Raw genomic sequence first — 288,358 nt, 5'->3', positions numbered from 1 at the left:
GGAGGAAGCTGCCAGGAGTTAGGTGCTACTGGTTGCCGGTGCTGCAGGAATGAGTGGGAACCCTGAAACACTGTCAGCACACTGTAGAAGCTCAGGACTGAAGAAAGTAGTGCTCACTGTTGGAGCTGGTGGCTGAGGAAGCCTCACTGTGTTGCTGCAGAAGCCTGGAAGATTCACACTAGAACCAGGAAGTAAATCCTTTCCTTTCCTCATTACAGTAATGCCAGTCCAAAGCACTATACTGACAAAGTTTCTCTGCCAATTGGCAAAGAAAAGTATTTAAAGGGCCCAGATTTGTTTTCACAGTGCAGGAAAAAAGTGTGAATTTGGACCAACCAGCTCAATCACTGTAAGGAAGGAATGAATAAATGAACTAGGAGTAATGGGGCATGGTGGTACATGCTTATAATTCTAGCAACTTAGGAGGCTAAGGCAAGAAGATCACAAGTTTGAGACCAGCATGGTCAACTTAGTGAGACCCTGTCTCAAAGTAAACAATAAAGAGGGGTGGAGCACCCCTGGGTTCAACCCCCAGTACCTAAAAAAAAAAAAAAAGAAGAAGAAAAAAGAAATGAAATGTTTAAAAACGTGGTAGTCAAAATAGTCCATGAATCCTATTTTCAAGGAACTTACAGTTTGATGTGGAAGACAGACATAAAAGCCATAATCACAGAAATATTAATAAAAATAATAATTACATATTACGATTGTTTAATTATAATTGCTATACATAATATGATTCTTGAGGGGTGCCATTGGGTTTGTAAGGAAAAGATCTAACCTAATTCAAACCAAGGAGCAAGGCAATGTCTGAGATATGAGTGGGAATCCAGGTTCAGGAAGTATTGGAAGAAGTGTTCCCAGGAGGGCTGAGAATACATGGAGTTTGAGAAGCTGTGTCCTACAGTTTTGTGAACTAAAGGAAGGGAGGCAGTTAAAGTACAGATCATGTAGAAAATCACAGATGGTATTAAAATTTTTAGTATTTGTCCTAAAAGTTATGAGAAGACATTGATGATTTCAAAGCATGTGGTACCATGACCTGATGTACATTTTTTTCTCTCAACATCAGGAAAATGTTCAAGTCCTGTGGAGTCAAACAAAGAACACCATGTTCTAGAATCTTTTAGAGTCTACAATTAACAATTTGCTCCTGATTTAATTTTAAACTAGATCACACTGACATTTGTCTAGGCATTAAAAAGGGGAAAATGGAATTTCTTCTTCCCAGGGAGGATATAAGGAATTTTAGAGATGGCACAGCCTCACTAATGTAAAGATTAGAACAGGATAAATGTATGTATGGAAGCACAAGGGATTGTTGCAAAATTCCAAACAATTGTAAGAAAAGGGTTCTTTTCTCAGGCACACCCTATTTCCCATTTCACCTTTATGAATTATGATTCCATCTCTAAAGTAATGGTTTGAAACTTTTAATGACCCTATTTTCTCTTATTAGAACTTTAAAGTGTTTCAAGTTGTAAAAACTCCACAAATGCTAATTTGGTTTCTGACTTGCTTTGCAGCCAGGTATGGCGGCACAAGCCTGTAATCCCTGTGACTCAGAAGGCTGAGACAGGAGGATTGAGAGTTCCCCACCAGCCTCAGCAATTTAACAAGGCCCTCAGCAACTTAGAAAAAAATAAAAACTTAGTATCAAAACATAAAAAGGGCTCAGAATGTAACTTGGTTGTAAAGCGCCCTGGGTTAAATCCCTGCACACCCCACCAACTAATAGATATGGAAAATTAAAAATCCCCAAGAAAATGTGGACTGTGAAGAGGGAGTGAAAAAGAAGGTCAGGGGCTGGGGAAATAGCTTAGTCGGTAGAGTGCTTGCCTTGTAAGCACAAGGCCCTGGGTTCAATCCCCAGCACCCAAAAAAAAAAAAAAAAAAAAAAAAGAAGGTCATGCACTGACAGCCTTCATCTCCCCAAAGATTTTTCCAGATGCCAACAGCAGACAGGGAGAAAGTGTTTTATTATCCCTAAAATGACAGTCTCTAAAAGGCAGTAATCCTTTTCAAAAAACAGATGCTCTCCAGACACTGTCTGCAGACCCTCAATCCAGAAGGTTAAATTCCTAAGCCCTCAAACTGACATTTTGACTTATTAATAGAACAGATCCCAGAATCCTGAGTGCCCAAGAAATATTGATATGCTCACTAGACCCCCCCCACCACAATAACCTATATAAACCCAGTCCCTTTCTTTGTTCAGTGGCTCATTTTCCTCTAGGGAAATGGATCCACAGATGCCATTTCATCCCTGCATCCCCTGTTCCTGTGTGAAGCTTCATTTCCGAATAAACAGCTGAGATGATTCGTGAGGTTTGCATCCTGCCTGGTCTTTTTGTGCTAACACCAACAAAACAAAACAAGTAGTTTGCAATACTACAGATAAATGAGAGATGGAAAAGGAAAACATAAGTTTTAAAAACATGAGTTGTGTTAACTAATTAGATAAGGAGAGGAACGTAGAAGAATGTTTCCAGCGGAGACTTTTGGAGGGCACCAGAGTAGATTTAAAACAATGAGCTGGCTGGGCTGGGTTGTGGGGTGAAAGTCTGTAATCCCATCAAACCTGAAACAAGAGAAGCACAAGTTCCAGACCAGTCTGGGCAACCTATGGAGACCCTGTTTCAAAAAAAAACAGGAGCCAGGCGCAATGGTGCTGCCCTGTAATTCCATCTACTAGGAAGGCTGAGGTAGGAGATTTGTGAATTTGAGACCAACCGCAGCAACTTAGTCAGGTCCTAAGGACTTAGTGAGACTCTCTCTCAAAATAAAAATAAAAAGGGTTGCTGGGGATGTGGCTCAGTGGTAAAGCTGGGTTCAATTCTCTGTACCAAAAAAAAATAAAAATTAAACAAAACAAAACAACAACAAAAAGAGGGTTGAGCCAGGTGCAGTAGCACATGCTTGTAATCTCAGCTGCTTGGGAGGATGAGGCAGGAGGAACATGAGTTCAAAGCTAGCCTCAGCAGCAACTCAGTGAGACCCTGTCTCTAAATAAAATTACAAAAAAAAAAAGGGTTGGAGATGTGACTCCGTAGTTAATGAAACCTGGGTTCAATACTCAGTACCAGAAAAAATTTTAAAAAGAGTTAAATTTTGAACAAGTTAATTTTTAGAAGCCTCTAAAATGTCTAGGTAAATATTCCAACAGGTAACAGGATTTTTTTTTTTTTCTTTTTTTCTTTTCTTTTTTTTTTTTTCTTCCCAAGGATTGAATCTAGGGCCTGTGCATTACAGGTTCTACCACTGAGTACGCCCCTTTTAAAGTTTTTTACTTTGAGAAAAGGACTCATTAAGTTGCCCAGGCTTACTTAGAACTTGTGATCCTCCTGTTTTAGCCTCCTGAGTTGCTGGGATTACAGGTGTGTTCCACCATGCTTGGTAGCAACTGGAATTAAGCATGGATATGAGGAGGGTGTTCAAAGCTGTAAATAAAAATATAGACCAAAGCATATAGGGCCCTAACTGAAACTGAAAGTAGACAAGGTATGCTCTGTAGAGTATGTAAGAGAGGAGGACAATTATCACCTAGAGTCATCACAAAATCTCTGGTTCTCATATACCTTATATACTGATACTGTTCCAGATGACCAAGCAAGAATCAAATTGCCAACTTTTATAACTCAATAATAAAGAGATAAATAACCCAATAATAAAAAGATAAGTAAACCAAAATTAGGCAAGTATCAGAACAGACATTTCTCCAAAGAAGATCTAAAAATAGCTAATAAACACATGAAAACATCATTACTATTATGAAAGAGATGCAATCAAAACCACAATGTGATACCACTTCACATCCATTAGGATGGTGATAGTTTTGTATGTGTGTGTGTGTGTGTGTGTGTGAGAGAGTATGGACATATGTGCAAACATATACATATATATTATCAAGTACAAAATAAGTACTGGTGAGACTTGAGCAAGTTGGAAGCTTCATACATTGCAGGGTAAAATGGAAAATGAATGACACCACTGTGAAAAACTAATTTAACAGTTCCTTTGTGTTAGGGTAACTGGTGCAAATATTCACACAGCTCTGAGTTCAAGCAAAGGTCTATTGACAGAGAAAGTCTGCCAGGCTGCCCCTCTGCAAGGCACAGCAGCCTGTAAGAAAAGAACTTCTTAACTATATATAGTCTTGTACAATGAAGTAGTTAAAAAATAATCTCTCTGGCCCTGTGTTTGTTACTTGATGTCTTTGCTGTGGTTTGCTGTGGTTTCAGTAGTTAGGGATTCTTTCGGGGTGGGCCTACCAGAAAGGTTGTGCGTGGGTAGGCAGGTGCTAATTTTCAAAATGGAGTTACTTTGGCCTGAGGTCCTAACACTTTGCACTCACCAAGGGGTGAAACCACTGTTTGTTTACACTAACAATTCCACTGCTAGATGTATACTCCAAAATGAAAAATGCTCAAAAACTTATACATGAATGGTCATAGCAGCATTAATTATACTAACTAAAAAGTGGAAACTATCCAAAAGTTTATCAAGATGAATGAATAAATAAAATGGAACATATTCACATTATAGAATATAATTTGAGAATAAAAAGGAGGAATGACTTACTGGAACATTCAACAACATGGATGAACCCTTAAAACATACTGAATGAAGGATGTCAGTTACAAAGAACTATAAATTATGTCATTTATAAAAACTATTCAAAATAGGTAAATCTATACAGAAAAATCTATCCATACATTGCTGATAGGACTGCAAATTGATGCAACCACTCCAGAAAGCAGTATGGAGATTCCTCAAAAAAATAGGAATGGATTACCATTTGACCCAACTATCCCAATCCTTGCTTTATATCCAAAAGATTTAAAATCATCATTCTACAGTGACACAACCACATCAATGTTTATCACAGCTCACTACACAATAGCTAAGCTATGGAACCAATCCTGGATGCCCTTCAACAGATGAATATCTAAAGAAATTGTGGTAAATAGACACAATGGAGTATTAGTCATAAAGACATTTGTATGTACATGGATGACCGGCTAGGTGAAATAAGTCAATCCCAGAACACCAAAGGTTGAATGTTTTAGCTGATATGTGGAAGCTAACCCACAATAAGTGGGGGGGAGAATAGATATTCAGTAGATTAGGCAAAGGGGAAAGAAGGGGAGATAGGAAAAGGAAAGACAGAAGAATAAATCCAAAATAATTTTCCTATGTACTTATATGAATATACTACAGTGAATCCCACCATCATGTACATCCATAAGAATGGGGGTCCTAACCAGAATTAAATATAACCCATGCTTGTACAATTATGTCAAAATGAATTCTACTGTCATGCATAACTAAAAAGAACCAAAAAAACTAAAAAAAAAAATCTGTAGAGGGATACAAATGTTCAGGGGGATAGAAAATGAGGAGTACAGACTTCTTTTCAGTATTTGAGACTGTTGTAAAATTAATTCTGATGATGGTTGTACCATTCTTCAATATACTAAAAACCATGATCTGTAGACTTTAAATGGGAGGAACTGCATGGTGAGTTACATCTTTCTTAAATTTTTTTTTGTTTCTTTGTATGAGTTAGATCTTTATAAAGCTGTTTTTCTTTTTACAAAGTCAAATGCTCTTTACAAATAAGAATTAAAGTACCTCACCAGCCATGTTTTGTTTTCTTTTAATGGATGAGGATTACTGAAGTATAGAAGTTGAGATCAGGTACCTACTTGCAAATTGGGCTATTCCCACCATACCCAGCATATGTTTTTGGTCAGTGGCTGTACTGGGTGTGCTATGTCATTAACTTAGACCAAACACATTTGTCTTTCCATGATGTCAGAATGTATTGAATAGCAATAAATTTGCAGGCTACACCACTCTCATCAGTGGCAGCTGTGAGTCACCTGATAGTCATAGCCAGGTACTCACAGCTCTTTTATTCTAATTTTTAATATCTGCTAACACTCAACTCACATATCACACTTTACACAATTATATATATGTAAGCATATGTGTGTGTATATATATAATATTGCATATATACAGACATTAATATACATATATTATAGAAAAGCTAAGAAAGGGTTAAGGCAGTCAATAGGGGTTCAGGAGGTTGAACTGAGAGCAAGGCAGAGAACAGATATGAATGTAAAAAGTCACCTAGGTGGTCAAATAAGATTACCAACTTGTTCAGGGAGCAGAGCTGTCAAAGCACAGGAACTTATTCTAGGCCAAGGTCTGGAAGGATGATAGTTTCAATGTCAGCTTGAGACTTCAGTTTGGAGTGGGACTTGAATGGTTGTCACAGACAGGAAAAAAACTTACTCTTCTAAAGCCTGAGAACAGAGAGTCAGAGGTTCGTTGCTATGGCAACTTTCCTGAGCAAGGCTCATGATGAACTACTAAGTGATAGGATCAAGGTGCCACCATGTCCACTCTCAGGATGCTTCACCTTTTACAGGTCTTGAGTGAAGGGGCTGCATCATTTGGTGTCTGATGTGTTCCATAAACTCATGGTTCTAGTTTTTTTCTTTTATCTTTTTTGTACTGAGGATTTAACCCAGAGGCACTTTCACTGAGCTACATCCCCAACCCTTTTTGTTTTTGACACAGGGTCTCACTATGTTGCTTAGGGCCTTGCTAAATTGCTGAGGCTGACTTGGATCCTCCAGCCTCAGCCTCCTGAGTTGCTGGGATTATAGGATGCCACCCTAGCCCCCAGCTGGGTCTGGTTCTCCTGATATGGGTTTGGTATACCTATGCATCCATAAGCTTCTGATTAATTTGCTGTTCACAGATGGTTGTTCCTATTAGCATGATTACTTAACCCTTTGTGCCTTGAGGGTAGTTTACTTGTACAAACAAGATGTAGTCTTTCCCACTAACTACCTAATCTCTAAATGGAGTAGTTAATGACAAACTACTGCTTTACAAAATAGAGTAACACAGATTTAGGCACAACCTGAAGATGATTGTGCTATATATACACCAAAGAGGAACCAAAAGCAGGGCACAGTCTGCTCTCCACAATGGCAAGATTAATTCTCTCACCTTGGGACACCATTATAATTGTACATGTCTCTACCACTTAAAATGATAGTTTGTAAATGTTCGTTCTCCCTTACCAGACTATTACTTTCAGAACAGAGATTTGGTTTAATTTCCATGTATAAATATCAAGTTTAAAAAAAAAATTTACACAGGGAGGAAAAATCAATGACTAAGGTCACATAAATTCAAAGTAAATTAGGAACCTAGTGCATCGCCATTCACCTCTTTCAATGAAGGGAAAACAAAACGAGACACAAAATAAGGCGGAAGAAAGGGAAAAAGGGCGGGGTAAATGGTGACTATCCCCTCCCTCCCTCCTCCCACCTTCGACAGTCCCTTGGTGAGTTTCTGAAGCGATTCAAGCCCGGTTGGTGACATCACTGTGTCCCGAGGTTACAAATCTCGGAGTCCTCGGGACACATTCACTTTCCCGCCTCCCAGAGGCCGGGAGATAGGGGTGGGCAGCACGAGAGGGCGGGGCTGACGTCACGTCCGGTTCCGAACGCGCCACCGCTGAGGCGTAAGGGCCTGGCGGGGAGGGGCGGGGCTGAGAAAGCGCGCGTTCTGGAGGGGGAGGAGCCGGATTAAGGAGCGCCGCGTCACGTCCGGCAGAGCTAGAGCCCGTGCGGAGGTGGTGCGGAGCGTTTCGGCTCTGAGCGGCTCGGCAACCCGTGCGTCCTGCGAGGCTGCGGCGGAGCCTCTAGAGAGAAGGTGCAAGAGGTTGGAAGCTTCGATTGAAGCCCAGCGAGCAGCGACGTCAGCCAGGAGTCATGAGCGACAGCGGCGAGCAGAACTACGGCGAGCGGGTACGTATAGGTGGTGTAGGGGGTGGCTGTTTAGTCCCAGCTTCTTGCATCTCTTTCTAGGCCCATCGGCCTCGGCCCGGAGTCGGAGGCGTGTTAGGCCCCGAAGCCTGAAGCCAGGAGGGATAGGTGACAACGTTTAAAAAGCCTTTGTAGATACGTGTCTTTGGTCGAGAAGGAGGCCGCCAGCGGGTTATGCGGCTTCGTTCCCCAGACGGCCGTTTTTTTCCGTTATACGGAGGGGGGAGAGATTAAAAATGGCCGCTGCGTCCCCTCGGTGTTGGGGGAGGGGAGCGATATCCTATTTCGCCGTTGCTCCCTGCGAAGCCTCGCCGCAGCCATCTTGGGCTGGCGGTCTGGGCGCGCAGCCAGAGGCACAAAATGGCGGAGGAGCGGCGCGCCGACGCGGGCACTGCCTGCTGCGGGCCGCGCCTCGCAAAGCCGCGTGGGGCGCGGGGAGGCGTTTTGCGGGTCTTAGACCCACTGTTTCGGTTAGCGGAGGCCTTTTTTATGGTCCCGGAAAGGTTGTACTTGGCCTCGTTAAGCTGAAAACTACCTGCCTTAAATGGTGGGCCCGTTAGTTTGAGAGGATGGCGTGCGGGCTTTGTGTTTGGCCTAAGCGGAACGTCGCTCCTGTTCCGAAAGGGCCTTCCGGGCAAAGATCACCGTCAGCGCCCCAGTAAACTGAACCTGAAGCTCGCCAAGATTGTTTTATGGAGATATTTTTTCCATGGTATTGTGAAGGAGAAATTGGCGGGCAACAATTTATGGCGCCGTTTCCTTTGTTGTGAGACGTTCCGGTACCGAGAGCCACGACGTGTCGGTACTCTTTGTTTACGCCGCCTGGAGGTGGGGGTTGAAGGCCCTCACAGGTTGCGAGAAGAAGGTGGTTTCTGAGCTTGAACAGCATAGCTTAGCTGTGGGGCTTTGAGTTAGATTCGGAAAGCATCATATGGCAGTTAAAAGGGAGGGGTTGCTAAAACATTTGGAGGTCAAAGAGAACTTGTTGAAAGAAAGGAAATAAAAGGCATCATAGAAATCATTTTTTGAGACTGTTATCAGGAATAAGTTGAGCAGGGATTTTTGTTGGATATGAGTTTGGTTTTTGTTTTGTTTTTAATACATTTTGTTATCTGTTACTTTTTTTTCTGATAAAGCTGCCTTAAGATCTGAATACCATTTGTCAAGTAGATTCTATTTAAACATCTTCGCAAACTTTTACATTAAAAAGACCTTTCTTAGGTGGTTCAGTAGAAAGTAGTATTAGAAAGGAACTGCTCCTGTTATGACAGTAAACTTGGAACCAAATCTGAATAATCTGGTTAGAACTAATCAGACCTTGCCTTTACATATGAGCGTTAGGTTTTTTAGATTTTTGATGTTTTCCCCAACCAGAGCGTTGTGGGGTTTGTTGTTGTTTTAAGCTCTACTTAGGCTAGAAAGTTTGATTTGAGTTCACAAGTTGTCAGTGTGACTCTAATTATTCCCAACCAGAATACATGAAAGTCTTTAAGTTGTTTGGATACTTTATACTGTTCAGGAAGTACCAAATGACTTGTTTCTGATGAGAGTTCCCAGTTGAAAACATAAGTCAAATATAGCATGCTCCTGAGGTGGGAAATTGTCCAAAAAATTAACTAGCATATGAAGAAGGAAATAATTGAAGGAAGAAGTCGGTCAGTTTGAGACAGCTGAAACTGTCACTCTTAATTTTAAAGTTTCTGGTCGGTTCTATTTCTGTTAGCGAAAGAAACACTTTCTGGTGTTTCTCACAATCCCGAATAAGTATCTGATAAATTGAGGAAGGAGAGAAAAAAAGTTATCTTTAATTGGTATTTCTTAAAGAAAGAGCCTTGACTTTTGGAGATTTTCTAAACTTTGAAATTTAGAAAATACTTCCACATTGTTTCATGTGTTTGCTTTCCACTTAGAACCTTTAAATGATTGGAAAATGTCTGAAATAAACATCTGGTTTTGCCAAGATAAGCTTGGCAGAACCATAAAATTCAATGGCATATATAAAAGTAGATGGTTCAAGCCCCAGCTGGCACACTGTGTATGTATGTATGTGATGCAGAGTGGTCAAGTCTGATTGACTACCCTTCCCTTTGGAAATGAAAGCAGTGAAAAACATGTTTGAGGTAATAATCTTGACTATGCCTGGCATAAATCTCTGCAACCTGACAAAAAATTTGTCCCATTTTTTTCATTGCTCTCTGGTCTTGGCTGTTAAAAATTCTAAACTAATGTAGATAACACCAATCTCTTCAAATCAGCTGGAATCTTCTCTCTTATTTGTCTCATCCAGCCACCCCCATGCCCAACAGTTTTCTTCCCCTTCCCCTTCAGAAGCTCTTCCTTTCCTAAACAGACTAAGGTTGGGTGTGAGGAAGAAATTTTTCTCAATTTGGTCACTGATATTTAATGGGTGAATATATTTATGATTAGAACTGTTTCAATGTATACTGTATCCCTTGTTTATCTGTGGGATTTAATTTTTTTTTGATGCATCTCAGTTGATTTATATTGTAATCATGTGACCTCTAATCTGGCCAGACCATATGAAAAAGTAAAATCTTGTTTTCATCTCAGATACACGTTTCTTCCAGTACTCTATAAAAAATGGCTTACATTTTGTAAAGGGGTTGACTAGCAGTACCTTTTCATTTTTTAAAAGGTACACTGTAGATCACATCATAATTGAGTATAAGAACACAAAGAGTTGGTAGTAAGTTTAGACATGTAAAGAAATTGTTAAAACTCAGTATTGGTCACATTGTTTAGGGTGTGATGTTTGCACATTTGGTAGTGACATGGTTTAATATTCTTCCCTCTTTTTCAAGCATACAGAAACTAAGGAGAATACCTATTGTGTAGATTGGGTGTTTTAAATTTTTGTCAAACCACTCCAATGTTTTGACCAAGCAAATACTCTGAAATATTAACTATTTTTGTAGAAACAACATATTTGAGATATAGCCACTTACTCTGTGAAGAAATAAATATCTTGAATTCTGTCCCATCACATTGCTTTTCAAATTCTTGTTTTTCTTTCTGCTTAATCTTAGAATATATTTGTGTTCCTTGTTTTTAAGCCATAACTCTAATTTTCAAAACTGAAACATCTCTTTCTAAAGAATTGTAGTCATCACACCAAACTCCTTTAACTAAAGATCGAATTAAAAATAAGCTTGAGGAAATAGTTTGCATTGTTTTATATCTTGTGACTGGATAGATGTGTCTTTTGAAACCAGGTTGAAATTTTTCCTTGGTTTAAATAAGAATGTTTTAATAGAGTGGATATTGTCTGGATCTAGAAGGTGAAATTTTCAAACTGAAATTACAAGTGATTTTATAAGGTAAGTACTGCTGGTTTTGTGAAAAGTGAAGAATTGAGATGATGAGAGAAGTGGTTAATGGTATTTGCTTTGTCTATACAGCCTTTCCCCTCTTTATTAAAACCCCAAACCTAAGTGATAAACATTAATGCTTTTATAGTTCATATTTTTTCCAAGATGAGAAGAGAGCTACAGTTGTGTATATCTCTTGAGCCTTAGTAATTATTTGTTAATGTTGACGAGAGCTTATACATAACTGTATTTTCTTACAAAGTATGGTGATTGATGTTTAGAAATTTTAAGTGTTTACCCAGGTTAGTATTTGGGGTATAAGTCATATAGAATTAGATATTATCTCTTTTCTATTGGTTTAAGCTTGTAAGAAAAAAAGGTTCACTGTAGCAAACGGTAGTCTTCAAAGTCCCCAAAATCTTTGCTTTGAATTGGGTTTTGGAGGTTAATTATTTTCAGATTGTTACTTCTATCAAATTTAAATTGTCACATAATAGCAGCTTGGGTGAGACTCTTTTGCATTAAAATTTTTGTGCTTGGTAGATAAAATTGGTTTGAAAACAACGAAGAGCATCCTTATATTTGCTTGTACTGAATGTACTTTAATGAATGTAAATTTAAGGGTTGGCTGTTTTTGCAAGATTTTCTAAAAGATAAAGGCAAGTCTTTTTATTTTATTTAAGCAAGATCCTAGATTTTCTTTGCCCTTGCCCTTTCCAGTTATTAAAATATAAAATATAACCTGTCAGCTTGCTGAGTTTGTGCATGCATAATGTTAAATGGACTCCAGTTTGTAGCCTAGAAACTTTGTAACAAAAATTGTATTGCTCATTGGGACAGTTTATTTTCTAAGTAGGGTTTCTTAACCAAATATGTATATAACATTAGCCTAATTGTTGCCCTTGAGAGCTTTATAAAGTGGCCACTTGAACTTAGCAACTAGCAACTGAGTTGAAATAAGCCTAATGTTCATGTTATGTAGTATGGGTTCTTAGAGTATAGGAGAAGGCAGAGAATTGACAAGGTGTAATGAAATAAGAACCAGGTATCCCCCTATTCTTAACAGTTGTGTTATCTAGATCTTTGGCCTCTATTCCAGTATCTTCAGCACCTAAGCCCTGTATCTGTACATAACCTTTAGGAGGCCCTAAGGAAACCTGCTTGGGCATTCTGATTCCACGATTACATTTGTGTTACCAACAAACATTTCCCATTACATTTTAGTGATGGACATTAAAAGAAAACCAATTACTATGATTCCCTTAAATAAAAAGCTATTTAAATTTTTCCCAGATTAAATAAACAATTGACTATAAAACTAGACTGGAAATTGTTTTTACTCTTTTAGAAAATACACCACCACACTTCCCAGGATAGCCATAGTTGTCATTATACCCAGATGGGTGTAAAGACTTCACTCATACTTTTTTTTTTTTTTTTTTTTCTTCTTTTAAGAGATTTTTTTTTTCCAGAAGGAAAATATAGGAGAGGAAATGATTGACATTAAACGAAAGATTATATGATAATGCAGAATGTTTTGTGCAATGCAGTATTTTGTTTACACTAATCTGCTAAATGGGGTGTTTTTAATCATCATTTGAGGAGGTGAGCTATATAATTTTTCTATATTGCCACCTTACAGTAGAATTTTGCCCTTGGTGATTTCTAGGCTTTAATTCTTTGTTTATTGAGGGGGAAAACATTGCAAAAAAAAAATATTTGAAAATACCACTGTTGGACTTAGGTTTGCTCTGCTTTCCTTCATAGCTACTGGCTTATAGTAGTTGGTTGAACTTTTTTTTGTCTATGATTTTAGTTCTAAATTTAATGATTAGACCATTCATACTATAAAATTTTAACTAGAGGAGCTTCCCCAGGGGTGGGTTGAACACTGTAGTTTCAAATTGTCAGGTTCCCTGACGTTGTCTAACAATGCTCTTTAAAATTTACAGTACAAAAATGTGTGACATGACATACGTTTCTTTATCCTATCTAGACAAGTCACAGTATTGTAAACCTCTTCAACCCTGAGCCTTTGTCATCATTGTACAAATGAATTGTCCGTGCTTTCCTTTCTTGCACTTTTGTATTAATGTGTCACTTTTTGGCTAGAGATGTGCTTTTGACACTTGACATTTTCTATTGATGAATACAATCTTAAGAAGTGTGAAATGTAATTAACAGTTCTTAAAATGTTAAATGAACAGTAAATGTTCAGTGGCGCACTTCACATTCAACTTAACGCATGATAAATCTATTTGGAGTAGACAAATGAGATTATCATATACTAGAAACAACAGAAAACTGTAGTTTCTGATTTTTGAGCTGGATATTCTAGTTTTTGGTTTTTTTTTTTTTAATCCAAAACGACAAGGGATTTTTTTTTTTTTCTAGTTTCAGTTTTGGCACTGGATTTTATCCTGGAGTTTTAAAATATTCTTCATCCTGTTCTTTTTCTATTAAGGTTAATGTTGAAGAAGGAAAATGCGGAAGTCGTCATTTGACAAGTTTTATAAATGAGTATTTGAAGCTCAGGAATAAGTGAAGCTGAAATTTGAAAAAATAAAAGAAAGAATGCATGCTAATTGTCAGACCAGAAGTCCCACTTGTAGAATATTGAGCAATTTGTGTGAAGTGGGGAAGATGAAAGAAGTCAGAATTTGAAACGGAAGAATGAAGAAAAGAAATAAAAATGAAGTTAAGATAAGAAGTAATCTGGAATCAGAAAGCACTACGCTAAGTAATTACTAGTCTGTTTATGTGTCCCTGTATATTTTGCTAAACATGCATGCATTATTTGTTTAATAGAAGAAAATATATACAGGGTAACGAAGTGCCTTCCAAGGGAAACGTATAAATTAGGTAATTCTAATTTTAACTGCTTAGTCAAATGATTGAAATGGAATCCTTTAAAAATAACCCTTTGTAGTCAAATATCAGGTAGTGATGAGCTCTCCAGCATGGGTAACAGTTAGCCTCCTGTTGTCCCCTAGATTTTTCATCTAACTAAGCTTGTTCTGGGACATGAATGAGTGAGTACCTTGAGTTGGAACTGCTGGTGGTCTGTGTCCTCCATCCTCCCAACTCTTAATGCACTGACCTTTCTCCTTTAGTACTAAATAATATATAATTATTATAATGTTTTCTGTTAGAAGTTTTCAAGAATATCACCAGGATGGTTGGAACCAAACCCCCAAAATCCAAGCAAAGCATTGAACCAGGGTAGTTAAATTTTGGAATGAAAGCATTTGTTTTTCCCCAAATGGCATTAGTGGAAAGCTACAACCTAATGTTCAGATGCATATGTACCAAATAGGAGTGATTCTTCAAATTGTGTTTAATGCCTTTTCCAGCCAAATGACTAGGATTTCTGCTAAAATGCAGTGCCTTGCCTTGGAAGAGGTGGGTCATACAAGTGAAATAGGATAGCTAATTCAAAATGTAATAGGTGCTTTGTTCCCTTTTCTCTGATATCAATGTTTAGCTATTATAATGATGTTAAAGATTCTAAAATAGCTTTATTCGAGATTGCTACTCCTACCATTTCCTGAGAAAATCAACCCCAAAGTTCTGTCTTTTCTCTTTCTGTGCTTCATTTTAGCTGAGGAGAGTCAGACGATGGTGTAATGTTGTTACCCTCAGCTGGATGGGACAAGTACACATAACAAAATAATTGGTAGCCAACCAACAGTTGTCTTCTACCCAATTTAGAATGCCAAGGGTATCATCTTACACTTTTTTGTAAACTGAAGACAGCAACTTGCTCTGAGAGGTGTAGGCCTTAAAACTCTAGGAGAAAGTAACTTACATGACCTTTTCTTAAAGGATCCAATTTTTTGATACTTTGGGCCTGTTATTACAGTGTGAAGCTTGTGCTTTTTATGTTTTTGTGCTTTGTAAGTAGAAGAAAAATATTCCCATTTATGAGTTTTTGTATTCATTTTGCCTTAATTGTTGCTTTGTAAAACTTCTTGCTGCAAGCCAGTGTAATATGAAAAATGCTAATATTGCACATAACTAAGATAAAAGTCATGCATATTTCTATTCAAGCCCTTGGGTTCTTTTTATCACAAGACCTGAAAGGTCCTTGTGGACTCTAAAAGAGAAAAGGGCCTTTTAGCCCTGTAAGCTAAAGGAACCAATATGAAATTTAATTGAATGGCCCAAGCTGAAAAGACTTAAGGTAAAAATGTTGATGCTGGTAAAAAATAATGCTGGTGGATCGTCTCATCTGTTCCTTCTTGGCCAAATCTTTGGGTATTAGGGTGACTCTTCCCTGGGCCACTGGAGAGATAAGGGGAAGTCACAGACCTTTGTCCTGGGACAGGCAGTATAGGGAAGAATAAGCTAATCAGGAGTGTTGATAAACATTAGGGGTTGGCAGAAACAAAGTCCCAGGAAGCGGGGAAATCAAATAGAGTATTAACTTCTGAAATTTAGTCAATAAGACTTAACGTATTATCATACACGTGTGTACTTTGCTTTTAAGTAATGGTTGGGTTCCCAACTCCAGACCTATTCTATTGATTCCAGTTTAGGGCTCTGTTTTTAAAATACTAAAAAAAGGTTTAGTGTTTGCCTCTGTTCATGAGCTATTGTTCTGATTCTAATATACTGCATCTAGTTTTTTCAAATAAAGTAGGAATTGGATGGTTATTTTTGCTTTTATCTCTTTCAAATTTCTGAGATTATCCCTGTTCTCAAAATAGGGAGATATCAAGATAATTTGTTGGAAGGCTGGGGTTTTTGTTTGTTTTTTTAACTTGATGTGTTCCTTGTAAGTTGTATATTAGTGTATGACTAAGAGCCGATCAGTAAGTAACTGAATTCCCTGAGTATTTTTTAGGGAATTTTTGGCATTATTGTATTGATGCTAAAGGCACTGGTGTTTTTAGTGGTTCTTTTAGTAGGTTTTTAATGTATTGACACCTATAACTTTGTCTGCCCTAAGTGTGGAATTTGAAGTAGTCTTATTGTGTAGGGTCTTTTCCCCAACTGGTTTTTTAGATTTGCCTTTGTATTAGGACTTACTCTAATGCTTTGGATTTGGCCAATCTTTTAGGTCTCATTTCTTCTAAACAAAACTAAATTTCTTGCATATATTTTCCCAACCAGATAAGTAGAAGGGTTTAATTTTTCTAAGAAAATAATCCTTGACAGGAAAGAAAGTGGAGGTGATGTTTAGGTGTTAAACCAGGTAAGAATAGACAGGGTATTTTCCTTGTTCTGGGTAAGAAATTATTACTTTGAATTTTGCATAACCTGTTAGATTCTGAGACTGAGTGAACTCTGATTTTATAAATACTCTGTCTGGCTCTTGGTCTGCTATGATTTCATGAGTAAACCTCATTAAGACTTATTTCCTAGACTAGTGCTTGTGAGCATACTGAAGCATCTCAGCTTGGAATAAGGCTTGTTGACTGAAGCAAGAGATTATAAAAGAGAATCTTGTCTCTCCCTGCTCTTCCTTTATACTCAAGTTCCAGGGTTAAAAATTTGTTTAGCTAATGAGATTTTTAACTGTTAACTGTAAGGCATTGGTATTCTGTCCTCCTTCCTGAGCAAGTTGTTCTATTTGTTTTCTGTTAAAACTTATAACTGTTTCATGAAATTATCTTTCTAGCATTGGAATAAAGGCATTTAGCTAACTTGTTCCTCATTTGTCTTCTCTTCTAGATTCGCTTTTGCTTGTAGTGGAGATAGTAAAAGTTGCACTCATGTTTTTGAGAGCTTTGTTGTTTAGGAATAGAGGTGTCTTTCTAAATGTCTGTTGGAACATTGAATAGAGAAATCCAAGGGCTTGTAAGTTGAGATCCCCAGTGCAGCAATACATCTTGTAACCATTTCTTTCCTTCCATTGTAGGTAACTATATTTCTCAATAAGGTTCCTTTATCTTTCTTTGCGGTCATTCATTGAAGAGGATTGGTTAGACAGGAAAGGCTATTGCATTTCATGTCACAGCACACTTTGTTTTATAATGACTTTGAAGTGTTTTTGAAATTTTCTAAGAGTTGTTTGTGGTCTAGAGACCCGAACTCATTTTCCTGGCTGTTAGACTTTTCTTTCCTGTTTTTGAACTTCACAACTTGATTTGACCTGTTTCACGCTGTGTACATTTCCCCCCCACCTTGAGTATCATAGAAAGAATCTTCTAAATTTATCCATTATCCTGTAAATCAGTTTGTATTCTAAAAGGTTTTATACTGTAATTGTAGCCTTTCAAGGATGCCAGAAAATTGTGAATTTTGGCAGAGGGAGATCTCTTGTGATAACTTATTTGTAAGTTTAGCACTGATTCATACCCTATGGTGACTCAATACTGTAATATTGCTTCATTTTTCAACCTGGCCATTTCTTCTGTATCTTGGGTAGTTTCGTTGGATTTTATGTCTTAAGTTGGAAAACCTACAATAAAGGCTGTCTTGCTTGGTGAGAGCTTAGTTATCAAAGACTTGAAGTCTTTATCTTCTTAGTACATTGGCATCTTTTCTCCAATTACCTTACTTACTATATTACATGTGCCTCTTCTGCTGATTGACATATGTTGATAACTCATTAATTATCCTGTTTAGACATTATCCTTTGCTGGTTACTTTTGAGATCTTTTTTGTGCCACCCACTTGCCAGCCACTTGAAGTTTGATTGAGAAAGCTGTGAGTACACAGAATTTACCTAGACTTGGATTTTTGCATACTGTTCCTCATCTCCTTTCTTCCTGGACCCTAGATTAGGAACTGCTGATTTAATCTGTCCTGGTTTTAATGTATGCTTTACATAACATTTCTAGTTTACTTATTCTTAGTTCCCTGTAAGTTTACCCTGTGCCATTTACATGTAATTGAGTAATCTGGATCTTCAGAAAGAGTTCATCTGATTGCTTAGAGTTTCTTGGGAGACTCCCACCATGGTTAGATGAACCTAGTGTCTTACAGAATTTTATTTAATGTTTGTATATCTGGTCCTTGCTTTCCACTAGGTTTCTGCCTTTAGATCTTAGCTGAATCACTGTCCTTGTCTCTTTCCTCATTCAACAATAAATAGAACTCTTGAAAATTTGAGGTCTTATGAATAAAATCAAAAGCATTCTAAAAGTAAGTTTTACAAATTTTGTAGGTTTTTTTTAATTGATTGTAACGTAACTGAAACAGTTATAAAATGTAGGCTTCATAGGTAATAAGATTCTTTCTCACCCTGGTCTTTATGGAGTAACAGTCCCAAAATATAATCCTTGGACAGTTCCCTTAACCATTTGACTTTGGCACCCTTTCTTCAGGGAGAGGGATGAGGTAACTCTTATCCCTGCTCCGGAAAGATGGAAGAAAGGACAAGTTAATTGATTTATATCAGTTGGAGGAATGAAACTATTATACCAGGTATACGCAATTCCTGCCCTTACCTATGTTTTCTTATCTTTGGAAGAGGATTGCTCTCCCTCACCATTTACTCAACAGCAGCTTGTTTGTTTTTGAAGTTGCCCAGAAAGTATACAAATTAAACTTTTGACATCTACGTGTAGGAATCCCGTTCTGCTTCCAGAAGTGGAAGTGCTCACGGATCGGGGAAATCTGCAAGGCATACCCCTGCAAGGTCTCGCTCCAAGGAAGATTCCAGGCGTTCCAGATCAAAGTCCAGGTCCAGATCTGAATCTAGGTAAGAAAGACTGTCTTGAGATTTTCTTGTTTCTCTTAGCTCTGAAATTGGTGTGTGTGTTGTAAACTAGGAAGATAGAGAGGGTTAGATCTTTTGTTGGCCTATTTATTATTGGAACTAGAAATGAACCAAAGTTGTGGGAGAGAGACATAGTGGTTAAGAGCCTGGGCTTTTGGAGTCAGAGTTCAAATCTTACCTCTATTTTTGCTGGCTTGGGCAGATTACTTAACCTTTTCAACTTTAGCTTCTTATCTATAAAAGGCAAATTAGTATCAGATTTTTGGAGTTGTGAGGATTCATTCACTTTAAGTAAACTGTTCAGTATGGCAAATAATAAAATGTTTTCGGTAACTGCAGTTCTTTTAAACAGTTGTAGTCCAGTGTGGATTAAACAACTTACCACAGTGGGTTTTTTGTTCATTTTGTTTTGCTTTAAAAGAGAGATGTGCATCCTGCTTTGCCTGGGACAATCCCAGTTGATTAATGGCCTCTTCAGGCATAATTAATAGCACCTCTTCTCTCAAGAGGTGTCCTGGTTCATATGGTCATGCTAGTCAAGAGCCACTTGTTGATCTTTTTAAAAAATAAACTGATGAAAGAACTGCCTGTGGTGGTGATTTTATGTTAGATGAATAGTGGGAGACGGAAACATTTATGTTAAATGAATAGTGGTATTAAAAGGGAAAGATGGGCATATAAACCAAGCTAGTAAAGTGCTGTATTCCTTGACTTTCAAAAGATAAGTATATAAATTTTGATTTCCCTTTTTGTTAATTTGAAGAAATGTTGGGGAGAGCTTATGGTTTGGACAACACTTCTAACAAAGTTGAAATGAGTAAAGATGGGAAAAAATGGACTCTGCTTAAATTGATGGTTGTGTTAACATATCTTAGATTGTATCCCTCCTTGGGAATTTAACTCTTAACTTCTTGTAATAAAAGCATTGAAAGGCATATCTATTTCAGTTATCTCTCATAACCTTTAAGCCTTTGTCTTAACAGGTCTAGATCCAGAAGAAGTTCTCGGAGGCATTATACAAGGTCCCGCTCCCGTTCCCGCTCCCATAGACGTTCCCGTAGCAGGTCTTACAGTCGAGATTATCGCAGACGGCACAGCCACAGTCATTCTCCCATGTCTACTCGAAGGCGCCATGTTGGCAATCGGGTAAGATGAGAAACTTCTTAAAGCAGTGCACTGCCTAAATCTGCTCCCATGTCCTCGTAATCCCCCAACCCTGCTTGGACTGATTTTTATAGCTGACTTGGGAGACTGAGGCCCCAAGTTGAAGGCCAACATTGGCAACTTAGTGAGATCCTGTAAAAAAGAATTAGAAATGTATTCAGATAAAGCATTTCTGGGTTCAGTTCCTGGTACCCTATCCCACCACCAAAAAACCTCAATTTTGACAGTGGAGCTTTTAGCAATATAACATATAGCTCCATACTGGCCTTACTCATAATTCTGGGGGATTTTTATAAATTTTAAAGGCAGTCTCCTAAGTTTTCCCATTTAATTTTAATATATTTTGGGTATAAGGAGTTTGGGGGTTTTTTTGTTTTTTGCTTTTTCCTCAAAATGGAATTTAATTTCCCTAGTAATTTGTTAGTGTATATATAAAAATGAAACCTTCAGGTAACTTCATTGTGGAAACTGGAAAGTTAATATTCTTTTTGTTGTATCAGTGCAAACTGCTTAATACACGTTAAAATGGTTTGGTACACATCCTCTTGGGTTCCATTTATTTGCTAATTTCAATTCATTGAAATCCAGAAAATACTAAATGGAAAATGTTCTGGATATAAATTCATTAATTTCAATTTGCCACTCCATCACTAGTAGCATGATGAAATTATGTGCTGTCCTGGGCAAGGCATGAGTCATCTCTTTGCAGCATATTCACACTATATGCTACCCCCATCCATTAGTCACTTAAGCCATCTGAGAGAGCAAACAAGACCACATTCACATAATTACTGTTACTGTGCCTATTTTGTAAGTTGAATTTTATCATAGGTACATAACTATTTAAGGGATGATAATAATAGAAAAGTCTGTTCTGTACAGGTGCAATTTTTTAACCCCCAGATGCAAGACAACTGACTAATCTTTTTTCATCATCCTGTGATGCCCTCTATTGCTATCTTGAACTATTGACATCTCATCCATCTTTAAATGTATTGATGTATTTTTAAGTGCCACTTTTCATCATAACATTTACATTATAGTAGGCAATGGAAGAAATGTGGTTATTTTTTAATTTTCCCTTTTTTTTTTTTTTTTTTTTTTTTTTTAAATACTGTTTTTGGTGCTGGGAATTGAGCCCAGGACCTAGTGCATGCTAATAAGCATATACACTACAGGCACCCAGTCATACCCCCAGCCCTTGTAGTGATGATTTAAAGTAAGCAAGAAACTTGAACATCCACCCTTTAGTGTCTGGGAGTCACTAGAAATAATGCCTATAGACCAGGGGATGACTGTAGGGTTGGGTATATGTGTTTCTTATGAATGCCCAAATGTTTTGCTTGCTTGTTTTTTGTTACTGAGAATTAAATCCAGGATTGCATTACCACCAAGTTACAGCCCTGGTCTCTCCCCCCCCCCCCCCTTTTGCCGGGGGGGGGGGTGTCTTTTGAGACAGAGTCTCAACAAGTTCTGATGCTAACTTCAGATTTGTAATCCTCTTTCCTCAAGTCTTCCAAGTTGTTGGGATTACAGGCATGTGCCACTGTGCCCAGCTGAATGTGCAGGTTTTTCATAAGATAATTTCCCCTCAGCCAGATTGCCCTGTAATCTCCAAAACATGCAGTCTGCTTTTCACCAGTATGAGTCTCTTTCCTTCACTTCATTAATTCTTAGGTTTAATTTAGTTCTTTCGTGGTCTTTTATGCCCATCTTTAAAATACTTGGGAGCGATTGCTATAATGCTTTGTAGTATTTGGTCCAGTTGTATATTGTATGGATTCCTTTACTTGTTTCTCTTTTAACTTCAATTTGACAAGTTTTCAAAGTTTAAAAACCATTTTTCTATTTCTAGGCAAATCCTGACCCCAATTGTTGTCTTGGAGTGTTTGGGTTGAGCTTATATACCACAGAAAGAGATCTGAGAGAAGTGTTCTCTAAATATGGCCCCATTGCTGATGTGTCTATTGTATATGACCAGCAATCTAGGCGTTCAAGAGGATTTGCCTTTGTATATTTTGAAAATGTAGATGATGCCAAGGAAGTAAGTAAACATTTACCTTTACTTTTTCTGGAAACATGATTAAGATAAATTGCAATGTGTCACTGTTATTTCTGTAAATATGTATTACTATTATGGCATGTATAACTAAAACATAGGAGTATCATTAATTTTGTGTTTAGAGTATCAGGTTTTACTTTACATTGAAGACCTGTTTTCTAGGGTGGATAATAACCTGAAGTGATAGTTACAAAACTTGGTAGAACATTTGTACTGTTGTTTGTTTTTAGAGTGTGTATTGGCAAATGAGTGCCTTCATTATTTGGATTTTTATTTGACTTGTGGTGGAATATAGTGGAAATTTTCATATGTGAGTGTTTTAAGAAATTCAGACATGGCTTTTACGTTTCAGACTTCAGACAAGAAGAATGGTAGATTTGATATCTTCAAGGGAAGTAACAAGAAAAAACAATACAAACCCACTGGTTAATGAGATTAGGAATTAGGCTCTAAGTAAAATAATGATCCAGTAGTTCTAATGAAAATTACGCTACTTTTTGAGAATAACTAATTTTTTAAAATAAACTAATTTTTAAAAAAGATGTTACTTTATCCACTAAAGTAAGAACTTTTAAAAAGTTAGATTATAACTAATCGTAATATCAGAATGGCTTTGGAATTCTAAGATTTGAAGGGATCTTTTGAGATGCTAGTCAAGCTCATTTTAGGAAAAATGAAGATGCCAAAGGGTATAGAATTTGGCCTAAGCTCACTAACAGTATATGCTTCTGGATTTTCTAATTCACTTGGTACAGCTATGTGAACACTGGCTTGAACATCCATGCTAAAAGATAAAGTAACATTGGAACATAGATAAACTTAAATTCTGTTTAGGTTAAAGGCTGTTCCCTCATTATCAAACTTCCAAGACTTTGAAATGGGGTGTTTTAGGTTTTAAATGCATGATGTTTCAGTTGGTGTGCATTCTGGTTAGAAGGAGGATATGTGATTATCCCTGCTTTTGTCTCCAGAGCAGAACTTGACAAAATATTTTAGGATTAAATAGTAAATACAGCAGGACCCCAACATCATAGGATCTCAAATCACAATTACTCATTTCTGTTCTTGTGACCAAAAGAAGCCATATGTCAAGGATAGAGTAGGACTCCATTCATTCATAATTTATGAACATTATTTGGATTTCACGTTTTAAACTTAACTTTTTTTTTGCTCCTAGCCACTTAAGACCTCATGCTCTGGCCTATATTATATATTTGATGCAGCTAACTGAAAATGTCCAGTTGGTTACTATTTAAAGCCGTAGGATAATTTCTTTGTCTAAGACATGTATACCAATTTATCTTTTGAAGGCTAAAGAACGTGCCAATGGAATGGAGCTTGATGGACGCAGAATTAGAGTTGATTTCTCTATAACAAAAAGACCACATACTCCAACACCAGGAATTTACATGGGGAGACCAACCTAGTAAGTTTACTTTCAAGATAAAAGTGTGGACAGTGAAGTTGGTTCACTTCCTCCCCAAAACACTTGTATGTAGGTGTCACTTCATCTAATACTGTGATTTTATAAATAATTTTTCCTGTCTTAACTTGCTAAACTAGGTGGAGGGAATATGAGGGAAACATTGTGTCACAAATTTGGCTTGACATCTTTAAATCATTTTCTATAATAGGAATCGAACCATTATAGATAAAAGTCAAGTTTATGTTGTGTGTGTGTTTTTAAAGTGTTGTATGCAGAATAGAATGAATGGGTTTTAGTTACTGCACTGAAGTATGAACTAATATTTCTATCCTTTGTCATGACTCCCCAAGTATGTTTAATATTGACAGAAAACTGAATTGAATTAAATTTAAACAATGTTTCCAATGTAGTAGAGAATTATAAATATGTTTCATGGTTGCCATGTTCTCTTGATCAGTTAAACCTTTGCCTACTCTGAAAAATAAGATTTTTCCTTTCTCTTAGAAATATGTGAAATAGCGAATTGATTGACTTAACATAAAAGTCAACATAGGACCTGTGAACCTCCTTAACCAAAAAAAATGAAATGCTGTGAAAAGGGAATGTTAGGTATTGGTGAGGATTATAATATAATTCACTTTAATTGTATCAGAAAAGGCCTATGGTAGATATCACCGTTTTTGTAAAAGAGAAGGTCCTGTCATGTCCATAGAATTTGGGTTTTAGGAGTATCCTAAATCCTAAAACGGAGAACACTGCATCATGTTCTGCTGTTGCTGTATATGGAACTGATTTTTAATAGCAAAAGCCCTACCTTGGAAGATAGGACTACTTGAATTTTTTAAAAGATGTATTATTATTCACAGTGGCAGCTCACGCCGTCGGGATTATTATGACAGAGGATATGATCGAGGCTATGATGATCGGGACTACTATAGCAGATCATACAGGTTTGTTATATGGAAGGCTACTACCTTTCTGAGTCTCAATCGTAAGGTGTAATTTCAAGCAACACAAAGCTTTATTAGTTTTTAGTAAAAACTTTACTGCTGGGGGTGTACCTCGGGGGTAGAGTACTAGCATGCCGAAGGCCTTGGGTTTGATCTCAGTGCCAAAAAGAAAAACTCAAGTTTAAATAAAATTTTAGGCTTGTCTTTAATTTGATATCTGCATTTGCATTTTTGTTGAATAATTACTCTAAAAAAGGGGGAACTTTACCAAAAGTTGCATGTTAATAAGTAGATGAACTTTGTTTTTTTAAACATTGAATATGAATAAGCTGAATTCCCTTAAAAGACATTAACTTAGTGTAAGTGGCAAGTTATTAATACTAGAAATTTTAAATGAAAAAGTTGACACACATCTACATTTTGGCAGTGGTTGGGTAGTTTAGAAGTTGCCTAGTAAAAATGTTAATTTGTGTGATTGAACATTGACTGCAGCAGTTAACCTTGAAACGTGTGGTGTGGTGTGTCTATAGGAGTGAGTCTATAAATATGCTTTGGACATTGTCAAGCATTTAACCCACACACACCCAAACTCATCTTTCTAAGTAAGAAAAATATTAAGTAGCCCTTAAGGTATTTATTTTTGTAGGCTAAGGTATGGTCTTCATTTTTAATTTGCTCAATATTTTACTTGGAAATGGCCTATTCTGATTATTCTCATTTTGACCACCAGAGAGAGCTCTGTGCCTTTTTCTTAATAAGATGGCAAAATTGACCATTTATCGCCCCAAACCAGTATTCAGTGCGCACAGTGCCAAACACCTGCATTCCCTGTGACTCAGAAGGCTGAGGCAGAATTGCAAGGTCAAGACCAGCCAGGACAACTTAGCACGAACCCGTCTCAAAAAGTAAAAAGGACTAGGACTGTAGCTCACATTGGTTGAGTACCTCTAGATTCAGTTTCCCCAAAAAACCTATTTTCATTCATGGTTCATAAGAGGTTTTGGGGGAGAAGGAGTGTATGATTTGGAGGTGTACTGGCGATTGCTGAGCTACATCCCAGTTCTTTTTTATTTTTTGAGAGAGGGTCCTCTTAAATTGCCAGGGCTGGCTTCAAACTTGTAATCCTCCTGACTCGGCCTCCTGTATCACTGGGATTATAGGTATGCACCACCACACTTGGTTTGGAATTTTAAATTTTATCTTAACAAAGCTTAATGTTGCTTTTCTTTCTTCACAGAGGAGGAGGTGGAGGAGGAGGTGGATGGAGAGCTGCTCAAGACAGGGATCAGATTTACAGGTATGGCAGGAGAGGATTTAAAATCTGGACAACAGTAGAAAACAAAGATGTTTGCTTAGTGATACTTTGGTAGTTTTAACTAGTGGCATCACAAAATTAGTCCATTAAAATAATCTTAAAACTAAAAGTATTTATAAAAATTAATTTTGACTTGTAATAAGTAATTGACAGTACCATTTTATGAATTACAGTGAGGCAGCAATTAAAGTCATGGATGTTGATGCACACTTTGTCATTTGCTTCTGATTGCCATGTTCTTGTACTTTAATTTTTCTTAGGTTTGGTTTTTTTGTTTTGTTTCGTTTTTGTTTTTTAATTGAATATACAAAATAATCTACTTGAAGAACTGGTAAATTTTGTTTAGGGCATTATTCCATAAGAGTGGTTGGAATTTACAGTAAGGAATTTTTTTAACATTATACTTCAAAATGAAGCAGATTGTTAATTTTGATGGGATGTAGCAAGGAGTATTGACCTGATAGTTTTCAGAGGGTGCTTATTTGGTATACTGGGGCCCAGTGTATGATGCTTCTTTATGAAGATTTGGTCCTTGAAGCCTAACTAATGAAAAAATGTAAAGGTTCATTAGACCTTTCTGGTTTGGGGAAATGATAAAAGATTATATATATTTTGGGTCATATAATTGTAATTTGTAGAGATTTAGACAACCTTGACATTTGTTTACAGAAGGCGGTCACCTTCTCCTTACTACAGTCGTGGAGGATACAGGTCACGATCCAGATCACGATCCTACTCACCTCGTAAGTTTTTAATCTTTATGATTTTGCTTATATGTTGTACTATTATGACTTGTTCTGACTTGGTGCCTGCAGCTAGGTAAGTGGGAGGGTTTTTGCAAATAATGGGTTGATCCAGGTATAATCTGTCACCATTGCAGTTTTTCTGTTTTGGGGAGTTATTACAAATTTTGGACAACTGAAATTGGGTCCTGTTTTTGTGTGTTTATCTGTACTTTTTTTTTACTACATTTTTTATTGGGACATTATAGTTGTGCATAATGATGGGATTTATTGTTACATATTCATACATGTATGTAGTATGACCATATAATTTGGCCAGTATCATTTCCCAACACTTAACCCCTCCCTCCCATTTGGGTCTTTTAAACTCTTATTGCTCAGATTTAGTACTTAACGTTGGTTATCTCATTTCTAGTGTTCTTACTTGTGTGTGAGTCTCTGTATTTTTACAGAGGGAATCTGGCACAGAAATTTCCTAATGGTAGAATGGTCTTAATAATATTAAGTTCTTTAGCATTCAAATAAATGTGGTACATGGTTCCCTTAGCACTAAAGCATGTTTATTCTTTATTTTTTCCCCCAGGTCGCTATTAAAGCATGAAGTTGAAGACTTTCTGAAACCTGCCATTGAGCTGGGATATTGTTTGTGGACAATATTTTTTATTGTCTCATGTTTAAAAAGTGAACAGTGCCTAGTGAAGTTAGGTGACTTTTACACCTTTTATGATGACTACTTTTGGTGGAGTTGAAATGCTGTTTTCATTCTGCATTTGTGTAGTTCGGTGCTTTGTTCAAAGTTAAGTGTTTTCAGAAAAGTATGTTTTGCATGTATTTTTTTACAGTCTAAATTTTGACTGCTGAGAAGTTTCTATTGTATAAAACTTCATTTAAAAGGTTTTTCTACTGAATCCAGGGTATTCTGAAGATCGAAGCCTGTGTGTAAAATGCTACCAAATGGCAAAAAGCAACAATAAACAATTTGATTTTTACTTTTCTTTCTAACATATCCAATGCTTAGAACTATTTGAATTTGTCAGTAGTAAATTTTAAGACAAAACTGCCCATTTTCCTTCAATCCATGAAACATAAACCATATTTAATATACCTGCAACTAAATGTTAAAAAATATGCTCTGTAACTCTGTACTGCTAGTATTAGAACTAAAAATCTTTCAAGAAAGCAAATGCTTAATGCTTATCAATGTGGATTTGTCAACCTTTATGTAATCTGTATCACAGCAGAGAATAAGAAGAGTTACCCATTGTATCCCTTTAAGGCTGTTTCTTAAAGCTATTATAAGGGGATAATGGTATTTCAACTAGTTATCAGCAAGTGACAATACATTCCACCACAAATGTACTCTTGTTCTGGTTTTTAGACTTTATGAAAAAACTGGGTGCTTCAGAGTGTGGGATAAGAGAAGGGAACACTACACCTGTGTCATGGATAAACTGAAGACTTTGCCTGTTCATTTTTTAAATATTATTTTCAGGTCCTTTGCTTACCAAAGGAGGTCCAATTTCACTCAAATGTTTTGAGAACTGTGTTAAATAAATGCAAATGAAGAGACAAAAATGCTGGTGCAACTCAGTTTACAAAGAAGTGTTGGTTTTCTTTTGATGTTATTGTAACTAGAGTCCTAAGTTAGTAGTTTAGACCCTGATAACAGTATGCTTCCTGGGTTGATTTATACATTATGCTTTTTTTGTTGTTTTAAGATTTTATTTCTCAGAAGTTCATTTAGAGTGGATAAGTAGATACTGGAAAGACAGTCTCCATTTGGGACTGAAGTTACATAACTACCCTCCACATTTCCTGAGGGTACCTAGAATACATTGGTATCAGTTCTTTTACATATAGTTTATTTTTTACAACTAATTCTGAGAATGTCGTAGGTAATTGTGTTATGTTGCTTTTCTAGCACTTAGAAGTAATTTGTGCTTTGCATTAATTCACTTAACAATCATGGTGTAAAGTAACTTAAGTGGACAGAGTGCTAAAGTGGCATTGCCAGCATCTGGGCCTAAGTGGTCTCAAATCAGCTTTTTTCCCCCCTTTTGTTTTTGCTTTGTTAGGGGAAGGAGTGAATCTAAGGCCAACTCACAAATGCTTTACTCCTTAGCTACACCTTGAAACCCTAACCCTCCCTGCATCCTTTTCTTTTGATAGAGGTTTGAACCCACAGTTTCACACGTTAGGCAAGCACTGTACTGAGCTATACATTCCCAGCCCTTGTATTTTTTCCTTTTGAGACCCTCACCAAGTTCCTCAGGATGGCTCCAATCTATCATGCTACCCCAGCCTCTGAAGTAGCTGGGATTATGGGTGCACATCACCTCTTGCTCTGCAGTCCACTCTTAATCATGATGTCACTTTTGCCTTGTGATCTGGTTAGGCAGTTTTTTCAGGTCTTCATTTGTAAAACTTTCTCCCTTTGATTCTTGGTAATTGTTTGATATGTACATAGAATTCTGACCCTACTTGGCTTTTCCAGTAAGCAGGAGGAACTATCTCACTATGGCTGATGGATTTTTCCCAAACCCATTCCAGTTTTGGAATAAGAAGTAGCTAATCAAATATTTGTACCAAGTTGACTTAAAGAATTTGGGTCCAGGTGAGGGTTGAATCATAATGAGAGAATAGACTGATGACCGTAGTTTTATAGTAATAGTGTGTATGAACGAACATGGTAGTACTTGTAGCTGTCTGGTTGAAAGAAGCTGGGCTAGAGTGTTGGTGGGATAAGAAGAAATTGCCCAGCCTTTTAATTGGCCCAGAGGGATGTATGGCACCCTTGGGAATAACCATGTCTTAATTGATGCATCCTAGAAGAGTATTGGGGCTGATCTGTTAATTTAGGTTCCATTTGTGCCATCTGTTTTTGAGGTGGATTTCATTCCCTACCTTCCAGTTTTCTTGTTTTTGTCACTGGAAAGGGCTCATGGTTTTTTGTTTTTTCTACTGAAGATTGAGCCACTGAGCTACATCCACAGCCCTTTTTTTTTTTTTTTTTTTTTTTTTTTTTTTTTTTTAAATGACAGGGTCTCACTAAGTTGAAGGGCTGACCTCAATCTTGGAATCCTCCTGTTTCGGTCTCACTGAGATTACAGGCATGTTCCACCACACCCAGTTAGAGGGTTCATGTTTAAAAATGAGCCAAGCACAGTGATGCATGCCTGTAATCCCAGTTGCTCCGTAGGCTGAGGTGGGAAGCTTGTGAATTGGAGCCCAGCCTGCACCAATAGCAAGCCCTACATCAGAAAACAAAAACCACATTGAATTTCCCCATCTACAGTGTAATAAATCGCCACCTTTTCTAATCAAGGTTCACAGAGTTTTTCTTGTCTGAGGATCATAACACTAAAAGTTGAGTTGAGCTTGGACCAACCTGTAAAGCCAGTGTTCTTACTCAGTATGGTACACCACCTTGCCTTCACTCCATACCCTCAACATTTGCATAACCCCTTAAAGGCAGAATCTTGTGAGGATGTTTAATCAAGTGGTTTTGATTTCAGAACATTGCAGGGGTTTGTTTTTGTGGGATTTGTGATGGCGTACATCTGCATATGAAAACATACATAAACTAGGCATAAATAGTGCCCAGCTGCAAGTATAGTGGCATGTTACATGCAAATCAGATCAATACCTGAATTTATTGAACACTTAATTAGTTTGGCTGTCTAGCTAATGGTGCTTCCAGTCCTGTTAGAATAAGTCATAGCATTCCTGCAATATAAAGATTTTTACTAGTTTTTAATGCCTCAATTGACTGTAAAGTTTAAAGGATTGAAGTGAATAACCTTTTCACCCAGAATACAAGCGTATGCAATCCTTGTAAATTTACTATGGAGTTGACAAAGTTGAATAGGGTTAGATTAAATATTACAAGCTAGTTTCCAACAATATTATAATTTGTGACTTCTGTTAACTGCCTAACTGTTGAGTTCTGAAACAGCATTCTTGGAGGTTACTGCATCTGCCATACTTCCTGAGCTGCTTTTCTCCCTAATCATCCTACACACAAAATTACCACATAACCCAAAGCAGGCAATGTATTTGGGAAATTACATCTGAGTATTGAATAGACTCCCAGGACTAAAAGCAGCAGGAATGTTAAAGGTAATTGGAAGTTCTGGCTGTTAAGAACACATAACCTGAACTGCTAAAGCCCAGGGCTGCTTGGTTGGTTGGTTGTTTTTGTTTTAGCTCTTTCATTCCTCTTTTGGGGGTGAGGGTGGGGGTAGTACTGGGGCACTACTCAAGGGCACTTTACCTGGAGTTCCATTCAAGTCCTTTATTGAAACGATGCCCTTATATTGGACATGAGATTCTCCCACCTCATCCTCCCTAGTTGCTGGCATTATAGGAATGTGCTACCATTCTTGGCTTTAGTTACTCCATTCTGTGAGCCACCCTGTTACCCTGCCAATAAAATAATTTTTTTAAGCCAGTTTTAAGCTGAATTTTCTCATATGCCAGAAAATTTTAATTCAGAGGTTGTCACCAAGAAAATTAAAAGTAAGAGACCTGGGAGAAATTTTGTTGTTTTATCAGGTGAAGATTAAAGTAGTCAAACACCTGTCATATTCTGGTATAAGTATTCTATTGTGTTGTGATAGTCACCTGGTTTCATGAAAAAAAATCTTTGGATAAACCCCTTGTAACAAGTTAGAGGCTCTTTATTTATTTATTATTTTTTCTTTTTTCTTTTTAATTATTCTTCCTCCCTTCCCTGAGATGGTCTCTAAACTGCTGAGGCTGGGTTTGGACTTTTGATGCTCCTCCCTTGGCCTCCCACGTTCCTAGGATTATAGTCATACACCACCATGCTGTGAAGTTTTGCCTTCAAGTAGAGGAACCCAGGGTTTTCATATGGCGATGCCAACAACGTTGCTTTTAAAGCCACAGGGCTGAGCCTACTAAAACCAAATGTTCTCAATTGGAGGGTTGCTGAATTTAAATACTTTATTATCACTAGGGTCTCAAGAAAGCATATTGTTACTCTTAAAAATTTGAAGACCTTAGCAGTGCGGCACACACCTTTAATCCCAGTGTCTCCAGAGACAGGAGAATCCCAAGTTCAAAGTCAGCCTTGGCAATTTAGCAAGAATCTTGTCTCAAAAAGAAAAAAAAATGTTGGGAATGTGGCGTCCCTGGGTGCTGTTATGGGGCGCAACTTAGCAGATCGATCACCACTGAGAAGTCCAAATTTGAGAGTCTTTATTAAGTTGGCCAGCTGACGGTCTCACACAATGCCCCCCAAAAAATGGCTATTGGGAGAACAGCCCCGACCACAGCTTTGTAGGGGTTCTTATACCAAAAATCACATCAATCATAAGTGTCTTGCTATGATTCAAAATTACACACTAACATCATGAGATCATCAACAGAGGGGGAAGTGGGTCAAAATGACCCTTACCTAGGTACAAACTAAAGAATGGTTAGTAATATCCACACAATCACTGTTCACATGGTACATTGTTCAGGAGCAATAGGAATCAAAAGAGCAATTCTTTACTACATAGGAGTTGCCATTGTATATTATTAAACATGTCACACCAAGTAACTGATGATGGGCACAGAGGCGGGGTGTTCCCATGGGAGAAGCTTATTTCCTACATAACATGGAGTCTAGTCATTTCCCTATAAGTCTGACCTATAACTCTCATGGAGTCAGATCTGTCAGCCTATCACAGGTGCCAGTAACAAAAGGGGGAACAAGGGTTTAGAGAACCCCCAATCCCTCTGGTATGTTCTTTAAAATTTAAGATAAGAAACATATGCTTCAGCAGTTGGAAAAGACAATTCTCAACCCTCACTTTTCATTACTAGGGTTTTAGCTCTGAGGCCCAGGGGAAGAAATGCAGGTTTTGAATAGAAAATTTTCAAATAGAAGTAATTGGGTCTTATTTACATTGTTAAAATTACAATTTTGGGGGGAGTGAATTTAGAAGATGGATTAGGGTTATTGGTTTTAGCATACACACCAATTTTGCTTCAGCAAGCCACATGCTTTGTGGTTTGATTGACTTTTCAGCCTGAACTTAATGATAGTTTGCCAAATGACATCAAAAGCCTAGAATGCCTTTGGGATGATATAGAGGAAAGGATTGTAAGATTCATTATCTAAGGATAATGAAAATGCTGGTTGGTTCCATATACATTCCACCCACTTCCTTCACCTTAACTACCCAAAATATTGCCTCTTTACTAGAGTAATCAATTCACAAAATCAAGAATCCTGTTATTTTAAGAGAGCTTTACCGGCCTGCTAGGAGATGAAAGAGAAATGAGATCTCAGGTTAATGCAGGTCAGGTGATGACAACCTCTAGGCAGGGTTAATACAAGCAGCAGGGTAGATGTGTTGATTACAATTAGTGTGTGAAATAGTCTGGGAACAAGGATCTCAAGCTGTTAGATACTAGATCCACAGGAATAAAGTTAATAGGTCTTAATTGTATGGCCAAAAAATTATCTTGCATAGGCCTGGCACAGTAGAGATTCCTAGGCATAAACCCTTTGATTGAAGGAAGTCAGAAACCTAAAAGGAACACATGCAATAAGAATTTTCTTGGCTTTGCTAAAGCATTCTGTAGTCATTCGCCTACTTCGATGGAGAAAGATATCCACGCTTATCCAGAAATACTGAATATTGACTTGTAGTTAAAATGAATTTATGGGAACCAAGGACATCACTGTCAAAAGTCAGTGGGTACTACTCTTGAGAACTAGATAATGAGTAATACTTTGACACAAATTTATTTAACTTGACATTCAACCTTCTGTGGTTTTAATAGTTATCTGTGTTCAACAACTAGGTGAATCCTTGTAACTTTGGGATAAAGACCAAATGGAAATTATTCAGGTCCCTGCTCCTGGTAAAATACAGACAATCCTCAGTTTATATGATTTTTGGGGAGGGTACGGGGAGGGGACCTGGGATTGAACTCAGGCACTCAACCACGGAGCCACATCTCCATTCAAAATATTTGAATTCTATTTAGAGATGGTCTCACAGCGCCTCACTTTTGCTGAGGCTGACTTTGAACTCGCGATTCTCCTGCCTCAGCCCCACGAGGCACTGGAATTACAGGCGTGTGCCACCGTGCCCAGCTATATGATTCTTGAATGGTGTGAAAGTCATGCATTCAGTAGCAGTATGCCGTATGATACACTGAACAGTGCTGTCCAGCAGCAGCAGCAGTGTACCATGACTCCCAGTCAGCCGTGAAAAGGGTAAACAACCAGTACTCTCGTAGGCTGTGTTGCTAAACTGTGATGTTTGGTAGATTAGGTGTATTAAATACATTTTTGACTTGATACTCTCACCTTATGATGAGGTTATCAGGACAAGATGACTCTTCACCCAATATCGTAGCATCAGCCAGAATCAGACTACCTAAGTGTTGAAAGACTAACCCTAGTAACTCTGATAACAGAAAATACATCTTACCATTGCAAACTAAAAACAGTGTGTCTCTGTTTTGAACTGAGAGATGTCCTGAGTTCATGGTTATCTCCTGGACAGTGTAACAATCTCATGTAATTAAAGACTTGGGAATAGCAGGACAGGAGGCTTGGTAACAAGAAAGAAAAAACAATGAACATATATTTACCTAGGCTTAAACATTACTATCACGACTGAGAGTCTAACTTGCCTGTAGTAATGACCAACCCCAAATTTCAATGTGAAATATTATTTTAATGAGAATATGCAATAGGTAATATGTTGAGCTTCCTTTGACCTGTAAATACTATACCACACAGCTTGGTTTGGTTTGTTGTTTGTTTGGTACTGGGGATTGAACCCAGGGGTGCTTAACCACTGAACCACATCCTCAGTACTTTTTTATTTTTTATTTTGAGACAGGGTCTTGCTAAGGTGACGCTGACTTTGAACTTGGAATCCTCCTGCCTCAGCCTCCCAAGTTGCTGAAATTACAGCCCTGTACCACCACACCTGCTCCACACACGTTGGTTTCTATATCAGTCAGGGAGGGTTCTCTAGAGAAACAGAACCAATAGGAAACGGATATGTAATTTTAAAGATGTTTTATGTTGATATTATCAACTATATGCATATATACACTATGTTCACGGTATGAACATTTTACATGTTTTTAAAATACCTAGAAAGTTATCAGATGGATGTAGTGGTGTACACCTGTACCCAGATACTTTAGGAGTTTGAGGCCAACCTAAGCAACACAGCAAGGCCCCATGTATTTATAAAAAAGAAAGAAAATAGCCACCACTTACCTTTTGATTTATGCTAAGTTCTGTTACTAAGAATGTAATCTTTGTAAGTTAAATTATCTTCTCCATTTTAAAATATTAAAATGGAATTAACAGTCATAAAATGAACTTTCTTAAGGCTCTTGAATGTACCAATACATATGACTAAACTATTCTCCAGGAGAAAGTTGCTGCAATGTATCCTTCCAGGAAATATATGAAAGTTCCTAAATCTTTTTAGTCACCACAATTAAGCATAAACATCATAGAATCTTTTCAAAGTTGATGGGTAAAAACACTTTGCTTTTTAAGAAAATCTGTTTTGTCTGGTATGGTTATTTGCTGCTATCTTGTGCCTTTAAAGTTTGCTCCCATTCCTTCAGTGGCAAGCATACTGGGAATTGAGCACAACTGTCTTCCATTCTCCATCCCATTCATTTCTGCATAGCTCCCTTTTCAACAAGATGGGGTGATGGGATTATGCCATATTATTTGGCATTTCATAAGGAAACTAAATTATTGGAATAAGAGTTTAACCTGAGTTCCATAGTCAGCATATATGCCATCCATTTTAACTTCATAATCAATCTAAGAAACTTTCATTCTTTCATTTCAACACTCAACACTTACAAGCTATGTTACAGGAATTGTAGTTCGTGGGGATCCAATAACGGACAAACAATCCTCTCCTTCATTTTGTCAGGAAGACAGATAAATAAAACATCTCACGTAATGGGGAAAAATAAGACAAAAATATTAGTATTTTAAATAGGTCGGTCAGGGAATTCTGCATTAAATATGACACTTGAGCAGAGAGTGGAAAGAATATGCCCTAAAGATTTTTACAGAAAGAATACTCAAGATGAGCCAGGAGTGGTGGCATCCACCTATAATCCCAGAGACTTGGGAGGCTGAGGCAGGAGAATCAAAAGCTCACAGCGAGCCTCAGCAATTTGGCAAGGCCCTAAGCAACTTATTGAGACCCTGTCTCAAAATCAAACATAGGCCTGGGGTTGTGGCTCAGTGGTAGAGCACTTGCGTGGCATGTGTGAGGCACTGGGTTCAATTCTCAGCACCACATATAAATTTAAAAAAATTAATTAATTAATTAAAGGTTCTTTGACAACTTAAAAAAATTAAATATAAAAAGGCTGGGGATGTGACTCAGTGTTAAGAGCCCTTGGGTTCAATCCTCAGTACCAAACAAACGTAAAAAAAGAATAATCTAGACAAGGAATAATTTGGGGACTTTTTCAATTTAAGGCACACCAGGGAGGCCAGTGTGAACAAAAAAAGCAGTAGGAGGTTTGATCAGGGGCAACATGATTTCATATACAATTCTAAGGAAAATTTAGTTTTTACTCATTGTGGGATGGGGGGAACCACTGGAGATTTTGGGAAGAAAATGACATGACCTGACTTACAGGAGGTTCATCTGTTGAGCCAGGCAATGTATAATGTGGATGCAAGAATGAGCTCTCAGTCTGGTGGGAAAGATGGCCAAATGCAGAGATGCTCTTATTCTCAGAAGGTAAAATGATGAAGGTAGTCATGGAGTATAGTGAGATCCCAGAGGAGGGGCCCTAGGCAAGGATCTTTGGATGAGATTTCAACAAAATTACTGGATGCATGATTATTTTTTTGAAAGTGCTTTATGAGTCATGAAACAATACATATATGTAAAGAGAATTTTGAAAACATTCCTTCCTGTGGAAGTCAAATGATCAGTCCTCACAGTAGAATTTCGTACAAAAAGGACCCTTCATATTCATCATCCACACTCTGGAACACCCTCGTTTCCTTTAAAGCTTATTTGCCAACTTTTTCATCACCTTTGTGGTGCTTCTCTGAATATCATCTGAATGTATCTAGTCAGCTATTGCAGCACAGTCACTGCATTAAAAACTAACCATAAACTCTCCCGCTCACATCCAAAAGCATTATTTAACTCTGAGTGAAGTAGACTCAGCTGGGGTGGCCTCGCTGATTTTAGCAAGACTCTCATTCATCTGAGCACAGCTCGGAGTTGGCTGATCAACACCTATTTCAGCCTCTTTGGTTGAGCTGGGTGAGCCACCACATGTTTCTGTCACAGCGATGGCAGAAACACCACACCAAGTCTTAACCACCCGAGTGCGTTTCAAGCCTTTGCTTGCAATTATATCCACTAATTTTTCTTAAGTCATATGGCCAATGCATAAGTCAAAGAATGAGGAAATACACTACTTTTAGTGCAGGAGATGGCAAAGTTACATTGCAAAGGGCATAGAGACAGAAGGATCAATAATCCAGCAGACCACTTTTTCTATCCTGGTACTGGACATGTGTCATCTTTTCAGTTGTTCTGCCTTTGTTTAGGAAATTCACTTTTAGATGAGCCCACCTAATACAACAGAAGCCGAAAGCCTGAGATACTTCTGTGCCTAACGTTGTATCTAGAGCCACTTGCGTGTGACTCAGCCTTAGTCAATTGGGTGCATCACACTACATCAGTAACCAGTGACTCCAAGAAATAGGGACAGTGGAAAGAGTGGATGCTAATGGTGTTTCAGGGATAGCAATATGAGGATGGGGTGGGGGTCCTAACTCTAGTGGCCAGGTTCCTTGCCTGGTGCCAGTGACAGCTGAGGGGCAAGCTGTGGCATCCAGGATTGGCTGTAGCAGTGACCTCACTTGTGATGTGACTATAGCTGTTAAACTTCCTTCCAAGCCTGTTTTCAAGCCTGGGTTCTCCCCTATTCCTGTTGTCTTCAAACTACCCAAAGTCCTAAAATATAACCTTTCTGCTTAATGAGCTGGAATTATATTTTATTGTTTATAACCAGGAATCCTAACTGATAGAAGATTCCTCGTTGCTCATGATGCCTATTGGTAGCCATCTCTCTAGTCTTCATTTATGTACTCTCTAATCCCCATTCTTCATTTAGTGGAAGTGAATGCCCTAAAAGATAACTTAGGCCACACTGTCCTTTGCTTTAAAATCTTTCAGTGGTTTCCTCTTGCATTTAGATACAACTCAACACTCTTTTTAGTGGTCTGCAAGGACCTTCTTCATCTAGTCCACCGGCCCAGCCACCACCTCTTTACAACTTCACCTTGCAACTTACTTTTGATTACTGGAAACAAGAGCTGTTTCAGTTCTTCAAGTTTGATGTCTTGAAGCTATAAAGGCCTATGGTCTCCTCAATTAATTATGCTTAATTTGATATATTTTTGCAATATGATATGTTATTAAGGCTAAAAGTTACTATATTCATAAATAAATACTATATTTGTTCTTCCTCCACTAAAAAAGATTGTCTCATTAGTCCATAGAAAGAGGATTATAACTATATTTCTATACTAAAATTCTTTGCATAAGTCTTAAGTCAAATGAAGCAATGATGGCAATCAATTGCTGGCAATCAGTTACAGGCATCATACAAACAAATCCATCTAGGTTTAAAAAAAAAAAACCAATTGAGCCAGGCTCAGTGGTACACACATACCTGTAATCCCAGTGAATGGAGAGGCTGAGGCAGGAGGATCTCAAGTGTGAGGCCAGCCTCAGCAACTAAGCAAGACCCTCAATAACTTAGCAAGATCCTGTCTCAAAAAGGAAAAGAAGGAGTGGGGCTGTAACTCAGTGGTAAAGTGCCCCTGAGTTCAATCCCCATTACCATTACCCCAAAAAAATTTTTTTGACTTCTTGATTGCAAGCACTTTTTTTCCACCACAAAATTGTTTATTGTATAATTTATATTATACAAAAAATTAGCTTTGCCTATGCTAAATCTTCATACAAATAAAATCATCTGATGTGTACTCTTTGGTGTCTGGCTTCTCTCACTCAGTATGTTTTTGTGATTTGTTTATACAGTTGTATATAAAAGTGGTTTGTTCCTTTGTGTTGCCATAATAATACCCATTTTTATTGCCAAATAAAACCCATTGTATGACTATGTCATGGAATTTTTAGCTATTCTTCTGCTAATGGACACCTGGCTATTCATAGTTTTTAGGTATGATAATTTAATAACCTGTGTTTGTACTATCTCTTTGTTATCTGGCAGTTCAAAGCATCTGGCTTTACTATTATACTGCAATAGAATGCTTCCTAGTATCTTCATTTTCATTGACCTAAACACCAAATGGCAATTTCCATAAGGGCTTGATAAAAATTTATCACTAATATAAATAATACTGTGACAATATTTTTTAAAACTATTTTTAGGGGGCTGGGGATGTAGCTCAGTTGGTAGAGTACTTGCCTCCCATGCACAAGGCCCTGGGTTCAGTCCCCAGCACCACAAACAAACAACTATTTTTAGTTGTAGATGGACACAATACCTTTATTTTATTTATTTTTATGTGGTGCTGAGGATTGAACCCAGAGCCTCACACATGCCAGGCAAGCGCTCTACCATTGAGCTACAGCCCAGGCCCTTTGTTGGCCTTTTTTAAAGTGTTCAAGTCCTTTGCTCTTTTTAAAAATGAGTATAATCTAGGGACCAATTCCAGCACTGCAAAAAGAAAGATGGTTTCTCCAAAGAACTGAAACAATATACCTGCCATGTATAGTACACACACACACATGCACATACCTATTTCTAGAAGTAAACTTTGAGGAATTGGCAAATTCAATTGTGCTGTGTAAGAAATAACACATCTGTTGTCTGCAAGCTGGAGATCCAGGAAACTGGTGATATCATCTGAAGGCCTAAGAGCCAATGATGTAGATCCAGACTGATTTTGAATGCCTGAGAACCAGAAGTGCTTACTGAAGGAAGACTGATATCCGAGCACAATGGACACAGTCAGTCCAACCTTCCTCCATTGCCTTCTTGTTCTTTTCAGGTCCTCAGTGGATTGAATGATGCCCACTCACACTGGGAGAGCTTTGAGTTCTACTCAGTTCATCAGTTTGAGGGTCAATTTTTTCTGGAAATGTACAGACATATCCAGGAATAATGTTTAACCAGCTGTCTGTGCATCCTGTGGCCCAGTCAAAGTGACACAAAGTTAACCATTGCAGGTTGTTTTCCTTTTCATTATTCAGTTGCATATTTGGTTCTTTGTTACTACATGTATTACAAATAATTCCTCCTAGTCTATAGGTTGTTTTTTCATTTTCTTATTGGTATAGTTCTAAAAGCATTTTTGAACTTTGACAAAATCCTATTTGCTAACTATTAATTTTTTATGGTTAGTGCTTTCTGTGTTTTGACACCCTTGCCTACCCTACAGCTGCAAAAAGTATTCTATAGTTTTTTTCTAGAAGCTTTATCATTTAAGCTTTTATGTTTAGGCTTAGGATCCACGTTGAATTAATTTACATGTATGGTATGAAATAGAAGTCAAAATGTCTGTAATCCCAGTGGCTCCAGGGGCTGAGGCAGGAGGATGGAGAGGTCAAAGCCAGTCTCCACAAAAGTGAGGCACTAAGCAACTCAGTGAGACCCCCATCTCAAGTAAAATGTAAAAAGGGCTGGGAAGGGCTGGGGAGATAGCTCAGCTGGTAGAGTGCTTGCCTCGCAAGCACAAGGCCCTGAGTTTGATCCCCAGTACTGCAAAAAAAAAAAAAAAAAAAAAAAAGGGCTGGGAATGTAGCTCAGTAGTTAAGTGCCCCTGGGTTCAACCCCTAATACCAAAGCGGTGGGAGCAAAGTTCTTTTTTATCATCTCTATGTTTATCTAGTTGCTCAAACACCATTTGTTCAAGAGATTGTCCTCATCCATTGTATATCTATGGACCCCAGGTTGAAAATAATTTGACACAAGTATGGGTTTATTCTAGACTCTTAATTATATGCTACTGATCTCTTCATCTGTTCTTTTGCCCATACCACACTGTTACAAGCACCCTTTATGAGTTATTTTATGGATCATATATAATAGTATTAGGCAGAGCTCAAATATAGTTACAAGGTCTTGTAATTAATTACTAAAACTTAAATACCTCACATAATTGCAGACTTGCTCATTTTACAAGCCCTTATGGAAATTGCCATTTGGTGTTTAGGTCAATGAAATGAAGATACTAGGAAGCATTCTATTGCAGTATAATAGTAAAGCCAGATGCTTTGAACTGCCAGATAACAAAGAGATAGTACAAACACAGGTTATTAAATTCAAGATTTTTCTTTGCATACCTATGGGATCTAGGATTAGTGTCATTAGTTAGAATCCCTGATAAAACCAGAAAGCCCCTTTCTATGACAAATTATCAAAACAAGTACTAGTAATGAAATACTTGAAGTGGTAGATGAGAATTTTGAAAAAAATGAGATATGGAAACTATAAATTTGTATATTAAAGATTCAAGAAGGGCTGAGAGGTAGCTCAGTGGTAGAGCACTTTCAAGTATGTATAAGGTTCTGGGTTCAATCCCCAAATTCAGGAAACTAAGAAAGGAGTAAAGGTGTTTAGTGACATCAGAGTTCGTTCTGAAAACCCTGAGATCAATGAATTACATCATATAAACCATGGAGAAATGTTTTGTTTGTTGTTTTTGTGGTACTGGTTATTGAACTCAGAGGCTCTCTACCACTGAGCCACACCCCCAGCCCTTTATATTTATTTATTTATTTATTTTTTGGAGACAGGGTTTTGCTAAGTTGCTGAGGTTGTCCTTGAACTTGTGACGCTCCTGCTTCAGCCTCTGGAGTCACTGGGATTACAGACTTGTGCCACTGTACCAATTTAACAGACATTTTTGATCACTAGAATGAACTTAGTAGAAAATTGTTAAGGACAGAATGAACACATATGAATGCTGACTGACAATGGTTTCAGATTCAAAGAAAAAACTGAACTATGAAAAAAATTTAAAAGTTTAAATATTTTAATAGGATATTAAGTCTGAATTACAATTTGAATATTAAAGATTTTTTTAAAGACTAAGCGACATTTGTAGATATGTTAAGAAAAGCTTCATAAGAGTTTGGAAATATTTGAAATGAAAATGATGAATTGGATCCAAAATTCATTTGTATGATTACAAGAAAAGTCATCATTGTATTTATCAATAAATGAAGGAAGAACTCAGATTTAAAGAGTGAGTGTACACATGACACAATTTTAATAGATTCAATTATCTGAATTGTGATAAATGGAAGAGTCTCTGTTAGAAAAATTGAAGACTCTTTTTTGATATTTTCTTCTTTCTGCCTATGCAAACTAAGCTTAAAGAATTTGAAGAGATCAGCTCTTCAAATTGCATGTAATGAGTTTATTATACCTGTTAGGTTGGTGGAATAAAACTTAAGTTTCTTATTAAAATTTTTGAAGAGTTTTTTTGGAAGAATTCAAAGAATTTATTTAATAAATATTTAATATCCTTACTAATAGTTTCATTTTATTACCTTAGCATAATTATTTCATGAAAAAAAATTTTTTTAGTACTAGGGATTGAACTCAGGGTACTCAACCACTGAGCCACATGTCCAGCCATATTTTGTATTTTATTCAGAGACAGGGTCTCAATGAGATGTTTAGTATCTCGCTTTTGCTGAGACTGTCTTTGAACTCGAGATCCTCCTGCCTCAGCCTCCCCAGCTGCTGGAATTACAGGCGTGCGCCACTGCACCCAACTAAAAAAAAGTCATTCTTTTTTTAACCGTTACAGATACCCTAATCTCTACCAGCTTACCCACAATGTACTGCACCACTCTGCATGCCTGATGCTCAGAAGATTGGGAGGTTCTGCCCTCCAGTGAAATCCACCAACTAACTGACATCCCATTGGAATTGTATTGTTTTTCTTAAATATAAAGAGGCAGTCAAGGATAGCTTGGATTTAAAGCCTCCAAGAGGAAAAACAGAAACCTAAACTTACAATTGGAAAAGAGAATTAGGAAGTTAAACAAAAACCTGAAGATATTAACTGTAAAAAAATTGACAAGTTGGACTTCCTTAAATTTTAAAAAAAATTTGTACTACTTCAAAAAAGTAAAAATTCATAAAGTAGAAGAAAATATTTTCAATTCATATATCTGATAAGGTACTTATTACCAAATATATGTATATATATTATATATAAATGTATATTAATGGGGCTGGGCTGTAGATCAGTGGTAGAGCACTTGCCTAGTATGTGTGAGGCACTGGGTTCCCTCCTCAGCACCACATAAAAATAAATAAAATAAAGGCATTGTGTCCATTTCTCCAAAGAAGATTTACAAGTGGCCAGTAAGCTCACAAAAAGATGCTCAACATCACTAACCATCAGAGAAATTCAACTCAAAACCCCAATTAGTCACCACTTCATATCAATTCGGATAACTGTAATGAAAAAATTAAAAAACAATAAGCAGAAAATAACAAGTGTTGGTGAAGATGTGGAGAAATTGGAAGCTTTGTACCATGCTGGTGGGAATGTGAAATGGTGCAGCTACTGTAAAAAAGAAATTGTTGATTCCTCAAAAAGTTAAACAGAGTTCCCGTACAACTCAGCAACTCCATAGCCAATGGATTGAAAACATATATTCAAATAAAACTTGTCTGTGCATATTCATGGCAATTTTATTCATAATAGTCAAAAAGGGAGAACAACCCAAATATCCCTTGAACTGATGAACTGGTAAATAAGATGATACGTCCAATACAATGGAGTATCATTCAGTGAAATGAAGTTCTGACAAAAGCGATAACATAGATGAAACTTCAACACATTTCAACTGAAAGTCAATTGCAAAAGATCATCTATGATATGATTTCATGAGGTCCTGCAAAAATATGTAGACATGTATGAAATACGCAGCATAGGCAGATTTTCATACAGAGAAGATTAGTGGTTTCCTAGGGATGAGAATTTGCGGAAGGGGAAGTCACTGCTGATAGGTCCGAGGTTTCCTGTGGGGGTGATGAAAATACTCAAACTAATTGTCTCATAATTTTGTAAATATACTAAATGCTATTGAATCATATACTTTATTTTTTAATTTTTAATCTTTTAATTTTATTTGTTCTAATTAGTTGTACATGACAGTAGAATGTCTTTATACATTGTGATAGATCATACATAAATACAGTGTACTCTCATTTTTCTGATTATACATATTGCAGGTCACATCAGTCATGCAGTCATATGAGGTAATAATGTCTGTTTCAATTGCATACTTTTAATAGGTGAATTTTATCTTCATAAAGTTGTTAAGAACGTCCAGGCATCAAAAGACACTATAAAAGGAGTCACTCTGAGAAAAAGCAAGTCACTCTGAGAGATGCCACCTCTAACAGAGAATTTCTAACTAGAACATACATAAAAATGACAGCTCACCCATGGAAGCCAGCCTCCAAAATTGAGCCTTGCCTCCTGGTATTTACACCCTTGTTGAGTTAGTTCTCCTCATCTTGAATAGTCTTGTCTTATGTAGTACAGAAATGACAAAGTTTCACCAACAAAGACAGGTCATAAAAGACAGTGCAGCTTTGGCACTGTTCTCTCATAGGTCACTTGCTCTGGGGAAGGCCTGGCATGATGTGAGGAAAGTGGAGCCATCTTATGCAGAGTTCATGTGGCAAGGAGTTGGCCTTTTGCCAACAGCCCAGACCTTGCCTGTATGTGAAGTCCATCCTGGAGGTGGATGGTTAACCCCACTCAAGCCTTCACATGACTGCAACTTCATTTAACCTCTTGGCTGCAACATCATGAGAGACCCCCAAACCAGTATGACCCAGCTAAGCCACTCCAGAATTCCTGACCCACCCAGCTGCGAGAAGGAACATACCTTGATGTTTTAAACCTTTATGTTGGGAGGTAATTTGTTATTCAGAATAAGTATCCAACCCAATTTTTTTTAATGGCCACAATCTCCAACAGTCATTTCATGTTAAAAGAAAAGAAAAGTGCAAAAAACCAATAGCCTGGGGTGACTGCTGTGAGCCCACCCTAGAGATACCCAAGTCCACACTGGAGGGAGGTCTCTCTGGGGAAGTAGACTGTGCTTACATTCAGAAACAATACTGGGGCTGGGAAGATAGCTCAGTTGGCAGAGTGCTTGCCTTACAAGCACGAGGCCCTGGGTTCAATCCTCGGCACCACAAAAAAAAAAAAAAAAAAAAAAAAAAAATACTGACAGGCCCTCACAGACTTGTTGAAGTCATTGGGGAAAATTTAGTATCTACACTTTAACATGTAGAAAATGAAAAGATGAAATAAGTTTCAACTCCAATATAAAAATTCAAATTTGTAGGGGATGAGAAAGCCATTTATGCTGTAAGACAGTTTATGACTCAAATGAACAATACTCAGGTAGTCAGACTCAGGCAAACACTGCCTGTTAACACTGAAAATGGCCATATCCCTCTTATGAAGAGGATGGAGGAGGAAAAAGCTGAGTCAATAGGAAAAAGATGATCAGTCCTGGACTTCCATAATAGGAAATGGGTCCTGTCTAACACTAACAGTAAAAAGTGACAGTATGATATTTAGAAATGGAGGTAAACCCTAGGTGAAAAGCTAGAATAGGTTTTAGTGGTTATCTCAGAGAAAAACCTGGAAGAGGAAGAATGCTTCTGACTTTTTGTTTGTTTTAATTTATAAAGTTTTTATAAATATGGTTTTTATAAAAATTGCTTTGATTAAAATTTTTTCTTTCTTCTGTCATTTTTTTTTTTTTTTTTTCAGTACTGGGAGTTGAACCCAGGGTGCTCTACCACTGAACTCCATCCCCAGGTCTTTTAAAAATTTATTAAAAATTTGAGACGGGGTCTTGCTGAGTTGTCCAGGCTGGCCTGGAACTTGGGATCCTCCTGCCTCAGCTTCCTGAGTAGCTGGGATTACAGGAGTGCACCACTACGCCCAGTTAATTAAAATATCTTTAAATTTATTTTTCATTGTCTTAAAGCCAGGGTTTCAATCTGTCTCTCTGGCTGACCTTGAACTCCTGGACTCAAGTGATTTTCTTGCCTCGGCCTTCCAAGTAACCGGTACTACAGGCAACGTGGTTGGCTTGATTAAAATATCTTTTACAAAATAAATGATACACAAATTAGTACTATTCTCTTCTTTGCTTGTTAATGGGAATGCCACAAGTTTCGACAGAAGGAATTGATTTCACTGAAAGATAAAAATGTATTATGCTTGACTTGAAATAACAAGAAAAAATAAACTTGCAAAAAAGTGTGTCCAAATATGTGCTGATGTTGGTATGCTTTTCGTCACTTTTTCTGCTTTAAATTTTTTTCTAAACCTCCAAGGAGCTGGTTAAGGGTCTGGGGATGTCCCACAGTGGTGAAGTGCTTCCCTAGCATGGGCGGGGTGCAGCACTGCAAAAAAAAGTGGGGGGTTAGTTAGGTCTCAATTTCATATTATCTGGAAATTTTGAAAACGATCTCTTTTGTTTGCTGTCTCTCTTGTTTCTGCTGAAAACTTGACGTGCCTTTTGGCTCAGCCACATAGCATTTCAGGAAATTTACCTTACGAGTGATCAAAAGTGACCTAGGGGGAAATGAAGAAATGGACAGAGGAGGGGCTTGTTATAGCTCAAAAGAACAATGGAAAAGAAAAACGAAACTACTTGGAGTAAGCAAAGGATATGAGAAACTAAAATTCATTCTGAAGGATCCTTCTCTGTTTATGTGCTGCGGTCTTGCTAGTGATTGCAATGATTGGCTTGTTTTCCAGGATTTACATGAACCAAGAGTTGCAAACTAAAGTGTGGAATTGTAAGCCGGGCGTGGTGGCACATGCCTGGAATCCCAGCATCTTGGGAGGCTGAGGCAAGGGGATCCAAGTTCAAGGTTGACCTCAGCAACATAGCAAGACCCTGTCTCAAAAAAATCGAAAAAAAAAAAATTAAAAAATAAAAACAGTGGGGCTGGGAATGTAGCTCAGTAGTAAAGTGCCCTGAGTTCAATTATATATATATATACATTTTTTAAAAATATGAAATTGTAAAACAGAATACAAATTTTATGTTGCTTACATATTGGTTCTATGAGCAAAGTGTTTCTGTTGTTTTAAATTTGGTGAAAAAAATAATATCTTTCGAAATCCACCCTTCATTTATTCAATAAGCAGTTATGTGTAGATATTTTGCTAGGCACTGACAGTGAGGCTAAGAGGTTGAGACAGAATATTCCAAAGAGAAATTGGCACCCATAGGTCCCTAACTTTAAAAGCACTTATTCTATCTAATACTGGAAACGAGACATTTGCTACATTAAAGATAGCAGAGTCCGAAATGATAAAAGAGGTACAGAAAAAAGCCAAAAGAAGCAGCAGCCATCATTTTGAATTAGGGGAATCAGGGCCAGTGTCAGGAAGGAGGTGGGACTCTGCCTGTGCCTTGGAGGACGGGTATGGCAGATGAACTGCACTTTGATAAAAAGGAGCCCCATAGGAAAAGGATAAAAGATGTTTCTGACTCTTCCTGTGGGATTAATAAGATGTACAGAGTTAATGGTCCACCCTGGATCTGGGGGCTGGAATCAATTTCCTTGAGGCATTTCCATTCAGAAGGTAGAGGGTGTCCAGCAAGTTACTCTCTGACAGGAAACTGCTGACACCAGGCGCTGATAGACCTGCTGACTCAGGCTGATGGGAGCCTCCAAACCTTGTCACCCCTCAGTGCAAGAGTCTTACTGCAGCTGTTGGAGCAGGGCCAGGCTTGCAAATTGCCTTTGGTGCCACTTGCCAAGAGTGAGTGTTCACTAATTTTTTTCCCCTGGGCAGAGGAATAAATGACAGTGATTTCCTTGGCATTCTCTCCTGTGGGAAGTGTAGTTAGTTCAAAATGTTGAGAGTCTGGTAAACTTTGCATTTCTGTACAGCCCCAAGGCTAGAAGCTGTGTAAATAAAATTATGTTTGTGGGTTTGCCTATTTATTATCACATCATTTAAAAACAGCTCGATGGATGAAATATTTATGTAAACCTTAAAAACAGGGAAAGAAATACCATATTTGTTAAGACACATATAAAGAAAGATGATACATATGTATGAAGTATGATGATAGAAACAAGCATAAGGATAATAAATACAAAGTTCAAGATAGTGGTTATGTCTGCAGGGGAGGGAGGCATACCCAGGGAGCTTCTGGTTGTATTTATTTTGTTTTATTATGTAGTCTGAGTGATAATCATACAGGCATTTCCTGTATTATTCTCCATATGCTTTTGCATGCCTAATATTTAATATTATTGCTTTGTTCCAAAAAGTCTTTATTTTACCTTTTTACGAGTTTAATGAGGTCTAATTTACACACAATAAAATGTACTGATTTGGAGCTGGGGATGTGGTTCAGAGGTACAGTCTTGCCTGGCATGTGCGAGGCCCTGGGTTTGATATCCGCCCCACCCCATCCCCCACACACATACACACGCACACATTCACAAGCCCACGCACACAAAGTACCCACCAGTTGTGACAAGTGTATAGTCATGTAACCCACTCTAAAATTCATTATTTAGAACATTTCTACCATCCCCTAAAACTAAAAACATAAAAAAATCAGTTAAAATGTATTTATACTTTCAGCCTTGACAGAAATGTTTGCTCAACTAATTCTCTCACAGTAAGCAGCTATCGAACTGGATAAAATACATGAAGTAACTGTTGTTCTACAGGCAATACAAGACTGAGCCTTGAGAGGAGGGAATAGCCAAGGTGAGCCCTCTCCCTGCTTTCTAACTGGACCCAGTCTCTGGTCTGTGGCATCCAGAGGCTCACTCTTGGCAGAGCACAGCCATCTCCCTGACTCAAGGAGACAAAGTTCAGAGCTCAGGGCAACTGAGTCGTCTGGATTTTTTTTTTTTTTTTTTTTTTGGGGTACCGGGAATTGAACCCAGGAGTGCTTTACCATTGAGCTACATCTCCAGACCTTTTTATTTTTTATTTTGAGACAGGGCCTCACTAAGTTGCTGGGGCTGGCCTTGAACTTGCAATCCTCCTGCCTCTTACTGGGATTATGGGTCCACACCACTGAACCCAGCTAGTTGTCTGGAATCTGTGGGGCGAATTACCAAAGAGAAAGGAGCAATGCCAAGGAGAAGCTCCAGAAATCTGCTTAGAGCCCCTCTTGAGTCTGGCTGAATATAAACTGTACGTGCACAGGAAAAGACTCAAGAGGCTGGACCAAGAACAATTACCTGGAAAAGGACAACTATTAATTGTCCTTTAATAGTTAAAGCTAAATAACTTTAGCTAAATAACTACTCAGCTAAATAACTACTCAGCAAGCTAAATAACTACTCAGTCTCATTCAGGGCTGGGAGATGTTCAAGTTTCAGCCAGCCAAAGTGAAAATACTTCACAAAATATGAGGCCTTGCTAGATGCCTCAGAAAGACCCGATATTAGAGGAAAATCTAATAGATCCCTAGAATTAAAGGTTTCTCTAGACTCACCCTAAAAAATTTTTTTTTTTTTTTTTTTTTTTTGTAGTGCTGGGGATTGAAACCAGGGCCTTGTGCTTGCAAGGCAAGCACTATACCAACTGAGCTATATCCCCAGCCCACAAAAATTCTTAACAATAAGTTTCAAAAGGGTTAATTCCCAAATGAACTAATTCCCTGGTAGAACAAGATCCAAAATTTAAGAAAAGAAAAGCCAGGTAAGGTGTACACCAATAGTCTCAGATACTGGGAAGACTGGGGTAGGAGGACCATTTGAGCCCAGAGGTTTGAGGGCAGCCTAGAAAACATGGAGAGACCCTGCCTCAAAATAAGAAAAGAAAATTTTAAAAAAAGCAAAACTAGATAATCAACAAGGTAGCATCCATAATGTCTAATATATAATTTAAAAATTACTGGATATGAGAACAAGCAGGAAAGTATGATCAATAACTAGAAGAAAAATTACCACAATGTACACCCCCAAGTGATAGAAATGATTTCATTATCAACAAGAACTTTACACCAGTGTTATAAACATTTCAACTATTTTAAAAAGATGAACACGAGGAGGGAAAATTGAAAAACATTAATTAAAAGTGGAAAAAGCAAAAAAGAATCAAATGAAAATTCTAGAATAAAAAAATAGAACATGAATTAAAAATTTTGGGTCTGGGGTTGTAGCTCAGTGGTGGAATTCTTGCCTCGCCCGTGTGAGGTACTGGGTTCCATCCTCAGCACCACATAAAAATAAATAAACAAAATAAAGGTACTGTGTCCATCTACAACTGAAAAAAAAAATTCACTGGATAGGTTGAATACCACTGTAAACATACAGAAAAAAGATCAGTGAACTTGAATACATGGCCACAGAAACTATCCAAACATGTCACACAGAGAGAAAGGCCTGGAAAATTGTTAACAAACCTTAGCAATCTATTGGACAACATGAGGCCATCTACTATATGTGAAACTGAAATACTTGGGGGAAGATGAGAGAGATTCTAGCAGAAAAATATTTGAATAATGATCATAAACAATATAGTATTTGAGCAATGATCAAATTTTTTTTTCAAAATTTCCAAAATATCAACCCATAGGTCTATGAAGCTCCAAGAACCCCAATTTTATAGGATAGAAATAAAGGGAAAGATGCCAAGGACCATCATTGTCAAATTTTTGAAAACCAAGAGAAAAAAATCTTAAAACCAGTTAAAGGAAAAATATGAATTACATAGGGAATCAATGATAAGAAAAACCTCTGACTTCTCATCAAAAATAATACAAGTCAGGACATGATGTAGCAACCATTTAAAGTGACAAAAGAAAAAAATACCTGTCAAACTAGAATCTACATTAAGAAAAATATCCTTCAAAAATTAAGGTAAAATCAAGGCATTTTCACCAAGCACTTAGCCCAGAGAATCCCTGTCACTACATATACTCTATAGGAAATGTTAAAAAAAAATTCTTCACGCTGAAAAAATTATTAGGTGAAATGTGAAAGAATACACAGAGGAATAAAGTGTGAAGTACTAGAAGAGAGAAAAAGGAATGTAAACGTAAAAGGCTGTTTTCCTCCTTTCTCACTCTCTCTCTGTCTTTCATGGCTCCACCTTGATTATGAACAAAAGTACCACACAGTCCGTGTTCTGGTCCCTTTGTGATCACAGAATTTGGTGTGTGCATCCTGTGCAACTAACTCACCAGCCTGTGGAGTCATTCATTCATTCTTTCTACAGATGTACCAGGCACATGTCTTCTCTTTTATGAGACGTTTTGGGCTTATCGACATTAAATAATGTGACAGCAATAAATTAGAATGTCCAAATGCAAAGTGGATATCATTGAGTATTCTTTTGTTTTCTTTTATGAAACCCACTAATGTTCTGGGACTTTTGGGAAGCCAAGCTAGCATGATGGTGTATGGACATTTGTTAATAAAGATTCATTGGCTGATAGTTAGAAAAGGAACAACAGGGAAGGCCACCTCTCTTCTTCCTGGGGTGCTTGGTGTGACTATTGATTTAGCCCCTGTAAGTTCCATCCACGGGGTGGGTTGCTTATCCTTGGTTCGATGATGAATGGAGAAAACGTGGCCAGGCATTTTTAAGTCAACTTTTAAGGAAGTGTGAGGCTCAAGCATTGAGTTGGTCATTGTGATCTCATTCCAGAGCATTTAGTGAATGCATATTACCTATGTAGCAACTTCCAAATTGCTTTCTTGGGAGAGTATGAAGTCCAACAAACTTTCCTTTTTCATACTCTTGAATTATCTTCAGACTGCTTGCTTTTCAGAATGTGGTCTCATTTCAGAGTCTCAGTCCACAGACAGCTGGCTTCATTCCTTGGGGCCTGAACTGAGTCAGAACATCACGGCTGAAGAGTATGGTGGACGGAAGCAGCTCAGGACACCAGCATCAAGTTCTTTTCCTCATTTCTGAGTTTCTTTAGAAGACAATTAAAGGAAGAAAAGAAAAAAAAAAAACAATGTATTACAAGGTTTATAGTGACCATAAGGCAAAATATACATAAACAAAAGCACAAACATGAGGAGAATTAAAATATACTTTTATGTCTTGTACGTTTCTTAAATTATGTGTGAATTTGTATCATATAAAAGTTAAGTTAAAGATGAACATTGTAAATCCTAGGGCAATGACTAACAACATAAAACAAAGAACACATATAGCTAATAAGTCAACTTGAATACTGAAAAATAGTCAAATAACCCAAAAGAAGGCAAGGAAGAAGCAAGGTATGAACAAAAAACATCTGAATGTAATAAAGCAAGATAGTAGGTTTAAAACTATAAAAGTTATATTCAATGTAAATTAATTAGGTATTCTAATTAAAAACCAGAGGTTGCCGAACTGCATTTCTTATAAAAGGAAAGACCCAGTTATACACTGTTTAAGAGATGTCCATTAAATAAATGGCACAGAGAGGAGAAAAGCACAAGAATGGAAAAAGATAAAATATGCAAACATTCATCTTATGAATACTCATGCAAACTTTCTGAAAACTAGCCTCATTTGTAGTATAATCTTAACATCACAGAACATGATAAACTTAATATCAAACAGATTAAGACATGATCCATATATATATATATATATATATATATATTTTTTTTTTTTTTTTTTTTTTTTTTTTTTCAGTGCTGGGGATCAAACCCAGGGCCTTGCAAATGGTAGGCAAGTACTTTACCACTGAACAACAACCCCAGCCCCCGAATCCTAAATTTATTATCATACAACAGGCTTCAGGACAGGACACTACCATAGATAAAAGAGGGATATTTTATTATGATAAAAAGGTTTATCAACAAGACATTGACTTGTAGTGTGTATGTACTAAGTTACAGAGCTTCAACATACACAGAACGACACTGGCAGAAAAAGAAATAGAAGTCTATAACTATAGTCAGAGATTTCAACACTTACCCCCAATAGTTAATAAACAAGTAAACAATAAGTAGGGCTACAGAAAATTTGAATAATATTATCAGCCAGCTCAATCTTTTGACATTTATAGAACACAACATTGAAAAAATTGCAGAATACATATTCTTCTCATGTGCACATGGAATACCCACCATGTTCTCTGAGTACCATTTAGCTAAAACTGATTTCAAATAACAGAAAAATATCTGGAAAATCCACAAGTATTTGGAAATTAAACAACATGCTTAATTAGCCCATGGATCAAAGAAGTTCAAGTGAAATTAGAACATATCTCAGATTGAGCAATAGTAACATTTTCCAAACATGGAAAATCTCAGCAGAAAAATAGACGCTATAAAAAAAAAATAACCCAATGGAACTAGGAATATAACTCAGTGGTACAGCATGTGCTCAGCATGCCTGAGACCCTGATTCAAGCTTCAGCACCAAAAAATAAATGAAAATAAAAGTAAATCAATGAAAAATTCAGAACTCTGAACATTTTTAAATAATCAAAATTTTTAAAAAATGAAAATTAGAAATGCAATAGCCAAATGGAGATGATATATCAAAATTGGGGTGATTGAGCTAAAGTAGTGATTGGGAAAGTTATAAATCCTAATGATTTCTACTGAAAAAGAAGAAAGTTTAAAAATCAAGATTCAAACTTTCTCTGTAAGAAGTTAGGAGAAAAAAAAACGAGCAAACTAAAAAGTAGAAGGAAGAAAAAAAACAAAGACCAGAAATCAACAAAACAAAAATCAGATAATAGAAAAAATTGAGAAAAGTGTTTTTTGCAAAGATTAAATAACTATACCCTACCTACACCGACCTATAGGAGAAAAAAAAGAGAACAAATATAATTAATACCACAAATAAATGAGAAGACATAACTATGGTGCCTACAAACATTAAAAGATTAGTAATGTTTTTAATAATTTTATGGTAAGAAAATAGCTAGATGAAATGGGCCAATTATTTAAAAGACACTATTAAAGAAATTAAATTTGTAATTTAAAATTTTTCCATTTAAAAAACTACAGACCTAAATAACTTTACTATTGAATTCTATCAAACATTTAGGGAAGACATAATACCAATTATATGTAAACTTTTTCAGAAAATAGGGAAGGAACACTTCTGGATTTTTTTTTTTTTTTTTTTTTTTTTAGTACTGGGGATTGAACCTGGAGACACTCAACCACTGAGCCACATCCCCAGGCCTTTTATATATTTTCTTTAGAGACAGAGTCTCACTAAGTTACTTAGGGCCTCACTAAGTTGCTGAGTCTGGCTTTGATCTCACAATCTTGCTACCTCAGCCTCCTGAGCTGCTGGGATTACAGGCATGCACCCCAAGGAACAGCTTCTTCTGAACTCATTTTATGATAACAGCATTACTCTGGTATCAAAACCAGATGAAGATATTATAAGAAAAAGCTGCCCCTGCAAATACTCTTAATGAAAATACAGTAATTGCAAAATCTATACCAAAATACTAAGAGACTGAATTAACTGATAAGTAGAGAAAGATAATACATTACACATAAATAAAGATTTCTGAGGCTGGCAAGTTTAAATTAACATTAAAAAATCAATTGATTTTATAAGGGGGAAAAGCATTACATGACCATCTCAATAGATGAGAAAAGGCATTTGACAAAATTCAACACCCATTCATGATAAGAACTCTCAGTGAACGAAGAACAAACAGAAAATTCTTCAACCTCATAAAGGGGACCTATGAAAACCTACTGCTCACATCATACTTAAAGGTAAAAGACTGAATGCTTTTCCTCTACTGTCAAGATCAAGGCAAAACTTGCCACTCACTGTTTCTATTTAACACTTTTTCTCATTACATTGTTCTAAGCAATGTAATGATTATATCACAAATAAATGAGGAAACATAACTATGTTATGTATGTTATTAGAACATTACATTGTTCTAATCAATGTAATGAGAAAAAGAGGAAGAAAAACATACATATTAGAAAGAAAAAAAAGAGGCAAAAATCTCACTCACAGATTACCTTATTATAACTATGAGATTTAATAAATGAATTTAACAAGTTCCAGGAAACAAGATTGAGATATGAAAATAATTGTAATAGTAGCAATGAATAATTGGAAAATTATACTTTAGAAATACCCATTTACCACATTACTACAGCATCCAACCTGAAAAAAAAATATTCAGGAATAAGTTTAACCTTACACTGACATCTACAAAACAATTCTGAGAGAAGTCAAAGAGGAATCTCCATACTGCTTTCCATAGTGGTTATACCAATCTGCAGTCCCACCAACAATGTATGAGTGTGCCTTTCTCCCCACATCCTCACCAACATTTATTGTTGCTTGTATTCTTGATAATTGCCATTCTGACTGGATGGAATGAGATAGAATCTCAGTGTAGTTTCAATTTACATTTCTCTAATAGCTAGAGATATTGAACTTTTTAAATTTATTTTTTGATCATTCATATTTCTTCTGTGAAGTGTTCATTCAGTTCTTTTGCCCATTTATTGATTGGGTTATTTATTTTTCTAGTGTTAAGTTTTTTGAGTTCTTTGTGTATTCTGGAAATTAATGCCTTATTCTGAAGTACTGATGGTGAAGATTTTCTCACAATTTGTAGGATCTCTGTACATGTTCTTGATTGTTTTCTTTGCTGTGAATAAGCTTTTCAGTTCAATACATTCCTTATGTAAACTTACTGTTTTCACCATTGGCAATAACTGATCATATCATTCCACACCTTGGCATACACCCAAAGGACTTAAGATCAGCATACTACAGTGCCACATCCATGTTTATAATAGCTCAACTCACAGTAGCCAAGCTATGGAAACAACATTAGGTATCCTTCAATAGATGAATGGATAAAGAAAATATGGTATATATAAACAATGGAATATTATTCACCCATAAAGAAGAATGAAATTAGGGCATTTGCTGGCAAATAGATGGAACTGGAGTATATGATGCTAAGTGAAATAAGCCACTCCCCAAAAAACCAAAGCTTGAATGTTCTGATTCGTGGGTGCTAACCCACAACAAGGGAGGGTGGGGAGGGGAAGAATAGAAGTCCATTGGATTAGACAAAGGGAAACAAAGGGAAGGGAGGGGGAGGGGAACAGGAAGGACAGTAGAATTAACTGGTCATAACTTTCCTAGCCTTGTACTTGTAAACACCACCAGGGTCACTCCCCATCATGGATGACCACGTGAGTGGGAGCCCAAATGAATATATTCTCCCAAAATACATTCTACTGTCATGTATAACTAAAAATTAAAAATTAAAAAAATAAAGGCATGGCATCCATCTACAACTAACAAAGAAAAACAATACACTGCATATAGGAAAATAACAATTTTAATAACTAATAATGTTAATAAACTGCTAGAGAAAAACGACATGCTACATGTAGGAAAATAATGACTTTAATAAGAAGAAACTTGAAGTTTCTTAACAGAAACTACGGAGGTCAAGAGGTACTGAAACGAATATTTTATTGTGCCAAAAGCAAAGAACTGTCAATCCGAATTCTACTCCCTATGAAAACATCCCTCAGGAAGGAAGGTGAAATAAGACGTTCACCAACGGAAGAAAACTAAGAGAATGTCTTGGTTGCAGAACTGCTCTAAAAGAAGTGCTGAAGAGGGGCTGTGGGTTTGGCTCAGGGGCAGAGTGCTTGCCTCGCATGCTCAGGGCCCTGAGTCTGGTCCTCCGCCCTGGGGGAATAAAAAGTGCTAAAGAAGATTCTTCAAGTACAAGGGAGAAGCTACTAGATGGCAAGTTGACTCTTCGGAATGGAAGGACAACAGAAATAGTAAATCTGAACAAATAAATAGGTTATTTTCTCCTCTTCATTAAAGTGTGTGTTTGATAGTTAAAAGCAAAAACATAACATTGTCTATGGGGTTTTCAATATATGTAGATGTATTTTACATATGCCATCTACAACATAAAGTGAGGAAGGTAAAGAGATTTATATAGTGGTTGGGTTTCTCCACTCTGCTTAAAAGTGGTAACATATAAAATATTTATCCTAAGAAGATTGTGAAAATGTCACAGGATTTAGTTAAAATGGAATCCTCAAAAAAAAAAAAAAAAAAAAAAAAACCAGATCTAAAAAGAAAAGTCAGGAAAGGAAAAATAGAAGAACAAAACAACAGATGGGAGAAACAGAAAATAATAATAAAATAGTAGACCTAAATTCATATATCAATAACTGCACTATATGTAAATGGTCCAAAGTTTCTTGATCAAGAATAAAGAGGTGTATTACACAATGATTAAAAAGTCAATTCTCCAAGAAGTTATAACAATTCCAAAGGACTATGTACCTCACAACAGCATTTCAAAGTAAAGGAAGCAAAACTGAAAGAATTGAAAGAAAAAGTGGATAAACCAAAAATTATGATTATAGCTTTCTTCACACCTCAGTAGTCAACAGGAACAAGAAGACAGAAAATTAGCAATAACTTAGAAAGTTCATCAACTACCATAAAACAACTGAAATGATACAAAATATGTTTCCTTGTCATAATGGAATTAAAGTAGAAATTAATAGCAAAGATTACAAAATGATAATGAAAGAAATCAAAGAAAACCTAAATAAATAAACACACATGCTAATGGATTGTTAGGCTAAATATACGTAGGATATCACTTCTTCCCAAATTTCCTACTCCTTCCTACAAATGTAAACTCAGCAACATCATGAACATAGAACACTACAGGCCTGTTTCACACTATGCTGTCTACCATCTTCTGCCTAATAATTGCAGGTCTACTTCAGACCTGGCCCTACACTTCAGAAGGATAAATACAAATGGCTTATGATTTTCTAAGACATGAAGACAAGACATGAATGTACAGAATATATGAGAAAATATGCAAGACATGGTTAAGAAGTTGACTGAGGGGGCTGGGGAGATAGCTCAGTCGGTAGAGTGCTTGCCTTGTAAGCACAAGGCTCTGGGTTTGATCCCCAGCACCAAAAAAAAAAAAAAAAAGTTGACTGAGAATATTTCACGGATGAGGTGAGATTTGCCCTAAGGCTTGGAGGGGGGATTAGATTTATATAAAGCAAAGAAATTTTTATACCTTACATGTTAGCAGGGAACGGCTTTTCAGAGAAGAGCTTCTGCATGTTAATCGTCTGCACGAATCACTGTATCCAAGGTGGGTGAGCTAGCTAGAATTGTTGGTTCAAATGCCATTATTAATAATCAGTATCAAGATATTTTATTTATTTTAATATATTTTTGTTTGTTCTTATTAGTTATATATAATAGTAGTATTTTGATATAACTATATGGAGTATAACTTCTCATTCTTCTGGTTGTACATGATGTAGAATTACATTGGTCATGTAATCATATATACACATAGGCAAGTAATGCCTGATTCATTCTACTATCTTTTCTATTCCTATTTGCCCTCTCTTCCCTTCATTCCCCTTTATCTAATCCAATGGACTTTTAGTCTTCCCTACCACCCTCTTTATGAGTTTAGCATCTACATATCAGAGAAAACATTTGGCCTTTGACTTTATGGAATTGGCTTATTTCACTTAGCATGATGGTCTCCAGTTCCATCCATTTACTGACCAATGCCAAAATTTCACTCTTCTTTATGGCTGAGTAATATTCCATTATGTATATAGACCATATTTTCTTTATCCATTCATTTGTTGAAAGGTACCTACTTTGGTTCCATAGTTTTGCTATTGTGAATTGAGCTGTTATAAACATTGATATGGCTGCATCACTGTAGTATGCTGATTTTTAAGTCCTTTGGGTATATGCCAAGGAGTGGGATAACTGGGTCAAACGGTTGTTCCATTCCAAGTTTTCTGAGGAATCTCCATACTGCTTTCCAGAGTGGTTACACCAATTTACAGTTCCACCACCAATGTATAAGTGTACCTTTTCCCCCACATCCTAGCAAGATATTTTAAATGTTCATACCCCTCCATATGGTCATTTCAGCCTTAGGAATCAATACCAAAGACAAATAGATTTGCTTTTATCAAATCAGAGATTTTCCTTACTGAGTTATTTATAATTGCAAAAATACTGGGAACAATAGAAATATCCATTAATAGAAGAATGTTGAAATAAATTCTAGCATTGAGATAAATTCAATCATGATAAATGATCATACAGCCATTCCAAAGGTTTTTGGAAGAATGTTGAAAATGTTGGCAACATCCTGTAAAGTGGGGAATTCAGTATGCATGCTGGGCAAGATGGCATGCACCTGTAAGTTCCAGTTACTCAGGAGGCTGAGGCAGGAGGATTGCTGGAAGCCCAGGAGTTCAAGACCAAGCTCAGCAACACAGCAAGACTCTGATTCAGAAAAAGAAAGTTCAGTATAATTCAGTGTACAAATTCATGAATAGAGTGTGCCCAACAGTCTTATGACTGACTGTGGTTTTGCCCACATTTTACTAACCTGACCACCTATCACTGACTTTCCTTCAGGAGAGAAACACATTTATCTAACATTGGCCTTGGTGTTTGGGAAATCAAAACAAACAAAAAATCAATTTACTTCCTCCTAGATCTTTGTCCAACCTAAGCCAGATGAGCCTTCCCGAGGGGACTGAAGGCTAGCCTGCAGGAAAGGATCCCGCTCTGGGCACCTGAGTCCTGTGCTGCTTTTCAGGGTTAGTGGAAGTCACTTGCCTTAGGAAGAAACCGTATTGGCTGATTATCAAGCTGCCCCCAGGCTTACACGATACCTGGGAGCCCAGCACCGTCCCTGGCCTGGACAGCTGGACGTTGTTGCCCAGGGCAGAGGGGGCACACCTGCAGGTTTCAACTCGGCAGCCCCTGTGGGCTTCTTCTTTGATGAGGTTGCTTCTACACCTTCCATGTATCAGGTGGCAAACACCCGCAGGCTGCCATCCTTAGAGACTGTTAGAATCTTGAACAGTATCGAAGACCTTAGCCCAAGTATCCTATTGCACAGGAATTTTTCAGCCTTCCTGCTACAGCTGGATCTTTCTAGAACAGTCCACAAAGTGCAGCCTGCAGACATCTAGATGGAGGTGCATCTGCTCAGGTCCAAAGCTACCTGGGGCCTACTCCTAAAGATACCAAGGTCTGGGGTATCCTGCTCCACCAGAGTAACTGAGTATGAGCTCAGCAAGGTGAGCCCCTGTTAATATTAGGCTCCTGAACTGCATTACTCAAGTAGATGCTTCAGATCATCCAAACCCTAATTGTGGACATAGGAACAGCCACTGGACCTTCTGAACAACAATAATGGTGGCCCTTGCTAGCACCTGAAATTTCTCTCACTCTACTTGCTCCAACCCACCCACACACCATCCTAATACAAAATCATAATGGATGTGTACCTTCCTCCCATGACCACGATCCAACTTAGGCTGGGATGGCAGTTCCAACTGCATTTGCTGCCTAGAATGTTCTACTGATAAATAGTCCTTGTTTTATTTCTAATTGGAGTATATAAAGTGCATTTACCTTAAGTGCATATGTTCAGTGAATGTGTGCATGTGTACAGCCCCATAGGACTGTTGCCCAGATCATTATAGAGAATTTCCACATTACAGAAGACTCTCCAGTTTTCCCTACTCAATGTGGGTCCACCACTATTCTAACCTTTTTTTGGTGGGGAGAGTGTACTGTGCATTGAACTCACTTTACCACTGAGCTATCTCCCCTGCTCTTTTTATTTTTTATTTTGAGACAGGGACTTGCTAAGTTGCTCAGGCTGGCTTCGAACTTGTGATTCTCCTGCCTCAGCCTCCTGTCACTGGGATTACAGGCATGTGCCAGTGCACCAGTCTGATTCTTATTGCTACAGATTAGCGATAAGAATTTACTTATTTTTATACTCCATATCTGACTTCTTTTGCTTGATTTATCTGTGAGATTCAGCTAAGTTGATTTCTGTCGTTGACTCTTTTCATTACTGTATAGCAATACACACCACAACTTGTTTGCTCTCCTTTTGATGAGCGTGTGGGTTGTTACCAATTTGAAGCTATTGTGAATGAGGTTACTATAAGCATTTTTTAATATATTTTTTGATGGATATATGTACTTCTTTCACTTGTGTATATAACTAGGAATGGAATCACTGGGTTATAAGATCTATATGTGTTTAGCCTTAGTAAACCTGTCAAGAGTTTTCCAAGGCAGTTGAACTAATGTAGACTCCCATCAGCAATGTATAAGAGGTCTAGCTGCTCCCTATTTTCACCAACATTTGGTATTGTGGTTAACATTATGGCTTTAATTTGTATTTCCCTGATGCTTATTGGTCATTTAGTTTGCATTTCCCTGGTACTTCTTGGCCATTTGGATATCTTCTTTTGAGAGGAAACTATTTTGCTGTTTCACACATTTTTTTTTAAACAGCATGTGTCGTGTTCTTATTAATTAATAGGAGTATTAAACATTCAGACAACAAATTTGTGTTAAATATGCTATTGTCAACTTGGTTAAGCTAGGACCTATGATTCTTTTTTTTTTTTTTTTTTTTTTTGGGTACTAGGAATTGAACCCAGGGGCACTCAACCACTCAACCACCAAGCCACCTCTCCAGCTCTTTTTTTTTTATTTTGAGACAGGGTCTTGCTAAGTTGTGTAGGGCCTCACTAAATTGCTGAGGCTGGCTTTGAGCTTGAGATCCTCCTGCCTCAGCCTCCTGAGCTGCTGGAATTATAGGTGTGCGTCACCATGCCTTGCTAGCAACTATGATTCTTAGAATCCCTTTCTTTATATGGTTCCCAATCAGAATTAGCCCAGAGGAAACAGCACGATATTTCACAGGCGTAGATAAATTAGCAGTCATTTATTGCTGATTAGATACAGAGGGTAGAGAGGGTGAAGAACAGATGCAGAAGTGCCTGGCAGGTGCCTGCTTGCCCCCAATCCTCTCCTCTCCATGTTCTGCTCATTTTCAGTGCTACCTTGCTGACCAATACCATCCCAGACCTTTCATTAGATGCATAGCGCAGACACACAGATGCAACAGAGCTTCTTGCAGACTTCTCCCTTGCCTGGTCCCACTTCAGTAGCTGATCATGCTTGGTTTCTTGGATTCCCTGGCAAGCTCCAACTTATCCACTCGGGGGTAGTGTTTCAGGAAGACCCATCAGCGTTTCTCTTATCTGCCAACAGAATAAGACCTCTTTCTACAAAGGAATTCTTGTTTCACCTGCAAAGAGGATATATGTATCTCCATAGCATTGTATTTCCCCCCATTGTCTGATGTGTGTGTATATGTGAGAGTGAGTCTCTCTCTTACACACACTTTTTTTTTGTTTGTTTATGTTTTTGTTTTGTGATACTGGGGATTGAACCCAGGAGTGCTCTACCACGGAACTACATTCCCAGCTCCTTTTATTTATTTAATTTTTCTTTTTTGAGAAAGGTTCTGGGTAAGCTGCTGAGGCTAACCTCAAACTTGCAATCCTCCTGCATCAGCCTCCCAAGTCACTGGGATTACAAGTATGTACCACCACACCTCACAAATTGTATATAGGTGAGCACTGGGAGAACATACCTTTTATTTGCATCATAATGCATCTGTGGCATCTGGGTTCTAGCTGAGATCTGTCTGAGGCATGAAGTTCACCTTTGTCTGGTGGGTCTTGTCCTTTAGGTGCGCTCCCCTTTTCCTGGGTTCCTTGTGGTTATCAGAGGCTTAGTTCATGTGGTTTCAGAGATCTCAGTCCATAGACAGCCAACTCCATACTGTGGGCCCAAGGTGAGGCAGCACATCAGGGCAGAAGGTGTAATGGAGGAAAGTACTCAGGATGTGACAATCAGGAAGCAGAGAACCCAAGCTGTATATATTTTTTAAATAATAAATTTTAATTTAGAGAAGCAAAGGAAACAAATAATGCAACTGCCTATGAGCCACCCATGGTTAATTTCGGGGGGGGGGTGTATTTTCTTCTAGTGGTTTTACTGTGTATTTTTGTGTGTATTTAATTCTATTGTTTTACTTTAAAAAAATACAAATAGGGTATCTACATATTTTTGCACACCTAAAGATACATTACTGGGGGTTGGGGTGGTGGCTCAGTGGTGGAGCGCTTGCCTAGCATGTGTGAGGCACTGAGTTGGTTCCTCAGCACCACATCAAAAACAAAACAAAACAAAACAAAAAACCTAAATAAACAAAATAAAGGTATTGTGTCCATCTACAACTAAAAGTTGTTTTTTTTTAAAGGTACATGACTGGGCTGGGGTTGTGACTCAGTGGTAGAGCACCTGCCTAGCATGTGTGAGGCCCTGGTTTTGATCCTCAGCACCACATAAAAATAAATAAATAAAATAAAGCTATTGTGTCCACCTACAACTAAAAAAATATTTAAACAAAAACAAGATACATTACTAATTCTTTGTCCACATACATTTCTTCAGAATAAAAATTTTGCTGCGGAATTTCAGAACCAAACAATAAATATATCATCAAGGTTTTTAATACAGATCACTCAACTGATCTCCAAAGGGCTATCAAAGTACATGTCCACCAGTGTCTGGCTTCCTTTCATCCTCACCAAAGAGTCTTAAAATCTTTACCAGTTTGTTAGAGAGCAAATGATATTTGTTTTTTAATTTGCACTTTTGTTACCAGTGCTGTTGAATGTTTCTCATTTATATTTGTTGGTCATAGGAACAGTAAGTTTTTTGTTGTTGTTGTTTGACAAATCACTATTTCCATAGAACTATGTGAGAGCCATAATAATACAAGTTTGATTATTCCTTGACATTCTATTTTCAACTAAGAAATTAAAAGAATGAAATTTTAAAAAAATCAACAGAACGCCCAAACATCTGCAGCCAAGTGATTTTGACAGAGGTGCTGAGAACACTCACTGGGTAAAGGAGAGTCTCTGACAAACGATGCTGAAAAATTAGACATCTACACACAGAAGAATACGAGAAGAGCCATTTCTTATGAGTTACAAAATTCAACCTGAAATGTATTAAAGATTTAAATACAAGGCATGAAACTCTGAAACAACCCAAAGAAAAAAGGGAAACACTTCTGGACATTGGACTTAACAAGGATTCTTCGGACAAAACCAAAGTCAGAAACAGACAAATAGACAAATAGAATCGCATCGAACTAAAAAAGTTCTGTGCAGTGACGGAAACAATCAACAGAGTAAAGAAATGACTTTGACGGAAACAATCAACAGAGTGAAGAAATGATCTATACAATGAGAAAAAATATTTACAAATTATACATCTTATAAAATGTTGATATTCAGAGTACATAAAAGTATCCCCAAACTAAACAACAGAATGAAATAGCCTGATTTAAAAAATGGGCAAGATAGCTAAATAAATATTTATCAAAAGAAGACATATAAATGGCCAACCGGAACATGAAAAAACAAACAAACAAACAAAAAAACCCAACATCACTAATCTTCAGGAAAATACAAGTCAAACCACAATGAGATTTCATGTCACCCCAGTAAGAATAGCTATTACTGAAAAGGATAAAGATAGCAAGTTGCTGGTAAGGATGTAAAGAAAAGGGAACTTCCATGCTATTGCTAGGATGTAATTTTTATATCATGGAAAACAGTGGGGAGGTTCCTCAAAAAGATGAAGATGGAACTACTGTTACTGAACCCAAGGTCAGTTGCTCACTGACAGGTCAATTAGATTGAGAGACAAGGTGTTGAGGCAAGGAAGGTGACTTCATTTGAAAAGCTGGTTCAAGGAAGGATGGGGGAGTCTTGGCCAAGGTCCACTTTGCCTAGAAGCTGATGGAAGAATGGTTTACCTGGGCAATTCATGGCAGGAGCAGCAAGAAAACTTATTTCATTGATGGCAATGAAACGAGGCCCTATCCCAACTCTGTAAAGGTCAAGGTGGAATGGAGGCCATGGCTGCCTGATCTTAGGCATGTCACTTAAACTCCTTGAGTTTCAGCTTACTTATCCAACAAATAGGCATGATGGTAACAGTCATAAGTATTAGGATTGCGATTATCTATGTAAAGCACTTGACCTAAAGCCTAGCAGATGGTAAGTCCCCAAGGAGTAGCAAGACAAAGCCAGGTGCGGTGGCGCATACCTGTAATCCCAGCTACTAGGGAGGATGAGGTGGAAAGGTGGCGAGTTTGAGGCCAGCCTGGGCCACAGAGCAAGACCCTGCCTCAAGATAAAAAATAAAAATAAAAACAAAACACCAGAAATGACAGGATTACCCCACAGCTGTTAAGTGATTGAGTCAGTATTCAAACTGAGGACCGTGCTCTTCCAAAGCCCACGCTCTAGCTACGATAGTAAACCTGCCATAGCCCTACCGGGTGAGGGCAGGGCAGGGGCAGGGCTGTGCCTATGGGTAGTCAGGGAGCCACCCCCTGTCGGGAGCTGTGGACGAGTAACACAGGAATAGGGACTAGAGTGACCGAGAAATTCTGCGTAGGGAAAAGGAAACTTTAAAAGAGACTACAGGCTATGGGTCAAGGTCAAAAGCCAGACATGACCAGGCCTGATACCAAAGCCAGGGATGTGGAGCAAGAGCAGAGGCAATAGGACCAGAAAGCAAGAACAATTCAATAGCCAATCACTCCACTGCTTAGGTTTATAGAAATGAGAATTTAAAACATACATATATATAAAAACTTGTATACAAAATTTCATAGTACCCTGAATCAAAACAACCCAAGTGTACATCAATCAATGAATAGATTAAATATGTATATTCATATACTGGAATATTATTCATGAAGAAAAAGGACTGAAGTACTAACACATGCTACAACATGGATGAACCTGGAAAATAGTTTCAAGTGAAGAAGTTAGACAAAAAAATGCCACATATTGTGTGATTTCAAATATCCAGAAAAGGCAAATCTATGGTGACAGAAAGTAGATTAGTGGTTGCCTAAGGATTGGAGAGCTGACAAAATTGACGGTGACTATAAATAGAGGGTATGAGGTTTGTTTCTGGGTTGGTGAAAATAGACTGAAATTGATTGTGGTGATGGTTGCACAATTCTGTGAATCTACTTTTAAAAAATGAATTGTATGGTATGTGAATTATGTCTCAATAAGCTATTCTTTTAAAAAAGGAAAGAAAAAAGAAAAGAAAAGTCAACAGAGAGAAATAGCTGCAGTCAAGCCATTGTAAATATTTACAGGGGGTCATAGGTACACTGAGACCACTATGGTCAACATCGGGTCTCAGCAAGTTCACCCGTTGTGCATTGGCTAAGAATCTTGTTGCGACTAAACAAAACCCATCTCCAGCTAGCTTAACCAAGTTTAAATTTATTATAAAACTATAGGGAGCTGGGGCTATAGCTCAGAGCACTTGGTTAGCACACATGAGGCCCTGGGTTGTAGGCCCAGCACTGAAAAAACCCCAAACAGCAACAAAAACTGCACCCATAATTCCATAGAGCTATCTCAATGACTTAGGAACATTTAGATATAAGCCACAGTTCTGATAATTTCTGGAAGGCTTATTCTGAATTTTATCTAAAACTTTTCTTAAATTAGGGGATTTTTCATTTTTTTCTAAGTTAGATTTGAATTCTGGAAATGATCTAAACACCTCAGCGTTCAGGTGGATTATTGACATAGGAATTAACTTTTTGTTGAAAAAGAGTCAAAGGAAGGAAACTAGGGTTGATTTCTGGAAAGGAGCAAGGAGGAAAATTTTCTCAGTCACAATGCCCTGGGACGATGTCATTGTCCTAGTGTGGTCTTGGACTATTCACAGTGGAACAGGAAAGACTGAGAAAAGCAGGGCATACAACTAACTAAAAGGCATTTTTCCCTTTCTGGTTTATATATTCAAAGTATTCCACCATGTCTTTCATTTCCTCTACTTCAAAAGTCAAAACTGATCTTAATACGCATATGTACTCTTAAATATTCTTCTGAGTTAAACAAGAAAAAATTACCTACGGTTTGGGGTCTTTAACTCTTCTCTCTCCCCACTCCTCTGCCCCATATGGTCTTCCTGGTCACTTATTTTTAGACACTGGCCCTCTTCTTTGCCTCTCTACTTCCCACTCTCTACATCAGCAAGATCCAGTAGTACTTCTACATGGACCATCTAAATTTATCTCTCTCTGGACTCCAGACTTGATTTTCTGTTGCTTGCTCTACAGTTTTTCCTGAATGCTTCCATTCTTCTCCTACTCAAATTCATTGGACCTTTCAAAGACATTTATTCATATATGAACATAGGGAAGTTATGTCCAATTCATTCTACTATCTTTCCTATTCCTATCCCCCTCCCTTCCCTTCATTCCCTTTGTCTAATCCAATTCTATTCTCACCCACTTATTGTGTGTTAGCATCTGCGTATCAGAGAGAACATTCAACCTTTTTCTTTGGGGGATTGGCTTATTTCACTTAGCGTGATATTCTCTAGTTCCATCCACTTACCGGCAAATGCCGTAATTTCATTCTTCTTTCTGGTTAATATTCCATTGTGAACCACATTTTCTTTATCCATCCATCTGTTGAAGGGCATCTAGGTTGGTTCCATAGTTCAGCTATTGTGAATTGAACTGCTATAAACATTGATGTGGCCGTGTCACTATAGAATGCTGATTTTAAGTTCTTTGAGTATATGCTGGGGAGTATATACTGGGATATACTGGGTCACATGGTGGTTCCATTCCAGTTTTTCTCAGGAATCTCCATACTGCTTTCCAGAGTGGTTGTGCCAACCAAATTGCATATTCTTAAGCAAAATAAATTATTCCATATCACTAAGTTTTGGGATGATTTGCTATACACTAATAAATAATCAGAACAGAAGGAATAAGTAAGAGTCACTTGGGCTTTTTACATTATATTATATAAGATAGACATCTAAGCTAATTCTTTTCTACACAGTGACTCTGGTGTATCCACACATGTAAATTCCTTGAGACAGAATACTATGTCTAGGGGCTGGAGGTGTAGCTCAGCGGTAGAGCAGGTGTCCAGCATGTGTAAGGCCTTGGGGTCAATTTCTAATACCACAAAACAAAACAAAACACCATTGAATGAAAAAAAAAATGACTTCCAAAAAGATTACAAATCATGATTCCGATAAAGGATTTTTATCTAGTACCTAGAGTTCTTATACTTTGAGAAGAAGAAAACACTCAATTTGGAAAACAGCAAGAGCCTCAAATAGACATTTTACCAAAAACTCATGAAAATATGCTCAGCAGCATTAGTCATTAGAGAAATACAAATTAAAATTATGATGAGATACCGCTATCTGTTCCTGCAAATAAGTGATAGCCAGGGCTTGGAGTGCTAGGAAAGACTAACAAATAGGCATGAGGTTGCTTTTTGAAGTGATGTGAGTGTTCTAAACCGGACTGTGGTGATAGTCCTAACAATATTATGCATTTATTGAAAATCATTGACTGTAAGACATAAAACTATGAAACTACCAGAATAAAACATAGGGGAAACACTACAAGACATTCGAATGGGCAAGGAGATTTTTTTCCCCAAAAGTATAGGGGGAAAAAAGCAAAAGTAGACAAAAAGTATTACATCAAACTAAAATCTTCTGCCCAGCGAAGGAAACAATCAACCAAGAGACAACCTTTGGGATGGGAGAAAATTTGCAAACTGTACATCTAACAAGGGGTTAATGACCAAAATATACAAGAACTCAAAAAAACTCAATAGTTAAAAAAAATTTTTTTTTTTTACAAGAGGGCAAGTGATCTAAAAAGACCTTTTTCAGAGGAAGACATACAAATGGACAACAGGTATATGGAAAAATGCTCAGCATCACTAATCATCAGGAAAAGGCAAATCAAAACAACAAAGAGATATCAACTCACTTCAGTTAGAATGGTTATTACCAAAAAGACAAAAGAACACAGATGCTGCAGAGGATGTGGACCAAAGAGGACCCTCGTACTATTGGTAGGAATGTGAATTAGCAGAACCAGTGTGGAAAGCATTATGAAGTTCCTCAAAAAATTAAAAGTGGAATTATCTTGTGATCCAGCAATCCAACCACCTGGGATATTTTCAGAGGAAATGAAATGCATCTGTCAAAGAGACCTCTGTGCTCCCTCGTTCCCTGCAGTTCCCGATAGGCAAGAAATAGAAACAACCCAGGTGCCCATCAGTTGATGAATGGATAAAGAAAATGTGGTACATATACAGAATGGAAAGCCAGCCAATGATAAAATTCTGTCATCTGGGACAACATGGGTGGAACTGGAGATCATTGTGTTAGTGAGGTAAACCAGGCAGAGAAAGGCAACTACTGCATGGCCTCACTAATATGCAGAATCTAAGAGTTGATCTTATGGAAACTGAACGTGGAATGGTGATTACCAAAAGCTGGGGAGCGTCGCAGAGAGGGAGAGATGGGGAACTAAGTTAGGAGCAAAAACTTTCATTGTGCTATTGCACAGTAGGGTGACTATACAGTATAATGATAATATACTGTGTGTATGTATATATATATACTTTTTTTAAAAGCTAGAAGAAAGGATTTTGTTTCTGCCATGAAGATATGATAACTGTTTGAGGATATGTTTACCTTGATTTGAATATTATACAATGTATTTTTGTATTGAAACATCACATAGTACCCCATACATATATATGATTTTATGTATCAGTTAAAATTACAAAAATAAAAATCATTGAATTAACTACTTATGATGGTTAGCTTTCATTGTATGCAAATTATTTTAAAATAGATTCCTAATCAGAATCATAATTTAAAAAAAGGATGCTGAATTGTAATCAGAGATAGCAAGCGTGGCACAAATCTCCATTTAGGCAGAGGATATGGCTTTTTTTTTTTTTTTTTTTTTTTTTTTTTGAGAGGAAAGCCATTGTCTCCAGAGGAATCTATTCAGGAAATTCTGAGCAACGTTGTTAAAAAGAAATGTTCAACGATATGTCTTACTGATGCCAACTGTTTCTGTGGAAGCAATTCTGGCTATTAACTCCATTCATCCATTTAACAAAAGTCAGAGAGTGCTTACGTATTTGCCAAGTATTATTTGTCAAACTAGAAAGGGACAATAAAAGCGAAAAGGCATGGCATGGCCTTTGGCCCGTCAGCATTTCAAAACTTGTGGCTCCATTTAGAAGTCTTGGCCCTTCTTCCTTTTCTAGCTCCTGTCCTCTCTCCTGGACTTCAGAGCCAAGAACTTTGCTGTTTCTACTTCCTCGCCGCCCTATTCACTTTTTTTCTTCTTTTTAGGAGTATTTCAAGCATATAAAGGGGGATAGTGAAAATGCATAATGAATATTTATGTGCCAGTTTTTAATCTTTAGTTTTTGTGGGTTTTTTTCTTTTCTTTTTGTACTGGGGACTGAACCTAGGATTTAGGTGTGCTACACCACTGACATACATCCTCAGGTCTTTTTATTTTTTATTTTGATACAGGGTCTTGCTAAATTACTGATGGTCTCTCTAAATTGCTAAGACTGGCCTCAAACTTGCAATCCTCCTGCCTCAGCCTCCAGAGTCACTGGGATTACAGGTGAGTATCACCACTCCCAGACTTTTTTAGATCGTAAACTCAAGTTGAAAAAAACAAAAACAGATATAGTTGAAGCCCTGTGTTTTCACCTTTTTTTCACAGAGATAACTGGTATTTGATATCTATCATCTCCTCACATGTGAATATACTATTTTGTGTGTGTACATATTCATAAATTGCATACACTGTTACTTTGTATAAACTGATATGATACTTGGTATTTCCTCTACATCTTATGTTCTTCACTAAACATGATTTTTTTAACTTTGATACAAAAACTTCTAATTACTTCTAATGCCATTAGATGAATAAAGTACAATTTATTTCTCTATCCTCCTATAGTTGGACATTTAGATTGTTCTCTCTCTCTCTCTCTCTCTCTCTCTCTTGCAAATAGTGCTGCCATCAACTACTTTTTTTTTTTTTTTTTTTTTTTTTTTGGTACCAAGGATTAAACCCAGGGCCATTCAACCACTGAGCCACATCCTCGGGCCTTTTTAATTTAAGACAGGGTCTCACTCAGTTGCTTAGGGCCTCTCTAAATTGCTGAAGCTGGCTTCGAACTTGTGATCCTCCTGCCTCAGCTTCCCAAGCTGCTGGGATTACCAGCGTGCACCGCCAAGCCCAGCACCTTAGATGCGTTTCACAACCATGATACACCAACACAAAAAATGTGGGAAAAAATTCTGAGATATTTTGTTAGCTGTGCTGCTGGAGTTGTGCTCATTATAAAAAGTTCTTATCAATTACAAATGAAAACTGCTTTATGTAAAGGTGAAATTAAATGATATTTGGGATTTATTTTAAATTAATTCATCAAAAACTAGCAGGTGGAATAGCCAGGGCTCCCCATTCACAGTGATAGGTGAAGCTAGATGACAGAAACCAGGTTTCTGTGGAGGTTTCTTATACTATCTTCACTTATATTCTTCTCGTCTTGAAATTTTCTGTAATAAAAAGTCTGAAAAGAGAGGTAAAGGAAAAACTTCCCTGCTAAACCCAATGCACCAAGTCCTTAACTTTGAGCCTGCTACAGACTGTCTTCTGTCCTCACTGCTCAGTTGACACTACTGAGAATGCCCCAATGCTGCCTTACGTGCCAAAAATCAATAGAATCTTCTTAGTTTACATTTCTATGGAATTTAGCGATTTTGTAATTCTTTATTATTTTAACTTTTTATTATGGGAATTTTTTTTCTTTTTCTTAGATGGGGCTTTGTTACCCAGGCTGCTATTGAACTCCTGAGCTCCCATGATGCACCCACCTCAGCTTCCCAAGTACCTGGATTACAGGTGTATGTCACTCCGCCTGACTATTATGGGAAATGTTAAAGCTAGGTAAATGTAGACACCACAGTGTGAACTCCCAAGTGTTCATCATCATTTTTAGCAATCATCAGCTCAAAGCCTCACTTGTGTCATGTACTCTTCTAGTGACTTGTCCCTTCCCCTGTTAGTTTTCTTAAAAATTTCAAATAGTTTATTCATCAACATTTTGTATGCGTTACTAAATTATAAGGACTTTCTTTAAAAAAAAAAAGGTGTAGCTCAGTGACATGGTGGAGCACAGGCTTAGCATGTGCACGGCTCTGGGTTCATTCAGTTCCCAGCATCACAAGATGAAACCAAGGGCCACAGTGATTTTTCTGTTTGTTTTGCAGTATTGAGGGTTAAACCTAGGTCATTCTACCACTGAGCTACATCCCCTGCCCTTTTTCTTTTCTATTTTGAGACAGGGTCTCACCGAGTTGCTGAGGTTGGCCTCAGACTTGCAATCCTCCCACCTCAGTCTCCAGGGTAACTGGGATTAGAGGCGAGCCCAGTGCACCAAGATAATGCTAGGTTTTTTAAAGTAAAAATCACCCTACCATGGGCTGGGGAGATAGCTCAGCTGGTAGAGTGCTTGCCTTACAAGCACATAGGCCCTGAGTTCAATTCCCAGCACCACAAAAAAATCACCCTACCTAGAAAAATGAACAATTTCTTAATCTCATCAAATATCCCATCCATATTTAGTTTGCAATTGTCTCAAATGTCATAAATATTTGTGTATACGTATGCTGCACAATTTGCTTTTTGCTTAAGTCACAATTGGAAGAGGTATCTACATTGTGAATGGTTGATGTACCTCTTCTCTTTCATTTTTAGATTTGACCATTCTCTTTTTGCCTTGAAATCTATTGATTGATAAACATGGTTCATTTGTCCCGAAGTTTCCCCACAATCTGGAGTTTGCTGACCACATTCCCATGGTATCCATTCCCTGCCCTTTTTCTTTTTTGGTGCTGGTAGTTGAACCCAGAGCCTCACTCTGGTAAGCACGTGCAAAGCACTCTGCCCACTGAGCAACACCCCCAGATCCCTTTGGTGCCGTTTAACATGTTTCTCTACTCTCACATTTTTTTGTCCTATAAATTGATGATTGGATATGGAAGTTTGGTCATGTTCAAGTTCAATTTCTGTTTTCCTCATGACAACTTCATGAGTGGTATTGTGTTTTATCAAGAGGTATGTGATATTTGGTTGTTCAAATTCTATCATGCCTTCTCCATTTATTAGCTGGAATACTTTCATAAAGAAACTTCCTCTCATCTACTATTTGGCATAGATCACCAAGGGAAAACAAAAGCTTAAGTCTGTCCATTTATTTATTTATTTTGGTATTGGGTATTGAACCCAGGGACACTTAATCACTGAGTTATGTCCATAGCACATCCCTCTCTTTTTTTTTTTTTTTGAGACAAGTCTCACTAAATTGCTTAGGGCCTCACTAAGTTACTGAGGCGGGTTTTGAACTTGTGATCCTCCTGCCTCAGCCTCCTGAGCTGCTGGGATTACAGGTGAGTGCCACCACGCCCAGCTTAATTCTGTTCTTTTATTTAGCAGTTCTCAAAATGAAGAATTGTTTACTAGATTCCCACAGTGACTATTTTTAGTCTGATTATGAATTGATGTTCATTTGAACATTTTCATGTATTGGATAAATTGTCCCATCTTTAGCCAGTACAGGGCTCTTAAAGTGGGCTTCCAAGCCCTTTTGACAAGACTTCAGTGGTTTTTGATAACTTTCTTGCTGTTTGGTGTTCCAAGCTGCACAAGCCATGGGGTCAGTCATTTACTTCTTCAAGGAATTCTAATTTCTTAGAGTGGAAAATGATATTTTAAGATCACAATCATAACTTTGGATTATGCTCATTATTATTCGTTGGTCATTGTTTTCAGAATTTTGAAATGAACAGACTAAAAAATACTTATTTTTTTCCTGAGATTATTTCTTCATAAATATATTACGATGCTTCACATTCAGGGTTTCCACTTAAGCTCTTCTGTCTTACACCCGCACCTTCACTTTCCTATGCTGAGAATCCTGGTTCTCAGAGAAACTGAGAATGATCCTGGAATAGCACGTAAAAGCTCACTTTCTTCACCACATAATACGCAGCCAACAGTCTCCAAATAACAGTACTAGCACAGCCACCAAAATATGATTTTCATAAACAGTTTTAAATTCTTTAGCAGTTCTTTTCGTTCTTAGGATGTATCCCACTGGTAAAAGCAATCAAATTACTATGTTTTTAACTCACTGAAATAGGCCCCCTATGTGTGTCTATGCCACTAACTTGATTTACATTTAGGTTCATTTGTTTTGTTTTGCTTTCAATTTTTAAGAGATTATTTCTAAAACTTAATTTTGCTTCATAATTATGCAAAATATTTACATTGGTCCTAAGTCAAATCTACAAACAAAAGAAAATCAATCTGAAAGTTCACTTCTATTCTTTTCTTCTGTATCCTATCAAAAAACTGTTATGACTTATCCTCCTGTCTATTTATTTATTGATTGATACTTGGAATTGAACCCAGGGGTACTATACCACTGAGCCACACCCCCAACCCTTTTAATTTTTTGTTTTGAGAGAGGGTCTCACTAAGTTACGGAGGCTGGCCTCAAACTTGTGATTCTCCTGCCCCAGTCTCCTAAGTTACTGGGATTACAGGTGTGCACCACCATCCTTCTGTACTTCTTTAATATAAGCAGGTCTTTTATATAAATACTTTTCATCATGAGATCCATTTTTTAAACATTTGCTCTCTCTCTTTAGTTCTTTCTTCGTATACTTTTTGTTTGTTTGTTTTGGCACTGCTGGGGATTGAACTCAGGCCATCACATGTGCTAGGCAACTGCTTTTACCACTGAGCCACATCCAGACCCCTTGGTATACTTTTTGTTATTTAGGAATACCACCCTTAACGACCTATCTTGAACGCCCCCCTCCACACACACACAGAAAGAGGGCCCACAAGGAGAAGAATCAGGTACAATTTGGGGGACCAATCAGGATTTCCTGGCCAGAAGTGGTGGGTAGGGGGCAAGGAGAAAGTGATTTGCTTTCCTGGCTCTTAGCCACTTGTGTGGCAGGTGGACGTGGAAGGGGAGCCAGAGATATTCTTCACAAAGGTCCTATCTTCCCCTGCCAAACAATTAAGTGGAGCTTCCTCTAGATTACCCAGTTTTGTGTCTTGCTTTATTTTCCTTGGAAGATCTGAGTATTTGTAGAAACATAAGATCAGGTATGTGGAGAAGTCTGAGAAATCACCTTTTTGATTTCCTGGATAGTGGGGTTAAGGAAAACTAGGTTCTTCCCCCAAGCCCAGCCCACTACTGCATAGTGGCCTTAGTGACTGAGTGACTGAGTCCCCTTAGTGACTCTACCCACCTAGTGACACCCTGATGGACCTCCACAGGCTCCATGTGTGAATGGGTGGCCCATGAAATTGATGACTGCCTGCATTTCACTGGAAGCTGGAATGGAGAGAAAACTAACCTGTGGTCTCAGATCTGAGAGACCCCAGGGACTATGACAACAGTCCAAGTAGGCAGTCGAGGTTCCCTGAGGCAGCATGACCTGGACTCCATCCTTACAACCCCTGAAATGCAATCGTATCAACCTTCAGATTCCCACCAGCCCCTCCGATCTGTGCTGACTAGGGCACATGCTCACCAAGGCAGAGGGCGGAAGTGGCAGTGGCAGCAGTGGACTGTCACAATGAATCAAAATGCAGTCTGTAAAAATAAAATTTAAAAAAAGTAATGCATCTTGGAAGCACAAAAAAAAAAAAAAAAAAAAAAAAAAAAGAGAGAGAGAGACCCTTCCTTCACTCACCAGCCACAAGAATGACAAGGCAACATGGGTCATGTCAAGAGATGGTGACAGTCAGGTTATCAGTGCATAGTGTAGAGAAAGGTGTAGACGTCGGGCAGACGGTGGGGCAGGAAGGCAGGGCTGACCTCTGACACCAAGCCTGAAGTGAGGGCTGAGAAGTGACCTCGTGGTGTGGCAAGGTCGGCACCACTGGCTTTAGGGGAACTGGGGCTAAGGAACTGAAAAACAAAATGTGACCCTCAATTATCAGCACTCACTGCTATTTCTGTCCCCTGCTGATTGCACTTTTGACTGTAACTCACAATAAGAAATACATTTTCACACGGTGACATAATGTGACATTATACAGGAAATAAAATTTTCAAACAAGAGTGTATATTCTGGCAATGAATGATAAACTGTAAGAAAAGTTCATATTAAGTATTATTAATATTTAAATACGGCATGGAGAAATTCCAAATAAGATAAAAACAAAAGTTGGGAAATAGTGGTACTAGAAAGATATGAATCTGGCTTACAGGTTCAAGCAACCTGCTTAGTACTTTCCCTGAAAACAACCAGCAGATTTGGAGATGGGTGTCTCCAACTTCTGAACAAAGTTTTCTAAAAGGTCAATTATTTAATTACATATAATAACAAAAGACAAGAAATAACACAAATATCCTTTAAGAGGGAATCGGTGGGATTAACCCTGTATATCCATCCCATGGAATACCCTGCAGATGTAAGAAGAAAGAAGACCTTTATACTCTGGTACAGAGTGACATCTCGGATATGTTAGGAAATGACAAAAGCAACCAAAATGTAGTATGGTCTGCCAGAGCGAAGGAAAGGATTGCAGAAACAGGATAGGAGTCAAACCCTTCTGAATATATCATTTTTAAAAAATATTTTTTTCAGTTTTTTTTAGTTGTTGATGGACCTTTATTTTATTCATTTATTTATATGTGGTGCTGAGGATCCAACCCAGGGCCTCACACATGCTAGGCAAGTGCTCCACCACTGAGCCACAACCCCAGCCCCTGAACATATCTTGTTTGATCATTTAACTATGAAATCATGTAAACATTCTACATAATTATAGAGTATGTAATTTAAAAAAAATCAATCCCTGGATATCAAAAGCAAAATAAGATAAATAAATCTAACTATGTATTCAGTTGGGAGCATAACCACACAAATCCAAATTATTTCAGATGAGTTTAATTCTATAATTTGTATACTTTTCTGCAGTGCTGGGGAGTTTTTGCGTGTGCAAGCTAGGCAAGTGCTCTACCAGTGAGCTGCACCCTCAGGCCTTGTATATTCTTAGTGGGATATACCCGAAGGAAAAAAAAAAAAAAACTTAAACTGTTTTCTGCAATCATAATTTTTATATTAGGGTCAATCTAATATTGTTCTATATGCATTATGGATAAAGCAAAAGAATGATTATGTTGGGTTTTTGGTTATGAGAGAAAAGAGTGAAATACATTAAGAATGGGGAGGTTAAAAAAAAATCCTGTATTCCTGTGTTTGATTTCATGATGTATTTTATTTTATTTTATTTTTTAAAAGAGCTTTGGGGCTGGTTGTGGTGGTGCACATCTGTAATCCCAAAGACATGGGAGGCTGAAGCAGGAGGATTACTTGAACCCAGGAGTTTGAGACCCAGTTGGGCAACACAGTGAGACTCCAGCTCAATACATACTTACATATATACATAATAAATAAAAATTTAAAAGGAACTTTTCAACAACTATATGCCAACAGATTTGATAACTCAGAAGGGAGAAAATTCCTGTCCATATACATCTTACCGAGATTGAATCATGAAGCAATAGAACACCTGAATGAGATTGAGATTGAATCAGTAATAAAAACTCTCCCGTCATGGAAAAACCCAGCACCAGATGTCTTCCCTCATGAGGTCCACCAAATGTTTAAAATATAACTAATATCAATCTTCCTAAATGTTTCAGTTATCAATTTCTTAAATTGCATAGGGTGGAATTCTTCCAAACACATTCCCCAATGCATTATCCTTATACCCAAACCAGACAAGGATATTACAAAGAAAGAAAACTACAAACCAATACTCTTGATGAACATATATGTGAAAATTGTCAACAAAATAATAGTAAATTGAATTCACAAACATATTAAAAAGATTATTCATCATGATCAAGTGGGATTTATCTTAGGGATGCAAGGATGGTTCAACATATGCAGATCAATAAACCTGATACTCTACACCAACAAAATTATGAAGGACAAAAAACATGTGAGCAGAACTGGGGATGTAGCTCATGGGTAGAGGGCTTGCCTAATTATGTACAAGAACTTGAGTTCAATCCCCAGCACTGCAAACAAACAAACAAAAATAATGACAAAAAAACCACAATGAAAATATGATCATTTCAACAATCCTTTATGATAAAATGCAGAGCAAATTAGATACAAAAGGACTGTACCTCAACACAATAAAAACCACATATAATAAGTCAAAAGCTAACATGATACTGAATGAGGAAAAGCTGAAAACTTTCTTAGACCTGGAACAAAGGCAAGAATGTTCACTTTTATTCAACATAATTCTGGAATCCCTAACCAGGATAAGAGGGCAAGAAAAAGAAATAAAGAACACTCAAATTGGAAAAGAGAAAGTCAAATTGTCACCATTTGCAGATGACTTGATCTTACATGTAAAAACCCCAAAGACTTGACCCAAACCTATTAGAACTAATAAATGAATTTAGCAAAGTTGCAGGATATGAAATCAATACACAAAAATTAGTAGCATTACTATATGCCAATAATGATAATCTGAAATAGAAATCAGGAAAGCAATCTCATTTATAATAGTAATTTTTTTATTCAGTTTTTTTAAAATTTTAAAATTTTTAGATTCAAGGTATTTTATTAACAGCTTACAAACAATAAGATAGCTCAATTAGATTACCAAGTACAAAATCAAAATACAAAAATCAGTAGTTTACATATATTCAAACAATCTTTTGGAAGATTTAATGGAAGAAAAGATTTCATATATAGCAGTAACAAAAAATACATTAATATGTTTGTCAATAAAAATGAGACCTATTAAAAATAAAAATTAAAATACCTCTGAAGTAAAAAAAATAGCCTTTCTACACATAGAAGGGCAATATTCTTGTGTAAATTAATTTGTAAATTTAACAAAATCTCAATGAAAACTTAACAATTTTAAGCTATATCACCTGATGCTAAATTTAGTGAAAAAAATAAACATAGAAGTGGGACCAGCACTAGAACACATTAAGGCATTTTAAAAAGCCTAAATAATTTAAGAGTATCATACTGGTCTATTGTCAAAACAGAATGTCCAGATGTAATACTCAGATATATATAGTAATTGAATGTATAAAGAGGACATCATCTCAAATTACTGGGAAAAAGAAGTAGTCAATAATTGTTATAGGGATAAGTAATATCCCTGCCTTACTTCATATACCATGATAAATTCTATATGTACCAAAGATATTTTTAAAATAACACAACCATTAAATAATAAGAAGAAAGCTAGAAAAATTTTTCTTTACAAATCTGAAGTTAGCAAGAACTATCTAAACTTTCATGACTCAAAATCCCCAAGTCATAAATTATTTCACTGGTACTTTTTGTTACATAAAAATCAATTTTTTATGGAAAGAAGCATCATAAACAAAATTTTAAAAAACCAAGGGACATACTTACAGCCCATATCACAAAAAACTATCCTTCCTAACATGTAAATTGAAAAAATCATAACCCTTTCAAAACATAGAAAAAGGAAATAAAATTTGCTATTAATAAACAACAAGATATTATATCCTGCTATTTTGCTGAATTCATTTATTAGGTCTAGAAGTTTTCTGGTGGAGTTTTTTGGATCCTTTAAATATAGAGTCATGTCATCAGCAAATAGTGACAGCTTGAGTTCTTTTCCTATTCATATCCCTTTAATTTCTTTGGTCTGTCTAATTGCTTTGGCTAGTATTTCAAGCATAATGTTGACTCGAAGTGTTGAAAGAGTGCATCCCTGTCTTGTTCCAGTTTTTAAAGGGAATGCTTTCAGTTTTTCTCCATTAAGAATGATGTTGGCCGTGGGCTTAGCACAAATAGCCTTTACAATGTTGAGGTATGTTCCTACTATCCCTATTTTTTTGTAGTGTTTTGAGCATGAAGGGTGTTGTATTTTGTCAAATGCTTTCTCTGCATCCATTGAAATAATCATATGATTCTTAACCTTAAGTCTATTGATGTGATGAATTACATTTATTGATTCCTGGATGCTGAAACAATCTTGCATTCCCTGATGAACTGCACTTGATCATGGTGCACTATCTTCTTAATATGTTTTTGTATGTGATTTTCCAGAATTTTGTTAAGGATTTTTGTATCTATATTCATCAGAGATATCAGTCTAAAGTATTCTGTCCTTGATGTGTCTTTGTCTGGTTTTGGTATCAGAGTGATACTAGCTTCATAGAATGAATTTGGAAGTGTTCCCTCCTGTTCTATTTCATGAAATACTTAGAGGAGTATTGGTATAAGTTCTTCTTTGAAGGTCTTGTAGAACTCAGCTGAAAATCAGTCTGGTCCCAGGCTTTTCTTGGTTGGTAGGCTTTTGATGGCTTCTTCTATTTCATTGCTTGAAATAGTTTAAACTGTGTATGTCCTTCTGATTCAGTTCTGGAGGATCCCATATGTATCTAGAAATTCATCGATGTCTCTTTTGTTGCAGTATACATTTTCAATGTACCTTCTAATTATGTTATGTATTTCAAAGATATCTGTCATGATATTTCCTTTTTCATCATGAATTTTAGTAATTTGAGTTTTCTCTCTCCTTCTCTTTGTTAGTGTGACTAAGGTTTATCTATTTTGTTTACTTTTTCAAAGAACCAACTTTTTGTTTTGTCAATTTTTTGAATTATTTCATTTGTTTCAATTTCATTGATTTCAGCTCTGATTTTAATTATTTCCTGTTTTCTACTTCTTTTTATGTTGTTCTGTTCTTTTTCTAGGACTTTGAGATGTATTGTTAGGTCATTTAGTTGTTGACTTTTTATTCTTTTCTTGAATGCACTCCATGCAATGAATTTTCCTCTTAGTACTGCTTTCATAGTGTCCCAGAGATTTTGACATGTTGTATCATCATTCTCATTTATCTCTAAGAATTTTTTCATTTCCTCCCTGATGTTTTCTGTTATCTATGCTTCATCAATATCATCTTATTTATTCTCCAGGTTTTGGAGTAGTTTCTGTTTTTTATTTTGTCATTAATTTCTAATTTTATTCCATTATGATCTGATAGAATACAAGGTAGTACCTCTATTTTTTTTTTTTTTTTTTTTTTTTTTGCATTTGCTAAGGGCTGCTTTGTGGCATAACATATAGTCTATTTTAGAGAAGGACCCATGTGCTGCTGAGAAGGAAGTGTATTTGCTCATTGATGGATGGAATATTCTATTTATTTAAGTCTAAATTATTGTGTTATTGGGTTCTATGGTTTCTTTGTTTAGTTTTTGTTTGGAAGATCTATCCAGTGGTGACAGTGGTGTGTTAATGTCACCCAGAATTATTGTGTTGTGGCCTATTTGGTTCCTGGAATTGAGAAGGATTTGTTTGATGTACATAGATGTGCTGTCATTTGGGCATAAATATTTATGATCATATGTCCTGATTTATGGTTCTCTTAAGCAGTATGAAATGTCCTTCTTTATTCCTTCTGACTAACTTTGGCTTGAAGTTCACTTTATCTGATATAGGGATGAAATCCCCACTTTTTTACTGAGTCCGTGTGCATGGTATGTTTTCTTCCCATCTTTTCACCTTTAGTCTGTGGATGTCTTTTTCTATGAGATGAGTCTCTCAAAGGCAGTATATTGTTGGGTCTTGCTTTTTAATCCAATCTGCTTGCTAGTCCATGTCTTTTGATTGATGAATTTAGGCCATTCAGGATTATTATTGAGATATGATTTGTATTCCCAGTCATTTGGGTTATTTTTGGTTTTTAATTTGACTTGGTTTCTCCTTTCATTGGCTTTTCCTTTAGGGTAGATCCTCCCTTTGCTAATGTACATTGTTGTTTTTCATTTCTTCCTCATGGAATATTTTGCTGAGAATGTTCTGTAGTGCAGGCTTTCTATTTGTTAATTCTTTTAAATTTTGTTTATAATGGAAGGATTTTATTTCATCTTCAAACCTGAAGGTTAGTTTTGCTGGGTTGGCAATCATGTTCTTTCAGAGCTTGAAATATGTTGTTCCAGGCCCTTCTAGCTTTTAGGGTCTGAGTTGAGAAATTTGCTGATATCCATTATGGTTTCCCCCTATGTGTAATCTGATGCTTTTATCTCTCAACCTTTAAAATTCTATCTTTATTTTGTATGTTAGGCATTTTCATTATAATGTGCCTTGGTGTGGATCTGTTGTAATTTTGTACACTTGGTATTCTGTATGCCTCTTGTATTTGATTTTCCATTTCGTTCTTCAGGTTTGGGAAAATTTCTGATATTATTTCATCAAATAGGTTGTTCATTCCTTTTGTTTGTATCTCTGTGCTTTCCTCAATCCTGATAATCGTTAAATTTGGCCTTTTCATGATATCGCATAGTTCTTGGAGGTTCTGTTCATGGTTTCTTACAGTCTTCTCTGTTTGGTCAACTTTATTTTCAAGATTAAATATTTTGTCTTTATTGTCTGAGGTTCTGCCTTCCAAGTGATCCAGTCTGTTGGTGATGCTTTCCATTGAGTTTTTTATTTGGTTTATTGTTTCCTTCATTTCAAGAATTTCTGTTTGGTGAGGGTTTTTTTTTTTTTTTCAGAATCTATATTTTTGTTGAAATGATCGTTTGCTTCCTGCAGTTGCTCTTTTAACCATTTACTGGAGTAACTGATCATTGCCTGCATTTGCTCTCTTATCTCATCCTTTGCTTTGTGAATCATTTTAATTAAGTATGTTCTGAACTCGTTGTATGACATTTCTTCTAACATGCTGTCATTGGATTCTATTAATATAGAATCTTGGTTTGTTTGGAACACTTTCTTTCCTTGTTTTTTCATGTTGTTTACATATCTTCCCCTCTAGCAGTGTAGATCTGGGGTATTGCAGTTTTCCTCCTATAGGCTTATAGGTTAAGCAAAAAGAGCAAAGCAGGAGACATCACAGTACATGAATTCAAAATATACAACAAAGTTGTAGTAATCAAAACAGCATGGTTTTCTGTTCCACACAAACCAATGGAACAGAATAGAGAATCTAGAAGTAATCCCATGTAGAAAACTGATATTCTACAAAGGTGCTGAAAACAGAGGAGAAAAGAGTCTTTTCAATAAATGATGCTGAGAAAATTAGATATTCACATGCAGAAGAATGAAACTTAAACTTCTATCTCTTAACAATAATAAAAATCAACTCAAGGGGCAAGACTGTGCAGGTCTCTCTGCTTATCAGTCTTGGCCACTTACTCCACTGTGGTCCTCAGAATGGCCTACGGAGCCAAGAGCTACACCTAAAACCCCAGGCAGATGAGGGAGGAGGTAGCCACGGAGGAAAAGAGGCAAGATGAGCTGAAGCAGACTGAGAGAACTGGCAGAAGCCTGAGAGTGCACTGAAGGGAGGCACCGAGTCTGCCTTCCCAACCCCAGCAGGGAATAAAGCTTCCTCCTTGTGTGGAAAAAATAATAAATAAACTCAAAATGTGGTAAAGGCTGAAATTTAAGACTTGAATTAGGAAACTACTAGAAGAAAACATAAGGAAGTCACTTTAGGACACTGGAATGGGCAAGGATTTGGGGCTAAGACTCCACAAACACAGGAAACACAAGCAAAAATAGACAAATGGGGTTAGATATTTAGCCCCAGGAGAGAGGGCTATCAGTTAGGGCTCAACCAGGGAAGCAGAGTCACTTTGGGCAATCTAAAGGCTTTGACCTGGGGGAGTGGATTAGTCAGTCATATGGACTGTAAGTCAATCATATAGACTATAAGTCAATTATATACAGTCTGTATAAGTCAATTATTAAAAGACTTCTGAACAGCAAATAATTAACAGTGCAGAGACAACCTACAGAATGAGAAAAGATAACTGAAAACTATACATCTGACCAATATCCAGAAGATATAAAGATTCAAAAAAAAAGAATTATTTATATAAGAGAAATATGAGTTTTCAAAAAACTCAATAGCTAAAAACAAAACCACCCTGGGGTTGGAGATGTAGTTCAATGACAGAGCGCTTGCTGAGCATGTGTGAGGTTCAATCCCCAGCACTGCAAAAACAAAATCAAACAACCAAATAACCTGATTTCAAAATAGGCAATAGGGCTGGGGATATAGCTCAGTTGGTAGAGTGCTTACCTTGCAAGCACAAGGCCCTGGGTTCAATCCCCAGCACTGCAAAAAAAGAAAACAACAATAACAACAAAAACCAAAAGGCAATAAACCTAAAAAGACATTTTTCAAAGGAAGACATACAAATGGATAACAGGTATATGGAAAAAAATGCTCAGCTTTGTTAATCATCAGGGAATTGCAAATTAAGTCACAATGAGATATCATCACACTTCAGTAAGAATGACTGCTATCAAAAGACAAGAGATAATAAGTGCTGTCAAGAATATGAAGAAAATGTAAGTCTCACACACTATTGGTGGGAATGTACATTAGTACAGTCATTACAGAAAACAGTATTCCTCAAAAAATTAAAAATGGAATTATCATGTGACCTAGCAATCCCACTTCCTGGGATATTTTCCAAGAAAATGAAATTAGTTGTCTAAAGAGACATCTGTACTCCCACATTCATTGCAGCACTCTTCACAATAGCCAAGAACTGGAAACAACCCAAGTGCCTATCAGTTGATGAATGGATAAAGAAAATGGGGCACATTTACATAATGGAACACTATTTAGCCATGAAGAAAGATGAAATTCTGTCATTAGGGGTAACATGGGTGGAACTGGAGATCATTGTGGTAAGTGAAATAAATCAGGCAGAGAAAAGCAAGTACTGTATGATCTCACTAATATGCAAAAAGGGGGGGCTGGGGAGATAGCTCAGTTGGTAGAGTGCTTGCCTTGTAAGCACAATGCCCTGGGTTCGATCCCCAGCACCCAAAAAAAAAAAAAAAAAAAAGAACCCACTAATATGCAAAAAGTAAGAGTTGAACTCAAAGAAGTTGAGAGTTGGATAGTGGTCCCCAGAGACTGGAGAAAGGAGAGGGGAGACAGAACTGGGGAAAGGTTAATTAACTGCTACCAAGTTATAGTTAGAGAGGGATGAGACATTCTGATGTGCTATTTCACTATAGGGTGACCATAAATAACAGTTACATACTGTATTTTCAATAGGCCTATAGGAAAAGAATTCTGAATGTTTTCAACATAAAGAAGTGATAAATGTTTGAGGAGATAGATATGTTTTGCCTGATTAAAACATTATACAATGTATATTTATTTGAAAACATCACATGGCACCCCATTTTAAAAAAAAATTTGGGGGGGAAGGAAAAAATAACAGAATGAATCAAACAACATTACCCTATGTAAATTTATGATTACACAAATGGTATTCCTTTACTCCATGTACAAACAGAGAAACAACATGTATCCCATTTGTTTACAATAAAAATAAATTTTAAAAAATTTATATGTTCTTTTTAGAGATACAATAGAATGTATTTTGACATATCACATATATCATGTATAACTTCCCATTTTTGTGGTTGTATGTGATGTGGAGTTACCCTTGTTGTGTATTCATATATGAACATAGAAAAGTTATATCCAATTCATTCTACTGTCTTTCCAATTTCCATCTCCCCTCCCTTCCCCCAGTCTCCCCCTGTCCAATTGGGTGAACCCTGCCTTTTATGAGTCAGCATCCCCATATCAGAGAGAACATTTGGCCTTTGGGTTTTCGGGACTGGCTTATTTCACTTAACATGATAGTCTCCAGTTCCATCCATTTACTGTCAAATTCCATAATTTCATTCTTATTTATGGCTGAGTAATATTCCATTGTGTATATGTACCACTTGGTACCTTATTAATAGGTACAATTTTTACTTTTATGTGCCAGTTTAAATTATTTAATCTAAATTTTAAAAATGAAAACAAAAAGCAGCTTTTCCTAGCCTGTTCCATTGAAAAGTGAGCGCTCTGTCCAGAATGTTATATCCAATATTCACTTTGCACTTAAACCAGAGTTCTCTGGAGAAACAATTGATTCCATGTCTGGGGCAGGAAATGAACAAATTGAGCCTGAAACACTCAGAAACAAGAAAACCATTAAAGGCTACCACAGATATGTTAAAGTGGCACAGAACCCATTTGAAGAGTCATTTATTGTCCCAAAATAGCACAACTGCTCAAATGCTCCCCAAATGTCCTTAAGATTAATAACTGTGATAATTTGAAATTCCTCAATTCAAATTCATGAGCTCATAATGTGATAAACAAAATGTATTGATCATCTTTGGAAGATGCCAGGGGACCAGATCATTATTTCAGAATGTAGCAATACAAGAGGGGAAAAGGTATTTATCCTGCCTTTCCTATATGATTTGTACTCAAGGTGAAAAACAGTTGCTTCATTCCTCTTTACAGAAGTATAGCTACTAAAAAAAGAAAGCATGATATTGTCATTTTGCAAACAATAATGAAATAATAGATCTCAGTATTGATAATCAGTGGCTGCTACTGTCACATTCTGAGGCAACCAGACATTTCCTGATAGAAGTATCCAACTACAGCCTGCCATGTCCCAGCTACTTGGGAGGCTGGGGCAGGAGGAGCACTTGAGGCCAAGTAGAGAGGGCCACCAGTTAAGGTTCCACCAGGGAAGCAGAGCCACTAAGGGCTTTGACCTGACAGAATTGGGGGAGTGGGCTAGTCAGTCTATGTAAGTCAGTGGCCCTGCCTCAGGGCAACCTGCAATCAAGAAGAGGTGGTGAATGTGAAGCCCAAGAACAGGAACAAGCTGGAGTACGTATCTGTCTCGCTGGAGCCCCCATTGTTTCTCACCCACTTCATTTATGTGGATGACCTTCAGAAAAGTGAATGCAATTCTTTTTTAAAAAAATATTTTTTATCCTTGCATTATAATTATACACAGCAGTGGGATTCATTACGCCATGTCTGCACATGCGCATAATTTCACCAATCTCATGCCCCTTTCCTTTCCCTCCTCTTCCCTCCCCAATAGGCTTGCTCTACTCTACTGATCTCGCTTCCATTATTATTAGTACTATTTTAATTAGTATGTTATAATTATATACATATATGTCTATACGTGCCGGGTTCGTTGAGGTATATTTGTACACCGACAGCATAATCTGGTAGATTTTGGTGCCCAGTCCTTCCCCATGCCTTCCTCTCTTCCCTCCCTCTTTTTTTTTTTTTGCAGGGTGTACCTGGGGTTGAACCCAGGGCCACTCAACCACTGAGTCACATGCCCAACCCTATTTTGTACTTTATATAGAGACAGGGTCTCACTGAGTTGCTTAGCACCTCGCTAAGTTGCTGAGGCTGGCTTTGAACTCACAATCCTCCTGCCTTAGCCTCCGAGCGGCTGGGATTACAGGTGTGCACCAAGGCATCTGGCTCTTCCCTCTCTCTTGATCCACTTCCTCTGCTCTATTAGCTTCTATTTCTATGTGATTCCCCCCTTTTAAACTCTCTCTCTCTCTCTCTCTCTCTCTCTCTTTCTGTTAGTGCAATTCTTGACAAAGCTGCACAGAGCCCTGACCCAGGGTTTGTGAAGCTAAAGGAGAGACCCCAAGTGTCTGGAGGACTGTGACCTGGCTGCTGCCCACACCAGCACAACTGCCTGCTGAGAACACACATGAAATGCAGCAGCACCTCACATGACCCCAAAATTCAGCTCTCCTTCATGAAAGTCGCTGCCGCTTCACTTCTGCCTTCCAAATCCCTCATGGCCTATTAGAAATATGCAGGGAAAGGGATTCTGCAATATGTAGCTAATAAAATGAAAGAGATTTTAGCTAAGTTGATATAATGCATAGTCACCAGAGTCAGCCCTTGTCCACTTGGCCCCCCTATATACCTTTTATAATCAAACTTAATTTCCAGGGAAAGCACAGAACACGGTCATGGTTCTGCCTAACATGATGTACATTTCCCTCGTTCGAACAAAAAAGCATGCCAGCCCTTTCCCAAAAAGAGTAGACAGAGTCCCTTTATTTATCGTTGGGTGAGTTTGTTTTTTTTTTAATTCATTTTTAATTTATTTTTAAATAATTTTTGTTCTAATTAGTTATACATGACGGTAGAATGTATTTATGCATTTTTTTATTGTAAACAAATGGGATACATGTTGTTTCTCTATTGTACATGGAGTCAAGGCATACCATTTGTGTTGCATTTTGATAAATCATACATAAATGCAGCATAATCTCTCATTTTTCTGATTGTACATACTGTAGGATCACATGGGTCATGCAGTCATATATGTATGTGAGGTAATAATGTCTGTTTCACTCTCCTACCCTTCCTACCCCGACACCCCTACTCCTCTCTTCAGTCCCCTCTACCTAATCTAAAGGAGTTTGTTCTTTAGTTGAGTTACAAACCCCTTGATATCCTGTAATTTAAATATTGAGATATGAAGTTAGTTACTATTCACATGTCCTATGTCATATGGCAGGGACTGGCAGGGGAAGGAACAGTTGGTTAACACACACAGAAAGAAGGAAGAAATGTTCCTAAGTATTACAGTCCTTAGTTTTGCAGCTGGTCATAGGGTCAGAGGCAGTATTTATAACTGCCTTAATGCATTAACAATCGTGTCTTATCTGGTTATGATTCCTTGACTGACGAGGTGACTCAGATTTTTAGTCTGGTCCATTAGAGTTGTGACTGGACTGAGTTTGTCACACTTTTTTTTTTTTAACCAACATTAATCACAGGACAGGGGAGCACACACAATATGCAACTAAAATATGCTGGCAACAGTGCTTTCTATGACTAACAGTCATAGGATGACTTTGGAACTGCTCAAGTAACTTTAGATCATTTTCTTCTTAAATATTCAAGGGCTGATCACTGCTGCTGTTCCCAAGCATCTTTCTCTTTGAGGGTCTTATGCTTCCATTTGTGAGGACACCAGTACAAACAGTACCTTGTGATCATGTTCAGTGGTTTTCAAATATTTCATACAACCATATTTTAAATGGTCTTACATTTACTCACTTCCAGAATAAGCATTTTTCTTGATCTTGTCATGATTTATCTTTCCCACATCCAGCAGTTCAACTTGAGCTTGCCTTTGTATTTTTCACTTGATCATTTTTTTTTCTCTGAAATAATCAACTTTAAAACATTTTGTATGAATTCAATTAAACGGTTACAATTGTCACAAACTTAAAATATAGTGAATATAATGATGCTTTTTTCGGAAAACACTGAAAATTCTTATCTAAGATTCATTAGAAATGAACAATTTTTCCAACAGTGGATAAAATTATCCTAAACTTTGCTCTGACATTAGCTACAACTGTTCAACATTAACCCTCCTGCGGTGATGACAGTCAAATTGATCACCACATTCCAGGGAAACAAAGACAAATCCCAACCTGTTCCTGAATTCATCACATCCCTTTCTCTATCCCTATTCATTGAATTGTGCCATATGCACAATTTTTGCTAAGCATCCTTAGGCTGAACTCTAGTGTTTTCACTCCATTATATTCCAGTATATTCTATCGCTTTATTTTTAAGTGGATTGAGAGCCACTATTTGATTTCATGACCCACTAATTGATTGTGACCTACAATTAGAAAAATGCTTCCCCAGGCTGGGTTATATTTGCAATATTAAAATCCTTCCTTGCTAAGGTTTAAATTGTTTCCCTCTTCTGATTATCTGTATCTTTATTTTTATTCTCTGTGTTGCGTTCACTCTGTGTTTGTGTTCATTGCTTTCCCCTGCTCCTTATCATGGTCTATGCTGTTCAGGGATGCTCTGGGAATTCTGAGCGTGTGTGATTTTGTAGGTCATGCCTGGTTTTCTTCTGCCTTCAAAGAGAGAATACAACCTAAATAGGCAATAGCTCAGAACTCTTCAATTTCCTCTTAAGACTTCCTCTTATCCAGCATCTCGGGGCTAGTCTTCACTGTTACCCTTGGATCTCTAAAAGTTATTTTTTCCTTTTTTACTTATAATTCATAAAATCCTGCTTTATAAAAAAAAAATTAAACATCTGACATGGAGTATCTTTAGAAAAGATAGAGAGTGTTCTGATTTTTCTATTACTACATATCAAGTCACGCCAAAACTGACAGTGTGATACAGCCATCATTTTATTATGCATATGGATTCTGTGGGCCAGTGATTCAGAGAATGCTCAGGAGGGTCAGCCTGTCTCTGCCTCACAGTGTCCTGGTCTCTGCAAGAGGAGACTGCTGTGGTAGGAGGACGGACCATCTGGGGTCCCTCTCATCACTGACATGCCTGCTGCCTGGTTGGGATAACCCGAGGCTGGGCTGTGCAGTCTGTCAGCTGGAGTGCTTGTGGGGGGTCTCTCCACTGGACCTGGGGTTCCCACAAGGTGATGACTGGGCTCTTGGAGGAAAGATCTGGAAAGTGAGCAAGCGGTCCAAGAAAACCAGAGGGAAGTGTCACTGGCTTTCTGACTTAACCTAAGGGATGACACAGTGCCACTTTTATCAGATTCTATGATGGAAGAGCTCAAAAGCCTTCCCTAGATTTCAGAACAGAGATTGAATCTCTTGTGTCCGTGCTTCAGAATCACCACCAGGGTCCGTCTTTGGTGACATTTGCATGGGTTTTACATGTCTTCTCATTATATGTGCTTAGCTTTCTTTTATTCATTCAACACAGTATTGACTGAGTCCTGCCTTATGTGATGCACTGTGTTAAACACTGAAGATACAACGGCAAGAGAGATGTGACTCCTATCTTTGTGAAGCTGATTGTCTTCAAAGTGAGACTTTTTAGGACACGAACGATCCCACAAAGAATGCTGTGGTTTGTTTGTTTTCCTATTCAGCTGTATTTATTTATTTGTTTGTTTGTTTATGGTACCAGGGATTGAACTCAGGGATGCTTAACCACAGAGCCACATCCCCAGTCCTTTTAATTTTTTTTCTTTTAAGACAGAGTCTTGCTAAATTGCTGAAACTGGCCTTGAATTTACAGTCCTCCTGCCTCAGCCTCCTGCATTGCTGGGATCACAGGTGTGGCCAACACACCCAGCTTTGGCTGTATTTTCTCTGCTTACTTCCTGATGATGATTTCCACATAGTTGGCCTTCTCTTTTTTCTATAAACAACCCCCGCCTCCCTCATTGTTTTCACCTGAACCTTTCTAATCTATGTTCTAGGTCTTTTAGTTTTTCTTGCATTGTTTTATGGCTTATCTGTTTTGAATTTTTCTGTGCAAATGCCCTGAAATTTAGATTTCCGGCTCAATGTTTCTTAATTGTTAATTTGTTCAGTGACACTGATTCAGATTTTTGTTGTTTTTCTTGATGCCTTTGACTTATTTGTTCACTTCCAAAATGTTATAGACCTACTATGTTTCAGCAACTGTGTTGAGCATGTGGATACAGAGCTCAGACACAGCCTCTGCCTCAGCCAGGAAATGCAGTTTACTGGAGGAGTAAGGACTCTTGTATCAAGCAGATGGGGCCTGGGATTACAGTTCATCACTTGGAAACGTACAGATAAACTACATAGTCCCTTATGCTCTTTTTCCTCCTGAGGAAACATAACTAGTACTGTGCCTGGAACACAATGGAGCCTTACTACATATTAATTCCCTTTAAAAAGATGGAACTACTTAACATCTCATTTAAATTAACTATTAAATCAATGTTTCCAAAAGAGTGAAAAAGAATTATGTAAAGGTGTGTACCTAAGATGCTTTGTGAACATAGAGGTGGCACCTAGCTCGGCATCTTGAAAGCTCCCTAGGGAAGTAGTGATTCTCATCTTGGGTGTGGGGAGGAAGGGATGTGGAGGCTGCTGTGGGGAATTTTTAAATTGAAGGGAAGAGGCTAAAATCTATATTCAATGAGACTTTTATATTTGAAGAAGTAAAAAAACTGTTATGTTCATAATCTATAATTAATAATTTACAAAAAATACATACAAAATTCATCCCAGTGACGGAGATATTCAGAAGTTAGATTATTCTGCTCATCAGCAATTCTCAAAGTGGAATAATCAGAGTCTCAGGGGAAGGTTGGCAAGAGATACTTGTATGTATCACTTAGAGGTATTTTTTTATTTTTAAGATTGAAAGCTTGGGAGGCTAAGGCAGGAGGATTGCAAGGTTTTTTTTTAATTTTTTTTGTAGATGTTGATAGATCTTTTTTTTTTTTTTTTTTTTTTTTTTTTTTTTTGGGTGCTGGGGATTGAACCCAGGGCCTTGTGCTTACAAGGCAAGCACTCTACCGACTGAGCTATCTCCCCAGCCCCTAGATCTTTATTTTATTCATTTTATTTTTATGTAGTGCTGAGAATCGAACTCAGTGCCTCATGCTAGGCAAGTGCTCTACCACTGAGCCACAACCTCAGCCCCAGGATTGCAAGTTCGAGGCTAGCTTCAGCAACTTAGTGAAGCCCTAACTTAGAGAGATCCTGTCTCAAAATAAAAAATAAAAAGGGCTGGGGATGTGACTCAGTGGTTAACTGCCCCTGGGTTTAATCACTAGTACTAAAGGGAAAAAAGAAAAAAGAAAAAAGAAAAAAAAAAAAAGAAAAGAGAGAGAAAGAGAGAGAGAGATTTATAAATTGGAACCCTTCTAATTTGTATTGGAAATTTTTGCTGAGATAGGTTATTGTAATCCAGCGGGGTTTTTTTTTTGTTTGTTTGTTTGTTGTTTTTTTCTTTCAGTAGTCAAATAATAATGGCATAAGACTGTAAGTCTTACAGGTTAGGTATATGCTTTGTTTTTGTTTTTGTTTTTTCCCTCTGTACCAGGGATTAAACCCAGGGGTGCTGAACCACTGAGCAACTTCCCCAGTTCTTTTTATTTTATTTTTTTATTTTGAGACAGGGTCTCGATAAGTTGCTTAGGGCCTTGCTAAGTTGCTGAGGCTGGCTTTGAATTTGTAATCCTCCTTCCTCAGCCTCCCAAGCCACTGGAATTACAGGTGAGCACTACTGTACCCAGCAGTTAGATTTTTTTCAAGTAACTAACTTCTCAGAAAGACATTGACATGTATTGTGCAAACTTTGCTTTAAAGGTATAAAATATGCTAAAATAGACTCAGGATATACATAAGATGAAAAAAAAATAAGTGGAAAGAATATAAGTGTCTGCACCCCAATGGTAGAGCACTTGCCTAGCGAGAGAGAGAGACTTTGCTATAAGTAATGCCTAAGGTAAGCCTTAAATAAGTAGGAATTAGGTGGAGTACAGAAGCAAAAGGAATTCCAGGAAGTGAAAACAGCTGGTAAGGGGCTCAGGTATGACTGAGATGGGCTTCTTGGGGATTGTGAGCAGTCCTATGTGGCTAAGAGCCGTGGAAGGCGGGAGGTGGGCAGAGGCTGCATCCGGAAGGGAGCGTTCTGCTAAGGGCGCTTTGCAGGAGCCAACAGGGAGCCACTGAAGGACTCCGAGAGATGGGCAGGTTGCTTTTCTAATGGCACCTACGGATTTCCTTCCTCAATCTTTTGGAGAATGAGAAGTGTGGTCTTACTCTGATCCGAGTCTTAGCTGGTAGGGTGTCCCTGCCACGGTAGATGGCCTCCTTCCCTTGCTTTCTTTTACAGATTTTAAGATTTGACCTTGATAGGCTGTTTTGATCTTAGTGAACTATAGTTACCTTTCGGGAACCATTTGACTTTTGGGAGTGTCCCATCCATCTCCTGCTGCGTTTACTTAGGGAAGTATCAAGAGAAAGGAAAAAATAGCTTAGGCTTGTAGCTCAAGGAACTTACCTGATTCTCTACCTTGCCCTGAATGACTGAGCAGATCACAGCCTCTCTGGGCTTCAGTTTTGTCACCGTTAATATTCACTGTGTGAAACTCTTGTGGGGATTGGAGCCAATGTTCTCCGAGTGCCTGAGTGACACAGGTGTTCAGGAATGGCAAGTCCTACAGGTGCCCAGTGACTCAGCTCGCCCCCTCAGGACTCCCTGTTCCCGAACATGCCACAGCCTCTCACAGCAAGCACCTGCGACTCTGCCTCAGGGTATGAGAGACCCCTGTTCGGGGCAGTTTGGAAATGCCACAGGGGCAGCCCTTACAACTAGCAATAAATGGCGGCTGGTGGATCGAACCTCCTGTCGAATCTCTAAACGACCCGAACCTGAAGCCTAGTCCACACATTCTCCCAGAGGTTCCCAGTGGACTCAGATGCGTCTAGTGGTGACCTTCTCATTAAAGCACCCTGCGTTAGTGTCTGCGCCCAGTCTTACTCTCTCACCTCCTACCAACCATCACCTCCCCAGTAAACTGCCTTCACTTGAATTCTTGTCTCACATGCTGCTTCTGGGGGAACCCAAGTGAAGACAGTATCAGTTACTCATTCATTCAATGGCTATCTTCTACAACAAATCAGACAAAGCTTATTATTATTATTATTTTTATAGCAATTTTTAAATTTTTTCTAATGGGTCATACATGACAGTGGAATGCATTTTGACACATTGTACACAAATGGAGCATAACTTCTCATTCCTCTGGCTGTACATGGTGCTGAGTCACACCACTAGTGTAATCATACACATATATAGGGGAATAATGGCTCTCTCACTCTACTGTCCTTCCCATCCCTACCACCCCACCCCCTCTGCACCATCCAAAGTTCCTTCATTCTTCCCCACCCACCCACCCCCATTATAAATTAGCATCCTCTTGTCAGAGAGAATGTTTGCCCTTTGGTTTTTGGGGACTGGTTTATTTCATTTAGCTTGGTAGTCTCCAGTTCCATCCATTTACCTGCAAATGCCATAATTTCATTCTTCTTTAAGACTGAGTAATATTTCATTGTGTTTATGTACCACATTTTCTTTATCCATTCATCTGTCGAAGGTCATCTAGGTTGGTTCCATAGTTTAGCTATTGTGAATTGAGCTGTATTATAAACATTGATGTGGCTGTGTCACTCTTGTATGCTGATTTTAAGTCTTTGGGTATAAACCGAGGAGTGAGATAGCTGAGTTAAATGGTTGTTCCATTCCAAGTTTTCTGAGGAATCTCCATACTGCTTTTCAGAGCGGTTGCAGTAATCTGTAGTCCTACCAGCAATGTATGAGTGTACCTTTTTCCCCACATCCTGGCCAATACTTATTGTTGCTTGTATTCTTGATAATTGCCATTCTGACTGGAGTGAGATGAAACCTTAGAGTAGTTTTGATTTGCATTTCTCTAATTGCTAGAGATGATGAGCATTTTTTCATATATTTGTTGATTGTATTTCTTCTTCTGTGAGAAGTCTGTTCAGTTCCTTATCTCATTTATTGATTGGGTTATTCTTTTTTTTTTTTTTTTGGTGCTAAGTTTTTTGAGTTCTTTACGTATCCTGGAGATTAGTGCTCTATCTGAGGTACATGTGGTAAAGATTTTCTCCCCTTCTGTAGGTTCTCTCTTCAAGATATTGTTTCCTTTGCTGAGAAGAATTTTTTTAGTTTGAATTCATCCCATTTATTGATTCTTAATTTTACTTCTTGCTCTTTAGGGGTCTTGTTTAGGAAGTTTCAGGTTCTAAGCTGACCTGAGGAAGATTTAGTCCCACTTTTTCTTCTATTAGTTGCAGGATCTCTGTTACAGTGCATAAGTCTTTGATCCACTTTGAGTTGATTTTTTGTGCAGAGTGAGAGATAGGGGTTTCATTTTGTTACATATGGATTTTCAGTTTTCCCAGGACCATTTGTTAAATAGACTATCTTTTCTCCAATGTATGTTTTTGGCACCTTTGTTTAGTATGAGATAACTGTTATTTATGTGGGTTTGTCTCTGTGTCCTCTATTCTGTACCATTGGTCTACGTGTCTATTTTGGTGCCAATACCAAAATAGTTACTATTGCTCTGTAGTATAGTTTAAGGTTTGGTATTGTGATGTCTCCTGCTTTACTCTTCTTGCTAAGAATTGCTTTGGCTATTCTGGGTCTCTTATTTTTTCAAATGAATTTCATGATTGCTTTTTCTAATTCTATGAAGAATGTCATTGGGATTTTAATAGGAATTGCACTAAATCTTTATAACACTTTTGGTAGTATGGCCATTTTGACAATATTAATTCTGCCTATCCAAAAGCACGGGAGATCTTTCCATCTTCTAAGGTCTTCTTCAATTTCTTTCTTTAGTGTTCTGTAGTTTTCATTGTAGAGGTCTTTCATCTCTCTTGTTAGATTGATTCCCAACTATTTTTTATTTTTGAGTCTATTATGAATGGGGTCGTTTTTCCTAACTTCTCTTGTAGTGGATTCATTGCTTATGTATAGGAATGCATTTGATTTATGGGGTATTGATTTTATAACCTGCTTCTTTGTTGAATTCATTTATGAGTTCTAGAAGTTTTCTTGTGGAATTTTTTTTATCTTCTAAATACAGAATCATATCAGTGGTAAATAGTGATAGTTTGAGTTCTTCTTTTCCTATTTATATCCCTTTAATTTCTTTTGTATGTGTGATTGCTCTAACTAGAGTTTCAAGGACAATATTGAATAGAAGTGGTGAAAGAGGGCATCCTGTCTTGTTCCAGTTTTTAGAGGGAATGCTTTCAGTTTTTCTCCATTTAGAATGATGTTGGCCTTGGGCTTAGCATAGATAGCCTTTACAATGTTGAGGTATGTTCCTACTATCCCTAGTTTTTCTAGTGTTTTGAACATGAAGAGGTGCTGTATTTTGTCAAAATCTTTTTCTGTGTCTATTGAGATAATCATATGATTCTTTTAAGTCTATTGATGACACAGCTCATTATTATAGCTTGAGTCTCCATTTTACCCCTTTAGCTATGATTTCTGGTTTTTAGATTTGAAAAAATTTTATTAAGAAATTAAAGGAAAAATTTTCCCATAATCTCATTAATATAGCAAAGCCAATATTGTTATTTTACGTCTTCCTACTTCTTTCCAATATTTACTCATGAGTATACACATTTCATGGTGGGATTCCAGGTACAACCTAGTGTTCTGTGATTTAGTTTTCCACTTACCTCCTTACCCCGCTTACTTTCCCCGAACTTCCAAGTTAACACTTGAATGGCTGCATTATTGCCCTCTTGTAGGGAACTGCAATGATTAATTTCATGTGTGAATCTAAGTAGGTCACAGGATGACCAGATATTTGGTTGAACATTATTTTTGGTGTTTGGGGATGAGAGTAAACATTTAAATCAGTAGACCAACAGATTAAATTGCCCTCTCTTCTGTGGATGGGCCTCATCCAAGTAGCTGAAGGTTTGAACAGAACAAAAAGGCTGACCCTCCCCTAATAAGGCAAAGTCTCTCTTGCCTGAGTGCCTTCCAATAGGCATATGGCATTTTCCTACCCTTGGACTTGAGCTGAAACTCCAGCTCCACCGGGGTCCTGAGTGGTCAGCTTTCAGCTGGAGCTGCACTGACCTCTCCTGAGCTTGCTGACCTTCCTGTAGATCTGGGGAGTTGTCGCCCTCCACGATCATGTGAGCACTCCTTTTAATGAACCTTTTCCTGTACACATATACACATTCCAGAGAATGCTATTATAGATATGTCAGTTTTGGGGGGTGGTTTTAGGTTTTTTTTTTTTTTTTTTTTTTTCAATTATGGCCAGCAGTGCACATAAAGTCCTTATGTCTATAATTTATTCTTTATTGTGATTCTTTTAAAATATTGAACTTTATTTTTAAAATTTAATTACTTATTTTTAATGTGGTGCTCAGGATCAAATCCAAGTGCTAGGCAAGCAGTCTACCTGAGCCACAACCCCAGCCCATGTGATTTCTTTTCATTGGTTCTTTTTTGGATAACATGATAGTAGAGTCCATTTTGGTATGATTATACAAGCATGGAATATGCCTTATTCTAATGTACTTTTTGGTTTTAACTTTTTTATTTTATGTGTTCTAATTAGTTGTATATGACGGTAGAATTTATACATCTTGATAGATCGCACATAACTTTATTTTAAATGAGCAATACTTGAACATTGTACAAATTGTAAAGATTTTCCTCCCTCTGCAATGAAACCCATAGTTAGGCATTCTGGGTGACTGTGAGCAGGCAGACCAGGCAGTCTGTCACCCAATGGCAGCACACTACTGTGTGCACACTACCGTCCTCTCTACTCTTCAGTGATACATCTTGGAATTCTTTTTCCTTTTTTTTTTAATTTAGTTTATTTTCCCCCCAAATTTTATTGAGTCATATTGAAAAATAAAAATTGCATGCATGCATTTGAAGTAGGCAGAATGGTTTGATATGTACATATGCTGTGAAATGATTATTACCATAATCAATCAACACATCAGTCACCCTACATAAGCACCTTTCTGTGCCTGTGTGGTGAGGATACTTCACATCCAGTCTCTCAGCAAATTTCAAGTATATAATACGTTATAATTAATGACAGTCACCATCCTCCACTCATAACGGAAAGTCTTTACCCTTTGACTGACACCTTCCCATTTCCTCTACCCCAGAACTCTGGTAACCATCCTTCTACTTTCATTAGGGAGAACTCTGATGAATTCAACTCTTTAATGTTACACATATAAGTGAGATCATGCAGTATGTATCTTTCTGTGTCTGCTTTTTTTTCCCACTTAGCATAATAATATCAAAAACACAGGCAACAAAAGCAAAAAGAAGTAGGACTGCATAAAGAAAAAGTTTCTCCCAACTATAATGTATAACTATAAAACTCTAATAAAAAAATAAAAATACAGGGCTGGGGTGGTGGCTCAAGGGCAGAGTGCTTGCCTAGCACATGTGAGGCACTGGGTTTGATCCTAAGCACCACATAAAAATAAAAGTATTGTGTCCACCTACCACTCAAAATATATTAAAAAACACAAATAAATAAAATGTCTGCACAGCAAACAATCAGCAAAATGAAAAGGCACCCTACAGAACAAGCGAGAATATCTGCAAATCATACATCCAGTAAGGGGTTAATATCCAAAATATATAAGGAACTCATACAACTCAATAGCAAAATACAAACAAAGAATAAAAAAAACCCTAATTTACAAATGGGTGAAAGATGAATAGGTGTTTTCCCGAAGAAATCATTCAAAGGGTCAACAAGTACTTAAAGGTATTTAAAGGAAATGCAAGTTGAAACCTCAAAGGGATACCACCTCACACCCGGTAGGATGGCTATGATCAAAACGCCTAAAGATAAGTCTTTGGGGAGGTGTGTGCACATGGTGGAGAGGATGGTGGGGCTGTGTGGAGAACAGTGTGGAAGTTCTTCAGCAAGATAGAAATAGAAGTACCCTAGGATCCAGCAATGCCACCTCTGGGTACACACACACAGGAAACAAAGCCCGTGTGATAGAGAGACCCCTACCACACGTTAATCGCCACAGCATTCACGACAGCTAAGAAATGGAAAAAACCTGTTTCCCTCCAAGGATACATGGATAAAGAAAATGAGCTCAAGGGACCACGGCCAGTCCTCGGGTGAGGCAGATCAAGACTGGCATAGTGAAGCGACTGGTCAAAGAAAAGGTGATGTATGAAAAAGAAGTCAAACAAGAAGAAAAGATTGAAAAAAATGAAAGCTGAAGATGGTGAAAATGATGCCATTAAAAAGCAGGCAGAGTGCCTCAGGAATCCCGGATGACTGTCCCAGATTGCCAGCGCAGCGAGGAGCTGCGTGTACCCATCTTCAGTGGATTTTAGAAACTGAAAAAGACTTGGAAGAAGCTGAGGGATATCAAGAAGCCCGTTTAGTACTGGATTCAGTAAAGTTAGAAGCCTGAAACTTTTCTGTACAGGGTGTTTTTACTTTAAATCCTAGGGTCCAGTCTACAATTCAGTGTGTTTTTTTATTTATCCTTTAATTTTTTACAGACTGCATTTTGATTCATTGTACACAAACAGGGTACATCATTTCATTTCTATGGTTGTACACAATATAGATTCATACCATTCGTGTAATCATACATGTACATAGGGTAATGATGTCTGTCTCATTCCACCATTTTTCATACCCCCTCCCTCTCATTTCCTTCTACATAATCTAAAGTTCCCCCATTCTTCTCTCCCTCTCCAACCCCACCCCCATTATATATCATTCTCCACTTATCAGGGAAAACATTCGGCCTTTGGTTTTTTGGGATTGGCTTATTTCACTTAGCATACTATTCTCCAATTCCATCCATTTATTTGCAAATGCCATAATATTCTTCTTCTTTATGACTGAATAGTATTCCATTGTGTGTATATACCAGAGTTTCTTTATTCATTTATCTGTTGAAGGGCATCTAGGTTGGTTCCACAAGTAGTACGAGAATGTGATTCTTTTTACTAAGTGCATACATTTTTATTTGTGTATTTTAATGTGTCAAATAAATGAATTCATCTAAAAAAAATGAAAAAAGAAAATGTGTTACACAGGGGCACACACACTATCAGCCTCTAAGAGAAGGTGATCCTGCCATTCAGGACACGGTTGAACCGGAAGGATGTGACACCTTGGCCTTCTTTCATGCCAGCATGGCTTCCCCTACTCCTTTCCGTTTCCCTTGGTGTTCTTTTGTGTGTGTGTATGGTAGCCTCCCCCAGCATACGGACTCTCCTCCAAGCAGACTAACCAATCTTCCTTCTCTACTCATTCAGTCACTCTTTTAGTCACTCGACGAATGCTTAATAAGCACTTAGTAGGTGCTAAGCACTGTGCAAGTCCATGGCATAGAATACTGAGCACAAGGCCATCCCTGCCCTCCTGGATCCTACTGTAGGGAAACGGAGGCAGAAAGTCAGAGGTTCCAAAGAGGCCAGGCGAGGGGCGTGGTGGAGGCTATCTGGGGTATGTGGCCACAGAGGAGGGGCATCCTGGCCCAGAAAGGCTTCCTGCAGTGTCACCTGAACTGAGATCTGAAGAATAAGCCGTAGGCCTGGTAGAAGGTTGGTGGGAGGAGTGTCCCTGGCAGGAGCTGACAGGCAAGGGCGAGTGGAGAGGGATTTGAATGTGGGGGAGGAAAAGCTTAGTGGATGGGAGAGGTGCAGCTGGCAGGTTGGCAAGATCGGGCCAAGGAGGCTTTCTGGATTTTTCTTCTGGGAGCCAAAGGAATCTACAGGAGGGCTTGCTTTTTGGTGTTTCTATATTCCTCTTCTGTCTTGTGGATGATGATGATGATGCATCTGTTCATGAGAATCAAACCCAGGGCCTTACACAAGCTAGACAGCACTCTGTCACTGAGTGGCACCTGGCCCTGAATTTTGTTGAGTCAATGGTCCTTTTCACTGTAGCTCCTAAATTACTTGTGGTTGTTCTAGGGGTGCCAGTGTCCATCTATGGCTTTTCACAGCCCAGTTTGGAGTTTATCTTATATCACTGCTATAAGAGGTCGAACCTGAAGCCACAGGAGCCGCCCCAGCCTCGCCAGCCTTTCGGCAACACTTGCAGCGCATGTTACCTCCGCACATATGAAAATCCCACAGGAAACTAATTTTTGCTTTAAACGACTATTTTAAAGAAATTCATGGATCACTGAGCGACCCTGCCTGACCACCATGCGGAGGCTGGTCGCCATCGCAGAGCAAGACAGCAGGCCGAGCCAGCCTGCCTGCATTACAGAGCTAGCCGGCAGGCAGCTGGCCCACTGACCCCCACACTGCGGTTGGACACCATCGCAGAGCCTGCTTGCCCCCCTACTGCTGAGGGACACTGCACCTGCCTCCGTGCTGACTCAGCACACCCCCGCTGGGGCTCCCCAGCTTCTTTGGAGGCTGGTGCAGGCATTTTGAATTATTCCTGAGGGCGTGACCATCACCATTGGAAGGGCAGCTCCCTTCCTGAGACACCTACAGGAGACTGGAGGCCCTTTGACAGGACCCAGGAGTCAAGAAGAGGAGGTATTGAGAGACTCAGGACCAACTCAGAGCCACTGGGTGAGTCTCTCCCACTGGCCAGGCTCCCCGGATGGGGCTGTAGTCCCAGAATGCAGGGAACTTCATGGAGTAGAGTGGCCCAGTGAGACTCCCCTGCTGGAGCCGAGAACCCAGTCAACCGGGAGCACTGCAGAGGAGGGCCGCACAGCGAGAGGCTTTGATGCAGAGTGAGGGTCCCAGGCCCAGGCAGCAGGACCAGACCGCAGGCAGCTTCTTGGAGGAGGGTTGCATAGCAAGAGGCGTCAGCACAGAGTGAGGCTCCCTGGCCAAGACGGTAGCTCCGGTCCCCAGGGAACGTAGCAGAGGAGGGCCTCGCAGGGCCAGGCTCCCCAACCCAGGCAGTAGGTCCAGACCCCTGGGAACATCGCAGAGGAGGGTTGCCCAGTCCAGGCGGTAGTTCTGGACCGAAGGGGACTTCTCAGAGGAGAGCTGCCCGGCGAAACTTCCCCACCAGGTGAGTCTTCCCCGCCGGGGCGAGGCTTTCCCTCCAGGGCAGTAGAACCAGAGACACAGGCCCAGACCAGACGTGCCCCAGCCTACAGTCTAGTCCCCCTTTGACTGAACACCAGTCAACAAGTGGAGGCGCCTCTGCCCACTGACAGGGAATATACCCCACCTGAAGGCCACCACCCCTAGAGGGGCAGCTTCCTTGGGGAGCACTGCATTGTCAAGTTCCTCCAAGACTTCAGGCTACTGAAGGCTAAGACGTGAGTTATTGGAAATCTACAGGGACAATAGTAGTCAACAGAGGAAATCTGCAATATCTCAGAGTTTCACTACTAGAAGGATAGCTACCTAAGGAATATGAGAAAACAAGGGAAGAAAATGTCCCAAACAAACATAGATGCTACAGCAATAAATCCAATGACAACATGGCAAAATAAATGTCAGAAAGGGAGTTCAGAATGTACATAATTAAAATGATCTGAGAAGCAAACAATGAAATGAAAGAGCAAATGCAGGCTTTGAATGATCACACCAATCAACAGTTAAAAAAGCAAATGCAGGAAGCAAAAGATCATTTCAATAAAGAGTTAGAGATACTAAAAAAAAAAAAAAAACCAAACAGAAATCCTTGAAATGAAGGAAACAATAAACCAAATTAAAAACTCCATAGAAAGCATAACCAATAGGATAGAACACCTGGAAGACAGAACCTCAGACACTGAAGACAAAATATTTAACCTTTAAACAAAGTTGACCAAACAGAGAAAATGGTAAAAAATCATGAACAGAATCTACAAGAATTATGGGATATCATGAAAAGGCCAAATTTAAGAATTATTGGGATTGAGGAAGGCACAGAGAAACAAACCAAAGGAATGAACAATCTATTCAATGAAATAATAACAGAAAATTTCCCAAATCTGAAGAATGAAATGGAAAATCAAATACAAGAGACTTATAGGACTCCAAATATACAAAATTACAATAGATCCACACCAAGTCACATTATAATGAAAAAACCTAACATACAAAATAAAGACAGAATTTTAAAGGTTGCAAGAGAAAAGAATCAAATTACATTCAGGGGGAAACCAATAGAGATATCAGCAGATTTTTCAACCTAGACCCTAAAATCTAGAAGGGCCTGAAACAACATTTTTCAAGCTCTGAAAGAAAATGGATGCCAACCAAGAAGGTTATACCCAACAAAACCTACCTTCAGATTTGATGACAAAATATAATCCTTCCATGATAAACAAAAGCTAAAAGAATTTACAAAAAGAAAGCCGGTGCTACAGAACATTCTCAGAAAAATTTTCTGTGAGGAAGAGATGAAAAACAATGATGTAAATCAGCAAAGGGAGGAACTACCCTAAGGAATAGCCAAATAAAGGAGAAACCAAGTCGTGTCAAAAAAACAAAAATGAGCCAAATGACCGGGAATACAAATCATACCTCAATAAAAACCCTGGATGTTAATGGCCTGGACTCATCAATCAAAAGACATAGACTGGCAGATTGGATTAAAAAGAAAGATCCAACAATATGCTGCCTGCAAGAGACTCATCTCATAGAAAGAGATACCCACAGATGAAAGGTGAAAGATGGGAAAAAACATACCATGCACACGGACATAGCAAAAAAGCCAGAGTATCCATCCTCATGTCTGATAAAGTGGACTTCAAGTCAAAGGTAGTAATACTAGGTGATTTTAACATACCTCTCTCACCACTGGACAGATCCTCCAAACAAAAATTGAACAAAGAAACCATAGATCTCAATAACACCATCAATAATTTAGACTTAAAGAACATATATAGAATATACCATCCAACAAAGAACGAATACACTTTCTTCTCAGCAGCACATGGATCCTTCTCTAAAATAGACCATATTTTATGCCACAAAGCTAATGTTAGCAAATACAAGAAATAGAGATACTACCTTGTATTCTATCAGATCATAATGGATTGAAATTAGAAATAAATGACAGAGTGAAAAACAGAAACTACTCCAACACCTGGAGATTAAATAATACACTATTATATGATGAATGGATAACAGAAGACATCAGGAGGGAAATTAAAAATTCTTAGAGCTAAATGAGAATAAAGATATATCATATCAAAATCTATGGGACACTATGAAAACAGTTCTTAGAGGAAAATTTATTTCATGGAGTGCAGTCAATAAAAGAAGAAAAAATCAACAAATAAACAACCTAATACTATAGCTCAAAGTCCTAGAAAAAGAAGAACAGAGCAATACCAAAAGTAGAAGACAAGAAATAGTTAAAATCAGAGCTGAAATCAATGAAATTGAAACAAAAGAAACAATAGAAAAAATTGACAAAATAAATAGTTGGTTCTTTGAAAAAATAAACAAAATTGATAAACCTTTAGCCACACTAACAAAGAGAAGACGAGAGAAAACCCAAATCACTAAAATTCGAAATGAACAAGGAAATATCACAACAGACATGAGTGAAATACAAAACATAATTAAAAGCTATTTTGAAACTCTGTACTCCAACAAAATAGAAAATCTCAAAGACATCAACAGGTTTCTAGAGACATGAATTACCTAAACTGAACGAGGAGGACATGCACAATTTAAATAGATCAATTTCAAGTAATGAAATAGAAGAAGTCATCAAAAGCCTACCAACAAAGAAAAGTCCAGGACCAGATGGGTCCTCAGCCGAGTTCTACAAAACCTTTAAAGAAGAGCTCATTCCAACACTTCTCAAAGTATTCCATGAAATAGAAGAGGAGGGAACCTTCCCAAACTCATTCTATGAAGCCAATATCACCCTGATACCTAAACCAGACAGAGACACATTGAGGAAAGAAAATTTCAGATCAATATCTTTAGTGAACATTGATGCAAAAATTCTCAACAAAATTTTAGCAAATCGCATACAAAAATATATTAAAAAGATAGTGCACCACGATCAAGTAGGTTTTATTCCAGGGATGCAAGGTTGGTTCAACATCTGGAAATCAATAAATGTCATTCACCATATCAACAGACTTAAAGTCAAGAATCACATGATTATTTTGATAGATGCAGAAAAAGCATTTGATAAAATACTGCATCTCTTCATGCTCAAAACACTAGAAAAAATAGGGATAGTGGGAACATTCCTTAACATTGTAAAGGCCATCTATGCTAAGTCTATGGCCAATATCATTCTAATGGAGAAAAACTGAAAGCATTCCCCTTAAAAACTGGAACAAGGCAGGGATGCCCTCTTTCACCACTTCTATTCAACATTGTCCTCAAAACTCTAGCCAGAGCAATTAGACAGACCAAGGAAATTAAAGTGATACAAATAGGAAAAGAAGAACTCAAACTATCCCTATTTGCTGATGACATGATTATATATTTAGAGGAACTAGGAAATTCTACCAGAAAAATTTTAGAACTCATAAGTGAATTCAGTAAAGTAGCAGGACGTAAGATCAATACTCATAAACCTAATGCATTTTTATACTTAAGTGATGAATCCTCAGAAAGAGATATTAGGAAAACTACTCCATTCACAATAGTATCAAAAAAAAAAAAATACTTGGGAATCAATCTAACAAAAGAGGTGAAAGACCTCTACAGTGAGAACTACAAAACACTAAAGAAAGAAATTAGAGAAAATCTTAGAAGATGGATGGAAAGATCTCCCATGTTCTTGGATAGGCAGAATTAATATTGTCAAAATGGCCATACTACCAAAAGTGCTATACAGATTCAATGCAATTCCAATTAAATTCCAATGACGTACCTCACAGAAATAGAGCAAGCAATCATGAAATTCATCTGGAAGAATAAGAAACCCAGATAGCTAAAGGAATCCTTAGCAGGAAGAGTGAAGCAGGGGGTATCGCAATACCAGATCTTCAACTCTACTATGAAGCAATAGTAACAAAAATGGCATGGTATTGACACCAAAATAGACAGGTAGATCAATGGTACAGAATAGAGGACACGGACACAAACCCAAATCAACACAATTTTCTCATACTAGACAAAGGGGCCAAAAATACACAATGGAGAAAAGGTAGCCTCTTCAACAAATGGTTCTGGGAAAACTGGAAAACCATATGCAGCAGAATGAAACTAAACCCCTATCTCTCACCCTACACAAAACTCACCTCAAAATGGATCAAGGACCTTGGAATCAGACCAGAGACCCTGCATCTTATAGAAGAAAAAGTAGGTCCAAACCTTCAACATGTTAGCCCAGGATCAGACTTCCTTAACATGACTCGCATACACAAGAAATAGAAGCAAGAATCAATAACTGGGATAGATTCAAACTAAAATTTTCTCTCAGCAAAGGAAACTATCAGCAATGCGAAGAAAGAGCCTACAGAGTGGGGGAAAATCTTTGCCACTCATACTTCAGATAGAGCACTAATCTCCAGAATCTATAAAGAATTCAAAAAACTCTACACCAAGAATACAAATAACCCAATCAACAAATGGGCTAAGGAAATGAACAGACACTTCACAGAAGATCTACAAGCAATCAACAGATATATGAAAAAATGCTCAACGTCTCTAGTAATAAGAGAAATGCAAATCAAAACCACCCTAAGATTCCATCTCACCCCAATTAGAATGGCGATTATCAAGAATACAAGCAATAGGTGTTGGAGAGGATGTGGGGAAAAAGGTACACTCATACATTGCTGGTGGGGCTGCAGATTAGTGCAGCCACTCTGGAAAGCAGTGTGGAGATTCCTTAGAAAACTTGGAATGGAACCACCATTTGACCCAGCTATCCCACTCCTTGGCCTATACCCAAAGGACTTAAAATCTGCATACTACAGAGATACAGCCACATCAATGTTCATAGCTGCTCAATTCACAATAGCCAGATTGTGGAACCAACGTAGATGCCCTTCAATTGATGAATGGATAAAGAAACTATGGTATATATACAATGGAATATTACTCAGTCATAAAGAATAATAAAATTATGGCATTTGCAGGCAAATGAATGAAATTGTAGAATAACATGCTAAGTGAGATAAGCTCATCTCAAAACACCAAAGGACGAATGATCTCGCTGATAAGTGGATGATGACACATAATGGGGGGTGGGGAGGGGGGGCAAGAATGGAGGAAGGAGGGACTGTATAGAGGGAAAAGAGGGGTGGGAGGGGTGGGGGGGAAAGGAAAAAAAATAACAGAATGAGTAAAAAACTATTACCCTAGGTAAATGTATGATTACAAAAATGGTATGCCTCTACTTCATGTACAAACAGAGAAACAAGATTTATCCCATTTGTTTATGATAAAAACAAATTTTAAAAACACTTTATGTCCTTAAAAAAAAAAAAAGAAATTTATGGTGAGAAGTCTTCTATATTATTCAGGTAGTTACCATTTCTGATATTCTTCATTCCTTCCTGAAGATGAATTTCCATCTTAGTATTATTATCCTTCAGTCTGAAGAATTTCCTGAATCTTTTCTTTTAGTACTGTCCAGCTAATAACAAATTATCTTCACATTCTTAATCCAAAAAGGTCCTCCATTTGCTTTTATTGTTGAAAGATACTTCTGTTGGATATGCAATGCTGGGTTGACAATTTTTTCCCCCAGCATTTAAAGCATGCTTCACTATCTCTATAAGTTTCATATTAAAGTCAGTCACTCAAATTGTTATTCTCTGGTGTATAATGTTTTCATGATTTTCCCTTTATGGTTTTTGGCAATTGGACTATGATGTTTCTAGGTTACCCTGCTTGGATTTCACTGACTTTCTTTCATTTGTAAATTTCTATCTGATTAACATGAATGTCTCTCAATTTGAGATGGGGTTACATCCCAGTCAGTTAAAAACATTGCAAGCTAAAGTGAATTCAACATCTCTAACATGCCTAACATCATAGCTTAGCAACATGGCACCCTGTAGACTATCAGTTGTTTACACTCATGATTGTGTAGCTGACCAGGAGCTGGGTCTTGCTGCCACTTCCCAGTATCATGTTTTTTTTCTTAGTTTCACTCTGTCTTAAAAATTCATTCTTTTTAGAAATATATGACAGTAGAGTGTATTTTAGCATATTACACACACATGGAGTATAACTTATTCTAATTATATTCCTATCTTGGGGTTGTACATGATGCAGAGTTACTATGGTCATGTATTCAAGGATAAGAAAGTTATGTCCAATTAATTCTACTGACCTTCCAATTCCAATTCCTCCTTCCTTCCCTTCATTCCCTTTGTCTAATCCAAAGTATTCTATTCTTCCTCTCCCTACCCTCCACATATCAGAGAGAACATTTGCCATTTGGTTTTGGGTACTGGTTTATTTCATTTAGCATGATATTCTCCAATTTCATCCATTTACCTGCAAATGCCATAATTTCATTCTTTATAGCTGAGTAATATTCCATTGTGTATATATACCACAATTTCTCTATCCTTTCGTGTGTTGAAAGACACCTAGGTTAGTTCCATTGTTTGGCTATTGTGAGTTGAGCAGCTATAAACGTTGTTGTGGTTGCATCATTGCAGTATGCTGATTTTAAGTCCTTTGGGTATAAACCAAGGAGTGGGATAACTGGATTAGATGGTGGTTCCATTCCAACTTTTCTGAGGAATCTCCATACTGCTTACCAGAGTGGTTGTACCAATCTGCAGTCACAACAACAATGTATGAGTGTGCCTTTTTCCCCACATCCTTGTCAAAACTTTTTATTGCTTGTATTTTTTTTTTTTTTTGCTTGTATTCTTGATAATTGCCATTCTGACTGAAGTGAGATGAAATTTTAGAGCAGTTTTGATTTGCATTTCTCTAATTGCAGGAGATGATAAACATTGTTTCATATGTTGTTGATCGATTGTATTTCTTCTGTGAGAAGTCTGTTCAGTTCCTTAGTCCATTTATTGATTGGGTTCTTTGTTTTTTTGGTGCTAAGTTTTTTGAGTTCTTTATATATCCTGGAGATTAGAGCTCTGTCTGAGGTGCATGTGGTAAAGATTTTTTCCCATTCTGTTGGCTCTCTCTTCAAGATATCAATTGTTTCCTTTGCTAAGAAGAAGTTTTTCGGTTCGGATCCATCCCATTTATTGATTCTTAATTTTACTTCTTGAGCTTTAGGAGTCTTGAGGAAGTTGGTTCCTAAGCCAACATGATGGAGAGTTGACTGCCCAGAATCTTCAGAGTGTATTGTAGAGCATGTCCTCAGGCCAGGAGTAGATGAAAATCAAGGTTTGGTTTCTACTGAAGGAGTATCACTTTTACACCATCACAAAATTGAACAAAAAAGATGTTTAAATCAAACTATCAGAGTTTGGGATCTTCAGTATAGGAAAGTTTTTATTATTGTTTCCTAAATTATTCAGGGAATAAGGAAAGAAGGTAGTCATTCTTTTTCTTTTGGTAACACATATATTGGATTTTTTTTGTGTGTGTGTGTGTGCTGGGGATTGAACCCAGGGCCTTCTGCTTGCCAGGCAAGCACTCTACCAGCTGAGCTATATCCCCAGTCCCTATATTGGACTTTTAATATTGTTTCACAAGTCCCTGGAGCTCTGTTTATTTTTTCAGTATTTTTCTCTTTGTTCTTCAGATTGAATGATTTTCAAACTTTCTGGGTTCTCTTTCATCTACCTTCTGCCGTTAGTACTATACAGAGAAATTTTTATTTCAGATGTTACGTTTAAATTCTAGAATTTCTATTTTTTTCAAAATAGTCTCCATGTCTCCTAAGATTCTTTATCTTTTCATTTATTATGAGCTTATTTTCCTTTACATCTTCGAACATGGATATAATAGCTTTAGCTTTTAAATCCTTATCTTCTAATTTCAAGTGTTCAGTGTGCCCATTGTTTTTCTCTGTTGATTGTCTTTTCTCGGGAAAATGGATCATGTTTTTATGAATCATCTGACTGTATTCTGGACCTTGTAAATCCTTATTGTAGAGATCTGGATTCTGTTACATTCTCAGAAGAACATGCATCAATTTTAAAACAGGCAATTAATTTGATTGAACTTGAACTGGAAAACCCTATCCCTTTGTTGGCAGCTCAAATGTCAATTCTTTTGTTCTTAGCTCAAATCTGTCTCATACCTAGCTGGCTCAGGGGTCAACCAGAGATTTGGAAGAGTTAGATACAGAATTGATAGCCTCCTTCTATGCCTCTCTCTAGGATTCTACTTTCCCTCCTCTAGTATAGGGGATTCCCTGAATTTGTCCTGGGACTTTTTTTTTTTTTTTTTTAAGTTGTAGATGGACAGAATACCTCTATTTTATTTATTTATTTTTATGTGGTGCGAGGATCAAACCCAGTGTCTCACAAGTACTGGGCAAGTACTCTGCTGCTGAGCCACAACCCCAGTCCTATCCTGGGATGCTTTTGACCAGAAAGATGACAAGTCTTTTCTCTGTTTAGTACCACATGCAGAGCTGACTATAGCCTATCTTCAGGGAAGAAGTTCCATAAATGGATAACTTACCTTGTGTGAAGTTTTTTTTCTCCTGACTGTTGACTCCTTTCCAGGATATACTGCTTTTGCTTAATCTCTTTAGGCTTTGGGGTTTTGTACTTCATTCAGAGTTTAGTAATCTGTGTGAGGACTGTGTCTGCTAGGAGCTGTTCAATCATGCAGTCAAATGTCTTTTCTTGTTTTGAAGCACACTTAGAATAAATTTTCAGAGTTTGGATTTATTAAAAAAAGATTTAAAATTTTGTCTCATGGTATGCTTGCTCATAGATATCTTTTATTAAACATTAATGACTATTTAGAGAATCAATCTCATGCCAATCTATTTGCTTATATCTCATTTTATTGTTTTGATGAAATGTTTCCTTTTATCTTTGTATCTCTTTGATTTTTTCCTCTCCTTCCATTAATTCAGTTCCTTGTGGTTTTATTTAGTATGTTTGTTTTGGGTATGGCTTCATAGTTTTTAAAAAATTTTAAGGTGAAGGATAGACCCTGAGAGAAAATGTTGCTGAGTTCCTATTCTAAATAAGTAGATTATCCTAGGATGCTGGACTATAGGAGAGATATGTTGTAGCAATGAAAACAAAAGTGCAAAGGAATATTTAATGGTTAGAAATTGTCATGGTACACCAGAAATATAGTTGATTTAAAGGACAGAGTGTACAGCTTAGTAGTAGAGTGCCTTGTCTAGCATGTTTGGTCCCCAACACTGCAAAATAAAATAAATAAAACTAAAAATACAAAGAGTTCTACCAGGGGACTGGGACTATAGCTCAGTGGCAGAGTGCTTGCTTAGCATGTACGGGGCACTGAGTTTGATCCTTGGCACCACATAAAACAAAACAAATAAAATAAAGGCATTCTGTCCATCTACAACCACGAAGGATTTAAAAAAAAAAAAAAAGAGTCCTACCAGGACACAACACAGTGATAATAATATTCTTGACTAGGTGTAATGGTTGAGAGTGAACCAGCTAAGATGTTATACTATTAGCACTAAGAGCACAGACAGAAAAAAAAAGAAAATGTAGTTAATTAAAAGAAATCTGATCTCATTCTTGTGAAGCAGAAAAATGGCAGGGGACTGTGAATTGGGATCAGTGTTTGGCCTCCAAGGGTGCAGTTCACAGACTGATTCGCAGCTCCCCCGAGCTCACGCAGGGGTGCTCACAGAGCCTGGGTCTCCGGGCCTTCCCGCTCCAATCGTCAGGGTTTTTTTTTTTTTTTTTTTTTGTCAGGGTTTCTGAGTTTGGAATCTTCTACTCTTTATATCTGTGTCTTACTGTGGCCTCATGATGGGCAGAAAGTGTTCCGTGCCCCAAAACATAAAGTACTTTCTTCTGAGTTCCAGAGATCAGGGTATTTCATCTGTGTTCTTCATTGTTCATCCCCCTACCCTACCCTGGCCTGGCTCATAGCCATTGTCTTTCCCAACTCTAGACTTTAGAGATTGGGGTTTGTGTTCCTTTTCATTTTTTCTCAGAATGACATGCACTCCTTATGTAAATATTTCCCTCCTCACTGGAGACTAGCTCTCATTCCATGTGACAAGGCAGGTTACATTAAATAAAAGGTTTGTTATATTCTATTCCCAGATGTTGAATACCTATAGATTCTAGAACACTTGCATAACCAAATTTGAACTTGTGTTGATATACTGAGATTCAGTTCTGTTACTTAATACAAACATTTGTGTTTTATATCAATCAACCATAATAATTCTATAGAAAAATAAAACAACCCACATCGATGTAAAATCATAGTCACTTAGTTTTTACTACATATCTTCAAGTTGGTAGATGCCTTAAGCTGCAGTTAGATAAGATTATACTTTAAACCATAGGATGGGTCCATGTCTGCTCCACATACTTCTCATTTCCCTTGGACCAGAGGTTACCAAAACATGTTATTCTCATGGCAAAAGGGCAAGAGAAAAGGTCCAATTTTGCTAGTCCACTTTAAGTCTTTCCTTTCATTATATTCACCCTCAATCCATTGACCAAAGCAAAACCACATGGCAAAGCCAAAATCAAAGTGCATGGAATACATTCTGTTCGTCAGGAGGACATAGCATGTAGGATCGATAATTCAATCTACCATACTTAGAATGTCACGTTTGTATTCCTTCTACATATTGTTAAGTACTATTTCAGAAGCTGTTAGAGAACAGGATTTATACTCCAGTCAGAATGGCAGCCATCAAGAATATGAATAATAAGAAGTGTGGAGAGGATGTGGAGAAAAAAGAACAATTTACACTGTTGGTGGGATTCTAAATTAGTACAACCACTATGGAAGTCAGTATGGAGGTTCCTCCAAGCACTAGGGATGAATCACTGTCTGACCCAGCCATACCACTCCCAGGTATTCATCCTAAAGAACCAAAGTCATCACACTATAATAATACATGCATACCCTCGTTTACATCAGCACACTTCACAATATTCAAACTGCGGAACCAGCCTAAGTGACCATCAATAGATGAATGGATAAAGAAAGTGTGTTATATATACAATGGAGTTTTATGGAGCCATAAAGAAAAGCGAAATTATGTCCTTTGAAGGAAAATGTTTGGAACTTGAGAACATTATGATAAGTGAAATAAGCCAACTCAGAAGGTCAAGGGTTGTATATTTTCTTTCCATTTGTGGGAGCTAGAGTGGAAAAAGGAAAAGAAAGGAGGAGGATGGGAATCTCACTAAAATTGAAGGAAGGTCAGTAGAGGAAAGGGACAGGAGGTGGTGGGAGGAGGAGAGGTAAAAGGGAAATGCTGGGGAATGATATTGGCCAAATTATATCAAATTGTGTGTATGTATTCATATGTGACAGCACATTCCACCATTATGCTCAACTATAATGCAACAGTAAAAACTGTGGGGAAAAGAGAACAGGCTTTATAATCAAGTACACTTGAATTTATATCTTTCCTTCAACATTTTGCTGGTCATAAGAACTTGGGCAAATTATCTCACCTGGGTCACGTGTGAGACAATGCAAGAAGGTTTAGAGGAGAAATGATTAGGTTATGAGAACTCAATCATTGAGTTAAGGCTCAACCCCCATCAGGGAATTAACTGAGTGGTAACTGAAGGTAGTTGCGGGGTGGCTGGATGAGGTGGGCATTGGGAACGTGCCTTTGGGGTACATATTTTGTTATCTGGTGAGTGGAGTCTCTCTCTGCTACCTGATCATCTTGTGAGCTGTTTCCCTCTGTCACACTCTACTGCCATGGTATTCTGCCTCACCTCAAGCCCCAAGAAATGGAGCCAGCTGTCCCTGAGATGAGACCTCTGAAACCATGAGCCCCCAAATAAACTTTTCCTCCTCTAAATTGTTCTTGTAGGGTCTTTTAGCCACAGCAGTGAAAAAGCTGACTCACACAGTCATGGTTCCCCATAAGTCATCTATAATTTCATCACTCAGATGAAATGTAAATATTATATTTATATAAATATAAAATATTTTGATGTGTTTATTTTTTTCTAAGTTTCTATTAATTTCCCCCACAAATTTGGAATAATAAAATTTAAAAACTCCAACTTCAATGTTTACTATCCCCAGATAGTAAACATTTCTTTATTTTTTTTTTTTTTTCCTATTCCCTTCCCCAATTCTTGTCAGAGTACAGGCTTAAGGAAAGGGACAGTCTCTGGCTGTGCTCATGTCAGAATCACATGGAGACCTTAGTAAAAATAAAGATTTTGAAGGCCTCTAGACTGACAAAGACAGAATCCCTGGAGCTAATCCTCTGGAATGAAGCCCTCCACCTCAGGATGGGCTGATTCTCATAGTCAATTGTCACCCTATAGAAAACAGAACCACTATTGCTTTCCATCCTTACGCTCCATCCTAGACACTCAGAGAGGTTATCCAAATATTTTTAACTGACACCAGTTTCAGAGAAAAATCATAGTTTTTAGCTGCTGCATAATTTTTATCATATGGATACAACAATCTACTTTCCCTTTGCTGGGTATTCAGGTTGTTTCCAATTTGTCACACAAATAATGTTGCAGTAAACATGGCCATACATCTTTGACCACATTTGGATTATGGTCACATGTCACTTAATAATGGGTATATCCTGAGAAATTTATTGTGAGGTAATTTTGTCATTGTGGGAACACCATAGAGTGTACTTGCCCAAACTAAATGGCTACAGTGTCACTAGGCAATAGAACCTTGTGGGACCACTGTTGAATATATAGTCCATTATTGACTGAAATGCCACTATGCAGTATATGACTGTATTTCTAATGGAAAGATTCCTAGATGGGTGGTCACTGCACTGGAGGGCATAAACATTTTTAAGGCTCTTGATAAGTATTATATTGCCAAATTGCTTAACAGAAAGATCCTATCAATCTACTCTCTTGCTAGTGTACCATTTAAAGGTTATTGTTAATGCTTCCGGTGGCAACTCCAAAATGATCATTTGAGAGAACTAATAAAGGGGCTGGGAGTGGTTCAGAGGTAGAGCACTTGCTTAGCTGGATTCAATCCCCAGTGCTAGGGTGAAGGTGACAATGTGAAACTTCTATAAAATAAAATAGAACAGAATACAGCTTAATACACATTTCTTTTAAAATTTAAGTTGAAAGTGCAATAACATTTTGTACATGCAAAATGATCTAATTTTTATTACATATGCTCATATGATGTCCTAGAGCATAATGCTTACAGAAACCAAACTACAAATGGTCAGTGTGGGAGCCTTGCAAATAATCTGGAGAGTCCCAGGTAAACAAAAATCTGAATGATAAGTAGAAAAAAAAAGTAGGAAATAAGTCAGAATTTGTCAATCCAATTGTCAGGAGAGAGAGAGGAGAAAAAAAAAAAAAGGAAAAAAAACAACAAAACGAGCTAAAGCCAGAAAATGATATAAAGACAATATGGAGGAACTTAAGAAACAAATTGAGGGAAATGATTTTAGAGGGGAAATACCTGGTGTTCTAATCAAAATAATGGAAATGGAGGTGACCCTAGGAGACTCAAATCAACCTTTAAATCGTCGCTGAAGTGAACAGGATGCAAACATGGAGAAGGAAGCTCGCAGGGTGCTCAGAGTGCAGCCTGCAGCCCGCTCATCACGGCAACCGGGCAGCAGCTCTGCTGGCCTCTTCATCTGGTCTGAAGCCCTACCAAGCCCTCTGCTGACTCACAAAAGAGTGTGCATTTCTAAGGTCCTCTGTGCCTCCGGCAGCCAGCCTTTCAGAGGCTCTTTACCCCAATGTGTCCATATGGCTCCTCCTCCTCTTTCAAGGAACCCCCACTCATACAGAACATCTCTGTGTGGAAGGTTGCTAAGAGGGAAGGGTCATGGGGAAGGGTCAATCTGTCCGTTATGCCACAAACCACTTAAAATTACATTTATGCTTCTTGTTCTTTTGATCATTCCCTAACAGCAGTTTCTGACTGGCCTAAAGGCCAAGCAGGACCCTTACTTCAACAATGCCCCAGCCTCCCCCACTCCCCTCCTCACTCCTCCACCCTTCAGGGAGCACCTTCTTATACCCCAACCCCCAAGAAAAATTAATTTCCTGCTTCTGCAAGTGCAGCCTTTGGCTCTTTTTGGTTGCCTGAGCCCTAGCCAGCCCTCATGCCCTAGGGGTTTATCATGGTATTTCCTGAAACAAAGACAGTTACTTTTCCCAGGGAAAACTCTGCTAATAGATCTTACCACCGAAAGACACTCCCCAAAGGTGATCAGATTCCGCCTGCCCTGCCTGTGGCAAGTGGCTGAGACTCAGATATTAAGTTCAAGCTCATAGGGTGAAGAAGTGGTAAGGACCAGAATCCAGGTCCTCTATTGCTAAAGTGGAGCTGTTCTTTCTTATTCAGAGTGCACAACCACCGAGCAACATATCCAGTCTTCTTTAGTTTATGTTTCGTTTTGAGAAAGGGTCTGAGTTGCCCTGGCTGGCCTCAAGTTTCAAATTCCCTTGGCCTCCGGAGTTGCGGGGGTCACAGGCACGCGCCACTACTCCCAGCACCATTCTTTGTTTCTGATATGAGTTAATAACTGATCTCAGAGAGCCTACTTGGGTCTGTTATCAAAAGCAGCATCTTTGTCATCATTCTTTGTCCCTTTCATTTTTTGGCAATGATTTCTAGGAGTAACTGAGTAGGCCAATTCAAAATTCCTTATTGCCGGATTAAACAGTCAGAGAACTGCTAAACTGAATAGTATCAGACTTTGTAGATATAGAAATCACCCACCTCTGTCTTCTTTCCCTTCCCTTCTCTCAGAAAAGTCAGACCAGATAGAGTTTAAACAGAGTTGGGAATAACACTAATTTTACAACTAAATCATATTTTCTACTGGTTTCCAAATTTGCCTGTAAGATAAATAACATTTAAGAAAGCAAAAAAGTTTTATAAACTAGTCTTAAAAAAAAAATTCGAGGCTGTAAACAGTCATGGTGGTGTGTGCCTATAATTTCAGTGACTCTGGACACAGGCAGGAGGATCACAAGTTCAAGGTCAGCTGAGACAAATTGGTGAGACCCTGTTTCAAATTACAAAGTAAAAAGGGCTGGGGTTGTAGCTCTGGGATAGAGCACTCCTGGGTTCCATCCCTAGTATTACAAGCAACAAACCAAAAAACCAAACCAAAACAAAAGCAACAATAACAAACAAAAAAACAAAGTAAGCCACAAAGTACAGTTATTCCACTGAACTAAAACCAAATGGATATATTTTATCAAGATGCAGAAATGCTACCTGCTCAGACTGGGACATTATTAAAAAAATACTTGCTGGTGCCCTTTCATGGTTAGTCTCTGAGTCTAACTGAAGACCAGGACAAATTTTCCTTTAGAATGCACTGCAGGAATGAGGGAGCTGAAGGTTTACTTCCTTAACCTGGCAAGGGCTGCTAAGAGCTTTTAATTGTTCTTTTTAAAATAGCAAAAGCTTCACACTCATACACACACACAAATGCCTATGCCTATAGCATGTATGCTATTTAAAATGGTCTATTTGAATAATGGCAAACTTCTGACAAAAACAATCTTTAAAAATTTTTTTTTAGTTGTAGATGGACACAATATCTTTATTCATTTATTTTTATGTGGTGCTAAGGATCAACCCCAGGGCTTCACACATGCTAGGCAAGTGCTTTACCACTCAGCCATAACTCCAGTCCCTGACAAGAACAATCTTAAACTTTACATGGTACTCATTTAGTTGTTCTTTTTGACAACAAGTAGCTAATCAAATCAGCTATTTCTGAGATCACTTGTTTGTTATTTCCACAATCCCACAGTGCTGGGGACTCGAACCCGGGCCTCCAGCATGAGAGGCAGGCACTCTACGAGGTGGGCTATATGGCCTGCAAGAGACGATGGAAGGTTGGTTTGTTTGTTTGTAATTTCCACAATCGCAGAGTGCTGGGGACTCGAACCCAGGCCTCCAGCATGAGAGGCAGGCACTGTATGAGATGGGCTATATGGCCTGCACCTGAGATCACTTCTGGTGTGATTGCTAAAAATGTCTTTCATATAAAGGATTTTAAAAGACTGTTATCCAGGAGGAGATACATCTGATTAGTCTAATATTAAAAAAAAAAAAAAAAGAACAAACAATCCACCAGGGGTACCTGATATATAAACAGGGATAGACTTCTATTAAAAGTGGAATTTAGCTAGCCATGGTGGCACATGACTACAATCCCACTGACTTGGGAGTCTGAGGCAGGAGAATGGAAAGTTCAAGGCCACCTTCAACAACCTAGTGAGACTCTTGTTTGAGAAAGAAAAATTAAGAAATTTAAAAGGGTGGGGCTGGGGTTGTGGCTCAGTGGTGCAGCACTTGCCTAGCATGTGTGAGGCACTGGGTTCGATTCTCAATACCACCTATAAATCAATAAAGGTCCATTGACAACTAAAAAAAAAAAAAATTTTTTTAAATGAAATTAAAAAGGGATGGAAATGGAGCTCAGTAGTAGAGCACCCCTGGGTTCAATCCCCAATACCACGAAAGAAGACAAAACCCAGGTCTAGAGAAAGGAATATCACATTGATGAATAATAATGACATAATAATAATGGACGTGGAATTCATTTTATCTAACCTAACAATGTCAGTTCAGAAAAGAAAACTTCAAAAACCAGATGTGATATTGATTTTAAAACAAGTTACTAGCTGTGCGTGGTGGTGCATGCCTGTAATTCCAGCAGCTTGGGTGGCTCAGGCAGGGCGATCACAAGTTAGAGGCCAGCCTCAGCAACTTAGCAAGAGACCCTGTCTCAAAATGAAAAATAAAAAAGGGCTGGGGATGTGGCTCAGTGGTTAAGTGCCCCTGGGTTCAATCTTTAGGATGCTCCCCCCAAAAAAGAAAGAAAAATTACTGCAGCAATATCATTGTGTTAAATATGTTGATATTCACAGCAATTTTCTAAAACCATGTAACTAATCTGAGGATAGTAAGGTTGAATAATATAGTAACCTTTTCAGCCATATTTGCTTCTTCCTTCTCTCAGAAATGCTGAGAGCCACTGATATAATTTTTCTCAATGACTTTGAACAGGGCTATTTCCATTGTATCTTGTACCAAGCAAATGTTTATTGTGTCTTCTTTGACATTTTCAGAAAATGCCAATAATGTTACACTTCTAGAACTTATGGCTTAGATTTTTTTTTTTTTGTCATACTATAAAAATGAATTTTTTTTAGCAGGGGTTGGGGGACTGGGGATTGAATCCAGGGGTGTTTACTGCTGATCTACACGCCCAATCCTTTTTTTTTTTTTTTTGCTAATATTTTTGTTTTGTTGTGTTGCTGGCCCTGTGTATGCTAGGCAAGCACTCGACCGCTGAGCCATATCCCCAGCTTCCCCCCGCCTTTTAATTTTAAGATGTGGTTTTACTAAGTTACCCATGATGACAGTGAAATTGCGATCTTCTTGCCTCAATCTCCTGAGTTTCTGGGATTACAGAAATTCTTTATTTGTGCAAAATTAATAATGTACAACTCTAGTTTTTTAAAAAAATTTATTTGTTCTATTATGTTGTATGTGACAGTAGAATGCATTTATAGATTTTGATAGATCATAAGTACAATTTCTCATTTTTCTGATTATACATATTATAGGATCACATTGGTCATGCGGTCACATATGTACCTGAGGTAATGTTTATTTCACTCTACTATCTTTCCTACCCCCATACCCCTCCCTCTCCCTTCACTCCCCTCTACCTAATATAAAGTAACTATATTCTTCCCTAGCCCCCCTCCACCCTTATTGTGAATTAGCATCCGCATGTTGGAGAAAACATTCGGCCTTTGATTTTTTGGGTTTGACTTATTTTGCTAAACTCATACAAAAAGGGGAAAATAGTCAACAGGCTAATTTCCTTCTTTGATATTTCCCCCTTTTGGTACTAGTGATTTAATCCATGAGCACTTTATCACTGAGCTACATCCCCAGCCCTTTTTATTCTTTGAGATAGGGCCTCACTAAGTTGCTGTGGCTGGCCTTAAACTTGTGATCCTCCTGCCTCAGCCTTCTGAGTCATTTGAGTTACAAGTGTGTGCCACCATGCCTGGCTCCATTTCCTCTTCCTTTAACTTCCTAAAAGTTAAAATTCTATCATTTAGCAAATATGACTGAGTACCTTCTTTGGGTCTGGCACAAATGTTTCAAAAGTATCTAAGTGTCCAGTAAAGAGAACCTGAATAAAACTGGACAACCAGGGCCACCAGCATATCTGTAATTGACCTGCTGCTTTTGTGTAGCTCAAATTCTTAGCCTTTCCAAGTCTAGAGACCATACTTTGTCCCGGATCGGACTCACCGTCTCATTTCTCTTTGCTGGGTTAGATCACAGTAAGAATCATGTTTAGTACTGGGTATCACGAACTGCATATGCAAAGGCAGGTCATTAAAGGGGTGAAGAATGGAGCCCAGTTAATGGGGGTGGAAGTTCAGGGAATGGGGACACTGTAGGAACTGAGAGGCCAGGATGATGGGTAATGTTGAAGGGAGGGAAGGAGATGGCTCTGCCTAGCTCTACAGAAACAGCACCTTACCTCACTGAGCCCAGATTCTTCATTTATAAAATAAGCAGGTAGGCTTGAAGATCTTAAGGATTTCCTTTAACTCTAAATGACTGTGAATCTGTAATTTGTAGGGAAATTAATTTCAGCTCAATTCAAGGAAAAGCTTTCTTTGAATCAACCAGTCTTTCAATAATATGCACCTCCTTCAGGAGGTGGTGACCTCTATTGGTAGGGGCAGAGATAGGGTGACCCCCTATCAGGAATCTGTGCTAGGATCTTCTGCATCTACTGAACCAGATGAACTAGGTTACTGCTAAAGTCTTTTCCAAGTTTTCTAGAACTTCTCCTGTTTTAAGTAGTTGCCAAGGTAGCTCTCATTGTAGTAGTGCTAAAGTGCTCTAATTTAAGAAACTTAGTAGGAAGAGGGAAAGGGCCAAAGTCTGTAGAGGGCCTTAACAATGTTCCTTGCCCTCTACTGAGTGACAAGCCTGGTACCAGGTACCTGACTACAGCATCTCTAATTCTTCTTGCAATTCCACAAGGTGGTGGTTATTCTTTTTACAAAAGGGAAGTGAGGCTCAGAGAGGCTAAGTAACTTACTAAGGTCATATGGCTAGCGAGTTATGGAATTCAATTCTAGGCCTGCTGATGTCAACAGAAAACTTTCCACCACGTTTTCTCATCTCAGAGGAGCAGTACAATGGGAGGATGCAAGGAATACAGAGAAGGGGCTGAATGTCAGGAAATCCATATGCACTATAAATTAGAAATGATGAACTGAAGACTATACTTACACAGTCAGTGGGTAGGGAGGGGGGTGTTTGCTTACATGCTGAGTTTGAGAGGCTACCATACCAAGAGCTGACTTTAATTGTTAAACAAAAGGTGTTTCTACCACCAAGACCAAACGCATTGGCATTTTCTAAGGTCTGCTACAAAGAAGTCTGCTGTAAGATACTGCAGAATTCCTGACAACTAGGTCTAGAATATCCATGAGTGAAAATACAGTCCACACCCAAATTCCCTTTCTGTCCCCACTCCCGTAAGGCATGTGACGTTTAGCAAGTGTTGGGTATATTTGGATCCACTATGACTTCACAAACATGGTCTGTGAATCACCCATCAGAATCATTTGAGGTACAGGTTTCTGGGTTTCTGCATTCAAACCACAGAATATCCCCAGCACTGGAATATGGACTTTGAACAAGTGTTGAGGTTATTCACATGTACACTAGAGTTTCTGAACTACTGACTCTGGTATCTGAAGGTCAGGGATCTCAGACAAAGCTCAACAAAGTTACTGATTTGTTTAATACGTCATTCTCTGGGAGAAAAAAGAGTTAAAAATGAAATAAATTGAATCATTTTTTTCCTTTGATAAAGCAATCGGGAAACTGTATCCAAAATCCTATATTGATAGGTAAAATAGAGTTGTGGGTAAAAGGTGAGCTTTGGAGTCAAACCTAGGTTGTGGTTTTAACCTAGTTATTTGTCTTTGGGTAAGTTGCTTCTAAACCTCAGTTTTCTCATCTGTAATATGGGAATGATAAAATCAACCTTTTAGGCTAGTAAAGAATAAATTAGTTTGTTTATCAAAAGCCCTATGCACTGTACCAGGTCAGAATATAGATGTGGTCATTTTATCTTAAGGATTTCAATATAAAACATAAACTGGAAAATTCTCACAATTAAAAAAAGAACCTTAAAAATATGAAAAGGCAAATATTCACAGGAAGCAGAACAGTAGAAACTATGAGGATTGAGCAACCTCATGGATTCCCCCAGGAAAGTTTTGTTATGGAAGAATGAACCAGTATCCCTCACCCAGCCACTTATGATGATAAGTTAGAGGCCCAGCTCAATAGCCACCACTTCCAGAGTATCTGCTGGGATTCCCTTACTGGGAATATTCCCAATTTTAGGCAATTACTAGTTTTCAATCTTTATTATTTGACTTGTGTGCAAATATAGGTTCATGAATGAAAGTTGCTTTTTACTGTTTTATTGTTAGGCTTTACATTAATGTACTGAAATGTACTGCAGGACTGCTTGGAAGTCGCCCAAGTGCACCTCTGGAGCCACTCTCCACCCTTCCCTGCCTGTTACAAGCAGCCCAATGAGCTCTGTGGCTCCCAGGCTTCTGCTTCACATGGCTATTAGGGCCACTGGCAGGAGCAGGAGGGTAAGATGATGTTTATTCCTGTGGTTCCCAGTGTGTCACGCTGCAGTGAGCAGTGACTGTGTTCCACTCGAGTCTAATTCCATTAAGCAGTTCTCTCTTGGTTCCATTAAGTAGTTCTTCCTGTCACCCTCAGAACAAGGGGTTGTAATGGCTCCTTGTTGCTGCTAGTGGCAGGGGGCTTCACCAGCCGTTGTTATCTGTTAATGCCACTTACAACTCTAAAGAGTACTTCTCTTAGATTTTTAATCACCCTAAGTGTGTTATCTGTTTCCTACCGGGACCCTAATATATATACTAAAAGCCTTACTAAAAAGAAAAATTCTCCTCACTCTTATAATTCTTTTCTCTATAGATTATCTATATATATTTCTAATTTGATCATACCATTTTTTTGATTTATCAATCTTAACCGTTATCTAATTATTTCCCATTGAGTTAATGTCACTTAACTTTCCCACACCTCTCTCTTTCCAAAATCATTAGAATCCAGTATTTCTTCCTTAAATTAGATTGGTAAATGTAAAGACAGATTTTTTTTTCTTAGACAGGATGACTCAATATCATAAAGATACCTGTTATCACTAAGTTGATTTATAACATAATGTGATCCTAATGAAATACCAACACTTTATGGAGCTCGACAAGCTGAAACTTCATATGAGGAAATAAACTTTCAAGAATAGGCAGGGGGCTGGGGATGTAGCTCAGTTGGTAGAGTGCTTGCCTCGTATGCACAAGGCCCCGGGTTCAATCCCCAGCACCACAAAAAAAAAAAAGACAAAAAAGAAAAGAATAGGCAGGAAAACACTAAGGAAAGAAACCTACAAGGGAGATCAGGCCTACCAGACATCAAAACACCATAGTCTTAATAATTAAACAGTGGGTTATGCTCACATTTTAAAAAGTACACTAGGGGCTGGGGATGTAGCTCAGGTGGTAGAGTGCTTGTCTTGCATATTACAAGGTCCTGGGTTCAATCCCAAGCACCACAAAAACAACAACAAAAAAACTACACTAGTAGAAAAGAAAGTACAGAAGTAGAACCAAATACACATGAAACTTATATATGGTAAAAGTGGCACCTCAAAATACAAGGGCTAAAAAGATTCTTAAATAAATGGTCCTGGAATAACTAATTGTCTGCTTAAAGAAAATGGTAAAATTAGATTCATACTTCATACTACCTATACGAACAAATTCTAACTAAATCAGGGACCTAAATATTAATAAGAAGACATACACATCTTATTTAGAAAATGAGTGAATTCCTCTTTAACCTGGGTATGGGGAAAGCTTTCTAATAATAACATGAAAGCAAAATTTTTTTTGGTATGGAAAAAGTACCATAAGTAAAACCAAAATATATTTAAAACTTGGGAGAAAATATTGATAACATCTATCACAGATAAAGGGTTTATGCCCCTAATATTTAAATAACTCACAAAAATTGATGAAAATAGAAAACTCAATAGAAGAATGGGTGAAAGACATGAATAGAAAATGTAAGAAAGATGGTACAACCAAAAGAATGAGAAGTTATACTCACATATGTATGTCAAAATATAACTAATAAGAATAAAACAAAAAAGATGATCCTTAAATACATGAAAAGATGTTCCTAATTACTCATAATAAAAGAATTACAAATTAAAACTATGCTGAAATATCATTTCTTACTTATAAGATTGGCAAAAATTAAAAAGCATAATCACACTTTGTTAGTAGGTTGTAGGGAAACAGGCACTCTTACACAGTGTTGGTAAATAGCAAACTAGTACAATCTTTTTAAAAAAAATTTTTTTTTATGCTTGCCTCGCAAGTACAAGGCCCTGGGTTCAATCCCCAGTGCCACAAAAAAAAAAAAAAAATTTTTTTTTAGATGCTGACATTTATTTTATTCATTAATTTATATTTTTTATTAATTTATATGCAGTACTGAGAATCAAACCCAGTGCCTCACACATGTTAAGCAAGTGCTCTACCACTGAGCCACAACCCCAGTCCCCTGGTATAATCTTTATGAGGAAAATTTCACACTATATATTTAGAATACTCATATACTACTTTTTTGACCTGGGAATCCCACTCTTAAGAATTTACCCCAAAGATTAAACCTCCAATAATGCAACACACATACAAAGTTATTCATAGCATCATTGTTTATAAGTTACACATACTGGAAACTACTGACATGCCCATGTATATAAAAACATGAATACCATGCAGCTGTTGAAAACAGAAGAGGAAGATCTCTATGATGTAATATGGAGCAATTCCTAGGATCTATTGTCAAATGAAGCAAAGAGCAAAAGAGTATCAATAATATGCTATCTCTTTTATGTAAAAGAGAAGAGGAATAAGAAAATATGCATGCACATATTCATTTATGCACAAAGAAACACAAGAGATAAACTAGAGATGAACAAGACTTATTACCCTCAGGGGTTGGGTGGAATTGACTTGCACAGAACAGAAAAAAAAAAGAGGAGAATGGAGTTTCTGACTATACCTTCTATGTTTTGCAGACACATTAATATTTTACATACTCAATAACAATAAAAAGAAAAAAATAAAATCATCAAAGATGGTTGGGGAGATGACTAAGGTGGGTGGGAAAAACAGAAACAAATGAACCAACTGAATTTCAAATGAATAAAAGAACCAATACCTGAGGAGGAAAATAAAGTTCCAGTAACTTTAAACACTGTGTTTGGATTATACATCCTTAGGCTAAAGACAAAAGAACTCTCAACAAATATTAGATGATAGAAGCCTAGACAATAGGCTTCTTTTGCAAAGAAGTATGAGTAGTTCTGTGTATTCTAGGGTTGAGCAAATAAGTAAATATATTGCAAATAATGGGAGCCAGGTTTTGTTGGAAGAGTTACAAATATAAAAAGTAGGAAGGAGAGAATGAATCCTATTTGGGTGTAAACTTGTGATTTTCAGTATAGCACTAGATAATAAGATGGGTACAAATTAGCATGTGTATGTGTTTACACATAATCCATTTCCTAGGTCCTCCAACTAAGAGGATCTAGAATCAATGATAGTCCAACAGCAATAAGCATATCCATCATGCAGATCTTGGTTTCTATATATTGTTCTCTGCTAAATAGTAGTAGGGCCTCTTGAATAAGTGTTTTCATTATTATTAATAGTAGTAACAGTAGTAGCAGAAGCAGCAACAGTAGTACTGGGGACTTAACCCTGGGGCACTGTACCACTGAGCTAAACCCCCAGCCCTTTTTAAAATTTATAGAGACAGGGTATGCTAAATTGCTTGGATTGACCTCCAACTTGCAATCACTGCACCCAGCAAGTGCATTGGATTTTGGATTGAGACAGAGAAAGTAAAAGCTGTGCCAGGGTGAAGGGACTCTTATTGGTCAAATCTGGGACGATCTGAACATCAAAATACTTAATAGTAAACATTTCTAGCACTTTGAATAAAATCAGAATCCATTAGTTCACACTAATGAATAATAAATGGAGAAAGGGAAAGTCCTTTCTTACTGTAGGAAGCCAACTAATACAAAAGGAAAGACAAAATTAGAATCACCACTTGACAACCGTAATAATCCATGCCTGATGGAGCACACTTGTAATCCCAGCAACTCAGGATTGTGAGTTTGAGGCCAGTCGGGCAATTTAGCAAGACCTGGACTCAAAATAAAAAATAAAAAGACTGGGGTTGAGCTCAGTGGTAAAGTCCCTGAGTTTAATCCCCAGTACTGGGGGGAGAGAAGAAAAAAAATTCATCCAAGAATAATAGATACTAAAACTGGTAGTTGAAAATTTGTGGGGTAACAAAGTATCAAAATGGTTTCAAAACATCTCCCTAAGAGATACTTAGTAACTTTAACAAAAGAGACTGGAAAATACTACCCAGTAGGCAAAGTCAGTATCCCCAGTATGGGACAAATCAATACTTCTTGACATAATGCACCATAACACCTGAATACAGTATCACTTCTGTGGTATTGCAAGAAAATATATAAACTAAATCTAATCATGAGGAAACATCAGACAAACCCATACTGAGGAGCATCCTACCAAACAGTCTGTACTAATCAAGAATGTCAATGTTATGAAAAACCAAAAACATCTGAAGAACTGTGCAAACTAAAGGAAAATAAACAGACAACCAAATGCAACAAATGATTTGGAATTTTCTTTTGTTATAGCAAATGTTATTGCCACAATTGGTGAAATCTGAATGTCTACAGATTATAGTATCAATATTTGTTTCCTGGGTTTGATCATTGCATCAGAGATACTTTTTTTTTTTTGGGGGGGGGGTATTTTTGCAGTAGACACAAACTGAAATATTTAGATAAAAAGGAGCATTCTGTCTGAAGTTATTCAAACAATTGAGTAACAGAAAAGGATAAAACAAATGTGGCAAAATGTAAACATTTGGGGAATTGGATTGACAATATACATGACTTCCTGGTACTGTCACCTGCAAACTTTGTTGGTCTGACATATTATATATATGTAGTATATACATACATGTATATACTCTATATTCATATGTATACATGTACATGTGTATCTTCCTTTTGGATATTTAAAAATAAACTTTTGATTTAGAAGTTCCAGTAGTAGGTCTTGGGAGTATGTATTGTTGAAGTTCTTTATTATATGATACATAATCTGGTGGAAGAATCATCCTCTGCTCATAGTGTAATAAAAATTATTGAAAAAAGATAAGCACCCACGCACCTACCACCTAGCTTTAAAACCACACACACACACACACACACAAAGTTCATGCACAGTCATTGTAGTAATAGAAGAGGCAGAGTTTAAGTAGGTGGGCAGACATATTGAAGTGCTCTTCTGATTGTTTCTATTTTCTCAGTGAAATAAAAAGCAAGGTGTCAGGGGAGACCTAATGTAGAAGCACAATGGAAGGTGTGAAGAGATAAGAAATAACCACCCTAAAAGAATGAATGCCAGGCAGCAGAGGCCTGTATCTTCAGCCTTACTAGGTACTGAAAAATTAATCTTCAGAGCAACTGTACCAATGTATACTCTTACCAGCAGTGGATGACTATTTCTTTGCCATTTCCCTCATATCATCAGAGTTTTAAAAAGTTTTGTTAACTTGACGGTTGTGAAGTTTTATTTTCCTCAATTACCCATGAGTTATTTGCATCTTGTCTTCGGTAAAGTAGCTTGTTCATATTCCTTAGCCCATTTTTTTTACCCTTTGCTAAAATTTCATCAGTACATATTAATTATACAGAATTGTGGGGATCATTGTGGCATATTCGTGACATGCATGTAACAATTTATCAGTTTTACCTCCCTGGTACCTCCCCTTACCCTCTCCTCCTCTCCCCTGCTTATGCTTTTGCCCTACAGCAACGCTCTCCCTCCTTTTAAGACACCACTTGTTTCTTTCTAGATTCCACATGTGAGAGAAACCTGACACTTGTTTTTCTGAGTCTGGCTTATTTTTGCTTATCACGATGCTCTTCAGTTCCATCCATTTTCCCTCAAGCAGCATAATTTCATCTCTTTTTATGTTTAAATAAATCTCAGTGTGTGTGTTACAGACACCTAGGCTGATTCCATAACCTGGCTATTGTCAATTGTATTGTAATAAACTTGGAGATGCATGTATCTCTAAAGAATGCTATCTTTGCTCATTTTTCTAGTGATAATCTTTTCCGGTTGACTTGTAAGTTCTTTTTGTAGTTTGAATAATACCTCAGTGTTTATATTATGAATGCACAAATATTGTTCACTATTGAGCCTATGACCATGCTCTTTTCTGTAGGACTATGTGTTTTTTTTCTAGAGTTAATGATTTCCTTGTGTTTCCATTTGCCTGGTTTTCCATATAACTGTGATTTCCTCTAAATGGCCTATGCCTATCATCCTATCAGAAATAATTATTATACATTCATACAAAATGAGTTTACGTGTGTGTGTTAAGGGGACTGTACCCAGGGGCATTCTACCATTGAGTTACATCCCCAGCCCTTTTTGAGACAGGGTCTTGTGAAGTCACCCAGGGCTGGCCTCGAACTTGCAATCTTCTTCCTTCTGTATCCCCAATCACTGGGATTACGGCCCTGGCCACCAAGCCTGGCAGTTACTTCTTTTTTTTTGTCCCTTGAAGTTTTCATTGAGCTATCTATCCTCTTGTTCCAGTCTGTGCTAGTTGCTTTCTGGATGGCCACAATTGCTGGCATTCTGGATTTTCTATGCATAGTCTCCTGGGTTGGGTTCTTTATTTCCCAAATCCCATGTCTTCTTATTGATGGTGGATTGGCACTTATATCCCAACAGCTTCCCCAAAAGTTCACAAATACTTAGCAAGACACTGTCTCAAAAAGGGGTGGGGATGTATCTCAGTGGTAAAGTTTCCCTTGATTCAATCCCCAGAACCACAACAAAAAAGGAAGAAAGACAGAAAGAAAGAGAAGGAAAGAGGAAAGGAAAGGAAAGGAATCTTGTTCTACCCACCTTTACTGCCTAAAACAATCTCTGGGAAACCATGATGTTCTGTACTGCCTTTGAAACGCTGAGGAAAAGGTTAACACATTATTTTTAAAAGTAATATGCCTACTATAAGAATTTCTCCAGGACTGGAGAGAGAGCTCTGAGATAGAGTGCTTGCCTAGTTGATGCACAAGGCTCTGTCTGAGTTGATCTCCAGTACCACAAAAACAAAACAGTCCCCCATCCTGAAAAAAATTAAAAAAAAAATAAAAAACCAACCAACCAACCAAAAAAACACACTTCACAACTATAAAAGAATGTCTTCAATTTTTGACCTCAGTTAAGCATTCAAGCTGGGCACAGTGGCACATGCCTGTAATCCCATGTACAAGGAAGGCTGAAGTAGATAATCCCTTGAATTTGTGAGTTTGAGATCAGCTTGGGCAACATAGCAAAAAAAAAAAATCTCAAAAAATGTCATAAAATATTGGCTTATCAGGCTTCAATCAAGTCCAGATCATCCTAGAGTTTCAAGAAATCTCCATTTCAGCTCTCTGGGGAGGGACAAGGTAGGAACTCATAAGAAAACTCCAAAGGAACTCAAAGGGAAACAAGTAGAAAATAAGTTTGTCAGATAGAAGCAATAACCTTTGGATTTCTGGTTTTGCATTGACAGGCTGTCCCTCCTATCTTCAAAGTTTCCATTTCTTCTCTATTCTATGAAAAAGCAATTTCACACCCCAAGATAAGGAACTGTGGGTACTGCAACTCACAGGTGTGGAGAAAAAAAAAAATGACCATTATAGTTACTGTTCAAGCTCTTTTTCTGCACTACCACTGTTTACAAAATGCAAGCAGGACAGAAAACACCAAGTACAATAAAAAGCAGTTATTTCTCAGAAAAAAGTTTGAAAGTACTGGTGACAGGGTATGAAGAGTTCACTGAAGCTCTCTCTGTTAAGAATCTTTAGATTATATCTGCTGCCCACTAGAATACCCATATTTAAAACATTTGTGGTTTTGCAGTAGTATCAAGTAATTGATATGTCTGAAAATATCATACTACAAAAGTTTTACTAACCTTTCAGAAAGGAATGAGACCAACTACCCCTGACACTCTCTTGTTTCTTTTATAAAAACATAGCTTTGAATTACTGTAAATAAAATAAACATACTGTTCTGTCATGCAAAGGTGACCATGCCAATTAGGGACATTTGTGTAAATAATCTGAAGATGGCTCCCACTCTGCTGTGGTTTATGTACACACAAGTCATTTTCATCTGTGAATCTCCTTCATATTCTAGTAAGGAAGCATCCATACCTAGTTTATTAGTTTGAGGAATAATGGCAAGAGCAGTAAAATTCAACTTTTCTACAGATGAGGAAATATTTGAGACAAAAGCCTGAATTAAAAACAACTGCAAATATCTAGGTGAGAATGGATTCATAATTTTCTCTGGACAATTAATTATTTAAGATTTCTTTCCCCCAAAGAAAATATTTTAAAACTCATAAGTTCCTGGGGCAAAGAAACGAAACAAGCATTCAGCGTGGGTCCACTGTGTCTCAATACATTACTTAAGTTATCCTTCATTTAGCCCTTTTTATAGCTGAAATTTGGGCTCAGGGATGCTGGGACCTCCTAAGTCACGAGGCTGGGAGGGAGGAGGAAGGTCTGACTCTCCAGCAGACAGACCTTCCACCATAACAATGTTTGATTTCCTTAACAAGAATCACCTTTCGGAAGATACAAAATCCAACAAGCCACGTTCTCTCCACCCGTCTCGTAAACAGGAGAACTAGGGAAAGAATACTTTCCGATCCAGCCAGGATACCCGAACCTGTACCATCCCTACATTTGTGGCTTCTCCACCCAGTCACCCCAAAACCCTCACAAACCGCAACACTTCCCCGATCAAATCATCAGCTCTCTTACGGTCCCCCAAAGTCCAGAGCTTGGAACCTTCAGCCACTTTGCCTCTGAATCCTGTCATTTCTGACTTTCCTGTAGAATTTTTGACCGTGACCAGGCTCTAACCACCAGGCTTTCCCGCCAGATCCCGTAACTTACTGCTCGCCTTCAGTCTGTCTGGCTCCTTCCAGAGCCCTCGGCTCGGACTGTTCTTATCCAACCCTGCTCCACCGTCGGTCGCGCTGTTTCCTCTGCTTGGAAGGACCTCTTTCTTCTCTTGGCCCTTCCTAATGCTCGGAGAACTCCTACACAGACTGCGCGCCTCGGTTTCCAACCACCCTCGCCTCTCTCCACGCTGGCTCTGGGACTGAACCTGGCTACGCAGCCTTGCAGAGAGCGTTCGTCACCCGCAGCCGCTGACCCAACCTCTCAGGACCCGCTGCAGCCTCTTCTCCCTCCCCGATCGCTGACCCACCCGCCACCTGGTTGAGTAGGGACTTCGGGGGAAGCCCTCAATTCTTCCCAGAATAGAGAGCAGCTGCCAACGTCAGGCTGCGGTCCGCCGTGGGGTTCCGAGCGCGCAGAGTCCGGGCGGAAAGGACACGACTCCTGTAGCTCTGGCCTTCCGCCTCACTTCACCAGTCGGGAAACTGAGGCCCGAAACCGGGAGCAACTTCCCCGGGTGCGGAGACAATGAGGGCCCGCGAGGCCCCGGCCCCCAGGTGTCCTGACTCGAGTCCACGATCCTTTCACCACATGCGCCGCCCGGTTGCCTCCCAGAGCCGGACCGAGCGCGGGTCCCCGAGCCGGCGCTCCGCCGAGAACGCGCAGGGAGCCTGTCTCCGCCAACTCTCTGCGAAAGTTGTCTCCCAGCCTGGCCTCGCCTCTCACCTTCGAGACACACCTTCCCGCTTGCCCAGGCAGCTGCGCACCAACATCCGGTCCACCTTGCGCACACCCCTCTCCACGCTCACTCGCAGCCCCTGTCCCTCCCACGCCAGCGGCTCCCAGCCGCTCCCCCGCGCCCCCTCGCGCGCTCCCACCCGCGCTCCGGGCGCGCCAGCCTTGCTGCGTCGCTCGCCCGGCCTCTGCGCCGCGCCCGCCCGGGGTTCCGGCGCTCCGAGCCCTAGCCTGGGGCCGTGACCCGCTTCCGCCAGCCGGGCGCGGAGTTGGAGCCGGGGTAGCCCAGCCGAGCGCTCCGAGCGCTGGGGGCGTGAGGTGAGGGGCGCAGCGGCGCGGGGCGGGGAGGGGGCGCTCGCTCGCTCGCTCACTCTCGGCTGCGCACACGCCCGTACAAACTCTCACACAGACACACGCGGGGTGCGCTGCCGCCGCCCGCCGCTGCTCCTCCTCCCGCCACCGCCTTGAGAGGGAGAGAGAGGGAGGCAGAGAGAGCGCTTTGTCCGCGCGCCCGCCGCCCGGCCCGGGACTCTGCCCCGAGGAGGCAGCCGCGCCGAGTCCCCGCCTCCGCCTCTGCCCCCGGGCGGGCCGGGCCGGCCGCGGTGGGGGGAGCCAGGCTGAGGGTGAGGGTGGGGGTGGGTGGCGGGCGGGCGGAGGGCGGGGAGGGGGGGCGGAGGAGGAGGAGGAGAGACGAGGGCAGCGGAGGAGGCGAGGAGCGCCGGGTACCGGGCCGGGGGAGCCGCGGGCTCTCGGGGAAGAGACGGATGATGAACAAGCTTTACATCGGGAACCTGAGCCCCGCCGTCACCGCCGACGACCTCCGGCAGCTCTTTGGGGACAGGAAGCTGCCCCTGGCGGGACAGGTCCTGCTTAAGTCTGGCTACGCCTTCGTGGACTACCCCGACCAGAACTGGGCCATCCGCGCCATCGAGACCCTCTCGGGTGAGCACTCAGCGCTACCCCCTCCCCCCGCCTCGCCCTGCTCGGGTCGGGACGGCTCCCGCTGGGAGGCCGAGTCCTGCGGGCGGCGCCCGGCGGGGGCTCCGGCGCCCGCAAGCTCACTTCCACGCACCAGACCCTTAACTCTCGCCGCCCGCCAGCTCCCGGACGGCCCCGCTCCCCTCCACCCAACAGCCCCGGGCTCACCCTAGCCCTCCGGGCAGCAGCCCAGGGGCGCCCCCGGCGTCCCTCCGAGGGTCCCGAGGCTCGCTGGCTTTCAGGGGGCACCCTTCGTTCCTCTGGTGCTCCGAACTGCTCTCCAGAGCTTCTACCCCCACCCTTCCAGAGTCCTCTGTACCCCTCCTTCCCTGATCTTCCTGTCACCCCCTTTGTGAGGGGACTCCCCAAAATCCAGCATCTTCTGTCCTGGCCGGACCTTCCTCCTTCCCATGCCTCGTGCCCAGGACCTCTCGCTCTCTGGCGTTCCCGAGCCGCACTCTTTTCAAGCCCCCCTCCCCACCTTGCCCCGCGGCCCCCCACTTTCTGCACCCCCTCGGCTCCTCCCTGATAACCCCCTTCGATGCCCAGGGATCCCCAAACCTCAGCCCCTGCACGACCGGCACATCTCCCTCAGTCCTTTCCCGAAGCTCAGTCCCCTCTTGCTGATCTCAAGCGCTCCTATTTTTCCCTGAATTTTTTGTCCGATTTTATTGAGAAGAACTCGGGCTGGGGGCTTTCCGCCGCCCGTCCCCCTGCCTCCCGCTTGGCCAGAAGCACCTTTTTACGAGGTGCCCTGTCTCACTCGGTGGGGGCTCGGGCTGAGAACCGGGGAAAGAGGCGACCGGGGGGGCCCGCGAGCGCGCTGGAGCCCAGACGGGAGTCGGAGAGCGACACACACACACACTCGCGCGCGCGCACTCCCCAACTCTCCCTCCCTCGCTCGCACCGCTCGGAGCCGCGCTCGCCCCCAGGCCCCCAGCCTGAGCCCCCCGACCCTGGGCCCGGCGGGAGCCCCTTCCCCAAGGGCGCGTGGGGTGGGGGCGGGGCGGCGGCGAGGCCAAGGTGACACCCAGAAGCTGGCAGGGACCAGGCTTTCGCAGTAGTCGACCCGGGGGGGTTTCGGCGCGTCTTCTCGGGGCCACCAGGAGAGTAGGGAGCCTGGGGGAGCGCAGCGGAGCCTTCGGGTCTGGGGTTAGCAGAGTGGGGAGGTGGGGCCTGGAGACAAACGGGGCCGCGCCAGCCCTGCAGCTTGAGTTTCAAATGAGCTCATCCTTTCAAATTGGCGCCGCTCTTTATTAAATTTGTTTTTCCGGTAATGCCACCCACAGCTATACCTGGGGTCGGAACTGGGCTTGCAGCCTTCCCACCTCGTCACGAGACCCCGGGCGCCCACCTTTCCTCATACTGGGCACCAACTTAGCCCAGCTGGAGCTTGGTAGAGACCCCTGGTGGGCGCCTGAAGGCGGAGCCCTAACGTGGAGTTGTGTGCGTGCCCCTCCTAGACCCCAGCGGGTTTGATCTCAGCAAGGTTCTGAGTGCTTTAAATTTTTGTTTTAAAGGTAAAGTGGAATTGCATGGGAAAATCATGGAAGTTGATTACTCAGTCTCTAAAAAGCTAAGGTAAATACATTTGCTTAGTTTTTTTTTTTTTTTTCTTTCTTTGCGATTGGGTTTACATATAAGTAAAAAAACCAACAACAACATGAACCTCAGCTTTAAAAACTGTGTTCTTATAGTTTTTAAAAGAGGTTTTTGTTTGAATAGTGGAGATAGATAGTTTAGAAAGTTCCAATTTTTTACTTTCATTATATAAGGTGTTTACTGTACTTGAAAAATAACTGGTGCCCAATTGGGGGTCGGGGTGGTTAAAGTTAGGTAGGTTCAGTTCGCTGGGACTGTTTATCAAAAGTTGCCTCCCACCCCCCACTTCCCACTCCCACCCCTATCCCCAGCACAATGGCAACAAATACTTGTCAAGACTTCCTGTGAGATGTTAAGAGTAAATATTTACTGTGTCAACTGAATTGCTTAACTAAACTACGGATTAATTACTTTTCTTTTTTAGATAGTGTAATGTTGAATATAAAATAATTTAGCAGGGTTCAGTATTTTGTAGAGCATTCTACAGAAGTAGGTTGTTTGTATTGCGTGGTAGTGAAAAGCCAGACTTGGAAAAAAAAAAAAAAAGTCACTGAGACAACTGAGTCTTGCTTTTGGGCATTTTGTTGTTGTTGTTTTAAGAAATGTTTGAAGTCAAACAAATATCTCAGTGAAATCAATAGTTAGATTTCACTGCACTATTGTTAATGAAGTAGTAGCAAATTTTGTGGGGTTTGGATTTCTCCACAGTGGTTTACTAACATGAGAAATATCTATGAGAGAAGAATGAGGGAGAACATCTTTGTTTGAAGTATATTGTGGACTTTAAATTTGGGCCCTTTATGACTCGTTCTCAACTTGTGTATTGTCTAAATTAGCTTATATCCCATTCATGTATAGTTCTTCACCATTCTTCATTAAGTAACTGAATTAGAGACTTTTTGATTTACCAACTTTCCAATTTGTGATATCGTAGTAGCCACTTGATTTTTGCCAGGATTGATGGATTTTAAAACAAACTACCTTTATTTTATAAACGCTTGGATCTATTGTTGAAGGGATTTTAAAAAGTTGTGTCTAGTTTCCAGTTACATTTTAACTAGTAACAGAATATCTTTTGTTTGCAAGTGATTCTGTAATACATTAGAAAATTTATATATATATATATTTATTTAAAAAGAGCTAAGAGTTATGACTTAGTTTCATGTGTCATGTTAAGCTAGTTCTTTCTTATATTGGAAAAAATGTAGCATATAGTTGATTGGTTTTCAATAAATATTCTTTTGTATTTTCTTTAATATTACTTTTGCTGAAGAATTCCAAGTAGAAGCTGTTTGGTATACTAAGTATTTATTGTAAATTTTAATTACTCATCCCACAGCACTTTAAAATTTGATGAATATATTGAACAATGTTTGAAAGAATTCCCAAGATGTTAGCACTATGTTTCTATAAATGCCCAACTGTTGGCCACTTAGCTGTTGTGAATCCTTTTGGGGGTTATAATTAGTAAAAATCATTATAATTTTAACTTCAGTTAGTTGGTGTCTCATTTCATGTTGTAATGTATGTCATTTAATTTAGCAATATAAGTGAAATACTAGTTTATCTAAAGTCATTAACATCTAAAACTTAACACACATACTACTTTTTAGCTCTTTTTTTGAAATTCATAGATTATCTACTGTTAGTTGGAATGTCATTTAAATAATTTTGTTCTGTTTGTATGAGTTCAAATTTAGAGAAATGTTCCAAGTTTTTTGCATAAATTGAAAAGTACACTCTAGGACTTATCCAGCCCTATTAGTACATGATTTCTCTGAGCATGTTGGTGATATGAAATACCCAGGAGGTAGATTAAAATGCGCTGTATATGATTCAGTACACTTGAAGATGTTTAACATACAAATGTATGCATAAGCTACTGCTGTAGAGGAGTTTGCTTCATTTCTGATTGGATGTCTTAAATATATTTTCCTTTATTAGCTTAAATGTAGAAATTTGCTACATGGGCAGTAGGCTGAGGAGAGAGAGCTTTAACTGGTGGTGTGTACTGAGTTCAGACTCCTGGGATGAGGCAGCTGTTATGTTATCGAGTAGTACTGGGCACAACCATGCTGGTGGCTTTAAAAAACCAGGGTACTGTGACATATGAAACCAAAGTTTTTATGTTATATGTGACTATTTTGGTGTTCTTTTGTTACATTTTAATGAAAATTAACACGTTAAAAGTAAATTTGTGAGTGCTCGTTCAGTTCTATATGTGGTTTTTGTGTTAGTTGAAGTGAAAATGTGAAGAAAACAATTCTCACTAGTTGCTTAAAAAATGATTCAACAATTGAGTGTTAATTTTCTGACTATTGTAGTTATTTGATTTCTCAAGGAGAAATTTTAATATCTGCATCCTAAATAGATTTTTCTATGACTAATGATAATTTGGAAGGAGTTTATCTTAATTTATGAAATTATTGGTATGTTATTTGTTTAGCAGTTGAGTCTTTTGTTAAATGTCTTTCCAACATCATTTTACATGTCCTGTTACACAGTAGACTAGATACTGTTCTTCTCTCAGAGTCACTCAGAAATTTTTTTTTTACCATATGTGCTTCATTCTTCTTAAATGCAAATTATTGTAATGTAAACCACACACAGGGCATCTATTTCTCTTATTTCCTAAGTTGGTTTCAGTCTCAGTTAAATAAATCTTTGGATCTTTTTTTTCTGTATTCATATTTCTTGGTAGAATATTATGGATTAAAGATTTATTAAAGAGGAAAAAACTGGTAACTGTCAAAATCCTGTTCACAGTTGTGGAAACTCCCTTGATAGAAATTTCATTTTTGGCGTTGATGAAAGTTTACTTTAAAAAAAAAAAAAGTTATATACACACACAAACATATTGCATAAATTGTTTTGCACTAAGACATATGCTAACTTGAATGTGCTTTTGTATCTAAAGTTGAATGATTCTGTGAGAAACAAAACTTTGAAAAATGCAATTTCTGCCCACTTCTAGGAAGTCACTAAGTAATGCTAGACATGCTTCCACTGAGATGGTGTGAATACTATGAGTTAGTGTAGGAAAAAAGCTATGAATTTGTCTTTCATGAGTTAAAAATCAGTAATTGTGTTCTCTCCCATGCAAATGAATTTGGTCTCCTATAGGAATGTTAAAGAAGACAGTATCTCAATTGTATTTTGCTTGTATGTACTACATTGTGTATAGTTGAATTAAATACCAAAAAAAAAAAAAAAAAAAACCCACCCAACCTCAAACCTTCTCTGCAACAAAAGCTTTTGCTGCATCAATTTTTAATTTTCTAGAAACAGAAAGAACTTTATTAGGTCAAAATCATATGGTAGCCTATTTCAAGAATTTGTTGAATTAGAAATTAATGCTTGCATTTAATTATATAGATTCCATGTATTGTAGATATAATACACTAATACAAAATACATAATATCAAATTTTAGATTTTTTTTATTTGGTTTTGGAGTTGGACATTTAATTTCCCATTTTAAAAAGGTCAGGTTTTCATATGGTTCTAGAGAATACACATTTTTGTGATCTCTAAGAGATAAGTATTAGAGTTCAAACTGAAACAATGGAGAAAAAAATTAGTTGATAATTTCATGTTGTAGGTTTAAAATTTGAGTTTATATTTTTAAAAGACTTCATTGGATTTTTAGCATTATTTTGTTAAATAATAAAAACCAGTGAAATCTACATATCAAAATAGATCTTATGTATTATCTTATTTTCCAATTCACCAAATACATATTGATTTTAAATTGTAGGGTCTCAATTTATGGAAATACTTAATAGCTGACCACCTAAACACTTATTCTAAAAGGTAATTGGTAATATGTAGTACATTTGATAAATTGTGATTTTCAATAATAATAATGTTTCCTTGTTATAGCTAGTAAGATGACTAGTTAGAAATGGTGTAAGAGTTTTGTGTTTACTGTGTTGAACTGAGATTATCATTTAATAGATGAGGGAAGATAGTAACATTTACAAAATCTTTATACATAATGTTTCAAAGTATAAGATATTTTCTTTAAGAAATGCTTTCACTTTAGGATATCCTTTAAAGAGATTAGAGGATTTTGAGCTAATTACTTATAAAACTATCATTTCACTACTATTTTGAGTAAACAATTTTTTTTTAATGGAGTTTGCCCCAGGTTTTTTTGGTAGGGTTGGGGAAGAATGTAAATGATGGTGAATTGAGCATAAAAATGGGCACATTTATTAAAAGTCAGCATATCCGTGGAAAAGAGATTTTTATAGAAAACCATTTGTACATGTTTGATACTTTTAAACTTTCTAAATATTTGCCGTGTACAACTGAATCACTCTTCCAAGTCTGCTAATGAAACCCTCAAAAGAAGATGAGCAATTGGTCAGAGTAGTTAGAGGATATTACCAAGCTAATGTGTCATCTCTCTGATTCAGTGGGGTGTGTGTGTATGTGTGTGATTTGTGGGGGACAGTGGTTTCAGACAGATGGTGTCAAGAGGGAAGAGGAGATCTTAATTGAACAACAGTTGATCTGGATTTCAGTCCTGACCAGGCTAATGAAAATCATTAGGTGATTAAAACTTGTAAAGGAGATCAGATGAAATGGTATTTGCCTTGAATGTGCCTTGCACTTTAGGTAGTTAACCTGGATGTGGAAGTCAAGTCACAGGCACCTGCCATGGTTTTTTTTTTTTTTTAGTGAGCTTGCTACGGAGACTCTGCTCAATGCAAACTCTGCCTTCTTTCCTTTTAGCTTGAATTTATCCTCTCATGAGTGTTATTCTGTGAAGGTTTCAATGATATAAAAGCCATTTTTAAGTGTTAGAAAATTTTAACTTTGAAGGTACATTTTTCATGTAGAAATTGTATAGTTTGGAAGGTAATCCATTATTTTGTGTAGCACAAACTGAATCAATCTCATTAGAAACAGTGTAACATTGAAATGGTTTTTTGTAAGCTGTTGAGTTCGAATTATAAATTTCAAATTTTATTATTTGAATTTAAACTTAAATACCACCAAAGTGTCTTCAGTATCCTTTTCAGTCTTTGAGACTAGTAGGGCTTGGCTAAACCAATTTTTTAAAATTTTATACTCTAAAACTTTTAATCAAAAACATAATCTCTCAAAAGCTATGGCCACTTAATTTGAGGAATGGGAGAGTTCTGTTTAGCAAAATATACCTAAATAATTTATTAGTGAAGTTTTATTCTTCCTCCACTCAACTTCAAGTTCAAATTAGTTTGGGTAGTCTTTCCAAACAATGTCATCAAACAGAGAATGGCAAATAAACAAGCACCTACCAGTACAGATAACAGCTTTTCCTCCCATTTATTACCATTAAAACATTTAAAATCGTTTACTTTATAATTTGACTTCATGCATACAAACTTATAATTTTCATTTGGTGGCATGGGACTATATGGGTTCTATTTTGGGCAGCAAAATTGCAGAGTGCTCAGAGCATCATTTTTAAGGTTTTACTTTTCCTGTTTTGATCATGAATTTAGTTTGAAAAAGTGAAGAAAAATAATTTTCTTTTACAGAAAACTTTAAATTTTCTTGCTTTGACTGCCAAAGAGGACAGGGAATACAGTGAATGTTTTTTTAAATTTGGTTCAGTTTGATGATATATTGAGGTAGAATAAGTAGATCAGTAAAATGGATGCTTTTGCATTAACGATAGGCAATCAAGTCCAAAAATCATCTCTGTGTCTGTCATTTAATAATTATACATCTCTTCCCCAATCTGATTGTTTTCACTAGCTAAGTTTGCATTCTTGGGATGTGTTTTGTTTATTCCTGGTTTTTCTACTTATTTATGCTTGACACTTTATTTCTTAAAATATGAATGCTTTCATTAGGATTTTCTCATTCTGTTAAAGTAGGTCTTTTAATAAGTCCCATAAATGAAAACTTAGAGTTCTGATATGTCTTTCAAACTTTCTAATATTTACCTTTAACATAAGATGTGTTGCACCTGGTTACCAGAAAATTTTGTATGGGACTATGGCAATGAGAATGTTATTTGCAGGTTTTTTAATTGTCATATAACACATCCCCAAATGAGAATTTGCCTTAGGGGGGAAAATTGAATTTTTAAATTTTTGTTTTAAATGTGATAGGAAAGGTGGTTTCATGATTCCCTGTGTTGACATATAAGCAATACTAGCAGCATTATTGTAGGGGAGTGTATTTTTATGTGCCTGCATCTTATATTCATATAGTACTAAGGCTGTTCAAGCCTACTACACATACCATTTCATTTATTCCAAATAATAATTTTGTGAAAAAGAGAATAAAATTGGTATCCCTTTTCCCAGAGGAGGAAACTTAATCTCAAGCAAATTAAGTAAATTAAATAGAAGAGCTAGAACCCAGGTCTTCTGATTCTCACTTCAGTGTATTTCACTTACATTTGACTTTTAAAGAAGCCAGCTGAGTGAGTTCTAAGGCTGTCCAAAGGTGCTGTTCAAGAGTGATGAAATTACATGAAAATAGATTTGTGAACCAACCCTTCGCAACCATCTTATTCCTAACTCAGTCCAAATGATCTGTACTTTGTTATAGTTTTGTTTTGTTTCTGGAAAAAATAATTAGAAACAAAATGTGGTAATTTAAAAAGCAGCATTACCTCCTACTGTCCCTTTGCTTGCCAATTGAGGAAAGTGGGGTATACCCAAGTCAGTTGTATTTTTTATTGTTATTTATATATTGATTTTTTCAATGGATGCATTCTTTGTGTTATGAAATAGAACATTGCCAACACAGGTGTTTCACTTAACACCTGAACCACATGAGTGTAGCCCTGATGAAAACTGGGTGCGATGAGGTGAGTGAAAGTCCAATTCAGGGACTAACCTGGCTGGGTTTGTCACAGGTTGCAGCCAGTCCATCCTGAGAGGTCAGTACTGTGTTTGGTTTGTGTTTCCTTGATAGGAACTGCTAGATCTTTCCCCAGATTTACCCCAGGGGTGGTGTTCTCTCTGTTTCACTTTCTGTACAAGAGCAAGACCTTTTACCTCTCCTGTGAGGATGGTTTGAGTATGAATAGGGAGAGCAACCTTAATGTTGTGATCACTCTAAAACACTAATTAACTAAGCATGTGAAGTATAGTTCATTCCCCACCCCCCCAGCCCCCTACATTTATCCTCTTGTTTCCTTTAGCTTTCATGGGCTATCATACTGGTGGTAGTAGTGGGAGGGAGGGAAGAATTATTAAGGAAAAAATTAGGTGAAAGAGTTATTTCTAACTCCTCATGTATTTCTTCAAGTTAGTACAGTCTAGAGCAGGGTTTGGTGATTTCCATGGAATTCTAACTCCGCAAATGGAGAAGAGAAAGAATAGTAAGTAATGCTGAGTATTTGCTATGTCTTAGGCACTGGACTAGGCCTTATAGACCTTTTATTTTATCCCCTGATCAGCCTGGAGAGATCTGTATTTAATTCCTTTTACAGATAGGGCTGTGAGGCCTCAGACTCCTAAAACAACTCTGTCCATTGGATCAAAACTGCTTCAGAGAAGCAGTGGCCATATTATCGTTGCCATCCAGCTACTTGAAATACAGTAATGACACTTGAGCAGTTAAGTAAGAAATGGTGCTAACTTGTACATAGGTTGTAGAGTAACTTTGTATATTACTCCTAACTCTGGATAAGAGAAAATTTACATGTACACAGCAGATATAGTGAGAAGGATAAGGGGCTGAAGTTCATTTTTTTTTTTTTTAGTATAATTGAAAAATAATTGAAAGTGTTAGTCATAATTTGAAGGAATTTTCTTGAAGTAGATCTCTAGTAGAGGCATTTATAAATTATATAAAGGGAAAAATGTTTAAACAAATGTCATGGCTGTAATGTGCAAAAAAAGCATGCACATGTCTAATGCAGAAGGTATTCCATACCTTTGGTACACACACACACACACACACACACACACACACACATACACATACATACATCCTGAAACAAATAAACCCACAAAAAAACCTGAGGGTTTTGTTTTGTTTTGTTTTGTTTTTTTGTTTAGGATCTGAAATGTTACACAAAGTTTGGCATGCTTTCATTTTACCTAATATTGTTTTAAATGTCTGTAGTTTGGAGAAAGGAAATAAGAACTCTTGAAATTATATTTTATAAAATGTTCATCTTAATAACATTAGAAATTTTTAACTGACATACAAAAAAGCTAGTGAAAACAGGAATTTGTATGTTCTTTGTAAGGCAGTCCTTAAGCATCTTGTACATTTGTGATTTTAAATTTAGCAATGGAGAACTTAAAATAGGGCTATATTACCAGTGAAATGAGATATATATATATATATATATATATATATATATATATGTAAGAGATTTGCTTCTATAGAGAAAGATGATGCTTTTTTGATCAGAATATAATTTTATGAAATTTCCTGTATTACTTTTCTTAGTCAAGAACCTCTAAAAGAGATTAAAATATTATTAGAAAATATATTCTTATTTCTATCTTATATATTCTCTTTACCCTTTCTCTTTGAAAAGTGAAGCAAAAAAATTGGCAGTTCTGTGCCAGGTTAACCTCCTACCAATTCATGAAGGAGAAGATATTTTAAAAATGTTCTTGAGTACAGGCCGGATAGTTCTTTTATATTACACAGAGACCTTTTACTTTAGTCCTTCCTGATCTTTGTGATTTTAACAATGCATACTTTGAGAAGTAGGTGTTTTTCTTCATCATTATATGTATAACGTTTTGAAATAAAATGTTTTGCGTCTGTTGAGTCAGATGTAGATGATGAAAACAGATTAACACTGAAACGTGCAGTTTAGCCTCTTCAATTATTAAGAAAGAAAAGAGGGAGGGAGAGGGGTGAGAGAGGATGGAAGGGAGGAGGGAAAGGCCACAGAAGCGGAGGTGACTGGGTGACAACCCATGTGGTGCAGCTTGTGTGTGTTCCCTATAATTCCAGAGCACGTGGGAAAGACTGGTCCTGGGTGATAGTGTGTGGAAACCGTAAGTGATTCCATTGTGACAGCAGGACTGAGAGTCTCCTGCAACTTGTTTTTTCCTTTGACATTTAAAACTCTAAAGAGTATGTGGCTGGCCTGCCCCAAAAAAGGTTTTGCATTTCTTTCTCTAAGGGCCTGTGCTGGCTACTTCCTCTCCCTTATTCTTCTTCCCCTTCGCATGATGAGGTGATGACTGGGAAGGACTGGGGTGCAGAGCCTGTTGTGTAGGCCTGCCTGCAGCCCCATTGCCCCCTCTTTGACTGAGGTTTGGGGCAGCCGTGGAGGCGTGTGTGTGCTTGCTCAATGTGTTGGAATGTATGGGTTCTGTGGCACATGCTTCCTCGGAATGTGCAGCAGACACACGAGCTTCAATGGGTGTGGGGGTCACACATTGTAGACTTTTGTAAGTGGTTGAAAATCTAGGAAGGAATTTCCTGGTGCTGAAAGTTTAGGTTATGTTTTCTCCTCCTGAAGTGCAATTTTTTTTTTTTTTATCCTTTGTAAAGGGAAAACATCTTTATTATTATTTTTTTAAAATCCATTGAAGGATAGAAAAAAATTCTGTGGATGGGTAATCATCTGACCTCTCTCCTGGATCCAGCTGGCCTCTTTTTCCCTTTCTCTTCAAACTGATAATGATGTCTTCAAGTCAGGGACACTGAATTTGTAAACCAGGCCTTTTAAAACTCCCTGCATTGTGCCACCACTGAAGATGATGAAATCAAGGTTCTTTAGAAATCAAATTTTAGGCTCAGATATTTCAAAATGTAGGCTCTGTTCTCCCTTTTAAGGAGTGAAGAACAAAATACTAGTTGCTTAATATTTAAGATTTTTAACTGCTTGTTAATATCACACATTTAATCACAAAATAGTTAAGATGACAGAGGTTTTGCTTGCTCAGTTATTTGAAATGAGACAGATTTAGGTTTATGAAGTGCCCACTTCACAATGCCCATTTAAAAGGCATTTTAAGAGTTATAGAGAACTGAGAACAGGTGACTGGTTCTAGTTTCATTTTTTTCTACATTGTAAGAATTTTTCCAGGGAAAAGTTAGTCCTTTAGTTCATCGATTTTTATATCAATGGTTTGATGTATATGTCTATTTCAGTAATGGTTTCAAAATAATAATTTAGATATTATAATTGATATGTGACTATAGTTTACACGTAATGATTATGGTCAAGGTGTTGATACCTGCATTAAAAATTTCCAGGCCAAAGTGATATCTTTTATTCCCATGGTGGTGTTTTTAACACTGTGTTCCTCAGGGCCTTAGGATTCTGAACAGATGCCAAATGTATGGGAAGGAGAAGATGTATGTAAACGGGGAATCTTGGCTTCGAACCACCTTGCAATCTGAAGATAGCTACATTCATTGCTCTTTTATGTATTGGAAGTCAGTCTAGAATTTGGTTTAGAAAAAGGAGTGCTACTTTAAAAGCCAGTTTATGAAGTTCCATCCTAAGGTGTGTTTGTCTGGGTCTTGATTAGGCCCCCTGGCAGATCCAGGCTTTCTTGAGGGAAGTGTAGACCCTGCCTTTGTTACATCTGCATCTACTTCCTGTGGAATGGCCTTCCATCTCCTGTCACTTTCACTTTAGAAACAAATGTTTGCTCTGCCAACTGCAAGCCAGACTTCTACATCTATGGATGTTTCTATAACCAACAACAGAATGTATGCCCCTCAGGAACTTTCCAGAGAGCTTCTTGGCCAGTGATTACACGTCAGCTCTTGGCAGAGCCATTGGATCAACTGACTTTGAAGAGTGGTGGGTATAGTGACAAGGGACCCACTGATTCATGGAAAACAAGTTTTTTCTTTTAGCAGAGCAGCTCTTGGCCTTCCTACCTCTTCTTCAGGCAAAACAGCTCTTCTTTTATCTGTTTTGTCTGGGTTCTGTGAACATATGGGTAATCTTCAAAACATTTAAAACTGGTTAGAGTGGATGCTCAACCAATCAGACCACACATGAACCTTCTCACCTAACATGCACTTCCTCAGTGTCAGTCCTGCATACATGAGTTTTGTTCAAAAGGTATTACTTTAAAATTTTTAAAAAACACTGTTTTCTTTGTGACTTCTTACCCATGGCAGAGAATTCTTGGGGATCCCTGAAAGCCCTTGGAATTTGGCTTCGTTGTTTAAAGAGCCCCCAGATGAAGCGGAGCCAGAGAGGAGCCCACTCTGAATCTGTACTCCATCTCTCTAGCTTCCTGCACACCAGTCTTCTAAGAGCAATGATTTCATTTCATATACTTCAGCTTCTGTAGTAAGATTGATATCAGAGATTGCCATATATTTATAAGGGACTGCACTCACATGCTTGCAGGGCTAGTGCATGTGGATGACATGAATAAGTGGTGGCAAGGAGGTATTTGGGGTGTGCAGGGTAGACAGATATTAGCTCCAGCTAGCTGTTGCTATTTGGAAATGTCTGACTAATGTTCCCAAATCTAAATTTTCAAGAGAAGCCAGAGTGCTGGGGTTATAGCTCAGTGGTAAAGTGCTTGCCTACCATGCATGAAGCTTTGAGTTCAACCCCCAGCACTTCAAAGAAAAATAAATAAATAAAAGGTCTTATCTTAAATCTCCAAATTTAAAAAATTCTAAATATCAGCAACAATTTAAAAAATTATAGACCTTGAGGACTTTCAAAAGACAGCTACAGATTAAATCTGGCCCATGGATTGCCAGTTTGTAGTCTCTGCCACACGGAAATCTATAGTATCTCCAAAATGTTGTTGAAGACACTGTCCAGTGTATTTAATATTTCTTATACTTAGGTTTGTCTAAGAGTGTGAGGGAAAAGTCCTTCTCTTGAAAAACTGGAAGAACTAGTATGTCTCTTATCTAATGATAGCTGTTGGAAAGCTCAAAATTGAATTAGTTCTCAGTCACAGCAACCATCCTCCATTTGGTTTTATAGAATGATTATTTTATTTTCTCCATTATAAAGTACCCTATATTTTTATCTTTATGTAATAATCTTATGATGATGTTTCTGTTATATGAAACCATCAAAAATTCTTTTATAAATATAGCCTGTACATATGCTGAATGTGTGACAGTAATATAAGTTTGTGTGTATAGTGTTTCATAAGACGTATTCATGAGAAAAAATAAGCCTGTATTTTCATATAATTGGAGGAGTGTTTCTGCATTGATCTAAATCACACCCTTTCCAATTAAACACTAAACCAACTATAGATGATGTTTTAAGCCATTTCTTAAGAAAGTATGATTCTCATATGTTTGGCAAACACTTTTTAAAACAAGAACTTGAGTTATTCTGTCTCTTAAACATCTAATGTAAGACAAGTGGTTTTAAAAGCAGAGTATACTGGTAGGAAAATGCAGTGGTGAAAAATGGTACTTTTGAATATGTTTGAGAAGTGTTTGGTTACTGTTGTACTTTCTTATATTTAAGTTGAGGAAATTGAAGGCCATATGGATTTTGCTTCTGGGCACTGGGTGCAGTAAATACTCATTAAGGCCAAACTAAAGAAAACTGCCAGTGACCTAAGAGACTTTTTAAGAAACAAAGTTAAAAACTACTCTGACAGCTGGAATTAGCATTTTTAATGTATCTTTTTTCTCTGTAACTTATAGAGGCCGTGGGTTCAATTCCTAGCACTGCCAAAATAACAAAACACAAGGTGGGCTGCACAGGCCATTGCACAGGGCTGTAGAGTGAGCATTAGAAGGCAGAGTTTTAGATTTGTTGGAATCAGAATAGGTTTTGCAAATCAGTCTTTAAAAAAAAAACCAACAAGGATAAGTTAATTCTTAGAATTATAAAATTCAGTAGGATTAAATGAAAATAATTTTCCCCTTGTCTCTCTTAAAAATCTGGGAATCACAGGAGAAAAACCTATTTGAAAACAAAACAGCTATCCTCTTATCACAGTAGTTGAATACAAGAGTCAAATGTAAGGAATGTTTGTTTAAACATGTTGAGATACCTTATTTGAAATGTTGGGGACTAGAAGTGTTTCTGATTTTTTATTTTTTCAGATTTTATATTTGAATATATATCATATATGCTTATGTATATGTATATTAAATGAGATATCTTGGGGATGGGACTCAAGTCTAAGCACAAAATTCATTTATGTTTCATATACTCCTTATACACATTACTTAAGTAATTTTATACAGTATTTTATAAATAATTTTGTACATGAAACAGTGTACATGAAACAGTGATGTGGAATTTTCCATTTGTGGTATCATGTTGGCACCCAAAAAGTTTCAGATTTTGGAGCATTTCAGATTTCTGATTTTTGAATTAGGGATGCTTAACCAGTAGTAGATTAGGTGGACAGCATCTAAAGTTACTATTTAAGACAAATAAACAAACAAAAACCCAGACAGGTGTACAATGCCATTTACCACTGGATAAGGTAATTTATAACCAAGGAATTAGCTGATGTTAAATGTTCATTGCAAGCAAGATGCTGTCAGATGCTTTGTATTCGTAATCTATTGCTGCATACAAATTACCTCCCAAATTAGCAATTTAAAACAACAAACGTTATTATCTCACATGTTTTTGAGGATGAGGAACATGGCAGCAGTTTTGCTGGGTGGTTCTGGCTCATCTTTCAGGAAAGTGTAGTCAAGCATCTTTCAGGAAAGTGTAGTCAAGCTGCCAGCTGGGCTGCATTCATCTGAAGGCTCAACTGAGGCTAGGAGATCTTCCCCCAGGCTTACTTTTATGGGTTCAGCTCTTCACAACATGAGCTACTTCTTCGATCTGCTCACGGCAGGCTTCCCCTGGAGTGAGTAATCCAAGAGAGCAGAGGAGAGTAACTGACTCTACACTGCCTTTTATGACTAGTCACTGGGCAGCACTTCATCTCTTAGCTTCATTTTCTTTGTTAAACATGAGACGTTAAGTCCAGCTCACACTCTTGGGAAGGAATTACTCAAGAAGGTGAATATCAGGAGGTGGGGATCCTTGGGAGCCACGTTGGTGTTTATGTCAATCAGGAAAGATTGGCAAATAGATACTTGCTTCATTTGGGGCTAATACTGACAAATAATAATCCCTTTACATTAATATTATAGTAAGTCCTTTTTGAAGGTCCAGATTGTTCAGATCAGAGTAATGTAGGTATTTTAGTTTCAGTCTGTTTTTAATTTTTTTCTTTTCACCTCTTTCTGTTCTTTCTCCTGAAGAGTTATTTCAACTTTTATAAAAACTGATAATTATTCCTGTCTTACATGAAAGAACTATTTTTTAATTCCTAATTGAAAATTTTAACATTACTTGTCTAGTATCAATAAAGATGTTTGTCACTTTTCTGCCAGCAGCAAGAATCCTTTTTGCTATTTTTGTAACTGGGTGAGGTCTGATTTCTCCAGAATTGTGCCATACTGTGGTTAGCCATGGTCTGCAAGAGGAAAATATATTTACTCTTCTTTAAAATCATTGGTTTTCTAAGAAATATGCCATTTACTATACCAAATATGAGTAAGTCTTTCTCAAGCAAAATATAGTGGTCACTTTGATATGAGACAACGGCCAGTTCTGTCCTCTACTGAAAATTCAAAGCACCAAGTGCCCAGATCTTTGGTATCTACCTCTATTATACGTGAGGAAAAATACTGCGAACATTTCTGATGACTCAGGATGTCCCTGAAGAAATTTGATCATGTTTTTGTATTGTTTTTGATGTCAAGCATGTCCACATCAATGTTGAATGATCATTCTGTATTAGCATTTTACCAAAGTCCTGAAAAACTCTCAGCTTGCCTATGGAATGTTCTAAATTACTTTGACTTTGGTCAAATGCAGTATGTTAGTAGTTATGTTTTTAAATTTTTACTGAATTTCAGTGCTTCCTTTATTTGCATTACATATTCCCATAACCTGTTTAACTTTTTTTTTCCCATTAAAGATCCTGATAAATTGAGTTATATGAAATGAAAAATTATTTTGGTTGTTTTCCTTTTGAGCAGGTATAGACTGAGGCTTTGAGAATGTTAGGAACTCAACATACGTAACATAAACGCGTATAACATAAATGCGTGCTCTTTAGGAAAAATAAATACTTTCTTATTGTTGGGGAAAAAAAAACCCACTAGGGATAAGTATAATATCAAATTTTCTGCACAGTGTATATGGTCTGGTCAACCAGAGTCTATCCTGAATGATCTGTCACCCTCCTTTCCCTTTTTGCATGCTGAGTGACTTCTTGACTCCTCTGTAGTTTAAAATCTTGATGTGTTTTTTCACTATACAGTCCTGTGATTATATTTAATTGTTTTCTGCTGTAGAGTGTTAACTAAAAGCTCCCCAAATACCCTCAGCAGAGCGATTGAATTTAAGATTTATTTCAGATTTTATTATTTTCCCCAGTTAGAAGTTTAAAGGTGAGCAGGAAGAAGAAATCTAGTGAGCTTTGAGGACCAAATGCGATATATACTTCTACACCCATATTTTTTATTGTTGGTTTTTAATATTTTGACTGCCTGTGGATATGCACCCAAATGAATGTATTTTTCCTCTTTTTTTTTTTTTTTTCTTCACTGACTTTTCCTCTCTGCATAATCCCAGCTTGGGGGAAATCAGAAACCATCTGGAGGTCTAGCTGCCTCCAGTGACCTGCTCACCCTTCAGACAGTCTCTGTTTCTCCTCCTTAATTTGCCCCTCAATTTGTTCTTTGAGTCAAGAAAAACAGTTTTGGGGGTAGAAGAGAACATTCCTATTTGGCAGCCAGATGGAGCCCCATTTCCCAGGCTTCCTGACACCATGCAGGGGTCCCTACCTATAAAACCTGCTTTCCACAGCGCTCTAATCAGTACCCCTCTAATGAATGGCCCATGTGGGGTAGCTGTTGTGTGTTATTGTCAGCCTTTGGAAACATTCATGTTTTCTGAACTTTCAGAAATGCTTCTGAGCTAGTGCAACCAACGTTTGAGCCTTAGACATTGTTTGTCTGGGAGTTGAGCCACACAAAGGGTTCAAATGGTTGGGCATCCATCATCAAATGCATCCACCTTCTCTCTGAAAACAAAAGCAATATCAATTTCTCTGAATTTGGGGAATGTTGTTCAATTCCTGACATGAGGTTATAGATAGAATTAAATACATGGAGGCTTCATTGATTGAAACTGGTGGGGATAAGAGGAAACCAGTGATAATTAGTAGGATGTTTGGGCATATTATATATTTTAATATTGCTTTCGGTTAAATATTGTAACCTGAGAAAATTAGCAAAATGTTGCTAAAAATCAGTTCTAACAGACCTTCTCATTGAGTAATGATTTGAATTCTGCATATGGATTTTATATAAATGCTCCTCCAATGTGTTTAAATAACTTATTCTCTTTGATTAGTTTGAATTTTCCTCCTATGCTCTTGTTTATATTGATTCCTTTGTTGAATAAGCACCATTCTTCTCTTTTGAAAGGAACAGCAGAGTAAATCCCAGTTCTGTCCTATTACAAGTAGAAGTAATCATGTTTCACTATTCAGTGAACCACAGTCTGGATTCGTTTTACATTTCTAATAGCTTTGAATTGCAGTTAGTACTTGGTTAGTGTCCTATCTTGGAAAAAGTTAGGATGATGCTTTAATACTTTAACTCAAAAGAGAGTTCAATTTAAATCATGGTGATACAGTATTACTTAATTGACAGAAAATGAAAGCAATAACTTTGATCAAAATATTCACAGTTTAATAAAATTAGAAATCTTTTTTCCTTTAGTTTTACTTGGGAAATATCCACCAAGAAGGATCCAGTAACCAGTAGTACTTTAATTTTGGTTTGGGGTTGTTTGACATTTGATTCTGTACCACCCTTAAAAGGTGAAATTTAAATTGATTTTAGTTAAAAAGAAGTGCTGTGGATAACCTGAGACTGAGTCTAGCAAACTACATTTATTAGAAATAGGATGGTAACCTCTATCTCCAGCTATTAGGTAGAAGAGACTGCCTAGGAGCCCTGTTCTGGTGGGTGGTACAGAGCCTGCCCTTTAAAACCTTGACTACAATTAGCACTCCACAGGATACTTTTCAGCATTTAAGATTACATTTATTTAAGTCCTTCTAAGAACAAATAAGTGTTTGTGGGTGTTCTCATCTCAAAAAGGAAAAAGAAAAAAAAAAAAAAAAAGCAAGCTTTTTTACTTCTGGATATTTTTCTCTGCCAGGGGACTTTGAATGGTGTTCAGTTGATGGTGTTCTGTTGATGGTGTTCAGTCAGGTTGGTGGGTATAAGAGGGATTCTGCACCTAGTTGGTGATGTTGCATTTAGGTTTTGAAACTGACTGCCTGCCAGCTCTCAGTTCCCTCAGCTGGATTAATTGTTGAATATCAAATAATGTCCAAACAATTTGAACAAATTCTTGAGACTCAGTAATGCATTGAACAAGTTATTTCAACCTGGAAGAGCAGGAATTGAGCACCTACTACTTATTTAGCCAGAGGGTAGGACTCAGAGTGGGATACGGAATTCAGCCCTCTGTCCCTGCTAGGGAATGAGCTAATCTCTGAGGGGTCTTCTCTTAGTATTTGCAAATTTACAAAAACAAACAATGGGAACACTGCTGCTTCCCACCCTTACCATTCCAACACTAGCTTAATGTGATTACCATAATTCGAGTTTGTCACAAAACACTTCTTAAATGCCTGTGGTATGTTAAGTTTGGAATGGAGATGCTACTTACATAGAAAAAGACTGGGGATCAGAACCTGACCTCCCTTCTCTCCCTGTTTGCACCCTTGGGATGCACTCGATTTACCTTCCACATCACATCTTTTCATTGTTCAAGTATTCAACTGTATTGTGAAGCATTGGACTAACTGTTATAAAAACACAAAAGCAGATAAACTGTAGAAGTCACATTAGCCTACAGTTCCTGATCACTCCTGTAATGGCTGGTGATAAGCTCCAGATGCACCCTTGTGGAGCACCAGTCAGCTGCACTGGTATTGTAAAATTGTTGTAGACAGTAGAAAACTGGCAGCTGGTGAGACACTTTGAAAACTCAGATGAAAGATCTTAGCCTGAGTGAAGCCTCCCCCAGATCTTTTTGAATTGCTTCTCCTCCAGGTCTGTTACTTCCCTGGTCACCATCTGAGTGTGCAGTTGTTTTTACGCGTGGAGTTGCGTCTCAGAGTCTGTTCACTCATGTAGGAAGGAAAGAATGACTTGCTCATGGCACATGCCCGCTAATGCCTTGCACAAGCCATCGCATGGTAGGTGTTTGCTAAGGGTCGAATTGAGTTGTCTAATCTTATACTGATTTAACTTTAGTAATTAAAATTCTCAGGGAATGGTGCATTCTGATAAACAAAGTTAACTGTTCTAATTGATGGTTCAGCTTTGTTCTGTGCTGTCGAAAACCTTTCTGAAATCAGCACTCTGAAACAAGGAGTGGTCTAATTATTTTAAAAATAAATTAATTTAGAATAACTGCTAATGTTGCTTAACTGGAGAAGATGTTGGAGCAGTGTTTCTCCATGTGGTGCATGGACCACCAGCAGCAACATCATCTGGGAACTTGTTAGAAATCTCAACACCCCACCCTAGACCTACTGAATCAGAAATACCCAGATGGGGCTAGCAATCTATATTTTAACAAGGGCTTTAAGTATTTTAATGCACACTCAGATCTGAAAGCTCTCAGTATAGGACAGTCATTCTCAACCCTGGTTGCACATCACAGTTACTTAGAGCTTTTTAAAAAATGAAGTACTGAGCTTTCTCCCAGAAGTTCTGATTCCATTGGTCTGGGGCGGGGCTCACCATAGCTATTTTTTAAATGCCCCCATATGATGGCGATATGAAGCCAGAGCTGAAAACCACTGATATGGGGGTAGAACAGAGGACTTTATCCTCTGTAACTTCTTCCTCTGTAAAATTGAATGAAGAAAAACTTACTTATATTTCACTTAATCAGGGCTTTAGTGAACAGGCAGTCCCTGCTTTCATGATGCTGGATTAATTAAAACTTACCCACTTGAAAGCAGGTTCTCTAAAGCCAGTGGTATTTTCCCACAGGAACAATGTCATATTTGGGTGTTTACTTCCTCATCAAGGCCTTGGCATCAAATAAATTATAGATGGGTGAATAATATATCATAAAATCAGTGATAAAATAATTATAAACCTCTATGGTCATTTAAAATAAAAGTTATGCTCCAAGTCCAATAAAATTGCCATGAATGTAATGTACACCTTAGGATTACCCCCAAAGGTCTCAGTGTTGAAGAAAAATGCATGCAGTCCTAGGGACAGTTTCCTGAATCTATTATGAAATAAATATCCATTAAAACTATTTGTACTCTGAGAATTTAGACAGGAAAGATTTGGAGAACTTAAGTCTCTAAAAATGTCCCAGGAAGTCTTGGGTGGATGCCTTTTCCCTCAGTAAACCTCCCAGGAGTAAGGCTGGAGACTGGTAAAATCACTGGGACTCAGTCAGTACCTTCCATTGTTGGAGGTGATAAGAACAAGCATGTTTGAATTTCTGAAAAACCTTTGTAAATGAAGGAACTGATCCTTGATTTCTCTTCCTGGCTTTGGTCCCTCTGAAGTTCTGCTATCAGCTGCAGTAAAAATGAGAATTGAAAACATTGGTGCTCTTGTTGAAGTTTTAGGCTGCTCTTAAGAGAGGACCTCAGATGTTCTCTTTGGGGTGGCAAGTTGGCACAGGCTTGGGAAAGTGCAGGCAGGTGTTGTGGTGCAAAGAGCACTGAGCTTAGGCCAGAAGACCTGGTCCAGCCAACCAGGACAGTGCCTTACAACTCATGTGGCCCTGAACAGGACACTTCTCTGAGTTTCTACCTCCTTTCCTGCAATGTGAGCAGGAACACAATTTGCTCAAAGGATTGTAGGGACTGAGGTGGTTACTGTATATCAATGAACCCAGCAACGGAAGTACTCCATAAAATTACTGTTAGTTGGAATATTGATCTATGAGGCAAACATGGGGAATCCTATCTGCTCTTCTTGTTCTGAGGATAGAAAGCAGACACCTAAACAGGAAGAGTTCCAAGGGAGCTGAGGAAAAGGGTAGAGGTATATATCTCTCACTCTGCAAATCCTTCCTGGGAAGAGAGAGTAATGTCTGCAGTCTGGTTTGCTAGAAAAAGCCAGAGAGTAGATGGCATTTGGAGCATGCTATTGGTTTTACCTGGAACCCAATCTGCATTTTGACCCAGAATGCACTGTCAGTCAGGGATCTTGATGGCAAGAGTATGTTGCTCAGTAACCAGAGTACTATTTGGACCAAACTATTGTAGCATACTATTCTTGGCAGGTATGCCCTGTTGATACAGAGCCCGGTATGCATTGATAGTTTTATACCAACTGCTACAAAGTAACCACAAGTTCTCAGTGACTCAGATTAAGATGTGACTCAGATTATGCAGGTACTATGCTGCGGAAATTCTAAGGCAATTATCAAATAAGTGTACTACTAAGGAAAATCATTGCTTGTTTTATTAAATAAGTCTCCATGGTGTTTTTCCAACTCAGGAATTCTTATTGTCTCTGGAGTTCTTTTTCTAGAGTATGCTAAATTCTTTAACTAGAAACAGTCCTTTAAACTCTGGTAATTAAACAGAATTAAAGGGGGGGGAAAGTGAGTAAAGAACATAGTAATCCTCTAAGTAAGTTAATCTGTAGAATCATAGAACCCACAGAATCTATAGACCTTTGGAATTATCTATACTACTCTCTCCTGCCTGTTGAAATTCGCATACAGGGAGGTAAAAAAGCATATTCAGTGTTACGTTGGACATTGATACAAAGTCATCTCCCTCATCAATATGCTTTTTCCTCTGCCTCGCACCAAACCTCTAAAAGACTTTTCATATAATTTGTTGTTTTTAAGTAAAGCTAAATTCAAGAACAAAACAGTAGTTTTCATTTTCTGGAAGATTTCACCAACCAAGACGATTTAGTCCCTCTTTGTCTCTTTTGATACACATTTCAAAATAGCACTGACACAGCATCATTTGATCCAGCAATTCCACTTCTGGATATATAACCAAAAGAATGGACAGCAAGAACTTTAACAGATACTTGTACATTCATGTTCATAGCAACATTGTTTACAGTAGTCAAAATGTGGAAGTAAATACAAGTGTCCATCAACAGAGGAGTTCAGTGGATAAACAAAATGCCACACACACACACACACACACACACACACACACAGAGGGATATTCAGCATTAAGAAGACAGGAAATTCTGACACATGCTACATCACAGATAAACCTTAAAGACATTTTGCTAAGTGAAATAAGCCAGTCACAAAAGGGCAGATACTATGTGATTCCACGTACCCTGGGTGCCTGGAGTAGTCAAATGCATGGAGACAGTGAAATGGAGCTCCCAGAAACTGGAGGAAGGAGACAGTGGGGAGTTCCCATTGATAGGAACAGATTCCATGTGGGACCATGAAAAGAGTTCGGGGTGGTGGCGATGGCTGTACAACAGTGTGAATATACTTAACACCACTGAACTGTGCAACTAAAAATTGTTAAAATGGTAAATTTTAATTATAATGAAAAATAAGTTGAACAACAATAAAAAAGGTGACCGCCACATGAAGCAGGACTTTGAAAGCCCAGCTGAAACAAAAGTACTAGTGGGAAGGGGATTCCGTTCACTGATACTTAAATGAGATAGTAAATTCTCATGGAAGGCAATGCTGGTCTGAGCTCTATCTAATTCTGGTACTGTCATTAACCAGCTCTGTGATCCACCCATCTGACCATTAGTTTTCTCTTCACTAGAGAATGTATATAGATGGGTTGGTCTCCAGCCTTCCTGCCTGCTCTAGAATTCTGTCAGCCTGTAACAAGTTCATAGCAAAGAAATACTTGTTTAGAAACAATTGACTGTGTGAGAATAAAAAACTGGGTGTACCTGTGATATGAGGACAGCCCAGGTCTCCAGAATTTGTCCCAACCATCCCTTGTCTGGGGCATGTTTGAAAACAGAGTAATCATCTTTAATCTGCTGTCCATCCTGCTTCATTGCTCTCTAGGCAGAAACAGAACTTCATAGGACTTTCGACCAGGACTTCTGTGCCTGCTTTCACACCAGGCCCAGAAATAGGACTGTTTCTGTCCATGCTTTTCATTGACCAGATGTATCATGGGAAGAAGTCATTTTCTGTACCACTACATCAAGGATGGAGCTGTTTTTCAAAGTTGTTCCTATTTTTAATAACCATGGAAAAGATTCTCTCTTACTTGGACTGATGTGTCAATTATATAAAAGTTGTTTCTTTTTTACTTTGGGACATATAATTGGGTACCAAGTAAATCCTTTCCTTTAGGTTTCATACAGGCTTGTGTTAGCAGAACTTTGCCATTATTAAATACACATAGACTGATGGACAGCCTGGAACTTACCTTGAACACTGAGTCCCATATGTAATCAGCAGTTGGATATGTATAGGCAACCTGGCATTTACTGTGCTAGTTGCTTTACATGGTTCATTGCTGATCTCCTAACAGTTCTGTGGTGGTAGTCTTATTTCTTAGAAGAAAAGACTGTAGTTCAGAGAGATTGCCAGTCTCTCAAGACAAGTAAGGTGCTAAACCTTAGATCAGACTTTTCTCAGATTCTTTCTGCTGTACTCCACTTCTTAATATAGGAAGGCACATAATTATACAGTTGAATAATTTAGAACAGAAAGTTTATCTCCAAAAAAATCTGTAGCAGAATTACTAGGAGGCCCTGCTTATAGTCTCCCACCCCTCTGTGTGATGCTGAGATCTGAATAGTTCTAAGACTGTTGAACTGTGTTTGATCACCATGACCAAAATGTTGAGTGAATTTCTCTGTCCTCCTTTGTGCAAGTAGAATCTTCTAGCTGAGATAGAAGAGTAGCTCTGGTTGCTTCTGAGAGGGTCTTATGGAGTTCTTGGGAACTATAGTGGAAGACTAATTCTAGTAGTTCTTTTTTTTTTTTTTTTTTGGGGTGCTGGGGAATCGAACCCAGGGCCTTGTGCTTGCAAGGCAAGCACTCTACTGACTGAGCTATCTCCCCAGCCCCCTCTAGTAGTTCTTTGTAGGTCTATTTATGGTGTCTTAGGAATGCAGATAGCCTGACCAGACCTCATTTTGTCTGCACCTGTGTATTGCTAAGTAATAGTGGCTCTTAGCCTTTTTTTTAACTTCTACTCTAACTCTGTTGTGGGGTAGGTCTTAGAGTTCATCTTACCTTTTTGCTCTAATCATCATTCAGTAAAATTTTTAACAAGTCAAACTAAGGAGCAAAAAGAATGCTACTTGAAATTGCTAATGGAGTGTGTATCTCACTTTTTCTTAAGACTAATGGAATATCCAATACATAATTGGTGGTCCATGGATGGATGGATAGATGAAAGAACTTGCCAATTTTAGAGAATCATTATCTTTGAATCATTATCTATATCATTGATAATATCTGTGCTAAATAAACCTGTTTGCTATCACTTAAAAAAATCGTAAGCCATTGGGGAAAAAGGCAAAAATCCCAAAATTACTTTTTTTTTTCCTATATAGCTAGTGTGTTTGGAGGGTTCTTAATTTGATGGTATCTGAACCCCATTAAGTAAATGATCTGCTTTTAAATAGGATTTGCTCTAATTTGATGAGTGATTTGTCTACAATCATACATTTAAGCAGATGGCAGTAATATCTTTCGTAAGACAGAATTCGGTATGAGAAATGCATCTGGATTTAATGAGTTTCAGAGATAAAGATGCAAACCCTTCGTTCTTCAAATACTCAAATGATCCATATCATGTTTAGGAATATTACACTCCTCATTTCTTCTTCCCACATTTTCACATGCTAGGTAAGTCTTTATTCCTTCTTCTCTCCATCCCTGACTGGGCAAAGTTCTCATGGGAGAAGAAAAGAGAAATTAGGATTGTGGGACATGTCCCTGGAACTAAAGTATAACTGTTATAATGTTTTTCTATAGAAACAATGACATGGAAATAATAGATTATACGATATTCTAAGCTTTTAATGGCTAATTAGGATACTTAAGAGCATTTAAAATGATGATTTTCTGAAGTATTACATGGTATTCCTCTGTTCTTTCTCTCTTTATAATCTAGTGAGCAGATAGGACCTGGGAAAGATAAGCCTCCAGGTGACATCAGCTCACTGAGATGCCCACCTTGGGGCAGAGGCTGTGTATCTTTATCTGTGTGTTCACAGAGACTACCATTCCTGTTTACACAGAACATGCCCAAAGATACTTGTTGAAGGAAGAGAAACTTGCCTTCTTCATTTTCGTCCTTGGCAGCTTCATAAGGGACTCTTCATTAAAGCTGGAAGTAGAACAAGTCATTGGATTTATTTCTTGATGCTTCTACTTATTTACTTATTGATACCTACAATGCCAGGCACCAAAAGCACATGGACTGATACACTCCTATTGCCTGTCCTTAGGAGCTTTTAGCGGGTGGTAAAATAATCACCTTTGGGAGGACATTAGCTGGGCCTGGGATGCACAGTTCTAGGAACTGTTACCGCTTTAGAAATGCGTAGACCGGCCTTGAACTAGCTCATGTTTCTGATGGCAGCAATCTTTTTGTTTCCTTAAATGTCAGTGATGAAACTGACTTTTTTAATTATTCAAAAATTTCCTTAACAATAAATGGTGATGTGGGCAGTTTGTCTTTACATAGTTTTTGATTAGAGAGTAGTTCTTATTTCCCTTCTTTTCAAATACAGTTGTTACATAGTAACCTGAAAAATTTTTAAAAAGGTAACCTTTTTCAAGTACTGCTACTTATTAATTTTTTGAGTTTTCTATTAAGGCAAACAACAAGTTCCTTGTGAGTAGTGACTAATTCGGTTGCCTTCTGTTTCTAGTCATAGCTTAGGTAAAATTGAGCAAATTTAACATGAATAGCTTCATCTGGTTTCACATGGAAGAAAACAATCATAAGAAGGAAAGGTAAGAAAAGAACACAAATCAGCAAGACAGAGTGATTGGCTTGTGTCTGGGGTTCGAAGAAAGTGAAATTTTTTCTTAATTTTTTTTTGTGATGTAAGGTTTCCTTCTATAGATAAATATAATGTACATGGACTAGTTGAAGAGATTATATTCTTAATGGGTGCCTCCAAGCTCTTTGTTATGTATAGCTGTATCCCAGACTATTGCACATTGGTAGTTGCTCTATAAAATGTGCTTTCAAGATAAAAAGTTTTGGGGGACTTTGAGGTGATCACTTCTGTGATAAAACAATGTAATGTCAACTCTGCCTGTTCTGTTGGAGCATACCTGGTAGCAGAGGTTTAACCTAGTTTCTCAAGAGAACTAGAGGGGAGGAAGGGCCAGGAATAAGCCCAGGGTGAGCCAGGAGCCAGTTACCTTTGGCCTACTTTCTCTAGGATGACGCACTTTATCCTTCCAGGTCAGGCAACCTCCTGCCCATGCATTAAGATTCTTGGTTGCCAGTAAGAGAAACTCGTAGTCTAGTTTAAGTAAGTTATGTGTGTGCGTGTGTATGTGTGTGTGTGTGTGTGTGTGTGTGTGTTTTGCTTGCTTAACCAAACTGCAGGATGAGCTGGAATGAAGTGGGTTTTAATGGGGTTCAGAACTGGGGACTTGAAACACAGCTGTATGTGGCCCCCTCCCCTCTCTCCTCATTTTGTTTTAGCATTGGCTTAGTTTTTTACTTCATGCAGTTGGGTTTCCTCTATGTAGTATAAGGCATGGCCAATATACAGACATTGTTGCAGCCATGATCTAAGAAAAAAAAACAGGTTTCTTTCCCCTAGCTTAAATTTGAAAGGTCTCAGGGAAGAATTCTGATTGGTCTGGCCTAGGTCATATGCCCAGTGGCCACAGACACAGGACTGAGGTATTTTGTAGGCTCAACTTTAGTCACATGCCAGGGAGGTCATAATGACATTTCCCTGAGATTATTATAAACAGGTAGATGTAGCTCCCTGCCCCTGTCCCTGTCCCTGTTTCTGTAGTGCCATGTGGTAACTAGTTAAGATTCTTTTCCTAATTAATTGAAAATCTTTAAAAGTCTTTTGTTGATGTTTTGTCTGTTTATGAACTTAACTAAACTTTAGTTCCCTTTTTTTGTACTGGGGATTGAATCCACTTGGGCTCTTTACCAGTGAGCACCCCAGCTCCTCTTCCTCTTTTTTTTAAATTGTGATACAGAGTCTAAGTTGCTGAGGGCTTTGCTAAATTATGAAGGCTGACCTTGAACGTGTGATCCTCCTGCTTCAGCCTCCTGATTAGCTGGAATTACAGTTGGGCACTACTCTGTCTGGCTAAATATATTGTAGGGGGTCTCTCAAACACTAAGGATCCAGCAGTAAAAGATGGTGAGCATTCCCCCGGCTCCCTGCATTTCTAAAACACAGACCTGATTCTGGGCACTGAAGATACTGGAATGGAACAGATAAGAAAGGTAGGCCCTTGGCTTCATGGAGCTTACAGTTTCCTTTAGGAAATCTTGATCAGTTAACTAAAATTGCTAGATTTCTTTGTTTTTGTTTTTAATCTGATCTGAAATTCTGATTGTCAATATGTACCTTCGTTTAAGAAACAAAATAAATTATCTGTAAGTCATGTTTGTTTAGCAGTAAAAGATTTTTTAAATATAGCATCTGTTGGAGAAAATAAAGGAATTCCATGTGGTAAAAATGCTGGAAAGACAGTATCCTCTCATGACTAAGAGCTTAATCTTTAAACTGATCAGGGTTCCAATCTCCTTACTCCATTCGCCTACTTTTGTAATTTGGTCAAGTTATCAGAGAGCTCTTTTAGCTTCACATTCTTCAGCTATGAAATGAAGACATCTACTTTGTATGAGTTTTTGTTGTACTGTTGTAAAAGTGTTAGTTATGTTTGCAATAACTTTGGTTAATTCTGGTAAAATACACATAACATAAAATTTACCATCAAAACCAGTTTTAAGTGCACAGTTCACTGGTTTAAGTACATTCATATGGTTGTACAGCCATCACCACCGCTCATCTCCAGAACACTCTACATCTTGCAAAATGGAAACGCTATATCCATTACAGGATAATTCCCCATTCCCTCCTCTCTAACCCCTGGCAACCACCATTCTACAGACAGTTACTTTAAAAAAAAAAAGATACATAAATATTAAGATCTCCAAAAATGTTAGCTATTATCCCTCTAGATCAGGAGTCCGCAAACTCCAGCCCACAGGCCAGATTTGGTCAGCAGCCTGTTTTGGTAGGGTCCTTGAATTCAGAAAAGTTTTTATATTTCTAAAGGGTTGTAAAAACAAAACAAAAAAAAATAAGAATATGCCTCAGAGGCAGTATGTAACCCACAGAACCTAAAATATTTACTGTCTAGTCTTTTACAGAACAAAATTTCTACCCTTGTTCTAGGTCTAATCTTGTGTTTTAAAAAATGTATGTGTGTGTGTGTGTGTGCGCATGTGTGTATTTGTGTTGGAATCCTTCAAGAATTTGATTTTAAAAATACACAGATGTATATGTGCACATACGTCTCTATCCCCTTCCACATACCTTTTTTTGGTTTTGGTGGTATTGGGGATTGAACCCAGGACCTTGTGTATGCTAGGCAAGGCTCTACCAACTAAGTTATATCCCTAGCCCTTTTAAATTTTTTTCTTTCAAAACAGGGTCTCACCCAGTTGCTCAGGCTGACCTCAAAGTTGAGAGGTCAACTTGCCTTAGTCTCCCAAGTAGTTGGGATTGCAGACAGGTGTGTATCACTGTGCTTGGCTCCTTCCACAGGTCACGCATGTGCATATAGGTGTTTGTATGAGAGGCAGACAGATAGAGTTGGGATTGAATCCAGGGTTGTTCTAGTGCTGAGCTATATCCCCAGTCCTTTTTATTTTTTGAGACAGGATCTTGCTAAGTTGCTGAGGCTGGACTTGAACTTGTGATTCTGCCTCAGACTCCTTAGTGGCTAGGATGCCAGGTGTGCACAACTGCATCTGACCTGCATGTTATAAGAGGATTATATAAACATTTCCCCTGTACCATGATTTCTCAATTGGGCCTTGTTGCCTCAAAAGGAGTGAAAATTGATTCTTAGTGGGGAATGAGTTCTTAGTTTTTATAATGTTTATAACCTCCCAATGGGCAATAGTACCTAAACAGAGATCTCTCATATTAATATTTCTTGGGGGAGGCAATGGGAAAAAATATCTAATTAAGCTTATTATGGGAGTAATAATGAATAAACATTTGAGAAACACTGCCCAAGTCTGAATTCCAGAAGGCAAGCTTATTAACCTTTGAATATACTTATGCCAAGCAGGTATATTCATTTCATCAGTCTGTTATTTTTGCAACCTTCTGGTTAAATAAATGAAAGCTTCGGTCTTGTTCATTGACTCACTGATTCTATAAATTGCTTCCAGGCAAATAATATGACACCAGAAATTGAAAAAAAAAAAAAAAAAGCAACAAAAACACTTCTTTTTAACCCTTTAGAAGTTTGTCAAATGATTAGTCTCTCTAATATATCAGATAGATACTTTTTGCTTATTAGTCTAAAAATCTTATTATTTTCTTACATTTGGATTTTTTTGGTAATTTTTAAATTTGTTCTTTTTGTTATACATGAGAGTACAATGTATTTTGACATATCATACATACATGAAGTGTAACTTCCTATTCTTGTGGTTGTACCTGATACGGAGTTACGCTGGTCGTGTATTCACATATGAACATAGGAAAGTCATGTCTGATTCATTCTACTGTCTTTCTTGCATTTGTTATTGATACAGTAAAATGAGTATCAGTGCTCGGGTGTAAAGATCTCTAGCTCCCTTTACAGTCATGCCAACTCTAAAGTGAAAAGCAAACACAGGTATATCATAAAGTCTGATTTAGAATACACAACTTTTGTTAGTAGGCCTCTGAAATATCAGGTCATCCTGGTCTTGCCTCCCAGGCAAGGACTGTGTTTTATGTATCTCTATATCCCCAGAGCCTGGTGGAGTGGATGGCTAGTGAATGTGCTTCTGGGACCAGCTGTGCTGATGATACTTCTGCACATGTCATGTTGTGCCCTGGAGTTCTTACTACTTGCAGTTTTTCTTTGCCCCAGTTTGTTCTCCATCACAGTCCCATTTCTGTAGATACAGCTCCCCTCAGTATCAGTTGTTCTTTCTGTCACTGTTATACTGTTGTTGATGATAGATAACAAAGGATTGATCAAATAGCATTCATGGCCAAACAACATGACCCGTGCCGATGTATTAGGTGCCTAGCCCTATGGTCCCTGAAGAGCAAGGCCAGGATTTAGTGCCTCCAACTGGGCTAGAAGCTTGTGGTGGTATTTGGGGAGAAATATCATCCATTTCCAGTTGTAGCTCTGAGGGAACCACAGAGATCCAGCAGGTCAGTGTTCTTAGGTATCTCTACCCAAATTCTCTTTGGAATAGGAATGCCTCCAGGAATTTAGGAGGTGCCCCAGTAAGTGATCTCTGTGAAAATAAAATCTGTCTTCTTGTGGTTGGGGTTGTAGCTCAGTGGTAGAGTGTTGCTTAGCATGCATACACAAACACACACACACACACACACACACACACACACACACACACAGTTTTTATTAGATTGATGATTGCAGTACTGGGATTGAACCCAGGGGTCCTCTGCCACTGAGCTACATTCCCAGCTCCTCTTGTTTCCCCCCCGCCCACCTTTTTTTTTTTTTTTTTTTTTTTTTGAGACAGGGTCTTGTCTAAATTGGCCATGCTGGCCTCAATCTTGGAATCCTCCTACCTTAGCCTCCCAAGTTGCTGGAATTAAGGTGTGTGCCACCACACCCAGCTAAAATTGTGTATTTTTTTTAACACTTACCTTTATGTGTTTTAGCAATGCACTCCACCATGTGTGTTTGCTTTAATGTAAAAAATATTTAAAATATTTTAAAATTATACATGGAATTGATACCCCCAAAAATGAACTACATTTATGCTGTATCCTCAGCCCACCATGCTGAATTCCTGAAGATTTACATCATCAGTGGAGAAGCATAGTTGAACTATTGGTTATACACAGACAGGTAGTAGCCTCTGGGGCCAATCAGCTCTTGGAAGTGGAGGTACGTTTTCACATAAAGTGATAAAGACAAAAGCTAGGCACAGAAGAAGCAGTGGACTGTAGGTAGAGTGATAGTGATAGCCCTCAGCCTCTCTCTGCTTTAGTCCCTGAGTTTGTAACTGCTGGGTTGGCATCTCTGGGAGCCCTTTGTCTGCCCTCCAGGGTGAGAACTTTGCTGACCTTGGCAGTCACAGTGGTCCTGGGCTTCCTACTCCTTAAGTCCTTCTCAACTTTTGCCCTACTCCCTGCAGCCCTAGAGAGGCCCTTGCTGAGGGCTAGGGTTGAATCAGCCTTCCCATGGCCTTGTCAGAGCAGAGGCACCAATCTGTTTTTAGTAAGAGTCCAAATGTTCAGAAACCTGTGAAGGTGAGGGGCCCATTTACTTTCCTTGCTGTTCATGGAACAGGAGAGACCACTCTTGGTGTGCATATATCTCATTTGTCTCTAGTCTGAGTCAGACATATGATACTTTTAATCTTATAATTTTTATCCAAAAAAAGCCTTCATAAATGACCTAGTTTCATGGTGACAGTCTAATGGAATTAAACTTGGGCCAATTTATGTCATTAGTTACAACTACTGAGTCAAGCCTGTAACTTGATAACGCAAGGAGCCACAGCTGACAAATAGTTAATCCCTACTACATAACCTCATCATATGTGTTCCTTAAAATAGGGTTTTAAGCAACCACTCTAAGACTTTGGGGAAAAATCCCAAGTGGTTACTATTTAGTGACCAAACTGAAAAACCAGTGACTTCTACCTGCCGTCGCTCAATCTTAGGGTCCTGGTGTACCTTTCCCCTCCCCCTAGTGCTGGGTATTGAACTCAGGGCCTCATGTGTGCTAGGCAAGAACTCTACTGCTGAGCTACACCCAAACCCCTAGTCTACCTTCATGGAGGCTCTCCTCTGTGAAGGTCCTGCACCCTTCAAGTCTTGTGCTTGACACGTTCTGTTCACTCTGTGGACGCCGTTAGTCATGCAGCTATTTTCAGACAAACCAAGGTAGCTGTGCCCATTAATTTACATTCTGAACTCCTGGTGTTAGAATGAAATTACTAGGAATAACCACTTTTTGATGACCACCTTGTATGTGCTATGGTGTAGTGGAAATCCTTTTTCAAGGCTTCTCAGAATTAGTGGGTAGTAGTATAACTTTCCATATAAATGAATGTGAGTGTCCTGAACATGGCACATTAGAGAAAACCATCATCAAAAGGTTATTGGAAGCAGAGATGGTCAGAAAGATCTACTTCAGGACCTTCTGAAGCAAACACACGGTGTCTTGGGCTTGATTGGGTTTCATTGTGACAGAAAAAGGACAGATTTTGGTCACACAGACCAGTGCTGGAAATTAGCTGAGTGATTCAAAGTAGATTTAAGTGTCTGCAACTGGTTGCCTTCTCATGTGAGGGAAGGGGGGTGGGGGCTGGGGGCTGGTAATGGTCTACTTTATTAAGTAGTTCCTGGCACCTAGAGGGTGTTTTTCGCAGTACTCTCCAATGGGACAGTCTTCCCTCCCCAAAAGAAGGAAGGGCTTGTCTTACTCGACTGAGTCAGGGTTTAAATTTAGCTAGGTCTCAGAGCCAGTACGTATGTTTTAAATGGTTATGGGAAATATGTCTCTAATTCCCATTTGAAATAAGCTATACTTCATTCATATATTTAAAAAAATACATATATATTCTGCCCAATTCTACTAAAAAAAAAATTAATTCATTTCTTGGTTGTCCTATGAACTCCCAGGACCTTATTCTATCAGCATACCCCAAGTTAGAGCTCCTCATAGAGCTTTTAATGTGTCAAATCCATTGACCTAATTTTGCACATTTCCCAAAAGTGAGTGTGTGTGAGCATATGCGCGTGCACGTGCGTGTGTGCGTGCACACACACACACACACACACACACACACACAGCTTATGACCCCACTTTTGGGAACAATGTGAAAACAAACAAAATTCTTAGAAAGTTGTGAAGTACTTAAAATAGTTTGCTTTTTCAATAATCAGGAAACTTTTCCCATAAGACTTGGTGTTTGCAGTTATAAATAGAGGTGTGTGGATGTGTCCAGAGTTGCTCTTCTGTGGTCACAGTGCTGATGAGGATTCCTTCAAGAAGTCTGTTGTATTACCTTCCTATCTGAAGTCCAGCATGACCTTGTTAACTCCAAACTTAAAAGAAGAAAAAAAAAGGATTTTATTTCACAAAATGTATCAGATTGAGACTATTTCACATGAAAAGTTTCTAGTTATATCTCTTTCCTTTAGAGATGGAATTTTTCAGCCTATATTAAGGACAATCAATCAGATTCCCCCTTTAGTACCAACTCCCCAAACACTGTTTACATTGTCATGAGAATTTTTCTAATGGACTGTGAGAATTATTCAAGCTGGGAAATGGGTCCATAGTATCTGCCTACTTTTACATTAGTTTAATTTTTTCATAATTTTTAGAAACTGGAATTTATCATTTTTTTTCTCTTATGAAAAAAATCTCTTAGGATTGAGGGTTTTTGGCTTTTTTTTTCACTCTCAACTCTTGGGCTGTTCATGAAAGGTATTGGAAAATTAAAAAGACTCAAAAAAATGTTTTGATTTGGGATCCTAAAAGCATACATTTTATTTGAATTTTGATTTTTTTTTTCTTGGTAATGGGGATTAAACCCAGGGACACTTTACATCTGAGCTACATCCCCAGCCCTTTTTATTTTTTATTTTGAAACAGGGTCTCACTAAGTTACTCAGGGCCTCATTAAATTGCTGAGGCTAGCCTGGAACTTACAATCCTCCTGCCTTAGCCTCCTGAGTTGCTGGAATTACAGGCCTGTGCCACCAAACTGGGCATGAATTCTAATGTTTCTCCTGAGTATTTCCAATTTGAAGCTATCTAAAAATTGCCTTTAAATGTGAATTAGTATCTTTTTAAATGTGGAAGTATGACAAATATGGTATAGTTGAAAGGAAAGAGGACGTTGAATGACACTTTGTCATTTACTAACTCAGTAGTCCTTGAGTACCTCACCTATTTTTCCTGAGCTGGTTTCTTCAGCTATAAAATGAGGACAGTACGTGCTCTGCCAACTTCTTAGGAATCCTTTTAACTATTGTTGTTATTCATAGCGTGGTGAGTTATTCGTTTCGATAGTATGCGTCATTATCTGTTAAGCTAGGACTTGTGCATCCATAGAAACAGTCACATATAGCTTGTTTTCAAGTAGCTTGTTCACAATTGGAAAGAATACAAATATTCACACAAAAAAGTGAACATAACACTTTTGAAGACATTTTTTAATAGTGCAAAATATGCCTTGTACCAGCTAAATGTATGTGTTGGAGACAACCATGAGGAAAAAATGGTTTGTCATAGAGATCCATGATAGCCTACCTAAATTTTCCAAAACCTACAGTTCCCCAAAGGTCTTTAAACTTTCTGTCCATCTCTCTGCACCTTATCTTGACCATAATTTCTCACATGAATGAGTTGGGGATAAGAAACTTTATAGCTACTTAAACGTATTTGTCCCACAAGCGGTACATGATGAATTCTCCTTTCAATAAGTAAAAAAATAGAGCTTTATAACCCTTCTTTAACCTCCTACCCTTTATCTTGGTTCCCTTCATCTCTTCCCAAATGTAACCACCATTTCCTTTGGTAGCTGTCTTTCCAGACCTTCAGACCTTTTCTCTTCATGTGAATGTATGCCTCCAGGGAGAATAAATACATAATGAAGCAGCTGTTTTTATATCTTTTGTTTTAAAGAGATGTTGCCATACTAAGTGAAACATTCTGCTTCTTTTTTCACTTTACAAGTCTAAGAGAACTTTCGATGATCTGACCCATTTACTTTAACATGTTAACTTCTCAGTACTGGTTTGTTTTACTGTTCACCTGTTGGTGAAATTAGGTTACTTCTGATTCTAAACAATGTTGCAAATAAACATCTTTGTAATATCATCCTGTTTAAGTAGATATGCGTATTGTTCTAGGGTAGGTATTGAGAAGTGGAATTGCTAGGTCATAAATTATACTGATTAATGGCAAATTATTCTCCCAAGTAAAATGGACACCTTTTTTCTCCTCAGTTTCTTGCCTGGCTTTTCTGAGCCACATAGGAAAAGCTTTACAGAGGACAGAATGAACTAGAGTAGACCTGAGATTCTGCATTTCTAACAAACTCCCAGGTGATATAGATGCTGTGGATCAGGGACCACACTTTGAGTAGAAGAATCTAGAGATTACATCTTGCTCCAGCATGCTTCTGGATATTGCCTGGAAGCTACTATTTTATAGGCATATGTGCATGTACATAAAATCATGGATATAAGCTTGTTTCCTTAAGAAGCTATGTTTTTTGTTTTTTACCAGTTTTTAAACTCTTGTCCCAGAATGCTTGACCTTTAGCATTAGATACTGCAAACATGGATGTGAAAATGGGACCATGGTTGTTGAAACCAGGTAATGGGTGCATGTAGGCTTGCTGTAGATCCCTACTTGTGGAAATGCTCTAGGTACATATTTGAAAATAAAAGGCAGTTTGAAGTCAATTGTTCATGAAGATTTTCAGCTTGATACATGCTGCTGTGCCTTTCTAGATTTCCTCTAGTATATAGTTTTAAAGTGTTTTATTTTAATCAGTTGTATATTTTGACTCATGTGAATTTTAATTTTAACATATCAAAAGTATTTTTAGAAGTTTAAAAATAACTGCAAAAAAGAGCTTTGTTCCATATCTGCCTACCTTAGCAACTGCAGTCAAATCCCCCTCAGCCTTGCTCATTCAAGAGAGGATGCCGTAAAGTATGACATGTACCATGATCATAGCATGGTGGTGTGTTAACCCTGGAGACACTTTATAGAACCTCCAGGGCAAGAATGCCCAGGCCGGTGATTACCCGGAACACTCCTAAGCAGAATTTTGAGATCTTTCCAACAGGGGTATGGGAAGAGAGTTCTTTGGTTAACCAGCAGTATATGTCAAGGTGTGCTGGACTGGAAAATTATATCACAATTACTAGGTATGGATTGACCCCGGCTCACTGTAAACACGTATTTTCTATTTGAGCAAACAGGACACAAAGAATTTAAATGACCCGCCTTGGTTAGGTTTGTGATTAATGTAAATACTAGTATTCAAACCAGGTGTCCTAATTCTTAATCCAGTTCCCTTTCTACCCTTCTATTCTGATGACGATGGGAATCTAACTCTCAAGCATTTGCATGTTGAAGCAACTTGGTAGAGCGAAAGGAAAGAGTCATCTTTTAACTGGGTGATCTTGGACAAATTTGTTAATCCTGAGGAAGAGTATGCTTTCATCTTTTGGAGGCATCTGACTAGCTCTCTTACTTTAGTCACTGGGAAGCTCAGAGCCAAGTTTGTAACTTTACTGCAGCAATTCTGTAGTCCTCTTTGACCTGCATAACTGTATTTTTTTTTTTTTAATTTCGTAGTTGTAGATGAACAGAATGACTTTATTTTATTTATTTATATTTATGTGGTGCTGAGGATCAAACCCAGTGCCTCATGCTAGGCAAGCACTCTGCCATTGAACTACAGCCCCAACCATGCATAATTGTATTCTAATCCTGCTCTTTTACCTACCGTGCTTCTGTATTGACCTCCTAATCGAATTCCATATATTCTTGCTCTGATTTATTCATTTCATTTTTATTTTACTGTTTTATTGTATGTCTTTACCATAAGCTGCCTCAAATATTTGTGAAACAGATGGCATATAAATAAGGAACATTGGAATGTTCGAGAAAGTTGTTGACGAGACTGACAAGGATGAAAATAGGGTTGTAGTTCTGAGAAGTACTGGTGGCTGTGACATCTGCTCTTTTTTCCCTTCCTGGTTCTCCTGTCTCCCTGATCCATCCATCTTGCTCACCATTGGTACCCTGAACCCTTCCAGTGGCTTGAGCAGTGATCTTTCTTTCTCCAACCTCAGCCAGCATCACAGATGCAGATCCATATTTCTGACTTCCCTCTTACTGGGTAGCTGCATCTGAATGTCCCAAAGGTACCTCAGTTGAATATGTTCAAAACTAAACTCAGCATCCTTACCCCAAAACCTCCTCGGTCAGGATCCCAGTTGTATCACCATCAACCTCTTTGTTCTAGGTAATAACTTGGTTTCATTGTTTACTTTTTTCATTTTCTAATCCTTCATATTTCATCATCTAAGACCCATCACCTTAAATTATAAATATTTTTTAGTCTATTCTCTGTACTCCATCCTTTCTGAAAGGTCTTTTATTAGTAGTAATTTTATGCATAGTAGTTTCTATTTAGTTTCCTTCCCTTTTCTTTTCCCCTCCCAACTCATCCCTTTTCCTAAAGCTGGGCATTCTCATTTACCTTCAAGATAAAGTTCACATTACTTAGTTCATCCACTACATTTGTTTTTGCTGAGTAATTGCCATTCCCCAACCTTGCCCAGAATGACCTCCTTTCTCCTCTTCCTGGGGTACTCCAGCCTGCCTTTTAAGACTTAGCCCATTCTCCTTCTTTGGACCTCTCCAGGCTTCTTCTTGTTGATTCTACGTACATCTCTATCACAATTCTTATCATTCTGATATACTATCTAAGAGATAGGCTCCCACCTGATTGGATGCTGTTTGGAGGGTCCAGAGTATGACTTCTGACTCCATATCGCCAGTGTTGAGCTCCACACATACTGTAAGTGTTCCTTAAAATGTTTGCTGAAAGAAGGTGGTATAATGCTTGGAACTCATTTAGAAAACATGAGTAATCGCATTAATAGCTGTTACTATATCATTTATCAAGCTTTTCTATATAGTTCTAAATGCTTTATGTGTTTATCTCATATGAATTCTGTACAATCTTTTGAGGTCAGTCTTGTTATTATCCTTTTCTTTAGTGTACAGATGGAGAAAACGAAGCCCAAAGCTTAAGTAACTTGCTAGAGTTATCCAGACAGTAATAGAATAAGATTTGGATCCAGCCCTATGTATACTACATATACTATGTCTGAGACTTATTTATATCTATGGGAAGGCAGGACTTGGTCTGTTGTTATTTCTTTCCCTTTTTTGGGGGGTACCCGGAATTGAACTCAGGGGCACTTAACCACTAAGCCACATCCCCAACCCTATTTTGTATTTTACTTAGAGACAGGATCTCACCTAGTTAGTTGCTTAGTACCTCACTTTTGCTGAAGCTGGCTTTGAACTCACCATCCTCCTGCCTCAGCCACCTGAGCCGCTGGGATTACAGGCCTGCACCACTGTGCCCAGACACTTGAAATTGCTTTTACTTTCTTAGTCTGAGATTTTACAATAATGGAGAAAACCAAGAGGACATCTGAAACACAGAGTATGTCATCAAAATCATGTAAGCACTGTTGTAGTCTCCTGCTTCCCTCCCTTCTACCCTGGATGCTCCACGCTCTCCTCTTCTCGGTTGTATGGACTGGAGTAAGGATAATGCAACGATTCTTTACCCATTTGAAGACACACGTTTTGGAGTTCCTCCAGGAAATCGTGTTCAGCGCTGCATTCAAGAGAGGTGCAGAGCAGCAGGCAGCTCTCACTCCAGTGGATCAAAAGGCCCCGTTCTCCCCTTAATCAGGAAAGCTGGGATTCCCAGGAGGGAGGTCCCGAAGTGAGAAGAATTCCTGCTGAACAGAGCTGAAAAAGTATTTGCTTTTGTCAGATCACTGGCATGAGCGTGCTCAACACTTTTAAAGTATGGCACAAGGACTTTTGGAGCACTTGTTTTTAGAGTACTTAGCCTGAGAGAAAGTAAGAGTGAGCTAAGGAGTGCCCATAATGTGAAAAAGAAAAGAAGTTAAGAATTTAAGCTCAAGGAGGTACATCAAGAAATTGCAGCAAGAAAAAGAAAGTGGCATAAGATGATACAAAAAAAAGAAATTGTAAGAAACTGCAGGGGTAGGCCAGTTGCACATTTATCTATTTCTGATGATGGTTCTTTGGCATTTATAAATCCTTTTGTGGTCTCTCTTTGTTTTAATGTTGGGAATTTAAACATTTAAGCTCCCCCCAAGTCTATTTTGTTTTGAACTAAATGATTTTAAACACAATTTTAAAGCCATACATTTGAGATTTTCTACTTCTAAAAATTACCTAATTTTTTTGTGTATTTCTCCATATGAGCATGTAATATGGACTTGAACTTTGCATAGGAGCAATTTATAGTTATTCAGTACTTCTGCCTGATAAATTGATCTGATAGATCACTTTAGTCAAAAACTCAGAATAGTGTTGGTGTTGTAATAATGATTTTTCCTCATAGCAATGACCTATTTTACTAATCAGCACACAGAACAGGTAAATGACTTGGTTACAGGAGTTAGGGCAGTGTCTAAGAGGTCTACAGATGTGGCCAGTATTCTTTGGCAGTTTGTATGCTTTCTTGTGCTTAGAGTGGGGTTCTGGAGGAGTATTGGTGGTGCTTGGTCTCCTGGATAGCAGCACATATTTTGCTGCTTTTGGGAACCTGATTGGAACCATAATAAAGTCTTCAGGCTTCCTTAACATCTCTTGATGCCCTTGTGGGCATCGTTCACATCCTGGAAACAGGAAGCAGGAATGAATTTTTCTGCCCCTTCAATAAATGATCCAGCCTGTGGTTTTTATTAAGAGCTGACATTTGGAAGGGCACAAGAGGAGAGGGAGGAAGGGAAATGTAGGGATTGTCCCATTAAAATGATGATAATGCAGTGTATGAGGTGCTGATGGGTGAAAAAAAGGGGAGATAGGAATCAGACACAGAGCATGAGAAGATAATTGAGAATGGGTAACTCTGAAAATCTTTCAGGAACTGTGTGAAAGGATGGTAAAGATCAGACTGCCAGACTGAACCTTTTCTCTTCTGTACATTGGATATTCATACTAAATAACTTGACCTGGGGAAAACTTTTTTAAGAAAGTTTTATGGGGCTGGGGATATAGCTCAGTTGGTAGAGTGCAAGCACAAGGCCCTGAGTTCAATCCCCAGCACCACAAAAAAAAAAAAAAAAAAAAAGAAAAAAAAGAAAATTTTATAATATCTATTATTCAGCAAATATTTTTTTTATTATCGCTTATGGCCCAGGCATTATTCTAGGCATTTAGGCTTTAACAGTGAACAAAATAGATTAAAAAAAAAAAATCTTGCCTTTATAGAGCAAAACAATTTAGTGCAGACAAAGAGAAAATAAAAAATAAAATATATCATTTAGAGACTTTGGGTTCTAAGCAATAAAAACAGAAATAAGGAAAAGGAGTGGCTTTGAGGAAGTTTCTGAGTGGCTCCTGATCCAGTCAGAGATGGCCACAGGGACAGAGTTACAGGATATGAGCAGACCTCCCAGAGCCCACCCCTGAGGCTGCACAGGCAGTGTGAGCTGCATAAAGTCACAGACTATGTCTACTATTAGCCCAGCATAGTTCCAGTTCCGTTGTTTTCTTTTTCCTTTGTTACTTGGGGACTGAACTTAGGAGCTCCCTACCACTAAGCATTGTCCCATTATTTTTTATTTTAAGACAAGATCTTGCTATTTTGCACAGGCTGGCCTCCAGCTTGTGATCCTCTTGCCTCAGCCTCCTGAGTCTAGTTGCTGGGTTTACAGGTGCGCTTCACAGTGCTAGCTCCATTGTTTTCTTTCATTACCAAGAATAAATTCTACATTACAAATAAGCTAATAAGATTTGAAATGTACCCTATTAAAAACTCAATGTAATATTACTTATTCCAACAAAGTAAATAGAGGGGAAAATGAGAGTATAGGTATAAGAAAGAGATGAGCTAATTGATTGATGTTGAGAAGAGGTGTTAGTAGGAAACCCTTGATTGTCTAGAAGGTTTTTGGAAAGTGGAAACCCAACGTTTTAGCTTGGGTTAACAGTAAAATGGGATTCCTTCTAAATTCTAAATGGATTCCTTCTAAAATGGAATCCTTGATTCCCTGCTTCTTAAACACAGACAAATGAAGATGTTTTAATTGTAATTCAGTGTTTACCTTAAGCTATTCTAAAATTTTGAAGACCTGTTTGTCCCAGTGTTAAGTAGCTTTGGACTTCTTCACTTTTTGTCTTTTTAGTAACTATTCCTTAAATGTTTTAAAAGCCTTCCCATTGTCATCTGTTAGTCTCTTTCTGGAGTGCTAACTGCCTCGAGGGGCTCCTTCTCTCATAATTCATGTTTGCTGGTTATTAAGTCACCTGTGTTGCTGTCACAGGTGCTGTGGAAACACAGAAGAGGAGAGGGTGAGTCTTGAGTCTAGCAACTAACATGCCAGGACACATGGACAAGCCAGTTAACCTCTCAGTCTTCTCCATTTGTTACCATGGAATAAAGGCCCACAGGGTTATAACTCAAAGAGGAAATGAGATGTTTTGAAAACAACTTGCAATGTATAAGATATTCTGCAAAAAAAAAAAAAAAATTTTCCACAAATTTAACCCACTAATAGTCCCATACCAGCCTTATGGGTTTCTCCTCTTTGATTTTACCTCTTTTATCTTGTCCTATTTCTCCATGAGAGAATTAGTGTTTCTTGTATATCACTAGATGTGCACCCTGGGGTTGGCTGATCCTATTTGACCAATCCCAAATCCTTACTAGGTGGTGTGCGGTGGAAGAGCAAGGGTCTGCACTTCAGTTCCTGAGGTGCCGCCACATCCCGCCTTATGAGTTGTGGATTGTTGATGAACGAACATAAGAGGGAGACTCTCAGGGGTCATTTCTCTTCCAGAGGTACCTGGACCTCACATGGTTTGTATGGGCCTCTAGTCCACGGAAACTGAATTTTTTTTTTTTTATTGTAAACAAATGGGATACATGTTGTTTCTCTGTTTGTACATGGCGTAAAGGCATACCATTTGTGTAATCATAAATTTACATTGGGTAATGTTGTTTGATTGGAAACTGAATTTTGAAAAGAAGAAAGTAGTGGTGGCCACTGTAGACAGTTGGCACTTTGTTAGAGATAAATTATGAAAAGGTAGTTCAGTCAGTCTCAGTTTGTGGTTAATGCCTAATAGGCAGTAAGCATGATAGAGACACAGGCTTCTTGGTTCATGTGATTTTTTGGACATTATTTCTAATCTTTTGAGACCATGGTTTGTCTGTCTATAAAATGGACTTGAGAGCAAAGCAAGGAAAAGCCTTTGAACTAAATGCACTCCTTTGGTCATTTGACCTCCACCACTTAAGAGCTACAGGGTCTTAAACATCTTTGCTGCCTCTTAATAACTTAACTTTTTCTGAATTCATACTTTTTTAAAAAATAATTTTTGTTGTAGATGGACACAATACATTTACATTGTTTATTTATCTTTTTATGTGGTGCTAAGGATTGAACCCAAGGCCTCACACCTGCTAGGCAAGCGCTCTACCACTGAGCCACACAACCCTAGCCCTGAATTCAAACTTTTATTGATCTATCCAAAGCCTCCAAGTTAAAGTGTGGTACTCCACCACTAGAGGGCATCGCTGCCTTGGTCACATGATCTGAACCTACACATTGCTTAATCGAAGCTTTCTTCAGTACTACACTGACTCATATTTAAAATTCATACTCTTTAAAAAATTATTCATTTATTTATTTGCTGTACTGGGGATTGAACACATGGTGTCTGTGCCAAAGCAACATCTCCAGCCCTTTTTACTGCCTTTATTTTTTCATTTTAAATCGGGGTCTCACTGTTACCCAGTCTGTCCTGGAACTTTCAGCCTTCCTTCCTCAGCCTCCCAAGTAGGTGGGATTACAGGTGTGTGCCAGCATACCTGGCTTCTCATTTCCTTCATATGTTAAATATACACACACATATTCAAACTATAGATGTACTGAAATCATTAAATGACCTCTTTAAAATATTCAAATTAGGGCTGGGGAGATAGCTCAGTTGGTAAAGTGCTTGCCTTGCAAGCACAAGGCCGTGGGTTTGATTCCCAGCACCACAAAAAAAAAAAAAAAAAAAAAAAAAAAAAAAATCAAATTAACTTTTAAAAAGAATCGTTTTAACATATTCCCTGCCCCCCCCCATCATTATCTTATTTTCTACCAAGTTAATCTGAATCCTGGAGTAAAATTTTAGCCCAAAGGTTTGTGTTTTGTCATCAGCCTTCAGGTTAGCTCAGCATCATTAACAATGGAGATACTTTTGGGAAAGTATTCAGCTTTCCTTCTTCCTTTTTATGTAGAAGGTAAAGAGCTAAATAAATGTTTATATACTGTCACAATGCCTCTAAGAATATAAAGCCCCTTTGTCTCTTTGCATCTGGTCATAAAGAAGTTCCTTTTCTATTGCCTGAGTAGAGAGATAAAGCAGCCCCTTTTGTGTTTTTCTCAAGGGAGAAACTTCTTTTTTTGGGGGGGGGTACACCAAGTCACAAAGGTGTGTGTAAGGTATGGGAATCTGATTTTTTTTTTTTTTTTTGCAGTACCATGATTGAACTGAGGGGTGCTCTGCCACTGAGCTACATCCCCAACCCTTTTGATATTTCTTTCCCCGTATTTTGAGACAGAGTTTTGATGAGTTATCCAGGCTGACCTTAAACTTGTGATCTTTCTGCCTCAGTCTCCCAAGGTCCTGAAATTATAGGCATGCACCACTGCACCCAGCTGTGCAGATTTTTTTAAAGTATGAATTCCTAGAAGTGAAATTTACTGAGTCAAAGAATAAAATATTAAGGCACTTGCTAATTACTACCTAATTGCTTTCCAAAAAGGTTGTACTAATATATACCCATCAACAATGTAAGAAAGTATGTAAGTATTTTTCACTCTAACATACTCCAGAATTATGTTCGTCATTCCAACAGCCTTATTTTTTAAAGCTTTTTTTTTTTTTTTTCCAGTGCTGGGGATTGAACCCAGGACCTTGTGCTTGTGAGGCAAGCACTCTACCAACTGAGCTATCTCCCCAGCCCCTTAAAAACATTTTATGATTACAATTTTTTTAATAGTACTGTGGATCAAACCTATGGTCTCATGCGTGCTAGCCAGGCACTCTACTACTGAGCTATATCCCAACTGCAACTTTTTTTTTTAAATATTTTTTATTTTTACAGACACATTTTAATTCATTGTACACAAATGGGGTACAACTTTTCATTTCTATTGTTTTTAAAGTAGAGAATATGTTGATCAATATTTCCTCAAACACGTTTGCTATCATAGAGAGGTATATTAAGAAATGGTTTACTGAGCTTGGTGGCACATATCTGTAGTTCCAGTCTGAGCAACATAGTGAAACCCTGTCTCAAAAATTTAAAAAAAAAAAAAAAAAAAGATTTAGCAATCTGATAAAATTTTCAAGTGTACATGCTTGTCCCGTTTTTGAAAATTTATGAAGCATGTATGCATTGCAAGACTAAGAGAAGTCTGGCATAATTTGTTTTAACTTGATGTATCATAATTTTATTTGCTTAATTAAAGAATCCTTTTTAAGAGTAACATCTGATGATAATTTATGGTATTGTGCTTTGGAAGATGGAGATTTTAATGGTGGGGTAGTTGTTGGTTTTTAGGAAATGCTCTACTATTGTAAGGATTTCTTCTGAAAATAAGTTGTATTGGTCTGTGATCTTAGATGTAGAGAACAGAATCCATGGTAGCAAACTAAGCATATGGAAGTACATAGATAGATCACAGAATGGGTGGGTAGACTGAAGAAACATACCCCCGGTGGAACTTCTAGGACTTCCACAAAACTGATGGGCCAGGGGAGCTGCTACCTCTGCCATCATCTAGAAGCTTCTGCCAGAACTGCTCTGCCAAGATGGGAAACCACTGAGTCCACAATCGTGTGTCTCTACACTACAGGAAGTGGGGCTGGGAGTTTGTTTTCAATCCTATTTTAGGACGGATGGATTTACACTATGGTGAACTATCAAATATGGAGAGAATGTTTAAAAGACTTCGGGAAGCCATACTTGGCAGACATCCAAGAAGACAGAATTGTGTAATGTGAATGCCTCAGGATGTAGGTCAGAAAACTGGGGTATAGCCCTGACCCTTGCTGCTTAACAGAAACATGACCTTGGGCAAATCCATTTTCAAAGTTCTGTGTCCCCATCTCTAAAGAGGACATAATAAAGAATTCCTATTGACCTAGTTCACAGACTTGGAGTAAAGATAAGTCCAAGTAATAGGTGTAATGTACCTGGAAAAACCATAAAGTATTGAATGGAATAAGTAGGAGGTATTTTCCACATCTTAGGTTTGTGTCTAGACCAGGGGTTGGCAAATTTTCTCTGTAAAGGGCCAGATAGTAAATATTTTTTGACTTTGTAGGCCATATGATCTGTTTCATACCTGCTCAGCTCTGCAAAAGCAGCCATAGAAAATATGTGAATGAATGAGCAGGACTGCGTTCCAATAAAACTTTATGAGCACTGAAATTTGAGTTTCATATAATTTTCACATCATGGAATGTTATTTTTATGATTTTTCAAACCATTTTTTAAAAAGTGAAAAACACACTCAGATTGTGGACCATATAAAAACAAATCTGCTGGATGCCTGGATTCACCCTATCAGCTATGGTTTGTTGACCCATGTTCTGCATCATTAAACTTAAAATATTTTAAAATGCAGAGAATTTTTTTTTGCCTTAATGTAGTAGCACATAAGTTGATAATATTATCTGATGATATGTCTAAATGAAGAATGAACAGTCTTTATTGCAGTTTGGATTATCCTTCATTGTAGCTTCCTCTTTGGTGGTGGAATTAAATTTACTTGGTGGTCATCTGTGAAAACATGGTCTCCACTTAGGTGAGAGGACTTTGTGAAGGATGAGCTCAATACACAACCCTTAGCTTCTTTTGAACTGCCATGATTTCTCCCTGTCATCTTATTTGTCTTTGGTTTTGGGAAAGGGATGGGGCAATTGGGTACTTTTATGGGAAATACCAAAGTCTCATTTGGTACCATTCCCATGTCCATGCCCACAACCCCTGCTCCTTAAAACCACTCCATTTCCGTCTTTGGATTATTCTGTATTTAAGTGGACACTTTAATTTTTTAAATTTTTTGTGGTGCCGTAGATCGAACCCGGGGCCTTGTACAAATGTTCTACCACTGAGCTATACCCCCAACCCTATACTTTATTAAGGCTTACAATTTTGTTGCCTTATGGACAAAAATTTTGTTTTTCGCCAGAGAACTTTTTGCTGTTGTGATCTCATCATGCCTATTAGAAAACCAGAGCCAGAGTGTTTTCCTTGTCCCTAAGTCCTATAGAGTTTCCTTCAGTCAACAAAAGTCTAAGATAAAGTTTAAAATAAATTTGTGAAAGTAATAGTGTGTGGTGAGAAGCAGCTACGGTGATGTGCATGGTTTAGAATCCCGTGGTCCTCCAGCACCATGCATTCTGTCTTCTAAATGTGTCCTCCTTTCTCTTCTAGATGCCAATGGAATAGTGTGTAAATAGTTACCATTGCCATCTGGCACACTGGTAGAGAACAGAAAGACAGGGTGGCAATGAAAGGGGGCCACATGGAGGTGCATGGAAAAGGAGTGGTCCCAGACAGAGGAGGGGAGGTAGAGGGTTTGCCTTCCTAGGCCGCACCTGCCGCTCCCTGAAACAGGTGAAGCGGACTGCTGTCTCTGGAGGACAGGGCTTCTCATTAGTATATGTATATTCGTAGGAGCTTTACCTGCTTAGCTGCTGCTGTGTAGACCAACTCTGGGGCTTATTGATTCAAAGAAACTATATTTAATTTTGCTTTGCATGTATCCCTTTTATTTGGGCTTTACTAAATATAGCTGGGTGGGAGGGAGGAAGGGGGAAACTGTGCAGAGCAGAAGTTAAAACTCGCCAGTGCTTTGGCAGCTTTGGGACAGAAAAATAAAACTTTAAACTTGCTTTCTATTTTGAGGCCATCACAAGATGTTTTGTGCTTACGTTCATTCCTAAGTCATAAACAGGGGTGGGAGGGGCTGGGAATTAAACTATCTCTTGAAAAATATTAATTTGGAATTGGGTTAAAATTAGTTGGAAAGGAGGAAGAGAAAATAAAGTACTGGACTCAGCCCATTTGGAAGCAAGATAATACCTCATGGATGTAGAAGAGGCATGTAAATATCCTTCCGGTTTTGGGGCCTCTGCTCCTTGACAGAACACTATTGTCTCAGAGTCCGGGGCAAGGATATGTGCTGTGAGAACTTGGCAAGTAGAGCCTGTTGGTGAATTTTGACACAGGTCAGCCTCTTGAGGCTGTGATCTGAGTCAACATGGCTTCTGACTAATAGGCAGGAGCTGTCATACTATGAGCTGTTTTATCGTAATATAATTATCACATACAAGATGCAGTCATCATCTATTTTTAGGAATATTCCTTCTGAGAATCATGGCGAAAATGGTCTCCAGAAAACTCTCTCCAGTCCTATGAAACAAGCTCCCTTTCCAGGATAGAATTCCTTCCTGACAACCTGCTGGTGCTTTGTAGGTCATTCCCTTCATCTCCCTCAGGATTTTCCCCCTTTGCTAAATAGCAAGAGTGTTTTCCCCAGGCTGCAACCTTGAACTTCCTCCTCAGTTCCACTTGTCCCACGGGACCTATTCGTGGGTCTGCACAAAACAGCTAGGCTCTTTTCTGATTGATGTAGGTGCAGGAACAGTACCAGAAATTGTGAATATGTGTAAAGAAACCTCATCTGGCCACTTCCATATCCAGAAAGTCCGCTTCATATTTGGGGTACTTTGTATCCCTGCCTTCCTACATCCCCCTGATGATATCACATTCCTGCTCAAAATGAGAGACTGAAGGAAATGTGCTGAAATAAGAGCAGCAGTTTCTTAAAAATGATGAGCTCCCTAGTGATACCTTATTTACTTGGTTAAGTCTTTTTCAGTTATACAATGAACATACAATTTTTAAGAAAGGTGTTAATTTATTATGAAAAGTATTGTTAAAAAACCTTCAGCGACTCCCAGTTGCTGATTATAATAAATACCTCCCTCTGACTTTCTCTGTCTTTTTTGTTGTTGTTGTTTGTTTTTATTTTTGGGGGATGGGGTCTTATTATACTGTCCAAGCTGGTTCTTGAACTCCTGGTCTCAAGGGATCCTCCTGCCTAAGCCTCCAGGGTAGCTGGGACTATAGACACACACCACTGTGCCTGGCCTCCCTCTGACATCCAAGGTCTTTGTAATATTGCTCCCGTCTCTCTGACCTTGGGTTCTCTCTCTGTCCTGTGTTTCTGTTGTCAGTACAGTTGCTGCTTTGCCTGCATATGCCCCTTCTTTCCCCTATCAGTTTTTCATTTTTCAAACTGACTTCACCTTCTCTAGAGAGTAATTCTCATCACAAACTTCTTATAAAAAGACTTGGAAATACGTAACTACGTACGTGTACACACATACACAAGCACACATGCAAAAAAATAAATAGAAAACAGAATCCTCAGTCCTACCTCCTATGGATAACTGCTGTTGACTTTTTTATTTACCTCAGTTCTGCCCCTGGGAGTGGTCCAGTTATCTCAGGTGTCTGTTATAGCCTGTAGTCTGTATGATGTTGTTATTACTCGTTCTTGTCTTATTTCCATTCTGAAATTTGAGTTTCTTTTCTGCAGGTACAACTGTAAGGGTGACTTTTCATCTTTGAGCAGCCACAGGCTTTGAACATGGTGATGTTCACATAATAAGCAGTCCAGAGTTACCTGTTAAATCAAAGAAGGGAAGTAAGACAAGCATGTCACTTAGGCACAAATCATAGCTCGTAACAAACAAAAAAAATGATGATTACATTATGAATGCAATGCTGAGTGTAACCATGAAGACGGAGTCACAGGAGAATACAAAAGCTTTAATAGTACAAGTGCGTCTGGAATGGTCAAATGATGAGGGACCTACCTTGGTAAGGCAATTTTGATATGTCACATGGAAGAGATTCAGCCTTTGGAAGGAAGGAGGAAAGGACGGGAAAGACTGATATGACTAGGTGTAAAAGGGAGAAATATCTGTACAGGACCATTGATTCTCAACCCTGGCTTGTGTTCGAATCACTGGGGATCTTTTAAAAAAATAAGAATGGCTGGGGTCAATCCCAGACCAGTTAAACTAGACTCTCTGGGGTAGGCTTAGCTATTTAAAAAGTGGGGGGGAGCCATTCAGGTGTTTTTTTCTAATGTGCATCCAGGCTTTAGAACCATAATGTAAGTAGAGAAATTTTCTTTAACCAACAACAATAATAAAAGTAAATGTTTTTCTCTGTTTGTTTGTTTTGTTTTTTGGTACCAGGGATTGAACTCAGGGCACTCAACCACTGAGCCACATCCCCAGCCCTATTTTGTATTTTTTTTTTCTTTTCTTTTCTTTTTTTTTTTTTATTTAGAGACAGGGTCCCACTGAGTTGCTTAGCACCTCACTTGTGCTGAGGCTGGCTTGAACTCATGATCCTCCTGCCCCAGCCTCCAGAGCTGCTGGGATTACAGGCATGTGCCACTGCACCTGGCTAAAAGTAAATGTTTTGCTCTAACATTGTTGGAGAAATCAGGGGATTGGTTTCTCCTGAGGATGGGAGGTTTTTGTAGGGCTGAGAATAGCTGGCAAAGATTGTTCTGTGTGTTATGTACTTTAAAGCACTAGATGAAATTCATTTGTTACTTGTTAAGAAAGTAGCCCTTGTGCCTCTTAAACTGCCCAGACATTCCCCCATCTCAAAGGCTGCTTTCTCTTGGGGCAGTAGCTGAAGTAGAAGCAGCCAGTAGCAGTTATTATACTCATTCTATTATATTTAACTTCTCGGGGGATTTGACCCATATTCAAATACTGTCAAAACATACTTTATCTCTGGTATATTTCCCACATTTGTGCTTCAATCTAATATACACACATGCAATCCAACCCCAACAAAACAAACACAGATCTTTCTTCATGCAAACTTCTTTTAGTAACCCAAAGCAGAGTATCCACTGTAGTTCATCACATGGAAAAGAGAATCCCAGTGTCCTGCTCTAGCTGTCAAGTAGCCACGCACCCTGGAATAACACATTCGTCAATTTGTGCTCTCTTGGATTGAATGCAAGAAATGTTATTTTGCTAAATTGTGTTTTCATATTCAGAAACACACTTGCATGTTGTCATCCAGTAGTTTTTAAATCCAAACCTGTGTTTTTGTTGCAATGGAAATATGTCAATGAATGCTTAGGATTGTAACATATAAACAAAATGTAGATCCAAATTAGTTGATTAAGCATTAATTTCCTGGGTACAGGAAGAATTTTGTTGAACTCTATCAAAGGAGGAATTAGTTCCTCTGTCTGTGAGGTCCTACCTTGGGAAAGCCTGAGTTTTAATGTTACTTGGTACAGGATATTTTTTTCTTTTGATAAGAGCAGAGCAACCAATATCACCAAAATAAAATGTGCTCGATAATCAGCATTTGGGAATGAATTCTTCACACTTCTAAGAGTAAAGTTGTAGTTCTTGTTCTCTGAAGTTGCCACACGTATACCCTTCACAAGAAATGTGGCAATTTGTTATTGGGGCATCAACTAGAACCCCAGAGCGATGCCTGCTATGTTTCTCTTCTTTTTTTCTCTTCATTTCCTGACAACTCTGTTAGTCTTAGTTCTCTAAACCATTGAATTGCCAATTTGTTCTTCACAGACCTGCCCCACACATGTATCTCTTTTTTTGTGTGTACAGGAATAAATTTCACACATCCTCATTCAAGTCACCTTTAATGCATTTCTTCTCTTCTGCACTCTTTAATAGGAGCCCTAGGACCACACTTTTGAGAATACCAGCCTAAGCATATCATCAAAAAGAAAATAATCACACCCAAACGTGACATTCTCCTTGGCTTTCAGACATGTAGGACAGTACCAGATAGGAGAAAATGTTGTGCTTTTTAATCTTTCCTGGTTCCAAAACAAGTATTTGAGATATAGTACAACAATCCTTGGAATATAGCTGGGCACTGTGTTGCACACCTGTAATCTCAGTGACACAGGAGGCAGAGGCAGGAGGATTAGAAATTCAAGGTTAGCCTGGGCAACATAGGGAGACCCTAAAAGGGCGGGGGATATAACTCAGAGGCAAAGTCCTCCTGGTTTCAACCCTCAATACCACAAAAAACCAAACCAAATCAAAACAACAACAGAAAAACCTTCGAGATATAAGAAAAATGCAAATGAAAGTAGAATATTGAAGTAAGAACAGAGGGACGTTTTGGTCAGAAGAAATGTATATAATAGGCTTCACTGTTGTAAAAGGTTTGTTGCAAATTCAACTCTCAGATAACAGTTCAAGCAAAAAGAAACAGAAGATCCTCTCCCACCTGCTAGGAAAAGGTGTTTCCCTCCAGAAAGCGCTCCCGCCTTGTTGGGATGCAAGGTAGTGGGGAGTATGCAGACCTCCAAACAAATTTAAACAGTATGAGTATGAATGTCCAGCAAAAGCAAAATCCACAGAGAGAAAAACCAACTTGGAGCTTCCAGGGTGAGTAGGTGGTGGGTGACTGCTGGTGGGTACAGGTTTCCTTATGGGAAGAATGTTCTGAAGTTAGTGATGATAATTGCACAGCCTTTTGCAGTATACTGAAAAGTCTTGAGTTGAACATTTTAAATGGTGGATTTTATGGCATATGAATTATATCTAAAGCTTTCATTTTAATTTTTAAAAAATTTAGTTATACAAGTTGGTAAAATAACATACTAGTGGGGAAAAAGAAACAATCGATGAGTATAAGATTCATGTCTTCTGAAAGATGCACACTTCTCAGGGGAAGTGTCTTGGCTGAGGTACTGCTTCCTGGGGGTTTGGGTTCTATTGAATAGAAATTGAACTGAGTTTCTTTGATTATGAACATTCAGTTTTTGACCAATGGTGAAAAAGATGATAAAATTATGAGAAAATTGGGAATTTCGAACACCGAGGATATATACTTGCTCAAATAAAGGCATTATTTTTCATGGTTAATGGATGATAGTGCTTTGTTAATTTTTTAAAAAATTCTCATCTTTTGGTAATGCATATTGAAGTATTTGTGAATGAAATGTTATAATATCTGGGCTTTTCTTTAAAGTAATCCAGTGGGTTGGGATATAGCTGAAACAAGATTGGCTATATGTGAGAACTGTTAAAACTGGAGTAATTACACCATCTCTCTACTTTTGTGTAAGTTCAAAAATTTTCATGACAAAATGTTAAGACAGATTTTATCATTCTCTGTTTTCACTACAAAAAAAATTCTAGCAGCATAGCTGGGGTTTTTGCTCATGAGAAATTATGCTATTTGCAGCACTTGTCTCATTTGCTGATTTATGGGTGGCTTCTGAGAGATTGGAAGCCTGGGTACAGGCTCCAAGTCACATGTATAAGTAAGCATGAAATTCTAGTAAGGTCATCCACAGCTTTTCAGCTTTCCCCGTGCCCTCAGATACTGCTGCATGAGGTTGTGGAAGGAATGGTCACAGCTCTACAGAAACAGGAGGAGAATGCCTGACTCTTAATCTCTTAAGAGGGTGGAGTAGGGTTGGTCCTTTACAGGTTTTGTCTCCTGATTTTCCCTGCTCTTCAGGGGGATTTGAGTGCTAAAGTTCTTAAATTGAATGTTTTCTTGGGAGTGGAACTAAATTTTTTAGCAAGATGCTGAGGAATGGCACTTATCAGGTACTCCTGAGATGGAGGAGCAGGGGTGAAGTTGACAATGGTCCATGTCTGAGAATGGATGCCAGCTTCAGTTTCAGTACTTTTACTGGTTATTCTTTGTCTCAGGAGAGGTTGAAGCTAGGCATTTATATTTGCCCCACTTCCTTCCCTGATTCTGAAAGCTGGAGCTCTTAGTCCTTGTAATATTTATTATGTTGATATACCAGGTGTTACATTACACTGATAGATCGCTCATTGACAACTGGAACTCGTTCTTTTGTTTGTGTGTCCACTATAAACCAGGTATGTCCTCTTCACAGTGGTTTGCTTGATGCTGATTTCTTCCACTGTTGTTTTTTTTTAATCCCTGGCATTACCTTCATTAAAGAACCAACGCCTTGCAAGCATAAGGTCGTGGGTTCAATCCCCAGCATCGCAAAAAAAAAAAAAAAAAAAAAAAAAAAAAACAAGAACCAACGCTGTTTTGGGGAACAGTAGTGGCCTCCTAGGAGTTTACTGCTGATTTATCCCAAGGTAAAAAAGGTAAAAGTACTTTGAAAAAAAAAAAAAAAAAAAGTACTTTAAAGTGCTGTTAAATGTTCTGCCATTGATGTATACATCCCAAAACAGTTTGGATTTTTGAAAACATCAAGTGACCATGATGTGAGGATGATTGGAGATGAGTATTTTATTTAATAAATGCTTTAGGATAATATTGCTTGTGATGTTAGTGAAACATCTTAGTTTCCACATTACCTGGACTTTAATGATCAACCTAGAGTTCCTAGGCATAAGGTGGTTTTATTTATAGTCATCTTACTTCTCTCACTGACGCATGGCCTCCTTTGAAATTTTCTTGTTGAATATGCAGCAATGCTAACAATGCCAAACCCTACAGATGCAACCATTGCCTATTAATCTTCTCTTGTAGCCATAGCAATAGCTTCACCACTTCCTGAACATCTGTGCCAGACACTTTACATGCATTATCTCACTTAATCCTCAAAGAAAACCCTGTGAGGTAGGTGGCCCTGTCCTTGTCTCACAGAAAAGGAAACCAAAACCCAGCAAGGGCAAATATCTAGTTAGTGGTAAATTAGAAATCAGACCCAGGTTTTCTTGGTTCCAAAACCCATGCTTTTCCTTATGTGTTGTCTGTAAATATTTGCAGAATTGATGCACACTTTGGATGCTTGGAAGATCTTTTGCATAACTTATAAGTCTATGAGATAAAGTCAAAGGTACTAATTGGGTGGAATTCTTGACCAAACCCATGTTTTATTGCCCAGACATGTGAAGGAAGACCCTGGTGTCTTCTGTTGCCATTCAGGAGCATTCCTTTTGCTTTTGTAAATAAGGGTTTCACAGAGTACTCTCAGTGCCTAAAGATGGACTGCTCACATTTTCTGTAGAAAGGACAATTATTGTTTCTGTTTAGGTGGTCGATGAACCCAATTGGTTTTGGAACATATTGTTAATAATTTAGCAATAACATTGTCTCTTCAGATACGAGCTAGTTTGCTTGGATATATAGCTGCTGTCATAGGCAAGGTTTTGTGTAGATGTGTGAATAAATTGGATCTATAACCACCAATCAAAAATCAGTGAGCAGCTAGGTGCAGTGCACCTTACCTGTAATCCCAGCAACTCAGGATGCTGAGGCAGGAGGATCACAAATTCAAGACTAGCCAGGGCAACTCAGTAAGACCCTGTCTCAAAATAAAACTTTAAAAGGACTGGGAACATAGTTCAGTGGTAGAGCACCATTGGGTTAAATCCCTAGTAACCGCCTCTCCCCCCAAATCAGCAAACAGTTAATGAGCGTTTGCCATGTGCCTGACACTGAAACCATGCTAGTATCTCTGGAAAAAATTGTGTGTGATATACCAGCTCCTCAAAGGTTTAGAACTAATTGATGCAGAATAAGACTCATGGAGAGTAGTAGTCTTAAACCTACTGTGTTTTTAATTTTATTTCCTCCTCCTTCCTCATTGCCTCATTTGTAGTATCTAGATTGGTTCCTGGCACAGCATAGGAACCCAATAAATATTTTCTGAGTGAAAGAGAATGCAGAGATTAGAACTTAGTATCTTTTCTGATATTTCATAGAAGAGGTTGGGATTTGAGCTGGACCACCAAGTGTAAGTAGAATTGAAGGAAGAAAAGAAGTTGGGAGGTGGGAAAGACCTTCCAAATACAGAGGATAAGGCATCAAGAGTAGTCTGTAAACATAAATGTGCATAATGTGCCCCAAGAGCAGAGTAGATTGGTTTTGCTAGACCAGAGATATGGCTGGAAACGCCGAGTATTTTGAGTTCTGGACAAAGAAATTCAGATTTTGTTCTGTGGCCTCCTGAGTTTCTGATCAGCAGAGAGATATTAAACAGGTAGTCATAGATGGATGAACTGATAGTGAGGGAGGCCAGGTAAGAGACTATGGATATGGTTAGGTGTTGGGTAAAAAGGACTGTACTAGGATTTGGACAGAGGAAGCTGAAGGGAAGAAGCAGATGGGAGAGAGAATAGTGGAGAGAGAAGAAACAAGACTTCATAAGTTAGTGAATGGACATCATGTCTGGCACAGTAAAGAAGAGGAATGATCAAAGATGGTCCAGTGGTCCTGAACTGGGGACAATAGAACTGCTGTTGTTTTACTAGGCACAATATGGAAAGCAGGAGTGGGAGGTGGGTTTGAGGAGATAAGATTTTAAATTTGAGGCACTGGGATATCAAAAGAAATGTTCATTTAGCAGCAGGCAAGCTCTGCTCTTTGGGTTGAGCACTTACGACACACTGGCAGAGTGGACCTCCCAGGTATGACTGGTTACAGGAGGTGATAATTTTTCACAAGGGATATATCAGTTGACTTTTTTCCTAGATAATATGTATCCCTTTTTTCCCTATGTCTTTCCTAGTACCGTTGGTGCTTACCAACATGAGAAGGTAGAGCACATGCTTTTGAGACAGTAAGAACTGAGAAGCAGGGGATACACTTGGAGGGCGGGGTTGAGAGGGGCAGAGAGCACACCTGCCGGTACTCAGCAATCCTCAAAAGCGCTGTTAGTCATCTCCATCACCAGGGAAAGCTGTGCTGGACATGGAGGTCATGGCTGGATCTGTTCCTAGACGTGAAGGCTTGGTGTTGGAAAGGTAATTCCTATATTGACAGTTGTCAGTTTTACAAGAACCCTTTGAGAGACACAGCATAAACAGAAAGGGTTGCACTTCACCTCACACAAGGCCTTTGACTCTTTATTTTCTTTAAAAGAAAAAATTTCTTTTTAGTTGTAGGTGGACACAATACCTTTATTTTACTTATTTATTTATTTTTAATGTGATGCTAAGAATTAAACCCAGTGCCTCAAACGTGCGAGGCAAGAGCTCTACCACTGAGCCACAACCTCAGCCTGGCCTTCAACTCTTTAACAATGTGAACTAACGAAAGTGTGCAGTGTAACATTTAGATTTGTCTGCCCCTCACTACTCTCAACCTTCCCATAGTGAATTAGAAATTAAAACATAATTTTTATGTCAATCCCTCGTCTTATTAAAACATTTAAAAAATACTCTTACTATCTTCAGGCCCTGGGGATGCATATATATTCTGATTTTGTTTAATTTCACTGACAGAATTAAATTTCTCATTTTAAGAGAGTGGGGGGGGAATGTTTTAGCCACATTGGAGTACAAAAGGGAAGGTCTTTGCAGACCACCTGTTCTCCAATAGAATGTGCAGATCAATAGAAATGTATTTTAATTAATGTAAATATTTTTCACTGATTAAGAATGTCAGTCTGTAAATTTTAATAAGTGGCAATAATCCCTTTACCACCCTAAAATTGAGTCCCTGCATATGTTAGTGATAGAGAACAGAGGTTGTGAATACATGTGTTCATTCTGTTATGTCCTAAATATACATAATGTGTGAGAAAGGAGAGAGTCTAAAGGACTAAGTAAATTGTTGCCCAACTCTGCCACAAAACCCATTATAGCCATTAAAGTTAATGTTGTAGAGTAACATTTAAAGATTTGTGCAGTGTAGTAAGTGAAAAAGATTGTGGTATAGTAACCAGTCATACGGTCCCATTTTTGTAAAAATTGCACATGACTCTAATAACATTCATCAAATTATTACCAGTAGGTGGTGGAATCCCTAGTAGTCTTAATTTTTTGTTTTATTTTGTTTTTGGTACCAGGGATTGAACCAAGAGGTGCTTAATCACTAAGCCATATCCCCAACCCCTTATTATTATTAGTGTTTTGAGACAGGGTCTCACTAAGTTGATTAGGGTCTTACTGAGTTGCTGAGGCTGGCCTCGAACTTGGGATCCTCCTGCCTCAGGCATGTACCACCACACCCAGTGGTAATTTTAATTTCTGTGAGCACTAATTTTATAATAAATCATGAAAGTGAAGGAGATTTTTCAAAAAGGAGAGAATATATATTGAATGACTTAAATAAATTTCAGAGAAAATTAATGTATTCAGGGGATGTAACAGGTTACTTATCTTTGGTTGGCTGGCTGGTTTAGTGATGGCTGGCACCTTTCTTCTCCATGTTTAGAAAGACTGTTTTTGAATAGTGACATGAATATTGAGGATGTCTGGGGGACTTCAGGTGAAAGGAATATGACAGCAAATAGAGTCTGTGTTGGAGCACCGACTTGGATGGCAGGGGACTCAAGAAATCCAAGAGGACTGTGAATGATCTTTCCCCTGGGAGATTTTTTGTTGTTATTGTTGGGGGGCAGGTCTGAGTATTTTGAAAAATCTAAGTACCTGGGAGTTGTCACTGATAGAAGAGTTCCTGGGTTACAAGTGATCTGGGTAGAGAATTCTAGAACTCTTCAGCAAGGACATAATAGTATTGGCAGTTGCTGAGTTTACTGAGTTAAACTTTGGGCTGTGAGCTTTCGATATGTTATCATTTCATTGAATTCTCATAATCACATGACGAGGTGTAGGTATTATTCCTAACCCCACTTTATAGATAAAGAAATAGCCTGGGAAAGTCTGCTTTGAAAGAGCTCAAAATCCAGAGAGGTTTAATCCTAGTGATTCAGGAGGCTGAAGCAGGAGGATTGCAAGTTCAAGGTCAACCTCAGCAACTAAGCAAGACCCTAAGCAACTTAGTAGGACCCTGTTTCAAAATAAGAAAGAACTGGGGATGTGACTCAGTGGTAAAGAACCTTTGGGTTCAATCCACAGTACCAAAGGAGGGAAAAAAATCAACAGATATTTCCCAACAGCAAACAAACTGTGGGCCTTTCCTGGAACATGTCACTTTGCAGCTTTCCCGTACTGTGGAGGGGATGTTCCTCACAGGAAAGTCGGCATCCTCTCACTGTTGCACACCCCAAGGGGTTGGAAAGCAAACACGGTGATTCTCAAAGTATGTTTCCCTTACCACCAACTGGGAACTTGTTAGAAATCCAAAATATTGACCACCACCCCAGATCCACTCCAGAAACTCTTGGGGGCAGGGGGTCCTGCAAAGTGTGTGTTAAACCAATCTTCTAGGAGGTTCTGATACACGCTCAAGTTTAAGACAACTGAGCCAGGAAATAGTCCTTACCTCTGCAGTTTTTAGTCACATGTTAAATCAGCAAGGGGGATAAAAGCCAAGATGCTATTGTGTTTTTGGTGTACTTTTAATTTTTTGTTAGCTGTGTGTGCTCGCCTGATTTATCTCAGGAACAGACTCTTTTCTCTCTGAACCAGGCTAATTCATGTTCTTGGCTTGATATCAGGGACCTTTTTAACACACTGTAACTTTGTTAATTGTAACAGCGCCTTTGCCGTTTAATGAGAGAGCATATCCTGGTTAATTTCAAGTCCTGTTGTAGGTTCCATTTTACATTTCACATTGGGTTGAAAAACAACTTGAAGTTGTTGGGGTAATTTTTGTTTTTGTTTTTGTTTTTTTCTTCTTCAGAATTACTCAGTGGAAGAAGTGGTGTCTCCAACAGATAACCCTGCCTGAGTACTCCTGCACCTGGGAGGAAGTGCTCACTAGTTACCATAGAAATTTGAGGATACAGTCTAAGGACTCAGCTAGTCTCTATTCAGAGTGGCCTGGGCCTATTCATTAGTTGTTTACCCTTCTTGTATCAACCCTAATTGCTTGTTTGAACTGTAGACTCCAGAATTCATTATCATCATTAGTGTCTAATCAGTAATTGACTATGCATTTTAATTTCTCTAACGGAGTTGAATTTTCAAGTGATAACCTCAGCTTCTCAGTTTTTCCTCTTCCTGATAGTTAATTTTAAGGCTAAGAGTCTGATAAATAAACTAATAGGTAATTGCCCTTTACTACACAGCCTGAGTATATCAACAGTTAGGTTAAACTATTGGTACTCTTCTCAATTAAAAAAAAAAAATCAAGTTGGAAAAGGGAAGAAGTTCTTAGATTGCCATATCTGTTTTTAAATAGTTTTAATATCTGGTGAGAGGACCTCGTGGAATTTCTGAGACTGTCAATGACATTGGAGCTCTTTGTGTCAAGAACTTGGGGAACAGGTTTCACAAAATGGAACGTAGGCTGACCTTGGACTTACACGGGGATAGCCAGACTTTCTGGAACACCACATAGGGTGGTATAGGAAGGTGAAGAGGCAGAGGCATAGTCTATATCAAGAGCTGAGGACTCTGACCTCTCATGATTGTTACTTGTTATGTCCGTCTAGAGTTCTGCCCATCTAGAATTTGCTGACTGGAAATTTTTAGAAATAAGCAAGTTACATACCTTGGAAGAGAGCTTTTATATAACCTGTTATTGGGTGGAAAGAAAATTTGATATTTGAAAGGTTGCTGTTGACTTCCCACAATAGTAACAACAGCAGGCTCTGTGGCATATTTTTCTATTTGCCAGTTGCTGCTTCTGGTGTGAAGGTGCAATACTGCTTGTTTAGGAACACACTGAGCACAGGAGGCAGGACATCATTTACCTAATGCTGTGTCTCATATGCCAACCTGTTACTCCTGCCTTTGCCTTTTTTGCTCTTACTGAGGGCAGGGCAAATAGAGGGTCTCTTTTTAAAAGAAAATGAAAAAAAGGAAACTTTATCATCATATTTGGCCCACTCCCAGTCTATTAAGAAACTAAACTAGTCATCATTCATATATGTTTTTAAAACCTATCATAATAATGCATTTAAGACCCTAAATAACCAAAATCTTCAAACCCAGGGTTGGACATAGTACCATAAGAATAGTGGGAAGTGAGAAATCAGAGTATTACCAGTTTTCAGAACTTTCGAATATGTGACATCGTGGGCTGGGGACGTGCAGCTCAGTGGCAGAGTGCTTGTCTAGCATGCTCCAGGCCCTAGGTCCAGCCCCATTTTTTTTTTTAAAATGACCTCTTTAAGAGCTAAATTTCTTAAAGCAGTAAAAGAATACCTGTTTATAAATTATAAGTTAGAAACTGTAATTGAATGATTAATTTTGAAACAATGAAGATCCTAGAAAGTTAATACATGTAATTCCATGGATATTTAGTAGGATAATTATCCTTAGCTTAGCTAAGCTTAGTTTGTAGTGATTTAGAAATTTCATTTTGGAGTTGTCTAGGTCTCTGACTTATTTTTTTTTCTTTTTTGCGTGGTTTTTGCTTGTGTTTGTTTTTTGTTTTGATTTTTACTTAATCACACTTCCAGAAGAAGACGGGCCAAAGCTGAAAAATAGCCCACACTCAAATTTAGCTTGGCTACATTTGGACATCTACATCTTTACAGACCTATGTTTACAACTGTACTTAAAGCAGTAAAGAGATCCTTTTCTGGTCCTGCTTCTAAACATAAAAGCATTTTCTCTTCTACTGTGTAATAATTCAGATAACTTCTACAGAAATGTCTGACTCAAGATTCTATCATGTAAGTGAAAGTTTAAATAGTTATAAATAGGTCTCTTGCTTACATAATATGTTTCCTGTTGTCTTTATCTCCACTTCTTCTTCACCTCCATATATAATCTTCATTAAAGACCCACAAAGTTTGTAAATCAAATTGTGCCCCATACCCAAGGTTATTGTGAGGCCTGGCTCTTTTGATCCAGAAGGGAGAGACATTCAGTTTGAAGTCGTGTTCCAGTGTGAGAAAGGCGAGTCCTGAATGATGAGTCCCTGGCGGGCCTCCCGGGTGTAGCTGAGGAAAATAATGATCTTTAAGTCATGCAATCTCCACTTTTACTGGGAGGACATGGTGTTGCCCTTGTGGATCGTGCTGCCATTGGGAGCACCTGCCCTTGAGAGTGCTGATGTTCCAAACTAGATGGTTTTATGTCCACAGCTGGGTGACTCACACAGTCAGGTGGCTCCTTAGTTTGTCAGCAGTGCTGCAAGATGCCTCCCTCGCTCTCCGAATGCTCTCCACCCACTCAGGATGCCCCCAAGTAAAATGTGTCAGACCTTGCCGATGATATTTTCAGTTATATGGGCAAGGGTTTATTTTTTTAGAATCGGGGATTAGAGTTGAACTTTCATATGTATGAGGGTAGAGGGGTCCCCTTAAATGGTAGCAACACATTTTTGTGTTTTTCCGTAGGCTTTGGAATCATTATTGTCTTTGGAGTCTTTACAGTAGGCTAGATGCTCTTAGGTCCAGAGTATTTCAGTTGTGGTTCTACCTGAGGGAGAGTCGTCTTCCCAAACCTAGCTTCTTGGCTCCTTGAGTTGGCAGGGAGTATTAAAAAAAAAAAAAAAAAAGTCATGGTCCTGCCTAAAAGAGAGCTTTCAGACCACCCATCCACCCAGAGGGAGGTTGGGTCCCTTTTCTCCCTCTGTGCATAGCCTCCCACAGCTCATGATTTTCATTGCCACCCAGGGGCATTCACAGTATTCAGTGGGATGTTTCAACCTGTTGGGAAGCAGCGGGATAGTGGACTATGACCAGCACTGTTTGGCCAGCTCCCCCTGCCCTTGTTTGTGTGGCCAGTGTTTCCTTTCTAGTTTCCTGCTTCAGTGAATGGGAGTGGGCGTTGTGGGGGCAGAGGGAAGAGGACAGTCAGAAGACGGTTGGACTCACTTCTGAATCATCCTGGGGGTTCATGCCATCTCTTAGACCCTGCTGGGCAGCATTGCCCACTGTTCTGTCAGACCAGCTTCCCCAGCCGCTTCTGGGGGTGGGAAGGAAAACCACACCTCGCTCTGTGTCTACCAGTTAACAGACACAGTTTTGTTCAGTGAATATTTATAGAACCTCCCTCCTAACCTCGAACCCTGTAACCTCGTGCCTTTGAGAAGTTTTTCTCCTCCCATGGGCTCCTCAGTAACTATTTGGGCCTGGCACTACACCCGAGAGGGACAGTCTTGGTGCCTCTCATCTGTAGGCCAAGTCTGTAGAAGCTCATGCTTCTGATTTTAACCCTGAACTTGGTCCGTCATGCCCCAGTTTAGGGGGGGAAGTAAGTTCATGGGAAGGGGTGGGGGTGGATAATCTTTTAGTATTTTCCCTTTTAATTTGTCAGGTGAAACCCTATGATCAGAGGAAGTGCAGTGCAGTGTATGGGGGGCCCTGAAACCTCAAACCCAGTGAGCCGGTGCTCCCCTGCCTCTGCAGCACCACCAGTGGGGTCACAGACCTCTGGGCTGTTGTGCCTGTTCTGTGGAATAGAGGTAAGTGACCTCTGTAATTCTGAGAATGAATTAGAAACAACATAACTACCCCAAATAAAATAGGCTAAATAAACTAGGGCTTATCTGTATTAAGAAATACAATGTTGATTTTTTTAAATACTGGATAATAATATAATATGTTGAATTTAAGAAAAAATAGGGCTGGGGAGATAACTCAGTCAGTAGAGTGCTTGCCTTGCAAGCACAAGGCCCTGGGTTCGATCCCCAGCCCCCCCCCAAAAAAAAAAAGAAAAAAGAAAAGAAAAAAATACAAGCTGGATGTGGGGTGTACACCTGTAACCCAGCAACTCAAGAGGCTAAGGCAGGAGAATTGCAGGTTTCAGCCCAGCCTGGGCAACTTTTTTATTTTTACAGACTGTATTTTGATTCATTGTACACAAATGGGGTAAAACTTTTTGTTTCTATGGTTGTACACAATGTAGATTCACACCATTTGTGTAATCATACACGGACATAGGGTATATGATATCTGTCTCATTCCACCATCTTTCATGCCCCACTCCCTCCCCCCTCTCATTTCCCTTTATGTAATCCAAGTTCCTCCATTCTTCTCTTAACCCCCATCCCCCATTATGTATCATCATCCACTTATCAGAGAAATCATTTGGCCTTTGGTTTTTTGGGATTGGCTTATTTCACTTAGCATGATATTCTCCAATTCCATCCATTTACTTGCAAATGCCATAGTTTTATTCTTCTTTATGACTGAATAATATTCCATTGTGTGTGTGTGTGTGTGTGTGTGTGTGTGTGTATATATATATATATATATATATCACAGTTTCTTTATCCATTCATCTGTTGAAGGGCATCTAGCTTTTGTGAATTGAGCTGCTGTAAACATTGATATGACTGCATTACCGTAGTATGCTGATTTTAAGTCCTTTGGGTATAAACTGAGGAATGGGATAACTGGGTCAAAAGGTGGGTCCATTCCAAGTTTTCTGGGGATTCTCCACACTGCTTTCCAGAGTGGCTACACCAATTTGCAACTCCACCAGCAATGTACAAGTGTGCCTTTTCCCCCACATCCACGCCAACACCTATTATTATCTGTGTTTTTGATAATAGCCATTCTTATTGGAGTAAGATGAAATCTTATGATGGTTTTAATTTGCATTTCTCTAATTACTAGAGATGTTGAACACTTTTGTATATTTGTTAATCGCCTGTATACCTTCTGTAAAATGTCCAGTTCCTTAGCCTATTTATTGATTGGGTTCTTTGTATTTTTGGTGTAAAGTTTTGTAAGTTCTTTAGAAATTTTGGAAACTAGTGTTCTGTCTGAAGTGCATGTGGAAAAGCTTTTCTCCCTCTCTGTAGGCTCTCTTTTCACATTATTGATCATATTCTTTGCTGAGAAAAAGCTTTTTAGTTTGAATCCATCCCATTTATTGATCCTTGCTTTCATTTCTTGCACTTTAGGAGTCTTGTTAAGGAAGTCTGGTTCTAAGCCATCATGATGAAGATTAGGTCCTACTTTTTCTTCTATTTGGTAAAGGATTTCAGGTCTAATTCCTAGATCATTGATCCATTTTGAGTTGAGTTTTGTGCAGGGCGAGAGATAGGAGTTTAATTTCATTTTACTACATAAGGATTTCCAGTTTTCCCAGAACCATTTGTTGAAGAGACTATATTTTCTCCATTGTATGTTTTGACTCCTTTTTCTGGTATGAAATAAATGTATTTATTTGGGTTTGTCTCTGGGTCTTTTATTCTGTACCATTGGTCTACCTGTCTATTTTGGTGCCAATACCATGCCATTTTTGTTACTATTGCTCTATAGTATAGTTTAAGGTCTGGTATTGTGATACCTCCTGCTTCACTCTTCCTGCTCAGGATTGCTTTGGCTATTTGAGGTCTCTTATTCCAGATGAATTTCATGATTGCTTTCTCTATTTCTATGAGGAACGTCATTGGGATTTTAATTGGAATTGCATTGAATCTGTATACCACCTTTGGTAGTGTGGCCATTTTGACAATATTAATTCTGCCTATCCAAGACCTTGGGAGATCTTTCCATCTTCTAAGGTTTTCATTAATTTCTTTCTATAGTGTTCTGTAGTTTTTATTGTACAGGTCTTTCACCTCTTTTGTTAGATGAATTCCCAAGGGTTTTTTTTGTTTGTTTGTTTGTTTTTTTGAGGCAATTGTGAATGGAGTAGTTTTCCTAATTTCTCTTTCAGAGGATTCATCACTTATGAATAGAAATGCATTAGATTTATACATATTGGTTTTATATCCTGCTATTTGCTGAATTCATTTATTCTATAAGCTTTCTAGTGGAGTTTTGTGGATCTTCTAAATATAGAATCATGTCAGGCTGGGGATATAGCTCATCTGGTTGAGTGCTTGTTTCGCAAGCACAAGGCCCTGGGTTCAAATCCCCAGCACCGCAAAAAAAAAAAAAAAAAAAAAAGAATCATGTCATTGGCAAATAGTGACAGCTTGAGTACTTCTTTTCCTATTCATATCTCTCTAATTTCTTTGGTCTATCTTATTGCTCTGGCTAGTGTTTCAAGGATGATGTTGAATAGAAGTGGTGAAACAGGGCATCCCTGCCTTGTTCCAGTTTTTAGAGGTAATGCTTTCAGTTTTTTTCCATTAAGAATGATGTTGGCTGTGGGCTTAGCATAGATAGCCTTTACAATGTTGAGGTATGTTCCTACTATCCCTATTTTTTATAGTGTTTTGAGCATTAAGGGGTGCTGTATTTTATCAAAAGCTTTCTCTGCATCTATTGAAATAATCACACAATTCTTATGTGTATTGATATGATGAATTACATTTATTGATTTTTGGATGTCAAAACAATCTTGCATCCTGGGATAAACCCCACTTGATCGTGGTGCACTCTCTTTTTAATATGTTTTTTGTATGCAATTTGTCAGAATTTTGTTAAGGATTTTTCCATCTATGTTCATCAGGGTTATTGGTCTGAAGTTTTCTTTCCTTCATGTGTCTTTGTCTGGTTTTGGTATCAAGGTGATACTAGCTTCATAGAATGAATTTGGAAGGGTTCCCTCCTTTTTCTATTTCATGGAATACTTTGAGGAGTATTGGTATCAGTTCTTCTTTGAAGGTCCTATAGAACTCGGCTGAGAATCTTTCTGGTTCTGAGCCTTTCTTGGTTGGTAGGCTTTTGATGGTTTCTTCTATTTCATTGCTTGAAATTAATTTGTTTAAATTGCATATGTCCTCCTAATTCAATTTGGGAGGATCATATATCTCTAAAAATTTGTCAGTGTCTTTGATATTTTCTATTTTTTGAGAGTATACATTTTCCAAGTAGCTTCTAATTATGTTGGGTGTTTCAGTGGTGTCTGTCATGATCTTTCCTTTTTCATCACAAATTCTGGTAATTTGAGTTTTCTCTCTCTTTGTTAGTGTGGCAAAGGGTTTATCTATATTGTTTATTTTTTCAAAGAACCAACTTTTTGTTTTGTCAATTTTTTGAATTCTTTTGTTTCAATTTCATTGATTTCAGCTCTGATTTTAATAATTTCCTGTCTTCTACTACTTTTGGTGTTGATTTGTTCTTTTTCTAGGACTTTGAGATGTAATGTCAGGTCATTTAGTTGTTGACTTTTTATTCTTTTAATGTGTGAATTCCATGCAATGAACTTTCATCTTAGTACTGCTTTCATAATGTCCCAGAGATTTTGATATGTTGTATCATTGTTCTCGTTTACCTCTAAGATTTTTTAATCTTCTCCCTGATGTCTTCTGTTATCATTGCATCATTCGATAACATATTATTTAGTCTCCAGGTGTTGGAGTAGTTTCTGTTTTTTATTTTATCTTTGATTTCTAATTTCATTCCATTATGATACAAGGTAGTATCTCTCTTTTTTATTTTTGTATTTACTAAGGGCTTTTTTGTGGCATAGCATATGGTCTGTTTTAGAGAAGATTCCATGAGCTGCTGAGAAGAAAGTGTATTCACTCAATGATGAATGAAATACTCTATAATGTCCATTAAGCCTACATCATTGATGGTATCATTTAATTCTGTAGTTTCTTTTTTCAGCTTTTGTTTGGAGGTTCTATTCAGTGATGAGAGAGGTTGTTAAAGTCACCCGGTATTATTGTGTTGTGGTCTATTTGTCCCCCAGAATTGAGAAGGATTTGTTTGACGTACATGGATGCACCATTGTTTGGGGCATAAATATTTACAATCATTATGTCTTGCTGATTTATGGTTCCCTTAAGCAGTATGAAATGCCCTTCTTTATCCCTTCTGACTACTTTAGGCTTGAAGTCCACTTTATCTGATATGAGGATGGAGACCCCTGCTTTTTTACTGAGTCTGTATGTATGGTTTTTTTTGTCCCCCTCCTTTCACTTTTAGTCTGTGGATGTCTTTTTCTTTGAGATGAGTCTCTTGGAGGCAGCATATTATTGGGTCTTTCTTTTAATCCAGTCTGTCAGTCAGTGTCTTTTGATTGATGAGTTTAGGCCTTTAACATTCAGAGTTATTATTTAGATATGATTTGTATTGCTGATCATTTTGGCTTATTTTTGGTTATTAACTTGACTTGGTTTCTCCTTTGATTGGCTTTTCCTTTAGGGTAGTTCCTCCCTTTGCTGACTTGCATTGTTGTTTTTCACTTCCTCCTCATGGAATATTTTACTGTGAATGTTCTGTAGTGCAGGCTTTCTACTTGTAAATTCTTTTAGCTTTTGTTTATCTTGGAAAGATTTTATTTCATCATAAAATTTGAAGGTTAGTTTTGCTGGGTATAAGATTCTTGTAGTCATCCATGTTCTTTCAGAACTGGAAATATATTATTACAGGCCTTTCTAACTTTTAGGGTCTGAACTAAGAAGTCTGCTGATGTCCGTGTTGGTTTTCCCTTATACGTAATATGACACTTTTCTCCCGTAGCCTTTAAAATTCTATCTTTATTTTGGATGCTAGGCATTTTCATTATAATGTGCCTTGGTGTGGATCTGTTGTAATTTTGTACACTTGGTGTTCTGAAAGCCTCTTGTATTTGATTTTCCACTTCATTCTTCAGGCTTTGGGAAATTTTCTGATATTTCGTTGAACAACTTGTTCAATCCTTTGGTTTTTATCTCTGTACCTTCCTCAATCCCAATAATTCTTAAATTTGGTCTTTTCATGACATCCCATAATTCTTAGAGGTTCTATTCTTGATTTCTTACCATCCCTTTTGGTCAACTTTGGTTTCAGGATTAAATATTCTGTCTTCATTGTCTGAGTTTCTGTCTTCCAAGTGATCTAGTCTGTTCATTATGCTTTCTATTGAGTTTTTAATTTGGTTTATTGTTTTCTTCATTTCAAGGATTCTTTTTTTTTTTTTTTTCCAAAATGTCTACCTCTTTATTGAAATGCTCTTTTGCTTCCTGCATTTGCTCTTTTAACTGTTTATTTGAGTGATCATGCATTGCCTGCATTTGCTCTTATCTCATCCTTTGCTTCACGGATCATTTTAATTATGCACATTCTAAACCCCCTTTCTGACATTTCTACTGTCATCCTGTCTTTGGATTCTATTAAAATGGCATCTTGGTTTTTTAGAAATAATGTCTTCCCTTGTTTTTTCATGTTCCTGTATCTTCCCCTCTAACAGTGAGGATCTGGGGTATTGCAGTTTCCCCCTGTAGGCTTATTGTGACCCTGCAGGTTTCCAGTAACTCTTCTTTGAGGGGGAGATTAATATTAGCAACACCCAATATAAACAATATGCAACCCTAAACCAAATAGCCCATATAAAGATGTTAACAGTATTGTAATAAGCAGGATGAGTTTGATTATTATTTACAATATAACCAGTAGGCTTGCAATGAGTTCTACAATTTCTAATGGTGAACAAAGAGGATGAGGAGTGATATGGGATGTAACTGTTAATGGGATAAGAAGTGAGTATATAGAGGTACTAGATCATGGGAAGAATGAGAGCGGAATCAAAAGAAGTTGGTTGTTAGCATGAGAAAAGGGAGAAAGAGACTCTGAGGAAACAGGTAAATAAGAGGAAAATAAAGTGAGAAAAAATGAAGAAATAAAAAATAAAAATAAAAAAAAAATCTATGGGATAACAGTCATTTACTATTCAAACCGCCTAGTCATTCACTATCCTGACAAATGCAGTTCAATTTTATAAAAACAAAAACAGGAGAGTATCAAGTCATCAATAGCAATTTCCTCTGATGGGATTATGTGAAATGTTAATCTTTAATTTTCCACAATGAACATTCACTACCTTTTGGTTTTTTTTTTTTCTTTTTTGCAGACTGTACCATACACAAAAGTTCATAAAACACATATAGTTTAATGAATGAATATAAGGTGAATGCTCATGTAACCACTGCTCAGATCAAGAACATTAAAAGTAATATTACTTTGCTCATTGGAATACTAACAACAAAAGTCTTTTTTTTTTTTTTGGTGCTGGGGATCGAACCCAGGGCCTTGTGCTTACAAGGCAAGCACTCTACCAACTGAGCTATCTCCCCAGCCCCCAAAAGTCATCTTAAAAATACTTTTCCTAAGTCCCTTACATGGCTACGGTGATAATAAAATAAGACTGTATATGCTAGTGTTTGTGCTTACTAAACCTTAAAACATCCATCAAATATTAGGACTTATATCTTACCTCTAAAGTGCCAAAGATGGCCAGGTGTGTGTCTATAATTCCAGCAACTCAGGAGGCTGAGGTAGAGGATCACAAGTTTGAGGCCAGCCTGTCCACCCTGTCTCAAATTTTTATTTATTTTTTGTTTTGCTTTATTTACTTACTTACTAACCATACTGGAATTTAACTCAGGGTTCTTTATCTTTTTATTTTTTAAGACAGGGTCTCACTAAATTGCTGAGGCCAACCTTAAACTTGCAGTCCTCCCACCTCAGCCTCCTAAATTGATGGGATTTGAGCCACCACACCTGGCTCAAAACAAAATTTTAAAAAGGGCCAGGATATAGTTAAGTGGTAGAGTGCTTGCTTATGTATATACAAGACCCTGGATTCAACCCCCAATACCACAAAAATTAATTAATAAAGTGCCAAAGATGACAGGGACACACAAGCAATAAGTCATTGAGAACGTCTGAGGCCGCCTGTGTCATATAGAGATTTACACTGAAAAATGTTGATTATACCTCTTGCCCTATTTGCACATTTTCCCCTCCCAGAGAACCCCTTTACGCACAGTCTTGGATGCTGGGAAAACTATTAGGACTTACTTGATAATTAAGGTTTTTTCCCTCCCTTTCAGGTTGAATGTCTTTGGTTTTCTGTGATCCTTAGGTTGTTGCATATGGTGGAAGGAGGTTGTGTGTGTGTGTGTATGTTGATTAACTGACTTCACCCAAGTCAGAATTCCAAGAAGCAGTCCACACACACACACTCACAGTTTCTTTATTATTGAATTATCTGGTCTTTCAGCTCTTGGTTTGAAGTTAATTGGAAAGAGGCAATGAATCATAATTTAATATTTTTATCTGTTACTGTTGCTAAGGCCACCTACATGGTTTGTAAGGACAAGTACAGAATGAAGATGTGGTGTCCTTTATTCAAAAACTAGTGGGAAAATGTTGCTAAAGGTAATAAAATATAAACCTTTTTCCTTTCTTCACTGGTCTCTCTCTTTATCTGTCATGGTGAAGAAAAATGTAAGTATTAATATAACTTTTATTTTTTACCTTTATACCATGCAATTCAGTTTAAAATGCAAATCTGAGAGCATTTAGCTAATATGCTGAGTCACCAAAATTATCCAGTTCATATTTTACAGCTCATACATTATTCTTACCCAAATAGTGGAAATGTTGCACCAAACCAACTCAGCTGTTTCTATTTCACTTCTTACTATGTGACACTCCCTACCTCCAGCTTACTGATGAGTAAGGACTAACAGAGAGGGAACTGCAGGCTGCCCTATCTTCTTTCCCTGTTAATAATCCATCGTCATTTTTAGTGTAAGGGGTTAAGCAACATGAGTAAGAAAGAATGCCATATATTTCTATGTAGATACCACTGTCTTCTTCCTGTGTTCAAAACAAGTTCTGGTTCTAGTGGAGAGAAGAGTATGACTTCTTAGGGTTGCACCTTTCCTTAGTCATAGACATAACATGCTTACCTTGAACTTGCTCCAGGTTTTGCTGAACCCACCTGGTAGGTCCACTAGAATCCTGCACTCAAAGAGCATCACCAGTGCTATGTGCAAATGGAGTAAGAAGGAATAGTCATGTGCATGTTGCATGCATCTCCTCTGCTCATATGTGTGCTCCATGGGCCATTGGACTTCATTTAACTACATACAAGTTCAAAGATGAATTATATGAGTTTCTGCTTAGAGGCTGTGAGTGTAACTCATTGCTTCACCTAACATGTTCAAGGACCTGAGTTTGATCTTCAGCACTACCAAAAAAAAATAATAATAATTTTTGCTTGGTGACAACAGAGCATTAAACCAAGTTTGGGGCCCATCTGACCTTGGAGTCCTGTGTGACTATATGGATCACACATCCTCGTCGTCATTATTTGTGTAATCCTAATGAGCAGTTCCTCTTGTCACCCTTTCCGTGGCTTCCTAGGCTAAGTTATGAGTTCTCCTTATCTGTAACTCATGGAGCCCAGAGTTTTTCTCCGTTCATGGTGAAGTCCAGATTTTCTGGTTGTTCATGGGACAAGGTGCAGCTCACTATTGATTATCCAATTCATTTTTTCATATCTATTTATCAGTTCAAAAAATTAGTCCACACATCCCATAAAGAAAAGAAACAAAGCTGAACCTGAGAAATCAAGATTCAGGAAGTTTAATAAAAATCAGAATTTATAACTAGTAACTTTAAGGTCGTACTTCTGGCAGTGAGGTATTCTGCATAGATGATACTGTTGAACTTCTAAAATTATCGGTGGGCTGGTAAGATGCTTGCAAAACTTTCTGAACTTACCTCTGAGAGGATTTTGCATGCTTCTGGAGTATTTTGCCCACTTGCCTTTGATAGAGCAATTCCTCAAGAAGAAAATATCCAAACATCCCTCCATTTGAAAGGAATTTGGGGAGTCTCTTGAGTTGGTGGCAGCCACAAAGCTTGGTAATTAAGAGCATAAGTCCTATTGTGTAGAACCCAGGTTTACACCCTTTGCTATAATCCTTACCAGGTATGACTGTGGGCAAGCCACTTAAGATGCCGAAATTGGTTTCCTCACCTTTGAAAATAGGGTAATAACAGTAGCTAGCTCAAAGGAGTGTGCTTAATGATATACAGAAAATGAGTTAGTTTGATGTTTGACGTAGAAGGGAGTCAATCCATACAACAAAAATTTTGCAAGCTGGTCAAAAGTTTGTTTTGTGTCCATTTGGTTTTTTGACAATAAAGAGCAAAAGGGGGAAAAAAAAAGTTTGGAAGTGTCTTTATTTTCAATAAAGATAGAGATAAATGATAACTTTCCATATCTGAACACAGGCCAACCTGTCAGGCCTGGGTACAGTGGCAGATGGCCCTGGAACCTCAGGTGGGATCTGCGATGTGTTGTTTAGCAGGACAGAAACTGATGCTCCATTCAGTTCCTGTCTAGGGCCCCAGGTCACAGCCTCCTCTTAACAGCTTCCTGGTCAGGAGAACCGGTCTCCATCGTGGGACCAGTGTCAGTGCTGAGCGCCTGCCCTGGCCATGTGCAGCTGCGTTCCAGTGGAGGTGACCATGAGAGCCAGGAGAAACCCAGGCTATTTGTCCTTCAGTAATAAAACATTTGGGATAGGGCACAATTCAAAGGACTTAAATTTTAAAAATAATAACAATTGGCAAAGTAATTAAAAAGTCACCTCTTAACAATTTACAAAAAAACATGAGGCCCTTTTGTATGTGATTTTCTGCCAATTTTGTTTAAATGCTCTATGATTTAAACACATGTGGTTTAGTGACCTGGAGAAGCTATTGGACTCCAAAATTTTGGGATCTGTTAGAGGCTATAGTTGGCTGCTGAAAGCCATGTTCCTAAGAATGCATTTTTTAGAACACTGCTGCAGCCTAGACAGGTATAGCAGGAATATTTAAAAAGTAGCTTTTAGGGATTTAAAAAAATATTTAGTTGTAGGTGGGCACAGTATGTTTATTTTGTTTTATGTGGTGGTGAGGATCGAACTCAGTGCCTTACACTTGCTAGGCAAGTGCTCTACCACTGAGCCACAACCCCAGCCCAGGATATTTTTATTATTCAAATATTAACTGATGCTATTAACAAATTCTTATGCTATTTAAAACTAATTTGTGACATTTTTATGTAGATCCAATTAATTTATTTTTGTAACAGTTGAAAGCAGTCATTCATCTCACTTATATATATATACCTTACCTGAGAAAGCATAGCTTGACAACTTGAATTTTTGAAGTTTGTATTCTGCAAAATTGTTTACTTTTTTTTTTTTTTCCAGTCCTAGGGATTGAATCCAGGGCCTTATGCATACTAGGCAAGTGCTTATCACCAGCCCTCCTACCTGTGTTTTGTAAAACAACATCTTTGAAGGAACAGCAGTATTCCTGCTATCTTTGTTGGATGAAGTAGCAGGAACATTTGCAGATTGCTTTTTTTTCATGGATAGAAATGCACCTGTAAATGATAAAGATGAAAACACCAAACTGTTCATGAGGTTTAGCCCTGAATTGCTAAAACTTTATATTGTGTTAGACATTTTCTGGGAGAAGATGATAGTGACTGCAGAGACTAACATCTGATTTCTCTTAATCTTTTCATTCTCCCTTCCCTGGTCAAGATCCCCTTTTTCAAAACCCAATTCAGATATCACCACTTCCTTGAAGCCTCCCCTGATTACCCTAAGCTTTTCTGGCTTCATCTTTGTTGCTTTTGTACTTTTCACTTGCTTCTGAAGGAAGAAGCACTGCTTGCAGTGTTGATAATTATTACTGTTTACCTTTTGTACTGGAGTATAGCCTTTGAGGGCAAGGTCTGAGACTATTTCATCTTTGTGGTCTAACCCTCAGTTTATTGCCTGAAAATATTAAGCTCTCAGTGAATGTCTTTTGAAAGACAAAAGATTTAACTACCACAAGGTGATACCAAAATAGGTACCAGGTAGGGCATTTTATATTGGGAGAAATGAATTTATTTTAGATTTTTTTCATGATTTTATGTTTGGTTTTGCAAAGCAGTTAATTAGATAAGGGGAAAAAAAGATAATAATGTTGAAAATGGTGTGGTAAGAAACCTTCCTATACATTGGTGATAAGGGTGTTTATTGGCGCATATCCTTTCTGGGAAACTATTTGGAAACTTGAGGCCTCAACATGGGCACACCTTTTGACCTCGTGACTCTGTGGTTTAGAATCTATTCCAAAGAAATAATAAGAAATCACTTTGTTGTTATAAAGCATAATATAAGAGGTTGCAGCAATAGCTTTCTGATGTTATGTGATTTAAACCAAGTAATAAGTTCCTAAGAAGTGGGGGTGATAATTATAACTTCTTGAGGTCCTTGTTTTATGTTCACCCACATCGTCCAGCTTGTCTTGCTTATAGTACAGATTCAATAAATACTTTAGGTGAATGGGTAAATATGTCCTTAAAGTTGAAACAAAAAGCACTAAATCAGGCTGGGGAGATAGCTCAGTTGGTAGAGTGCTTGCCTTACAAGCACAAGGCCCTGGGTTCAATCCCTAGTACTGCAAAAAAAATAAATAAATAAAAAAAAAAGCACTAAATCCTTAGAATAATGTAACCATTATACCTGATGCCGCCATCAGATTTAACAACAGTTGTTATTTGACATACTTGTTTCCAATCTTATTTTTTCATATTTTTAAATTATGGGGACTGGGATCATGGCTCAGTGGTAATGCACTTACCTAGCATGTGTGAGACCCTGGGTTCGATCCTCAGTACCACATAAAAATAAATTTAAAAAAATAAAGGCATTATGTCCATCTACAACTAAAAAATATTTTTAAAATTATGGAAGTGATGTATGCACACATTTTGCATGCACAATACTCTGATCTACAAAGTGGTTTTATATATTATTCTTTTTCGATCAAATCAGAAAAGGTATCATTCCCATTTTATAGAAGGGTCAACTGAGAATTGGGACAGATCCAGGACTAGAACTGCCACTTTTGACTTCTAGTTCAATTTCTTTTCACTATAGGAGTCTTTGGAGAACTCTTAGGAAACAGGAGTACCTAGAATGTTTATTAAGGGAGGGCGTGCATCAGTTCCAGAAAGATGTTGACAGATTGGAAGGAATTTAAAGAGGAGCCAACACTGCTGGAAGGAAGGACATGGGAGAGATGAAAGGAGCTAAATATGTATAGCTTGGCCAAAGGATGATTAAAGGGGTTATGATAACAGTCCCTAAGAATGTGAAGGATGTAAACATCATGGAAAGAGAAAACGTACTTAGAACTGATCAAAGCAGTATATAGCAAGAAATAAAAATTAATGTTAAACATCAAGAAAAGCTGTGTTTTTATGGTGAGACTCATTAGCTTGTAAATTGGAGTTTCAGGAGAAGTATCAGAAGACCTGTATGAGAAACACTTAGGACTGAGCTGCTCTGCCTACATTTGGGGAGGGCTTTTCCAGTTCTAATTTTGATGGCTGAGGTCATGCACCTTCCTAGCATGGATTTGCCACCCAGTTCTGATTGCACAGTTTTGCATATCAGGGTCAAAAGGAAGAGTCTTGTTACAGTCTTGTGGAAGCCAAACTCAAGTCATGTCCCCGGCATCACGAAGTCTGATGCTGCAGACTGACTATTAAGCCTAAATTGACTCTAAGAATTTAGCTGATTAACTCTGCCCTCAGATTCCTCCTTCCATGGTGCTCCTTCCTGAGGGTCTCAGGCTGTGAGCAAGATGCAAAGGCACCTCTTTACTGTCTATTCAGAAGCCTCATTTAGTGAGTGGGCATGTTCCTAAGGGGGAGAATGTAGTTTGCCAGCCTGTGAGTTGCCATTGCATGGGTGGGAAAGGATCTAGCATATGTATATTGTGTGTGAAGCCACATCCCGGGAGGGGCACTAGAACCAATGGGGACATCAGATAAAATCTTAGGTCAAAGCTGTAAAAAGTGTTCTTTCTTTGAGAGATAATCCTGGAAATCTCTCTGTTCCTTAAGAATCAGGCAAGAAAGAATGTGAAGGATGCCCTTCAAATTCAACAAGAATTTAGAGGGCAGTCTTAATGTTTGGAATGGGAGGGATCAGAAGTCCATTGGGAATCGTGGAAAGAGCTGGAGGGTGTGCACACTGCACAGGAGTGGGCCCCCACTTCAGTCCATGTGCTAGATCCAGTGCTGTCTCTGACTTAGAGGTATCAAAGTGGCTTTGATAGCCAGCCTTCGCAGTCTGGTGAATTTGATCCAACAAACTGAACAGGACTGAAAAAGGTGATCTGGGAGTCCCCAGGGAGCCTGTGGCACCACCATTAAGAAAAAGTCCTGAGAGGGAGGATGCTTTCAGATGGACCTTTCTAGAGTGGCCCATCATTCTGCAGAGCTGAGTTGGGATGTTTATTGAAGTGTGTGCATACAGTGCGTAAAGTAATCTTTTTTTTCCCCTGTTTTTGTGGTCTTCGAGCACTGCTCTTCTATCCCACTTATTCACTCATTCAGCAGACATCATGAGCCTCATTTCTGTGGCCAGTTAGGAGTCCATGATGAGGAGGATATGATTTCAGACTGTGATGGTGGGAATGAAGATGAACAGATGCACTTTTAGAGAGACTTAGGAGCTATGGAAGTGGTGTTTAGTGACTTCAGGATCTTCAGGTTTCTTGGTGGGGAGCCTTCCCATCTGCTGCTCAAAGCTTATTATCACCTCCTGGAAGAACTCTGTGATTTAGCCTTTCTTTCCTGACCCAGAACTTGGCATCAAACATAAATAGCTAGGACAAATAATGTTATAAAAGCAAAGATATGAGAACTACATACTCCTTAGCAATTTATATTTGTGCTCTAAGTCCTTTAAGTTATAAAAGGATTTAAATCTAATGCACAGCTGACATAAAGTACATAAAATTGATGTATTTTCTTTAATAATCAGTGGAATGAATGAGTTTGTTTGCTCCTTTGGAGTGAGGACTGCCTTGGTAGTATGAGCTCTTCCATATGATAACTGCTATCCTAGTATTGCTCCTGTCTCCATCTTGCATGGGGGAGGCTGAGGCACACTGAAGCTGAGTAACTGGCCAAGGCCACCTAGTAAGTGGCAAAATCTGGATTTGAATTTAGGCAGTCCAGGTGCAAGTCCACATCTTTGACCTCTGGTCTCTTATCCACAAGAAAAGGCTCTTGAAGTTAGGTTCTTACCCTCTCAGGGGATCTATCCAAAGAAATCTGAACCTAAAGTTAATTTTCCTGCTGTAAGCAACACTTAATATTATTCTAATCCATGTTACTGCTACTTTAGAATGCTATAGGCAAATGTCAGCACACTTCTCACTTCATTGGAAACCTATAAAAATAATTGCCAGGTGTTAACACACACTTTTCATAAAAAACATTTTTAACACGGCAAAGGTAAGCAGTCTCTGGTCTGCCCAGTGTGTAGGGGTCTTTGCTCAGAGAAAGTGGAATGGATGGATGGAGGTGTGGGTTTTGGTCATGTTCCCATAGGGAAATGTACGTAGGATTTGGGACTCAGAAGACATTCATTTGATTTGGGCTCTAACATTGTAATATTTCTGAACTTCAGCAAGTCGCTTCTCTGTTTCTTTCTTCAGATGAAGTCAATTCCCCCAACCCGTGCTGGGAATCGACTCCAGGGCCTGGCACATGCTAGACTGGGGTCTATCGCTGATTCAACGCCCGACTGTGTTGATACTTTTTTGCCCCCCTCACCTTGACAGAGTGTTGTTAAAATTGAATGAGTAATGTGTGTAAAATGGGTTCAACCTACCAAATAGCAGTACTGCCTTACACTCCCAGGTCAGGAAAGAGATGCCCTAGCAGAGGTGAGCAGCTGTCTGGAGGAACTTAAGGGTTTCCCTTGGTCCCTGTATTAATAAGGAAATGTGCACCCTCTTGTGGTGAAGCCATGGGGTTAAGGGCATCTTTTGAAAAATATTTAAATGTTATCATTGGATTCTTTTTTTTTTTTTTTTTTTTTTTTTTGCTACCAGGAATCCTTTCCCAGTAAGTTTAAACGAGAACTTAAACTGTAATGTGAATAAATTCTTTATTTCCCTCCATTTCTTTCTCATTCCAGTCATAGGCAGCCTTGCTAGGCTTTTTATTTTCCTCGATTACTGGATTTATTTGGGCTTTGGGTATGTGTGTGTCACATGCATTCTTTGCATTTACTTCAATTTTTTGCTGTCCTTTGTAATCTGTTAATTTTAACATACAGCCTGGTTTTTTTTTCTTCAAATTTTAATAGTTACTTAATCTGAAGGAAAAAATTACAAACCTCTGGCACTCAGCCTAAAATAGATGCTCAGTAAGGGGTGGGTGGTATTTTTAACCATTCTTCATTTTCTTTCCCCCTTTGACCTTAGGCACCCCCTTTAACTTGGCATCAGTTTTCCTGAAATGTACAGAAATGAACTGAAATATGGTCACTTACCATTTTCTATTTCCTCTCTAGTGAAATAAGGGTCAGGATGAGCATGGGTGATTTCCAAAGCTCTTACTCTGTAGGGATCAGGAAATAAGATCGCAGGCGGTGGGAGAGCCTGAGAAGGCCATGGAATGTCTTGTGCCTGTCAGCTTTATTGTATCCTCCTCGAGTTCCTGGCAGATGGAGAGAAAGCAGCAAAGCAAGGCAGAGGAAGGAAGGGAAAGGCAGGAGGAACAACAGGATAAGAAGGTATTGTAGTGAGGGAGCATTCCAGAAAGAAGCTGTAACATCCTGAGGTGTCTGAGCGTTTTCCATGACTTACATGCATTGCATTATCTATGATGCACACAGGAATGACCTGACTCAGCATCCTTCATCCCCCACGTTGCTCACATTTGAATTTGGGAAGAAAATGTTTTCCTCTTGTTGAGTTATGAAGTCCCCATTGTAGTAATTCAAGTTACAGTAATGATATTATAGTTGGCTTAATAAACTTTTCATTTTATTAAGTGTTTGTTTTTCAAACCTGGCTGCTTAGAAGCATTTGGATAAATGTTGGTGAGGATGTGGGGAAAAGGTACACTCATACATTGCTGGTGGGACTGCAAATTGGTGCAGCCACTCTAGAAAGCAGTATGAAGATCCCTCAGAAAACTTGGAATAGAACCATCATTTGACTCAGTTAACCCACTCCTCAGTATATATGCAGAGAGGACTTAAAATTTAGCATATTATAGTAATGCAGCCACATCAACACTTATAGCAGTTTAATTCATAATAACTAAACTGTGGAACCAACCTAGGTGCCCTTCAACAGATGAATGGATAAAGAAAATGTTGTACATATACACAATGGAATAATACTCAGCCATGAAGAAGAGTGAAATTATGATGTTTGCTGAAATGAATGGAACTGGAGACTATCAGGCTAAGGGAAATAAGTCAGTCCCAAAAAACTAAAACCCAAATGTTCTCTCTGCTATGTGAATGCAAACACACGATAAGGGTCAGGGAGGGAAGAATAGAAGTTCACTGGATTAGATAAAGGGGAACGAAGGAAGGGAGGGGTGGGAAAAGGAAAGACAGTGGAATGAATCGGACATAACTCTCCTATGTTCATATGTGAATACACAACGAGAGTAACTCCGCATCACGTACAACCACAAGAATGGAAAGTTATACTCCATGTGTATATAATGTCAAAATACACTCTATTGTCATGTATATCTAAAAAGAACAAATTAAAAAAAAACACTTAAGAAGAAGCGTTTGGTTTTAGAGAACTTATGACACAGCATCACAAGGCAGGCCCCTGGCTGCATGGGAAGGGCCCCTTTGTAGGGAGCAAGGCTTGACTTGGAGGGTTTTGAATTCTCAGGTTTGGGTCTCAGCTTTATGGTTTTAGGATTCAGTAGATTTCACTTGATAATGAGTCAGAATGTTAATTAAATAATATACCGAGAAATAAAAATATACCCTATTTCTCTTAGCTGGTCGACTTAATCTTTCTCTGGAGGAGACAGGTAGCTATCGGAAGATCACTTGGTGCCTATTAGGGGATCAGTAGCTTTCATTAGTTCGGCAGGTCTTGAGTTTCACTCTGTGTGCCACGTTGAGCAAGGTATTGGGATTAAACCAATTTTTTTGGAGGGCCTCACGTTCGAGAGAGAGAAACAGACAGAGACACAGACACACAGCAGGTAAACCAATATCAGAGGAGCCAGGTGCTTAGTGCTGTAGAGAAGCAGAATACAAGTTGCTGGCTGGAGGAAAGGTAAGCTGTACAGGTCTTAAAGGAGAGCAGATGGACAAAGAAAACAGAGAGGGCCCAGGAGAACAGAGGGTAGGGGCCAAGTAACTCTGAGAACTGTTGGAGGCCAGAAGGATTTTTACTGATGATTGTCCTGCGGCCATAAAGCCTGTTGAGAAATTGGATCTTTGACTCTTACTTGCTGAGAAGCTCATGAAGTTCTTGGTGACTGGGCCTGGCACCCTGGCTAGCGAGTGCAGCAGCTGCAGAACCTCTTCTTTTGTCTTCTCTTCTAGATTCCATGCTGTATGGCAGTGATTTTCAGACTTCTGGAGCCCTACACCAAAATCCGATAAGGGATAGTTTTCTTATTTTGGGGGGATGGCAGGTACCAGGGATTGAACGTAGGGACACCCGACCACTGAAACACATCTCCAGCCCTATTTTGTATTTTGTTTAGAGACAGGGTGTCACCGAGCTGCTTAGCACCTCGCTTTTTGCTGAGGCTGGCTTTGAACTGGTGATCCTCCTGCCTCAGCCTCCTGGGCTGCAGGGATCACAGGCCTGTGCCACCACACCTGGCAAGAATAGTTTCTTAGAGGTTATTGCCATGTAGTGTCTGAAACCATGTGAAGAAACTTTAATGTTCTAATACATTAAAATCTTTTCCTAATGTAGGATTTTGTAGCATCATACATTAGTCATTTGCAAAATATTTGTTCTCTAGATTATTCAGATCTTTCAAATATTGACATGTTGTCAATACTGAGAAAAATCACATTCATCACTGTCACGCCAATCTCACCCCACAAAGTCTTCAAAGGTGGGGAAACGGTAAGCTCGAAAAGGTAAATACAGGTTTTCCATAATAGTGGTTTTTGCTTAAGAGGTCAAACTTCACCACTGGAAACAAATATTGGGTGTCTTTTTTTTTTTTTTTTTTGAAACTGGCTTGCTTTGTTCATTTTCAAGAAAGTGTCTATCAAGTACCAATTCTGAATAGCCATAGCTGTCAGTCAGCAACATTGTTTTCCATGGTGCTAGTAGCCCCTTCAGCTCAGAGTTCGATTATCCAGTTATCTTTTCTGGAAGACGTCTACTTCATGTACAACAGAAGTGTTTTATGCACACTTTCCGTTTTGGTACATGATATTTTAAAAGATCCAGACTCCAGGGTCAAGATATTTAGAAATTAATAATTTTTAATGCTTCATCAAGGACAGTTGTAAATGAAAGTGCCCCCCCCCTTATTAAAACTTTTACACAGTTTAATGCCAGTGCCTTGATTTGGGCACTGAAGGGTCAGCAGTTTGATCCACCACTTCTTTTGCACCATCTGTGCAAATGGCAGCACGGTGAAAAAGGTGCATAACATCCTGTTGTAATTAGAAAAACAGTTCTGGCCTCATGGACCCCCAAAAGGGTCTTTGGGATTCCAAGGGTCTGTGGATCCCACTTTTGAGAACTGCCTGGATTAGTGGTTGAGGGCATGACCCAGTGTCTGGATTATTCATGGATTTGAATACGACTCCTGCTACTTAGTTGACTTTGGGAGGTTATTGAACCTATTTCCTCACTGTAAAATGGGTGTACTAATAGAATCTATTTTAACCCTATCTGTCAGTTAACCCTACTTGTCAAATTTTGGTGTAATATCAAAGAAGAATATCCAGGATGCTTTGACTATATTCCTGGTCGCTTTGAGACTTTACATGGTATTTCTTTTTCCCAACCTTTTCCCTGATGTTCTTTTCCCTGATCTCCTCCCTGATCTTCTTTTCCCTAACCTTCTCCTTGGTCTTCTTTTCCCTAAACTTCTCCCTGATCTTTTCCTTGACCTCCTCCTTCCTGCCTCTCCTCCCTGATCTCATTTTCTCTGAATTACCTCTATAAAAGTCCTCTATTCCTACTGATGGGCAGAATCACAGTCTCTGGGACAGGAGTCCCTGTGTTTCTCCTTTGCTAGCAAAGCAATAAACCTTTTTCTAAAAAAAAAAAAAAAAAAAAAAAGAATATCCATAATTATCCAAAAAGGCTATGATTCTTTTTTTTCCCCAACTACATAGCTGAATGTGCTCAGATTTTCTTCAAATTTTCAACCAAAACAATAATTTTATGTCAGATTGAATGCAGAAGCAGAAATACAAATCAATATTGTTTTCTCTTAAAAAGGCATGGGTAGCAAAAGATTTAAGATCAGCATATTACAGTGATGTAGCCACATCAATGTTCATAGCTGCTCAATTCACAATAGCTAGATTGTGGAACCAACCTAGATACCTTTCAGTTGATGAATGGATAAAGAAACTGGTATATATACACAATGGAATATTACTCAGCCATAAAGAAGAATAAAATTATGACACTTGCTAGTAAATGGATGGAGGTGGAAAATATCATGCTAAGTGAAATATGCCAAGCCCAAAAAACCAGACCGAATGTTTTCTCTGATAAGTGGATGATGATACATAACAGGGGAGGAGGGGTGGCGGTGGGGCAAGAGAAGAATGGAGGAACTTTGCATAGTGTAGAGAAAAATGGGGCAGGAGGGAGTGGGGGAAGGAAAGATAGTGGACCGATTCAGACAGTATTACCCTATGTACATGTATAATTACATGAATGGCGTGAATATACATTGTGCACAACCATAGAAATGAAAAGTTGTACCCCATTTGTGTGCAATGAATCAAAATGCAGTCTAAAAATATATTTTTTTAAATAAAGGTAAGGGAAGGACTCAATTTCTAGTTTATTGATTGCATGATTGGTAGGTTGATTGGCTAGGCAAGTGCCTAAAGGCTGCTTGCCCTGAAGCTGTCTCCTTTTCAGTCTTCTAAGGTGCCTACGACATCCACTGTTGTAGTTCTTTATACCCATATGGTGGTAAAGTGCATGTTAACAGAGTTAAAAACTCATGTCTTAGAAGGTATAATATATTACCTACCAACTTAGCAGTTGGTTTGTCTGGTTGACTTAAAAATTCTTGCTACCCAAACCAAGGCTGTGAAGGAACTGGGAAGAGGGAAATGGTTCGTGAAAGGACAGCAAGGGGTTACTCAGGGCGGTGAGGATGTGTTGGTCAGCTCGTGTGTACCATGGGAGTGCTGAGCTAGGGCCCTCTGGAGACAGGAGAGGACACAGTAATCTTGCCCCTCCTGTACTGGGGTTGGTCTTGATCACTTGTTCATCTTGTATGAATTAGATATATGGTAGACATGCATAATGGATGTGTTCCTCTCTATGTATTCTCCAGTTTAGGAGGCAGTCACTGCTGGGGTGTTAAAATAAATGTCAGACCTGACTACTGTTGATCTCACGATTCTCTGTTGAGAAGTAGGCAGTGCAATGTTCAGAAAGACCATGGGCGCTGGGATCAGGCAGAGCAGGACTCAAGTCATGACTCCATCATAGACGAGCTGTAGGACCAGGGTAAAGGAGCCTTTCTGAGCCTTTGCCTAGTCTTAGAAGAATGGGACTGCCAGTATCTCATGAGGGGATTATAAATATGAAGTGAGACGGCAGGTGGCAGGCCCTCAGCAAGTGCCCGTTACCTTTCCTATGCCAGCTTCACTTGTCTTAAACTCCATCTCTTAATTTATAGTAAGGTCCTGACTACTATTCAAACACTCCATCATTGCTTTTTTACTTTCATTAAGAAATTGAGGCCGGGTGCAGTGGCGCACACCTGTAATCCCAGCGGCTCGGGAGGCTGAGGCAGGAGGATCACATTCAAAGCCAGCCTCAGCAACTTAGCAAGACTCTTAACTCGGTGAGACCCTGTCTCTAAATAAAATACAAAGAAGGGCTGGGGATGTGGCTCAGTGATTAAGTACCCTGGGTTAAATCCTCAGTACAAAAAAAAAAAAAAAAAAATTGAGTTTTTAGGGGACAAATACCAGAAGAATTGATATGCCATTATTTTCCCATGGATTTCTAGTAAAGTCAGAGGACTGTAACCTCTCCTTTTACTGTTTCTGGGGACCTCTGAGGTGCTTTGACCCATAGTTTTGTTCACAAACTCAGCCTGAGTAATCCATTACTGCTCTGTCTTTGGTCCAAGAGTCGTCCAGTACAACCCAGCCATGTCATGCTGTGTCTGCCCAAAGTGAAGAGGCAGGAGAGGGCCGGCCATGGAACAGCTGGCACCCAGCCACCTCTCCAAGTGCCCCCCCCCCAAAAAAAAAGCAGACCCAGGCCCGCTCTCTCCTGGTTACCACTCTTCCCCAGTGCCAGATCCCCCTTGCTGTTCGTAGAATGCCCATTGTTCCTGGGATTTCTTTTATTATTTCTACAATCTGGGTGGCTGCATTTTTTTCCCCCTGTATCCTTTTCAGTGAGTTTCAGAGAACCTTATGGTCATTAATGAACCTCTTTTCACAACCTCCCCAGAAACAAGCCTCTTCCATGTTTCAGATCAAAGCACTTACTACTGACACAAAAGGAATCCAGCCAACTGGACTTCCCCTCGGAAGGCAGACCCCATTCTAATCTTGCCTTGGCTTTTGACTTGCTGTGTGGCCTTTGTTTCCTCATCCAGTGATAATATCTACCTCCCAGGAATGTTGTGGAGTTCAACAAATGCTAAGTACTATTCCCCTTAGAGACTGAAAGATAGGAATCAGATCTACCCTGATGCCAGAGAATTCAAAGCACTTTATAGCAACCTAATCTGTGCTTTATCTATGTGAGATAACTAAGTGGCAGGTGTTCCTATGCCCACTTTAAACCCCCAGACATGTGCATGTCATCATCTCATTTTAACTATTCCTACCTACTCTACCTGTCCAGACTCACAGGAAACTCTACCTGAAGGGAGTCTGAAGACACACCCAGACACTGAGCAGGCTTTTAAGTCACATCATTCATTCATTTAGTTTGTTGGATTCCACTTCGGGTCAAAGGTGGAGGGAGCTTCCTAGGATCCTGATCCCTTCCTGGTCTCCTTTTTTGACTCAAGTCCCTTTTGTCAATCTTTTCTCTTGGACCTCTCTGCAGTGTTTGACACTAATGAAGACCACACCCTCCCAAACACTGGTCATGACATTATATTCTCAAAATTCTGCTTTTGTGACTGACCAGTCCTCATTCCTCTCACCTGTTGTTCCCCTAAACGTAGGCACTCTTTGAGGTTAAGACCTTTTCTCAGCACGATCAGCAGAAGCCATCACGTCCATTTTTAAGGTTTTAACCAAAAGCAGTGTTCAATTTCTAGTCCTGAATTTTAACTTCTCGCTAGACACTCCTCAGATTATCCATACATCATGCAGAATCAACATATTTAGGATCGATTACTTTCTTTGCTCTATCCCCTTTATCCCCCAGGGGGATGGAACTTCCCTTCTAGATGAACCTAATCTCTCAGGGATTCCACTATTAGTTCAGACCTCAAGAGTCATTTAAACTTCTCTTTTTTTCCTCAACCCACACATCTAATCTGTGCCCTGTAACTGCCACCTCCACCCCACACACATAGTGTCCGTGGTCTCTTGTGAGTCTCCCTGCCACCAGTCTTAGCTTTCCATACTCAGGCTAATCTTCTGGAAACTTTATCTTGCTTTTACAGCACTCCCAAATGTTTCTCAAACCCACTATTGCCTTAAAACAGTTGTATAAATTATCTCTTGCTACCTAGAAAACCCAGACTACATGGCATTAAACGAACACCATTTTATCAGACTCACAGTTTCTATGGGTCAGGAATTTGGAAAGGGCACAGTGGAACGGTTTGTTTGTACTCTGTGATATCTGGGGCCTCTGCTGGGAAGATTTGATAGCTGGGGTGATTTGGCATCTGAAGGCTCACTCATTCACATCTTTGGCAATTTGAGGCTGGCTGTCAGCTGGCACCTCGGCTGGGGCTGTTGGCTGGAACCATGGCCTCTCCATGTGGCTGCTTGAGCTTCCTCCCAGCATGGTGGCTAGGTTCCAAGAGCAAACATTCCTAAGAGAGGCAGGCTGTGATCTCTCTTCAGAAGTTATGGGCTTTCATTTTTACTGTGGACATAAACCTGACTGGATTTCAGAGAAGGGAACACAAAACCCATCTCTCAGTGGGAGAGATGTTAAAGTCATAAGTAGAACTGTGGGTGAGAGATTTAGATGCAATCATATTGGAAAATACAACCCACCACAAAACCCAGATCAATGTGAGACTTCTCTGAAAGCTGACCCAGCTTGCCTTTTACATAGAACACTAGAACACCCAGCACTCATAGAAGACTATCATGTGGTAAAAGTGTTTTGAATGTGTTCTTATCTAATCTGACAATTCTGAGAGTTTAGATGAGGGAGTCGAATCAGGAAGGTTAAAGCAACTCTGCCAAGGGTCACCCAGTTAGTAAACAACCGGGGGGGGCTTTGAACTTGGAACTTCTGACTCAGTTTCAACCTCCAGGCTATACTGTCTACACCTGCATTAGAACAGAAAACCCAGGTGCAGGTAGAGAGGAAAAAAGGAAATCACAGTTACAAAAACGTGTTAGGAATTAGCTTTAGTTCAGGCTCTGACCTGCCCATTGTCCATTTGCAGTCCAGGAGGGCTCACAACTCAAAGGAAACAGTCTCTTGTTGGAGACTCTTGTTGCCTGATGGCTGATGGCCAGCTTTATCTTTAACCACATGTGACCTGGTAGACAAGAAAAGCCCTTGGACTGGTTTCAGTGACTGTGCTTCCTCTGCAGTCCTCAGCTGGCCTGTTTCACACACGAGCTCACTGGGAGGCTCTCTTCCTCCTCTGGTTTTCTGCTGATGTGTTCCTTCCTGCCTTGATCCTGGTGCTCACTTAGGACTACTTGACCACAGCATGTGTTTGCTTTGACCTTGTGCTCATCACAGCCCTATTTAGGGTTATAGTGACTTCTTTGCAGTTTGGATTCTCCCTGGATTTGACTCTCCTGGCTTCCCTGGGGCTGCCTGCTTACCCTCCTGAGGTTCCCTCCCAGCCTTGCTCATGCTGTTTTCTCTGAAGCATGAAGGTCCTTTGTCCCCTTTCCTACTGGGTTAATATCTACTCTCCCTTCAGAACAGGTTCCTACTCAGTGTCCCGTAAGGACGGTAGTGGCTGTCCACTGCACTCCCTTGGTGTCCTGTACATTTTTCTAGAGTGATTTTCACCCCCGTCTGGACTCACGTTCAGTTCATCGGGTTTTCACTAGAAGCTCCAACAGGGAAGAAACTGCGTGTCACTCACCCTGAAGCCCTCAGTGCCTTGACTGACACAGTGACTGGTGCTCATGCATGTCTGTCAGTGGGTTCCCTGGGTGGATACCGCGAGACGTTGGGGTGGGCTGGAGAGTCAAAGATCTTGAGACTAGAAGATGTGGCTTCTCATCCCAAATATAATTCTTTTCTGTGGAACAAATCCCTTCTCTTAGGTGCAGTCTCATTATGTATGAAATGATGGGTTGCCCTAAGAGCCTTCCCAGTCCTGATGGGAAGGTGGCTTTAAATTATAAGCTTTGAACCATAGGCTGCCATGGAACTAAGCAGTGAGTTCTGAGTATTGAAAATATGACCCAGTATACTGATTTCCAAGGAATAGAAACTTCGTTGTTTGCATAATTTTGAATATGCCCCTGGTGTGAGGCTGACCACATTTGATAAAATCAAACACATGTTCAGAGTGCACTGGCTTTCCCCCTTCCCACCTAAATTCAAATTCTGATCTTAATTCAGAAGACTTAAAAGCCTCCATTGAATTTTACTGCCTTCTTGCCACTTCAGTCAATAAGAAACATTTCAACAATTTTCAATTCTTATCAACAAAGGCAGGAAAAAATGACGTATCCCTTTGGGAACAAGGCAAAACAGTGTTTTTATGGTTGACAGTTTTCTCGTTACACTGAAGTTTGGTCTTGAGAACACCCTATTATAGGGGGTTCTTACAACCCAGTTATAATTACCTAATTATGTATCACTACTTGTGTGCATATGTGCAGCTGTATTCATATAGATGTGTGTATATGTATATGTTTACGTAATTAGATAGCATCAGGCCAAAGTTCTCCACCCACCAGCCCTGAAGTGAGGAGGCCATTCCTACATTTTTGGGATGAGCTGCGAGCGGAGTTGGGGTGTCATTTCCTGGTCTCTGTGCAGCCCTCACCAGATTAATTTTTCTTAGTTTGCTTCTCCCAGGTTGGCTCTTACACTCTTCGTGCTTTACCTTCCCTGTCTCCACCTTCCTGTCGTTATCACCTTTTTCCAAGCACACTGTACTCCCTCCAGAAAGCACAAAATGGTGCAAAACGGAGGAGCCCACCAACATTTGCCCCTCCTAGAGGTTCATCTCTCAGTTGGCTGGTGGAGGAAGAAGGTGATGCTTTGTCAAGGAGTGATTCAGATCTCGAATCACTTCCTTAGTTTTTGAAAATAACTCACAAAACTGAGTCACTCTAACCTTGGATCTACTTCCTGTGGCATGTCCTTATAGAGATTTCCTCGTCTGGTCTCTCAGTTTTACTCCCTACAAAATGGGAATAAATAAGCACTTAACTACTCGGAAGTTTCTAAGGGCTGCCAAGAAGGGTGGTATAGGTGAGTGAGTAGTTAGTAAACAGAAGACCTGTCTGCCACCCAGAAGTAAAGTGCCCCACAAGCAGGCCCTGACTTGCTACAGGAGGCTTCTTTGTAAGCAGAAAGAACCTTGGAGAAAGCCTGTGTGGCTGAGTTTTTCCCAGTGACTCTTGGCCCTGGTGACAGAGGGGATGCTCCAGGTGGGTGTTGATGACTTTTCAGATGAGAATGAGGGGGCAGTGGATAGAAAGGGATGAGGACGATGGACACAGGAGAGCCCGATCTGAGGTTTAGATTGATGACATGCTGTTAGTCTGGAGGAAACCCGTGTGAGAGTAGAGCTTTTAGAAAAAGAATTGATTTTCCAATGAACTTCATAATATACTTGCTGAGGTGTGCAAGTAGGAAAATTAAAAGTTTTAACCATGAAAATAAAATGAATGGAGAGAAAAAGAAAAACAGAAGAAGAGAGTATGAGCCTCTCTTCTCGTGTTTGGTATTGGTTGTCTAAAATTCACAAACCAATATTTTATTTCAAATGAGATGCCTGGAGCTTCTTTATCCATAGAACACAAAGACCGGCCATCGAGTGCTTCATGACATCTACCCACTCGTGAGAGGGCACGTGCATACACACACATGTGTGTGCACACACCCGAAACTTCGGAGCATCACGGGAGTCCTTTCTTTCTCTCCTTCGACCAGACTTCCCTGGAAGTACGTTTACCAGTCCTGCATCAGCTGCACGTGATGTGGCTTGACTCCTAGGGGGCTGCCTTCTCACTCTGCGGCTACCCCCTCTTTGAATTTGCTTCTGATGACGCAGAGTATAATGATCCTAGCTGTGTCGCGTAGCCCAAGGTGAGCCTGTCTACAACTCAGTTCCTCCGTTACCTAATCTGCAAATGAAGTTCATAAGTCTGAAACAGGCTTTTCAAAAGCTGTTGAAGGTCAGCTGTCTAAGATCTGTTACTGAAGGGCTGCGGGGTGGGGGTGGCACATCGGCAGCGTGACTTCTCAGTGACCTGTCATGTCCTCTCACATCACAGCAGATCAGCATCCAGTGAAGAACTGCTGTGAGCCACAAGCCAGATTTCCAGTGGAGCGCTAGAGGAGGCTCGAGCGGCTCACTAGAGCCAGCCGCGAACATCTCTTTCCAGCCTCTTTGGTGATACCGCCTTAGTGTTTTAAACAGGCTGCGGTGAGAATATTTGTACCACAGAAATTGACAGAACTACAAATTGCCCTCCCCCCCGCAGAGCCATTTGTTAATATTTACCAGCACACCACTAAATTTACCTCTGAGACCAGTGCTCTCTCCTCCACAGCAAGTACCTCTGTCCTAGTCCACAGCCAGAGACACAGGCCCACTACCCTGCTTGATGCTCAGTGTCCACAAGCCCCTCATGGATGAAAGATTACCTGAGGAACAGTGTCATTCCACCTTCCAGGGGGTTTCACTTTAAAAGGGACAGCTGGAATACCCACCTGCAGATGCTGTCCCATCGGGGTTTCAGCATGTGTTAGTGGTGCTTGGATCCAGCTTGCTTTTCTTGTTGAGTTTGTTCCTGTAAAGGCTCACTTCTTTGTACTCTGACTTTCACTCCCAAATCAACATTCCTTGTCACTTCAAGCTCATCACCACTGGTTTTTTTAATTTGTTTGTTTGTGTGTTTGGGCTTTATTTTTTCCCTACTTAACTCATAGAAATGTTCATGCCAGTGAGATGAAGCACATGAAAGAGCAGCTCAGTTGGTATAGGTGTTGTTGAGCTTTTGATTGCAACAGATTCCCACACGGTTGACAGCCACCTTGTTAACACTTTTACTTAGCAAACCCAGTCCGTTGTGTCTTTTACACAGTTGTTATTAAGGGTTTGTAGGATCTTACAGTTTTGTAGAGCTGTCATGCCACTGTCTTTGTCCTACAGATATCTGAAAACACAAAAGACTGCCTGCTTACATTCCCACATCGATCTTCAGTAGCCTCTTCTATTAGTGCAAACTCCCCACTTCATTAAATAAGGCCTCTGCAGTTGTCCCCACTGCATATCATCTGAATCCCCACTGCGTGTGTCCTATTTGCTCTTGTTCAAACACAGTCTGTTACTTTCTCTGCTTCATCTCCCCACACAAGCTCACCTCTGACCGTCACAGTCTGACCATGGTCCTCATCACCACCTGACTGGGGTCTCTGGTTTCCTGAGGTCATGGCTTCTTTGAATGTGCAGTTTCTTGGTAAGGTCTGAGAAGCCCAGAATCCTAGTAGTAGTTCTTAATTTTAAAGATGTGAGATCGTTATCTCTGGGATTACTCCTACTGCTTGTTCGTCTTCTCTGTGGCTCAAGTTTTGTTTTGTTGTTTTGTTTTGAGATGAGGTCTCTCTATGTTGCCCAGGCTGGTCTTGAACCTCTGGGCTCAAGGGATCCTCCTGCCTCAGCCTCCCTAGTGCTGGGTCACCAGGCATTGGCCACCACACCCAGTAACTATTTCTTGGGTTTTGATCATGGCATTACTCTTTCCCTCTTCCTCCTTCAGTTTTCCCTTCACATTTCATCCCACCCATCTGCCAGTTCCAGGAGGGAGTTTCCTACTTACTTTCTAGTGCAGTTGCTTCTCTGGCCCTTTGACTTCCCTGATATGACTCCCTTGACCCTGATCTTCTCAATTGCAGCATCTGCCCTCACCCCCATTGAAGGATCAGCACATTTTTTTTTTTAGGCTGAATGTAGGGCAGGGGTCATAGTACTGATCCCTATCCTAGTCAGATACTTCTCATTCTCCACTTCTGACACCTGTTCATGTACCTGCCTACCAGCCTGAGCATGTGATATGCAATAGTGCAGCCCTGCAGGAGCTGTCTGGGACATCCCCAGCTGGAAACCTGCAGCCTCAGGTGAGGGTTCTGAAGAATATTACTTGTCACATTTGCCCTACAGCAAAGGAGCATGGATTCAAAACTGGACAGAAGCACTTGTGTTCTGAGGGACAGTGTGACCCACAACATTTCCTGAACGTCAGCCACTTGTGTATTAGCTTCATTTTTTTCGCAGTATCTCTAGCACTTGCACTATTAACTACTGCCATGTGTCACATAACAGTGTTTCAACCAATCATGCACGACATATATGTTGGTGGTCCCATAAGATTATATTGCCTAGTAACGTGGCCTAGCCGTACACACGTGTGCTGTAATGCTGGCTACTTGGGAGACTGAGGCAGGAGGATGGCAAGTTTGAGGCCAGCCTGGGTAACTTTGCAAGATCCTGTCTCAAAATATAAAGGGTTGTAGCCAAGTGGTAGAGCACTTGCCTAGCCCGTGTGAGGACCTGGGTTTAATCCCAGCACCACGAGGTTGTGGGGGAGATTATCTAGTGACTTTATAATCATTGTAATTTGTGTGCATGCTCTTGATGTTGTTCACAGAATGGCAAAATTGCTGAACAATACGTTTCTCAGGGTGTATCCCTGTTCTTAAGCAACACATGATTACTTAATATTGTCTTCTAAAAATCCCCTGTAATTTTTTAAAGCTACTTTTACTTTTAAAAAGAAATATTATATCATTTATGTAAATGGAAAATCAGAACTGCTTGCCATAAATTGCAAGTAACCATAAAAATAAAATATACTGAAAATAGAGCATTATTAAATTCTAGATAGTATTGCTTGCTGGGAGGTTTTGAGTTTAACCCCTTCTATTTTTCTTTTTCATCTTTTTGGTGGTGGTGTTGGGGATCAACCAGGTTCTTGCATACGATCAATAAGTGCTCTACCATTGAGCCATACCCAGCCCAGCCCGCTCATTTTTCAAGGGGAGGCTTGGAGCTTAGGCAAGTGATAGAGCTCATTTGAGGCCCTGGTTCGATCCCCAGCACTAAGAAAGGATGAAAGGGGGAAAAGAGGAAACAGGATTAGTATTGGAGAGATGTTACACTGACCAGTCCCAAACCGATACTTTCCTGATATAAAAAAATATATATATATTAGATAATAAAATATGATCCGCTGTCTCATGTGCCACCTAAAACCACTACCAAAATGACAGGACTAATGACCTTGGTGTAGGACAGACCTGTATTCAGATTCTTGAGTTCACCTTAGATTCTCCAGCTGCAGAGTAGAAGCTCTTCACAAACCACTTTTATTCATGCAGCAAATAGGAAGGAGCCAGGTATCAATTCATTCTGGGGTGCCAGTGAGGGGCTCTTTCAGGTCCTGGGGCTGGTGTTCATAAAGCATTCAAGACCACACCTGTCCCTAGCATGGGTACTCATTTGCATAAGCTGTTGTTGTCCTTGGAACCCCTGCAAATTCAGTGTCTCTTAACAGTCTTACAGTAGTACACATAAAATATCTAGCAGTCCTGCTGCATGACAGCCAAGAGAGGTCCTGGGCAAGTTACTTAAATTCTCTCTGTCCTTCTGACCATTGTGAGAATTAAATGAGCTCATGTGTGTGAAGTGCTTTGTAATGGGCAAAGTCTACATGGATTTTATCATTGACAATAACTTGAGTGGTGGTTTTGGTGTCTTAACTTCCTTGTTTCAAGGACTGAGTTCCTGGAAGGTGGACTGTGCTGATGGGCTTCCATCTGCATGGCTCCTCTGAGCTGGCTTAGCCCTTGCAGGCTGTTAGCGAAGGAAGATGTCATTCCTATTCATTCTCACTTCCTTCCCCACTCCGCAGCCCAAGAACGAGCATGGTTTGGGACATTATGAATCCTAGTGAATTTTGGTGGTCCCTACTTCCTGTCCAAAAAACACCAGTATGGTAGGCTCTGCCCAAGCAGAGTCCTGGGAGGAGATATGTCTGCTTGCCCCCTGTGGACTCTGGGAGCATGTGTGTCACTTCCCGTGGTTGCATTCCGTATCACTTGCCCTTTTGCCAGTTTATTCAGTATGTTTCAGAGCTCACTCTTCACCTCCTGGGATCCTGCAATGATTCAGTTTTAGACCCTGAGAACTTTTGATTGGAATAGATGTTTTTACAAGTCTTTGCCTTTGTGTTCTTTTCTTCTTGCCTTTACAAACCGTTTTTCTTGGCTCATAAATTGATAATATCTAAGATTTCTGAGTCCTTTTCTTAGGATAAACCACCCAGTCATAGAAAGGTGATTTTGCTTGAAAAACTCAGTTCTTGCACCATCTCTATAAGAGGAAGAGGCATCTGTTCTGTCCTTGGGGGAAGACAGCAGGAGGCACTGGAGAACTCTCGACACTGAGTTGGATCTTAGCAAGAAGCCATCTGGCCCCGGAGAAGTGGAATAATGTGCCAGAGTCACATGTCTGGGTGGTGGCCACATGCCCAGTAGTCCTGATGCCTAATCTAATTCTCTGCCCATAGCCTCCCAGTAGACTGGGTGTCCACCTCTCAAGGAATGGTCTCTCTCTCAGGGCTCCATGGCCATCAAAGATCTCAGGGAGTCTGGTCGGGCATAGAGTGAGCCCTTTATGTGCAGGTGACCTGGACTCACCCAATGTGGATTGAGCTGAGAAGATGAGCTGAGAAGACTTCTGATATCTGTTCATTTGTTAACAATCACCCATTGAGCATGTAAAGTGCTAGATGGGAGGAACAAATCCCAGGGGCGGGATCTGGCAGGGTAACAGAGATGTACACAGAGGGTCACAGCAGGAGGGTGTGATGAACACAAGCAACACGGGCTGATGGGGGAGGTATGAGATCTTGCCAGATTGTGCATCTCCCCTTAGGCAAGGTGAAGGGTTTTTTTGTTTGTTTATTTTGGGTACTGAGGATTGAACCCAGGGGTGCTTTACCACTGAGCCACATCCCCAACACATTTTATATTTTATTTTGAGACCTGGTCTTGCTGAGTTACTGAGGCTGACTTTGAACTTGCGATCTTTTTGCCTCAGCCTTCAGAATTGCCAGAATTATTGGTGTGCACCACTGTGCCTAGCTTAAGGTGAAGTTTTTTTTTAATTCTTTTTTAGATATACATGACAGTAGAGTATATTTTAACATATTTTACATACATGGAGTATAACTTCCCGTTCTTGTGGTTGTACGTGATGTGGAATCACACGGGTCGTGTATTCATATTAAGGTGAAGTTTTGATCCTAGTACCTGATGTTAACCAGACGTGGCCTGGAAATAGTGTGCCCTGTGTCCATTCTGATGACACACCAACACTGACCTTTATGGCCCTGAATAAATACTACCTCCTTAACCAGACCAGGGAGCTCAAGACAACTCAGGGTGGTACCTTTCCAGTGCTGCTCCTCCCACCAGCCCCTGAAGGAAAGTAGGAGGCAGATCCTTTGCTGAGGATGGGCAGATGGCATGGGGATGATGACCAGCTCAGCAGTCCTACGTCCAAGGAGGGCTGCAGAATAAGGCAGCCCACTCCCAAGAGAACTTTTCTCTTTGCTGTCAGAGGAGGTCTCTGAGTTTTGCTTTGTTCCTTCCTATAGGAAGAGGAAAGGGAAGAAAAGCAGGGATATTGTTTCAACACAGAGCACACTTGTTAAATCACTGCAGACCAAAGGCAAATCAATTAAATCACTGTTTATTAGGTAGATGCTGCACACAAAAAAAATCCTTAAAAGAATTCCATAAACATTAGAGGAATCATTATTCGAGTACGTTGAGTAGTCTTCTGTAAGGGCATTACTTTGAAGACATTATCTGTGTTCACTTTAAAAATAAGAGTTCCGGTGTGTTCGTTTGAAAAAGTCAATCATGTTATTTCATCATACTACTGACCTGGAACACTCCTGATGTATTTCATAGAGTTATCTGTTGCACTCTCAGGAGCTGTGACAAATACCTGTTAGCGACAGAAGATTTTGATAATGTAGTTGGAGGGCTGCTTTTACTTCAAGATAAGGAGGCGTTTAATTTGTTGATCTGGCGTACCTGGCAGCCACATGTCCGAGAAGTGAGGACTCAGCCGCAGACCTCCCCGATGGGCGGAAGCGCCCAGCCACAGAGAAGAATAGAATTATACTTGCATCTGTAATTTCAGGGCTCCTGGGCTGTCTTTGAGGAAGGAAGAATAGCCTGAGAGCAGACGGCTAGCACTGATGGCTGTGTGGACTGTTGGTTTCACCTGGTGCCTGCTGACTGTGTGGGATGTGAGGATTCGTTGCTCGGTCTTGAGAGAGGCTTGTCACCTCCATGGATCACCTCAGAAAACAGGCTTTGCTCATGTGGCTCCTGGGAACCTGTCCAGCCTGCTGTCTTGCCCTCCCCTGGAAGCATTTTCTGCTCCTCTCAGACCAGAGGACTCGAAATTCCTCAACCTCCTGGCTGCCACGCCTTTGTCTACCTCATTCCCTGGACTCGGCCTTCTCTGTGCCCTTCCCCTTCCCTTTGGCCCTCTCTCCGTCCTATCCTCAGGCTCCCTGCAGGCATTGCCTCTCCGAGAGCCCAGGTTCGCCCTGGGCTGTCTTGCTGCTCAGGAGTCCTTGAGCCCACAGGCTGACTTGGAGCAGTGCCACCTGCCGGGTGCACAGCCTGCTTAGCACCTTCCCCGCCAGACTGTGAGTGTCCTGTGGCTGGGAACCGCTTGTCCATGTCTTTCTAGTATCTGATGTGGTAAATGTTCAGTAAGGATTTGTGGAATAAATGAAGTGGATGGAGGTCTCAAAGCCGGTTGTCTCTTATCTTGGAAAAAACTAGAGGAGGAGTTTGTGACGTTACGATGGGATGGATTCTTCAACATAGGAAGAATGACCAACCTCATTCTTAATTCTTGATTTAATTCATTAATTAAAATACATGTAAAATAGTAGTTTTCACCTATAGATGGGCAGAAATCAAAAAGTATGATAATTGTGTTTTCAGATGTGTGGGGAAACAACATTGCATTTGTGTGTTGAAATTACAAATGCACAGCTATCTGACTTCCACTTATGGAAGCTTATCTTCCAAGATACACTCAGGACATGCAAACTGAGATAGCTGGGTAGATAGGTAGGTATTCATTATAATGTTTATTTTTTGTAAATAGCAAAATATCTATCAGGAAACCAGTTAATTATGTTATATTCATAAAGTTGACTATGTAGCTAGCAAAAAGGAATGATATAACTTCATGTATGTATGTAGGTATGTTGATATGAAACAATCTCCAAGATATACTGAGTTTAAAAAGCATATATCCAGCAATTTCACTACTGGGTATATGTCCAAGGGAAATGATATCAGAATGTTAAAGAGGCAACTGCAGGCAGCCCTTTTTCACTGCAGCATGATTCACAATAGCAAAGGTGTGGAATCAACCTAAGTGTTCCATCAATGGATGGACAGATAAAGACAATGTAGTACATATACACAATGGAATACTATTCAGTCATTAAAAAGAACAAAATCGTGTTATCTGTAACAACATAGATGAACCTGGAAGTCATTAAGTGGAATCAGCCAGGCACAAAAAGGCAAGGACCATATGATCACACTCCTGTGGAATCTAAGGGTTGAATCCTCACAAAAGTTGATGGTGGTTACCAGAGGCTGGAATGGTTGATGAGGAGGGTAGGAGAATGGGTTGGGGGAATAAAGCAAAAGAAAAAAATTAGGTACAGAGCACTAATATTTGTGTTTGGAAGGGAAAAAATATACACACTATATGCCTGTAGAGGATACTTTGGAGGGATTGTTTTAGAAATGGTCGTGGGGCTCAGTGGTAGAATGCTTGCTAGAGCTGGGACCTTGACGACTGAAGAACAGTGCAGAAGGGGACAGATTTCTATTCAATTCTTTGGAAACTTTTGAACTTTGTGAAAAGAATATGTGATGTTTGTTTGAAAGATCCTGGTTGAGTGGTAGATGTAATTGTTCAGATTGGCGGAGATCCGTGGAATCACTGTATAAAATGCTGAGAAAGAGCTCCGTGTGCTGTGAGTACTCCTCACCCTGGTGTCTCCCTGCCCCCTCCTCCCTCATCCCTGTGGCCGTAGACTCCCTTACCTGTTCCCTGACTGTGGGAGCTGGGAAGGGTCAGACAACTATCTAGTGGTGTTTCCATTAAATCAAGCTGCTCACTGTTGCTTCCAATAAATGTGCCCTGCCTTAAGTTTCTCTTACCTGCTGCTAAAGCATACTGCTTTAAAACGGTGAGTGTGGGCTTTACAGAGCTGTTGAGATCAAAGTTCCAATAACAAGGAGAGTATACTGCAATACTAATTAACCAGCATCTCAATTGTGGGCCAGGGTTCTGTTTCTGTGTAGTGGAAATGTAAGCTTTGATCTGGTGGTTTATGACTTCAGTGAAATTCCTTGGGGGCAATTCCAGGCTTCTCATTCACAGTCCCGCACCAAGACCTGTATATATCTACAGGGAATGGACAAGCTCTTCCTAAGCTGTGAATGCTCTCTATTTGTAGTAAATTTCATGAAATAACATTATACCTTCTGAGTCTAGTCACCAGAGATCACAAAAGAGTAGCACTAGCAATAGAAAATGTGAACTTAAAGCTTTCTGCAGTCGGGTGTGGGATAAACTGAGGCTGTAGGGTTGTCAAATGACAGGTCAGGTCACAAACCCACTGTGCTTGGATTGTAGGCTATCGATCATAAAATACTGTGAACTTTGTTTAGTTACAGGATCATTAAAAATTACGCCTCAGACAGACAGACATTACCCTATGTACATGTGTGATTACATGAATGGTATGAATCTACATCATGTACAACCATGGAAACGAAATCATGTACCCCATTTGTGTACAATGAGTCAAAATTCAGTCTGTAAAAATAAATTAATTTTAAAAATTGTGCCCCAGTGTGCAAGATTTTTTTTTTAATATTCATTATCTATTTGTAGCCTACGATCCATGTGAGATACCTCTTCTGTTACCTGTTCAGAAAGGTTACCTGTTCCTAACCTTTCTTTGCAATAGTTTTGTTTTGCTATCAGAATGAGGTAAGTATTAGATGTGGAGTGAATTCTGTCTCCATGGCGTGTTGTCTTCCTGTCTCCCATCTGAGGCATTGGAAAGGTTGCCTGTCTAACCTAACACTGTCTAACAACTTCTGTGATAGAGTTGGTATTCAAACTTTGATCTGTGGTGCCCAGATTAGCAAGGTTGGCCCAGATCCTACTCTGTTTTTCTGGTGTGTTGAAATAATAATGGTCTTTGGTAATGATAAAATGTTTACTCAGGGGTAGGAAGAAATAGTTTAAAAATCCAGGGAATATGTACACTTATTATTTTTTCTTAAATCCTTTCCCCATCAAAATCAAGGTCTTTTGCTTTGTTTATAAACATTAGTAAATAAAAATGTTTCATTTCCACAGGTATCCAAAATTGAATATTTCAATTTTTTAAATTTCATAGCAAGGAACAAAGTACTCTCTCATTTAATAAGTATAATAATCAAAGTGCTCTTAAATGAAAGAGAAACATAAACCATCAGTTTGACAATAGTCCTCATCAGCTTCTGAAACTGCCAAGAAACCCCATCTTTAGCCCGAATCCACAGGTCGTAGTGTATCTTCAGTTCTTTTTTTTTTTTTTTTGTCCTTTGGTTCTGGGAACTGGGCCTTGCTAAGTTGCTGTGGCTGGCTTTGAACTCACAATCCTCCTGTCTCAGCCTCCCAAGCTGCTGGGTGTACACCACCATGCCCAGCTACTTCAGTAGCTTTTTTTTTTTTCCTGGTTCTATAGTGCCTTCTAATTCTTCCGCCTTCTAATTCTATTGCCTTCCAGTTCATTACCTGATTGTGACTCATCAGATAAAGTCAGATTTATTCACACTTCTAGGATAATCAGGAAATGCTTTCCCTGGCAAGTCAGGGAAAAAACTGGGAATGAGAGGGGCCAGGGGAGTGTGGAGGTATTGTGCCTCAGCGGCAATAACCCTGATAGCCACCTTTGTAGGGTACAACACAGTCTGTAGAGTACTTCCTCATAATTCCCAGAGGTTTGATTAAAATCAGGTGAGAGGGCAGGAGCATATCACAATGCCACGAGAGGGATCCTGTGAACAGCCCAGAGAGACAGCACCTGCTGCCCTGACTCAGGCGTGCCGCACAGGACCTGGCTCCAGGCAAGGAAACCAGCAGGGTCCTGAAAGGAGCGGGGAGCCCTGGGCTGCATCCAGGCAAGGAAAAAGAGGTAGGAAAAGGAATTCAGAGCTGTGGCGGCAGGGACCTCCAAAGGCTACCCAGGTAGCCAGGTAAGTTGTTCCCTATTATTCAAGTCAGGTTTTGACTCTGATGTGCAACTTCCTGTTGGTGGTTCCTGCTGGAGCCTGCCTAGCTAATGTTGCTGGCTTGAGAGGAAGCGATGAAAACTCAGGAACCAACTGAGACAGATGCTATGTTTACTGTCTTTGTAAGACAAGGAACTCAGCAGATAGTGTGAATCAGCAGCTGGAAGGAATTCTGTGTCTCAGTGCCAGAGTTGTTAACCCTGTCATGTGTATTCATTCATGCATCAAATTTACTCAGCAACTGCTGTGTACACGTCATCAGCCCAGAAGCCATGAGTGTGCAGGAATGGGAATAGGATGTGCATTGTTCAGGAAGGAGACAGGGTTCAGGAACCTTGAGTTTTTATCAGAATCACTGGAAGAATTTTTTTTGTGTACAAGCTAATCTTCCAAAATTGATTTTAAGTCAAATCCATTTGTTAAATTCTTCTCCCCACTAATTTTCTTCATTTTGTTTCAAAGGGATCTTAAGGTAAATTCAGGGGAGGGGAAAAATAAAATAAACATCATTACCCTATGTAAATGTTAAAAAAAAAAAAAAAAGATAAATTCAGTGAGGATGATAAATTCTTTTAAAAACAAGAATAATTTTAAGCTATATCTCCTTAATTCATCTTTTTTATTGATGCATAATGATTATACAGAAGAGTGGGTTTCATTGTCACGTTTGTTATATGCATATAACATAATTTGATCAATTTTAGTCTCATATTTCACTCTCCCCTCCTGCCTCTTATTTATGTTTTTAAGACTTTAAAAAGTGAATTTTGGGAATATAGTTTAGTGACAGAGCACTTAACCTACCATGTGTGAGGCCCTGAGTTTGATCCTCAGTACTTCAAAAAAAGAAAGTAAATTTCATTGTATTCAAGTCATGAAACGTTAGCTCTAAGAGCTAATGATTTTCTTTTCATTAGCACCTTATGTATTAGCTTTTCATGGCTATGATGAAATACCTGAGGCTACTAATTTTATAATCAGAAAAGGTTTGTTTAACTCAGTTTTGGAAATTCAAGGGCATAGCATCTGCATCAACTCAGTTCTGGTGAGGATAGACATGGAGGGAGAGCACACATGACCAAGAAAGTGATTACATTTTGAATAGGAGTAAGCATGGAGCCAGGCTTATTCCTCTTCTAATAATCTTCTCCTGAGACCCGCCAAAGGGGTCCCAGGCCCCAGTGACCTAATGACCTCCCACTAGGCCCCACCTCCCAAGGTTCTGGGATCTCCCAGCAGGGCCACCCACCTTGCAGACCAAACCTTTCATCACACTAGACCCGGTGGACACTAAACCTAGCACCTTATGAGGCACTAAAGATGTTCATTGATACGTTGTTCTTTGTATCCTGTGAAATGCTTTTTTTAGAATTTGGTTTTGTGTGAGAAATTATTTTTCTGGTTCCTCCCACATATTGGTAAATAACTTTTCCTGTGGCATTTTTAAAACTTCCTTCCCTTGCTCCCTTCTGGAGCAAGTGAACAGAATCATCCTAGCTTTTCTTTCTTTCCTCCAGTGTCTCTTTGTGTAGCAGAGGAAACACAGGGACCTAAGTGCCAAAGGGACAGATCCTGAGTGAAGGAAAGCTCCCCCAACAAGCCCCTGGGCAGTGATGGTGTCCCACTGCTTGTCACACACAGTCCTACCCAAGCTTTGACCCCCACGGTGCTTGCAAACAGCCACTCTGCCCTGCTCTTTACTAGCTGCTATTATGTGATTAGACTGCTGTGTAGAAAGAGCTGTTTAAAGATATTTTTAAAAATCTAAAAATATAAACTAGAAAAAGGCAGGGAATTGGATCAAACAACCAACTATAAAACACATTATATTGCTTATTAAAATTAAGTAGCAAGTTCTGAGAATTACTGAGGTCAGTATTGTCCTGGTTTCTACTCCCTAAAATGTAAGCAATGTGAGGGCCTTTTTGCTTTGGTCACTTTTGATCACCATCCAATAGCCTGATACCTAAAATGAGTGCTTGGCCTATAATAGGTGTTTAGTGAGCAATTGTTAAATGAGTTTGGAATAGCTTATATTTAGTCTTAGAAATCATCCTAGACTCCAAAATCAAATAAAATGTTCATTAACTTCCAGTGAAAAAAATTGGGGTTATGGGTGGTTTGACATTCGTGACCCCTAAGCATAGGTGAGGTGATCATTTCTTGGTGAGATGGAGATACTGTTTGATTCACTTGGCAAAAGGGAGGAACTCCTTTATGAGGGAGAAGTACATGGTTTGACTGATCTGCTCGGCCATTCTCTGCTTTCCTGGGGCTTAGGGTTGTATTAGAGATGGATTTAACCTTCCTTAATCATCATCATGACTATAATGAAGAAGATCAAAGTCTTGTATCATTGGTAGGAATAGTTTCTACTTTTCAGAAGTAAAATAGTGTTGGCTCTCACTCATACTAGAATAAAATAAACTGAAGCGTTTGAAGATCCGTCAGTGTCTTCGGTAAGCACGAGTTCCTCTTCTGTTGGGAAGGCAGATAGTGGGATGGATTGGGACGGATGGACCAGGGAAATAAGGACAGCCGTTGGTGGCGGTGCTCCCGGGGTATCGCTGATGGTTGAGTACTGCGTTCCAGCTCCTGCTTGGGCTGAGAGGAAGAAAAATGAGAGAGACACAGGTAGAGGGAAGGAAGGAAAGGGGAAGGTTCAAGTGCTGTTTGGAGAACTAAAGATAAAAATGTTCTTTACATACCAACGGATGGGATGCTGAAAGGATGACCCCATTGTGATTGGCCCTGTCTGTTTACCCTGCGTCACACAGGACATTTCTATATTTACAGTATGACTTGGATTACATTGTGTTTATATATGTTATTTATCCAGGCTCAAATTACTATATGTAAATATTTGGTGTTTTTTTCCCCCTAGTTAGTCCTACAGATAATGAGTAGAGGGGCTATATAAAAGTAATTAATCACTTCTCTAGAAATACGTCTGGATTTATCTTAATTAGAAACTTCAGAATAAAAACACTAAAGGAAATGCTTTCATTTCTTACTCTTGTTTAGCTCTTGAAAAAATGGGGGCAGGCATGCAGATCTATGGCTCACAAAGACTCAGTCATACAACTCAAAATCTCACCTTCCTGAATCCAAATACACGTTTGTACTTGGGTACACATGAATGTCCTACCCCTTCTGAGGACTGTGTCTGGCTCTCTCTATCCTTCCCTGTATAATAACCCATATATGGGGTAGAGTTCTAAAACTTATTTTTGCCCAGTGAGGCTTGGCCTCAGCCTGGGGTGCAGTGGGCAGTGATAAACAAAACTGAGGTGGATGATTTTCCACATACTCACCACCTCTGGTGAAATTTTCAAAATAACCCTTCCTGGAGGAGATATTTTTGGTCAGAGTCTGCAGTTGAAGTTAAGGCTGAAAGGAATAACTAGACATGCATTCCTAAGATGCATTTTCCTAAGACTTGTCCAAGGGACCCCATCTTGTCCAAAATTCATTGGCATGAAATACATACTTCAAATATTGATTTTTTTATTGGTAAATTGACAGTTCCAGAATGACCTTTTTAGAGCATCGATTGAAATATAAATAACAAAAGTCAAAAAATATCACATCCCAGCTGCTAGAGTGAGATAAGGGACTCATCAGCTTCTCAAGTTTATTTACCTTAAAAGTGTAGGTGGCAACGTGCGCATCCTAAGGCGTGGTAGGGCTTCAGTGAGATGAGCAGCATTCATGAGATGAGTGGTGGTTTGGGGAAACCTTCCCGCTAAGAGTACTGTGAAGAACGTTTTGGGTGTACCTTTGAAACCTTATTAGACTTCATCCCATAGAGTAACTTGAGGGATGGGGAAGAGAGAGGGTTCAGTGAAGCCATGGAGAAGTTCTGGTAACACTGTTTCTTTTCTTCTTCTTCTTTTTTTTTTTTTTTTCCTTTTTAAATATTTTTTAGTTGTTAATGTATTTTTATATTATTTATTTACAGGCGGTGTTGAGAATCGAACCCAGTGCCTCACACATGCTAGGCCAGTGCTTTACCACTAATCCACAACCCCAGACCCAACCCTGTTTCTTTATATTGTCACAAAATGAGTTGAGGAGGAGGTAGCGTGTGCGAGAGATGATATTATCTGTGGGGAATTATACACAGACCTACATAAGACTGTCAGTTTTCCTGTGTCAGGGATTTTCCCCCTCAGTTTCCTAAAGAGGTCTCTGACAAAGAAAAATATTTGTCTTTTCTTGAATAATTATTTAGATGTTTAGTCTTGTTTAGGTTCAAATAGTTAGACTGTTTATCACTATTCCAGTAAAAGAAGCCAGCTCACGAGAAAATTTTAAAAAGTCAGATATTAAATTTCTTTTTAAAGAGATAAACTGTTGAATCCCTGAGGAACCTGGTGATATATGTCACTAGGAAGTGTAGGATGGTTCCAGTATGTAAACAAGCATATGGGTTCCTTGGGATGGGAAATGGCTTTCACACCCCTTACCAAAAGATTTTAGAACCCTAGCATTGGAATGAAGCTTACTGGTCATTTAGTGCAGATTGTACTCATCATACCCAATCAGATAGGGGAATCCCTTCCCTGTCTTGTCCAGGAGTGACCATCTGACCTGTCTTCTAACAGATAATTTATTATTATTATTATTATTATTATTATTATATCATTATTATTTAGTTGTCAATGGACCTTTATTTTATTTATTTATATGTGGTGCTGAGAATCGAACTCATTGCCTCACACATGCGAGGCAAGTGCTCCATCACTGAGCTACAACCCCAGCCCGCTAACAGATATCTAGTTATTGTCTAGCTATCCCATTGACTTTTCTCCTTTCCCTTTGTACTTCTTTCAACAGAAAACAATTAAGAATCTCTGGAGTTAATACATAGTATTTATTATTAAATGGGGGAGGAGAAAGATCTAGAAGTTTCCCTCAAAACAGAAACCTGGTATTGTTAGTGACCTCTTCAAGAGTCAAGGTCTTTTTATGAGCCGGTGGGCTCTTTGAGAGGGAATGAGAAGGTAAACAATTACAAGGTCTTGGACTATTGCTTATTGCTGTGATCAGAAAGTTTGTTCCCCCTACCCTGCCCAGTTCATAGGTAAGAACAGAAAGATGTGAGGGCATTAAGAGGCACCCCCTCTCTGCCTGTCTCCCTGTCTCCCTCCCTCTCACACTCTTCCCTCCACCATGGGATGCTGCAGCATGAAGGCCCTCACCAGATGCTGGTACCTTGATCTTGGCCTTCCCAGCCTCCTACACTTGAGAAATAAGTTTTTGTTGTCTACAAACCACCCAGTCTATGGTATTTTGTTGTAGTCACCCAAATGGACCAAGGCACTTACCATATTCACTGCTTTCTGTTCCATTAAATGAGTGAACTTTTATGAATTCTGTCCCTGATCCTGAGGAAGTATGAGTTATTTGAGTTTCTGGGGGTTTATGGTTTTATGGACATGAGTTTATAGAGCAAGGGAAGTTATGGGATTCCTAAGTGCAATTTTCCTGGCTCAGACACTTTGCAAGGGGTCACCATAATATTGGATGTAATCATTTTATGATTTGGCCCATGACACTGCTGCTATTCCTGTGTGTGTGTGTGCGTGAGAGAGAGAGAGAGAGAGAGAGAGAGAGAGCACATAAGCGAGCAAGGGGGGGGTGGGGAGAACTTTAATAGACTGTCAGGTAAGGATTGGACTTGGCTTTCACCAGCCATTTGTTTGCTTCCCTGAGCAGGCCTAGGTCCTAGTTCAGTTTAGCCCAGGATGCCTCTTGAATGTCCAGAAGTTTTAAGGGGAACTTTTCATACTGATTGAGGACTGGGAAACAGAATCCTTCAAACATCATGAGTGTGCAGCACACAGCACAATTTGACTATAGCACGTTATGACTGGGACTGGGAGGTTTTGGTGGTCTCAGCCCCATTTCTGCCACTGTCCTTGGAGTTGGTCAGTACACCTGTCTCTGTGTACAGACAACACACTCTCCGGGGCACTCTGATTTCCCTCCAAGATGAGGACTTGGTGGCATTGATGGATCTCAGAGCTGCTGTGGGAACTGACGGGCCCTAGCTGGGTTGAATCCTTAACTGAGCCCCAGAGGACTCTCCCAGGGCTCCCCTTGCTTCCTCTGTGACCCCACTTGCCCACAGGTTCCCTGAATATCCCATGAGCCAAGTCCCCACAATTCATTTAACGTTGTTCTCTGCTCAAGCCCCCAGTGTGGTCAAGGCTTGGGTTAGTTCCCAAGGTGACTAATCACACCTGTGCTTAATAATATACCTGAAAACCAGAGGTTATCCTCACACGCAAGGTGCTTTACTTCCCCCCACTCCCTGAGAATGCAGAAGAAATGGTTCTTTAGTTTCACGGAGATTCCTCAATAATTGTGATTTTTATCTCCCCGGCCGATTGTCTACTTATTTTAGCAACAAATCTGACCATGACAAAATTAAGTTCTGCCAGTCCCTTGAAATTCATAACAGACATCTAGTTTATTTGAAATTCACTCAGTTGGAACCTTCTATTAGCTCTGGACACCTACAGTGCATAGATAGTAACATAGTCACACAGAACACATGGAGGCATTTATATGTTGAAAGGCCTTGGAAACAATCAGCTAAATTTGTTAGATTAATTGGAGTTAAGTATATTTTGTTTTGTAGTTCTTTACAATTGATGGTCTACACATGTATAAGCACCAACTAACCAGAATATAGAATCAAAGTAGCCAGCTCCCCAGCCAGGCAGGCTGCATTTCCCTTCTCCTAATGCATGGAGGCTGGATTTCCTGCCTTAGTTCCCTGAATATGAGAGCAGGAAGTTTTGAGTTCCCAAAGCCCAGGGAAAAGAGTCTGTGTATATTTTATATTAAAGAGCACCCATGGGCTGGGTTTGTGGCTCAATGGTAGAGCGCTTGCCTAGCACGTGTAAGGCACCAGGTTTGATCCTCAGCACCATATAAATAAATAAATGAAATATAAAAAGGTCTTGTGTCCATCTACAACTAAAAATATATTAAAAAAAAAAAAAAAGTACCCTTTGCCCAGCCCGGTGGCACATGCCTATAATCCTAGTAGCTCAGGAGGATTAGGCAGGAGGATAGCAAATTCAAAGCCAGCCTCAGCCACTTAGTGAGGCCCTAAGCAACTTAGTGAGACCCTGTCTCTAAATATAAAAAAGGACTGGGGATGTGGCTTAGTAGTAAAGTGCTTCTGTGTTCAATCCCTGGTACCAAAAAGAAAGCACACTTTGCATCTGGACCCTGTGATGCTTATCTGTAATCACAGCTACTCAGGAGGCTAAGGCAGGAGGTTTTTGAGTTCAAGACCAGCCTTTGCAACTTAGCAAGACCCTGTCTCTAAATAAAAAGGGCTGGGATGTATATGGCTCAGTGGTGGAGCATCACTGGGTTCAATTTCTAGTACTACAGGGAGGAAAAACGCAGCCATACCCCTACTGACCTCTTTCCTCTTAAGGTGAACTGCATGTATGAAAGCCCAACCCTGGTACCTTAGAAACTACAGGTATACCAGTTTGGTGTGACAGGAGTGCTCAAAGAGAGATGGGAAAGGGGAGAGGCACAGGGTCAAGAAGGGGAATTTGGATAAAGGGACAGGAGCCATTCAAGGAAGGCAGGAAGAACCAGGAACCAGCGTGCTCGTGTTTGAGGAAGTCACTGGCATCCAGATGAGGAATGGAGGCCAGAAGAGGGAGGCCCAAGACAGAAGACCAGCTAGGACACTGCTCTCCTAATTCCATGGCAGTGAGGATGAGAAATTCCACTTACATATGCTTAGAGAAGCTTGATTTTTTTTTCTTTAATATATTTTTAGTTGGTGATGGACCTTTACTTTTTTTAATTTATATTCAGTGCTGAGGATCAAACCTAGTGCCTCACACATGCTAGGCAAGTGCTCCACCACTGAGCTACACCCCCAGCCTCTTGATTTCTTTTTTAAGACAAAGGAATTGTGAAATATATACATATATATATATATATATTTTTTTTTTTGGCAAGGAACAGATTTGTTTTCTAAGATTTGTTTTCTAATACTTTTTTAAGTCATTGTATGAATTTGCCTTTTTTAAAGAGGAGCATGCTTTATGAATTTCAGAAGGAATAAGATCCACACTTCTCATTTCCGACCAAGCTAAAAGAGGGAAAAGAGCTTGCTCTTCTGTCCTGAGCAAGCTAAACCTTAACATAAACTCAGCCTGTTTGTGTCTTTCCACATAACAATAAATTTGCAAGCTACACTGCTTTCATCAGTTGCTGTTCACCAAGTGCTCGTGGGTCACCTCGTAGTCATGGGCTGGTGATCATGAATTCTTTTATTACATTCCAATCTTAATTTCTAATCTCTATTGTAATCAAGTCGTAGATCATATGTCACACGACATATATGAATTACAGAAAGACTAAGGACTAAGGCTCAGCTTTACAGGATGCTGTGCCAAGAACAAAGGCAGAAAGCAGATTTCCAGTGCTAAGAACGACTGTAGGAGGTCAGATAAGGGTTGTAATGAACCAGTTCTGCAGGTTCCTGAATGGAGGGACGCAGTTCCCAAATGGGGTGGGGGGGCAGCAGTGTTCAGGTGCTGAGTTGGAGTAGGCCATGTGTCATTCCTACAGTCAGAAGAAACTGCACCGTGCTGAACAGAATTGGAGGTTGTCACTGTGGCGATTTTCCTGGGAAAGGCTGTAATGAGTGACCAGGTGATGGGTCAGGGTCCTGCTATGTCCTGTCTTGGGAACAGGGGCTCTCTTTTGATGGGTCTTAGATGAGGGGTCATGTCTGGTAGGGTTGATAAGCTCCTCTGTCTGGTGTGCTGCTTTTGTTTGTTTTTTGAGGTACTGGGGATTGAACTCAGGAGTACGTGACACTGAGCCACATCCCCAGCCCTATTTTATATTTTATCTAAAGACAGGGTCTCATTAAGTTGCTTAGCACCTCGCTGTTGCTGAGGCTGACTTTGAACTCGCGATCCTCTTGCCTCAGCCTCCAGAGCTGCTAGGATTACAGGGGTGGGCTGCCGTGCTGGACCTGTCTAGTGTTTTTGATGTGATTTGGGATGCCCATGTATCCAGGTGCTCCTTATTTAGTTTGATATGTTGGCACAAATGAGTTATTTATCAACTTGTGCCTTAGAGTCATGCTGGGCATATGGTTGTTTACTTGTATGAACAAGGCATAGAGCCATTCTACCTTGGCATTGGTATTCACAATGGAGTGACTCATGGCAAACTACTTGTTTTACAAAATGAAATAATTCAGGAATAGGGACAGCCTAAGGACTGACTCTTGTGCATCGTGGTATAACTCAGAGCAGAGCACAGCCTTCTCTCCACATCTTCCCTCTCCTTTAGGCTGCCTGGCAAAGGAGAAATGACAATTTCTCTTCCTGGGTGAGGCCGGAGGGTCCGCATGAACAGACCACCGCCAGCAGTAGGAGTGCGTGTCTAGCTCCTGGAGTTCCGTGGTTTTCTTTTCTACTGTGCACTCGATGCCGTATTGGACAGTAGACTAGTAAACAAAGATCAGCCCCTGAAGAAGTCCCCAGGGAGAGGAGCAGCACCTACAGACAGACAGTCATAGCGAAGTGTGAGCTGTGAGAAAAGCTAGGATGCAGAAGAAACTGTTCTTCCTGGAGCCATCCCGGAAAGCTCTGTGGGACTGAAGGACACTCAGAAGTCCCTCCCAGAGAAGAAGGGGATGACACCCCGATGAGAAGGTTTGGTGTCCACAGGATGTAGTGGGAGCCAGCTCCTGACCTGAAAGATAATCTCTCAGGAGGTTCACAGGTGACCGACTGAGCACTAGGTCATTGGTTATGCTCTGGTCATCTCCACTCCTCTTTTTTTTTTTTTTTTTTTTTTTTTTAGTTCTCAGTTCCTTTTTCTTTCTTTATCTAGATCTGAAGTTAGAGGTACAACAGACAAGCTTTTCTTTATTTGTTCTATTTTTTTAACTCTAATTTGTTGTATATGACAGTAGAATGCATTTATACATTTTGAGCATACATAAATGGAGTGTAACTTTTCATTTTTCTGATCAGACATATTGTAAGATCACATCAGTTATGCAGTCATATATGACATGAGGTAATAAAGCCTGTTTCACTCTATTATCCTTCCTACCCCCATATTCCTTCCCTTCCCTTCATTCCCCTTCTTCCCTATCCCCCCACTTATTGTAGAGATGGTTGCTCCTAATGTCCCGCTTAACACTAGAACTTAATCAGTTCTAGTTACTGAACTGATGGCCTGATATCCAGTCTTTATGTGAAGTATCCCAGGGAAACACTATTGTTTCAATGAGGATGCAGGATTATCTGCCCTGAGCAGTTTCCCTACTTTTGCAGTTTGAACAAAGATATTGCCATATAAATTAATATTCTGTTAAGATTGCAAGAAGGTCTAATCTAATTATGGAAAAAAGGAGGTGTTTGCTGCCACCATCTCCTCCTTTTCTTTTTCTTCCTCCTTTTACTTAGCAGGTTCCAGTATACTTTTTAAAAAAAATCTTGTATATTTTTTAAAGCAACTTTAGAAATTTTAACTGTTTATTTTTTAAAGCAAGTAACATAAGACATGAATATATTTCTATTTTTAAAAATGAGAATTAAAAGTACCCTTTTACCAACAAGATATTCTTGTAGCCACTTTTTTTCTGTGCACACATATGCACACATTTAATAGTATAGTTTTGGTTAGTGCTTTTAAAAAAATAGGATCAACTTGATCTGTAATGTACTCTCTTGCAACAGCATTTCCTATGACACTGTACCTATATACATCCACTTCATTCTTACAGCTATATGATATTCCATATTATGGCTATTTAATTATTTATTGATTTTTCAGTTGATAGATATTTAGCTTCCAATCTTTGTTATAAATAATGCCATAGTAGCTTTGTTCAAATTTCTTAGTACTCATGCATGTGTTTCTTATTATGGAATTTCTACCAATAAATTTTGGTTAGCAATTGAAGTCAGTGTTTATATTTGGGAATAATAAAAATATTTTTCTTTAGAAGTATTCGTTTCCTTAAATTCTGGTGCCTTTTCCACAAATAGACTTAGTGACATCTTTCATGGAGAATTTCCATGTAGCCACTGTATGGGATGCAGTCGGCAATTTTATGTGAACTATTGCCATAAAGAGGCAGGGAAAGATCCAAATGTCCATGGGTAGGGGATGGGCAAAATATTTGCGAGGACATCTCTGGTATAAAATAGACTGAGGAAATTCTCTTACTACCAAGAGAGAGAGAGATCTCCAGGATGTTACTGTTATGTGGAAAAAGCAAGATGCAGAGTGTGTAGAATATGCAGATGTTTCTGTAAGAAGGGAGCAAAGTCGTTTGTATTTACACAAAAAAACTGAAGGCAACACAAAGAAATAGTAAAAGCATTTCTGGGTGGGGCTGGGGAAGACTTTTCAGCCTACCTTTTTACAGTGTCTTAATTTTTGAACCATACTGTATTACCAATTCAGATGGTTCTGAAAATAAAATTTTACTTGTTAAGTAAGAAGTCAATTAAATCTAACCTTTTTTTTTGCTTTTGTTCAATTTTCTTTTTTTATTCTTATTAGTTACACATGACAGTAGAATATATTTTGACATATTATACATATATGGAGCATAACTTCTCATTCTTCTGGTTGTAAATGATGTAGAATTACATTGGTCCTGTATTCATATGTGCACATAGAAAAGTAACGTTTGATTCATTCTCTTTCCTACTACCATTAACCCCCTCCCTTCCCTTCATTCCCCTTTGTCTAATCCAAAGTACTTCTGGTCTTCCCTACTCCCCCCACCCCCCATTGTGAGTTAGCATCCACATATCAGAGAGAACATTTGGCCTTTGGTTTTTTTGGCTTATTTCACTTAGAATGAGAGTCTCTAGTTCCCTCCAATTGCCAGCAAATGCCATAATTTCATTTCTCTTTATGGCTGAGTGGTATTCCACTGTGTATATATACCACATTTTCTTTATCCATTCATCTGTTGAAGGGCACCTAAGTTGGTTCCATAGTTTAGTTATTGTGAATTGAGCTGCTATAAACATTGATATGGTTGTATCACTATAATATGCTGATTTTAAGTCCTTTGGGTAGATGCCGAGGAGTGGGATAACTGGGTCAAACAGTGGTTCCATTCCAGGTTTTCTGAGGAATCTCCATACTGCTTTCCTGAGAGGATACATCAATTTGCAGTCCCACCAACAATGTACCTTCTCCCCCACATCCTCACTAACATTTATTGTTACTTATATTCTTGATAATTGCCATTCTGACTGGAGTGAGATGAAATCTCAGTGTAGTTTTAATTTGCATTTCTCTAACTGCTAGAGATGGTGAATTTTTTTTATATATTTGTTGACTCATCATATTTCTTCTGTGAAGTGCCTGTTCAGTTCCTTTGCCTGTTTAGTAATTGGGTTATTTGCTCTTTTGACATTAGATTTTTTGAGTTCTTTGTATGTCCTTGAGATTAATGCTTTATCTGAGGCAGGTGGCAAAGATTTTCTCTCATTTTGTAGACTCTCTCTTCATATTCTTGTTTCCTTTGCTGTGAAGAAATTTTTCAGTTTTATTCCATCCCATTTGTTGTAAATCCAACCTTTCTAAAGCCCATGATATGTGGAACTTTATGTAGCATGTTCAAACCTAGTACCGTTTGGGGGAGGGTCAGTTATAGGACCATTAATTTCGAAGGAAATTTTAGAAACAGAATCTATATGGCAATTTAAATTCTAACTACTTTGGTAGGAAATTGGAAGGGCAGATCTGTATTTAAATTGCTGTTTCTTTAGTTTGTTAGGATTTCTCAGATTTTTTTCCCCCAAAGTAAATGAAAATCTGAAAACATGATGCTTATGATTCACAGTAGGAATCTTTTGTGGCTGCCTTGGTAAATACAGTGATAAAGTGAACTCAATTATGGTCTTAAGCCTGTGTTTGTTATTTGCTGAAGTTGGTGTCCTGGAGAAAGTGTTATAGAATGTGATTTTATCTTTACAGGAGCAGGAAAATTCAGATTCGAAACATCCCTCCTCACCTGCAGTGGGAGGTAGGTCAATATTTCTTTTTCATGGATTACCAAGACACTTTCTCCCTTTTTTAGTTTCCTTTCACATTTAGAAATTAGAGGTCCTCAGACTTCTCTGTAGAGTCTTGGTCCTGCGTCTTTTCTCAGTGCCCTAGTATATGTTGGCCATGCGTCTGGGGATACATTTGGCCTCTTCACTATATGGAATGCACTTTGATCTCTCATGCTGTCTTCTCAAGAGCCAGACTACCAAACTCCAGCAAACAAGCTGTGAAACCAAACTGCTTACCTGATTTGTGATTTTTATTTCATGATTTTGTAAAAGATCTTATCTTTCCAAATTATGATTTTAAAAAATCAATGGAAAACCAACAAAAATAGAAAGCTCTTTGTTAGTTTGAGCAGGTTTTTTGTTTGTTTTGAATTAGTTACTATGAGTAACAGTTAAGATATATTTTCAAAGCCATAAAACTTCTTCTAAGATTGCTATCTTAAATTAAAATAAGATAGAATAGTGGGAGTGGCTTTATTGCATTATTTAAAAACTGTCCCGTATTTTATTCCTCAACCCAAAGGAAATCAAAATAGCCTTAAAGGAAGCAGAATTTTTGTCTAATGTTTTCATTTCTTTAAAAAATTTTTTTTATTATGGAAAGTTTTAAATATACACATCCTGCTACTTTAAAAAATAAGGAGATCCCTGGAGGAAAACTGAAGGAAGAATTGTTAAATCTTCCAAGAAGGAAAAGTGAGCCCTGCACTTATTTCTGCTTCTCATTTCAAGAGCAGTGAGTGAGTCCAGCCATCATAATGAATGATTGTCAACAGCTGTCAAGGCTCTGAAATTCTGTGGTGTCACTATAGTGAACAGATTACTTGGGAGATAATAAGCAAATCAAAGTCCCATGTATTTGTTCACGTCTAACTGTTTTTCTGGAAGGTCTGAAAGCAGTTTAATTAAACATTTCTGTGTCCACCCTTGTTTTGCTTTAATTCACTTGCTGGGGAATATTACTATATCATTTTTTGTGTGGTTGTGATATTTTCTTCCCATTCTGACACTGCATCTTCCTTTTACAGGTACTGGATGGACTTTTGGCTCAGTATGGAACAGTGGAGAATGTGGAACAAGGTAATAAGTGAGGAAATTAGCCTGAGTTTTGGAAAGGGATAATACCTATTATTTCTTATAGGCTGGGGTCAACTCCAGAGAAAAATAGTAAATTCATATTCCTTTGAAGCATGATTCCTTAGGTATATGGTTATATAACTGTGTGTGAGAGATACCTGTATCTTTGTATATGTCTATATAGTTTTGTTTTTCAAGTAAATATGATCTTCAGCCTGTTTTCCTTCTACTGTACAGTGTGCTCAGGCACTAGACAAACACTGTCAGGAAGGGGTGAGCTGAATTCACTTGGGAGTCATTGGATTTACACTGCTGCTCCTTCCTTTTATCAGCTAAAAGGAACACATTCCTAATGTCCTGGACTGAATGTTTTCCGAAGAGTAGGACCCCTATCCCAAAAATCTCTAGCCATGCTTATGAAAATGCAGATTCCTAGCTTTCCACTGTAAGGTTTCACTGATAAGGCTCTTTGGGGCAAGAGCTCAGAAATCAAGTATACTGAGTGATTTTTGTGTGCACTCAAGTCTAAGAACCACTGTCTTTAAAACAGTACTACAAAGGCCCATCCTCATTTCTGCCATCCTCATTTTTATCTTCTAAAGCATGCAATTCTATAATTAAAAAAAAGTATGAGCTGGGGAGATAGCTCAGTTGGTGGAGTGCTTGCCTTGTAAGCACAAGGCCCTGGGTTCAATCCCTAGCACCTCAAAAAAAAATTTAAAAAAAAATAGTAATAATAAAAAAATAAAAGTGAGGGAAGACCTGCTGAAGCTGGTATCTTATGTAACTCATTAGAACTCCCAGAAAAATGTTTAAGCAGCACAGTTCACAATAGCCAAATTATGGCGTTAACTCAGAACCTGTCAATAGATGACTATATTAAGAAATTGCGATATACATACACAATAGTTTTACTCATCCATAAAGAAATAATGAAATTATGGCATTTGCCAATAAGTGGATAGAAAGTAAGACGTCAAGCTAGATGAAATAAGCCAGTCTCAGAAAGTCAAGGGTCGAATGTTTTCTCTCTTATGTGGAAGCTAGAGCAAAATAAAGGAAAGGAGGGGAGGGTTAGATATCATAAAGATCATAAAGATTAGTAGAGTAGAAGGAGGGGGTTGAGAGGGAGAGAGGAGGGATAGGAAAGGGAAGAAAGTGAGGAATGAGTTTTAAAAACTCATACTATGAGCATGTATAAATACACCACAGGGAATTTTACCTTTATGAGTAAAGAGAACCAGTAAAAAAAATAAATAAATAGATGAGCATAAGGAAGATCAGTAGAGTAGAGGAAGGCGAATGAGAGGGAGGGAGGAAGGAAGGAAAAAGTGGGGGAACATGAACTGAAATCAAATTCCGTACATTTAGATTTTGTCAGGATACACCCAACTACTATGTTTAACTATAAAACTCTATTAAAAAAAAAAAAAAAAAAGAGAGAGACCCAGAAAAGTACATTCCAAAAGTCGGTCCCTGATATGAATGCCACTGTAGCATGATAAAAATTGTTTGCCTTGCCAAGAGAGCAGAATGTAATTTCAGTAATTTACTGACTGTGAGCCTTGGAAAAGTCACTCAACCTGACTCAGTTTCCGCATGTGTAAAATGGAGAGAATAATTTATCTCCTTCCTTTATATCACTGATTAGTTGTGTCACCTAAAGAGATCTTGCATAAAGTCCTTGTGGATAATGGAGTCTTACAAAAACTTAAGAGGATTATAAAGGTTCACTTAGGAAAAAAATCATAGGAGACCCATGAAATCTCTTCTGCCTGCCAGTATAATTAATATAATAGTATTTTTTTGGGGGGGGGGTGCTGGGGATTGAACCCAGGGCCTTGTGCTTACAAGCAAGCACTCTACCAACTGAGCTATCTCCCCAGCCCCAATATAATATTTTATAGCAGTAAAGATGTTCCCCACTCCATGAATATTAAAAATATTATTCACATTCATGCTCCTACCTGTCCATGCCCAAAGGTTAATGGAAAGAGCTCAGAATGAAGACATGATTTACAAGAATTGTTTCTCAGTTCTTATTTTCTTCCGCATGGACAAGAAGGCATTCTAATGATAGGATGTGGTTAGCAAGATAGCCTTACAGACATGAACCTATAAGTTACTAGCTAAGACCATGTTATAAATTCCATATAGTGCTACCCAAGGAAGAAATAACCCCTGTAATCCCAGTGGCTCAGGAGGCTGAGGCAGGAGGATCACAGTTCAAAATCAGCCTCAGCAATTGAGCAAGGCCCTAAGCAACTTATCTAGACTGTCTTAAAATTTTTTAAAAAATTTAAAGGGTTGGGAATGTGGTTAAGCACCCCTGGATTCAATCCCTGGTACCAAAAAAAGAAAAGAAAGGAAATATCCTGGGTCCCTGGGGCAATTTACAGCCCCTGAGGCATCTGTGCCCTAGAGACTGATTATTTCCCATGTCCTCACAACTACAGGACAGAACTGTCGGGTTCTTGTTTAACCCTTTTTCGTGAGTTATTCCTAATTCAAAGGGAAGAAAATATTTTTGGTAGAGTTTTAGAAAACATTATAGCTTTCAAATCCAGTGAAATAAATGATTTGAGTGGAGCTCTCAGCTCATTCCAGAATCAAAAATCTACCTGGTTTTCTGAAGAGAAACATTTTGAAGAACAGGGAATATGGCTAAGAAGCAGAAAGAGCACCTGAGAATTTGAGTCTTGGTGGACAGCTGTATTCAGGAGGCTCACACCCAGTGCTTTCTGGGAGTCTGCCTCTGCAGCCTCATCTGCAGCCCTAGAAAAGAACCCGGAGGAAACTTCTGCAGCTTTCTGTTCCATACTGAGAGGACAGTTAACGGGCACAGGTCCCGTTTTGAACTGTGAGGACTTTTCTGGGCAAGTGTAAATTAACAAGATGAGCATTTCCCATGCAATGGCTAGGGCGGGGCTCTGCATTTATGCCATGGATCTCAGTGGTAGTTCTTGCTGATGATTGTGCACCCCTGAGCCCCGTAAAGGCTGAAGCTACTTTCAAGTTATTGGGCAAACTATGTTTTTAACCTGAAAGTCTTTAACCCTTTTGAGGTCCCAAATCCCTTTGAGAATCGTATGGAAATTGTAAACCAGAAAAAGTAGCCTTTCCACAAACTCTGGACAGGCAGAGGGGGTTACAGAATTCCTGACGCTCAAGCATGATGCACAGTTATTGGGTTTTATTATCGCTTTGTAAAGCAGCTTTATGATGATTTTCTTAAATTAACTTAATGTGGTTGTTAACTCTAAATCCCCTAACAGCTCGTTTTGCTGTAGCGCAGGGGGTGGAACCTGGGGCCTTGAGCATGTGAGGCAAGCAGTCTGGCACGGAGCTACATTCTCAGCCCCTCCAACAGCTTGCTGAAAGGGAGGATTCGATTCAGTCATGTCTGTTTTGGAAAAATAAATATTTTTAGCTTAATCTTACTGGTTTAAATGGAGAAAATTTTATCTGGAAAATATTTCTACTTTTGAATTTCTAACTATAGAAGAAGAGACGAGCAATTATGAACCAAGACAAGCCAGTTTACAAGAGTGAGCCCTCACTAGCCCGTCTCAGAGTTGATGTGTTCTCTCCTTTAGTTAAGTAACTTAGAGTTGTCAGTTTCCTTTATTGTTCACAGTTACTAGATTTAACTCACACAAGCAGTCAAGGAATTCAGTCATGGGGAAACAAAAGTAGTAATGGTTCAACTTTGTTAATGAATGAAGAATTAAAGGACTTTGAAAAAATAATGGTTAGCAGAGGCTGAGGGTTGCCAGGTAGAGGAGATGTTGACCAAAGGATACAAAATTTCATTTAGAAGGGAAGAATATGCAAGAGAGTAAGTACATCATGGTGACTCCAGTTAATAACAGTATATTGTATAGTTGAAAATTCTTGAGAGTAGATTTAAAGTGTTCTCACCACAAAAAAATAGTGTGTGAGGTAATGTATCCATTAAGCAGCTTGATTAAGCCATTCCATAATATATACATTTATCAAAACATGTTGTATACTATAAATGTATAGTTTTTACTTGTCAATTAAATTTAATATATAGATCATTTTCTGATTTTATATATGTAATTATTTTAAATGAAAATCATAATCAAAATTTGTATCTTAGTAGTAGTATAATAAAATTGATCCAAAATTATAGGAGAGCTGTCCAAATATGCATAAAAAGCATCATCTTGAGGCCCAGAATGATGGTACCTACCTGTAATCCCAGTGACTCTGGAGGCTGAGGCAGGAGGATCTCAAGTTTGAGGCCAACCTGGACAACTTAGTAAGACCCTGTATCAAAAAATAAAAAGGTTGGGGATTAGCTCAATGATAGAGCGTCCCTGGGTTCTATCTTCAGTGCTGAAGAAAGAAAAAAAAAAAAGCTTCTTATTAGGGCTATGGATGTAGTAGTAGAGTACTTGCCTAGCATGAGTAAGGCCCTGTTTGATCCCCAGTACTGTAAAGAAAAAAAAAATATCATGTTCTTTTACCCAATTATTTTCTTCTTCAATTTATTTTAGCCTACAGAAGTAATTCAGAAGAATACAAAGTCAAATGATGTTTTCAACAAAGGTGATTTTTAGCAACACTATTTATAGTAGTAAATATTGGGAGCAACAGATTTGCTGTATGGGTTATGGTTAGACAAATCATGGCACATTTGCTCACTGCAATTTCATGTAAACATTAAAAATGAAAACTACAAAAAAATACATATATTCATGCAAAAGTGTTTATAAAATAAGTGAAAAATATAACTGTTGTGCATACAATCTATTACAAATGTGTTATGTGAGTTGACAAGTTACTGTGAATGTATGCGAATAAACATAACAATGTAAATGCCTACAGCATTATGGTCTAAAGTTAGTCTGTCTACCTTGAGCCAGAGAGTGACAGACTTTTTAAAAATGATATTATAGTTTTCGTTTCTTCCATAGTCAACACAGACACAGAAACTGCCGTTGTCAACGTTACCTATGCAACAAGAGAGGAAGCAAAAATGTAAGTGGATTCAGGTTAATTTCCTTTCAAACTTATTTTGATTTTGTCTTGCAATTCCATTGAGTCCTGTGTTTATAAACCTTTTCTGAGAAATTGGTGGTGGTCAATCTATGCTCCCTTAGACACATCCAAGGAGCTCAGGGCACCCAAGCCATAGCTGACATATTGGTTTAGCTCTAGCATGTTCCAGCCACCTTCAATATGCAGTGGAGTCCAGGACATTCATACCAGGATGTTTGGTGATCGTGCAGAAACTGTCTTGAAAAATGTTGCAATTGGCATTGAAACCAAGGTGGATGCTATGTCCTGACATGGTCAGGAGTAGAGGGCACCAGATCCACAATGCTGTATCTCCTAGACTCTGTTTTGACAACCACTTGGAGTCCCTTGTACTTAGAGCTTCCTCCATGTGCCATGAGGAGGATGCACAACCTGTTTCTGTTCGTGTTCATTGAATGGATACTGAAACATCAAATTTTCCTCTATGTATTATCAAAAAGAGGCTACACCTCAGTGCCAGCAGCAGCAGGTAAATTATCTGGGAGTGGGACATGGCTTAGGCGCTATCTCTACCCGGTTCTCCTCCCAGTCCCCATTTTACATTGCTTCTGTGTTAATTTTAAGCTTAGCTATTAACAAACATGGGATTAAGTTCTTCAAAAAAAACAGTAATTACAAAACAAGTTCCTTTTTGTAGGAGGTCCTTGAAGTGCTGGTCAGGTCATCATAGCTAGAACCCTGGCTACATGTGGTCCTACTTTATGCATGTGGCGTAACCTTGGTTATATACCTGTTACTGTTCGAAGTTCAGGTGCTAGGTATCCTGAACAAAGAACTGAGACACACAGAAGTAACAGATGGAGAACGTATTTATTTAAGGTGAAGATAGCACTCTGTTAGGTAGAACAGAGTGGGCTGAGCCAGAAAGAGAGGCTCAAGGCCACAGAGAAATTAGGGTCTTATATCCCAAACTGTGGGGCATTCTTTTCCCTATATAGCCTTAATTGAAGGCCTTACTCCATTTTCTCTGATTGGTTATCTTATGATACCTGATTAGAATGTTTTCCAATCCCTTCCCCACATTAGTTACTTTGGAAAACCTAATTAGAGTTCTGGCCACTTCCATTGGTCATTTTAAAATTTGTCAGGAGTTGTCATGGTAATGGGATTTATTGTCCTTTCCTCTAGCAACTTCTTTTTAATACCCCGTCTCTGCCATCTTGGTGTCCCTAAATTCCTATCTAATATATCCATCCAGGATTATAGTCTTAACTTCTTTTGCTAGTTTTTAACACACATGAAAATATTTTAACACATTCTTAAACCAACAGTTTTCAGAAAGTTAATTTTGCACACTTGTCAGCAGAAGACGCACTAAAAATTCACCATTCTTGATTTTTTAAAAATTTTTCTTATTCTTTTTAGTTATACATGACAGATTATATTTTGACATATCATACATGCATTGAATATAACTTTCCTTTCTTGTGGTTGTACATGGCATGGAGTGTACACTGGTCATGTATTCATATATGAACAGAGGAAAGTTATCAGGTTCATTCTGTCTTTCCTATTCCCACCCCCTCCCTTCCCTTCATTCCCCTTTGTCTAATCCAATGAAATTCTTTTCTACCATGCCCCGACCCTTACTATGTGTTAGCAACCATATATCAGAGAAAACATTTGATCTTTAGTTTTTTGGAATTGGCTTATTTCATTTAGCATAATAGTCTCAGTTCCATCCATTTACCAGCAAATGCCATAATTTCATGCTTCTTTATGGCTGAGTAATATTCCATTGTGTATATGTACCACATTTTCTTTATCCTTTCATCTGTTGAAGGGTACCTAGGCTAGTTTCATAGCTTAGCTATTGTGAATTGAGCTGCTATAAACATATTGTGACTGTGTCACTATTGTATGCTGATTTTAAGTCCTTTGGGTATATGCGGAGGAGTAGGATAACTGGGTCAAATGGTGGGTCCATTCCATGTTTTCTGAGAAATCTCCATACTGCTTTCCAGAGTGGCTGCACCAATTTACAGTCCCACCAGCAATCACCATACTAGTTTTTATCTTGCTGCCACTTGGGTGAACATCTGTACATGTTCTCTCTTACCTTTTTGAATTCAGACAGTGATGCTTTGTGATAAATTCACAAACCCTATACATTAACCTAGTAGAATTGGATTAATGCTGCCAAAACCATGTGAAGAAATTGTTCTGCCTCACGTATAATTTTTAAAGTACAAAAGTTGGGTTATCCTTTACCCCTATCACAGTGATAATTATGATTTACATAACAGTGTTCTATGCTTTTGAGGATCGGGGACATAAGCACTCTCCTAAACTGCTGTGGGATAGGAAATATTGAAACCTTTCCAGAGGGCCTGTGGGAAGTACTTAATTAAGAATAATGTTAGAAGTCTATGAACTTAGAGCCAGGTGTAGTGGTGCACATTAGTAATTCCAGCGACCCAGGAAAATGGAAATTTCAAGGCCAGCCTCAGCAAGTGAGACCCTGTCTTAAAATAGAAAATAAAAATAAAAAGGGTTGGGAGTGTAGCTCAGTGGTAAGCACTTCTCTTTTCAATATCCAGTACCTTCCCCCTTTAAAAAAGAAAGAAAGAAAGAAAAAAAAAAAAAAAGAAATCTGAGGAGCTGGGGTTGTGGCTTAGTGGTGGAGCACTTGCCTGGCATGTGTGAGGCACTGGGTTGGATCCTCAGCACCACATATAAATAAGTGAATAAAATAAAGGTATCATGTACATCTACAACTAAAAATATAATTAAAAAAAAAAAAAAAGTAAGTTTGAGAACACTGTTGTAAGTCTAGGAATTTGTCCTGTGTGTGGAGTTGTAGTTGTAAAGATGCCTGTGGTAATGCTGTATGTAATTGTGAAAGATGGGACCTTAGACACTTATCTACAGTAGAGTCGATTGCAAAAACTTGGGTAAATTGAATAGACTGTTAAACAGCCATTAAAAATTATATTAAAATATAATGACATGGAAAAATGTTGATTATTAATTTTTTAAAGATTAGAAAATTATGTGTACCATCTTAATCCATTTTTATCATACATTTGCATTTAAGGAGGATAGGAAAAAATAGGATGGATTAGAAGTCTTTATTGGTACTCACATATTTCTGAATTTTCAATAATAAATGCATGTTGTGATTAAAAAGAAAAAAAAAAAATGACAGTTTTGTACTGATATCTACAAAGAATTTTAGGCGAGGGGGATAGAGCCCAGGGTGTGAAAGGAAGAGCCTCTGCACGGTGGTGGCTTGTTTGATGGTTGTCTCGCTCACCACCGCACCTCAGTGCCTGGCATGCAGCTGCCTGGTGCCTGGTAAACCAGCGGACGAACCCGTCCGGGAAAGTCCTTCTCCACGTCGCTCTCTGACAAGGCTCTCCCGCCCCTGCTGCATTCCAGAGCCATTGAGAAGCTAAGTGGGCATCAGTTTGAGAACTACTCCTTCAAGATTTCCTACATCCCGGATGAAGAGGTGAGCTCCCCTTCGCCCCCTCAGCGAGCCCAGCGTGGGGACCACTCTTCCCGGGAGCAAGGCCACGCCCCTGGGGGCTCTTCTCAGGCCAGACAGATTGATTTCCCGCTGCGGATCCTGGTCCCCACCCAGTTTGTTGGTGCCATCATCGGAAAGGAGGGCTTGACCATAAAGAACATCACTAAGCAGACCCAGTCCCGGTACGTGCCTCCCGGGCTTCCTTTGCTTCCTTCCCAGGGGTCCCCTGCGTGCTGGTGCGTCTCAGCCTCCTTCAGGTCACTCTTGCTTGTATCAGCAGTGGGGTGGGGGAGAGTCGTCTGGGACAGTGGCTTCTTTAAACAGGATTACTAACAGACTAACTCCAAGCTGGGGGCCATGATGAACTATAGTGCTAACGGCATAACAGACACACCCTGAAAAACTGAAGATTTGCAAAGAGGGCTCCAATGACCTCATAGCCAAGGATTGTTCCCATAAGCTAACTAATGCCCTGAATGCATCTAGTTCTAAAACAGCCTAGGTGTGGGGCTCTGTGGGACTGTAGAGTCCTCTGTCTTAGCTGTACCTCCCGCCCTGAGTCAGAGCCCTGGAGGCAGCCATTCTTTGAGACCACCTAGGTAGCCTCACACGGACTGTGGTGAGTCATTGATGCATCAAGAAAGAAAGAATACTGGCCTTATGTTTAGTTTTCTCTCTGTTTAAAGAAATTGAACCATAGAAGGAGTCAGGATAAAATGACTTGTGCAGTCCTTGATTTTTGTTAGGTTTGTAAGACCTCAGCACAAGACTTGAAAACAATGACTCATGTTCAAGTTTTACCACTTAATGACAATATGATCTTGAGGAAAAAAAAAAAATTTAACCTGAGTATCAATTGCTTCTTCTGTGAAAAGGAGATTACTATTTTGCTAGGATTATTATGAGAATTAGCACAACCAGGCAGATTTAAAGAAATTATTGACATGAAAGCACTTAAATTACAAATATTAAATTACTGATAAATGCTAGTTACCTATATGTGTTGATGCATTTTAACCTGAAATGTTTGAGGTTTGTAAAGAGGCCTTGTAATCTGGAAAAAAAAAAATGTTAATTTCCTCAGCGTCTTAAGTATAGACACTAAAATGGATGAGGCCCAGAGTGCATAGTATTAGGAGGAAAAGTGAAATAGAGAAGAAAAGTTACTATCTGGTGTTCCTTTTATTTTAAAAATCAGTCCTTTGGGTTAGCATACTCCCATGCCTGAAGCATGTAATAAAATTTGTATATTCTTTTTACAAACAAAAAAACAAACATACCACCCTTTCTTTTCCATCAAGTTTGCTTCACTGAGAATGTGATTTTTATTTATATCTTTTTATTCCAAAGATTGTTTAAGGTGGCTTTAAAAAAAGTTCAGCAAGTTTAATCAAACTGAATTTAGTGCTCAAATTGTGTGCCTGTTTTTAAGAATTAGGCTAAAGATTTGACTCTGGGCTTTATAATAGCCAAAGTATAAAGGGATACAATCAATATTTGATTTTAAAAGTTAACAAAATGAGTAGGGCCACAGCTACCCAAGGAAGTCTGATAAAGTCATCAAGCTTTTGAGCCATTAGTTTTAAGAGCCTGCAAGAAGGCAGGCTGCCAATGGAAAGGAAACCAAAAACTTAGGCAGAGAGAGGGCATGCCTCTGTTTTTTATCCACACTCAAACATATAAAGCTTGCTTGAATTTGGTGTTTGGGTTTGGATTAACATATGGGTTTTAAAAGCTGCAATCAGTTCAGAGATGGCACAGTGCCAATGTGCAGTATTATCCTTCTCACTTTACTCATTGCTTCTGCAGTCATCTGAAAGTCTGCACAAAATACTTCATCTACCAAACTGGCTTCATTACCAAGCTGGCTTGGTGCCTTTGTCCCACAGCACTCCTGTGAGAACGGTCCCTGTCTGAATGGCACTGCCAAGGCTTAGAGCTTGGCACAGACCCCCTGCATTGCTTGCCACCTTCTTGGAGAATGGCATTGATTGTGAACGTGCCGATGACGATTTCTTGTCTCTCTGTGTCCTTGGTGTACTTTGGCTGGTGCCAGGCTTTCTTGGGACTAGGGTCCTGTCCCAGAGGATGTTGTACTTACTGTGTCCGATTCTTTTCTTACAGGGTAGACATCCATAGAAAGGAGAACTCGGGGGCAGCAGAAAAGCCTGTTACCATCCATGCCACCCCAGAGGGGACATCTGAAGCCTGCCGCATGATTCTTGAAATTATGCAGAAAGAGGCTGATGAGACCAAACTGTAAGTTTACACACAATGCCCAGGTGCAAAGTAAGAAATGCTAAAAGCTTTTAAGTCTGTAACTCAGTAAAGGGAACAGGGGAGGGATTATGTTTAAGAAATTTGATCCCAAGAAGAATACCATAGTAAACGGATCTTTTACATTTACAGTATGGTTGTTTCTTCACTCCTGTTTTGGTGATCCTAATGCTACCATCACCCCTTGGTAGTAATGTTGGTAGGAACGTGAACACTTGTGCTGTCCAGTACAACTTGCACTGATGGAAATGTTCTGTGCTGCACTGTTCAGTAAAATAACCACTAGTCACAGACGGGCATTGAGTAATGGAAATGTGACTAGTGCAGTGGAAGAAATGAGTACTTTATTTCAACTAATTCAAATTTGGATAGCCATGGATATGGCTGGTGGCTGTCATATTGGACAGTGCACATATAGTGTTCATTGTCACCAGAGCCATCCTTTACTGTTCTGGAAAAGGTGTTTTTCCAACATGCTTCTATACCATTTGTACTCTTAAAATTGGATTATATTTCCTTAGGTAGTAGAAACTGGTTTCCAAGTGATTACTCTTCATCCTCTTTGTCTTCTATCTCCTCCTTCCCTTTATGAAATAGTTCTTAGGCTTCTACAGTGTGTTAGTCAGCTTTGCATAACTGTGACAAAAATACCTGACAAGAACAATTTAGAGGAGAGAAGATTTATATTGGCTCACAGTTTTAGAGGTTTACTCCCTGGTATGCTGACTCCTTGCTCGGGGCCCAAGGTGAGACGGAACATCACAGCAGAGGGCATGGCAGAGGAAAACATTTCATGGCGTGGAGGAGGAGAGCTACTCCCTTTATGATAACCAGGAATCAGAGAGAGAAAGGGGAAGGGGCTGCAGAGAAGGTGTACCCTTCCAGGGCATGCCCCCAATGAGCCACCTCATCCTGCCAAGACCCACCTGCCTGCAGTTCCCACTCAGCCCATTCAAACTAGGGTGGACTGATGAGGTTATAACTCTCACAATCCAATCATCTTACCTCTGAATATTCCTACGTTAAGATGAGCTTTTGGGGGACCCTTCATATTCAAACCATAACAATGAGCATTGTACCAATTTGAATGGCAAGCACAATTTCTTACTAAATGAGTTGATTTTGTATTATAAATTAATAAATGGTAATAAAATAGAAAATTTAATTTTTAAAAAGACAATGTCAGTTTGGCAAAATTTGTGGGCAGTAGTGGCAGTTTTATAGAGGAGCAATGAAGCATGAATTGAATATAACAGTAATTTGGCAAATAACATCAAATATATCTGTTCTAAAACTAAGGAGATGAAAGTAGTTTTTAAAAGAGGAACATTGCAAATCTGTATTCAGATTTCATAAGAGACTCCAACCTTTCATTTGTGAATTATTTGCTGTTTATGACTTTTTAAATTTCCTAAACCCCACAGCTTAATTTAAGGAAAGTTTTCTCATCCTAACTCTTTAGAATTTTATAAATAACTCTCTCCTCGGTTCTTTAACCTAGGTGCAACTTACAAAATTCTAAGTGGCCCACAAGACTGATTTTTATAAATTTGGTTTTTAAAGTTTTCATGTAGAGCCAAGAGAGAGAATTTGAATATCTTTGAAATAATTTTTTCTGATTACCTGTACCATGCTAGGCACTGTTGATGCTAAAGCTATAACCATGAGCAAGATCCAGTCCTTGCTTATCAGGAGCATCAAGTCCAGTGGGAGAGATACTCATTAAACAATTATACCAATAATTCTGCGCAGCTATGAGAACTGCTGCAGCAGAGAAATGCTGGACTGGATGATTACTTGGAATGAGAAGCCCTCGTCAAGGTTTTGGGGAACAAGAAGGCACTGGAGGGTTTCAGAAAAGTACTCCCTTGTAGGTAACAGAGCCCTGAGGGGGTGAATAGAAGGTAAAAGATGTAAGAGAAAGGCTGCTGTACTTTATTCTTTTACCAACTATTTATTGAGTACCAACTCTGGGCCAGGCACTGTTCTGTGTGCCAGGAACTCAGCAGTGAACAAAGCTGACAAAAAGCCCTGCCCTCTAAAAGTTTCATTTGGTGGAGGTCTTCAAGCATCCTGTTTATTTTGAGGCAGTAGTGCATCTACTAGATGTTTTTGGTCTCAGGTAAAAGAAAACACAAGTGGCTTAAACCAGACGTGGTAGTGTACACCTGTAATCCCAGTGACGGGAGATTGACTTCAAAGCCAGCCTCAGCAATTTAATGAGGCACTTAACTCAGTGAGACTCTGTCTCTAAATAAAAATATAAAAGGGCAGGATGTAGCTCAGTGATTAAGCATCCCTGATTTCAATCCCTAGTACAAAAAAAAAAAAAAAAACACATAATATTTACCATGTTAGCAGGGCTTGGTGGCACCCACCTTGGGAGACTGAAGCAGGAGAATTCCTTGAGTCCAGGAATTTGAGACCAGTCTGGGCAACATAGCACAAGACCCCGTCTAAAATAATAATAAATAATAATAATTTTTAAGTAATATCTACCATATTAATCATTTTAAATGTACAGTTCAGTAATGTTAAATATATTTATATTGTTGTGAAATCAATATTTAGAATTTTTTCATCTCGCAAATCTGAAACTCTGAACCCACTAAAGAATTCTACTTTTTCCTCTTCCTCAACCCTGGTAATCATCATTCTATGTCATGTTTTATGAATTTGACAGCTTGAGATAACTCATTTACACGAAATCACATAGTAGTGGGTTTATTTCACTTAGCATAAATCTTCAAGGTTCATCCATGTTGTGGCATAGAGCAGACCCTGCTTTAGTTTTTTTGGATACGTGCCCAGAGATGGACTTGCTGTTCATGTGGTAGTTATTTTTCTTTTTTTTTTTTGCAGTATTAGGGATTGAATTTAGCTCTATTATTGAGCTATATTCTCAGTCCCCCTCCCTTTTTTTTTTTTCCTTTGTTGGTACTGGAGATTGAACTCAGGGCCTTGTGCATGCTAGGTAAGTGCTTTACCTACTACTGAGCTATATCCCTACCCTGGTAGTTCCGTGTTTAATTCATATCTCATTGGCCAGATCTGCCTTGTGGACCTGCTTTTCTCTTCCAACCAGTTACTACAAGAGAGTAAAATGATCATGGTTTAACTTGTTAATTGAAATTCATGAGCCTGGGGTTGGGAGGGACCTGGCCCTCTCCAAAGCCCATGGCCACTTGGTACCTGAACAAAATGTCTTCTATTCATAAGAAAAAAGCAGGGTAATGTCTCTTGAGAGGCAGCCATTGTGTCCATCTTAAGGGTCAAATCATCATTTTTCTCTTTTAGAGCTGAAGAGATTCCTCTGAAAATCTTGGCCCACAATGGCTTGGTTGGGAGACTGATTGGCAAAGAAGGCAGAAATTTGAAGAAAATCGAACATGAGACAGGGACCAAGATAACAATCTCATCGTAAGAAACCCATTTGGATTCATTGTGTCCAATAATTAATCACTTTAGCATTTCAATACACCCAACTTACCTGCTTTTTCCTAAGATTGAAATTTACTCATGTGTGAAGTAATTATTTCCATGGTCATCAAAAACAAATGCATAGTTACCAAACAGACATTTTCCAGTGGATGGAATCTAAGCCACTAAGATCTGAGTGTGTTATGAGGATTCCAGTCTTCTCCTCTACCAAGATGTGTGTGTGATTGTTCTAGAATGTTATTTTTTTCTATCAGAAAAAGAAGTTTCTCTCTTTTTCCCCAATGACCAGTTTGCAGGATTTGAGCATATACAACCCTGAACGAACCATCACTGTGAAGGGCACGGTGGAAGCCTGTGCCAATGCCGAGATAGAGATCATGAAGAAGCTGCGTGAGGCCTTTGAAAATGATATGCTGGCTGTAAACGTAAGTGCCTGATGCTTCCTTCTCTGCTGGTTTTCCTTTTCCCGTGTGCTTTCAGGCAGGACCCAGGCCTCTCTAAGAATACTTGTCATTCAGCTAATGAGAAAGTGCCTTATCTAGATAGGTATGTGGAGTTTTCCTGACTTCTATAGGGTAAAGGCATTAGAACATCAGAAAATGGGATAAAAACAAAACTGGACAAAACAATGCAAAATCATTTAAAAAATAATAACTAATAATAAGATCGTAAAATCAGAAAATGCTTATGATGTTTATTAAGAAAAGACATGCGGAAGTATTTATAACTAGGGGTACAATTACATAAAATAATATGGATCAGAATTACTGGAAGCCTCCATACCAAACTAAAAATATCTGGTATGTTACAAAAGTGGGATTTTTTTTTTTAAACTCCTACTTTCAGAGTTTTCTGTAATACTGTCCTGTTACTTTGGGGGTTTTAAAAATACATACTCTGAGCTGGGCCTGGTGGCACACGCCTATAATCCCATGGCTTGGGAGGCTGAGGCAGAAGGATTTCAAGTTCAAAGCCAGCCTCAGCAATTTATTGAGGCCCTAAGCACCTTAGCAAGACACTCTCTCAAAATTAAAAAGGCTGGGGATGTAGCTCAGTGGTTAAGTGCCTCTGGGTTCAATTGCTGGTACCAAAAAAAAAAAAAAAAAAAAAATACTCTGGTCAAGTTCAGTTGCACACATCTGTAATCCCAGTGACTCAGGGAGGCTGAGGCAGGAGCATCACAAGTTTGAGGTTATCCTCAGCAACCTAGTGAGATCCTGTCTCAAAATAAAAAGGCCTGAGGATGTAGCTCAGTGGTAAAGCATCCCTGTGTTCAGTCTCCAGTACAGAGGAGAGAAAACACACTTTAAAATTAACTTCCAGTTTTCATCTCCTGCTAGTGAGCTGCACTTTTAGATTGCTTAATAATTGCTGACCTCCACCCGAGCTCTCATTAATACTGCTAGATTGGTTTGGGATTGTCCTTCCTGTTATAGCTTCTTAGTTCTCAGTTGATAATGGGGAGATACTAGTCTGCACTCAGGAAAGTCCTAAAAATATTTGTCCATTAGCAAAGTCCAAGCTCAACTCAGGGGAGTAAAGACATTTTATTATAATTTTCTAACATATACAAAAGGGGAAAAGATACTCTGATTATGCCCATAATCCAGCTTCAACGGGGTTGTGATCTCGTGGCCTGTTTGGTTTCATCTTAACTCTCATCCACTTCCCATCCCTGTTGGATGACCTTGAAGCAAGTTCAGAACTGATAACATTTCACAAAGGAATAAATGTGGACAAATAGCTCTGTGGACTAAACCCCAGCACCCTCTCTGCAGCACTTTCCACACTGGCCTTTACTCAGGTCCACACTCGGCCCCCACACCACCTGGTCCCCCCCCCCGCCAGCAGACCATGGCACGTGGTGACTGTGGGACAGGATGGGGAGAGGTAGAGAAAGAGACTGCCACGCGTCCTCCTCCCCAAGTGTTTGTGTCTGGAAGGACCATCTGAACATCTCGTTTTCTTCTTGACATCTTAAGATAAACACCTCTTTCTGTGAACACCTGGAAACGCTCAAAAGGGTCTGGGTGCTCCAAGCATATGTCAGCTGAACCTGTCACTTAGACTCATCATGTCTGTACCAAAGCCATCTATTTTGTGATAGATGAATCACAAAATCACTAGGTCTTACATATCAAATAAGGTATAGGTGGAGATCCCAGTGCTACTGTTCCAGGCATTCTAAGGGAAGTCAAGTTATGGGATGACTGCCTTCCTCTGCCTCTGAAGGGCTGAGAGAGTTAAAATTTACCTCCAGCCCATGTGAGTATCCCCAGGTTTAAAACATGAAATAAGCAGGCAAGATGATCATGAAGCTAGCAACTAAATGATGAAGAGACAAGTTATAAGCTATCCCAAACTTGGATCGTGGAATTTACATACGTAGTCTCCTAGTGAAGGGTCTGGTCTGTCTCTGGATAAAGTTAGAGAAACCTGTTGATCCAATTTTTTTCAGTGAAACCATTCAACAAGTATTTATTGAGTACTTAACTATGTACCAGGCACTATACACAACACTAAGTAAAACATTCTTTCTAAGAAATTATGGTCTGAAAGGGCAAGAGTTCATTGAACAGGTGATTCAAACACCATATGCTGAGTGTGGTTTTAAGGAAACAGGAATGCCAGGAGAACCCAGATAGGGCATTTGAGCTCAGACCTTTGGGGTCAGAGAAAGCTGCATGCATGAGGGGATGCTGAGTTCAAGTGAGGAGGGAGAGAAGCACTTCCTTCCAGGAGAGAGAGAGGGTGGGGTATTTAAAGGAGCAGGATTGAGCAGCCTGGAAGGTGGCCTGAGTCCTCAGTAGACCTCAGTTGCCATGTAACAACATCCCCAAAGGTGGCAGAGAAGCTTTGGAGGAATGCCACAGTCAGGCTGAGGATTGGCATCCACCCCCAATGCAAGGTGAAGAGGTCTGTGAGCCAGGGCAGAGCTGATGGGAAATGCTGGTGCCTTTTGCACAAGAAATGGAGGTTGACCCAGGCAAGCTGGACCTCTCTGGTCTCCTCCCCTCATCTTTTTTCTCCATTTCTGTTCCCAGCAACAAGCCAATCTGATCCCAGGGTTGAACCTCAGCGCACTTGGCATCTTTTCAACAGGACTGTCCGTGCTGCCTCCACCAACAGGGCCCCGCGGAGCTCCCCCCGCTGCCCCCTACCACCCCTTCGCTGTAAGTAGCTCAGCATTCAGAGGTTTGCTCATGCTCTGGGCACTGCCAGGCAGCAGCATTACTCTGCTATGTTGAGTCAGAGCTAAAGCTTTCATTTGGAGGCCATCCTCATGAGTGGGCGAATCCAGTATTTCTTAGTATTTCTTCCTAAGGGGAAAATTGATATTAGACCATCCTCTAAACATGTGCTCTTAAATAGTATATATCTACAAAAGACACAATATTAGCATATTGATTAACTAGAAGCCTACTTATTGTTTAAAAAAGATTTGTTAGATCAAATAAGAGCATTTGTATTATTCATTTATTACAGTATGAGGATACCTGGATAATTTGTTAGAGAGAGAGAGAGATTGATTTCCCAATCTATGTCTATAATAGAGATGCATTACATATTAATAGGCAGTTTTTAAAAGAAAATAGTGTTTGTGTCCAAACAGAAAAATGCCTGGTATTTAGTATGTTCTCCATAAATATTTATTGTTTGAGTCATAATTTATAACAAAAGAAAAAGTGTGAAAGGTGTATTTCTCTATGTTGCTCTCATTCACAAGCATTATTCAAGATCCATACACTACCCAATTGGAATTTCAGACACTTGACAGCACTTTCTTTCACTTCTAATTCTTCTCCTCTATACTTACTGCTTATTTTTAAAAACAAACATTCTTTCCCCCAATGTGTATGCTATTTAAATGAGAAGAATCAGTGGGGTGAGTGAGCATTACCTTAGGCCATTGCTTTCTTTCCAGAGGTGGCTTCTGGCATAGGCATCGCATTATATGAGTTCCCAGTAGCTGTTGGGTTCCTCTGTAGAGATGTAGGGTGAACCCACCCCTTGATGGGCCAACAAAATGCAGATGCGAGCTGGCACCCACATCCTCTGTCACATGCACATAGGTCTTCCGCAGTCTTGTCATTGAAGCACTTCTGACGTATTTCTGAGTCGGTCCATACCATCCCTTTAGTTTATCTGTACTCCCTGATGCTAAAGGAAGAAGCCTGACACTCAAGTTTTGTGTGTATGTTTCGTAAAAGAAAAGTCTGAAGATGTGGAGGGAGGGGCTGTGGCGGCTGTCAAATCAGGTAACTACTCACTTGTCTGCTCCAAGGAGTGAGAGGGCGTAATGGGAATGTGTCCAGGTACCTTTGCTGTCAGATTTGGGAATGACCCAGCTCAGCACAGTTAAAAGGTATCAAGACACATCTCATTTCTTGGGAAGGAGGCTGAACATAGGGCCCCATAGACAATCACCTAAAAAGTCAGGCCACTTTCATAACCTCTACTTTCAAAGAGTGGAGAGGAAGCATAATAAAAGAGACCATTCTCAAATCGGTAATCTAAAATGGGAGTCTGCATTCTATAGCCTGAGGACCATATCTGGTCCATCATTCCTTTTTATTTATTTTTTTTTTTAAGATTTTAACCTTAATTTATTTTTATTATTTTATTTTTATTATTTATTTTTTATGTAGTGCTGAGTGTCAAACCCAGTGCCCCACCCTTGCTAGGCAAACACTCTACCACTGGGCTACATCATTTATTTTTGTACATTGCTTTTCATTGTTGTTGTTTGAGATTGTGGTTTTTTGACACAGTACTGGAAATTGAACCCAGGGCCTCATACATGCTAGTCAAGTACTCTACCCACGAGCTACAGCCTCATCCCCCCCCCCCTTTTTTTTTTTTTTTTTTTTTTTTCTTTCTTTATTTTTGAGATAGGGTCTCACTAAGTTTCCCACTCTGGCCTTGAACTTGCAATGCTTCTGCCTCAGCCTCCTGAGTACCATCATTTATTTTCATAGATAAAAATTTTAGGGGACACAGCCATGGGCACTTATTTACATAATACTGTCTATTTACTGCTTCCGCACTGTTGTGGCAGAGTTGAATACATCCACTGGAGACCACATGCTGCAAAGCCTAAAATTTTTATTGTTTGACTCTTTACAGGAGAAGTTTGTGGACCCCTGAACTAAAACAATAAAAGTTTTCATGTGATAGCAGAACGTTTTCTAAACTCTAAAATACGTTTTTCCAGCCCAAGAGCTTCCTCTACATCTGAAAATTTTACTAAAATAGCAATTAACCATTTTGCTAATATATGTAGTTCCTGTTATTCATAAGATAAGTTTGGGGGCTAGGGATATAGCTCAGTTGGTAGCGTACTTGCCTTGCAAACACAAGGCCCTGGGTTCAATCCCCAGCACCACAAAAAAAAAAAAAAAAAAAAAATTAAGTTTTAAGTAAGATTTCCTTTTTAAGTTAAAAGCCGTGTACTTCTGACCGTGATTCTGTGGATCAAGAACATTCTCATGTAGAGTGCATGCTCACCCCAGCTCTGAGACACTATGACTCCTACAGACATCACCCCCATGCCACAGCAGATCGCGGGGCTGGTGTGTGAAAGCACCTCGGCAGGACCTAGGACAGTCCCCCAGAGCCACGCCTGGAGAGTTCACCCTGCTGGCCTCTGAGCTGTCCTGAGGGCCCAGACCTCCTGAGAAGGACAGGGAAGGGGAGGGTGGCAGGAGTACTTTATATACTTAGAGTGTTGCTTTCCTGTCACATAGGCATTCAGATTTCCAAGAATGATTCTTTTTGGTTGCTGACCTACAGCAGAAATCGAGACCTTTTGCTCTTAACATTCAAAAGTCAGGAAGTCTGTGCACCTCCTTACGGCTGGCTCAGACACATATGCATTGGTCTCTAAACTCTGGAGTTTTTCATGAATATGTGTATGTAATGAAAACTTTATTATTTTTTACTGTTTTGGTTATAAAAGTGACCCATGCATAGTATTTAAGAAGCAATACAGAAATATAAGAACAAGTTTTTCTTAATCTAGAGATACCAGTGTTTCCATGTATATGTGTACATGTATAATATGAATATATATATTAGTCATATTTCAAATTTTCTCTCTATATTAGAAATCCTTGCATATGCATCTTGGCTGTTTTGTTCAGTCATTTCCTCAGAATAAGTTTGTAAAGATAGAATTGTTGAGTCAAAGAATGCCTAAACTTTATGTGTTGATATATATTTTATGAATTTTGATACATGATCATATAGGGTTTTTGTTTTTGTTTTTGTTTTTTGCAGGGAGTGGTATCAGGGATTGAACCCAAGGGTGCTTAACCACTGAACCACATCCCCAGCACTTTTTATTTTGAGACAGTCTCCTCCTAAGTTGCTTAGACTCCTGCTAAGTTGCAGAGGCTGGCCTTCATTCTCCTGCGTCAGCCTCCTGAGTCTCTGGGCTTACAGGCATGCACTACTGCGACTGGCATCTTTTTTTTTAATCTTAATGACTTATAACAACTCATTACATATTAAAGCTGTTAAGCCACTGTTATGACTGTTTTCTACCAGTTTGTCATCTCTTTATGTTTTTGTGCCATATAATTTTAAAAATATATATTAAGTACAGATTGTGAACAAACTATTATATGAAGTAAAGTGTAGAGTTTCCCTTTGGCTTTTTTTTGTTGTTGTTTATACTGGAAATTGAACCCAAGGGTGCTTTTACCATTCAGCTATATCCCCAGCCCTTTTTACTTTTTCTTTTGAGACAGAATCGCGATAAGTTGCTGAAACTGACCTCAAATTTGTGATCCTCCTCCCTCAGCCTCCTGAGTTGCTGGAGTTATAAGAATGCAAGTGGCCTTCCTTCTTTTACCCAAATTTCACCTATACCCACTCCCCAGAAGTATAATACTGTTATATTTACACATTTAAAAAAAATTTTCTCAGCACGTATATAGTCATATTTAAAAATGCAAATGGAATCATGCCATACACCATGAACAACAAAGTCATTTTGTTTTGTTTTTATTTATGGGCATCTCTCCATAAGACCTTATTTTCTTTAATGGCTATATAATATTCCATTGTATGAATTTATTATAACTTTTCTAAACAGCACACTATTTTTAGACATTTGAGCTGATTCCAGGTTTTTGCTATTACTAGTAATGTCAAAAGTGATATCCTGGACTGGGGAGATAGCTCAGTTGGTAGAGTGCTGGCCTCACAAGCACAAGGCCCTGGGTTCAATCTTCAGCACTGGAAAAAAAAAAAAAAGTAATATCCTTATGCATACATAAGTCTCTGCACAAGTGTGTGATTATATTTGAAAGTAAAGTCTCTTTAAGATTTTTCAACAGAATTTATGGAGAAATTTTTAAGTTAAGATGGCTGAATCTGTGATGTTTTCCTTTGTGGGCTTCTGACCTTTGATGTCTATGGACTGTAAAATTATTCGGTTTCCTTATGGTAATTGTTAGTTGTTGGGTTAGGGGGATGGTTTTTTCTATCTGTAATTCTTAGGGGATTTATCTTGACTTATACTTTGAGACAGAGGTCAAACTAATTTTTTTCCAGATGGAGAGCTAATTTCCCCCAGAGTCATTTATTGAGTAATCTACCATCCTATCATTCCACCTGAAGGGCCAGACTCATGTTTTGGGACTGCATCCCACTTCATTCAACTCTTTGCCCAGCAGTTACTATAGTTCTACACCATCTTTGACAGTTTCAACAGTAAGCTTGTTTTTTCCTCAGAATGAATTGGAAAGATGGCCAACTTTTACTCTTTGAGAAAATGAAAGACTATGTAGGAATTTTCTAGTCCTTGAAGATTTGATAAAACCCATCCATAAAATGTCTGGGCCTACCAACTTTTGTTTGAAGAAATAGTAACCTTTTCAGTTTCTTACAAGTTTTGGCTTGGTTTTATGAACTTTTCTTATAAGAGATCTCAGGGCTTAGGGTGAGCTTAGTGGTAGAGCACGTGTCTAGCAGGTGTGAAGCCAATTCTTTTTTTTTTTAAGTTGTAGATGGACATCATAACTTCACTTCTTTTTAATTTATTTTTTATGTGGTGCTGAGGATCCAAATCAGTACCTTACACGTGCTAGGCAAGCACTCTACCCATGAGCCACAACTCCAGACCTGAAGCCAGTTCTTAATACCACGATTTGTATTTTTTTCTTAAGATTTACTAGGAATTTTTCTATTTTTTTAAACTTATAAGTAACTAAGTGTAACAGTCTCCTTTTTATTATCTTGCAATCATTTCCTATGTTCTTTTTTTTTTTTTTTTTTTAATGAATCTGCCATTTAATGGGTGCCTGTGAAAACAGAACCACCAGATTGTCCCCAAAGCTGTGATTCTGGTTCAGATCCCCCCAAACCCAACCTCCAACACTGACCTGAGGCCTCATGTACAGAAGAAGAGAAATCAGGCCCACCCAGAAGGGCTGCTAGCCTCTCCCTGGGGGGCACTCAGCAAAGCACACCTTAAAAGGGAAGCATTATGAGAAAGTTAAAGAAAAACAGTACCTTGCAAAGGAACCATTACCAAGGGTAATGACCTTCACTAAAACCAAAGTGTCACATGTGCTTAAGATAAAATATTAAGTAAAAATATTACATCTGAAAAACCTTAAAAAAAAAAAAAAAAAAAAAGGCAAAAAACTGAAGTTGTATGATTGTGGGCCATGGGGTTTCCCACTTGACCTAGTGCTTTGGGACCCAAGTGGCAGAGGGGTGGGTGCACCACTGTGCCCAGCCGCCTTGCTGCCAGCCTGAGGTTGACCAGTGCCACAACCCACTCCAGGGCCCACTTGAGCAAGTGGCTGCCTTTGTGCCTCGCTCCCTTCACAGCTCGGTCAGTGTTGCCCACAGGAGTGATTGGGGACAAGGACACTCCTTTCTCCTTGGGTCGCTGAACTTGATATAAGAGTGCTTGAGATACGTGGGGAAGGCAAGACCAAGGGTTCTGTCTCCCCTACAGTGTCCCAGGCTCCTCTTCACCTCCCCTGAACTATAGGCTAAAAGCAGCTCTACTGGAGTTGGCCTCCCACCCCACGTACCAGCAACACTGGGGGCTAGTCGTTGCCCACGAGCAGCTCCTCCCTCCAGAGTAGGAGTTGGATGCTCCTCTCCCAGCCCATAGACTGGTTGGCTACAGCTGCGCTTGGCCCCTTGCATGTACAGCTCCAGGAGGACCTTGCCCTGCACCCCATGGCTGAGCAGCCAGCCAGCCCATGAGGCCCTTATGTGTAAGGTTGGGTCCCTACTTGAGCTTGGCCCTGCTTGGCTGGCTCTGGTGCCAGAGCATGCCCACATCAGTGGTGGTCTGGATTTCCATCATGGCCTCTAGCACCGTCATGCCCTTGGCTGGTTCCGCTAGAGCTGCTTACTTGGGTACAGGAGGTGAGAGTGGTGAGAATGGCTTGTAGTAGATCCCATCCCGTTTACCCAGCTTGTGCACCAGCTGGATACCTTCCTCCATAGTGGTCCAGATACAGAAGGGCAGTTCAGTGGCCTCAAAGGGCAGGAAGAATTCCCAGTGCTGGCACCAGGCCTTCAGCAGCCAACTGAGCATCATCATGCAGTGGTAGTTGAAGACTGTGTCATGGATTAGGTCTCCAGCCCCCCAGAATTCAAGGACAGAGTAGGACACCCCCAGTCATACACTCCCAGGATTGTTGACTTTCTGCTTAGCACCCTGAGAAATGGGCAGAAGCTCAGGGTGCCTATAGTAGAGATCTCCCTGGCCCATCTAGGTGGGTGTCAGCATTTTCTGAGCCATGACCACAGTTGCCCCTAGACAGGAAAGAGCAGGAGGGTCAGGAGGGACACTGCTGCAGGAGCAGGAGGGGAAGGCAGGAAGTGGGATGGTAGGACACCTGGCGAAACCACCAAGATGGGATGATGGTGGGCAGCCCCTCCTCTAGAAGATGCGTCCAGTCCTCCCACTCCGCAGGCCTCCTATGTTCTTTTGTACTCAAATAATGTAGCATTTTGATTTTGGTGGCCTTGCTCAGTGCATGAACAACTTGGGGGACTGATGAGCCTTTGGAAAGCATGTTCTTCAATGGGCTCAAAGCTATGTTAACAGCCATAAAATCAGGTTTGTAATAGGTGACTCATCTCCTCTATGATTTTTATCTATGTGATTTATTAAATTTTGAGAGCAGCTCAGTTCTTACCATTTTAAAATCAGATTCTTGATATTTAACAGATTTAAAGTCAGATTCTTGATATTTAACAGATTTTTAAATGTGTTTTGTTCATATTATTCTAGAAATAATCTGATATTTTAGTCCAAATTATTAAGCTTGCTCTCTTAATATACATACAGTTATTTAGAATTAACTTTTATTCATTTCTTTGCTCACCGTGGACAGTTTCTTATATCCTATATTCTTCCAGTTTTTGAGTTATTTGGATTTTGTTGTTGTTTGGCTGGTACACTTCCATCAAACAACTTTAGTTTTCGGAAATAGTATTAAAGTAGTAGAATGTCCAAGTCTTTCTATATCTAAAAATGCTTTTCTTTTTCCTTCAACATGAATGAAAGTGTATAGAAATGCTGGGGTGCTCATTCCTTTAGAACTCTGCAAACGTGGCTGTTAGCATTAAGTTTTTCAGATAAATGTGCTGCAGCCTGATTCTTTTGTAGGTAATTTTTTCCCTTGTAAGTTTCTGGCCTTTTATAGTACTTTGCTTTTCCCTTTGGAATTCGGAAATCTGAATGTGATCACTCTGATCTGAAGATTCAAGTTTTCTTTGGCTCAGGAAAATCTTTTCCTTCTCTACAGTAATTAATTTTAGACTTGCTTCTTCTCCATCCCTGTTTTCTCCTCCAGGAGTTCCCACCTTATAGATAGTGAACCTCCCTCCCCTTGTCCATCCGATCCCTCTGTCTGTTTTTATTTTGCACAAGTTAAGTTTCTGAAGCACTCTTGGGCTTGCAGCAGCACCCACTTTACTATGTGTCTGTCCTCTCTTGAGCTTCGACTTAACCAACCATCACTCTTTTCTCATGGTAGTGTTCCCATGTTTTACCAAAGTGCTAGCCTCTTGAACCTCACGAGGAAATCAAATCAGAATTTTTTTAAAAATGTTCTCCCCATTCTTATGTTTAAATGAACTCTCATAGGGCTTATTCATGAATGCTTAGGGGAGCTCTTTCATAACATGCTCCCCCAGCTCCACCTGAACCTATGAGTTCAGAATGTTCTAGACGTGCACAGTGTCAGGTATAATGGTTGAGCTCTTGGACCACAGTCAGACAGAGATCTGTGTTCAGATCTTGCTTCCACACTCTGGCTATCCCACCAGTTTCTGAGGTTATCTTAAGAGAACACACAGAGGTGGATAAAAGCTGCCATGAACAGCACCCTGACAGTAGGGGATAGAAAGTTCACCCTCCTGATCTTGGAAAGTTGTGTCCACGCCAACCCCTGTGGCCATGTCCTTTCCCTTCTCCAGGCCTCGGTCCCTGGTTCCCAGGAGGAGCCCCTCTCATCTGTGCAGAAGCCCTGCCCTCTGCACTGCCCCTTCCCACTCTTCACTCTTCCTGCCCCCCATTTCCTCATGCTTCAGCGGGTCACCTGTATCATCTATCAGCTGGTCTGATGTGTAACTTGGACCCTGCAGTTCTGCCAGGAGAGGAGGCCCAGTTGGTGATAACTCCCTTGTTTCACAAATTTGTTTGATATATGCTCTTCCCTCCGCCCTCCCTCCAATATAGTCAGAGGAAAAGCAGAGGGAGCCTGAAATAGCCTGTGGTTGATATCAATCCCCTGCTTCTGCCCCTTGGTTGGCAGGGGTGGGACACACCAGGATAGGCACCTTCACCAGAACATCACCTTTTCCTCCTCTGCACACACTCGCTGGGTGCAGTGGGTCACACCTACAATCCCAGCAGCTTGGGAGGCTGATGCAAGAGGATTTCAAGTTCAAAGACAGCCTCAGCAAAAGTGAGGCCCTAAGCAACTGAGCAAAATCCCATCACTAAATAAAATATAAAAAGGACTGGGGATGTGGCTCAGTGGCCGAGTGCCCCTGAGTTCAATCCCTGGTACCAAAAAATACATATAATTTCTCCCACATATAATAACTGAGACAGTGAGTCCACCTGTCTCAGATTCCTGACCTACTCCCAAGTGCACTGGGGCAGTGCACTGCAACCTGCTTTCTTCAAGTTGTTGGCAGGTGACTTTCTGATCATCATAAGGAAGCAAGTTTGAAAGCCCCCTTTCATTTGAGGCTAGATTCTTTATAAACTTGGGTAGATAGAAAATAGAAAGTGGGCTCTGAGAAGATACGCATTTCATTATAAATAAATACACTCATTAATGCAGCCCATGCATGTCTGGTGATTGATTCTTTCATTCCCATGACCTCTTTGGAGGTCATGTAACACTCTTTGGGAACATTCAGTATACTTGGGGTCAAGTCCATATCTAAATGAGGTCCACAAGGCCCTGCATCCCCCTCACATCTTACTGAACTCTCTTGTTTTCACCTATTGGCCTGATTTTCAAACAGGCCAACTCCTGTCCTGGCTCTAGACCTCTAAGAACCCTGCTCAGTAAGTTCCCGCCCCAGGACTTTTTGATGCATGCATTGGGCATCAAACCCAGGGCCTCTCAAATGCTAAGCCCCTGGCCCCATCCCCAGAGGACTTTGCACAGGGCTCCTTCTCCTCTGCAGCTCTAAAGCCAAGAGCTAACTTTCTCAGACTGCTACAGCTGGAGTTTCCACTCTACCCCTCAGCTCCCCAACTGCCTGTCCTCACTTTGTTCTGTCCATCTGAAGGTACCGTTTGTGTCTGCCTCTCCAGTAGAACAGAAGTCCCCAGGTAGCAGTAACCTTTTCTGTCTTAACTGTGTCTACAGCACTTAGAACAGTGCCTCCCACATAGTAGGTACTCAGATAGTTTTTGAGTGAATGAATAAATAATTGAATGAACCCTCACTATATTACAGAGATCTAGATATTATTTTAATTGGACCAAGGGTGTAGCTCAGTGGTAGAGCACTTGGCCTAGCATGTGCAAGACCCTGGGTTCAGTCACCAGAACTGAAAAATAAAATTAAATGTAATTGACTTGTGGATGAGCCTTAGATAAGTGTAATAAATCATCCCAACTGAAACAGTGATTCAGACTCAGGTCTTCTGACTCTAAAAACCATCTTGTGTACACAGGGGCCAATGTCAGCCTCAGCTACAAATGAACGCCTGATTGCTGAGCTCAGGATTCTTTCCTTATGACAATCTTGCAGCTGTGACTCATAAATAAAAGGGAATTTGTCCTTCTTATTCTTTTACAGCTAATTAAAAAAACACTAAAAAAAAAAATCTTTCCTTCCCCCAAGTGGTAGATCTAAATTTGATATTGTTTTTGTTAGGAGTATTTGAACCCGGAATAGGAGCCACACTATCACTTATCTATTCTTGGCCTCACACAGGTTTTGAAAGGAAAAAGCAGATCACAATTCAAAGTAATTATTTCTGCAATGAGAGCTAAAGGAACAACACTGTAGGTGAGAGGAGCATAGAAGTACCCTTTCCCCAAAATAGAGCTTTGGGCAGAAAGCTGAAGGAACTCCTTCCCTGGACAGGAACCTACACAGAGAAGGGTCTGGAACTGTTGTGTTTCCCAGGGAATCCTCAAGAAAGCGGCCAACTTCTTCACCTGCCTTCCTTCAGAGCGCGAGGCTGCCCTGGACTGCTGATCTTGTAGCACTCTCTTGTGGCCAGGAGGCAGCACTGCAGCCTCTTTCAAGTCAAAGCAAGGCTTGCATTGACAGCCACGATGTCACAGGTGCCGCTGGCACCTGGCACCTTGGGAACAGCACCTCATGTTGCTGGCATCTCAGCCTTCTCTCTGAGCTCAAAAGGAGGACACCTTTAATTACAGGTGGCACACACCTGTAACTCCAGATACTCGGGTGGCTAAGGTGGGAGGACCAGGAGGAAGTTTGATTTTCTCTAAGGGGTCATGAGGTAAAGTTGGAACTGAGAGCTGAGTCCAACTGGAAATTAAGGAGAGTCAGTCCATGCACATCACCATGAGATTTGCCCAGGGACCCCCAAATGACAGCCGGATTCCCTAACCCCAGGTTCCATCCGTATCTGACATTGCGGGAACCTTTTTCCTGGGGGCATCATGCAGGGCAGGTGGGCCATGGTGCCCAGAGCTAATCACCTCATTTGCTGTATTAGTAATACCAGTGTTTACTTGGCCTTATGTAAAGCACAGTTAACTAGACTTTGCTGACTCTGGTCAATGCCCTGCCCAAAGAATATGTAAAATCAGAGATGTTCTTGTCTTGCAGGACCATTGTGGAGATTGAGGGCTTATAAGTAGATATAAAATATCTATGGTAGTACCTGATATATAGTAGATTTTCAATCAAAAAGCAACTACTTTTAAATGTTGGTTTTCCTAATAGCTCTATTTTCTTCTGTCCACATCTTCCCTCCTATTCCCTGCTTCCCTCTTCCCACGTTCACACACAATATGTTTACTCATCCATTTTCTTCCTCCCTTTTTACACTCTCTCTTCTCTCCATCTCTCAGTTCCTTCTGAAATCCTCTGATGGAGCTAACTGATCTGTCTTCCCAGGAGCACATTTGCTTGGTTTGAATGACTCTTGGATATTGTCCCAGTACTCTCTGTTCCTCGCAATCCACGACTCATAATTCCCCAGAAAATAGAAGCCACTGGCCCTGTCTGTCTATCCAAAGGCAGGTTGTGTGTGTGTGTGTGTGTGTGTGTGTCTGTGTGTGTGTGCGCGCACGCGCATGCGCGCACTCATGGGGGAGAGAGAGAGAGAGAGAGAGAGAGAATGCTCCCATGCTAACCTCCTACCAAACCTAAAGCATGACTTGGTTTAAAATGATAAACATTTAGCCCAGAGGGCTACTCTGACCAGGAAGTATCTTGCCAAGCATTGCATGGTCCAAGGAGGGAAATTGGAGGAGAGACACAAAGGGACAGGTGTGCAGACATGGCAGTGGGGTTGACTGATGGTGTACAGCCTGGGTTGCATGGGACAGATCCTGCATACATGAGTAACATGGCTGTCTCTGGGGGACCCTCTCACTGAATGACTATTTCCTTCCTGCTGCAGACACACTCCGGATACTTCTCCAGCCTGTACCCCCATCACCAGTTCAGCCCGTTCCCACATCATCATTCTGTAAGTGCCCCTCAGTTCCGCCCAGCTGCCACCCTTCCTGTGCCTAGAGCTGACCCATACAGCCCCTGATTGACTGGCCAGTGGATGTTCACAGTGTGAGTGCTGTCTGCTGTGGTTCTGGGCCATCTGGGAGTACCATATGTCACAACATAAGCATACAAAGCTGCCTGGCTCCTACTGGTGCCTCTACACCCTACCACCAATGAGCAGTCCAGAGGTCGATCAGGAGGCAGTGTTGGGTTAATGAAGAGCTTCAAAGATCTTTGACTAAAGTCTAGCAAATGCAATTGTCATCCCACAGATCCCTATATCAGGGACCCCTGGCAACCCTGCCTAAGAGCCTTCTCTGTACCACAGGGTTCCCAGAGATGTGACTTCCCTATTTCCCTAGCAATCACCATGCAGCCTGGTCAGGGAAGATTTAGTTGCCTTGTGAAATTGTTCCTGGCTGTACAACAGGCTAGGCAGTTTTCAGTTCCCCCTACCAGAGTGCCCCAGGGCTCTGTCCTTTAATAACTGTTTTGATTTCCTGGATGAAGACAAAGAAGAAATACCTATCAGATTCACATAGGACAGAAAACCTGTGAACAGACAGCCATTCACATCCAACCAATTCAGATGCTCAGGAGGAGCTTGCACATCGACTGCTATTTATCCTGCCTGGGTTCCGTTCAGTCCTCGGGCTTCTCAACTGCAGAGCCCCAGGCCACAGAAGGATCCCAGTGTGCCATTTTGGCCTTTTCCTTGAGTAGCAGGGGCTTTTTCACATTGGGGCTAATAGAAGGTGCTTGGTAACTATTGAGTGCCTGAGGGAGAGCCCTGTTGGAATGTCTGCTGTCTTGTCTTGCCTTTTCAGTATCCAGAGCAGGAGATTGTGAATCTCTTCATCCCAACCCAGGCTGTGGGTGCTATCATTGGGAAGAAAGGGGCACACATCAAACAGCTGGCTCGATTTGCTGGAGCTTCCATTAAGGTAAGGCTGCTTGTCCCCATGTCCTTCCTTCCTGTCACCAGTTCCAGGCAACTCTTATATCATCCAGAGACAGAATGCCACAAGATCTGGAAATTTTGCTTCAAAGACTATTCCCATCTGTTCTCATCTTTCCTTTTCAACTAATAATCAAATTAGAAAAAAATATATATGTATTAGTTCAAACCAGCCCGATCCTCTTTGGATTTTCGTTGTCCTCTCAAGAAGATAAAGGTTGAAGGTTGTTCCCAGGCTAAGGGAATAGACTCAAAGGCAGCACACATAAGTACTTAGGATCTGTCAGTGCCTTGGTGCTTTTATTAGTCTGCACTTCAAAGACCTTTAAGTTATGAGAAAATAATTTGAATGAAAAAAACTCTAAAAAGCAATGATGAAATCATAGATAAACAAAAACTGATGACATGACCTGATATGAAGCTGGAACTGAGCAGAGAGCCCCTTAGTTCCTTACTGGAAATGGCTGTGAGTGCAGCCATGGCTGCAGTTATAGACCCACATCCTGCCTGCCCGAGTGGTCAGAGAAGCTGAAAGGGAAGGATTATTCGACCCTGGTCCTGCTCCAAGCCCAGCTATCAGCTCTGACTCACGGGCAGAATGCTGAGCGTGTCCCAAGCCTCATGAAAACACTTTGGGAAACAGAGTTTCCGTTGTTACGGAAAATAATTTGCTACCATGAGACAACCCGGAATTCCGAACAAGAAGTCTCATGACTTGGAGAGAAAGAATGCTTACACTTTCTCCCAAGAAGAGCTGGATTTTCTCCCACAGCAAGTGTGCTGGAGAGAAAACAAAAACAAACGTTCCGGGTAGTGCGGAATAAGGCTTGCAGTGAGACCAGGAAGGAATTTTATCTTAGTAAACTGGTTCCCCTCTCAAGCCTCATTTACCTCACCTGTAGTTACAAACCCATATCCAGACCGAATGAGACCCCTGAGGTGTAAAGAGAGGTGAGGGACACGGGCCTCTGTCTCCAGTGGCTTGCCACAAGAGAGATCCTCGCCCGGGGCCGACAGGCAGATGCTGGTCTCCTGTGGGTGGGATGGGGAAATATAGAAGGGAACTGAGTGGCTGGCCGCACCCTGAGGGCCTTTCCTGGTGTTCAGTGCCGGGTCTGAGGCGCCATGCAGAGGTTGGAATGAGTTTCAACTAAAGGGACTTGAAGGATCATCTCATCAGCTCCCCCTTTTATTCAGATGAGAAAAGAGATGCAGAGTAGAGCGACTTGGTCAAGGCACGTAAGTGGCAGGACTGGCGCTTAGGTACAAATCCCACTGACCTCTAGAATATAGAGTGCCTACTGGGGTCCACCACAGCAGGACCTCTGCATTTACTGTTGCCCCTGAGGAATGGGGCCCAGAGTTCCACTGACTTGTCTAAGGCCACAGAGGTAAAGGATGTGATTTGCTCCGGTTATCCTATACCTGGTCCAGTGCTTGCCCCACACAGCAACCTTACTGCTCTTTCAGAATCGTTCCCAGCAGGACCTCTAGGGAAATGAGAGGGTGGGGGGATCAGTTCTTTGGATTTTACCCCACAGCATTTTTCTAGTTCTATGTCCAAGCAAAGTTGAATGGTGACTTGTCACTTTGCCCATGGCCTCCGTGCCGAAGACAGCAGGGCTGCTCCAGGAGGTTAGGACAGGCAATAGTGGTTTTTTTTGCGGGGCGGGGGGTGGGGGGAGTGTTGTACAGGAATTAAAACCAGAGGTCCTCTACACCTGAGCTACATCCCCATCCCTTTTTATTTTGAGACAGGGTCTCAGTAAGTTGCTGACTTCTGATCTTTCTGCCTCAGCCTCCCTAGTCTGTGGGATTACAGGCAGGTACAACTGTGCCTGGCTATTAGGTGACAATTTTTCATGCGGGGCCAACAACCTTTTCCTTCCCACGCCTGCCTCTCTCCATAACATTAAAAAGAAGGGAAGAAAACCAAGCATTTGTGAAATTTAAAAATCAGTCTGGTTTTTACTAGACTCCCGTTATCTTGAAAGGTCTCTGAATGCATTTGGCTCCTGAGTAAGATAGATGGTCTCACTAACTCCACAGGTTCCCTAGTTTCTGCTTCGGTAGCCTTCAGAGGCTGTAAGTGGGGGCCCTTTTGACATTGCTGGGGCAGGTGTAGGACTCTGCACTCGTGCATGGGAGCAGAATGCTGGGAGGGGAGGGGTCTGAGCTGAGTCTGGGAGACACTCTGGTTCAGCTCCCTTCACCTGCCTTTCCTGCAGAGCATTTGGTCAGCTTTTGAATGTCACAAAAATGTGGGTGACAGTGTTAGCCAAGGACACTGATTACTGGTCCTCGTTCCAGTCCCTGCTCACTCGATGATCTTGGCAGTCCCATTGCATCTCTAGGTTCTGTTTCCTTCAGCCATAAGACAGAGTCCTTTTTGCCCTCCAGAGGGAGTGAGCCTTTGGAATACCATTCTGAAACTGCTAGAGAACACGGGTAGCTTCTAGATATCTGTTCTGGGCTGGTGAATGCTGGGCAGTAGGGCCATCAGGAGTTTCAGAACCTGAGCAAAGCAGCCACGAGTCACTAAGAAGTAGACTGTGACCACAGAACAGATGGGTCAGCATGAATCATGAATCAGCCTTCAGCCCTTTTTGGTTTGGGTATTGGTAGAAGATGGGAATCAGTGTGACTGTGATCTGGTCTCTAATTTACCCGTCGAGATAAAACCCAGGTTTAATGCCAGCTGGGGATCTCAAAGTAGAGGCAGGGCTTCCTGCCAAGGGTCTCAGGGCCAGCGTAGGTGTGTGGCTTTACCCCTAGGACTGACTGGGGTACATGCTGAGGCCACTGCCAAGAAATGGCTATCAAGAGTTAAAGCCCCAAGAAGCTCAGTGTTGGGCACCTGTGTATCACATTCATCCTCATGACACAAAGTAATCCAGGCCAGAGATTTGAAGGGTGTCCCTCCTCCCAGAGCAGGGTGGGATCAGAGCATGCCTTGAATGTGGGTCCAGAAGGAAGCTGGGAGGGCACACTCCACCCTGAGGCCCATGGGAGGCACCTGGCTCTGCATGTTTATCAAGAGAAACAAAATCAGCTGTGGAGGTGGAGGTGGAGGTCTTCCTGGAGAGGCTGAGACAGACTCAGTGGTCCAGAGCTGGTGCATGCGGAACCCAGCTCTGATGATGAACCCATTCCTTTCCAAGCAGAGCTCTCTCATGGCTCAGTCTTAGAAATGGCATCTCCCCCGAACCACTGGTTTTGCTTTATACTACAACCCTGTAACTGACCGAGTTTCCTTTGTAATTAATTTTACTATAATTTGCTAATTGAGTTTTAATTTTGTGTTTGTTTTGTTTTGGAGGCAGCATCTTGCTCTGTGGCTCAGGTTGCTCTGAAACTCCTGGGCTGAGGTGATCCTTCTACCTCAGCTTCCTGAGTAACTGGAACTACAGGTGCTACCCACTGCACCTGGCTGAATTTTGTATTTTTTTAAACTACTTTAAAGTTTTTTGGAATAAGGCATAATGGGCAGGGGGAAAAAAAATATGTGATAGTCTTCTAACAAAAAAAGCATACTGGGTCCGTTGTTTGTATGACAGAAGTGCTCAGACTCACAAAAAGTCTTGGGAGTTTGGAGGTCTTCCACAGGTGAGGAAGGGGAGGAGTTTGCAGATCCAGGAATGGAACCACGGTGTCCTCGTCCCTGCTCTGGTGCTGTCATACTTATGATTGATTTGCCAGAAGGAGGCACTACCTGCCACACCTGCTCTAACTCAGTTCACTTAGAGCTAACTGCATATGGAGCTGGGAATTAGAACCGGGACGACTGTTCCTGCAAACTGGGTTTCAATTTAATGCCTCAGTGAACTCGCCCTTGCTTCTCTCTAGACCCTGCGAGATTTGACAGACCTCCATTCCTAAAGCTGTTGACTTTCCAGTTATTTCCTAGGACATGGCTTTGTGAAAGGAGGCCAGTCACTTTTTGGGCTTAGGACAAAGAAAGGCAGAAACTGTTCACCTGCTTCACACTCTCCCTTGGTCACCACATACCCAAACTTGATACTGAGCATTATGGCCATGACTTTCTAAGACCCTGGGTGGAGGCAGCATGGTGTCGAGGTAGCAGGTGCAAAGGCAAAAGCCCTGTCATCTTCGTAATGCTAGTGTGCAGGCCTCCCACTTGGACAAGTAGGAGGGGCTTGACATTAGCCTTGTCTTCTTTCCTTGTGACCTGCAGATTGCCCCAGCAGAAGGCCCAGACGTCAGTGAAAGGATGGTCATCATCACCGGACCACCAGAAGCGCAGTTTAAGGTCAGTGTCCTGCAGACTGTGGGCACAGGGTTCTTTGGAGACTCCCCATCTGTTTGACTGCCATGGGTCTCCTGGGTCTCAGGCTCACCCTTTGACACTTTCCAGCTGTTCCCTCTGTTGCACCTTTCCCTTTGCTGGGAAGACCTCCTTCCCTTCTCTCCATGGAAAAGTAGGTCATCAACCCGAGCCCCATCCAAGGGCTACTCCTCCAGCATGTCTGATTCCTCAGCCATGGTTTTGAGGATGGCTGTCTCAGCTCATTTGGTCTTTGCCCACCTTCAAACCCTGGACATTAACATGGGAGCAAGGGAAAAAGTGTGGTATATGGAAGTTCTTTGGTGAGGTGCATGGTGTTGTTTTCATTTGGCCTTTTTTTTCCTCCTCTAGGAAAATGGGTTTTCTAAAAGTCAGAAACACATCTTAATTTATAAAAGTACAACCCTACTATAATTTTAATATACATAAAATTTGAGAGGATAAAGTTAACACAGGTGAGAACCATTCAAAACAACAACCCTTTGACTTGCAAGTAGACAAAATGTGATATGTCCATACAATAGCATATTATTCAGCCAAGCATGCCATGAACTGGGCTGAACCTAGAAACACACAGTATGCTGAGTGGAAGAAGGCAGAAATGAGGGCACATAGGATAGGGTTCCATTTATATGAAATGCACAAAGTAAACAAATTCAGAGACAAAGTAGATTAGTGGTTGTCAGCAAATAGGGGTAGGAAGGAATCAGAACCAACTGCTAGTAAGTATGGGGTTTTAACTTGGGAATGGATTAGAAATTTCTGGATAGATTGTGGTGGTGTTCACACAACAGAGTGACCACTGAAGTGTACACTTTGAAATGATGAGTTTTAGATTATGTGAATTAGATCTCAAATTTTTTTAAGTTAAAAAAAAAATACTGACCTCTCTTGGCTACATTGACTTTGGAGTGAGATATCAAAAGCAACGCAAACCAAGTACGGTGGCACACACCTGCAGTCCAGCTACTCAGGAGGCTGAGGCAGGGAATTGCAGCTTCAAGGCCAGCCTCTGCAGTGTAGGGGGACCCTGACTCAACATTAAAAAAAAAAATTAAAGAGCTGGGGATGCAGGATGTGGTAGCCTGGTGGTAGAGTGCTTGCCTAACCTGCATGAGGCTCTGAGTTCTATACCCAGTACCCACCCCCCCCCCAAAAAAAAGGCAACCTCAGGCTCATGGACTCTCCACCACCTTCACCTCGTCCTCCTCCATTCCATAATAATTGCACATAGCATGGCACATGGCAGGAGGGAGTTAAGAATACCCTGAGTTATATACTCCCCAGTCCAACCAAGAAGAAAGAAGAATGCGCTGACAGATTCAATCAACCAACTAATATTTAGGTGCTAAGAATATGGAAATGAGACACAGTTCTGGCCCCTCGCCAGAACCTCCAGCCCAGACACACACCGCACTTCTAGAGGAGGGGGTCACCTGCAACCACAAAGACAAGAGCGTGCTGGGGCACAGACTTCACAGCACGGTGGCCAGCATAGCAGGCACAGGGACCAGCCTGTGAGGGCTGAGCCACGCGTGTCTGGCCAGAGTGGGGGCAGTGACAGCATGTCCCGTCACTGGATTCTGCAGTTCCCACAGCAGCAAGGACAGAGCAGCTTGAACATCTGCTGACTCAGTCACCAGTCACATTTTGCTCTCAGGCCCAGGGACGAATCTTTGGGAAACTGAAAGAAGAAAATTTCTTTAACCCCAAAGAAGAGGTGAAGCTGGAAGCCCACATCAGAGTGCCCTCTTCTACAGCTGGCCGTGTGATTGGCAAAGGTGGCAAGACCGTAAGTCTGCTTTGGTTCACTCCATCACCTGGTTGAACTATCTGCCCTGGCCCTGCCCAAGTCCCTCAGATCCCCATGGCCACTCCCTCTCAATATATGGACAGGCCCCAGGATACAAACTAAGGGTCTCCTGGCATCTGAGCCACTTCACACGTGAGAATCTCAGTATTAGTCCAGAACTTGGGACCTAATTCCACAGCGCTGAGCCTAGCACCAGAAATAGCAGGTTCCTGTGCCCAGTACCACCATCCCAGCTCCACTCCCCAAAGACAGGGAAGCTATCTTTTTACCCACATATAGCAGGCAGTAAAGGGGGTAGTGCTCCACCCAGACTGTCTGCCAGCCTACTTGGCAGATCACCAGCTGGGACTCCAGGCCAGTGGCCTGCAGGGTCTGCTGTTGTGCAGTCTCCCTCCTGTGGTTCCCATCTTCTGGCTGATTCCCAGACACAGCCATCTGCTACAGCAGAACTAGCTCAGCAACAGGGAGGAGGACAAGAAGGAAATCGTTTTTTTTTTTTAAAAAGTATCTACATTTTCAGTCTGAAGGTGGCAATAACAAAGTAATTTGAAAAGTGCAAGAGCTGGGGATGTGGCTTGGTGGTTGCGCATGTGCTTCATATGTAGAAGGCCCTGGGTTCCCTCCCCAGCACCACAGGGAAGGGAAGGGAGGGGAAGGGAGGGGAGGAAAAATAAAGAAGGTGCCAAAGCATTAACTCTGAAGCTCACAGGAATGAACACAGTGGTTTGTTGGACACACGTATGTTCTGGAATGTGTCTTATCTGTCTGTGTGGAGATGGCCCCTGAGAAGTTCAGAGTAGAGCCGGGTGCATGCTGACAAGAGGCTGTGTTGGTGGCAGGACTTAGGGAGGAGGTGTCTACAGCCCGATGTATGTTTGCTGTTTTCACAAAGTTCTTTATGTAGAAATTCCTACAGAGGATTCGAAACCAAGTTCTAGGTATACTGAGTGAGTCACCTTTATGCAAAAGAATCCAGTTACATGATTTGCACATCACTTCCTGTGTCCAGGAATGCAGTCAGCATCCCAGGGTGTACACACTGAGCCTAGGCAGAATTGGAATGTAAGAGACAAGAAAACAAATCCAGCAGGGAGTAGAATCCTAAGCCCTGGGATGTCCTATTTGGTTGTTGTAAAACCAATCACTGAATTCTTTGTGTCTCCAGACACTGTCCACTGCCCACTGAGACTTATCTAACCTGCCTGAGTTCAGAATCATGCTAAGGGCCAGAGGAGGGGGCATGGCCCCTCAGGAAGTGACCAGTGTCTTTGGAAAGCAGCACCAGGGAGGCACAGGAGCAGCAGCCAGATGCAGGGATGGGGCTGGGATAGGGGATGTCAGTGCTGGCAAGGAGAAGCAGCAGCCCAAGGCCCGGAGCAGCAAAAGCCAGACCTGGGAGATGGAGTGAAAATGGAGAGGTGGGTGCAGAGTGGGAGCTGATGAGAAAGAAGAGTTTCCCTCTCGAGTCAGACTAGAGGAGGTGTCACCGCTCCGCTCGGTGGGCACCCAGGAGGGTGTTCCCGGAAGAGTGGCCTTACCTGGAGAACTGGATAGCCAGGTCACTGTGCGTGCAGAGCTGCACTGATGGGAATTCCAGAAATAGAGAATTCAGCCCTGCAAGCAGCCCATGGGCTCAGGGTTAGACTCCCTCTCTGTCACTGAGCCTCCAAGGGCCCAAATCCACAGACCTCAGGTGTCCAGGCAGGGAAGCTGAGTATCCTAGGCTGAAGGAGAGGTGTCTCCAGCCTCCTTGCCCTGCCCTGCCCCTCCCTCTCCCTCCTGACCTCGGTGTTGGCCTTGATGGGAGATGGGAGCTGCCCAGCCCACTGCTTTGTCTCCCTTCTCAGGTGAACGAACTGCAGAACCTAACCAGCGCAGAAGTCATTGTGCCTCGAGACCAAACGCCAGATGAAAACGAGGAAGTGATCGTCAGAATTATCGGGCATTTCTTTGCTAGCCAGGTACCGGTGCTGTGAGGGCCCAGTCTCTCTCTCCAGGTGGCTGGGACACTCCCCACCCCACCCCAGACACACACAGTGGAATCTCTTCCTGCTTCTCCTGGCTCTTCAGGGACTGTCATGCTGGCAGGGCAGGGCAGGGCGGGGCGGGGACCTCGTACCACACCTTCTCACTGCTGCCGTCCCCAGGCCTGCTGGGCAAGCCTGAGGAAGAGCAGAAACTGTTGAAGCAAGTCCAAGAGGCTCGGACTCGAGGTCTCGGCAGCCTCACCTCCCCACCCAGGCCTCAGTCACAGCCTTGGTCTGCAAGAGGTGCATACCAGGCAACCCCCTCCCCCCAGGTGCTAGAGCCTCACTGTGAAAGGTTAAATCCTTGCCATGCTGGGCTCTTGGGTCCCTTCTGCTCTCTCCTTCCTCACCTCATCCCCACATGCCCTCCACACAGCTGCTTTCCTGTCATATGCAGAGGCCAGCGCTGCAGCAAAATGTGGCCTAGTTCTCCTAGATGCTTTTGCTGGTTGGGTTTTGGGAGAGAGTAGTCCTGGTTCTTGTCCTAAGCCAGCGGAGACGAGCAGCCTGTGCTCCCTGCAGCCTGCCTGGTGCACTCAGATTTCTGCCTGGGTCTCCAGTAGTCAGAGCCCTGGCCATACCCACCTGGGCCCTCAGCACACCAGGATGCATCATCTGCACAGCCAGGCTCCTGTGGTGCATTCTGCAGTCATCTCCCTGTGGGTGAGGGTCAGGCTGGGGCTCGTGTTCAGTGTTCCAACTACTCAGGGTAGTATCAAGGAAAGGTGGGTGGGTCCCCAGTAGAGCTTAGGTGTATGCAATAGGATCTAGATGCTGTCTGGCCTCCATGAGACCCCATCTTTGGCTCCTTGATGCTGTGTCCTGGCCTATGGTCATCAACTGGAAGCTGCTGGGGCTCCACCCACCTACCTTTCACCCAGCAACCTGGAGTGGAAAGGAGGGGGCCTCTGCCATTCACTTCCCGGGAGAAAAGGCCCTGGAATAAGGGGTCTGAGGGAGGTGACACCAGAGCATCCCACCCTTCCCCAAGTCCCAGACCCTCCCCCTCCTGTGCATCCTCAGAACCGGGTTCCTTTCTTCCCTTGTCCCCTCCTCTCCCTTGCTGCAGACTGCACAGCGCAAGATCAGGGAAATTGTACAACAGGTGAAGCAGCAGGAGCAGAAATACCCTCAGGGAGTCGCCTCACAGCGCAGCAAGTGAGGCTCCCGCAGGCACCAGCAAACAACGGATGAATGTAGCCCTCCCAACACCTGACAGACGAGACCAAACACAGCCAGAGATCGGGAGCAAACCAAAGACCATCCTGAGGAATGAGAAGTCTGCGGAGGCAGCCAGGGCCTGCAGAGGCCCTGCGCATCTGGGGCTGAGGAGGGGCCCAGGGAAGGCTGCCTTCCCCAGAACCACCGGCCAGCCACCCACCTGCCTCCCCCAGCTTCTGCAGGCTTCCCAGCCATTCACCTCCCCTCACTCGGATTTCTCCCTCACTCCCACGACGCTATCCCTTTTAGTTGAACTAACATAGGTGAACGTGTTCAAAGCAAAGCAAAATTCACACCCGTTACTTTTTGTGGAAAATCGTCTCTGTACATGTGTGTACATATTAGAAGGGGAAAGATGTTAAGATATGTGGCCTGTGGGTTACGCAGGGTGCCTGCAGCATTAATATATTTTAGAAATAATATATCAAATAACTCAACTAACTCCATTTTTACTCAATAATAATTTTGTTTTCTTTTTTTTTTAAAGAAAGCAGGCTTTTCTAGACTTTAAAGTCTTTGGGAGGTCTAATGGTATAGAAAGGAACTTTGAGGCCACCCACACAAAATTCACCCGGAGAGAAATCCCGTCGAAGGACACTCATGGCAGTTCTGGATCACCTGTGTCTGTCAACAGAAGGGATACCGTCTCAAGAGGGGACTCTGTCCCACTTCATCCCTGTCTAGCTCACACACCCATTTCTCTCTGCTTCACAGGTTTTAACTGGTTTTTGCATACTGCTATATAATTCTCTGTCTCTCTCTGTTTATCTCTCCCCTTCCTTCCCTCCCTCCCTTTCTCCATCCCCACTCTTTCGAATTCCCTCATCCCACCGTCTGATCCCCTGTATCTATGCACCCCCCAGGCAAAGCAGTGCTCTGAGTATCACATCACACAAAAGGAACAAACGTGAAACACACAAACCAGCCTCAACTTACACTTGGTTACTCAAAAGAACAAGAGTCAATGGTACTTGTACTAGCATTTTGGAAGAGGAAAACAGGAACCCACCAAACCAGTCAACCAAACAAAAATTCCATAAAGAAAGAATGTATTTTGTCTTTTTTACATTTTGGTGTATAAGCCATCAACATTCAGCGAAATGATTTCTTTCTTTAAAAAAAAAAAATAGTGGAGGAAAACAGCAATTTACACAAGGTTGTTGGCCCAGGGCGTTAAATTTACAGATTTTTTTAACAAGAAAACACACAAAAAAAGCTACCTCAGGTGTTTTTACCTCAGCACCTTGCTCTTGTGTTTCCCTTAGAGATTTTGTAAAACTGATAGTTGGAGCATTTTTTTATTTTTTAATAAAATGAGTTGGAAAAAAAATAAGATATCAACTGCCAGCCTGGAGAAGGTGACAGTCCAAGTGTGCAACAGCTGTTCTGAATTGTCTTCCGCTAGCCAAGAACCTATATGGCCTTCTTTGGACAAACCTTGAAAGTGTTTATTTAAAAAAAAAAAAAAAATGACAAAGAAAACAGAGAGAGAAAATATTGGAGATGTCCTGAATTTCAATAGGGTACGCGCCATTAGGGCTTTTTGCGCTAAAGGATGAACATGTACTGGTTTATGTGAACAAGCCATTATACCACCAGACTGCAATGCCAGTTTCCTCTACTGCAAACAGTGTTCTGTGACAAAAAAAAAGAAAAAAAAAAGAAAAAAAAAGGAAAAAAAGAAAAAAGAAATATATCCAGCTAACAAGATCCTGGTGTCTTGGTGTTTTATTTCACTAAGCATTGTCGCATTACAGTCAGCCCAGTCCCAATTCTGAGGAACTTGGGGAAGCAGGGTAGTCTGGGAAGTGGGGCTCTGAGAAGCTACTCTGAGCAAGCTTTGTCCACAAAAGCCTTGGAGAAGCTGAACTAGGTCAGTGGTCCCAGACCAGCAGCCTCAGTATCACCCGGAAACTTGTTAAAAACACATGATCTGTGATAGAGCGCTTGCCTAGCGTGTGCGAGGACCTGGGTTCCA

At 39.5% G+C, this 288,358-nt stretch overlaps 2 protein-coding genes and 1 pseudogene across 4 annotated transcripts; all 3 read left to right on the top strand.

Moving 5' to 3' along the window:
* The first annotated feature begins 7,628 nt into the window (after window positions 1-7,628).
* Window positions 7,629-28,104, top strand: Tra2b (transformer 2 beta homolog). Of its 2 annotated transcripts, none has more exons than XM_047563890.1 (9): window positions 7,629-7,838; window positions 18,703-18,836; window positions 19,838-20,000; window positions 21,874-22,062; window positions 23,391-23,506; window positions 24,373-24,456; window positions 25,694-25,753; window positions 26,444-26,514; window positions 27,098-28,104. In XM_047563890.1, the coding sequence occupies exons 1-9, from the start codon at window positions 7,803-7,805 to the stop codon at window positions 27,106-27,108; spliced, it is 864 nt and encodes a 287-aa protein (XP_047419846.1). In that variant the 5' UTR covers window positions 7,629-7,802; the 3' UTR covers window positions 27,109-28,104. The 2 variants fall into 2 exon arrangements, with proteins under 2 accessions (XP_047419846.1, XP_047419845.1); XM_047563889.1 differs by having other exon boundaries at window positions 7,632-7,838; window positions 26,441-26,514.
* A 56,028-nt stretch (window positions 28,105-84,132) lies between these two features.
* LOC124993623 (tubulin-specific chaperone A-like) lies at window positions 84,133-99,088 on the top strand (annotated as a pseudogene).
* Window positions 99,089-132,270: 33,182 nt separating this feature from the next.
* Window positions 132,271-288,072, top strand: Igf2bp2 (insulin like growth factor 2 mRNA binding protein 2). 2 transcript variants are annotated; one of them, XM_047564896.1, is made up of 16 exons: window positions 132,271-132,528; window positions 134,085-134,145; window positions 245,430-245,478; window positions 246,538-246,589; window positions 251,530-251,593; window positions 255,035-255,307; window positions 257,250-257,384; window positions 260,700-260,822; window positions 261,133-261,268; window positions 263,888-264,016; window positions 275,958-276,026; window positions 276,883-276,999; window positions 281,209-281,283; window positions 282,980-283,111; window positions 284,980-285,093; window positions 286,229-288,072. In XM_047564896.1, the coding sequence occupies exons 1-16, from the start codon at window positions 132,351-132,353 to the stop codon at window positions 286,319-286,321; spliced, it is 1,800 nt and encodes a 599-aa protein (XP_047420852.1). In that variant the 5' UTR covers window positions 132,271-132,350; the 3' UTR covers window positions 286,322-288,072. The 2 variants fall into 2 exon arrangements, with proteins under 2 accessions (XP_047420852.1, XP_047420853.1); XM_047564897.1 differs by lacking the exon at window positions 263,888-264,016.
* Window positions 288,073-288,358: the final 286 nt, after the last annotated feature.

The sequence above is a fragment of the Sciurus carolinensis genome, chromosome 9, assembly GCF_902686445.1.
Source record: "Sciurus carolinensis chromosome 9, mSciCar1.2, whole genome shotgun sequence".
NCBI lineage: Eukaryota > Metazoa > Chordata > Mammalia > Rodentia > Sciuridae > Sciurus > Sciurus carolinensis.
The sequence above is the reverse complement of the archived record's forward strand: the minus strand, read 5'-3'. Positions and strand labels throughout refer to the sequence as shown.

Bases quoted from the DNA above. Each gene is read 5' to 3' on its own strand.
- Tra2b (XM_047563889.1), top strand. From the start codon at position 7,803: ATGAGCGACAGCGGCGAGCAGAACTACGGCGAGCGG. The intron at 20,001-21,873 runs GTAAGATGAGAA...TTCTATTTCTAG, and splicing joins GGCGCCATGTTGGCAATCGG to GCAAATCCTGACCCCAATTG. The intron at 23,507-24,372 runs GTAAGTTTACTT...TATTATTCACAG, and splicing joins TACATGGGGAGACCAACCTA to TGGCAGCTCACGCCGTCGGG.
- Igf2bp2 (XM_047564896.1), top strand. From the start codon at position 132,351: ATGATGAACAAGCTTTACATCGGGAACCTGAGCCCCGCCGTCACCGCC. The intron at 257,385-260,699 runs GTAAGTTTACAC...TTTCTCTTTTAG, and splicing joins GAGGCTGATGAGACCAAACT to AGCTGAAGAGATTCCTCTGA. The intron at 283,112-284,979 runs GTAAGTCTGCTT...CTCCCTTCTCAG, and splicing joins TTGGCAAAGGTGGCAAGACC to GTGAACGAACTGCAGAACCT.